The 243,793-nt window shown below is 42.2% G+C and overlaps 1 protein-coding gene and 1 non-coding gene across 2 annotated transcripts; both read left to right on the top strand.

Annotated features, from left to right (window-relative positions):
- Nucleotides 1–2,143: 2,143 nt before the first annotated feature.
- satb2 (SATB homeobox 2) lies at nt 2,144–176,123 on the top strand. Its single transcript, XM_052020441.1, has 12 exons — nt 2,144–2,441; nt 3,244–3,480; nt 8,056–8,232; nt 53,031–53,157; nt 53,512–53,635; nt 64,268–64,370; nt 67,464–67,472; nt 70,218–70,684; nt 75,185–75,397; nt 76,136–76,291; nt 125,361–125,558; nt 175,555–176,123. The coding sequence occupies exons 2-12, from the start codon at nt 3,303–3,305 to the stop codon at nt 176,014–176,016; spliced, it is 2,214 nt and encodes a 737-aa protein (XP_051876401.1). The 5' UTR covers nt 2,144–2,441; nt 3,244–3,302; the 3' UTR covers nt 176,017–176,123.
- trnaa-ugc (transfer RNA alanine (anticodon UGC)) lies at nt 160,407–160,478 on the top strand. Its single transcript has one exon. It is a non-coding gene; the product is annotated as a tRNA-Ala (tRNA).
- Nucleotides 176,124–243,793: the final 67,670 nt, after the last annotated feature.

Below are 243,793 nucleotides of genomic sequence, written 5' to 3'. Positions count from 1 at the left end.
CGGAATAGATGAAGGTGCTACATCTTGCATCGTTAAGTGTTGCAAATTAAATGCAATTGCATTACACGCAAAAAAAATCCCCACAAAAAGCAGTTGCATTAATGGAACTTTGTCGGGGATGAACCAGAAATTAATAGAAAATACGTTTTGCCGGGGTTCTTTCAGTATAACGAGCCGCCGTGGCGCAAAATAATGCAGTTGGCTTCTTGAGAACCCTGTCCTGCATCTGAATGCTTAGGAGGTAGAGAGTTTTTGTGGGTTTGGATACCGAGTTGAAATACTTATTTGGATTTTTCTTTGTCCTCTATATATTGGCAATCAGTCCAGTGTTGAAATAAGCTTATATCCGTCGCTAATTTTAGATAAAGTGATTAATTTAACCCTTTAACTCATGTTATTTTCACTATTCAAACTAGGAGATTAATCACGTGGGGAAATATTATTTATTTTACAATATTAATAATTGTAAGTAGCAAAAGTGCATTTGTAAACCTGGATTCTATCCTGTGTTATAATGCACTTTGCTTCCTGAAATGGAGGCACCAAGTTTTTAACAGTTAGGAGCCACCTTAAGTTGCGAGCTCTTTGACTGGGTCACCCGCACAGGCGAGTAACAAAATAATGCCAGCAAGTTTCTGTTGTCTGGTCATAACTGTGTGTGTGTGAGAGTCGTGTGGTTAGGTATGCTGAGTTCCAAACTATGGAATTCACGATGTAGGGACACCGGTAAATAAAGATTAAGAGAAACAAAGATTTTAAGGTGCAGGAGAGCAAAGATTCTTTCACTGGCGGCTCTTCTGCAGAGGGTTAAAGAGCAGCGGACTGGTGTCAAATTCGAGGAGGGAGTGAGAAAGCGAGAGCAAAATCAATTTACTTCCACTTTCCCAGCGGCGGGGATTCTCCGACGGTCTGTCCAAGGACACCCGGTGCACTCCGCGCAAACACTTATGTAGGGCTAGGTGACATTTCCAAACATTCGGGTTTAAAAGACAAAAGAGGAAGGGAGTGAAAGGAACTGTTGACTTTATTAAATATTCATTGCAGGCTCCTAGACAAATTTACGTTCGTTCTGATAAATTATTAAAAGCCGAAAGCATCTGTCTATCAAGAATGCAGTTTATTATTAACTAATTTTACATGGCAGTGCACTTGCTTTATTTATCCAACGCCTCTTTCGAAAAATAAAAGGAAGGACAGCTCTGCGCTTATGATTGTCTGTTAACACCTTGGGGAGGGTGTTAAACGCATCTCCCTTTAACAGGAACTTATCTATGTCCGAAGTAATAAAGGGGTACAGTACCTTGCGTTTGTAGGGAGAGTGTGCTTCTGTATTGTGTGCATCTCCGTGGGCCATTGTGGTTCATGTAACAATCAGTGTCTGTTTGGCTGCATATGTGTGCCCCAATTTGTGTATTTCTGCATTTGTGATTTTGCATTCTGCGTGTGCTTGTAAATGAGTGGTGTGTGTGTGTGTGTATTTGCTGTATTCAGCGCATCTATTCAGAAGGCTCAACCAGCCATCTAATGATCTGGTCATGTGGTGTTATTATCTGTAATAAATGCGAACCGTCTTACAGTAATCAAGCTGATTAAAAATTCTTGCGCGGCAAAGACGGGAAGTGTATGGTGTGTGTGCGCTGGGGAGGGGGTGTAGATTTTCTCTGGTGTTATTTCTTTAATCAAACTGAGCGCCGCTGTCCGAGAAAGCGGCAGCGAGAGCAAGACTCCGTCGCTACCCCCACCCCCCTCACCCTCCCCCTTCCCCCCCCCCCCCCCACCCCCTCCCCTTCTCCTTCACCTTGGGGGCTCGATCACCCTTCACCGTTGAATGCAAAATAAAAGTCTCTCCCGGACCAGGAACGGAAGCGAGCAGGGATCAGGAGAAAGGAGGACAACCCCAAGGAGGGCTGATGAGTCAACGCAACTAATAATTTCCCTCATTCTGTCGCTGTCAGTCCCAAGGCTTCGATCGTGGAGAGAAATGATCAAAGTGACACGGGTGGCTTTTTCCATTTTCCATTGGAACGCCAGCCCCCCTGGAAGTCTTTTCTTTGCATAGTGCATCTTTGAAGTGATTATTTTTTTAAATTCTCTTTTTGTTTTGGAGAGAGATAGTTCTTTAAAGATAATTTATATATGAATTTGTGACAAGGAGTGGCCGCTTGAAGGGAGCATCTCCGGCGTGCAGTGTGTGTGTGTGTGTGTGTGTGAGAGAGAGAGAGTTCCAGTTTCTTTCGCACCCCCATCCCTTCTCTCCATCCACCTCCCTCCTCCTGCGGGATCCGACAGAAGCCGGACATCAGAGCGGCGGGAGATATAGACGAGGGTCTGAGTCGGTGACTGCAGCCCGCCAGCTCAACCTTCAGATCTGGATCCCCTGCTCCTCGTACATGGACAGAGTCACATCTCAGCACATCCTGCCAACAGACACATCCTAGATAGTAAGTCACAGGGACCCAGTGGGGAGACATTATTGTCAAACTACCGCGGAGAAAAAGGGGAGGGGGGGAGAAGGTGGGGGGGGGGGGGCGGACGGCCTCGTCTCCAGCGAACTAGCCACCTTCATTTGAGGAGCAGTTAAAAGTTGGATTTCACCCACTGGAGATAGAGATAGAAACATTAAATATGATTACGGTGTCATAAGAAGTCACTTCAGCCTTGCCGAGCGTTATTACCACGTTTTGGTGCATTTAAACGGCGCTATTCCCCCAAGTATTGAAGCACAAAGTGCTCCTGTCTGGTTTAAAAATGTCAAACAGCTGGCGAGAGCGTTGTAATGTGACAAGTTCGTTTAAGCGAAAGCTTTTCTGTGATGACTTTTGATGCCCTAGTTTTCGTTTCCCGCAGTCCATTAAAAGGGTTCAACGTTTATTCGAGTTTACAAAGTCTTGACTTTCAATGCCACACTTATAGACGCCTGAAACAAATAGCTGCAGGTTTGCTAAGACATTAAGGTTAAGACCAGACTTGCGCCGGCTGAGTCAATGTATGTTAATGTAGCTCTGTTGATGTCGGTGTGCCTGCGTGTGAGAGAGCACCTTTAATTCAGCCTTCACCATCGCTTGCTATAAGTAGTAACCCGACTTTATTTGAAAGTTACGCCTAATAAAGGGCATCGCGCAAATCTCCGCCTGTGTGACCTGTGGAAATGCAGCCGCAAAATGCTCGCTCGCTTCCGAGGTCGAGCAAGTTCGTGCTCTGTGATCACAAGAGACCTGACCCACGCTCTCTTCTTTCTTTCAGGTCTATGCACTTTCCACGGTGAACGGCAATCGGGAGCTCCGACACACTGGTGGCGGAGGATGGAAATGAGGAGCACCAGCCCTTGTCCCTACCCCCGGGACAGCCCGGAGAGAAAGAGCACCAGCCCCGAGGCGCAAGGGCCACCACCCGGTAAGAAGGCCAGACTGGAGCCGAACGGTAGCCCGACGGACGGAGGCAAAGGGAGATCCAACGGCTCTCCGGTCAAGGCGCTGGGAGGTAGGATGCAACACTCGGCGAACTGACAGCAGAGGCACAATTCATGCTGGGTGTCAGGGTTCATCTCGATTAAACTGTGTGTGTGTGTGTGTGTGTTGGGTGTAGGATTACAGGAAGAAAACACGGCCGAGTTCCAGTTCCCTGTTGACCTGCCCAGTATGAACAGTACCTGTCAAGCCCCTGGAGAGCAGTCAGTGCAAAACGTGAAGGGTCTCCCCCACCCCTTCCCCCAATCTCTTCCTCTCTCTCTCTCTCTCTCTCTCTCTCTCTCACACACACACACACACACACACACACAAACCCCCGAGGGGGGAACGTTAAAGGGCCCCTTCCCAGTCAGTGGTCTCCACGCTGACCATCGGCGGGTTGGCGTTCCAGTTGTGTAGCGTCGCCCCTTTTAACCATTGAACGAAAGTGCCTCCAAGTCCGTTTAGAACCAACCCTCACGGGGTATCTTCGTGTGTCTGACATGTGCCGATGCAGAGTGGAAAACTTGTACGGAAAGTGAGAGGAACACTGTGATCGTACAAAGAATGGGACGCGACCCCCAATGATATAGTTCAAAGGCAGAAACCGAATCCCGGCCTGATTCCCGTGGTTGATTAACGCACCAGGTTTACCCATTGCCAATGTGGATTGCAGTATTTAGGAATGAATGTGATTTGAGGCCACTCTTAGTTCATCTTTGAACAAAATTAGTCTTTAAAGTATCACGCCGTCCTCATGTTCCAGCGCTCCTTGACTATCACATCCTCCTTCAGGAAGTCCAGGGCAAGAGTCAGGTCCGAGATGGTGGGAGAACTTCTCTTCCTCCACGCCGCCGCTATGCAAAAGTCAGAGTTGTGCTGCATTCCCACGTAGGTAGCAGCGGTGAGCCCGATTGAGGACTTTCGGTTATACTTAGGGGAGACGGGAAGGTAATTTCATATTCGTAATTCCTTACGACACAGATGCCGGCTCAGAGCACTTCCATCAACGCACTTATTTCCCCTGTAACCTATTCTTTCTCACACGCCCATTAACACCGTCCCCTTATTACACTAGGGGGCATTTACAGTAGTCAATTAACCGAAGCATCTGGGATTTCACTTTAGTTAAGAAGAGTGAAAATCAGTATAGTTGAGACTAGTGGTTTTGCATCGGTTATATGTGGGATGTGCGGCACAGAAGCAGGCCATTTGGTCCAAGCAGTTCCTACTTCACCAGAGCCCCTCCCGTCTTTCCCCATCTTAATTTATCAGTCGAAACCTCCATTCCCTTTCCCCTCCTTTGCTTGTCCATCCTCCCTTTAAATGTACTTATACTATTCGCTTCAACCATTCTGTCTGGTTGCCAGTTTCACATGCTCACCACACTTTAGGTAAGGAATTCTTACCAGGTTTCTTGGTGTCTATCTTATTATGAAAGTCTGTAGTAATGCTCTTCCCCACGGGGAAACATTCACTCTGCATCTGTTCTATCAAAACCTTTCATCATTTTCAAGACCTCTATTCATCTACCCCAAGCCTTCTTTGCTCAGAAGAGTCCCTTTTTACCCATGGTTAATTGATTTACTTTGGAAAATCAGGTCAAAGGTGCAAACATGGTAACTTCCTAAATAAAAGCCCACTAAATTTCACTGAAATGATTCCATCTCAGGTCAAACTCAAGATGTTGTAATTGTTCTCAGGTCTTATAACCCCTCCAAGAGATCTGTATGACTAGAACTAGGGGACATAGCCTCAAGATTCAGGGGAATAGATTTAGGGCAGAGATGAGGAGAAACTGCTTTTCCCAGAGACGAGTGAATCTGTGGAATTCTCTGCCCAGGGAAGCAGTAGAGGCTACCTAAGGCACCGTTAGATAGATTTTTGCATAGTAGGGGAATTAAGGGTTATGGGGAAAAGGCAGGTAGATGGATCTGAGTCCTCGGCCAGATCAGCCATGATCTTACTGAATGGCGGAGCAGGACCAATGGGCCAGATGGCCTCCTCCTGCTCCTATTTCTTAGGTTCTTACGAAGATGTGCCCGAAGTATTTTGTCTGCTGCTGTAATATTGTTCTTTTGTGAATTCTCTGCCCAGGGAAGCAGTAGAGGCTACCTAAGGCACCGTTAGATAGATTTTTGCATAGTAGGGGAATTAAGGGTTATGGGGAAAAGGCAGGTAGATGGATCTGAGTCCTCGGCCAGATCAGCCATGATCTTACTGAATGGCGGAGCAGGACCAATGGGCCAGATGGCCTCCTCCTGCTCCTATTTCTTAGGTTCTTACGAATATGTGCCCGAAGTATTTTGTCTGCTGCTGTAATATTGTTCTTTTGTGAATGTGGCCAAAATAATAACCAACTATTTGTCTGGGTTGTTAGAATACTAACTTATCATTCCTTATATTTCAATATGCTTGTCTTTCTCTGGTATTCTGCTTTCAGTTATTTAGATTTTTGCTCTCACAATTAATTTAACCATAATCTCTGTCAAATTCTGAACAAATGAGGCATTAATTTGATTCCATAACTATGATGTTTTGCCTCAATTTAAAGCTTAGACTCCATTTACTCTGATTAAAATCACAGCAATTGAAACTTGAAAACATTATGGAATAACCTTCAAATAATTTTGAAAGAATCAAGTAAATCGTAAGAAAAAACTAATGTAACAACTTTTTAATCAAACCACAAAGTGTGTAGGTTAATAAATATTACTAAACAAAAAGGCTGTTTAGTGTGATCATTGCACCATTAAAATTTTTGGACTGAGAACCTTGGAGTGAGTAAAATTACATTATATTGGAGATATAAAATATTTATTGTTACACTTGTTCAGAAGATATGCAAGTGGGTTGTTGAATTGGTGTGTTGTGGATAGAAAATAAATGAAGACAACATGCAAAGTTATAAAAATCCAAGATAAGTAAATTATATGGGTAAAACCTGGACTCAAGTTTCTGAAACAGAATTTGATACGTGTTGTGTCACATATGTAGGTCAAATTATTTCATAATATGGTGAAATGTGCAAAATATATTGAACTGTCAGGGTTGGGGATTACAAGTTTTACCATCAGCAAATCAGAAATATTGTGTTATCAACTTTCAGAATTATATACCGCCATTGTATTGGATGCCCTGGTTTAATATACATTTATATTTCTAACCATATTTTGTTAAACTTATACTGAGGCCTATCTACAGAAGACATTATCATCTTCCAGCTAGCAACGGTTCCTTCCCAGCTTGCCACTGAATACATCCACCCATTCTGCCATGGTTTTTTAAGACTTTAAATGTAAAATAAGGAATTAGTCAAGCTTTTGTGATGCATTGAAGTATGCCCCTTGTAGCACATAATTTCTCCAATCATGTCAATCTTAGTCAAAAGTGAAACTTATAGAATGAAATGTTAATTTCTCTTGGTAAACTTATTTGCCGAGGGTAACTTAAATGAAAAAGCCGAATAGAGCATATATTGGGCTGAATGCAAACTTTAAATCGCTGATGAGTTTTCAGTATCAAATATTTCTGCCTTCATGTTTTTTGCTTTGTTAAAGAAAATACACACTAGCTTGACTAAGATAAATGCAGACTGGCATGAATGGAATCAGTTATTGCCTTTTAGCCTTATTGTTTCCATTTGTTTTGTTTTGTATCTGATATCTTAGTTGAGAGCTGAGCCTGTATTTAGAGAACACTGTCACAAGCAGTTTCTCTCTAATAATCAAACTTGCAAAAAACTCTTATCAACTTTGGTATTATTTTCTTCTCAGTTTTTCCATTGGTAATATTTTCAACATTGCTTTCTGAATCGTGAATAACCTTGAAGAAATCTGTGCATGTCAATTTATTGAACTTGATGCAATGAGAGATCAGAATTATCGGAGGTAGAAATATTTTTCATAGCCCAGAGTAATACGGTTATAGCATATTAATCATTTTTTTATCATTATATCTAGTAATGCTGCAAGCCCATCATCAAACCATTACTATATCCCACATCCCAACCCATTGCTCAAAATAAAAGAATATATGTATGAGATGGGAATAAAGTTAAATAGAAGGAGAATATTCTGCAAAAAAATTGATTTTTTTGGGAAATGAGATCCCAATAGGGGTGCAATTTTTTGTTTGAAAACCTGGTTGCTTTCTTTTAGAGGAATGCTGTTGCTTCTGTTTAAAACTTTGGGAAGGATAATTGGCATTTTCCTTGCAGTAGAATCTCATGGCAATTGATCTGTTTGCTCAGAGGACTTTACAAATCCAGATTTACTCTGGGATCTCATGTAACAAATGTCGTCATTAAGTAAATCGTCACAGTTTCAAATGAAGAGAAGTATTTTGGGGTTATCCCAAAACTAAAATGTTGGTAAAGCAGTTGCCTCAGTGGCTTTTAGTGATGTATACAATAAGGACTGCCTCTGAGTTCTGAACTGTGGTCTGATTACCAAAGCCAATGGTGTAGTGCTGGAATTAATAAACAAGTCAACGAACAAAATCTTCATCCTGTCAAACAGCGTTAGTGGTGATTGGGTTCTGATCAGACCTGACTCTTTTCGAAACCAAAGCCTGTGTATTATTTAGATTCTGTTTCTCCCTTATTCAGGGTCTACCCTGCCAGTGTTTTGTGTGGTGGAGCAGTCAGACAATCCTGTGGAGAGTGAAGGGAAAGAGGAGCATGCTGAATTTGTGCTGATCCGTAAAGATGTGTTGTTCAACCAGCTCATCGAGACAGCCCTATTATCACTTGGATATTCCCACAGTTCTGCAGCACAGGCTCAAGGTAGGATCTGACTTTCTTTTCCTTGGCTGCTGTATTTTAGTGAGAAATTTCATTGTGAACCCTAGTATCAGAAATTGCAGAGAGCAAAAGCAACAATTGCTGTGTCTAAGTATTAATCAGTTGAGTTTCATTGCAAAATTGTCTTAGCAGTAAGCAGTTGTTCTCGACTGAAATGAAATGTAACTTCACATTGATAAAATATCACAGAATTCATATCAATAGGACATCGTGTTTTGTGGATGAGAGTTTTGTAATCATTACAATATACTGTATATTTTATAAAATCAGAAATCATCTAGTGGTAATTTAAAGTGGGAAAGTTTCTAACTTTATGTTTCTTGATTGGGAAATAAAGGTTTACTCTCACTAACAACAAGATATTAATATCTAAAGGAGATATTGTAATTTTGCAACATGGAGCAATTTGTTTTAATGCTTGTTCAGGAAGATATTCTGATAGCTCTTTAAATGTATAACAAATCATTTTGAAATAATTGGAGAGCACTTTAAGAAGGAAAGAACCCGCGTACGACTGGCAGATCAGACTGTTCTCAGAAATTGCATTTTCCACCAGTTTAGGATTCATTTCCACTAGAACTGCTGTGTTGGTGCAAAGGTCTATTGTTGTAGGCCAGAATGCATTATCAGAGCCTGACTCTATTACAGGAGCAAAACTGTGCTTTGGAGATAGGTAGAGTTTAAAAATCCATTGTGTATTCTGCAAAGTCAGCGACAAAAAAGTTTATGTCAGTGGTATAAATGTACCTTCAGAAATTATTTTGTATTGTGCATATATTTTGTTTATCAACTAACCATGAGTCAAACTCATTTAATTCATTGTTACCAGGCATTAATTACAATTGGTGTAGGTGTTTGGGATGTAGAGTTCATTTAAATGCATTAAGATGGAGATCACGTGTCAGTCTATGTACACGTTGGTTTGTTTGTACAGTGATGGGGTTAATCTTTATATCTTTCATGTGTTCTGATACAAATTCAGACATAACTATATTATTCATAACTGTATCAATCATAAACTGGCTTACCATGCTCAACAATATCAAAAGTCATTAATGGGGAACCTCAGATGATTGAAGGCTTCATTGTATCTTGTACTTAAAATGGGATTTCGTTGCTATAACTCTCATATGCTTCAGTGGGGTGAGTTTGATAGGCTTTTTATTCTGTAAAGTTTATTCAGCAAAGCACTAAACTAGTGTACTAGAGACACAAGAGAATGCAAATGTTGGAAACTGGAGCATAAAATGAGTTGCTGGAAGAACTCTGCAGGTCAGCAGCACCAGTCCTGATGCAGGGTCTCAACCCGAAACAGCGACTATCCCTTTGCCTCCGCAGAAACTAGTATACTTAGGGTCTCTGGTTCAATTTTAGTCTTGCCTGCCTCTACAATACGGCTTGTCTCAATGACCCAGTTCCACGGCCTTTTTCTGGCTTTATGGATGGAGTTCCCAACTGGTGCCAGTCCCTCTGCGTTGATGGGAGGGTATCCCAGGTACTTTCAGTTCCAGGCTGCAGAAACACATTTTCAGTGGGTGCTGACACCGATCACATATAAATTCAGATCCTGACTATTCAAAACATCAACTTGCGCTCTTAATATTGCCGACTATCCCTTGACTCCTCGTTGAAGGCAGAGGTATTAATACTGAGCAAAAAGGAGGAGATGTTAGGATGAGTGAAAGCTTGGTCACAGAGGTAAGCTTGCCTCTTGGAGGAGCCAAGGATCAGAGCAACAATGGAAACAAAAGGGAAACAGCTCTACATGTGAAGTGTGATTGAGATTCAAGAAGGATCAGTACCTTTCAGTCCCACTCTGTTATGTCCTGTAGTTTGACAGCAGGTCTGTTTGTGGGACATCAGAGCAAATAAGCAGGTAGGCCTGTGGGGGGATGCTGGGATGGTGGTGGTGGGGGAGGGGGAATGGTCAGGGGTTTGCCATGCATGAGCTGGGTCTGGGAAATGCATCGTCCTGAGGTCTCTTGGACTTGCTCAGGCTGCCCAGCTCCAGCTGTCCCCTTGCCTTTGCCAGTGATGGTGGGGGTGGGGGGGGGGGTGGCTAAGTGGGGGAGGTGGAAGGGAGAAATAGGGATGGTCCACACAGCCTGTTGTGTGGGACTGAAGTACTTTAGGGGAGGTCTGTCTGCCTGGACTGATCAATGCTTCCGCTGGGAGCTGGGAGCTGGTCACAGTGAGGAGCTCAGTGTCTCTGACTGGCTTCAATTCCACAGCCCTAATACCAGAGAGTGTGGTAGCTTTGTGGTTAAGTTACTGGACCTGCAGCCAAAGGTCTGCACCATGAATCCCACCATGCCTGTTGTAAACGTAACTTTAAGTAATTCAATGAATCCGGTGCTACAATAGAAACGAGACTGAGTAATCATGCATCTAATGGATTGCCATGAATAAAAAACACAGCTGGTTCACTAATATCCTGGAAATGTGCCTGGTCTATTTGACACCCTAGACCCACCAACCTGGTTCACTCCCAACTAACTCCCCAGTTCAGGGGCAATGGACAATATATGGCAGCATCATCCACATCCAGCGAACAAATAAAAAAAATCTGCAATTGTGGTTTTAGAAAATTTGTACGTTCTTCCCTCGTGTGTCTGCGTGGGTTTCCTCTGGGTGCTCCGGTTTTCTCCCACATTCCAAAGACGTACAGGTTAGGAGCCGTGGTCACATTATTGTTGGCGCCGGAAGAGTGGTGACACTTGCGGGCTGCACCCCCCGCCCCCCCCCCCCCCAGCACATTCTAGGCAGGCACGGTGGTGTAGCGGTTAGCATAACACTATTACAGTGCCAGCGACCTGGGTTCAATTCCGGCCGCTGTTTGCAAGGAGTTTGTACGTTCTCCCTGTGACTGTGTGGGTTTCCTCTGGGTGCTCCGGTTTCCTCCCACGTTCCAAAGGCGTACTGGTTAGGAAGTTGTGGGCATGCTGTGTTGGTGCCAGAAGCATGGCGACACTTGCGGGCTGCCCCCCAGAACACTCTACACAGAAGGTGCATTTCACTGTGTGTTTCGATGTACATGTGACTAATAAAGATATATAAAAAAAGAATACAGTACATAATTGAAGTGAATAAATATATAGGCATGTGCATAAGCTTCTGAAATTTGTTTAGATTACAGGATCAAGCACTCTTTCTGATACCTACCAGGTGAAATGTTAATGTTCAGCACCAGGTAGGATGATGTAGTGCTGAACCAGTTTGATTGCATTATCTCCTGAGGCCATTTTCCAGCTATATTTTTCAGGGCGAGGAACAATCCTTCCGGCGAGCAGTCAGGGGTGGGTGATGCACACTTTCACCAAGGTCAAATTTGCGGTTGGAATCGGTGTATCGTGCTTCACCGGATTCCCATTAATTGGTGAGAGTGGGTGAGCTCCTAAGAGCAGAATTTGGCCCCCACACTTTTATCAGTGTCTTCTTGTCAGGTGTGGTGCCATGTCTGAGTGAGAGGACAGGCAGCACCCAGCGCCAGAGACCTGTTGCCGCTGCTCTGTATTCAGTGACTGAGCTTCCACTGCTTGGTGCCATCAGCAATGAAGAAGACCTAAAGCATTGCACATCGCATCCTGCACCTTACATATCCTTGACACTCTCAGCTTGCCCCTATCCTGATACCCGCCAGGACCACACTGGACTGTTTACAAACCTAGGCCTAGAAATTTGATTCCACCATTTTTGGTGCTCCATTGGATGTAATGGATGTAACATTGGTGCCAACTGGGCTCCAAAAATAATATTAAATCAGCTGCAAACAATTGTACAACAGTGTTAGTGTGGCTTCCTATCAAAAAAATGCATTAAATCATAACCTGTGTGGATCCTGACAGGAGCACATCCAATTTATTCCAGCTGCTACCTCTTCACTGTGCGGCAGCAGGAAAAGGTGCCAGGTCTTAAAGGAACACTCCCCTTGGCTGTGCACATTATGGTTGCTGTGGAGGAGAGGGAGGCTGGAGGGCCATACAGAGAGCACCAAGGCTCACAGAAAATGGTTTTGTGGTGGTGGTGAGAATTAGAGACATGCCAGGAGGGAGAGCCCAAGTACAATACAGTTCCTCCCCAGGTTGTGAACAGCCGACGTATGGACAACTTTTATGTACGAACAAATGTTTGAGAGACTGGCAGGAGGGATGGTGACAGATTTGCTGGCTGCTGCGGGGCTGCAGGCATCTTCTGGTGGGTGGTAACAGGGCAGTTCTGCGGCCCTTCTCTACCCGCCGCCCTCCCCACCCCACCCCACACACCGAGCTGCAACAATCAGGGGCTGGGTGGAGCCAAGCAGAGCTGGGAGCGCTGAGAAGACTCACTTGCTCACTCACTGAGTCAGTGAGCCCGGCTGGTGGCTGCTTTCCCCACACCTGCTCGGTGTCCCATCACGGCCGTTTCTGGGATCCTCTCCCACTCACTGTTCTTGTTCATTTTTGACTTGTGAACAGTTCGGGTTGCAAACTATTCTCTGGAGCAGAACCCTGTCATAGTCTGGGGACTACCTGTAAAGCAATTGCAGAACAAAGTATCATTATCACTGTGTTTATAAAAAAGACCTCCAAAGCACCATAAATACTAAAGTACTGCTCTTAAACACAGATGTACATATAAATACACATGCACATACTTATCACCAGCTTTCACTCAGCATAGAGCGTTGACCCCACAAAACCCAACGTAGATGAAGTTTATAAATGTATAATGTAAGGTTTACTTATATCATACCTGTCTTTGAGGTAGCAACTGCTAGGAACAGGGGAGCTCTCACCTAGATTGGGTTTAGTGGAGTGGTTGGGGGGAGGAGGGGTGTTGTTGGAAGGTCCCCTCAGGCACAGCACTGAACAAAGATGGAGGAGAGGGTCCTTCTCCCCCGTACAGTAAACCACTGAGGCACCATTAAATGAGTTCCTCAGTAGATCAGTTCTCCAAAAGCACTCTGTACCAGTTCATGAATAACCTCACTTCCTCCATTCCATCATTGACAGATGTGCTTGCAGGTGCTGTGGCCTCTGGAATTTCCTCTGTAAAACTTTCCACCTCCTGCTCCCCTTTTACAGCCCCCCCCCCCACCCTTAAAACCCATGTCTCTGATCTACATTTTTGTCACTATTGCTTTTTTAATTATACCTCTACGACAGGCCTTGAAGGGCTTTTCTACATTAGAGTCACAATAAAAAGACTTTAGGCTTTATGAGTCCTTTCATTATCCAAAGTTTGCAGCTTATAGTTATACCTAACAAATACACCAATAAAATGAGGCTTTTAAAAATGAAGTTATTTATGAAGGAACTTGGGAGTTATGTTTAGCTTTGCGGTATTGGAAGTTTTTGTAAAACTATGCTTACAAATGCCAGGATGATGCTCTCTGGCAGAAATGCATACATGAGCTATATTTGAATGATCACATTATTGGGCTCGGACAATCATTAAGGACTGGATATAAAACCAGAAATGGTGTTGGAGAGATGACAAACTTTGTTTCCCTTCAAACATTGTTTTCTTATTTGGAAGGAATATCCATTCTGTCAATCTTGATTAAGCGTTGCTTCCTTGTAAGGCCCAAGGAAATAGTGGTAAAGACCTCAATTTCCCCAAAGGATTGAAAGGAATGTGAGGATTGGGCAGCATCAGCATGGATTTATGGAAAGGAAATCATGTTTGGCAACTCTTCTAGACTTTTTGAGATTGTAACTAGAAGAACAGATAAGGATGAACCAATAGTTGTGGCCTCAGCTATTCAAAATCAACGTCAATGACTGAGTTGAGAGGATCAAGTACAATATAAAGTTTGCTGATTATGTTAAGTTGGGTTGCAGTGTGTGCTATGAGAAGGATGCAGAGAGGCTTCAGGGGAGTATAGTGAGGTTAAGTGAAAAGGCAAATGGCAAATTGAATATAAGGTGGAAGAACATATTTTGTGGAAAAATAGAAGAAGGGAATACGTTTAAATAGTGAGAGACAGAAAGTGTCGGTGTTCAGAGGGACCTGGGTATTCTTGCAAATAAATTACTGGAAGTTAACATTGAGGCATGCAATTAGGAAGGAAAAAGGTATATTGTTTTTATTCCACTTGAATTTGAGTACAACTGTAGAGATGTCTTGCTTCAATTATATAGGAATTTAGTGAGACCACAGCTGAATATTATCCACAGATCTGTTCTACTTACCTAAAGAAGGATATACTTGTAATAGAGAGTGCAACAAAAATTCACCAGATTGATTCCTGGGATGGTGGGTTTGTCCTTTGAGGAGACATTAAGCAAACAGGGCCTACACTCTCTTGAGTTTAGAAGATCAAGAAGTGATCTCATTAAACTTACAAGCTTCTTCTGTGGGTTGGCGGGGTGGGTGGGGAGTTGATGTTTCTCTGAGGTGGTGTCTAGATCCAGGGCCACAGTCTCAAAGTAAAAGAGGTCAGCCAATCAGGTCAGAGATGAGAAGAATTTTCTCCATCTTGAGGGTAATGCATCTTTGTAATTCTCTACTCAAGAAGCTAGGTGAATAGATTTTTATATCTTATAGGGTTAGTGCAGGAAAGTGGTTTTATGTAAAAAAATTAACTATGATCTTATTGAATGGCACAGCAGGCACACGAGCTGACCAATGTCCATTTCTTATGTTCTAATGTCTCCATTCAGCCCAAAATCAATGTAATGAGAGATAAAAGACCTCAATTTCCCCAAAGGATTGAAAGGAATTTGAGGATTTTTGAGATTGTAACTAGAAGGGGTTGCTGGAGGCAGAGATTCTCACATTTAATAAGTACCAAGATGAGCACTTGAAGCGTCAAGGCATGGGAAACTGCAGGCCAAGGGCTGGAAAATGGGATTAGTATGGATAGGAACTTAATGGTTGGCAGAGGCATGATGGGCCAAAGAGGCCTGTTTCTGTGTTGTATGTCTCTATATTGTTACAGTGGGACACTTTGAAAGAGATAAGATAAGGTAAGATATCTTTATTAGTCACATGTATATCGAAACACACAGTGAAATGCATCTTTTTGCATAGAATGTGCTGGGGGCAGCCTGCAAATGTCGCCATGCTTCCAGCGCCAACGTAGCATGCCCACAACTTCCTAACCCGTATGTCTTTGGAATGTGGGAGGAAACTGTAGCACCCAGAGGAAACCCACGCAGACACGGGGAAAACGTACAAACTCCTTACAGACAGCGGCCGAAATTGAACCCAGGTCGCTGGCGCTGTAATAGTGTTACGCTAACAACTACACTACTGTGCCTGCCCGTATTTAAGGTAATCAAAGGCAACATGGTTTTGTGAAAGGGAAATCATGTTTGACCAATTTACTGAAGTTCGTTGAAGTGGTAAAATATGGTGTGGATAAATGGAAACTGGTCAATGAACTTAAATTCGATTTGCAGAAGGCATTTGATAAGGTGCAGAAAATAAAAACTCATGGTAACATATTGGTGTGGCTAGAAGATTGCGTGGCTAATAGGAAAAAGAGAGTAGGCATAAATAGATCTTTTTCTACTTATATTGAGTGGTATGCCATAAGGATCGATGCTGAGGCCTCAGTTTTTTTTACAATTTATGTAAATGCCTTGGATGAAGACAAAAGGGACATAAATATGTTAAAAGAGTGGCAAAGATTTGGCAAATGAGGGAAAATTGAAAACGGTCCATTTTGATGGGAAAATTAAAAAGAGTCATATCATCAAAATGGTGAGAGATTGTAGAGCTCCGAGATGTAGAGACATCAGGGTGTGCAAGTGCATGATTCACAGCAAGTAATGAGGAAAGCTAACAGAATATTATTACTTGTTGATAGGGGAATCTAATTCAAAAATAGGAATGCTGTGTAAAACTTACGCAGGGCATTGGTGAGCCCATACCTGGAATAATCTGCCTATCAGTATCTCTTACCTGCATCTACCTATCACCACCTTGTGCTCACCCCACCTCCCCTCTTTTGTCCACCTATCACTGCTCTGTTTTTTGCCCCCTATATATTGGGCTTCCCCTTTTCCTATCTTCAGTCCAGAAGAAGGGTCCTGACTCAAAACATTGACCGCCTGTTTTTCTCCACGGATGCTGTCTGGCCTGCTGAATTCCTCCAGCATCTTGTTGTTTTTTAACTTTGTACAGTATTGGCCTCCTTATTTTAAGAGTGTTAATGAACTGGAAGCAATTCAGAGAAGGTTTACTATGCTAATACTGGGAATTGATGCATTGTTTTATGAGGAAAGGTTGAATAGGTTAAACATAGAACATAGAACAGTACTGTGTGCAGTTTTGGGCCCCATATCTTAGGAAGGATGTGCTGATGTTGGAGAGGGTTCAGAGGAGATTTACGAGGATGATTCCAGGAAAGAAAGGGCCTACGTATGATGAGCGTTTGTCGGCTCTTGGACTGTACTCACTGGAGTACAGAAGAATGAGAGAGGACCTCATAGCGACATTTAAAATGTTGAAAGGAATGGACAGGGTAGATGTGGCTAGGTTGTTTCCCTTGGTGGGTGAATCCAGGACCAGAGGGCACAATCTTAGAATTAGAGGGTACAGTTTCAAAACAGAGATGAGAAATTTCTTTAGCCAGAGGGTGGTTAAATTGTGGAATTCCTTGCCATGTACAGCAGTGGAGGCCAGATCAGTGGGGGCGTTCAAGGAAGAGATAGATAGATATCTAAATAGTTGGGGTATCAAGGGATATGGGGATAAGGCTGGAAATTGGGATTAGAATAGTTTTCTCCCCCCCCCCATTTCTCATTTCTCATTTTTTCCCTTTTCCTTGGAGCAGACTCGATGGGCCGAATGGCCTGCTTCTGCTCCCTTGTCTTGTGATCTTGTGAGCACAGAACAGGCCCTTCAGCCCACTATGTTGTGCTGACATAGCTATTCCTTCCTACCTACAGAATGCCCATATCCCTCCATTTTCCTCTCATTCATGTGCCCATCCAAGCCCCTCTTAAAAGCCCCCAGTGGATTTGCCTCCACCACCCTATCAGGCATCCACCACTCTCTGAGTAAAAAACTTACCCCTCACGTCTCTTCTGAACCTACCCCCCTCACCTTAAATGCATGCCCTCTGGTATTGGATTGCTCTGGTATAGGTCAGGCTTGAATTTAGAATAATGACTTGATTGAAACATACAAGATCCTGAGGGGTCTTGACAGGGTGGATGTGGAGAGGATGTTCCCTCTTGTGGGAGAATTACAGTTCACCATTAACAAAAAAAGGTATTACCCATTTTTGACAGAGATGAAATGCATTTTTTTCTCTTAGAGGGTCGTTATTCATTGCAACTCTTTCAAGCTGAGTCAATGAATGTGTTTAAGGCAGAGATAACATTCATAAGCAAGGGGGTGAAAGGTGGGCAGATGGGAATGCAGAGGGTAGGGGTTTCAATCAGATCAGCCACGATAATATTAAATCGCGCACAGGCTCGAGGGGCTGAGTGGTCTACTCATGCTGCTAATTTGTACGTTTACGTGAAATCATTTTGAAAGTGGTGGTTAATTTTTGGAAAAAGGGCTCGCCTGTGAATCCTCAATGGATCAGGTTGAGCCTGACGTTTTTTTGGCATGCATTAATTTACCACTTCAGTCACAATGTTGTACAGAGTGGGTAAGCTGCAGTAGATTCCAGGTTTGGGTTCCAATTGTCCACATGGCTCAGTTCTCCAATTTTAGTTTTACTGCTGTGGAGTCAGTGTAATACTGTAATACTGTGCATTGTCACCTGTTAAAGAGGGGGGGAACTCAGAATGAGAGTCTTTGGCTTCTCATCATGTGGTTACGGTGAACTATTGACAGACGCTACCGAACCAACTCTCCAGCATTGAAGACTTACAATGGATGGAAGGAAAAATTTCCCACAAGCTTTCTATTTCTATGAGAGTGCTACCTAAAGCTTCAAGTTGCTACAAACCTTCCAACCTGCTCACTCCCCTCCACATTGGGTGATCAGTGTTCAGATATAGGAATGACTTTACAACATAGTTCCATTCTAGAAAATAATCTGGAATTCATTAGTAGATCTGCTGGTGCACAAAAGGCTGGGTCCTCGTCTGACTGAGGAAAGTAATCTGGTTTTAAAACAGAAAATGCCACCTGATCCACTGTGTGTTTCTAGCATTTTCCATTTGTATTTCGTATTTCCAGTATCTGCAGTTTCATTTTGATTTTCAAATCATTTGGTTGCCAACCCTAATGCATTCTTCTTCAATATCCTTTTTGCAAGGGAGAACCTGTGGAAAAGTGTCAGATTCTGTATGCAATTCTGATCACCATATTTATCAAAAGGATATATAAACTCTGGAGAGGGTGCGGAGACTTACGAGGAATGTGAAGATGTACAGTCAGGGATGGATGAGTGGACTGAGTCTGTCTTCTCTTGAGAAAAGGCTGAGGGAAAACCTAACAGATGTTATGAAGGGTACTAACCTGGGAAGAGTACACTGAGAGATCTTTTTAATGTTGTCATTGCAAAATCCAATATAGAACTCAGAAGCAACTTCTATCACCAAGAGTGGTGCGAATGTGGAACTTGATGTCACAGGGAGTGATTGAGGTGAATAGTTTGGATGCATTTGAGGGAAGGCTGGAAAAGGGAGAATGAATAGAGGGCAGATTGATACATTTTGATGGGGAAAGATGCAAGGAGGCTCTAGTGAAATATAGATGCTGGTATGGACTAGTTGGGCCAAATGACCTGTTTCTGTGTGGTATATCCCATGTTATGTTATGTTCTCTTTGCAAAAAGTTCGTTGAAAGGATTGAAACAGTTGGGAGCACCTCTGGGCCGTGTGCTCGTGGACTGTGCACTCAGAGTAGCCAAGGAAATGAATCATGGAATCACAGAAATTTATGAGAAATATAAAAATCATTTAGCCCACTGAGTACAACTCACCCTAGTAGATGAAGGAAAAGCTGTGGATGTTGTCTACATGGACTTTAGTAAGGCCTTTGACAAGGTCCCACATGGGAAGTTAGTTCAGAAGGTTCAGACACTAGGTATCCATGGAAAGGTTGTAAACTGGATTCGAAATTGGCTATGTGGGAGAAGACAGAGAGTGGTAGTGGACGATTGTTTCTCAGACTGGAGGCCTGTAACTAGTGGTGTGCCTCAGGGATCTGTGCTGGGGCCATTGTTGTTTATTGTCTATATCAATGATCTAGATGATAATGTGGTAAATTGGATCAGCAAGTTTGCTGATGACACTAAGATTGGAGGCGTAGTGGACGGCGAGGAAGGCTTTCAAAGCTTGCAGAGGGACCTGAACCAACTGGAAAAATGGGCCAGAAAATGGCAGATGGAATTTAATGCAGACAAGTGTGAGGTGTTGCATTTTGGAAGGACAAATCAAGGTAGGACACACACAGTAAATGGTAGGGCACTGAGGAGTGCGGAGGAACAAAGGGATCTGGGAGTTCAGATCCATAATTCCATGAAAGTGGTGTTGCAGGTAGACAGGGTTGTAAAGAAGGCTTTTGGCATCCTGGCATTCATATATCAAAGTATTGAGTATAGGAGTTGGGATGTTATGGTGAGGTTGTATAAGACATTGGTGAGGCCAAATTTGGAGTATTGTGTGCAGTTCTGGTCACCTAACTATAGGAAGGATATTTGTAAGATGGAAAGAGTGCAGAGGAGATTTACTGGAATGTTGCCGGGTCTTCAGGAGTTGAGTTACAGGGAAAGATTGAACAGGTTAGCACTTTATTCCTTGGAGTGCAGAAGAATGAGGGGAGATTTGATAGAGGTTTACAAAATTATGAGGGGTATAGACAGAGTAAATGCGAGTAGGCTCTTTCCACCTAGATTAGGAGAGATAAGTACGAGAGGACATGGCTTTAGGGTGAAAGGGGAAAGATTTAGGGGAACATTTGGGGGAACTTCTTCACTCAGAGAGTGGTGGGAGTGTGGAACGAGCTGCCATCTGACATGGTAAATGCAGGCTCACTCTTAAGTTTTAAGAATAAATTGGATAGACACATAGACAGGAGAGGTCTGAAGGGTTAGGGACTGGGTGCAGGTCAATGGGACTAGCGGAATAAAGTTTTGGCACAGACTAGAAGGGCCGAATGGCCTGTTTTCTGTGCTGTAGTGTTCTGTGATTCTATGGTTCTAGAGTGGTTGGTGTGTGGAACGCACTGCCGGCAGAGGTTGTGGGGGCAGATACATTAGGGACATTTAAGAGACTCTTAGATAGACACATGCAGGATAGAAAAATAGTGGGCTATGTGGGAGGGAAGGGTTAGATAGATTTTAGAGCAGGATAAAATGTCGGCAGAACATTGTGGGCCGAAGGGCCTGTACTGTGCTGTAGTGTTCTATGTTCTATGTAATCTGGAATCACCGTCCCACAAAGCCTCCTCTCTGTTTTGAAGAATCGTTGGCCATGGATTCTCATGAGTCACTGAGGATGTAACTGGTTTTCAAGGAGGCTTTGAGATCATCCTTGAATCGTTTCCTCTGACCTCCTGGTAAAATCTTGCTGAGACAGAGCTTGGAATAGTGTGCCTGTTTTGGGAGTCTGCTGTCAGGCATGCAGATGATATCCACATAATTAGAGCCTTAATGCTACAGATATTAGCCTGGAAGAGAATGCTGACATTAGTCTACTTATCCTTTCAGTGAGGATGGAGGATTTTGTGGGGACAGCATTGATGGGATCTCTCCAATGTTAAGAAGTTCTGGGTGTAGGAAGACCAAGTCTCAGAAGTATGCAAGGGGAAAGGAATAACTGCTGCCCAAAAGATGATGAGCTCAATGCTGAGTTTCAGGTTTTTACCTCTGAAGCCACTCTTCCTCTTGGACAAAGATGTGATGGTGCACTGGAAGTGGTGCTGAATTTCATCACCAATGTCTGCCTTCACTGAGAGGTGGCTTCGACATGGAAAGTGATCCAAATTTCCAGTCTTGTCATGCACCTTTATTGTCTGGGTTAGTTTGGCATAGCAGGGCTAGGTTGATAGAGGACCTTGCCTTACAAATGTTTCATATGCTTCAGTGTGCACATGGCATGTGTTGCCTGTGTACTGCAGCTTGGAGGTGTATTGAGATTGGAGTGCATTTGGATCTGGTATGGAGGTGATGAAGGTTGAATAGTTTCTATTTGCCCTGTACAGTTGCTTCACTCCAGCGGGCATTTTGATGGCGATGAGATTCTATATTACAGCAAAGAAGGTTGAGAAGAGAGCTGGAGTGATGACAAAGCCTTGCTTGATCCTTGACTATTCTGGCTTTGAGTCTGTGCTTGACTCTTGCGAGCCATCATTCAACTGATGTAAAATGGAGACAAGTTTCTGATCGCAAATTCAAGAAAGCTGCTCTCTCTTTGGAATGTGGGAGGACTCCCAGTGGGAACACTCCCTCTTGATAGATGGAGTCAAAGGGTTTTGTGAGGTCAAGAAAAGCTTTGGGTAATGGCTGACGGTGCTGCTTACATTTTTCTTGTTTAGAAGTAAAAGACTAAAAGCACACACTTGCATTTAAAAACAATTGAAAACATTTAAACCAACTTAATTAACACAGAGAATTGGTATTGGTTTATTATTGCCACTTGTACCGAGGTACAGTGAAAAACTTGTCTTGCATACTGATCCTACAGGTCAATTACACAGTGCAGTTACATTGAGTTAGTACAGAGTGCATTGAGGTAGTACAGGTAAAAAAACTTAAGTGCAGACCATTACTTACCTTTCTCTGGGCTGCCCATTTCTCCCAGTGATTTCAATGGGCTCATGTTAATCTCTCACCGGCTCAGCGGGTAGATTTCCTGGACTGAGAACTGGGAAATCCAAGGAAGTTCACGTTGCACAGTTGGACTCCATGATAAATCCCCACCGGATTCCCACAGGTGTGTGGCTGGCACTCTGCTGAGCGAAAGGCTGCGATGTCACCTCCAGTCAGGAATAGCCCAGTCACGGGCACATCTGTGGCAGATCCATGCAGATGTGCAATTTGGTTTTCTCCTTATGGCAGCATGGCATACATATAAGGAAAGGAACAAATATATATTTTTTGCTGCAACCAATTGGGAAGATAGGCAGGTCACCTTATTATTTCTTGAGCTGTTAGGCTTACAGTCAGTTGCCCAGATTGATGATCTTTTATTTTGAAAACAAAATATTGAGCTCCAGTTTAAAGCAGCTTTGGATTCACCGGCACAAGGCATGTTATGGGCTAGATACCGGACAAAGCAGTGTGGCAGCATTTTTCACTATCTCACTGTCACTGACAAAGAATCATTTATTGCCCATTCCTAATTACCTGAGTTGAGTGGCTTGCTGGGCCATTTCATTTCACATACAGACCTGACAAGATAAGGTCAGCAGCTTTCCTCCTGAAGGTGAATAAGATGGGTTTGGTGACCACAAACAACAATCTAGTAGTTTGTGGACATCACCATCATTAACAAGACTTTTTAAAATTCTAGATTATTAACTAAATTTAAATTCCACAGCTGCCTTGGTGGGACTTAAACTGAGGATCATTGCTGGGATTGTTAGTCTGGGCCATTAGGTTACTAGTCTGGTAACTTAATCAGTGCATCACCCCCCATACACGAGCTAGCACCTGAAGTACGATCAGGATGCAGAGTGTAACTAATTGGATACGAATGTTGTTCTTGCACACATCCACCCCTCTCACCCATGACCACATCTTCCCTGCCCCTACCACCGTCAATGAATCAAGGAACATGCAAACACTGCGGTACAGTAAAGAAAAGGATTTGGTCCACTTTAAGTCAGCGGTACAAAAAATAAGGGGTGAGAAATATTCCATGTTTCTTGCTTTTTGAAATCTGTTCTTGGCTACATTCCCACTTACACGCTGTATGCTTGGGAACAGGGCTGTCTGTTGGGGGACTTACAGAAAAAATTTGAAAGACATCCTGCTGGATAGAACACAGAACACTACAGCACAGTATGGGCCCTTCGGCCCACAATTTTGTGCTGACATTTTATCCTGCTGTAATATCTATCTAAGCCTTCCCTCCCAAATGTTAACTCTTCCCTCCCATTTCTCTATCATTCATGTGTCTATCTAAGAGTCTCTTAAATGTCCCTAATGTATCTGCCCCCACAACCTCTGCCAGCAGTGCGTTCCACGCACCCACCACTTTCTGTGTAAAAAACTTACCTCTGACACCCCCCTTATGCCTTCCTCTAATCACCTTAAATGTTGAGGAAATCCTTATTAATGAGTTTTGCATCCAGAAGTTCTTCTCTCAACGCCCCATACCCTCACATCCTTCAAATCCTAAGTACGGCAGGCACGGTAGTGTAGCGGTTAGTGTAATGCTATTACAGCGCCAGCTACCCGGGTTCAATTCCAGCCGCTGTCTGTAAGGAGTTTGTACGTTCTCCTCGTGTCTGCGTGGGTTTCCTCCAGGTGCTCCGGTTTTCTCCCACATTCCAAAGACGAACGGTTTAGGAAGATGTGGGCATGTTACGTTGGTGCCGGAAGTGTGGTGACACTGGCAGGCTGCCCCCAGAACACTACACAAAAGATGCATTTCACCGTGTGTTTTGATGTACACATGACTAATAAAGAAATCTTATTTTATCTTAAATACTGAGACTAATTCCACCCCCCTCCCCCTTTACTCTGCCCTCTTCATGGGCACTTCCATTTGACATAGCCAGAGACCCACGGGTAATTTACTGGATGGGAATTCCAACAGTTTGGGTTTGGTATTTACTTTACACCATGACCAATAAAACTCTTCACTGACTTCCATAGATTAAAAAACCTTGCAAGGTGTAACCTCATTGTTGCACTCAAACTCCATTCGTTTCCTGGCATGCAAGTTAGGTTAAAATTGTGGCCTTGGTTTTTATGAATGGAATAGTTGACAGGAACAATAGGAAGTCTTAACACTCCAAACTTTGAGAAAGATTTTAAAAGGGACTTGCTTTCCAGTTGTAATTGAAACAAGCTTCCATTGCTTTGTTGACAACTGGAGCTTTTTTTAACCTTTTGCACATGTTGTGGCAAAATTATTTTTCACTTTACAGTAGTATTACAGCACAGAAGGGGAATTATTTTGCTGGAGGTAATATGATAAATCCACGACTCTACTATGCAAACATTAAAAGCAGACTTAATTTAAAAGCTGGGATAGTTAATATTTTCGTAATTGTAGAGTAGATAAACACATAGTTTCTTTCAGGGCTCAATTCAGGGTGGCTTCTTAAGATCAATTTGAGGATAACAACATTTAAGTGTAAATATTGGTGCCCTTAATGTCTGCTTATGACCAATTCGCAAACTGGTGGTAGAACACTGTGTCCTATAATGAGAAATAAAGTGAACAGTATTTAGTCCAATAAATGTCTCTGAGAAGCCGCAGTCTTAAGTAGAAGTGGTAACTTTGCTGTTTATAGAACAAAGTGCTGCAAAAATAGAGGTCGACATTTCAGGGTCTGGCTACGAATGACAGACAGAACACATGGGAGGAGTACAATAACACACCATATGATTCTGTACAAAGAATATTAGATAATTAGAATCAGACAGACAGAAGCAGGCCATCCAGCCCATTGTGCTTGTGCCATCTCTGTGAAAGAAGTATCTAATTAGTCTTACTCCCTGTCTCTTTTCCCTTAGACTACAAGCATTTCCTTTTCAAATACTTATCCAATTCCCCTTTGCAAGTTGCTTCTGAATCTGGTCCCGCTACCTATCAGGAAGTCTACTTCGGACTTAAACAACTCAATACATTAAAAAAATGAACGCTGCATTAATGTAAAGGCTCCTTATAGAGGTTCCAGTGTAAACATTCTCAATAATCCTCCTGATGTGTTAAGTGTGGCTTTATTTAGTCTTCGGGATGCATTTACTACGACCTAAATCCTTACTATATTCTGCCCTGCTGTAACCTTCAAGAAATTGTACTTTGCCCCAGATCTGACCCTGGGTATAGGCTAAATGTGTTAATTACAATCAGGATGTCAGTAGGAGCTGTGCAATTGACACTATGCACAGGATGATAACCAGAACTCTTCCTGATTGTTATGTAGTAGTTCCTGTTGGCAAGTGTGTGTGAGTGTGCATGCGTGGGCATTGGGTAGGAAGAGGTTGGGCTGCTTTCTGCAATGGAATAGCAGGTGGCTCCTGTGGGAGACTCAGGGCATAAAAAACATGCAGTGAGAAAGTGGAAGGTTAGAGCTGGACTGGAATTAATCTCCAAGATGCCGGGATTTGCGCAAAGGGGGCAAACAGGCACAGGCTGCCACATGAATCATCCCCAGAAAGCTATGGCTGAGATGAGGCTGGGCTCACACGTGCACATCTGCCCCTGTCTTATCCAAGGCATGCACCCACGCCCTTCTAATTGGTGGCAAACTTAAATTCCTGTGCAGCAAATAATGTTCTATCAAAGTGATTTCACTGCCAACCACGGTTGTTTAAAAATCTCTACTTCTTCTGCCGATTTGTGGGTGTTCCTCGAGCAGCATTTAGTCAGTACATGCTTCTGAACACTTCATCATTTATGTTCTGTGGAACCGTTCTTCTGCAGCATCCTTCACAGTTTCAGATGCTCCCGAGTGTTCAACATCCAATGACTTACTTTTGAATTGTATTCATTGTTGTGATCTGGGAAACAAAGCAACCGATTTCTGCAAAGTAAGCTCCCATGAATGGTGATGTGATAATTTGCCTTTGTTCAATAATTTCTGCAAAACACCGTGGATAACAATTTTGTCCTTAAAAATTTGCCAAGAGATCATCTATCTCTTTCGTACAAGGGGTCTTGGATAATGACTCAGCCAAAAGAGAGTGCAGCACTCTCTAACAAATCAGACTTATGTGCTCGAATGAGATGATTAATTATGACCAATTTTTCAGAGGTGAGAGTTTTATCACATTTTCATTTTCTTAGAATTGCAGTCATGTAGATCTCCCTGTTAGATTCATTGAGCAAAGAAGTAAATTTCCCTTTAGGTAAGTAGCTAAAGAAACAAAGAGGAATCAGTGGGCACGTGACAAGGGGAATAAGACGAGGGACAATAGGACTAATGAGTTTGCTTTGCTGGGAGCCAGCATGGACTTGATGGGCTGAATGGCCTTCCCTGTCGGAATGTATGTAAGCAGCAAGTCCTTTAGCATCTGTTACATGTGGCCCCTGATAAGCAGTGAACTCTGCCAGATTGATGGTCAGTAATGGTAACGGCTTGCAATTATATGGCGTCTTTACTGTAACAAACCATCGGGATGTAAGATAAGATATCTTTATTAGTCACATGTACATCGAAACACACAGTGAAGTGCACCTTTTCTGCATAGAGTGTGCTGGGGGTAGCCCGCAAATGTCGCCATGCTTCCGGTGCCAACATAGCATGCCCACAACTTCTTAACCTGTACATCTTTGGAATGTGGGAGGAAACCGGAGCACCCGGAGGAAACCTACGCAGTCACACGGGGAGAATGTACAAACTTCTTAAAGACAGTGGCCGGAATTGAACCCGGGTTGCTGGCGCTGTAATAGTGTTAGACTAACCACTACACTACCGTGCCTGCCCTGACATGTATTCTAACTTTAAAAGCAATAACAAAGAAGGAGACGATTAAAGAGGTACCTTAAGGGAGGAAAGGAATTTGCAGAGGTCTTGGGGTTTTGCAAGGTAATCTGGACAGTGGCCATTGTATACAGGCTGTGTCTGGGTTACAAACACCCGAACACCCGACTTATGAACACCCGTACATATGAACAAGCTCCTGTATTAATAAATTCAAAAGTCCAATGTACGTACATAGATATGTTTATTCCTACGAACAGAACTAGTTTCCTCTCTCTCTCTCTCTCTCTCTCTCTCTCTCTCGACTTTTTGTAGTTATTCTATTTCATCAGTCTGATGTGCATTTGATGCCATTCTTTACAATACTGTGGAGATACCATTACCACATTGAGTGATTTTTGTGTATTTTCAAACTTATGGACAAAATCGACCGATAGTCATTTGTCAAAACAGAACCCATTCATTACCCAGAGACAGCTTATTGGTGACAACAGAGATGTCGGTGGTGGGTCAGGGAGGCTGTACAGGAGGATTGGTGCATTCCTGGCAGGTTACAGAGATGGGACCATGCTAGAGGCCTGTGTCCTAGAGCTGGTTTCTATGTTACTTTTAGGTTGGACTGGGCCGTAAACACCACAGTAATCTCTGAACACTGGGCTGCATCGTGGTGGACCTGAGCCCTCCATGCTGCACTTCCCTTCCTCAGCTCTGTGGGATGGCTAATTGACATGGAGAGCACAAACACCATGTGAGGTGCAGCAGATTATGACCTGATGGGCAGAGACACTGAAAAATGGCCTGATGGATTAAAATAATAAAACTCTAGGGCAGGCACGGTGGTGTAGCGGTTTACAGCACCAGCGACTCGGGTTCAATTCCAGCCGTTGTCTGTAAGGAGTTTGTACGTTCTCCCTGTGTCTGCATGGGTTTCCTCCGGCTGCTCCAGTTTCCTCCCACATTCCAAATATGCATGGGTTAGGAAGTTGTGGGCATGCTATGTTGGCACTGGAAGCGTGGTGACACTTGCAGGCTGCCCCCAGAACACTCTATGGAAAAGATGTATTTCACCGTGTGTTTCGATGTACATGTGACTGAAAAAGATATCTTCTTATCTTGAAACCATTAATAACAAACAATCTGCTGGAGGAACTCAGCGGATCAAGCAGCATTTATGAGGGGAGAAGAATTGAAACCCTGTATCAGTTCCTCCAGCAGATTGTTTGTTGCTCCAGATTCCAGCATCTGCAGTTTCTTGTGTGTCCAAAACCATGAATAAATTCCTTAAACTGGTAGAAATTAATCAAAAGCATAAACACAAGCTGAAATAAAGAAATAAGCGACCCACCTACCTGTGCTTACCTTCTGAATCGGGGTCGGTGACGCCGCTCAGGGAATGAATGGGGAGAGACTGAGCTTAGCGTGCCTGCGGCTCCACTCGGCGGGACCGCTCTTGGACCTCCGGCTGCTCTCCGCTGCACAGGCGGCGGTCAGAGACCAGCTGACCTGCCAGGAGGACGCTGTGGTTGCCTCTCTGCTGAACCGCCAGCCAGAGCCAAGCACATGTCAGCCCTGTACAATAACACACATGTGCATATAACATGTGTGAGCACGCACTTAGAAACACTGCAGGAGGGAAGAAAAATATTTGAGTACACATCAATTTAGAGAAAGTTCTGTCATCTAGTGTCAGTGAAGAATGAGAAGAGAGGAGAAATTTGTTTACGAAGAATAATTTGGATGGAGAATGGTTTGTCACAGCGAATATTTGCTCCTTAAGGTAACATTTGATCCATATCTAAAATAAATGGCTAAAGGGAGAGTTTGAGTGATGAATTTGGTTTGGATTGTTCTAGAATAGAGCTGATAATGACATGATGGACCAGGTGGCCATACTTTGCACTGTAGATGTAAACATTATAAAGGAGATCGTCGATCCCCTCAGAGTTTGATTACATGTGAAAAGATTGAGAAGGTCTCAGCAGAGTAGGGCAGTACTCTAGCAGTGCTCTAGCAGTGAGAGCTCTGTCCAAACTTCTTCAGGATCCCCAGGATTAGCCGGGAACTCCCCTGTGGCAATTTAGTCGAAGGGGTGAGGATTTGCCTGTATGCCAGGCTAGCACAGGACTGAAAGAACCGCGCCTTCCTGGAAGGGATCGGATGGGATTGAGAGCGCTGCTCAAGTGAGCTGTCAACTCCTGTGGGGAATAAACTGTATCTCAGAGCCTGCACTGTTCAGTTTGGCTGCAGGTCGGTTGGAGCAAGTGCATGTGGCACACCCATCTGTGCTCAAACCAGCCAAGTCCTAATGCCCACTGACTCTTCTGAGTTTGTGCCCACGGGTGATTGGTGGGTAAGGCAGTGCAGGCAGACAAGCGTTTATCAGAAGTTGGCCCATGTAACTGAGGGGGCAGATCTTGTCATGGGTCGTGAAGTCGCTGACAGGCTGGCCCAAATCACCTTTCATGTTGGCTGGTGAAAACAAGTGACCTGCTCACCAACTCTGCACCCCACTGGACTGTCCATTCTGCGCTAGTGAAGCCCAAGGAAATGTCAGGACACAAAGCAAGACATCATATTGGTCACTTATTCAAAATGCTTGAGGTCCACATTTTAAACCACATGATGTAACTAAGCCTCGGCCCACATGCATCAATGAGTCCAGCAGCCTCCCTTCATCCTATCCAAAGCTCAGAGCTTGTCGATTAGTTGTAACCAGTCTACCCTCCGGCCCGCCCAGCATCAATGGTCCATGTAACTGGGAGTCAGGATAGTGGTGGGGAGAACAGGGCTTGCACCCTGTTCCTGATTCTCCATCCTCCCACCATAAGCTCAGTAGACCAGCACTCTTGTCCGCTCATAAACCGTGCCCCTGGTTATGAGTTGCAGTAGTTTGAGGGAACCTATGAGAGTTTGCTTTTCGGGGCACTTGTCTTGATTAGCCTTGGGGAGTGCAGTTCAGTTGATTGCTGCTTCATCTTGAGCACTCTCTCTAACAGAAGCTGGAGCTATGATGAAGGAATTGGTTAAAGTCATGGTCAAAGCATGTGACTTTTGCTGAGACTCATTTGCTTTGGTTTTTACAAGTAATGGCAGAAATAAATTTGTATGTATTTTACAGGTTAGGGAGAATTGTAGAAAATAAAATGTTTCAGCAAAAATCAAGGCGGTTGATTTAATGGCAGTGGGTGATATGCACTTCAAGCTTTTGAAAGAAAGTAGACAGGAGATAGTTGATACTGTGACCACAATTTTTTTTGATCTTCAATAGTTATACAAATTATTTCAATATTTTGCTGAACATTCTTCCTTCAGCCAATTTATAATCTAAAACTAGTTTGATTATTTAAGTCATTGACTTTGCTGTTGGTATGGCAATAAACATAGACTACATAGGTTTTCAAGACTGACTTGAAAGACTTGTTCAGAAATTTCAATCTGCAGCACTGAAAGAAATGTATAACTATTGGTGGAATAAAGAATTAGATAAAAGGCCTCGACAGGAGAATGGAGGAATGAGGGAAATAGTGGTCACCAGAGGTTGTTGCAGGACCTTCTAATTCGTGTTGCATGTGGACAATTAGATTAGGTACAAAGAGAACAATCTCGAAATTGACACAAAAAAGTAAGACATTTGTCAGATAATGGAGGGAACTATAAAGGCTCTACTATAGACTGAGACAAGTGAGTAGTTCACGATCTTGAGGCCTGGTTGTGGTCTGACCTGCTCCTGGAGTAGCTGTAGAACCGAGATATTAAGATGGTTGGGAAGTGTTGGGAAAGGCAGGCACGGTAGTATAGTGGTTAGTGAATCAGGAGATATGGGGATAGTGCAGGAAAGTGGTGCTGAGGTAAAGCATCAGCCGTGAAATTATTGAATGGCAGAGCACGCACAAGGATTGTATGTCTATCCCTGTTTTTCTTTCTTATGTTACATTCACATTTTCTGACCCCACCATTTACCCTGTCTGCATTACATCTGCATCTACTTCCAAAGGACAAACGGTGCCAGTTCAACTGTAATTGAGCTCAATCCACCTTAGCACGGTAGTGTAGCGGTTAGCGTAACGCTTTACAACGCCAGCAACCCGGGTTCAATTCCAGCCACTGCCTGTAAGGAATTTGTACGTTCTCCCCCTGTCTGTGTGGGTTTCCTCCAGGTGCTCCGGCTTCCTCCCACATCCAAAGACATATGGGTTAGGAAGTCGTGGGCATGCTATGTTGGCTCTGGAAGCGTGGCGACATTTATGGGCTGTCCCCAGAACACCACACAAAAAGATGCATTTCACTGTGTGTTTCGATGTACATGTGACTAATAAAGATATCTTATCTTATATGTGTGGCCACTAAAGGTTAGTGTGTGACTGCTGGATTTGCACAGGGGTGGGGGCAAGGGGCGATGGTGGGTCAAATTGAGTACTATCCAGTTCAATATAACATAGGGAAATGGGAAGTGATGTATTCCGACAAAATAAGACAGAGAATATGAGTCTATAAATTAAAGCTTCGACAATATAAGGAAATCATGCAACGAAACACCTGTGTGGTTAGCTATATAATTCTCTGAAAGTGTGAATGCAGCTGGATGAAGCCATAGAAACACCAAGAGAAATTTGGATTTTAAAAACAGAGCGAAGAGCTAAATAGGAACATATGTAAAGGGCTGGTTACTGTACAGTTAGAACTCAGTGTGCATTTTGGGCTTTTCGTTATAGGAAGGCAACTAAGGCCAAAGAGAGTGTGGAACATTGATTCATAGGGTGATGCCGGGATTAGGAAACTACAGTCATGAGGAGAGTAGGAATATTTTCATTGGACGAACAGTAAGAGTTTTTATTAATTTTGAAGGACTTTGATAGAGAGGTTAGAGAAAGTTATGTCATCTGGTGTCAGTGATGAATGAGGAGAAATTTGTGTATGAAGAATAATTTGGATGGAGAACGGTTTGTCACAGCGAATATTTGCTTCTTTAAGGTAACATTTGATCCTTATCTAAAATAGATAGCTGAAGGGAGAGTTTGGGTGATGGATTTGATTCAGATGGTTCTAGAATAGAGCAGACAATGAGATGATGGACCAGGTGGCTGTACTTTGCACTGTAAATGTAAACATTATAAAGGAGATAGTCAATCCCTTTAGAGTTTGATTACATGTAAAAAAGATTGAGAAGGTCTCAGCAGACATCAGGGCAGTACTCTAGCAGTGAGAGCTTTGTCCAAACTTCTTCAGGATGCCCAGGATTAGCTGGGAATTCCCCTGTGGCAACTTAGTGGAAGGGGTGAGGATTGGCCTGTATGCCACCTACCACATCCCCTTGCTTCCAAACTCACAGAAGTAATTGGTCTTAGGAAAAGGAGCAAAATCCCATAGAAACTGGCTTCCGTAATCCCAAACTCCTTCTAGTTACTGCCTTGACCTGCATTGGGATTTTGGGTTCACTATTATTTTTTATAAAATGCTTTGAAATCACACAGTACATGCTTTTTGTTGATGTTTCCATCGTTGTGACCAGCAAGCCTTCCTAAAGGAGGACTCTGCAGACGGACTGAAAACAGACTCATGTCAGAGTATGGTTCATGTCAGAGTGAAGTTTTTTTTTCCAAACAAACACAAACCTTGCTAAGCATTCTTTCTTAAGAGTGATAACCCTTTCACACTGCATTGGCATGGACATATCCTCTGATGCTTTGTATGACATCACTGCCTGGCATGGGATCCTACACTGAATGGTACAGATGCAAACAGCCAGTTTCCCTTAAACTGATTCCTTCACTGCTGTCACATCCTTATCCCTCAAAGTGGGGAATATTTAATTTTCGTGCCAGGAAACCAGAATCTGTTTCTTTGCAAATGGGTATTAGCCAATTCTACAACCTCAATGTGGAGAAAACTGTGGGATTGGTGGGAAAGTGGATGTTGACATTTTGCAGTTTATAAAGAAACTTCAATAAAGCAGCATGATAGAAATCTGTCATTGGATACTTCGAATAAGTGAGCACTGTAGGGCCACTTTTTCTGTGCTTGGGTCAGTGCTGGCTTTTGTCTGATGCCACTGCGATGAAGCACCATGGAGAGTTCTGTGAGTCTGTGTTGTATGTAAGTCAGACTGCTGCTGTTGCTGGAATAATATATGATCAGGGATCTCCAGGGGTGCAGTGGTGCTGAAGGCTCAAAACTATCATGGGCCTCTCTTCCTTCATTAGGCTGCAACCTTGGCCAAGGCCCAAACACTTGAAGACCCTCCTTCACTTTTGGTCCTTCGGTGCCTCTTCAGCTGTTGCAGTGACAAGGGTACAGAGTTCATCTTAGTGGTGGTATCGCCCTTGTGGTCACAGGTGGAGATCCTATTAATACCCTGACCATATATAATGGCCTTTGATCCTGGCAAAAGCCCCGTCCAAACCTCCTGGTTTTCCACCATGCTCAAGGTGGAAATATCCTTTCCCACACTTGCCAATCAAGTGAAACTAAGAAACGGCAGCAGAACCTGTCATCAATAGCTCAGCAGGTCACACAGCAACAGACTATAGGTTGGATAGGTGTACAGTTTGGCTGCAGACCCTTCTTCACATTAAAGGGATACAATCAGAGGAAAGGAAGGAGCTAAGAAAAGAAATATAGAAGTTAGCCAGGACCCCCTAAGCACTGCCTTACACTGAGACAGAAATATTAATGCATCTCTTGTAACCTAATGAGCCGGATTGTGTTGCCAGCTGGCTGGCTGTTCCATGAAGAGCTGCCAGCTAGGTCCAGTGCATGGATCACCATCTTCCAGACCTCTGTGTTTGGATATTGCAGAGTGGAAGTCAGGAATGCACTGGAGGTCAGGTGTGGACACACCTTTCCTCTCGCTGCAGCCCTTCTGCAACATTATGAGGTGAGGGTCTGGGGTATCCTGACTGTTGCATCGTGGTTCGGTACGGCAATTCAAATGCGCAGGAATGTAAGAAGTTGCAGAGAGTAGTGGACTCAGCCCAATACATCATGGGCACGTCCCTCCCCACCATCAGTAGTATCTACAGGAGGTGCTGCCTCAAGAAGGCCACATTCATCATCAAAGATCCCCACCGTCCGGGCCATGCCATCTTCTCGCAGCTACCATCGGGCAGGAGGTACAGAAGCCTGAAGTCCCACACCACCAGGTTCAAGAACAGTTACTTCCTTCAACCATTTGGTTCTTGTAATCACCACTACAGTTTAGTGACACTATGACTACTCTGATCACTTTGCACTGAAATGGACTTCGTTTTGTTCTAATTGTGTTTTTTTCTTGTAAAAATTGTGTATAATTTATGTTTAATTAATGTTTCTCTTGTTAATGCTGCTCATATTATGCGAAGTGCCTGTGATGCTGCTGCGAGTAAGCTTTTCATTGTCTCTGTGCACACATGTACTTGTGCATATGACAATAAACTTGACTTTGACTTTGACACGCTTCATACCTGGCCCCTCAGCTATCCCCCAGCCATGTCTAGTGTAGTTAGTGCAGGCCCATTCATTTTGACGTAGTCGCTGATCTGGATGAAAAATGTAAATGAAGGTTTTTTTAAATATTGATTGACATTAATGTTTTTTAATTAACTTAAATAACGTCGTCAAGTTGAGTCAAGTCGTTGCGATTACTGTCAGATTCACAAGTATGGTGAGGTACAGGTATAATGAAAAACTTGCTTGTGAAATGCTTCACTGCATGAATGAGTTGGGCAGGCTGTGTAACTCTGTGACTCTACAGGATGGCTGCAGCAGCAAGGCTTCATTTTATTTTTGGATCCACAAGGCTGGGAAAGGTTATTGTGGCTGTGGGTGAACTTGACCCAGGCCAGGTCAAGCACTATCCCATCGGATACTTTCTGCTCATGGTGGTGACTGCAATAGATCACCATTTTTCCAGCCTTCTATTTCCAGCCTTTAGATTCTTGCACTGTTGTCATGAGGTTTCACTTTGAGGACAAATGGCGGGGTGGGGATGGGCCATTTTAGCGGCAAGAGAGTTTCGAGTGGCTTCTTGCCTGCCCTGCCGCTCGATGCCACAAAGGCTGTCTGAACCTTTGGGCCTTAACATGTTGTTGGCTCACTTTCTCCACAAAATGGGTGTAAATAGCTGTTGTTTTCCCTTGGGCCAATAACAGTGAAGGAACAAGGAGTTGTTGGAGAAAGAAAGTCCAACACTTTCCTTATGGCTCCCAGATGAGCAGAATTATGGGTTCCAGTCTTACAACAGAATGTAAAAGCTAACCTGGAAGAACTCCCTGACACCATCTTAAGTTCACTGGGTAGCAGTGTTGCCTCCAAATCAGAAGATGTTCAGTTCAAGTCTTACTCCAATGATTTGAGCAGAGTATCAAAACTAACATTCCAGTGCAGTACAGAGGGAAAATACAGTAAACTAAGGCCCATCTGTCATGTCGGGCTGAAAGAAATGATCCCAAGGCACCATTATAGGGAAAGACAAGGAAATTCTTACCATTGGCCTGGATGACATTTCCACCTGCACCTAAAACAAGTTATCTGATTATTTATCTGTGCTACCGTTAATCAGAGTAACACTCATAAGTTTACTCATAATAAGGTATTAAGGCACCACGCATGGTGCTCTCCAGGAACCTGCTTTCATTAAGAATATAAGAAAGTTGAAAAATGAAGGCAGCTATTACAGCGCCAGTGACCCAGGTTCAATTCCGGCCGCTATCTGTAAGGAGTTTGTACGTTCTCCCCGTGTCTGCGTGGGTTTCCTCCGGGTGCTCCGGTTTCCCCCCACATCCCAAAGATGTACAGGTTAGGAAGTTGTGGGCATGCTATGTTGGCGCTGGAAGCGTGGCAACACTTGCGGGTTGCCCCCAGAACACTCTACGCAAAAGATGCATTTCACTGTGTATTTCGATGTACATGTGACTAATAAAGATAAAAGATAAAGAAAGCTATTTAGCTCAGTCCATTAGTACATTAGAACATAAAACATAGAACGGTACAGCACAGAAACAGGCCCTTCGGCCCACAATGTTGTGCCAAACTAATTAAGCTAATGCCACCTAATCCCTTCTGCCTGCACATAATGCACATCCCTCCATTCTCTGCATATTCATGTGCCTCTCCAAGAGCCTCTTAAATGCCTCTATCATATCTGCCTCCACCAACACCCCTGGCATCTCATTGCTGTTTGTTAAGTAAAACTGAAAATGCTGGAAGCACTCAACAGGTCAGGCAGCATCTGTGGCAAAAGAAACAGAGCTAATGTTTCAGGTCGAAGGTCCTTTGTCAGAATCCGTGGGCAAGTTGGAGCTGGACAGATTTGCTAAGGAAAGAGACATGGCTGTGGAGGTGAGTTTTGGTTAAAACCTTTTCGAAGACAAGAAAGGAAACAGAAACCACTGAGGGCAAACAATGCTAAAGAGACATATGTAAAGCCCACTGGAGATCAAAGCAGAACTTCTTCAAGGTTGGCCTTCCCAGAAGGGAAGTCAACAGTAAATGAAAGTAAAAAAAACAGTGCAGGTGCTGGAAATGCAAAATAACAACAGAAAATGCTGGAAACACTCAGCAGGTCAGGCAGCATCTGTGGAAAGAGAAATAGAGTTAACATTTTCTTGTGTTATTTTGGATTTCCTGTGTCTGCTGCTTGTGAGATCTTACTGTGCACAAACTCATGCTTACGTTTCCTGCATTTTTACAAAGGCACATCATTATCTGCAGAGTGCTGTGGGATGTGCAGAGGCTGTGACAGAAATACGGATCCCTTTACTGATTCACTTTACGTCTTCTAATTTTACTCTGAAGACGGCATTCCTGAGGAAAAGTGCAGGCAGGCTCTTTAGAAGGTAGAGAAGCAGCAAAAAGATAGTTGCAAATTAGTATCAACTTTTCAAATATACCATTTATACTCTGGTGTATTTGTATTTTTTTAGTATCTAACTTTGAGTAAGAAACACAATATTGTTTAGAATGAGATTTTGCTCATAGGTTGGCTCACAATTTACATCCCTTGCAAAAGTGGTGAAACAGACAGTAGCTCACACCCAGTTCTGCACAATTAAATGCAGAATTCCTGATGTTGTTGACAGTGACGCCTTGTTCCTTCGTCATAGCAGTCATAGGTGTAAGCAACACAGAATTAATGTTTTGCTGTGAATTTACATTTCGTACACATTAAAGTCACTGTAAAAATCACTGAATTATCCTGACTTAATGAATGTGTTGTAAATGAGTTTATTTTCTCCCCTTGGTGTTGGGCTTCAGTAGCAACACTAATATTATTACTCATCCCATAAGATCATAAGACATAGGAGCAGAATTCGGCCATTCGGCCCTTCGAGTCTGCTCTGCCATTCGATTGTGGCTGATTTATTTTTCCCTCTCAACCCCATTCTCCTGCCTTCTCCCCGTAACCTTTTACGCCCTTACTAATCAAGAACCTATCAACCTCTGCTTTAAATATACCCAGTGACTTGGCCACCGCAGCCGTCTGTGGCAATGAATTCCACAGATTCACCACCCTCTAACTAGAGAAATTCCTCCTCATCTCCATTCTAATGGAGGCTGTGCACTCTGGTCCTAGACTCTCCCACTACTGGAAACATCCTCTCCATGTCCACCCTATCCAGGCCTTTCAATATTTGGTAGGTTTCAATGAGATCCCCCCTCATCCTTCTAAACTCCAGCGAGTACAGGCCCAGAGCCATCAAACACTCTTCATATGTTAACCCTTTCATTCTCAGGATCATTCTTGTAAACCTCCTCTGAACCCTCTCCAATGCCAGCACATCCTTCTGCCCAAAACTGCTCAACATACTCCAAATGTGGTCTGACCAATGCCTTATAAAGCCTCAGTATTACATACTTGCTTTTATATTCTAGTCCTCTCAAAATGAATGCTAACATTTCATTTGCCTTCCTTACTACTGACTCAACCTCCAAGTTAACCTTTCGGGAATCCAGCACTAGGACTCCCAAGTCCCTTTGCACCTCCGATTTCTGAATTCTCTCCCTGTTTAGAAAATAGTCTATGCCTTTATTCCTTCTACCAAAGTGCATGACCATACACTTCCCTACGGTGTATTCCATCTGCCACTTCTTTGCCCATTCTCCCAACCTGTCCAAGTCCTTCTGCAGACTCCCTGCTCCCTCAACATTACCTGCCCCTCCACCTATCTTTGTATTATCTGCAAACTTGGCCACAAAGCCCTCAATTCTGTCATCCAGATTATTAACATATAATGTGAAAAGTAGTGGACCCAACACCGATCCCTTCGGAACACAACTAGTCACTGGCAGCCAACCAGGAAAGGCCCCCTTTATTCCTACTCTTTGCCTTCTGCCAGCCAATCTTCTATCCATGCTAGTACCTTTCCTGTAATACCACGGGCTCCTATCTTGATTAACAGCCTCATCTGCGGCACCTCGTCAATGGCCTTCTGAAAATCCAAGTAAACAACATCCACTGGCTCTCCTTTGTCTATCCTGTCTGTTACTTCCTCAAAGAATTCCAACAGATTTGTCAGGCAAGATTTCCCCTCAAGGAAACCATGCTGACTACAGCCTATTTTATCATCTGCTTCCAAGTATCCCAAAACCTCATCCTTAATAATGGACTCTAACATCTTACCAATCACTGAAGTCAGGCTAACTGGTCTATAATTTCCTGGGTTTTGCCTCCCTCCCTTCTTAAAGAGTGGAGTGACATTTGTGATTTTCCAGTCCTCCGGAACCATTCCTGACACTAGTGATTCTTGAAAGATCACTGCTAATGCCTCCACAATCTCTTCAGCTACTTCTTTCAGAAGCCTGGCGTGTAGTCCATCCAATCCAGGTGACTTATCTGCCTTCAGACCTTTCAGTTTCCCAAGCACCTTCTCCTTATTAATAGCGACTACACTCACTTCTGCCCACTGACTCTCTCGAAGTTCTGGCATGTTGCTTGTGTCTTCCACAGTGAAGACTGATGCAAAATACTTATTCAGTTCATCTGCCATTTCTTTGTTCCCCATTAATACCCCTCCAGTGTCATTTTCCTGCAGTCTGATGTCCACTTTTGCCTCTTTTTTACTCTTTATATAGCTGGAAAACTTTTGGTATCCTCTTTTATATTATTGGCTAGCTTACCTTCATATTTCATCTTTTCCCCCCTTATTGCTTTTTAGTTGCCTTCTGTTGGTTTTTAAAAGCTTCCCAATCCTCTAGCTTCCCACTAATTTTTGCAATATTGTATGCCCTTTCTTTTGCATTTATGCTGTCTTTGACTTTCCTTGTCAGCCACAGTTGCCTCATCTTTTAGAATGCTTCTTCTTTGGGATGAACTGACCCTGCGTCTTCTGAATTACTCCCAGAAACTCCTGATCTTGCTGCTCTACTGTCATCCCTGCTGGGGTCCCCTTCCAATCAACTTTTGCCAGCTCCTCTCTCATGTCTCTGTAATACCAATACATCTGATTTCAGCTTCTCCCTCTCAAACTGCAGAGTGAATTATGATCACTGGCTCCTTAGGGTTCTTTTACCTTAAGCTCCCTAATCAAATGTGGTTCATTGCACAACACCAAATCCAGAATTGCCTTTTCCCTAGACCACAAGCTGCTCTAAGAATTGCCTCAACCACAAGCTGCTCTAAAAAGCCATCTTATAGGCATTCTACAAACTCCTTCTCTTGGAACCCAGCACCAACCTGGTTTTCCAGATCTACCTGCATATTGAAATCCCCCATGGTCACCGTAACATTACCCTTTTTACATGCCTTTTCTATCTCCTGTTGTAATTTGTACCCCACATCCTGGCTACTATTCGGAGGCCTGTGTATAATTCCCATCAGGGTCCTTTTACCTTTGCAGTTTCTTAACTCTACCCACAAGGATTCTACATCTTTTGATCCTATGTCACTTTGTTCTAAGGATTTTTTTCATTTTTTACCAACAGAGCCACCTCACCCCTCTTCCCACCTGCCTATCTTTTCGATAGGATGTGTATCCTTGGATGTTTAGCTCCCAGCTGTGATCTTTCAACCACAACTCTGTGGTGCCCACAACATCATATCTGCCAATTTCTAACCACACTATGAGCTTATCTACCTTATTTCGTATAGTGCATGCATTCAAATATAACACCTTCGGTCCTGTATTCACCACCCTTCTTAAATTTGTCTCCATGTTGCCTGAAGTTAAATTCTTATCCCTTTCTAAACTTTCTGTCTCATTCTTTATTCTGGAGACTTTAGTAACCTCTCCTGCACTCTCCTTCCCTTTTACTTTATCCATACGTTTCCAATTTGTTAAACCCACCCCCTTACTCTTTAGTTTAAAGCCCAATCCACAGCCCTAGTTATGCGATTCGCCAGGACCCTGGTCCCAGCGTGGTTCAGGTGGAGCCCGTCCCATTGGAACAGCTCCCTCCTTCCCCAATGCTGGTGCCAATGTCCCACGAATTCAAATCCACTTCTCCCACACCAATCTTTGAGCCATGTATTTAACTCTGATCTTATTTACTCTGTGCCAATATGCATATGGCTCAGGTAGAATCCAGAGATTATTACCTTTTTGATTCTGCTTTTTAATTTAGTCCCTAGTTGCTCAAATTCCCTCCACAGAACCCCTTTCCTTGTTCTACCTACATCGTTGGTACCCACATGGACCATGACAACTGGACCGTTCCCTCCCACTCCAAATTCTTCTGCAGGTCAGAAGAGATGTCCCGAACCTGGGCACCAGGCAGGCAACACAGCCTTCGGGACCCTCGATCCTTGCGACAGAGAATTGTGTCTATTCCCCTGACTATACTGTCCCCAATTACAACTACATTTTTACATCCCAACCATATCCCAAACCACCCTTGAGAGGGTAAATATGAATCATTGCAGTTTTAAACTTTAATTACTGCTGAACAATCACTCTGGCCCTGAAACTCTTATCTTTACATCCATGGGCCATATTCCTTTGGAATAATTATTTAAAATTTGACAACTTTTAAAATAATGAAAAATATCCTTTTAAGTTTGCTTGTGGTATTTCAGTTTCTCTCTTAATCCCATGAGGTACCAACTTGCCTTTTATTCTTTGTAAAATGTTTTAATAGTTATAAAATTCAGAATTCTGGTTTACTGATGGATTTCTGTTTGTCTGGCTACTCAGCTAGGCTGAAGTCACTGGATGCCCAAACCCCCCTGCAGAAATTGCTTGATTCTAAATCAGATTAGGAAAGCAAGCCAAAGGACTTTGTAAGCATGTTTGTTCATGGACAGCAGCAAGCCCAACCGTTGGTATTGACTGGACAGCAGCAAGTCCAACCATTGGCATTGATTGGACAACAGCAAGTGCAACCGTTGGCATTAATTGGACAGCAGCAAGTCCAACCATTGGCTTTGATTGGACAACGGCAAGACCAACCATTGGCATTGATTAGACAACGCCAAGACCAACTGTTGGCATTGATTGGACTGCAGTAAGTCCAACCGTTGGCATTGATTGGACAGCAGCAAGTCCAACCATTGGCATTGATTGGACAACAGCAAGTCCAACCATTGGCATTGATTGGACAGCAGCAAGTCCAACCGTTCGCATTGATTGGACAGCAGCAAGTCCAACCATTGGCATTGATTGGACAACAGCAAGTCCAACCATTGGCATTGATTGGACAGCAGCAAGTCCAACCGTTGGCATTGATTGGACAGCAGCAAGTCCAACCATTGGCATTGATTGGACAGCAGCAAGTCCAACCATTGGCATTGATTGGACTGCAGCAAGTCCAACCATTGGCATTGATTGGACAGCAGCAAGTCCAACCATTGGCATTGATTGGACAGCAGCAAGTCCAACCGTTGGCATTGATTGGACAACAGCAGGACCAGCCATTGGCATTGATTGGAAAATGTTTGCAATCACACCTGTTAATTATACCCCTTTCATTATTACAACCTGACACATTTTTTGCTGTTTACGTAGTTGTGTGTAAAAGCAGGATTCAAAATACTGTAGCAGTGAATGGAACACAGTCCTCATTCTCTGCACTGTCATTTCCCATTAAAAAAAAATTGTCGGGATTTTTCTCTGTACTGGTGTCCCTGGTCCATTCCCCTTCATTAGGGATTAACCGGTGTTCCCAATTATAACCCTGCTCAAGGCTTGTCGCACTTCTTCAAGCATTGTAAGGGCAAACGTGTGGTTGCATTAGCCCAGTCAGTGTTGGGAGACTGCGTTCTGTCCAGTTTAATAAACCGAAGGACTAATTAAAAGAATATGGGCAGGACATTTCGGGATGTGATGAAATTACCAGAAATGCATCCAGCTGGAAATGGCAACTCCAGAAGAACACCTTAAGTTTATATTGCTTATTCCACTGACCTAACAGTGACATACAATTCAAGAGCTTAGGGATTGCTCGATGCCATTTTATGGGCTTTAAAGCAGCACATGGGTCACAAATTGTACAAAGAACAAGAACTTCAGTTGCAGGGTTCACAGCCCAGGGTTGTCTGGCTTCCCTGCGTAATATCATCCTGAAACTGACACTGTATTGTGAGTTGTCTCAGCTGCCAGCATTTCACCACCAAGTGCAACATCCACAGCTCTTAAAGGGACATACCACACTGCAAGCAACAGTCTTCCAAATGTAAGTGAGTGCTGCTACTGAATGAATGGATGCTGCAATGACAATATAACCTTCCCACCTGTGCCCGCACTAGCTGCTCCTGTGGACTGTGGAAAAGTAGATAAAGTCTCCTCCGCTTGTGTATGGTACTCTGAGTGACATCCCTAACACAGCAGGGAGACGTGGCAGAAATCAGCAGTGGTAGCTTGGCATGATTCTGAGGCTAGGAAACTGGGAATAACTGTGACCCTGATCTCTGGGGCAAAGTGGTCAAGGTTGTATTTGAGGTCACAGGAGGTCAGACATCTCAGTAAGGACAAAGAATGTAGTTTAAGTGTTGGCTCTTTAAGTAGCATGGCTTCAGGAGAAATAGGGTCAGTGAAAGTTATGACTAAATAAGAACTGTGGTTTTTCAGCCCACTGAGGTCTTCAACCTCAGCGAGCTGAATATGACCTTGGGGACCTCAGGTTGAAGACCTCAGTGCAGATGAATTTGGCTTATTTCACTATTGTTGAGGACAGGGAGGAGTTCTGTAGTGGGGAAAAAATGCCAGATAAAACAAAAATCCCACTGTAAAATATAGAAACAAATTTGTCAATATGGGCTAAAGCACGCGCGTGCGCGCGCGCACACACACACGCATTTTTTTAATATATATATGTGTGCAAAATTGCTCTTCTCCAGGTTAATCTGATTCTAACAACACTTAAGCACCGATTTTTGGAGAAGCGTGAACGATTTCCAATGCCAAGATGTCCGGGCAACACATGGAAGGTTTTGGTATTAGAAGTTCAAAATGAGGGACCGGTACTAAGCCGCTAGACTTTGATGCCTTTCTATTCCCGCTGGTGAACTCTTTTTGGAGAGTCCTGCAGTACTTGTTATAAACTGTCTCAGGACAATGGTTATTGTAATGGACAGAATAGGGTAGGGATGAGTAATAAAGCTGAAATGTTAGTTGAAACAGGTCTGCATCCCTCTGCTTAATTCAGTAAAAGTTCAGAAGAATTAAGACCAATTCAGCTTAATATAGTCTTTCCAAATAAACAAGCTGAAGTGTTTGGATATACTGGCACTGAAGCTTTACTGCTTGACTAATTTTGCATGGACTTATTGTGGGTACTCAATTTTCTGACATGTTTATCTTCTGGGAGATGGAAGCAGATGACTTTGTGGAGGGATGGATACAATAATGTGGTGGTTATGCTGCTGGACCAATAATCCTAAAAGCATCAGTGCAAATTTAACTGTGATAAGATGAGCATTTGAAATTTTTGAAAGAAAATTGTCCCTGTGGTTGTGTGAGTCTATCTGAATGTCAAAAAAAAAGCCTACTGTTGCCTGGAATCTGCAATAAAAACAAAATGCAGGAAACTCTCAGCAGGTTGCACTTCCGGAAGGAGAAACAAAGTTAATGCTGTTTAATGCTAAGTTAACCTGCTGAGTGGTTAACCTGTTTTTATTTGTGTCTCTCTGAAACGTGTTCTCCTAAGGTGTGATGTAACATCTTATGGTGGATGGAAGTCCATGCACAACACTGTGAAAACTTCAAGGTAATAGTCAAAGTTTTAACAGAGGCATCATCTTGCTAGAGATACACAAAACAGAACATGTATAGTTTTAATCAACACAATCAGAAACTGTCATTGAGTAGTAATCAGATTGGGTGGAAGGTAGGGTAAAATGCTGTTAGAACCAGTCTGATTGCTCTGATGATGGGTGTGGAGTTGAAACCTAACAATTCCCTTTGCGAGGGAACTTGAGTCAGAATAAAATTTAGATGAGTTACTGATTTCTGCGAACTGCAGTGGGAGGTGTGTCTGATTTGTATTCATTCTCAAAGAACTTGTCTACAATTAAGCTGTTAAAGTTCAGCCTTTGGAAATATTTCCCCTTAGCTCAGTGGAATATGTGTGATGTCCTAGCTATAGTGCCTTATTTGAAATATTATTACCTTCAGGACTGGTTGCATCTGCTTTTTGAGATAAGGAGGATATTTTTTCGTGTGACTGCAATAGCAGACTTAATGTGAGCTTCCCTCTCACTGTGCTTGTGGAGTTGCCAGTGTTTGGAATCATAACAGGTAGCAGGGTTAGACCAGTGCTGACTTTTTACGGACTAAACAACACCCACTGAAACTGAGATTCCCATGCTTAAGATTGGACTGCAGTGCACTAATGTGATTTGTGTTGTAAACTGTTGGCCTGTTTGTGGGTGAGCTGCCGAGTCTTGGTTATGTTCCATCGCTCTGATAGTGGTTTCTAGTTTATTCACAATGCACTGAGTGAAGGAAGACTTTTGGTGACTGGGGAGAGAGCCACACCATCAGGGTCAGAGCAACAGCACCAACAGTAAAACCTGCTTTAACATGCCTTTAAGAGAATAAAATCTTCGAGAGGGCTTTGAACATTCACAGGACAATTGGAGAGGTAAGATAAATAATTAGTTAAAGTATAAACTTGATTGGCAACCAATCAAGTCCAGCTGAAGGTCTAACATTTATCTCCACGGTAGTGTTGTGGTTAGCGCGATGCTATTACAGCGCCAGCGATCAGGGTTCGATTCCTGTCGCTGTCTGTAAGGAATTTGTACGTTCTCCCGTGTCTGCGTGGGTTTCCTCTGGGTGCTCTGGTTTCCCCCCACATTGCAAAGACTTACGGGTAGGTTAATTTGGGTTTAAAATGGGCAGCGCGGACTCGTTGGGCCAGAAGGGCCTGTTACCACGCTGTAAATAAAATTTAAAAAAAATTTAATTTAATCCTTCTGATGGTTTGGGACATGTTATATATTTTAACCTTTGCTTTGTGTACTGATTCTTGCTTTCTGGTGCAATGAGATCAGGAAAACAATATGTACTTCAGATTGCAGAATTGATGCTAGCACGCAGATGCATATAAAAACCATTAACTCACAACTTTAAGGGGCATGAACCAGTTATTTTAAGCAGGTTAACACCTCTATGGAAGGTGTGGACAGAGGAATGCCATAGAAATTGTTTACCCTTCAGTCAGCGTTGCTACCTCCCTTAATTCCCACTCTCACACGCAGCATTGTTTTGAAAACAGAAACTGTCTGAAATGTGGAGCAGATTGATCAGCATTTAAAAGAGGAAAAGAAAGGTTAATCTATGGGTATGCAAATTTGTTTTGTTAGTTCTAACTCTCTTGCTTCCTTCCAGAAGCAGCTCAAAAACAAGAATTGTTCACTTGTGTTGTTTCATAGTCATATCTTGGTTCACAAGCCAGAGGATTTGGGACAGGGACCACAATGATAATGAGATTTTTTAAAATAAATACTGGAAAAACTCAGCTGGTCAGTCAGTGTGGAAAGAGAAATAGTTGCCATTTCAGGCCCAAGATTACCAGAACTATTGAGTGGTCCTGGACTTGAAATGTTAACTCTTTCTCTCTCTACAGATGCTGCCTGACCAGCTGAGTGTTTCCAGCATTTTCTGTTTTTTATTTCAAATTGCCAGCATCTGCAGTTTTCTTTTGATTTTCATGAGATTGTTTGCCTTGTACATAAATGTTCACTGTCATGGGTTGAGATTATAACAGAGGTAATTCAGTTGAGTTCATTTCAAAAAGGACAGGGTGGCTGTCAGAGGAGACCACCACCAGCCTCCAGAAAATGGTGCTAAGCCCATTGCAACGGCCCTCTGCCATTTCGGGGGGTTTCCTGTTTCCTACGTGACAGTGGAAGTTACTTAGGCATGTTTTTTAGGGATGGGGAAGTAGGGTGAATGGTGAGGGTTATGATGCTAGGAGTTCTCACTCTGCAAGCTCTCTAGGGACTCAGTGTACGAGTGGAGGTTAGTTTGCCTCGAGAGATTAGGTATTTTGTTCTTTGGTGGCCCCTTGGATTTGAGGACGATTTACTTCCACCCTGTTTGTGAGGCTTCTGAGATGGCTGATGAGACCAATGTGGGACCCAAACTCCACCACAGATGGGGTAGCTGATGCCTGATGTGGCAGGCAGATGGCTTATTTATGAAGTACATTCCCTTCTTTCATTTGCGCAGGGTATCTGAATTATCTTGAGACTTGAGACTGACTTGAGGTTGTCAGTGCAATCCTGAACGCTCCTTCTCCATTTTCAGTGGTTCCAGAAACAATTGATGATGCTGATTTTTAAGGAGGTTTTTGAGGACACCTTTGCATCCTCTGTCCACAGGGTAATCTCGTTGTGTGACCGGGATAAAGTATAAAGTGTCTGTTTCAGGAATCTAGTGTCAGGTTATGAATAGAACTGATTGATTGCAATCAGAGCCTGAATTCTGGAGATGTTGGCCTAGGAGAGGATGCTGATGTTGGTTCACTTATCCTGCCACAGGGTTGTCAATGTCAAAGCTCTTAAGGACCCCACAAAGATAGTTCTCTTTTGACAGCACCTCAAAGAAAACCAGTTGAATCCCAGCCAAGAAGCTGCAGAGTGTCCACAATGTATCGACTGCTCTGAAGTCCACCATAATTAGCTTTTATGAAGAGACACTACCAAGAATGTGAGAATAAACAGGAGCGTGAAGAGGTAATTAACTGCAAGTGAAAAACATTCTCGGGTAAGAAGAACTGGCTCTATAGGCATTTGAAGGCCATGCTAACCAAAGACTTCTGATCTAAACAACAGGTGCTGGATAGGGAAAGTGTAGGAGGTCCAAATAATTAATAGTCCAAATAATTAAACTGGAGGGCACTTGCCCTGCAGTTCCACCAACCACCCCATCCCAAACTTCCCACTGACCTCCCAAATTTGGTTAGCATCTAAGCCTGTCTGAAAACCTAGTCCCCTGAGGATAAAGGGACAAGATTCTTGCAAATGCAGACTGGGGTGTCTAGAACTAGGGTCACAATCTTAAAATGAGGGGTCAATCATTGTAGGACTGAGATGAGAAGACATTTCTTCACCCAGAGAGTAGTGAATCTCAGTTGACGAGTTTAAAAAAAAACTGATAGATTTTCAGATATGAAGGGTATCAGGAGATATGGGGGTAGTGCAGGAAAGTGGTGCTGAGGTAAAGCATCAGCCATGAAATTATTGAATGGCAGAGCACACACAAGGATTGTATGTCTATCCCTGTTTTTCTTTCTTATGTTACATTCACAAGTTCTGACCCCACCATTTACCCTGTTTGCTTTATATCTGTATCTACTTCTAAAGGGCAAACTGTGCCAGTTCAACTGTAATTGGGCTTAATCCACCTTAACACGGTAGTGTAGTGGTTAGCATCACGCTTTACAGTGCCAGCAACCTGGGTTCAATTCCAGCCACTGTCTGTAAGGAGTTTGTACGTTCTCCCCGTGTCTGCGTGGGTTTCCTCCGGGTGCTCCGGTTTCCTCCCACATTCCAAAGACGTATGGGTTAGAAAGTTGTGGGCATGCTATGTTGGTGCTGGAAGCGTGGCAACACTTGCGGGCTGCCCCCAGAACACTCTATGCAAAAGATGCATTTCACTGTGTGTTTTGATGTACATGTGACTAATAAAGATATTTTATCTTATCTTACTTGGTAATGTCACTTTCCTGTTCTGCCATTTGCTTGGGTAAAACATTGTTTCCGTGAGCTTGCATGTAGTGAATTAGTTCTACTGGATTGAAACATAAATGGTACTCTGGGACCTAGAGTTTCTACAGTCAGACAACTGTAGCTGGAAGCCAGGGTGTGGGGCTCCATCCCAAGGCCTCCTGGACAATCCCACACCAAGGTATTAGCTGGAACAATGGCACTATATACAGTAAGTCATTGTGGAATCACACATCCAGACTTTTCTCATGATATTCCCCAGTGTTAATGTCAGAGAACAGGGTATAGTCAATTGCATAGCTCCTTTCTTGCTGCTTGCTATGCCATGTACTGCCTGGACAAATTTCATAAATAGCAATGGAATGGTGGAGACTTTATATTAGAAGTTAATGTAAGTATGCACCTGTTTGATAGTTATCCCACGTAATGTGTATGTGGCCATGAGATGGGACATACTTGCCTAAATTGCCAGCATTTTGGGTTACATGGGCTGGCCTACCAAGGATCTCTCTTAGTACAGGGCAATACAAAGCCAGCCCACCAAAGACCTCCCTGAATGCAAAGGCAAACAGTGGAAGGATTATCATATTGCTGATGAGAGACCTTGCTGCATGCATTTCCTGCATTAAAACAGAGACTACACTTCCAAAATAGCTCATTCTCTGAAGAACAATAGCTGCCTTGAGGTAGTGAAAGCCTTCATTTACAAACAAGTTCTTACTCCTTTCTATTAAATCTATTAGATTTATCCACTGAGCTTTCGCATGCGAAGTCAATAATAAATGCTTCAATTACTTAAGAAAAACAGGAAGTACATCTGGGGGATGTTCCAAGTTGTCCATAAGGTAGTTTCATAAGGGAGCTCAACCAATCTTCACACAGATAAAACAAATACAGTTAGCAGAAACTGCTGTTGAAATGTCAGTATGAGTACTCCAGCATCCTTGCTGGAATCCCACAAGTATTGTCATACTTCTGGACTTCCACACAGAGACTGGCACTCACCCGACCAAGGTTGGGTCACACCATGGACCCTGCAAGTACTCTCTTGTCGATCGCCCTTTCATTCTCAGGCAGTCCATCAGGGTCAAAGGTGACCTGCTTCCACTGCATTCTGAGTTGGCTGATGAGCCCAGTATGGGACCCACATCCCCTGGCACAGGTGGGACAGAACGGAATTGGTGAGGCAGGTGGGAGGTGGGGATTAACTTTCACTGTTTTGTATGTGCTCGCAATAAAGATATTCAGGGCCAAAGAGACTGCAGATGCTACAATCTAGAACTAAAAACAGAATGCTGGAAGAGCTCAGCTGGTCAAGCAGAATCTGTAGAGGCAATAGGTCGACATTTCAGGTTGAGACACTGCATCAGGCCTGAGGGGGAAGAGGAAAGGTTGCCAGTATATAGCAGCTTGAGGAAGGGGTGAGACAAAGGCTGGTAGGTGATAGGTGGAACCAGATGAGGGGGGGTGGGGGATGATGGGCAGATGGATTTGGGTGGGGGAGAGGGGAAGGGTGAGGAAAATTTAACAAAAAGAGAAGAAACCTCGGTGGACAGGTGAGTGTGCATGGAAGGAGAACACCAGGGGTGTGGGTTACCTGAAATTGGAAAATTCAGTGTTCATACCATTGGGTTGTAAGCTACTCAAACAGAATATGACATATTCTTCTTCCAATCTGTGTTTGGCTTCTCCATGGGGTGGCACGGTATTGTAGCGGTTAGCGTGATGCTATTACAGCGCCAGCGATCAGGGTTCAATTCCTGTCGCTGTCTGTAAGGAGTTTGTACGTTCTCCCGTGTCTGCGTGGGTTTCCTCCGGGTGCTGCGGTTTCCTCCCACTTTCCAAAGACGTACGGGTAGGTTAATTTGGGTTTAAAATGGGTGGCGCAGACTCGTTGGGCCAGAAGGGCCTGTTACCACGCTGTAAATAAAATTTTAAATTTAGAAAATTTAATTTAAAATTTAATGGCAATGGAGTCGGAAGGAGAGTTAAAGTGACATGCAAGCGAAAGCTTGTGATGGCCGTTGAGGTCAGGGTGCAGGTGCTCCACAAAATGGTCGCCTACTCTATGCTTGGTTTTTCCAATGTAGAGGAGTCCACATCATGAGCACCAAATGCAGCTCCGTTTTGATTAGGCATGGATCTTGAGTTAGTTAAGGATATTACATTTCTTGAGAGGACTTCCAGACACCTAGAGTTTTTTCCACTGTCCATCTGGTAATCGCTGCAGTTTGGAATAGAGTGCCTGTATCAGGATTCTGGTATCGTGGTGGCAAGTGACATGGCCGAACCAGTGGTGCTGACACTGATCATGGTTCACTTATCCCGCTTTAGATTTGAACAATTTTGCCAAGTGAGCACTGCAGTTATCTCTCCAGTGCTTGGCGATACCTGTTTTTGGTGGTCCGGGTCTTAGAAGTGTATGGGAGTGTAGGGATCACTGCTTTCTAATAGATCACGAACCTTGTGCCAAGTTTGAGGTTTCTTTTCCTGAGGCAGCCCAAGGCTGTGCAGTCACACCAAAAGAGCTGTTGAATTTCATCGTCAAAGTCTATTTTTGCTGCCAGGTGGCTCCTGATATATGGGAAGTGGTCCATGTTTTTCTGGATCTTGTTGTGGACCTTTTGAGTGGGAGGGAAATGCTGTGCAGCATGTAGAGGATCTTTTGTTTTGTGGTAATAAGCATTGCAACCATCCTCTTGAATGCTTTGATAAACAAGTTGACAACATCTTGGACATCAGCCTTTGAATGTGCACATCTATGAGTGGCATCTGTGAACTGTGGAAGTTGGAGAGACCCGGTGCTGGAAATATTTCTATGGTTATGGATATAATAAATTCAGACACATTCCCATTGACTGCACAGATACAGATACACTCATGGTGAGGGTCTGCAAGTACTGACATACGTCCAGGGATCTGCAGATACTGACACTCCCCGAGTGGGTCCACAGATACCGACATACTCCTGTTGGCTCTGCAACATTGACCCACTCCCACTGGCCTCGAACGCTTGACACCCTGCTGTGAGCTAAGCGAATACTGACGCACTCAAGTGAGCCCCACAGATACTGGCAAGCTCCCAGGTGCCCTGCAGGTACAAACACCTTCTTCATGGTCCCGCAGATATCAACCTGTTGCTCCAGCCCCTCTGCCATTCTCCCAGCCTGATCTTCTGCATTAGTCCCGGACTCCCAGTTGCCTGGCGGACATTGACACACTCCAAAGGTGGGCTACAAATACAAGCATATAGTCAGTGGCCAAGCAAATACTAGCATGATGTCTTGGGCCCTGAAAATAGTGGCGTATTCCCATGGACCCACAAGCACTGGTAGTCCCTTCTGAGTGCTGCAACTGATTCAGAGAATGCATGTCCTAACCTATAAAATGTTATAACAATTATTCAGAGGAATATAGCGCAGTCATAGCAAAATGTGTGATGTGTCGGTTTGCAACAATAAATATCAGATGCTCAACAAACAACAGACATAAAAATTGGAAGAATGAAGATGGATCTGAGAGGTCATGTACTGCAGGTGGTGGTTGAAAGGTTAAACAGAAATCTGAATAAGCTCTTGGCCACCTGGATCCCTCATGTGGTGATTCCCAAGCCCCACTAAAACCTGTGGCGCTCCTTTGTGTATATCCATGTTTTATAAAGGATTATGACCTTTTGTATTCAGTTGCTACTTGTCCATAGTTGTAACCTGTGCCAGGGTCTCAGCCTCTCCTCTGCTGTCCAGTGTTGGCACCCTGCCTTAGGTATATCCCCTGTCATGTAATATACTGCCCTTGCTCTCTCCCTGGAATCTCAGTCCACCTTTCCATCCATCCTCCCCAGCTCGTGACCTCAGCTCAACGCCATCACCTACCCAATGACAATGGACCACCCCTCCATCAATACCCATCGGCTTTGTACCTTGACCTATCCACTAACATAATGGCCAATCTTTCTTTCAGATTCCTGTACCCACCTTGAATCCAACATGCCTACCAGTGCTGGCATGACACCTTCCTGGACTGGCTCCTTTATCAACCTACTGGCCCAAGTCCCCATCCAGTCTCCCAGCCAGATTGCGCCTCATTAGCTGCAGACCAATGACCCTTTGCCAATTCTAGCCATCCAACACCTCAACAGTCCCAGACCAATGACCTTTTGCCAGCCTGGCTCGTCCTGAACTATTGATCTCTGTTCCTATTCCTGAGCTTACCCATCTTGCCTCCACCCCAACCTGAACTGCTTTCCCTTGTGATCCCCTTCCCCGCTCTGTGCCCTAGCCTGGGAACTACCTGACATCCCCCATGTGCTCCACCATGGCAAGCTCATATGGGAAGGGCCTGCCTTAGCAATGGCCTATTCAGTCGTGCATTATGCCTTGAATCTTGGGAATTTGCCAGAGATGGGCCTCTGAACAAACTTTTTGCTGGACCACCGCTTGGTAACTGTTTAATGATAGGAACCAATCAATGTTGAGCCAAGCAATTCTTTTGGAATTAGTTTTATAGTTGGGCCATTGCATATAGAACATAGAACACTACAGCACAGTACAGGCCCTTCGGCCAACGATGTTGTGCTGACATTTTATCCTGCTCTAAGATCTATCTAACCCTTCCCTCCCACATAGCCCTCCATTGTTCTATCATTCATGTGTCTATCTAAGAGTCTCTTAAATGTCCCTAATGTATCTACCCCCACAACCTCTGCTGGCAGTGCGTTCCACGCACCCACCACTCTCTGTGTAAAAAACTTATCCCTGACATCCCCCTTATACCTTCCTCCAATCACCTTAAAATTACTTGGAAGTGATTCCTAAATGAAAACTGATTTTCTATTTTTACCTCACCATACTGTGACACCTCACCTATCATTACATACACTGCCACACAGTGAGGAATGTGCACCTCACCTGCAACAGAAGTTTCATTAAATTTGCAAACACATCCAATAGACTTTTAATTTAGTGCTCAGAATTAGTGTTAGGAGGAACATAATGACTGCAATAAATTTAAGAGTGTTTTCATCTGGTTGCTTAGGGGAAATATTCATTTTGTCAGGAAGACTGAAGTTGAATTGACAAAGAAGAGAATGTGGATTTCTGCAGAGGATTTCCCTTGTAAGAAGGTGTTTCCTTTCATTGCTTATTGTGCTGTCTCGTGCATTTTGATGATCTTGAATGGATTTTGTCGTTAATCAATGCAGGCATGATCAAGGTTGGAAAGTGGAGCCCTCTGCCTCTGAACTATCTCACTGAAGCACCAGATGCAACAGTGGCCGACATGTTACAGGACGTCCATCATGTGGTGACGCTGAAAATCCAGTTACAAAGGTGGGTGCTTCCAAACATCTGCCATAGGCAGAAGTCAGTGATACGATGTAAAATAGTTTTTCAAAGACTCAGAATATAGTGATTCAATGCATTTTTCCTTTTCAACTCCCAAATAGAAAGGAGAAAATGTTTTAAAATGAGCTTGGCAGGGCTGTGGTTGGGGATACTTTTCGGTGTAAAAAGTTTTAAAAAGCAAGGGACTGATGCTTCTGCCTGCCCTGTTGTGCCTTAGGCTAGTTTTGTAAATAGAACCAGGCTGGAAGAAATATTTACTCGGCATTCCTAGGCCAAAGGCTTGGTATGGGTGAGGACTTGTTTCTTTTTTAAAGACTCTTTGTCTTCTGCATTTCGCAGCTGTGCAAAGTTTGAGGACCTTCCAGCAGAGCAGTGGAACCATGCCACGGTTCGGAATGCGTTGAAGGAACTCCTGAAGGAAATGAACCAGAGCACCCTGGCCAAAGAATGCCCTCTCTCTCAGGTTGGAATTCCGCTTTCTATTGTCATTGTAAAACTAAAATATCGCAGCGGCTGAAAACGCAGAGTCAAAATCTGAAAAAGCAGGAAATGTTCAGCTGGTCAGGCCAGACTGGTGGTGAAGCCAGGTTAACGATTCCTGTCAAGCTTTTGACCATGCACCGTTTTTTCGGAAAATAGACAGCCGGGGGAAAGAGATAGAGAAAGAGCAAAGAGCTAAGATCTACAGCAGGGTAGAAGGCAAGAATGATGGAATGGTTAAACAGATGATTCTGCATGGCAGGAACAGCTGATAATGGAACAAGTCCAGCAACATGAGTCTTGGGGATGTAACATATTGATACCAGTGTTGCTCCAGTAGTGTTCAGTCCGCAGGGGTGACCCTGAGCTTCCCGTTGCCTGCCCCTTTAATTTCCCATCCCACTCCCACTCTGACCTATCAGTCTGAGGCCTCCTCTCCTGCTACAGTGAGGCCTAGTGCAAGTTTGAGGAACAGCTCCTCGTCTTTTGTCTGGGCAGGTCGCAACCTTCTGGACAATATTGAATTCTACAACTTCAGGCAACTTGATTTCTTGACCTGTATCCGTCATCCCTCTGTAATATGAGCTCACCGTGTTTTTATTTTTTTTCTCTCTGGGAATGGAGGACATGTCCAGTCCGACCTGCATTCCGCGTGTTTTACATTCTTTCGTCTCGGTTCTTTTGTCTATGCTCTCACTCTCTAACTGTTTCCCCATTCACTCATTGACCAGATAACCGTGTTTACAGTTTACCTCCATGGTGACCCTGGTTTTACCCCATCAGAGACACCCCCCTCTCCCACCCTCCCTGTAGCTTCACGAGCTTCTTTTATCTCCTCTTCAGTTCTGACAGAACGGTCTCCAACCTCAAGCACTGACTCTGTTTCTCTTCCCACGGATGTGGCCTGACCTGCTGAGTATTTTCAGCATTTTCTGTTTTTATTTCACTCCAGCAATGGTTAGTTGGGGTGTGTCGTTCTCTACCTGCATTAACTCCTCTGTGGCTATCATCTTTCATGCTTTAATCAGTAAATGCTCTGCTTCAGGCACAAGGCATTGCCATTTCTGGGCAGAATATGTATTTCCAGTGTGGATTCTGGATGGAGAAATAAATAAGAAATGATGTTTATTAGTGCACCTTAAGACTTTAATCCAGTAGCTCACGTCTTGTCAATCCTTCCTCTGTAATTTTGTAATTTAGCTGATTATGAAATAATCTCTTGCTGTTACTTCTACATTTTGTGACCCCATTGATGCTCAGTTTTCCACCGAAGCTAAGTGGCTCTGACCAAGTGTTTAACCAGCTGCTGGTGCTTTGTGGTACTACTTTAACCAAGATTGGGCCTGTGGGATAATTAATGTTGCCATGACAAAACGGCCATGTGCAAGTTCTGGAACAATTAATGCAGCTTGCACTGTAGATCTACAGAAAAGCTATTACTGTTGGTGCTCTCAGGATCCAGTAGCCAATGAAATCAGGTGATATTTTAATGATCAGTTCTTAACATCGAGCATTGACCAATGAGAGCTCACCTCAGGAATTTAGATTCACAGGCTAGGCAGCTGGCAGCATTGCTCAGTCCCATGGTCCAAGCCTGGAACTGGCATTCTTGTGCAAAGCTCTATCCCAAGAGAGCAAATTTACCATGTATTAAATTTATCCCATTCTTGTGAAAATGTCGAGCTCTTTTTCAAGGCATGACCCGAGTCAGCCACTCTTTCTGTAAGAACGAAGAGGATGAAGCCTAGGTTATCTGAATGACTGGGGATGACCCATTTCACAGGGACTCATTTATTTCCCCTGGTTTAAGGCTGGTGTTCAGTGAATGTCATTTACGATGGCATAGGTTGATTGTCATCAGCTTACTCTTGGAGATTATTCCACCATAAGGGAGTTCACACATAAACTTTGCAGGGGAATAGTCATTCGCCACCCCTATTCCTCCCTCTATCCTTCTTGCACCCACTACTCCAGACACAATGAAGCTGAAGGCAATGCCTACAGATGGAAGAAACTTCAAACAGTTTCCAAAAATCCATGGGATGTTAAGTTGTATTTGTGAGCACTACTCTGGAGAACCTTATTAGAAAATCTGATTGTGATGAAGCACCTGCTAGTGGTTGTCCTCTGTGCACATAGAGGGATGGCGCCCACCGGGACCAGATGTACACAGTGACACTTAAGTCAGCCTGGATGTGGCTGGCTGAACATTATTCTGCCGAGGCATGACCATGAGTGATGGAGCCCACCCATCCAGAAGCAGGCCTCACAACTCAATGGAAATTGCTTTGGTCAGACTTAAAGAGAGCCTGCCTTACCAGGTCCAAGGGATCTGGTACTTATACGATGAGATGGACTCTGACCTCACGAACTACCTTGTTGTGACCTTGCACCTTATTGCACTGCACTTCCTCTGTAGCTGTGACAATTTACTCTGTACGGTTATTGTTTTTACCTGAACTACATCAATGCACTCTGTACTAACTCAATGTAACTGCACTGTGTAATGGATTGACCTGTACGATCGGTATGCAAGACAAGTTTTTCACTGTACCTCGGTACAAGTGACAATAATAAACCAATACCAATACTTGGGCCCACTTCCAGGGAGCTTCCCTTTATCTGCGTTCCTGCAGTCTCTTCAGGCTCACCCCACCCACCCCCACGTTGACCACAATCCTGACTTTCCCCAGAGGCCGACCGTGACTTCAACCGCTCTCTCCCCAGGTCAGTCTGTCTTGTTATTCCCGTCCCCTGCTGTCTCGGCCTTTGCCTTCAGATCAACTTTGCCTCTGTTGGTCTCCTCTTCTTCCTCTTGGCATTAACTTTGTTCCCCCATCCAGATCTCTCCCCATCACAGCTTCAGTGCCAGCCCCACAATAGCAGATCTAGTGTGGTAATGCAGCAGAGTCCTATGCACAATGCATACATTGGCTTCCTGCACCCTGCCGCTTCATTGCTCCTTTTCTGGCATGGGACAACAAATAGGCAGTGGCTCAGGTCCTTTATATCCCAATCTGGGAGAGCAGGGCTTGAAGATTTACAGACCTCCAACGCAAGACAATAGTTTAAATTTTGGCAATGAAATACTTCAACCAAGCGTTTATGATTCTTCAATTCGTTACTCCCCAAAAGAAGTACCATTTCGCAAGGGAAATGTTCTTTAGGTAACCAATAAAGGAAAAGTTTGCATAAATGTATCACCTTCCAGGATGCCCAAAGCCTTTTATAGCCAATGAAGTAATTTTTGAAATATAAATATTATTTTAATACAGGAAATGTGGCAACCAATATGCACAGTGTAAGCACCTACAAAGGCCAATTGAATAAAGACCAGATAGTCTAATTCTTTGAATGATGCTTATTGAGGGATAAATGTTGGACAGGGTATCAGCAGTAACTCTCTGCTCTTCATATAATGTCATAGGATCACTTACGTCCAGCCAAGAGAGTGGCCAGGCCCTTGGTTTCATCTCCCATCTGAAGGATGGCATCTCCAACCCTGGTGCACTCTCTCCATCCTGCACTGGAATGCCGTCCTGTATATTTGAACTCAAGTCTCTGTAAGAAGTGGTTTGGGACTTGGAACCACATCCTTCTGGCACAGAGGCTAGGACACCATGGACTGAGCTGAGGCTGGCGTGGTAGTTTAAACCGGCAATACTTTCCATTGTAAAAAAAATCTGGCAGCAGCAACCTAGCTGTTTATCTGATTATGTTGGGACAAGGTAACGGAGAAGGTCAAATCAGAAGCAAAACATCGTATCTGTTGGACATCTGGAAGCAGAAAATGCTGCAAACACTCAGCAGGTCAGGCAGCCTCTGTGGAAAGAGAAAAGAAGTTAATGTTTAAGGATCATAGCCACTTAGAAGAGAAAATATTAATCTGGGTACATCTTTTGCCACATGCCAAGATGGCAGGCTGCTTGCATTGGGTCAGGGTCTTTGTACACCTGGAGCTCAGTGCTGGGGGTTCCTGCTGGATTTAACCCTTGTTTCAGGAAGCTGAACTATGAGCACTCCCTCATAAGCAGCAAAGAGCAAACTTTATGCTGGATGCATAAAACCACCCTGGGGTAAGTACGCAGATCTATAACATTCTGAAACTTTTCAAAGCCTCAGAGTAAGCTGGAAACAGTAACTGCAGGTCAGAAGTAGAGCTTAATTCTGCTTCATCAGCCACTCCGTTTTCAAGCTGTGATCTCCTCCAGGGCTCGACTGATGTTTTAGTTCATTCTCCCGATCCTCATTGTGATTGTATCGGGGTGAGGGAGTAACACCATTCTAACTGGAGAAAATGTTGAAAATGCATTTGAACCTTATAGATTCAACTTAATACATTTTGCAGCATAATCTGGCGGCAGTTCTTATTTAATTATGAAGTAGTTTAAAAAGAACAAATTCAGGAGGGGGGGATTTGAATCCATTTGTGAGCTAAGAAAGCAGGGGATGGGACAATCTATTGGGAAATGCATGAAGACTGGAGATCACCAGAGAAAACAAAGTAAAAGAATATCCAGAGATTAAATGATGCAAAAAAATTGCTTGTTGGTTTGAGGTGAAGGGAGGGCTGAGGAAGATAATAAGTTCAGCAGTTATAAAGCCCAGTAAAGGAGGGGGTTAAGAGTGGAGCACTGAATCACTATGAAACACATGGATGATGTAGGGAGAAGGGGTGGAAGAAAGACTTGCATTTCTATAGCATCATTCACGGGCTTAGTACATCCCAAAGTGCTTTATAGTCAATAAGATAAGATATTTATTTATTAGTCACATGTACATCGAAACACACAGTGAAATGCATCTTTTTGCATCACCGGGAATGTGCTGGGGAGGCAGACTGCAAGTGTCGCCACACTTCCAGCGCCAACATGGCATGCCTGCAGCTCCTAACCTGTAGGTCTTTGGAATGTGGGAGGAAACCGGAGCACCCGGAGGAAACCCACGCAGACACAGGGAGAATGTACAAACTCCTTACAGACAGTGGCCGGAATTGAACCCAGGTCGCTGGCGCTGTAATTGTGTTATGCTAATCGCTGCACTACCATGCCACTGTACTCTTGAAGTGTAATGACTATTGTAGTGTAGCAGATGCAGCAGTTAATTTGGGTGCAGCTATCTCCAACAAACAACAGTGTGATTAAGATCAGATAGTCCATTTTAGTGACTGAGATAAAATGATTGAAGAGGCCTGATGGATCCACTCCTGATGAAGGGTCTCGATCTGAAACATCGATTGTCCATTTCTCTCCACAGATGCTACCTGACTTGCTGAGTTCCTCCAGCAGTTTGTTTTTGCTCCATATTCCAGCACCTTGTGTCCGTGATGGATAATTCCTTTGCTCTTACTCAGAGTTGTACAGTGGCAACTTCTACACACATCTGTGAAAGAAGTCAGGGCCCTGGTGTAGCAATGCAATGACCAGAATGTTACCTGCAACTTGAGATGCCATTGTTGTGTTGCTGGTGGAGCTTGTTATGGGCAGTATTTGTGGGGAAGGCTTGTGGGTTGGGTCCAAGGGTCGGATTTGTTGTGGATGGAGCCACAACAAGGCCGACTGTTAACAGAAGATCCCATGAGCAGCACAACCAAATGGGCTGAACTGTGCCTTGTAAACATGGACATTGTATGAAATAATTAGTTCAAGAGGAAAAAGAAAATATCATAGAGGATCTGCCAGTTACCCATTCCTGAGATCTTACCAGTCTTTGAAAGCACTGCAGTTCCTTAAACTATGTGCTGTTTTATTCAGAGATAAACTCTAAAGGCTATACCCCAGGCCATTCAGAAGGAATACACGAAAGCTGTGTTTTCTTCAAAAAGCATGCTGTTCACTCCTTCCTTTCAAATAACAAATATTCCCCACTCGCCCAGTCAAGAACATAGAACGCTACAGTACAGTACAGGCCCTTCGGCCCACAATGTTGTGCTGACATTTTATTCTGCACTAAGATCTATCTAACCCTTCCCTCCCACATAGCTCCCCATTTCTCTATCAATCTATGTATGCTGGACAGAAGCTGGACACATTTTCTCCCTGTCCACCCTCACAAACCATTAACCTTCCCAACATTGGCTTTGAGCAGTCGTGGGCCAGAGGTTCCCAGGAGGCAGTGGGGATGCTGCATTTCGTCAAGGAAGCTTTGAGTATATCCTTGAATCTTTTTCTCTGATTGTTTGGTAATTGCTTCCCCTGACAGAGCTCAGAAAAGAGTGTCTGTTTTGGGAGTCTGGTATTGGGCATGCCCAATGTAGCCAAATGAGTTAATAGGGCCTCAGTGCTAAGGATGCTAATTTGAGAGAGGTTGCTGACCTTAATTTCCTTCTCCTTCTATTGTCTTTGGAGGATTTTGAGGAGAAAATTTTGAAGGTGTTTTCCAGTGCCTTAAGAGGTGCCTATTGTGGGTCTCAGAAGGATATAGGAGGTCAGGGATCACTGGGCAGGTCCTCCCCAGATTATGACAGGGTTCCATTCCCATGAACTTCTTGTGATCAGAACAGTTTGCAAGTCAGAAATGCGGCAGTGAACTGTGTCCCCACACGGCAGCAGCTGGCAAATCCATTGCACTGGTCTCCCAAGCACTTGTTCATATGTTCATAAGTCAGGCGTTAGTAAGCTGGGGAGGACCTGTATTGATTTTAGGGGAAATAACCATCCAGTATCAATATCATGTGGTTTGGGCAATCTTCTCAGATGTTGGATGTCCCGTACCATTAAGGAATGATGGCACCCTTAATTCCAATAATGCAGCACTTCTTGAGTTCTGCACTCGACCTAGACCTTCGTACTTAAGCCTCAGGAGTGAGACTCGAACCACAGCTTTCTAACGCAGAAGCAAGAGTGCTAGCAATTGAACCCCAGTTGGAACATTTGAAGGTGGTCTATTTAGAACTCAGGAAGACCAGGAGGGGAAGGGTTAGTCAATCAATACTTATAACAATACTATAATAATAAAACTAGAGTGAAGTAAGAAAGGTTATGACTGGAAAAGGGAGATGTTCAAAAAGAAGAAGGTGTTTCTTCACTGCAGGAAAAAATTATACCTCTCTCCCTCCAATCAGTTTGCACAGGATCTTTCATTCAAGATGTACAAGATGATTTACAGTTGCTACATACTGTCTTCGGCTCTTCCCTTTCCTTATTAGTGTGAACAAGTAACTTGGATTATCTTATTGTTCTGCACTCTCTGCGACAGTCTTTGCTGTCTCTTGATGTGGTGGAGTCAACCCATCTAACCACTTGAGGAAAGGAGGGTACAATTAGGCTACATTCCAGCTTCTATTTTTATGTCTAGTGTCTGGTAAATCAAACATGGTATTACCCATGACTGCAATCTGTGTGTCTACAGTTTTACAGCTGAACACGCAATAATATCTGAAGTCGTTGTAGAATCAATCACACAGGAAACTTTCCCTCTGAAATTACAACCTTATGCTAATCAGGCAAGTGGTCTGAAATGTCAGAGTCACAGAATGGCTGCAGCAGGGAAGGAAGCCATTCTCCCCAGTGCATCTGGACCAGCTCCATGCAAGAGCAATCCAGCTAGTCCCACTCTCCTTTCCTTTCCCAGAGCTGTGCAAATTCATTCCTTTAAAGTATTGCCAGCTCCCTTTTGAATGCTACAATTGAATCTGCTTCCACTACTTCCCAGACCCTAAGCACTCACTGTGTAAACCATTTTTCCTCGTGTCACTTTTGGTTCTTTTGCCAGTCCCCTTCATTCTGTGTCCCCTAGCTGTTTATTCCAATGGGAACAGTTTTTCTTTATCTACTCTGTTTATAACTTCACTATTTTAAATAGCCTTGTCCGACCCCCAGTAACCTTATTTGTTCCTCAGAGAACAACCCCGGCTTTTCCTGAATATCTTTGTAACTAAAATCCCTCATTCCCGGAATCATTTTGGTAAGTCTCTCTGTACCTCCCTAAAGTGCATCTTTACATCTTTGCATCTTTCCTAAAGTGCAGTGCCCAGACCTGGACACAATACTTCACTTGTGGTCGTGCCAGTGTTCTGTAAAGGTTTGTCAGGACTTCCCTGTTCTTGTACTCAGTGCCTGTATTAATGAAGCTCAGGATCCCGGATTCATTTTGAACTGCCATTTCGACCTACCCTGCCACCTTCAATGGACTATACACATACACCCCCAGATCCTTCTGCTTTTGGAATTATGCCCTCTAATTTATATTGCCTCTTCCTACCAAAATGTAACACTCAACATTTCTTACCATTAAATTTCATTTACCACCTATCTGTCCATTTCTCCAAGCTGCCTTCAAGTTGAATACAATCCTCACTCAGTTCACGATGGCTCCAAGTATTTTTCATCATAAATTTGGAAACTGCCTTGTACAATACCCATGTCCAAATCATTAACATATATTTAGAATAGTATGGACCCCTGGTGACTCACCTTTCACCTATTACTCAGTGTTTCCTGTTAATTTGTTAATTTTCTATCCCTCTTACTACTACCCCTTTTATTCCATACCCTTCAGTTAATTATGTGGCACTTAATCAAATGCCTTTTGGGACTCCATTTATACTACATCAACTGCTTTGCCCTTCTTGACCTTCTCTGTTATTCATCATAAAAACTCTGTTGTCAGTAAGACATGGTTTGCCTTCAACAAATGCATGCTGGCTTTCTGTAATCAATTCACACTTGCCCAAGTGACTGCTAATTCTGTCCCCGATTGTCGTTTCTCAAACTTTCCTCACCAGTGAGGATAAACTGACTGGTTTGTAGTAAGTGGGTTTAATTTTACTTACTTGGAGGAATTTGAGCCTTTGATTTTTTCTGTGTTTGTAGTGATTTGGAAGGCCTGAATGCATTAAATTTTAGTTATGATTCCTTCTTGTTAACTTTCTCTCCTTGTGTCCCTGGGCACTGACTGGCAGGTTTGATGTGCCTGCCCACACTGTGACTCTGGACAACCACTGGAAACAGGGAGTATGGGAGCCGACCACAGTTTTGATTTCACCTGATGCCTAGAAATCCTACTTTTCAAGATGTCAAGAACTGAGAACCCTCTTCCTAATCCAGAGTGGCATGAGATGGGATGGGCTAACCCAGCACAGACTTGAGATCAAACTTGGCCATCCCTGTGCAACTATTGGCTTAATTTTCAAAGCTGTCAGTATTCATTCTGGAAGTATGTTAGGTCATTGGCCATTTGAACAATGCAGTCTATAAGTCATCCATAAATAGAGGCAGAAAGCTACATATAGAAGGACATACACAGACAGACACAAACAAACTCTGACAGATGTGTGTCCACACATGGCACATGCAATCAGGCACTGGAACATGTGTATGTTATAAGTGTTTGTGACGTGCATATATACAGATCTGAAACATAGCGTATCATGGATATAACAGGCACGTGGCGCACATGCACAGAAACACAGGAAATGCAGGTGTAAAGAGAAGCATGCATGATGTAGGCATGCAGATATTCATTCATATTCCATATACACTGTTTCACATCAGTTAGTAAAGTGCTTGTAAGTTCATATTCAGCATGTTATTTTATCACGTTTATTGTGGACTTTGTTTGTAAAATGACCATTACATTTGTTTTTCTTACAACAAACATATTTTTTCAATTAGAAATCTGCCCAAGTGTGGTCATTTCAACTAACCACTTCACCAGATCCTGTGCATGTGTCCCATTGTTCAGATGATTTACTATGAGGATGAAGGTGATACAAAAACCGTTCAGGAGGTTTTATGTGAGAGTGTTACCACACCCAGATCATCTGGGGGCTGGTGTGACAAAACCATGCACGTTGTTCAAAATGAATCTCCACTTGTCCAAAATATGCTCATTCAATGTAAGAATGCAAGAGTTGCCTATAACCAGCAGTTACTACACCATTAAAACACAGGGCCACTTCTCCTATCCTCTTCTTACTTAATAGCAGATGGGACTGAAAGCTGCCCACTTTTAAGCTATCATGTCATGTGTGATTACATATGAAAAGGCAGAGTTTGATGTTTGCCTGAGGGCTGGGCTCCTAATTCATTTCTTTTGCTGATATTATGTAGGCTAAAATATGTGGGTTAAAATACTCAATGATTTCCAATTTTGTGACCACTGAGCCCATCCAGCATGAATTTTTGATTGACTGATAGGACAGGGGAAGAGAGTAGAAAGAGACCATTCCCATTAATAGGACAAATAACTCTCTTTGATCCTTCCAAGGGTTCAGTTATATTTTGCCCATTTCTCTCTGGGTAAACCTGCACATCATGTTTCAATATGTTCCTTAAAAAAATGTTAAGAATAGAATTGTTAAATTGTTAATAAAAGAAAATCCTGGCACTAAAATTGCATTAATCATAATTAAACAAAAGCTGACATCTGAGGTTCAAACAGAGGGATTATCTCTTGGTTTATGTGTTCATTCCCCTCTGAACCTTTACGCATTAACCAGTTAGGGCATTGATCAGTTTCTGTTGGTCGTTGAGGTTTTGACTTGTCATTGCATCTCTCCAGTGCGAGGGTGGAATTTGAATCTCTCTCTGCTCAGCCTTCATCTTTGCTTATTGGTTTTATTTGGATTCTTTTCTAATTTGTAATCCACTTTCTTTTTCATTCTCGGTACCAGAGCATGATTTCCTCCATCGTGAACAGCACTTACTATGCCAATGTGTCATCAGCCAAGTGCCAGGAGTTTGGAAGGTGGTACAAAAAATATAAAAAGATTAAAGGTAATTAGATTTTTCCAATCTCCACTTATTGTTTGTGCTCAGTAAAAATTGCATCTCACTTGGACACCTGCCCCTAGTTTGCTCTGTGATACTAGTGGGATGTCCTGGGGCTGTTTCATAAGTCATATTTTCCTTCATCGCATGCACTAGATTTGGTGACACACTTACACATTTGGTTACATTTCCACGACAAAGAAACTGTTTCTTTTCAACCCATATGCTCTCCTGGATGGGGTTTCCATTTTGGTTCAGTATTTAATCAATAAAAGGAACATATGTCCTGTCAAATTAAAGAAAGGCAGGATGAGTAACAGACCAAACCTCTGCTCTTATTTATCAGTGTTGCAGCTTTTCCAAAACTTAGCAAGCATTGTGATGAGGTGCTACTGCCATTCCTGTTTGATTTCACTGCATAGGCTGTTAATTAAGATTTTTTATTCCTCCTTCCGTTGTTTAAATGCATTTGTGCACATGAACACATATACGTGCCAGTATGAAATCAAGGCTTTTTCACACCCAGGCTATTGTCACAGCTAATCAAGGGCACAATGGAAACATTTTTTTTTGTCAATTGAATCTGTTCTATGGCATAACATAACCCTTGTGGATCTGATTAATTGTAGGAGGGATACAGTTTGGATTTCCATTTTAACCCAGATTGTCTTACTATTGAATTTCCTTTACTGGTATGACTATAGACAAAATGAAAGATACTTCACATGTCCCACAGCACTTTCACTCTTCATTCTGGGACCTGTCTGTTACAATTTACGTGAATAGGTTGCTCCTGCCTTCCAGTATGCTACTGAGACTTGGATTACCTAAAGCAGGCTTCTCAGGGTCACTGGAAAAATACCACCAATGCTGTCTCCATAAGATCCTCCAAATTCCCTGGAAGGATAAGTGAACCAATGTCAGTGTCCTCTCCCAGGCCAATATCCCCCCACTGGAGCCCTGGTTATTGTTAGTTGGCTACTTTGGGTAGACCTTGCAATGCAAATTCCCAGAACAAGCACCCTGTTCTGAGCTCTGTCATAGAAGCAGATTGCCAGATGGACAGTGAAAAAGATTCAAGGATGTCTCAAAGCTTCCTTGATGAAGTGCAACATCCCACTGATTCCCAGGAACCTCTAACCCTTGAGCATTCAAAGTGGAGAAGGAGCATTCAAGGTGGCATTAGGAACCTTGAGTTCATATGTCAGGAACACACAGACACCCTGCATAAGCAACAAAAGGAGCGCACGACCTCCTCTGCCCACCCGCACCTCCTGCCCCATCTCTGGAAGATCCTGTAGTTCCTACATTGTCCTCATCAACCACCCCAGAACTCATAAAAACATAATGGAACCTAGTCATCATTGATCTCGAGGGACTGTCTAAGAAGACGAAGAAGATCAGGCTGACAATCCTAATCTTTGTAGTGCTGCCACCAATTAAAGCAATAAAACCAGAGGTGATTTCCAGTCAGTAGTTTAATTAGGTGTTGAAGTTAGACAAGCAAACAACCACAGAACTCCATAGCAATAGTCCATTTGCATTTTTGAAGAGCTAATTTGCCATTTCACCCAATATAGCTGTCAATAGTTTGAATAATTCAAGTCTGCAGTGTGCAATACTTGTCCATCCTGTTCCCTTAAGAATTATATCTAATTCATTCTAGAATATACTTACTGATTTGGCTACATGGTGTTCTGTGACAGAAATTCCACAAGTTTACCACTCTTCCTCATCTCAGTCCTAAATGGCTTTCTCTGTACCCTTAAGCTGTGACCCCAGGTTCTGGACTTCCCCACCATCGGAAAACATCTTTCCTGCATCTAGATTGTCCAGCCCTGTCAGGATTTTGTAAGTTTCAATGAAGTCCCCTCTCATTCTTTTAAACTCTCGTGTTTATAAGCCCAATTGTCCCAATTTCCATGCATCAGTCCTGCCAACCCAGAAATAGAGACATTTCCAAATTATTCACAAGGCTTGCACTGCCCAAGCAATGAGTCTGTGATATACTCAGCCTTGTTTGATGCAAATTTGAGCTTTCTTATTGCTGTATTGAAAGGTACGATATTATCAGGATCATCAGGTAGCCAAAGAAGTAGATCATCTGCAGAAAATGCCAGCTTTGTCAGCCCCTACATCTTCCTCCAGCAGATTGCTTATTGCTCCTACATCTTCCGGTTTCTTTTTATGAAATCCTCTGAAGGCTGAACATTTTGTGACTGTCATACAGTAAGACTCCAATAATGTAGTATCCAGTTGTTTAGAAATCCTGATGGTCTGGCATCTGGCTCACACACTAGACTGGAATGTGAGCCAGATGCCAGGGTACAGATTGCTTACATATTTCCTACCTCTAAGTTTCCAGATTCGCTAGAAAATTTATTATACCGACTGTATAACATGTAGGAAGAGTGAAATGAACATGCAGTTGGGTTTTAATAGGAATACCATCCAATGGTCTGGAAAATCTACTCATCTGAAACTGTCAACGTCCAAGTTGTGAAGGGTTATTGGAGTTTTACTGTATCACGTACTAATATTTATCGCTGACTCTACAGCTTTGAGCATGCTCAATGCATGCAGAGCAGAACTGTGCAGATCTTTCTTGGTTCGGAAATAGCTGGTAACCATGTTCCAGCACGGCCCCTTGTGAAGTTTCCCACAGGGAGCCTGGCTCCCGGCACTTCACTGTGGCCCAGTGCAGCCATGGCTGTCTCGGTTCAGCCCTGGGCTGTCTCAGTGCAAACCAGGGCTGTCTCAGTGCAGGTAGCCCGCTGCATTCACACAAATGGCTTTGACAGCTGATGAGGGCCCACCCCCCCCAGCCTCATTAGTTGCCAAATCTAACACTATTACCGAACGTTTGGGAAAGTCTTCAATATTCCGTAACACTTAGAACTTGTTAAAAAATCAAAATCTTGTTTTAAAAAAATGCAAAATTGTTTTCAGATACAGTGAACTTACTTAAAAGCATTAAAAATAACCTAAATAAATAAATAATAATTAACTCTTCTTACCCTTGTCCTGGCCGTCAAAGTCTCCTATTCATTTGTATGGGACTACTGCAGTCGCACCAGATTTAACCCAACGCAGGTTTAGTAGGCAGGAGTCCAATAGGGCTTCAGCACAGGGGGAGCCAGCAGACCAGGCAGCAGGGCTGAAGATGCCTGTGACTTAAGCCTACTCTAGTGCTGGAAGCTGTGACTGCTAGAGGGTAATTCAGGTACATCACTTCCATGCCAGTGATAATGTCGGAGAAACTCCAAATTGTTTGAAATGAGGGTGGATTTGCTTAACAGACTACAAAACAGAAACCCACAATACCTATTTTGCCTGTCTCTGATTTTAGCACAGTTCACAAAGTTATCTCTTTCCAGACAAGTGCTGTGAAAGAAACTCACATAAAACTAATGTGCATCCTTCGACACTCAACAGCTCCAAGAACATTCTGAAATTTGGGGACCAGACCTGCAAATTTGACTCAATTTCTACTAAATTCTCAGTGCCCATCTATTGCTACTGCATCCTTCCAGGAGCGAAATGCATCCTTAACCTCTCCTAATTCCTCTCTTCTGATACAAGTTAATGTTGGGTGAATATCTGCTGTCTCCATTTGGAATTAAGAACAATTACTGCCGCTCTTTATCATAAAGTAAATGTGCATATTCTGTGGCTACAATGTGTATTTGATTACTGTTCAGCAAATGAGTCAATTAACAGGAATTAATGGAATAAATGAAAAGAAAAAGAGTCTAACTTTGAACCAAGTATCCCACAATGCTGAATTTTATGAATCTAACTTTTACTTGAGATTTTGCTGAGTTGATTCACAGATACTAAGACTTAAAAAATAATTGTAATAAAATGCAATAAAAGTATTCTAGGTAAAACTTAAATAATTTATATCATGTTTTACAGCTCTTATTAATTCCTAATGCTTTTTGAAATCTTTTTTTCCCAGAATGTCTTTATTAACTTTTTTTATTTGGTTTATATTAGTTCCCACACAGAGATAAACATTGTTTCTATTTTTTCATCTTTCTATTAATTATTAAAAGCTCTATCTTTATTTTTTCCTCAGGTTCTAGGTATTAATATTAAGTAATATTATGAAATATTTATGTTAAATAAACTAAAGTTGTATTCAAAACAAATCTAATCCATTGACCACGTCCCTCTCTGGATCTTTAGGAATATTTTGTTATTTAAACAGTGTCAGCTTTTGATAAATGGAGAAGGTTTTTGTATTCCTTCCCTTTCAAAGGTAAGTGGATTATGACACTTCAAAAAGCCTTCTGCACCTCCAGTAGCAGGAATGTCCTTTCATCTATTAACTATTTATTTATTTGTTGCTAGAATTTCACTTGCATATTTATCGTCTTTCTCTTTTACTCTCCCAGAATCAGCACAAGACTGGGTTCCCTCAGTGTTTCAATCAAACAGACTATTCAAAGGTATATTGTTCCCCACCCAACCTCACTCCCACCCCACCTCATCAGTATTCACTTGTACTCTGCAGAAATTTCTGCTTTTAAAATTGTTGTTCTACTTAAAAAAAGAAAATAGTGTAATAGATAAGAGCAAGCAAAATATTCCCTGCATATTTTTTGAGGATGGGAACAAAACTCAAGGGGAAAGAAAAAGGAAAAGACAAAAAGGTATCTTTTTTTTAACAATTTCAACATGCATGAAAGGCATATATTGTCCTTGGTCTATGCAAAACCATTGTCAGACTGTGTCCACTTCTTTGGTACTTCCACCAATGCGTTCAGTCTATACAGAGTCCACAGTATGTCCTAAACAAAAAATGAGAGGGAATAGGTGTATGCACAAAACAATTCTCAGCACAGTTGCTAGTGAATACTTGTTCAAGGTACAAAAACTTTAGAATGGTGTCTTGCTGAGAAGTGCAGCAAGTTAATAAATGAAGAGAGTAGGAAATAGAGAAGCTAAAGATGTAACTCAGAGGTTGAGATTCATCTATGTTGTCAGGCTTATGTAAGGAAGCTTGCTTTCCCTCTGGTTTAACTTATCAATGGATATAAGGTGGAAAATGACTCTGTTTGCTTTCCTGCAGCTTAATAAGCACATAGGCATTACAAAAGAAACATCATAAAATATTTGTAGTTATTCCCCATAACAACCCCATCCTAAATCAATTCTTTAATCACCATTGATTGGCTCATGTTGCTTGTGTGACAGTTTTGCTTTGTAACTTGGTAAGAGCTGAGGCAGCCTACCTAACTGGCAGCATTCCTTGCATTGTGCTGTCATTGAATCACCACAACAGCGTCACCTCTACACACAGCCAGTCAGTAGTTCATGTGCTCCTTGAACCTTACCAACTTTTCAAAAGCATACCAGGAGCCATTACAGCAAATTAACATTTATTAATGTCTGATCAAACATCCTGCCCATAGGTGAGAAACAGGGCAAGCAAACATTTCCATCCTCACGGCCTTCCGCATGCAATCTGTACAAAGAGAAAGCTTTGTTGCATGATCCTAACAGAGGAACTTGGGCCCCACAAATGAGCACAAACAAGTTCAATTATATTGAGGAGGCAGTGCCTCAGGTGACACGTCACTGTACACCAGCTGTATGTAAAAATGCAAACAGTATGTATTGGTTTCATTTCTGAAATGTTTCCATTTGTGCAACAATAAACTTGTTTTGGGCTCTTTCTTTAATGCAGCAGATTATTTGCTATTACCTTCCAGGTAAAGCCATGTAGGGCAATGGTGCCTTTTGAACTTTTGTGAAGTAGTTTAGGTTTGTGTTGATTTTTATGTTTGCAATTCTGCTGATGATTACTAAGAGTGCTCCATGTTCATCTTTTTTTTAAAAATGCAGTGGAAAGAGAAAATCTGTCGGAGTACTGCGTCCTAGGACAGCGACCATCCCACCTGACGAACATCAATCAACTGGCAAACTTGGCAAAAAGCAGTGAGCAGTCTCCGCATGGCCAGCTCCACCACAGTCCACCCATCAGAAGCCAAGCTCCGGGCTTGCAACCGATCATGAGCCCCAGTCTGTTGTCGCCGCAGCTCAGCCCTCAGCTGGTGAGGCAGCAGCTCGCCATGGCCCACTTGATAAACCAGCAGATCGCCGTCAGCAGGCTGCTGGCCCACCAGCACCCCCAGTCCATAAACCAACAGTTCCTCAATCACCCACCCATCCCCAGGGCCGTGAAGCCCACCGAGCCCGCCAGCTCCTCGGTGGAGGTCGCCCCAGAGATCTACCAACAAGTCCGGGACGAGCTGAAGAGAGCCAGCGTATCACAAGCTGTGTTTGCGCGAGTTGCCTTCAACCGTACACAGGTAAGTGTGTCCTTTTTGCTGTTGGTGGTGAAGCACTGTTGGAAGCAAGATCATAAAAATGCGAACGGTTATCATGTCTGTTGATGAATGAGGCAGTACAACTCAAATCAGTCTGCATGAAAGCTTTGCCCAGTGTTGTTAAGGGCAAGATTTCTAAAAAGAAAGAAACTAATTTTTTTTTAATCAGCATTGATCATCTCCAACATCATCCCAAAATATAAAGTAGCATGAGATACTGATTTCTATACACTGAGATTGTTCATTTTTCACAGGTGGTATTATATTTTGAAAGTTCTTGATGTTGGAGTACCTGGGGAGCAGATATGTTGAAGTTGGAGGGAGCATTTCCATCGCTGTTTTTGCTGCCATTAATATTACTGTCAAAGGAGAAAGAAGGGTCAAAACACACAAATAACAATCTCCCTCCCAGGGTGTTCTTTAAAATAAATCAGCAAGTGCATTATGAGCACCTCAACATGGAACAGGTGCAGCCAACAAAAGGCGACGGAATCATTCTCCATTGTTTATGTTTTGCTTCCCTTTTTTACCTGAGACAAGTCCGCATAAGCACAGAGATGTGATACTGTCAGTGAAATGAGGGAGATAGTCCTGGTTATATCAGCATGAAAAGCTGGCTCCAGGTGTCTTCTGTAAGTAGGGCTTGTGTAGAAGTAGAGCCCAGTGCCAATGGAAATTGGCTCCTCTGGAACAATTATAAATGTAGAGGAAGGATGGGTGAAAAATGCATATCACCTTCCTGAAATAAGATCTGATTCAAACATGGAGGTACAACAATTTTAAAGAATAGTCTCTTTACATCACTCCATCCCCAACTCCCACCCTCTCAGACAATATCATTCAAAACAGCCTGTAACTGTATTAAGGAGCATTTTGCTAATTATGGAGATAAGTTGTATTGGATAATAGCAGAATTCAAGCCATTCTGATGGTCCAAATCAACAACGTTGCTGGCTTTCTAGTACCTTACAATTTGAGACCTTTATGCCAGCTAAAGATGCCTCAGTCCATGTATTCACTCCCATTACCTAGCATTTCATTATAATTGTCACTTATTCTTGCTGAGATTATCTGATGATCTTTAAACATTATCATAGACTAGATGCCTAAGGCTGACTTGCAGCACTTGAACACATGATTAGGAAGTTAGCTCTCTTCATTAAGTCTCCCCTAACTGATAGGACTGGCTGTCATGAGTGGTCAGATTGCTGTCAAATTCTAGCCCATATTATCAGCTGAGGTTTAAAGTTAATCATTCAACGAAACCTTTGCGTTATAAACCTTCCTGTTGTCTATTCATGATCTAACTTCTAATTTCTAAGTCCATCTTCTTCCTACTCACTTGGCTCCAGTAAATGTTGGAACTGAGCTATCCCTAGGTTCCTTAATCAAGTGATTGTACATCAGCACATTTTAAAATAACTGCACTCAAAGAGATGGGGGATAACTTGAACATATGTTTGATGGCATATAAAAAAAATTAGCTAATTTCTTTTAAATATTTTTGTCTAACTGTTGAGTAGTATTATATGACCAGGGGCCAAGATTAAAGGAGTGAGGAGACTTAATAGATTAAGCTGTCCAAAATATCCACTTGTTAGATGTAGTATAGTTCACTTCACACCCAATAGTTCCTCCTGATTCCAACATCAATGTTTATCATGCAGACAAAAAATTAATCCAAGCTAATCAATAGATCTAAATGAATATACAAATTATTAAGTTGAGCTGGTAGTATTGAGGAAGGTCTGTGAAAAAAATTGCACATCTATTTCAGACAAATCAAATGTTGATGGCAGGTTTTCATCCAAGTTGCTTTCTTTAAGCAATATTTTAATATTATTTCTAATATTTTAATAAAATAATTAATTTTAATACAGCATTAGTAAGAACACTAACCTATTATGAAAGGGTAATGTCAGCTCCTTATTGTAAGCAGAATAAGGGTTGGAAGAAAAGCCTTATTGAAGGACAGATCCAATTCTTAACTAAAAGGATAACATGCAAACTTAATGTGATTAGATTTGTCTGGGACATAATTCTTCTTCTCAATTATAATAAGGTTAGGGTAACAATTAGGATGCTTGATTTGCCGAGGCTATTCAACTACACCGGCACACGTTTTCCTCACCAGTGAATCCCTGATAAATGTACAAATTAGTTTCTTTGAGTTTGTGCTTGTTTTCTGTTGTTGCTGCGGAATCCTGCCCTACCTTCCATCTTATAGCTCCAGGCAAATACTCCTGTGTTCATACTTCTGGAGTTAGATGCCATGGTTTTATGTCCACCAGCATAATTGTTCCCTTGCTCATAATGTTTTGGAGCTCCCATAGACCTTGCCCACCTGTCCCACGACCATCGAGTCTACTCTCTTGCTGGTGGCTTTAGATCTTCCTCTAGAGTAAAGGCAAAGGAAACTTGCCAGATATCCTTGGTTCTGGGTTGTTAAAGTTAGAATTGTACTTGGCAATTGGTTTGAGCAAGGGACTGGGATTAGGTTTAAGTCTCAGGTGCAAATAGAGTTGATTTAGGGAGAGTCACTTTACTTGTGTTTTAACTCCCACCTTTTCAACTCCCCCACTTGTTTGATTTGTGATTCTGGTTAATCTTCTCATCTAGTTTTACTTGCCATTGGCCTAGATCTTCTGCAGACCAATTTACCACCCCACTTGTCAATCATGAGCTCACTGAACCTGCTCTTTGCAGAGGGGTCCTGGAGCAAATGTCTAAAGAGGGGAAGGAAACCAAGCACTGGTGAGAGGCACTTGCAGGGATCCAGGAGGCTGATAGTTCAGGATCCTTCACAAAGTTCAAGGAAAAGATAGTCCCAGCTGCAGACAGCTGCTCAGAGCTGAGAGGACACATCCAGTACAATACAAATGTTCATCCATAGGCTCTGCAATGAGTAAAACAATTGCATCTCCACCAGGTCACCAATCACAGAGACTGTATTAACACTTGTCTACGACCACAACTGATCAAATTCTTAAGTACACAAAGGCTGTGTATGTGTATATACAATAAAATTCTCAGATTGACAGTTGTTTGGCAGGAAATCTTTTGGAATTTGCAGCCTATTTTGCAAGACAAACTTATGCACACTGGGTGATGCAGGCTGGAAACTAGTTATGGGTCATACAACTGTTTTTTTTTAAACTAGATTGCACCTCTTTGAATTACAATTAAATGGAATCATGATAAATCAAAAAAAATCATTTGAGCTATTTTGCATATTGAAATCCTAATGCTTTGCTTGTAAATAAAGGGCCAAATATTTTTCTATACAAGCATTACGTGTGCACAATGAGCTGAGTTTAGCCTTTTGCTCTACACAAAGCCAATGTGAGTTATTGCTCATTCAGTGTGTGGTCAAGAAAGACATTCATCCCTCAATGAGTTGCTTAAAGGTGCTTTTTTTTCTGATATGGACTTTAGCTCTTGCTTAACATTTTTTTTAATCAGTAAGGGGGTTCGGTGGAAAGGCATACTTTAGGAAAGTGGATAAGCTGTTGACTGGCAAACAAGCTAAAGAGGCCATAGTGCCCATCGCCAGCTCCTATATTCCTTTTATTTCATAACCTGCAGGCTACACCCAATTTAAATTTGACATTCAACCTGTATGCTGGTTGCATCATCTTGATCGATCCCAGGTTGATGACTAAAGGAGCACCAGGATGGACCTCCTCCTTTGCAGAGGTAGGAAGACCATAAGAAATAGGAGCAGGAGTAGGCAATTAGATCCCTCCAGCCTGTTCCACTATTCAATAAGGTTGTGGCTGATCACCCTTCCTCATCACCTGTTTTCTGTTGTGCAGTTCAATGAGCTCAAATGGAGAGTTTTATCCACCTCCTGCTCTCATGCTCCTTTAAACATCAAACCTGGGATCTTTCAAAATGACGCACACAGTATTGAGGTTGATTGTCAGGTTTAAGTGGGGTGCAGGATGCAGGTTATGAAACAGGGACATTGGAATACAGGAGCTGGCATGGGCAATATAACCTCCTCTGCTGGTCACTGAAATCATGGCTGACATGTGACCTGACGTCATCACGTCACTGCCTTTCCCTCACATTCCTTAACATCGTTGGTTAACAAAAAGTGTCAGTCCCAGATTTAAAATTAACAAATGACCTTGCATTGGTTATCATTTCTGAGAGTTTTAGATTGAACACTTCCAACATTTTGGATCGGACACCCACCATTAAACTGCTTTAATTGTAAAAGTTTTTAAGCTAATTTATGTGTTCGCAATGTTTCAGTGAACGGGCACAAATGGAGCAAATTCAATGTGTGCACTTTATCAGTGGGTTGCTAATGCTGTTTTTGCAAAGATTTGATGTCTTGACATTAGTTGCTCCTATTGTACTACAGAAAGGCAGGAGTATGCTGGAAATGTTGCAGTGTATCTGGGAGTTGTATGGGGACAGGGTCTTCAGTCTTGCTTTGTTTTCTTTACTGACACTGGGTGCCTTCCACACCAGGGCTTGCTATCAGAGATCCTCCGAAAGGAGGAAGATCCTAGAACAGCATCCCAGTCACTTCTTGTAAATCTAAGAGCCATGCAGAATTTCCTGAACCTTCCTGAGGCAGAGCGTGACCGAATCTACCAGGAGGAGAGAGAACGAAGCATGAACCCAAACATCTCCATGGTCTCGCCTTCAGCAGGCAGCCCAGGCTCTTCTCGAACCTCTCAGGTACTTAAAACAAAAGTCCTCCAACAAGCTTCTTCTTTTATTGATACAGCAACTAAAAGCAGACTTGCACACTTTTTAAATTGAACATGGCAGAATACATAAATGTAAATAGGCATCAAGGAAATTAAACCATCAAATCAGCTGCATTTCTTTCAGTGAGTCTTGAAATTTAAATTTTTTTCATTTACAGTGATTTCCTATGTGAAATTATCAGCATCCATGGCTGGCATAATAATGATAGAGAATATACCAGGTTGATATATGTAATGATTAATAAAGGATGAGCTCAACTTTTGGGAGAACATTAAATTGAGTAATAATTTATAATTTAGGGGTCTCTACCCATTTGTTTGTTTTTTTTTCTCAGAGAATTGGTTCTTCCTCTCTAAGGCATGCTGTTTTATATACCTGTATATGTGCTGCTTTTCAGGTTTTTATCTTCTCTTGCAATGAGATGTTTATTATTACTTCCTATGATTTGTGCAACCTACTTTGGTGATACAGCAAACAGCACAAAAACTACTTTACTATGTTTGCATGTCCTATAGGAATGCTCTGTTCCTGAACAGTAATTATTTCTAATCACAATTAACCTGATTAGAATAATGGACAGGAAGTGTCCTCCACAGCTAATGTAGTTTGGCATCAGCTGACTGAAATCCACTGATGATTTGTGCACAGATGGCTGCTGAAAGCAGTTTTGAATTTAATTTTTTTTGGCTGGTTCCCCCCTGGTAGGCCAAGACCTCTGCGTCAACACCAGATCTTCTTGTTAAGGTGGAGAGCACGAACCTGAACATCACGTCAGCCATTTACGAGGAGATCCAGCAGGAGATGAAACGGGCCAAGGTGTCTCAAGCATTGTTTGCAAAAGTGGCAGCAAATAAAAGTCAGGTGAGAGTCATGTTGTTGTCTAGTATCTCCTGTAATAATCCAGTAATGCCACTCCTTCTGTGGCAGCTGCAGATTCTCACAGTACTGCATTTTAGCTTTGAAATATTTTAGTTATGATTTTGTGAACCACCACCAGCATTGCACAAGGCTAATCAAAATCTCATCCCGAAGTGCAACTTCCCTCCCTTGCTACCAATACTGTTGTAAAGCTCCCACCCTCAGCAGCTGGTGGGTGTTTCCTGAGGTAACGCAGGGGCCACGGGTTGCCACCAAAATCTAGTTATTCACGCTTCAAATCCACAGTGGATGCACCGAGAACTTGGGTAGCAGAGAGTAAAGTGGTGGATTCAGCTCAGAGAAGAAAGAAGGTGTTAAAACAAACAAACTGATGGAGGAACTCAATGGGTCGAGCAGCATTTGTGGTGGGTGGGGGGAAGGAATTGTCAACGTTTTGGGTACAGACCCTGTATCAGGACCGAGAGTGGAGAGGGAAGATAGCTGGTACAAAGAGGGGAGGGGGAGGTGTGAGGGATGAGGCCAATAGGTTATAGATGGACCAAGGAGGGCTGAAGGATGATGGTCAGAAGAAGCTGGGGGGGGGGGGGGGTTGGAATAAATGGATCAGGATGTAAATCAAATAGGCTGTAAATGGGTCAGAGCGTGAGTGGATCAGATATGAATCAGATTTGGTGTAAATGGGGCAGAGTGCAAGTAGATTGGGATAGGAATCAGACAGACTGTAAATGGATCAGGTTGTGAATTGGATGTTGTGAATTCAACGGGCTGGACAGAATGTGTATGAATTGTATGGCATGTGAACTGTAAGGGTTGTGATTTAGGTGGAATATGAGTTGGAAGGGATGTGAGTTGGATGGGGTGTAAATTGTTAAGAATTGAGCTCAGATTGAATTGGGCAGGGTGTGAATTAGACAAAGTGTGTTTAAATTGGGTTGGGTGAAATTAGATGTAATGTTTGTGAATTAGACAGAGTGTGATCAAGATGGTCTGAATTTTACAGGTTATGGATTGGACAGCATGTGAATTGGACATGATGTATATTGAATGGGGTATAACTTGGACAGATGTGTGAATTACACAGTATATGAATTGAATAGAGTGTGTGTTTGTGAATTGGACAGGACGTGAGTTGAGCTTGGTGTGAATTGGATGGGGTGTCAAAAGTACGTTACGTAACTTGGATAGGGTGTAAATCAGTGAGTTGTTAATTCTGATTGCGCAATTCAAATCGTGCAGTTTGTAAATCGTGTATACACGATAGGGGACAAATCAACCAGCGTGTAAGTTAAGGAGTGGATATCAGACAAGGTGTACATTGGATTGAGGGTTAATCAGCATGGTTGTAAACTGGTTGGGCTATAAATCAGGCATGGTGTGAATCAAACAGAATGTAAATTAGATTATAAATTGGGCTTGGTGCTTTTCTTTTATTTATTCTTTTTTTTTGATCGGGGCATCGCTCACAAGGCCACATTTATTGCCCATCCTTAATTGCCCTTAAGAAGGTGGTGGTGAGCTGCCACACCTGCTGCAGCTGTCCTTTTGGGAGATGCAGGATTTAGATCCAGTGGTGATGGACTGGTGATATATTTCCAAGCCTGGATGGTGTGTAACCAGGAGGGGATCCCCATGCACCTGATGCCCTTGTCTTTTTCGGTGGTGGTGATTGCAGGTTTGAGAGATGCTGTCACTGCAGCCCAGGAGAGTAACTGCAGTGTATTTTGTAGATGGCACATGCCGCAGCCACCTTGTGCCAGTGGTAGAGGAAATAAGTACTTGGGTGGTGGATAGGGTGCTGATGAAATAAACTGCTTTGTCTTATGTGGTGTTGGATTCAGTTATTTTCAAATCCGCAGGTTATTTCCGGAGTCCAAGAATGAGTTGAAACCAACTTGGTGCTTCACAAAGTTTTATTGGAAAAATTTAAAACAAAGAAACAGTCACAGAGCACATGGCACTAGCTTTACTACTAGGAGATGAGACGAGACAAAGGAACTACAGATGAGCTAGGGCCGGGGGGGGGGGGGGGGGGGGTGAGGAGGAAGAGAGCAAGTGAGTGATTAACAGAAAATGACACCTTTTATACCTGAGGTAAGAGGTATTCCTTAGCTAACAATAGTCCAATCAGAAAACCTATTAGATACCTGTGACAAAACCAACCAATGAGAAAACACGTATTCCCCTGATGGACGAACCAATAAGCTGAGAGGCGGCCATTCCTTGTACAGCCACTTGAGGTGTATTAAACACTATATGTGTTAAAAAACTACTGAAAACAGTCAAATCCAACAATGGTGTTGAACTCCTTGGAAGTTGTTGGAGCCATGCAGATCCAAACAAGTGTATTCCATTAGGCCCTTGATTTATGCCTTGTGGATTGTCAAAAGGAATTGGAGTCTCAGGAGGTGTGTCACTTGGCTCATGATACCCAAGCCATAAATCATGCAGGTTGTCAACGTACTGGACTATCAGGATCTAAAATAGAGCAGGAGCAGAGGAACTGGGGGGATATGTGTTCATAAATCATTGAAAATAGCAGGGCGGGTTGTGAAAATGGTTAGTTAGAAACACACAGTAACTGGTGTCAGCAACAGAGGCATGGTGTATAAAAGCAGGGAAGTTGTGCGGAATCTTTCTAAAAAGCTTCAGCTGCTCTCAACTGGGATAGTGCCTTCAATTTTATTCACCATATTAGAGAAAGGATGTGAAGGCATGAGAGGGGATCCAGAAAAGATTTACAGAAGTAGTTCTTGGGGCGAGGGACCACAGTTACAAGGGTAGATTAGAGAGTCTGGGACTGTAGAGGAGAGAAGGTAAAGAGAGATTTGATGGAAGTATACAAGATGCTGAGGGAGCTGGACAGAGAGGATGGTGGGAGGCTGTTCCCAAAGGTATAAAATAAATGCGAAGACAATTCGGTGTGAAACGAGGAAGATATTTTTCATGCAGCGTGTGGTTGGAATCTGCAATGCACTGCTTGCAAGTGTGGTAGAGATAGATTCCACTGTGGCCTTCCAGAGGGAATTGGATGAATATATTACGGAGAAAAACTTGCAAGGCTACTGGAAAAGGGCTGGCAGGTGAATCTAGAGTTGCTCTGGTAGAGAGCTGGCACTGACATAATAGGCTGAGCGGCCTCTTCCTCTGCTGTAACTGTTCGAAGATTCTATTCTGTGATAGCTCAACTAGGCTGCATATCGTTCAGGCTGTAAATCAGATGGATGGTAAATTGTGCAGCTTGTAAATTGGATGGAGCCTAAACTGCACAGGGTGAAAACTGAAGTATAAATCCATATCTGCTGACTTGTGCCCTGTAGACTTTGGGGTATCAGGTGATGCATTACTTGCCCAGCCTCTGACCTGCTCTTGTAGCCATGGTATTTAAGTGGCTGGTCCAGTTGAATTTCTGTTCAATGGATTTGGATTCTTGACACTCAATGGCATTACCATCACCAAGTCCCCCCAGGATGGTGATGGTAATGCCACTGAGTGTCAGAAATAGGTGGTTAAACTCTTTCTTACTGGAAATCATCATAGTCTGACACTTCAGTGGTGCAAATGTTACTTATTAGCCCTTGGCTGAATGTTGTATAGATCTTTCTGTATGATGGCATGGGCTGTTCCTGGTTGCAAATGAAATTGGATATTGTACAATTGCCAGTGAACAACCCCACTTCTGACCTTATGATGGAAGAAAAATCTTTGATGAAGCAACTGATGATGGTTGGGCCGAGGACACTGTCCTGAGGAATTCTTGTCGTGATGTACTGGGGCTGAGTTGATTAACCTTCAACAAACACAACTGTCTTCCTTTGTCCAAGGTACAATTTTAACCACTGGATTGTTTTCCCTTTGATACTACACTCGGTCAAATGCTACCTTGATGTCAAGGCAGTCACTCTCACTCCACTTCTAGAATTCAGCTCTTTGGTTCATGTTTGGACCAAGGCAGCAGTGACTGGAGCTGAGCACTCCCAGGAATAACAGTGATCATGTAAGGCTTAATGCAAATGGTCTGTAAATTGTGCATACTGTAAACTGAATGGAGTATAAACTATACGAGGTATATATCAAATGCACTCTAAATCATGCACAATGTAAATCAAAAGGACTTTATCTTATCAGGGTGCAAATCATGTAGACTATAAATTGCGTGGAGTGTAATTTGGTTTGAGTATCATTTGTACAGTGTGTGAATCAAATGGAGAATAAATCAGACAGGGTGTAAATCAGATGGGAGTGCAAATCATAGAACATGCTAAACAAATGGACTATCGAACTATGCAGGGTTTAAATCAGGAGTACTGTAGATTGCACAGGGTGTAAATTGAGTGAGTGCAAGTCATGTAATGTGTAAAACAGGTGGCCTGCATATTATGCAGCGTGTAAGTTGGATGGTCTATAAATTATACAGACTCCAAGCCAAATAAATTGTAAATCATACAGGCTGAAAATTGAATGGGGTGTTATTGTGCAAGGAGAAAATTTGATGGAGTGTAAATCATACAGGGTGTAAATCAAATAGCTGTATATCTTGCAGAATGCAAATTAAATGGAGTGTACATCATGGACTGCAAATCAAATGGACTGTAAATTGTGCAGATTGTAAATCAGATGGAGTAAATGGTGTAGAGTGTGAATTGAATTGCGTATAAATCATTAACTGTGTAAATCAAATGGACTGGAACTCATAGTGTGTGTAAAAGAGTGACTAAATTGTACAGTGTGTAAGTGGGATCGATTGTGATTTGTACAGAGTTTAAATCAGAAGGGATGTAAATTGGAATGTAAATCTTACAGTAAATTGGAATGTAAATCCAATGGACTGTAAATTATACCGAGTGTAACTTGAATGAACTGCAAATTGTACAGTTAGTCATTTGAATAGTCTGTAAATTGTACACTGTGTAAGACAAATAGACTGAAAACCATTCAGGGTGTAAATTGAATGGAATACAAATTGAGCAGGATGTAAACCAAATGATCAGGGTGTCAATTCAAAAAAGTGCATATCGTACTGTGTGCAAATTGGAAGGACATAAATCATTTGGCGCGTCAAACAAATGGATGGTAAGTCATGCAGGAAAAAAGTCAAAGGGACTCTATACTTACAGTGTCTAAATTGAATTTGGCGTAAAATATACAGAACCTAAATCAAATGTTCTGTAGATCCTATGGCTAGAAAATAGGATGGAGTGTAAGGCAGAACACAATCTGGTGAGAGTGAAAATCACACAATATTTGAATCAAATGGGTGATAAATTATGGAAAGTGCAAATTTGATGGATTACAAAGCATAGAAGTGTTTACAGTGGATAGCTTAAATCATACATTGTGTAAATGAACTGTAATTCATACAAGGTATAAATCAATTGGATGGTGAATCATACATTGTGTAAATTTGATGGAGTATATATTGTATGGGTTATAATCCAGATAGAACATTAATCAAATAGTGTTTGATATAAAGGGACTGCAAATCAGTCAGAGTGTAAATCAGATAGAATGTATATTGTCCAGAGTCTCAATCAAATGGATGGAAAGTTGTGTAGGTCTTAAATCAGATGGAGTCTCAGCCATAGAGGGTGTAAATTGGATGGACTGAGTTTCATACAGGATGTGCATTGTCAATTGTACAAGGAGTAAATCAGATGGTCTGTAAGTCATACAGGGTATACTTTGGATGGAGTACAGATGATACAGGATTTAATCTTGATGGAGAGTATATATTGCTAGATGTAAATCAAAATTGAGAGATTAAGCAGGCTAATCCATGAGTTCAAAGAATGAGAGGTGATCTAACTGAAACTTCCAAAATTCTTAAGGAGCTTGGCAAGGTAGATGCAGAGGTGATGTTTCCGCTGGTTGTGGAACCAGGAGTCAGTAATGGGTTAGACGGAAATGAGAAGAAGTTTGTTTATCCGGAGTGCAATGAATCTTTTGAGTTGAATATCCAAGTAAGCTGTGGAGGCTCAGTGGCTGAATATATTTAAGACAGAGATCAAGAGATTGGATATTAAGGGACCCAGGGGATATGGGGTTAGTGCAGGAAAGTGACACTGTGGTTGACAGTCAGCCATGATCTTACTGAATGGCAGAGCAGGCACAGAGGACAAAGGGACTACTTCCGCTTCTATTTATTGTGTTCAAATGTATAGTACAGAGTATAAATTGGATGGCATCTAAATCATAGTGTATAAGTTAAATGGACCGTTAACCTCATGGGTGAAAATTCAAGGAACACTCTTACATGCTGGATATCAATGGATGGAATGTCATCATGCAGAATAAAAATGTAGAGGTTTTGGATCGGATGGAGTATAAACCATACTGGGTGTAAATCCCAGTTCTGATTAAGGGTCCTTGACCTGAAATGTTAACTCTGTTTCTCTTTCCATGGATGCTGCCTGATCTGCTGGGTGTTTCCTGTTTTTTACGTTTTTATTTTAGATTTCCTGCACCTGCAGATTTTTTTGATTTCCAGGGTGTAAATCAGACTGACTGTAAATCTTGCAGTGTGCAATAAAATTGTGCAAAGTGTAAATTGGATGGAGGGAATCATAGAATGTAAATCCGATGGTCTGCAGCTCATAATGTGTGGTCTGTAGCTCATATTGTGTGTATATCAGACAGACTGTTAATATTGCAGGATGTAAGTCCATTGGACTATGGATCCGACGGTGTACATTGGATGGTGTGTCAATCAAACAGTGCGTAAAGTGGAATGAGTGTAAATCTTTAAAGTTGTGAATCAAATGGACTATAAATTGCACAGCTTGTAAATCAGATTGGTTGAAAATTGTACAGGGAGCAATAGGATGTCGTACTAAAAATGAATGGAGTACATATCAAAAAGAATCCTACTGTATGTAAAGTGGACAGAGCATTAATTGTACATAGTATGAACAAAGTTGTAACTGGTATTGGCCAGAAATTGGATGGGGTGTAAATCATGGATGGTGCAATAAATCAAATGGACTGTCAATCATGTCATAATCACATAGGAAATCACATAGAATGCAAACTGTAAAGGGTATAAATTGGAAAGGGTATAAATCATACAGGATTCAAGTCAAACAGACTAGATTTGGTGCAGGATATCAGCTGGGTGTTGTGCAAATCATATAGGGTGAATATCAAATAGGTCGTAAATCACACAGGGTGTAAATCAGATGGACTGTAAAGATGGTTGTAAATTAGACAGAATATCAATCATATAGGGTATAGAATAGATGGATTGTAAAACATGAAGAAATAAGTAAAATGGACTGCAAATTGTACTGTGTATTAGTTGAATGAGCAGTAAATTGATACAGGGTATAAATGGATTTAGTGCAAAATATCAGAATATTAATCAAATGGATTATATATAAAAATTGGATGATCTGTAAACTATTAAATGTACAAATTGGAGACAGTGAAAAATCACACAGGTAAATCGGATGGATGGTAATTGTGCAGAGTTAAATCCAGTGGACTGGAAATTGTTTAGAGAATCAGATAGATGGGGTGAAAATCATACAGGGTGTGAATCAGATGGATAGATCATCATGCAGGTAGTAATTAGATGGGTGTAATTCAATTGTGAATTATGCAGGTTGTAAATCCAATGGGTAATAAATGGTAGAGGATATAAATTGAATAGAAAATATGTCATAGATCAATTAAATTGGTTAGTGTGTAAATTGTAAATAAATCGACTGTGAATTGTGCAAACTAAATCAGATGGAGCATATGTCACAAAAGGTGTAAATTGGATAGAGCATAAATTGTCGCAGGTGTAAATTGGTTGGATTGTAAAGCATAAATAATGCAAATCCAAAGGGCACTGTGTAAATTGGATGGACTGGATTTTCTACAGGATGGAAACTGCTTGGGTATAAATTGCACAGCACATGATTTAAATCAGCTATAAATTGTACAGACAGTAACTTGGGTGAAAAGTATATTTTACAGGGTATAACTTTGAATTGCATCCGATAGAAACCACATTTCATGTAAAATATAATTGTGTAAATTGAATGGATTCTAAAACATACAGGTTGAATGTAAAATTAACTCCAAATCTAGAGCTGTACAGGGTGTAAATGAAATATACTGGAATTTGTGCAGGATATTGTGCAAGATTGGATGGACTGAAATGCCTCTAGTGTGTAAACCAAATAAACTATAAACCATGCAGGGAGTAAACTAAACAACATATCATGCAGGTGGTAAATTGAATGGAATGTGGATGGTACAGGGCATACAATGAATGCATTGTGAGTTGTGCAGAATGAACTGTAAATCATAAATTAGAAAGAGTATACAAATCACATGGAGTTTAAATTGTGCAGTGAGTGAACTAGGTGAACTGTCAAATTGTGCATGGTGTAAAGCAAAAAGAACTTGAATCATACGGTGTACAAATTATTTTGTGAAGAATGTGCAATTTGTGAGGTCTTTAAATCATACAGGTTAACAGTAAAATGATTTCTAAACATAGCATGTAAACTGGATCGAGTATACATTGTGCAGGGTACAATTTGGATGGAATGTAAATTATATAGCATTGAAATCAGGATGGAAACTGGATGTTGTAAGGGTGTAAATCAAATAGACTGTAAAACTTGGAGGGTGTAAATTGTATGCACCATAAATCAAGCAGTCATGACTTCATTTGAACAGGCTGTAAGGACTTAAGAAACATCAGGTCGAAGCAGGAGTAGGCTCCCTATTCCTGTTCTACCATTCAATAAGATCATGCTGACCTTATGCCTCAGCGCTACTTTTCTTCACTAACACCATATTACAGTACTCTAACATCCAAAAATCTATCAACGTCCGTCTTGAACATACTCAATGACTGAGCCTCCATTGCCCTCTTGGGCAGAGAGTTCCAAAGACTCCCTGCCCTCTGGATGAAGAAATTCCTTCTTATCTCTGTGCTGATTGATGGTTCTAGACATCCCAGCCATGGGAAAAATCATCCCTGCATCGACCCTGCTGAGCCCCATAAAATATGTGTATATTTCAATGAGATCGCCTCATTTTTTTTCCTCAAATCAAGTGAGTATAATCTTTCCTCATACAAAATACCCAACAACCCAGGAATCAACCTGGTGAAACTTTATTGCACTCATTCCACTTCAAGTATATCCTTCCTTAGAGTAGATCTCTGTACAACATTCCAGGTGTTGCCTCGTCAGAGCCCCTGTATAATTACAGGAAGACATGTCTACGCTAGTACTCAAATCCTTTCACAGTAAAGGCCAACATAACATTTTCCTTCTTAATTGTTTGCTGTACCCACATGCTAACTTTTAGTGATTTGTATACAAGGGCATCTAGGTCCATCTGAATATCAACACCTTTCAATCTTATAACAGTTAAAAAATTTGCTTTTCTACTTTCCCTACCAAAAGAATGACACACATTTTTCATACTGTATTCCATCTGTTGCATTTCACCCATTTACGTAACCTGTTCATGTCCTCCTGTATCCTCTTTTCAGCCCATGCCGATAGCTAGCTTTGAACCATCAGCAAACCTGGATATATTACACTTGATCCTGTCATTCATGCCATTGATAGAGATTGTGATCTGCTAGGGCACTGATTCCTGTGGCATCTCCTAGTGAGAATCTCCCAACCTGAAAATGACTTTTTACACCTACTCTCTGTTGTCTATTAACCAATCCTCAGTCCAAACCAATATGTTACATCTGATCCCATGAGCTCCAATTTATTTTGATAAGCTTTTGTGTGGCACCCTGTAAAATTCCTTCTGAAAACCCACATTTTCTTTTTTGCTGGTTACAACCTCAAAAATCTCTAACAGATTTGTCAAATTTAATTTTTCTTTTGTAAATTAATTGCACCATACTTCATAGAGGATGTAAATTGGATGAAGTGTAAATCATACAGAGTGTAAATCAAATTGACAGCATATTATGCAAGGTGTAAACTGGATGGATTTAAATTGTACAGGGTGTAACTTGAATGGAATGCTAGCCCTACCAGGTGTAAATCAAATGCACTATGATTTGTACAGGGTGTAAATTGAATTTAATGCAAAACATACAGTGTCTGAGTCAAAAGAACTCAGAATCATACATGCTGTAAGTGAAATTAATTTTTCAACCTTGCAAGGTGTAAACTGGATGGGCTGTAAATTGAACAGGGTATAAATTGAATGGGATGTAAATTGTACAGTGTTGAAATCAGGTGGGCCATAATTCATGCTGGGTGTAATTTTGATGTATTGAAAGTCATACAGGGCATAAACTGGATGGGCTGTAAATTGTATATGGTAGTAATTGGAGTTGTGTAAATCGCACAAGGAGTAAATGGATTGTTAATTGGATGAACTGTCAAGCATGCAAGATGTAAAACATAGTACTACAGATTGTACAGGGTGTAAATTGCATTTCATGTAATAAGTACAGCATGTAAATCAATTGGACTTTATATTCTACAGAACGTAAATGAAATGATCGCTAAATCTTACAACCTGTAAACTGGATATACTGTGTGAAGTCAAATAGGTTATAGATTACATCCAGTGTAAACTGAATGGTGTGCAGGCCACAAATCAGTATAACCCATCTAGTTTGTAGAGAAGAGGACCTTAAGTTAAACAGCTTGTAAAATGGAAGTTGTGTAAATGATAGAGTACAAATCAAAAGGACAGTGTGTAAATTGCATTCCACATAAAACATACAGTGTGTACATCAAATGGACTTACAGTTGTATGGTATGTAAACTGACAGGAATATGAATTATGTAGTGTGTAAATCAGATGGTACTATTACTTTGTACAAGTGTAAATTGAATCAGATTGGGACATGCAGGGTTGAGTGTAACTTGCACAGTGTGTAAATAAAATAGACTGACAATTATAGGGATTGTAAAGTGAATTCCATGTAAGGGATATACAGTGTATAGATCAAGTAGACTCTATATTTTACAGGGTCTAAAGTAATCATCTACGGGTTTACCTTAAGTCATACAAGGGTATCTTAAATAGACTCCATTTGTATAAATGGTAAATGAAATGCACTCTAAGTCTTACAGTTGAAAAGTGGATGGAGGTTATAATTCAGGTGCACTGTAAATCCCACAGGATGTACATTAAATGGAGTGTCAGTTATTCAAGGTTTGGATCAAATGATCTGGAAATCTACTCAAGTATAAATTGGAAGGGGCATTTATCAAAATGTGCAAAACAAATAAGCTGTGAATCAAACAGGGTATCTAGTGTAATTCATACTGGGTATAAATTAAATGGACCGTAACTTTTGCAGGGTGTAAATTAGATTGTGCAAGGTGTGAATTGTATCCACTACAAATGATCTGTGTCCAAATTGGATGATGTATAAATCACACAAGGTTTAATCAGATTGTTAAATTCAGTGTATATCATACAATGTGCAAATCAGATCTTCCTTTAATTGTACAAGCTGTAATTGACTTTAATGTAAATTGTATGGGGCATAAATCGTACAGGGTGTAAATATATAGGGTGTAAATGAAATGAAAACTAAATTCTCCATTATGTAAATTGAATGGAGTGTAAATCAGGCAGGATGTAAATTATACATGGTGTAAACTGGGTGGATTGTAAATGTACACTGTGTAAACCAAAAAGATTCTAAATTGTACAGAATGTAACTGAACCAAAGCATGCGGGGTGTAATTGGATGAAGTGTAAATCAAACAGGGTGTAATTCAAATGGATGGTGGATCCTACAGTATGTAGATCAGATTGAGTGTAAATTGTGGAGGAGTTGTGGAGTGTAATTGGATTGAATGTAGATTCTACAAATTGTAGATACAATGAACTGGAAATTGTACAGCACAAATAGGATGGAGTGTAAAGCATAGCAAATAGACTGTAAATTGTATAATATATAACAAACAATCTGCTGGAGGAACTCAGTGAGTTAATCAGCAACTGTGAGGGGAAAAGGAATTGTTGATGTTTCAAGTCAAAACCCTGCATCAGGGTGTATAAATTGGATGGGGTGTACCGTATGAAAATAAAATAGAACCTAATTCATACAGTGAAGATTAAATGAACTCTGAACCACGCAGTGTGTAAATTGGATGGACTTTAAACTATTTGGAGTATATTTTGGAAAGGACATAAATTATATAGGGTGCAAATCAGATGGACTGTGAATCAATCTGTTTTAATTTACTTGGACTGTAAAATTTAACAGCTATATATCTGGTGGATTGGAAATCATTGAGGGTGTATATCACTGGAAATCATTCAAGTGGACTGGAAATCGTTGAGGGTGTATATTGGATGGCGTGTAAGTCTTATAGAGTGTAAATCAAATGGAGTGTAAATTGTACACTGCAAATTGGATTTTAGGTAAAAAGTATAGTGTGCAACTCAAATGGAATCTAAGTCATGCAGGATGTAGATGGAATGAACAATAAATTGTACAGGTTAAAACTGGAAACAACATGAATCACAGAGAGTCGATTGAGTGGAGTATGTAATAAGCAGGGTGCAAATCAAATGAACTGTAAATTATACAGGATATAAATGGGATGGACTGTAAGTCACAATGTTTGTAGATTAGGTGGACTTTAACTTGTATAGTATTAATTATTGATTTAGTGTTAATTAATACAAGATGTAAGCTTGAATGGACTGTAAATTTTATAGGCTATAAAATAAATGTCATGACATGTATACACAGTCACATGTCATACACGGTGTCAATTGAATGGAGTGCAATTCATGCTGTGTGTAAAATAGGTTGAGCATGAATTGTACAGATTATAGTTCAAGAAGACTGTCCATAGGATATAAATTGGATGAAATGTAAATAATAGTGCCTAAATTAGATAGGCTGTATGTAAATGAAATGAATTCAAAAAGACACACGTAAGGGGGATGGAGCACGAATCATATAAATATGTAAGTCATATACATTATATAGAGTGCAAGTCAAATGAACTGCAAGATGTTCAGGGTGTAAATTGGATGGAGTGTAAATCATACAGTACGTAAATCAAACAGGCGCTAATCGTATGGGATGTAAGTCAAATGGTCATTAAGTCATACAGGATCCATATCAAAAGGGCAGTAGATTGTGCAGTTGTAAATTAAGTGAACTGCAAATAATACAAGGTGAAAACTGGCCAATTGGACAGTCCATCAATTGGATGGACTGCAGATGACAAGATGTAAAATGGAGTATACGTTGTACAGAGAGTGAGTTGTATTCGGTGTTAATCATGCAGCGTGTAAGTCAAGTGGACTCTAAGTCATGCAGATTGCAAATAGAACAGAATGTAAAATGTTCATGGTTTAATTGGGAAGAGTGTAAATCATACAATGTCCATACATTGTAAACTGAATAAAATTGAATAAACTTTTGAGAGTGGATTTCAAATGGAATATAATCAAGCAGGATTTAAATTGAATTTACTTAAATTGTATATCATTCGAATGTGAATTGGATCCACAGCAAATCATGCAGGTTTTAACTTGTGTGATGTGTAAATCACACAGGGTCTAATTTGATGCTCTGTAAATAGCACAAGATGTAAATTGGACTGTAAATTGTACAGAGTGTGAATTGGATGCAGTGTAAATTGTACAGGGTTTAAATCCAGTGGATCTAAACCAAGCAAAGTGCAAATTGAATGGAATTAAAATTGTACAGGAAGCAAATCAAATAGTCTTGTGCGTGTGTAAATTGGATGGAGTGTAGATTGTACAGGATTTTAATTTGATAGAACATAGATCATACTGGATATAAATAAGATCCTGAGGGGTCTTGACATGGCCGGATGTGAAGAATCTAGAATTAGAATCACTGTTTAAAAATAGGGCACCATCCCTAAACTGCAATGCAATAGAAGGTCATTATTCTTGGGAATTCTTTTCCTCAAAGGACAATGGAAACAGCATCTTTGAATATTTTAAGGCAGAGATGGATAGTTTCTTGGAAAGCAACACAGAGTTGTTGACTGGATTGTGGAGTTAAATTTACAAACAGATTGGCCATGGTCTCATTGAATGGCGGAGTGGTCTCCACCTGCTCCTAGTTTGTATGTGATGTATCGTGAATGTCACAGGGTTTAAATCAAAAGGACCATAAATTGTGCTGGGGTCAACTAAATATGTTGAAAATCACAGTGAGTTTATACAGTGGATGAAGTATAGATTGAATGGTGCATAAATTGGATGGAATGTAAATCATAAGTGCGTAAAGTGAATGCAGTATAAATCATATAGAGTGCAAAAGAATATTCTGTAAATCATACTGGTATCAGTCAAATAGACTATGTAAATTAGATGGAGTGTAAATTGTATAGATTGTCTATCAGATAGATTGTAAACCATGCATGGTGTCAGTTCGATGGAGTGTAAATCGTTCAGAGTGCAAGTGTAAATTGAATGAACTGTATTTAATTGGATGATAAATTGTGCACCATGTGTATTGTCCAGAGTGCAATTAAATGGACTGAAAATAGGGTGGAAATTGGAATATACGGCAGTGTTAATCAAACAATCCAACTATAATGAACTATAATTCATACAAGGTTGTACAGGGTGTGTAACTTATACAGACTATCTGACTATCAAATGGACTGTAAAATGGGCAGGGTGTAAATTGGATGCATAGTTTATGGTCCTGGTAAAGTGAAAAGAGTATAAATTCTACAAATGGACCAAATCATGAAGGTATAATACATACGGAATGTGAATGATACAATGTACAAAGTGGAAAGGGTGTTAGTTATGCAGGGTGTAATTCAAATGGACTTCAAATCAGATTGTATACTTGACAGGCTATATATTATAATGATTGTAGTTCATGCAAGGTATAATTTAGATGGAGTGTAAATTGTATGGGGTGCAAATTGGTTGGAGTGTAAATCAAATCAACTGGAAATTGTACAGGGTAAAATTGAATGTAATATTATATGTGCAAATCAATTGGACTGTGAGTCATATCGGTAAAATTAGATGGATTGTTAATTATATAATGTGTAAATCTAATGGACTGTAAATTGTACAGAGTAAAATTGGATTTAGTGTTAATTATAAAGTGTGCAAATCAAATAGACTGTGAGTCATACAAAGTGAAATTGGGTGGATTGTTAATCATTCCAGATTTAAGTCAAATGGACTGTAACTCATACAGGGTCTGTATCAGATGAAATATAAATCTGAATGTGTAAATTTGATGGTGTAAATCATAAAGTGTGTAAATCAAATACACTATAAATAGCACAGATTGTAAATTGGATCGAGTGTCAATAGTTCAGGGCATAGTTCAAATTGGACAGTGCAGGATACGAATTAGATGGAGTGCAATATTACAGGGTGTAAATTGGATGGCGTGCATATTGTACAGAATGGAAAAGAAATAGGCTATAAATCATAAAGGGTGTGAATTCAATAGGCTGTTAATCATGCAGTGTGCAAATCAATTAGGCTGTAAATCATACAGGAGTAAATCAAAAGAACTGTAAATTATGAATTGAATGAACTATAGATCATGCAGGGTGTAAATTGGATAGAGTGAAATCATACAGGGTGTAAATCTAATTGACTGTAAATTGGATGATGTATAAATCATATTGGGTATAAATGGACTGCAGCCAATGCTGATTGTAAATTGGATAGAGCATAATTCGTACTGTATGCAAATTGGATGGAGTGCTGTTGTGTAAATCAAATGGGTTGTAAATTATATAGGATGTAAGTTGGATGGAGTGTAAAGCCAACAGACTGTGTTTTGGATAAACTGGATGTCATACAGTGTTTTTAAATTGGATGATGTGTAAATCCTACAGAGGGTAGAGGGAGTGGATTGTACGTCATGCAGAGTGTAAATTGAATGGGTGTAAATCATGGATGAGGTAAATCAAATGTAAATAAGAAAAAATTACGGGACGTAAATCTAATGGACTGTACATCATACAGGGTATAAATGAAATGGAGTGCAAATCATGAAGGGCATAAATCTGGTGGGCTGTAAATTGTACAGGATGTAAATGAAGGGAGAGTAAATCATACAGTGTGTAAATCACATTAACTGTAAATTATACAAATGCACAATTACATGGACTATAAACCATACAAAATATAAATCAAATTTACTCTAAAATGTACTGGATCTAAAATCAGATGTAGTGTAAATCATAGAGAGTTTAAATTAAATTGACTAAGTTATACCGGATATAAATTGGAGGGTGTGAAAATCAAACGGCATGTAAATCAGTTGCATTGTGATTTGCCCAGGCTGTAAACTGGATGGTATGTAAATTGTACTGCATGTTAACCTAAAGAATTGTAGATCATGCAGGATGTGATATAGATTGTGTGTAAATTGTACAGTGTATTTTGAACTTGCTGTAAATGGTATAATGTGTAAATTGGATGTACTGTGAATTATGCAATGTAGTTTGGATCAGGTGTAAATTGAATAGACTCCAAATTGTGCGGGACATAAATTAGATGAATGCAAATCAAATGAACTGCAAATCATACAGACAATAAGAAACGGACAGGAATAGATTGGTCAGCGCCTCAAGCTTGTTCTGCCATTCAATAAGATCGTGGCTGATCCAATCTTGGCCTTGGCACTTTCCTGCTTTCACCTCATACCCCTTGACTCACTTGTTGTTTAAATGTGTCAACCTCTGCCTTGAAAAACTGCAGATGTTCACCTCCACAACTCCCTGGGGTAGAAAATTCCAAAGATTCATGACCCCCTGAGAAAAGAAATTCCTCCTCATCGCCATGTGAAGTGGACAACCTCTTATTCCTGAAACTATGCCCCCTTGTTCTGGATACCCCCCACTTGGGAAAACATCCTCTCGGCATCCACCCTGTCAGTACCCCTCAGAATCTTATTTGTTTCAACAAGATCTCCTCTCTTCTATACTTCAACGGCCCAACATGCTCAACGATTCTTCACACATCAGCCCCTTCATCCCAAGAATCAACCTAGTTAACCTTCTCTGCACTGCCTGCAATGCAAACACATACCTCCTTAAACATGGAGATGAAAACTGTATATAGTACTCAAGGTGTGGCCTCATTAGTGTTTTGTAGATTCATAGAGTTATACAGCACAGAAACAGACCCTTCAGCTCAACTCTTCCATGCTGACCAAGATGCATAACTATGCTAATCCCATTGCCTGCACGTGGCCCAAGTTCCTCTATACCTTTCCTATCCATGTATCTGTCCAAATGTCTTTTAAATGTTGTATTTGTACCTGCCTTTACCACCTGTTCTGGTAGCTTGTTCCATTTACCCACCACCCTCCGTGTGAAAAATTTACCCCTCAGTTCCCCTTTAAATCTTTCCCCTCCCACCTTTAGCCTGTGCCCTCTAGTTTCAGACTTCCCTGCCCTGGGAAAAAGACTGTGACCAGCCACATTATCTATGCCCCTTGAAGTTTTACAAACCTCGATAAGGTCACCCTTCAGCTTTTCCTGCTCCAAGAAAAACAGTCCCAGCCTATCCAATCTCGCCTTATAACTCAAGCCCTCCAGTCCAGGCAACATTCCTGTGAACGTTTTCTATACCCACTCAAGCTTAATCACATTTTTCTTATAGTGTAGTGACCAGAATTGCACACAATACTCCAAATGCAGCCTAATCAACAATTTGCACAACTGTAACATTGGTGTACTCAAAGCCTCAGCCGATGAAGGCAAGCATTCCATACCCCTTCTTCACCACCCTGTCTTCCTGTGCCGTCACTTTCAGGGAACCATGAACTCGTACTCCAAGGTCTTGCTGATGAACAGTGCTCACCTGTACCCTTCCATTCACTCTGTCTGTCCTGGCCTGGTTTAACTTCCCAAGATGCTTCACTTCACATTTCTGAGTTAAATTCCATCAACCGTTCCCTTGCCCACTTTCCTGGTTGATCTAGGTCCTGCTGTAACCTTAGACAATGTTCTTCACAGTCCACTGTACCATCAATATTGGCGCCATCTGCAAGCTTATTAATTGTGCCACCTACATTCTTTTCCAAATCATTAATATACATGACAATAAGGGACCCAGTACTGATCCCTGTGGCACACCACTGGTTACAGGCCTCCAATCTGAAAAGCAACTATCCACTATGACCCTCTGTGTCATACCACCCAAGCCAATTTTGTGTCCAATTTGCTATCTCAGACTGGATCCTATGTATTCTAACCTTCCAGACCAGCCTACCATGCTGGACCTTGTCAAAGGCCTTGCTAAAGTCCACGTATACAACATCCACCAGATGCTAAAGCCTGAAAGCACGTACACCAGGCTCAAGGACAGCTTCTATCCCACTGTTATGACTATTGGATAGTTCCCTCGTACGATAAGATGGATTCTTGACCTCACCATCTACCTTGTTATGACCTTGCATCTTATTGTCTACCTGCATTGCACTTTCTCTGTAACTGTTACACTTTATTCAGCATTCTGTTATTAAATGTTTACTTCATTTATACAGCACGGTAACAGGCCCTTCCGGCCCAATGAGTCCACGCCGCTCAATTTAAACCCATGTTAACCTACCCATGCATCTTTAGAATGTGGGAGGAAGCCGGAGCCTCTGGAGGAACCCCACACAGACATGGGGAGAATGTACAAACTCCTTACAGACAGCAATGGGAATCGAACCCCAGTCGCTGGCGCTGCAATAGCGTCACGCCAACCGCTCCGCTACTGTGCCGCCGTATTGTTTTACCTTGTACTACCTCGATGCACTGTGTAATGAATTGATCTGTACGAACGGTACGCAAGACAAGTTTCTCACTGTACCTCGGTACAAGTGACAATGATAAACCAATTCCAATTCAATCCTCTTGGTCACCTCAAACTTGATCAAATTTGCGACGCACGATCTCTTATGAAGAAAGTCATGCTGACTTTCCCTCATCAGTCCCCAGAGTTGTATCAAAACTTCCCTACTTTTATGCTCCACACTCCTTGCAGTATTGGTATTGGTCACGTGTACCGAGATACAGTGGAAAACGTTTGTTTGCATGCCATCTGGGCAGATTATGCCATACATAGAAAGGTAGTAAAAGTAAAACAGGATGCGGAATATAGTGTAGCAGCTCCAGAGAAGAAGCCGACATTCCATCTGCCTTCCTAATCACTTGCCAAACCTGCATGGTAACTTTCTTCGTTTCATGCACCAGGACCTCCAGGTTCCTTTGTGCTGCAACATTCTGTAGCCTCATTGTGTTTAAATATAATTTGCTTTTTCATTCTTTCTTCCGAAGTAATTAACCTCACAATATCCCACATTATACTCCATTTGCCAAGTTTCTGCCCGATCACTTAACCTATCTTTATCTCCAGCCCATTGTGTTCTCCTCATAATTTATTAACCCTCAGCAAATCTTTGCATCCTCAGCAAATTTGGCTGTGACACACTCAGTTCCTTCATCCAAGTCATCAATATAGATGACAGTTACTCGAGGACCTGATTCCTATGCTGATTCCTGTTTCATCCCATTATTTACTGATTGCCAATCTGAAAATGACCCATTTATTCCAACTCTCTGTTTTCTGTTAGTTAGCTACTCCACTGTCCCTGGCCATATATTACCTCTGGCTCTGTGCTCTCTTATCTAGTACAGTAACCTACAATGTGACAGTTTGTCAAATGCCTTCAGGAAATCCAAATACACCGCATCTATTGGGTCCCCCTTGCCAACTTGTTTGTTGCATCCACAAAAAAATCTAGCAAATGTCACACCCAATTTCCCTTTCATAAATTCATGGTGACTGAGCTTGATTGTCTTTTGATTTTTCTGAATATTCTGGTATTACTTCCAGTTAATTCCAGTTAATTAAATTTATTTATCTGTATTTAAATTTTGGACCCTCAAACTGAATTTGAAATTATATCATGCAATGATCATTTCCCCCCTAGAGAATCCTTTACTATGAGATAATTAATTAATTAATCAATCGTGTTTCAATATATAATATCAGATCGAAAATGACCTGCTTTCTGCTTAGTTCCTCAATGTATCATCTAGAAAACCATCCCAAATGTACTCCAGGAACTTGTCCTCAAGACTGTAGGATGTATATTGGATAGATAACAAACCATGCCAGATATAAATCAGATGGGGTGTAAGTTGTATGGGGCATAAATCAAATGGAGTGTTAAACAGTGGAACTTGGATGGAGTCTCACTTATACAGGGTGTAAACTGGATAAAGCTGAAATCGTTCAGAGTGTAAATGAGTGGAGGGAATAGTGAAGGGTGCAATTTGCATTAAGTAAAAATTGTAAATCTAATTGGACAAGATGTAAATTGACAGTGTGGAAATTAAGAGGTTTAAATCAGGCTGGTTGTAAATCAAACAGTGCGTACCTTACACGTGTTAACTTGATCTGTAAACTGCTGAGTTGTATATAATGGAGAGGTAAATATGAAGGGGTGTGAATCAAATGGGTCATAGTTTGGAAGGTGTGTAAATTGGAGGCGATGTACTTGGCAAAGTGTAAATAAGCTGAGGTTTGAATTGAGCAGGATGTAAGTCAGAGGGTAAATTGGACGAGGCTCGATCAGTGATCTGAAAACTGAACATGGTTTCAATGGGATGTGGTGTGAATTGGTTGTGGTGCAAAGTGGATAAAAAGTAAATTAAGATGGGTGTAAATTAGGTGGGTGTGAATTAAAATGGGAATAAATTAGAACAACAGTAAATTGACTGAGGTGGAAATAGGATTGGAGTTAGTTTGGTAAAGTGAAAATGGATATGTGTAATTTGAATGGGTTTGTACCTCTAACAGTGTGCAAATTCTATAGAATTTAAACTGGAAAGAGTGGAAGTCAAACATATTTAAAATTGGATGGATTATAGCTGATAGGGTTTAAAACAGATTGGATGTGAATTGGTTTGAAAAAGATTGGAAGCAGTGTAAACTGGGTAGAAATTAATCTGGCAAGATTGTAACTGGATGAAGTGTAAATTTGACGTGTAAATTGGATGTGGAAATTGGCAAGTGGACATTGTGTGGAAATTAATTTGGCAATGAAAACAGATTGTCTGATGTGTAATTTGGATGAGCTGTAAATCAGACAGGTTATAACTCTGATAGGGTGTAAAAGAGACAGGGTGTGAATTGTGCTGCTTGTAAATTGGATGGAATATAACTCAGAGGTGGCACAGGTTAGACAGTCCGTAAATTGACTTAGCCTGGTTGCAGAACTCTGAGGTTTTCTCATCTGATGCTTTGTGAATTGGTGAGATGTAGATTGGACAAAGTGTAAATTGACAAGAGGTGTAAAATGATGAGATGTAAATTGGACGAGTTGTTATTCAAACAGAGCAGAAATTAGAATGTTTGTACCCAGGTCCAATATTACTCGGATGGGGTGCAAGTTTAGTAAAGTGAAGGTGATATAAATTGGCAAAGTGTAAGTTATAGAGGAGATGAGCAAAGTGCAAATTGGACAGAGTTTAGAATCATCCGAGGTTTCTTTCAGAGAACTATAACACAGACAGATTAAAATCAAGTGGGCTGTTTGTCAACCATGGTGTAAATTGGGCAGGGTGAAAATTAATTTAGGTGTGAATTGAATGGAAACAATCTGTGAATAGGAAATTTATGCCACAGAGAAAGGCCATTCAGCCTTTCTGTGTCAGTCGAGAAGGAGCAACCCCTCCCCCCACCACACACACACACACACACACACACACACACACACACACACACACACACACGCACACAAATCTCATTTTGCAGCACTGCAGATTATGGCTTTTCAAGTACAGTTTAAATGTGGTGAAGATTTCTGCACCTACCAGACTCTTGCCACCCAGTCCTCAATCTCTGCTCCCTGGTTTTTGACCCCAGTGTCAGTGGAAATAGGTCCTTTCTATTTGTTGGGTCTAGCCTTCTCACAATTTTATGTGCCTCAGATAAGTCCTCCGGCAGACTGCTCTGTTCCAAAGAAAACTACCCTAGCTTATCCAGTCTCCGCTGCTAGCTATGTATTTATATAAAAATTCCTGCACCAGAAACAATCTTGTAAATCTCCACACACTCTCCAGTGCAAAATGATGACCTGAACAATGAGCAGTTCCCAAGCAGTGGTCCAACTAGTGTTGGATTCAGTTCTAGCAATAAAGCATTCTGTATGTCTTCTCAGGCATTTTGTTGAGCGACACCTCTACCTTTAAGGATCTGTGGATGTACATGTCAAGGTCCCTTTGTTTCTCCCTGCCACTTAAAAAACTACCATTTATTGTACATTTCATTGTTTTGTTGCCTCTCCACAAATGCAATACTTACACTTCCTGGGATTAAATTCAATTTGCTACTTTTCTGCCTAACTGACCAGACCATTTCTATATTCTTGCAGTCTAAAGCTTCTACCTCACTAACAACAGCATGGCTATTTTTTGTATCATCTGTAAATGTCTTTATCATGCCCTTTACATTTAGTTCTAAATTATTAAGATGTCACATGCACATCGAAACACACAGTGAAATGCAGCTCTTGTGTAGAGTGTTCTGGGGGCAGCCCGCATGCTTCCAGCGCCAACATAGCATGCCCACAACTTCCTAACCTGTACGTCTTTGGAATGTGGGAGGAAACCGGAGCACCCAGAGGAAACCCACGCGGACACGGGGAGAACGTACAAGCTCCTTACAGAGAGTGGCTGGAATTGAACCAGTGTCTCTGACGCTGTAATAGCGTTACGCTAACCGCTACACTACCGTGCTGAGTATACAGTATATCACTAAAAGCAAGGGGCCAAGTACTAAGCCTTTTGGAACTCCCTAGTATCAGCCTTGCAGTCTCAAAAATACCTGCAGCATTTGCCTCTGGATCCAATTTGCCACATTTTCTTGGAACCCATAGGCTTTTGCTTTCTTGACTGGTCTGCCATCAGACCTTATCAAAAGCCTTGCTGAAATGTTGATCGGCCTTGTCAAATGTACTGCCCTTAATGACCTTTGTTACCCCCTGAAAAAATTCAATCAATTATGCTGAACAGGATCTTGCCTTAGCAAATCCATGCTAACTGTCCTTGCTTTATCTATGGCTTTCTACATGAAGGTTTGTACTACTGTCCCTTGGAGTGGACTCCAGTAAGTTGCCCACCACCATGGATAAACTTAATGTCCTGAAATTCTTTGGTTTAACTTTTCCTTCCTTTTAAACAATGAAACAATGTTGGCAGTCCTTCAAACTTTGGCACCACTCCTATGGGACTATGTTGGCAGTCCTTCAAACTTTGACACCACTCCAGGGAGAATTGAACACCTGTCGTCAAAATATCCACAACTTCTTCCCTTGCTTCTTTGAACAGTGTGAGATATATTTCAATGGGGCCTGGCTATTATCCATTTTCAAAGATGTTGTATGTTTCTCCCATCTGATAATTCACACTTGGCCTTATTAGGTGGAAGTATAAATTGTATGGTGTGTCCTTGGGATATGGTGTAAATAAATAGATAGGTTCTATGGCAGTTAGGATGCAGAGTAGATGCAACGTTGTGTATATTGGTAAGGAGTAAACTGATCACGTAAATTGGAGAGAGTGTAAATTACAAATAGACATATTTGCCAAGGTACAAAAAATGGACAATGTGTTACTCAGAATGGCAATAAATTGGATAGTTCGAAGAGTGTAAATTGGATAGGGAATGGATTGGATGGACTGTGAATCGGTCTTGGTGTAAATCAAATGTGTGAATTGGGCAGGTTGTAAATCCTTAGGGTTTAAATTAAACTGGATATAATCCAGCGATAAGAAAATTAGACAATACGTAAAATGGATAGGGAGTAAATTGGATGGGTGTAAATCAGAAAGGTTCAATTTGCATGATGTGTAAATTGAACATTAACTCAAATGCAATGCGAGAAGAAAATTAGATGGGCCATAAATCAAACAAGGCTTAATTTGGATCAGAAGTAAACCAGAGAGGTCTAAATCGGCCATATTGCCAAAAAGATGGGGTGTAAATCGAGACGGTTTTAATTCAGGCAGACTGTGAATTAAATGAGTTGTAGATTGGTTGGAATGTAAGATGTATAAATGGAGTGCAAGTTGTGAGTGTAAGAGATGGAGTGTAAGTTGTATAAATTATGAATCAATAAATTGGACTGGATATAAATCAAAAGGTATATAAATCTGAAAAGGTGTAAAACAGATAGTTGTGTACAGGATGGGAAATTGAATGGAGCGCTAATCAATCAGGATGTAAATCGGTAAGGTGTAAATTAGACAGGGTGCATAAAAGATAGCATGTAAAACAGATCGGGTGTAAAATGGGCAAAGTATAAAAGGGAGCAACACGCAAAGTGCTGGAAGAACTCAGCAGGTCAGGCAGCATCTATGGAGGGAAATGAACAGTTAATGCTTTTGGTCAATACCCTTCAGTCAGTCCAGATGAAGGTTCTTGATCCAAAACATCGACTGTCCATTTCCCTCCACAGATGCTGCCTGACCCGCTGAGTTCCTCTAGCATTTTGGTGTTGCTCCAGATTCCAGCATCTGCAGTCGCTTGTGTCTCCAAACTATAAAAAGGGTTGGGTTTAACTTAAATTGAATGGAGAGCAAAACAAGCCGGGTCTAAATCAGATGGAGTGTGGGGTGTAAATATGACGGGGTGTAATTTGGATAGGGTATAAAATGGCTGGGCCTAAATTAGATAGAGTGTAATTCATAAGAGGTATAAAATGGGCTGGGGTGTATATATGATGGGTGCAAAATGGACCAGGTGTAAGTTGAACAGGATGTTGCTCGGACAAACTGTAAACCAGGATGTGTGGAACTCAGACGGGCCCAAATCTGCCATTTTTTCAAAAGAAATTATAAATGAAACATTTCATAATCTAAATGAACTGGATACAATTTAAATGGACACATTGTTAATTGTGCTGGTTTTAAAGCCTATGGGTTATTACTTGGGCAGGATATATATTGGGCAAAGTTGTACATCAAGCTGTGTGTATGTCAGAAGTAGTGTGAAAGCCAGGTTGGATCTGGATTGGATCAATATATAATTGGATAAGTTGTAAATTGAATGGGGGTGCTGTAACTCAGTCAGGGTATAAATTGGGCAGGGTGCAAAGCAGACCAAACGTTGATGGGATAGTGTGTGGATTTGACAGGGTATAAATCAGTCAGTGTAAATTAGATGGAATGTAAATTGCCCAATGTATAAAGTGGATGAGACACAAATGAGACAATGCGTAAATTTGACATGGTATACATTGGACAAATTGCAAGCTGCATGAGCTGTGAGTTGGACAAGCACATATCAGATGAGGTATTACTGAGGCAAGACTTCTGACACCATTCCCACTCTCCCCCGTCCCTCATCTGCCTATCACCCCCTCATCTGGATCCTCTTATCGCCCACCAGCTCTTGCTCCATCCCTTCCCTACACCTTTTTATACTAGCGACCTCCCCTCTATCTTTAAGTCCAGATGAAGCGTCTCGACCTGAAATGTCAACTGTCCATTTCCCTCCATAAATGTTGCCTGGCCTGCTGAGCTCCTCCATTGCTTTGTGTGTTGCTATTAATGAGGCAAGGTGTAAATGGGACAGGGGGAGATGTATATTGGATGGTATGCAAATCGATGATGGAATGAGAATTGAGCTGTCTATAGATAAGATCAGTTGTAACTCAGAGGTTCATTGTATTGGACGTGGCCTAACCAGGGCTCTCCCTAAATCTACTGTATGTAAATCCAATGGGTTATAATTTCAATGGGGTGTAATTCACTTCTGGTATAAACTGGAAGGACAAGGTGCAAATCGGAGGCATTGTAACTGAGACAGTTGCAAGTTAGATGGAAATTAATTTGGCAAGATCAAAATGATTAGTGTGCTATTCAGGTGGGTTGTATCTTGGATAAAGTGTAAATCATATTGGATTTAAAATTGGAGAGTGTGCAAATCAAGTAGATTGTCACTGTGCAGATACATATTTTGTATTTTTAGAATTGGATGGGTTGAACCTCATGGTGTTTAAAATGGATTGGCTGGGTATTGTGTAGGGTGTAAATTGAAATGTGTATATTGGATGCAAATTCATTTGGTAGGGTACAAATGGCTGGCATGTAAACCAGCAATATGTAAGTGATGAAGTTTATATGTGAAGGATGGTTTAGAATGGATGGAGATTAATTTGGTGGGGTATGGGCTGTGTAATTTGGATGGGGTGTCAATTGGACAAGTTAGAACTCTGATAGGATTTAAAATGGGTTTGATATGAATTGCACTGGCTGCAAATTAACTGGGGTCTAGAGAGGTATACCTTAGTTAGGATGTAACTTGGAGAGGGTGTAAAGAAAACGGGGTGTGTATTGGACAAATTCTAATAGCTTGGCTGGCAGTGAGAGGGGTCCTCCCGGTCAGATCCTTCCTGCATGGTCAGAACATCACTCCCAGCGCGTGCTGCCCCCGAGAGGACTGCGCTGGGGACGAGACGGTTGCCCACCTCTTTGTGGGCTGTGGATTTGCGAGGAGGGTGTGGCGAAAGATGCAAGGATCCTTGTCATGTTTCATCTGCAGCAGCTGTGTAACAGAGGATTTTCTGATCTATGGGCTGTTCCCGGGGACGCACACAGAGACGGACATCAACTGCTGCTGGAAGGTCATCAACTCGGTGAAGGTCGCCCTTTGGTCTGCCCGAAACTTATTGGTCTCCCAGCACTGCGAGATGTCCATAGGGGAATGCTGCCGACTGGCACATTCCAGGCTGCAGGAGTACATGCTGAGGGACGCACTGAAGCTGGGTGCAGCCAACTCAAGGGCTCGGTGGGGAAGGACGGCAGTCTAGGGTTCTTCTGCCACAGGAGAGGGAGGGGCGGGGTCAGGTGAGGAAGCCCCTTAAATATTGTAAATATGGGATTGGGGTATCACCCCAGAGAGCCACACGAGTGGCATCGGTGCTGTGGTTTTTATAAAAAGTAACACTAAGAATTGATCTGTACATGAATGTAAAGGTTTGCACTGTTTTATTATTGTATATAGTTTCTTTTATTATGAATAAAGTTATTTTGATAAAAAAAAGTTCAAGTTGCACATCAGACAAGGTGTAAATTGGATGGAGTGTATTTTGAATAGGAAATAAATTGGTAATGTGCAAACTGAACAAGATTTAAACTAGCTGGGGTGCAAAGAGTGAGGTGTAAATCAGATGGGAAGTAAAGTGGATGGAATTGACTACATCCCCTTTTATGATGCAAAGAATGTGCACAGTGTCTGATCCAGTCAGAAGACGGCGCGGTTATATTTAAACTTTACCGTCCAGTTATAAAAAAGTTCCGATTCCTCAGGTAGAGGTGGAGGTTAGTAGGTGGAGTGAGTTAGCTGAGTGCCAGGATCATATGGCGTGTTGCCACTTCAAGGACAGGTGATTTGTTTTATCCTATTCAACACTCTCAGTTGTTACCACGCTAAAGGTGAGGTGATGGGTGACCTGCAGCTGCAATCTTATTATACTGGGAAAAGCTTGGCTGCTAGGGACCTTGATAATAGTATTTCCAAGGGATGATCTTGAGGTTCCACAGAGATACAGACATGTGTATGCTATTCTCTGAAATAAAATGGAGAATTGCTCAGTAGGTCAGGCAGCACCTGTGGAAAGAGAAACAGGATTAATGCCTTGCATCAGAGTTCAGTGACCTGACTCCATTTCTGTCTGCATGGATGCTGCCTTACCTGCTGAACAATTCCAGTATTCTTGTCTTCATTCCAGATTTCCAGTATCTGCAGTATTTTTTTGTTCTTGGATCTGTGCTAATATCCAATCTCCTTTTTACCTTGAAGAGACAAGACTTAGTATTAAAATTCATCCTCAAGTGTCCATGTCGCGCTGTTGTTACAGAAGTTACTCTTGTGACAAAGTGAACACACCTTCAAAAATTACCTGAAAGATATTCAAAGGCCACAATCCAGGTACAGTTTGAAAAATTACAGAGTGTGTCAGCAAAAAATGACCTAGGGGATTAAATGTGAGACCAGGATTCTTGCAATATCGACCCCTGGAGGGGAGCCTTCTCCACCTGTCACTCGGCCACAGAGACTGTCCAATGTACCACGTGTTCCGCGTAGATTATTTCCGAGGCTGGTCAGTGTTCCCGGACTTGCGAATAAATTGCTGACAGACGGGTTGCCAATTGCTCACAGACGCAGGGTGGGGAGGGGTGCTTTCTCACCCCCTCCTCAACTGTTGGATAGCCGGGTGTGGAGCTTGCGTCTTCCAAGCATCATCAAACAGATTTCCACATAACAGGTAGACGATCGCGGCATTGCTGAAGTATTACAAGTGCCCGTGAGGTGACGGGGGAGGAGGGAGGCGGATGTATTCAAGCCCATGTCCCACCAAATCGTCCCCAGAGGTGTCAATGTCGCTTGAGTTGAATTGTTCCAACCAATGGAGGTGTTGGCGCGTTAAGAACCATTCAGTGAAATAGTATGGCCAAGCAGCCAACCACGCCGTGTACCCGGCGCCAGGTCCCACGTTTATTAACGCCGGTCATACCTGGGTGCTGAAGCCAGGGGTGTTGACAGGGTCGGAGGAGCATCTGGTGGAGACACCGTAGGTTCCTTCACCCCGCCAGCTGTGACTCCGAAGTTAATATCGGCCCGCCTGCGCCGACCTGGTGCACTGCCTCACTTCATCGACCTCACTTACTCCCATCTCCTTCCACCCTAGGTTCCCAATCCTCCTGTGTCACCCTGCCCATTGTGCCCGACCGTTCCCATGCTTCACACAAGATGAACCTCATGATGGGTTCGTACCAGCTCTTCTCTGGCGCTTCTTTTCACCTTCAACTCACAATGTTCTTGTGCTGGTTATTTGACATGTTTCCGATTTCACGTTTCTGACCATTTCCACATCGCCCAGTTGATAACTCAGAAGGTCGCACTGTTTTTTGGGTCAAGAAACAGAAAGTATTGGAATCTCTCAGCAGGTCAGGCAGCATCCGTGGAAAGAGAAACAGAGTGAACGTTTCAAGTCGAAGACCCTTCGCCAGAACTGGGGTGGGCTCTCGGACGTGAACCATAAAGCAGATACTTTTTCCACGGATGTTGCCCGACCTGCAGAGTGTTTCCAGAGTTTGGAGACACGAGAGACTGCAGATGCTGGAATCTGGAGCAACGCACAAAAAAGTTGTAAGTACTCGGCGGGTCAGGCAGCGTCTGTGGAGGGAAGTGGACAATCGACATTTCGGGTCGAGACCCTGATCCAGATGAAGGGTCTCGGCCCAAAACATCGACTGTCCACTTCCATCCACAGATGCTGCCTGACCTGCTGAGTTCCTCCAGCTTTTTGTGTGTGTTTCCAGAGTTTACTGTTTCCATTATGGATTTCCAGTATCTATTTTTTTTCCTTTTGTTTAGTCGAACTTCGCCTTGATTTGTTTTTTTTTCCCTTCGAGTGGTTGCCACAAACCTATATATAGACCTGGTGTGGAGTTTATAGATATGGTCTGGTGTGGGGTTCCCGCCGTGCTGGGACCTGGGGAAACGAGCAATAGGCACGCTATTCGTTCACGGTGTGGCGAGTTGTGCAGAAGTTCTTTAGCGCCGACTTCAGACTTCCCTCCTTGCACTCCGCTGGTAAGCGAGGGCGCTGGCTAGCCTCCAGCCCTGCTGACATCCTGGCTGGCTGTTGTAAGTCAGTGGCGATGTTTGCCAGTGGAATGCGAACTTCAGGCGCCCACATCACCAACCCCCTTCTGCTAGAGACCGGCGGCGGTGTCACACACCCATTCAGTGAAATCATCGGTAACCGCCGGGCGCTTTACCTGTGTGGGGACCGATGTAGGGCTGTGAGCAAATGAACCCCTGCGTGCGTCCGTGCAGGGATTCATTGCAAGGGCGGGCTGAGTTAAGCCGATGCCAAATTAAGGCATGGGCCAACTTCAATCGTCAACTCGCGGGGATACTTTGCGGATTTCTGTCACGGTAGCGTGGGCTGACACACGGGTTGGCTGGAGAAGGTTTCAAAGATTCCTTCCGCAATACACAAAAAGTGCTGGAGGAAGTCAGCAGGTCAGGCAGCATCTATGGAGGGAAATAAACAGTCGGCGTTTCGGGCCGAGACCCTTCGTCGGGACTGGATTGCTCCAGATTCCAGCATCTGCAGAATTTTTTGTGTCAAAGATTCCTTCCCCATGGTACTTTGGTAGTGCACGGAGGGTCGGCTGGTATGTTGGAAAGGGTATCTGTATTCGGCCAGGACTCTCCTGTGACGTGACTGTGTGCCGGGGCAGGCGGGATGAGAGAGCAGGAGGAGTATTCCCGCAGGAAGCCTTTGGGGAGGAAGGCGCCGCTGGGACACGGCTGCTGTGAATCACCTGAGATCACGGCTCGTCCCACAGCCCGCTCACCCGCCGGCTTTTCTTCGGCGCAGGGATTGGACCCTCGCCCTTTCAAGAAATGGTTGGATCCTGCCGTGCAATGGTGCCACAGCTGTTTTCGCAGCGTGGCCTGGAGGAGATCGCCGCCAGATGTTCTCCGCAGTGAGGGAGCAGGGGAGAAAGGCAGGGTGCGAATAGATTTGGGGGGGGGGGGGGATGGGGGGGGATCCAGGACTGAGTATTGGCGCCTTGTGGAAGGGTTTCAGTCAAGACGCCTGCAGCACAGGAGGGCTGACGGTGCATGGAGTTATACTGTGGGGATGCACGGTGCATTTGAATTACTGAGGGGATGCACGGTGCATTTGAATCACTGAGGAGATGCACCGTGCATCCGAAGTGTAGAAAGATAACTGGTCTGGAACCTCTGCACAGCAGGGGAGCAGGTAATGGCGAGGCTGCAGACTTTATCAGCTGGGATAACAAGGTAGTGCGTTTGGGAGTAGTGTCCAGGTGGCGGTGTGTTATTGCAATCTCCAGCAGCTTCACTGGGACCGACAACACCATGGAGTTCCCCGGCTTTGTTGCAAGATGCGCGGTGTGGGGTAGTGAGGGGATCCGTGTGAATAGTCCACGGCGCAGAAGGGACCCTTCGCAAGGTTCACAACGCTTTCCACTTCTGTGAGGATGCTGGAAGCATTAGCCATTGACACCAGTTTGCCCGCCTACCCCTGACAGAGAACCACAGTGAAATGAAGGGGCAGGTGGGGGTTAGGAGCCACCAGACATGTGGCCCATAAGACGACCCGCTTGAGCGGCAGACGGGCGGTGGTGTGCTCCACCGTCCATCTGCGCAGGACGTCGACCTCGTCTTTAGGCAGCGCATTATAGGGCCTTGGCAAACCGTGGAATCAACACTCTGTGATGAGCAGGCGGTGTCTGAAGCAGGCAGTAGAATCTTTCAGCCTATCGATTCCAGTTGTGTGAATGAAACAAGGGTGCCTAAACGTGTAACTTTGCCAGTCACACCTTGAGAGATTTCACTTTTGGTATTGATCTTCGCAACACATTGGCTGAATGTCCTCTCCGCTGCGAGTCACCACTGGATCTACAGCGGGTCTTCATTCACCAGAATACTTCGATAGTCACACTCATAAGCCTGAGGGATATTGCAGGGAATTATGAAGGGCCTAGGATAATTCTTTTGAGAGTTGCCTCTGTTACCTGGTATTGAGACAGACCACTGATTGGAATCGCTGACTCCTCAATCCTGGGCATACACTTTTGGGGTAGTTTCGGTGAGGTGTCAGTCAGACAGGGTGACATATGAGTAGGACATAATGTGAATTAGATAGCATATATTTAGCATATGATTTAAATCAGTGTGGTGTAAATTGGAAAAAGTATAAGTGGAATGAGGTACAAATGGGGCAGAGTGTAAATCAAGTGAGGTGTGAAACAGATGGAGTTGCAATTAAACAGGGTGTAAATTTGTCATATGATAAATGGAATAAGATATAACTCAGACACAGTGAAACTCGCGTGCTGTGTAAATGGAACAGGGCATGTAAACTGGACTAGATCGTATATCCGACATAGTGTAAATTACTTGGTCTTTAAGGAATGTCGTGAGGGCCAGATTGTGTGTAACTCCCATGTGTTGGAAATCTGGTATGATTTGGTTGGGCTGGGTGTGAGTTGCACACTGTTAATTGGGTGCGGTTTGAGACTTATGAATTGGATGTGGTGTATTGGATATGGTACATACATTGTGTGTGTGTGCGCATGTGTATGTAAAACAGGGTGTATCTTATACAGGAGTGACATAGTGTTGCATCCCTCTGGGAAGGTTAATTTAAAGTCATCCTTCATTTCCAAAACCTAATTTGATAAAGGTATCAAGGCAAGTGTGTAAAATTTGGAAGCCAAAGTATAAATGCAATGGAAACAGCACAGAGGAGGTTTGCAAGATGATACATGAATGGGTGGGGTGTATCAGGCAGACAAGCTGGGGTTATATCCACCAGAGTTCAGAACAGTGAAAGGGACCTTGATTGAAACATATCCTGAGGGATCTTGACAGGGTGGATGTGAAGAGGATGTTTCCAATTTTGGGAGGATCTAGAACTAGAGGTCATTGTCTAAAAATAAGTTGTCACTCATTTAAGGCAGAGATGAGGCAAAACTTCCTCTCTGAGGCTTGTGATTCTTTAGTATGCTCCCCTCAAAGGTCAGTGGAAGCAGAATCTTTGAATGTTTCTTAAGCAGAGCTAAAGAGCATCTCCTCCAACCTGGTCTATTGCTTTCAGTGCTCTCGACGTGGCCTCCTCTCCATCGGCAGGACAAAGTGTAGGCTCGGTGACTGTTCTGCAGAGCACCTGCGCTCTGTCCACAGCGGCCATCCTAACCTTCTGACCACACGTCATTTCAACTCCCCTTCCAGTTCCCTCACTGACCTGTCTGTCTCGGCCTTCTCCACTATGCCAGTGAGGCCAAATGCAAACTAGAAGAACAACACTTCATCTTCTGCTTGGGTAGCCTCCAACCCAGTGGTGGGAACAATGAATTTTCCAATTTAAGGTAACCCACTCTCCCTGTCTTCCTTTCCCACTCCTACTGGTCCACCCTTTGGTTACCCTTTCCTTCCCTCTCCTCCTCATTATCTAGACACATCTCCCTACCCCCCCTGCCTTATCTAGTCCCACCTACCACGTATCATCTTCTTGTCTCTACCTCCCCCCTCCTCTCCCCCACCTGACTCTAGCTGCCTATTTTTTTACTTCTTGTCTGTTTCCACCTATCACCTACCACCCTCTATTTCAACACTCACCCTCCCCCTCCCCTTCCTGCACCTGGCTCCATCTGTCTATCATCCTCCCCACATCTGGTTCCACCTATCACCTACCAGACTCTATCTCACCCCTCCCTCTCACTTCTATATACAGGCTGTCTCCCCTGATGCAGGGTCTTGACCTGCAATGCCAACCATTTCTTAAGTTAGAAGGTTCACTGCAATAAGTTAAGTTAGAAGGTTAACTTCCATAAGTTAGAAGGTTCACTGCAATTCAGTAGTTTATTTCTCATTAAATCACCAGTCTCATTGGTTTAGGAAGTTAAATGGATGAGCTGGTTCACACCCTGTTCAGCTCTGGCAACTACATGCGACATGGCATCAATAATGTCCATCCAGGCCGACATAAATGAAGGATTATGTGAATGACATACAAAGTTCTCAATGAGGAAATGCTGAACTTTATCATTTCAGCAAATTATATTGCCAAGTAGTGGAGGAGAAATAGATTAACTCAGTACTGTGCTACTGGTTCTCTGAAACATGTATATTTGCCTTACTAACTTTTCATAAATTGTTAAGAGGGTTTTTATATTTTAATGAAAAGTTATTGGATTCAGGCTTGATGCCTTTATGCAAAGGTTGAACTAGTTAGGGAGAATTGTAAGTGAATAAAGACTTGGAAAGCTCCCCACTTACTCAACACAACACTACACTGCAAAATTGAACATTACCAAATCGATGCACATGAGAGAAAATACACTGAGAATGAAATCCATTCCTGGGCCTTTTAGTTTAGTTGGGACGAACTTAGATTACCATCCAAAGCATGTCGTTTTGCCAGCCAGAAGACAAACTTTTCACTATCATTGACTGATATTGTGGACAGATACAAAAAATATGCACTCCACATGTAGCCTTAATTATAGCGGGTAATTGAGGGGCATTTGCTTATCAAATGTTATATCAATAAGAAACATTTCACCATCTGATTGATCTTACTATTTCAGTCTGCCTTATTTGCACAGACCCAGAGAGGCATGTGTAGTCCTCAGATTAAAGTCAATTCGTAATTAGTTAAGCAACCACACAAGTAGTAGTTTATTAAGATTTGGATCTGTATTATTACCTTGCATCCGGTGCCTTTATCAATCATGTTCAGATATTGAGTGACACCAATCAGATAATGTTTACCTCAAAACAAACCAGCTTTTGTTCTGCGTAAACTGCAAAATTGGTCTTCATCATCTTGCAACTCACTTCTGGCAAGACCGCATTCTGAAATTTAGAAGAAAGCAGATGTTTGAAGAAAATAGCATGGAAGAAAAAAAAACAGTAATTAAAGTGGCTGTAGGTTTGCTGTGGTAATTACCTAAAATGAACAGTGGCACTTGTGTTAAGTTAGAATATATTTCTTTTGTTTTCTAATATTCCATGCTGCCCTGTAAGTTGTGTGGGCATATTGTGTTAAAATGGCTGGCAGGGAGTGGGGTGGTGTGGGAGCAGGTGCTTTGCATTGTGTTCCTGCAGCCGGCCATTGTAACTCAACAACTCCCCTCTAAACAGGCACAGGGTGCCTTTACATTCCAAGGACATTGTATGATGATGCCATTGGTTCAGCAGTGCAATTTTATCTCAGGACTTCAGGAGGCACTCATGGACCCAAGCCCGATGATGGCATGTGCTTGCCGAGTGGCCTAAGAATCTACCTTATCTATTTTTGCTAGATTTTAATGAAATTCATTCAGGATTGTGAAGGCTTCCTGGGACCAGCCTTGCTTTTGCCTCTTCCAAGTGACACAGTCTTCCAAACTCTGCCTTTTATTTCGGGGGGGGGGGGCAATTCCCTCGGATCCCTGGTGTTCCCAGGCTCTGGCATTGGGTGGAAGGTGGCTCTGCCAACTCCTAATGAGGCTGGGGTGTTAAAATGGCCTGGGGATTCCTTCCCAGCCCAAGCTCCATTTACCCTGATGATGACCGTGTGTCAGCAGGATATTTGATCACTTATAGATAATGGCTATCCATTCAACATCCTACCCATGTCTTAGCCCAGAACTCGTGACCTTCTTTGTTTTTCTCCTATCTCCTCTCTAAGCTTCTACGAGCTTATTTTGTGATCCTACTTCCCCTAAACTTCAGGTCATTTAACTCCTCCTTCCTGTCCTTTTTGGTGGATACTTTGTAAAAGGCCCCCTTTCCTTTGATACCATGCCCACTCTCTCAAACCTTGACAAAACCCCTACAGAAAATGCCCAGCCAGAACCCTTTGTCCTTGCAAACATCACCAACCATTAAATCCTTTCCTAAATCATGTTGATGCTCCCCAATATTTGAGTCTACCTCTCTTAATAAGGTTTTTAATCCTTGCACCAATAAGTGGCCCTAATCAAGCTCATAAACGACATACTAGTGACTGCAGGCATGGTGTGAACCTTCTTTGTTCTTTTTTTACCTATCTACAGCATGGTTAGACAAACTAGGGTTGTTTTCTCTGGAGTGGTGGAGACTGAGAAGACCCCTGTTAGAAGTTTATAGAAGTATGAGAGGCATAAATAGACAGCCGGTATATTTTTCCCAGGGTCGAAATGTCTAATATTAGAGGGCATCTTTTTAATCTGAGAGGGGCAAGTTCAAAGGAGATACACGGGGCAACTTTTTACACAGAGAGTGGTGGGTGCCTGGAATGCGCTGCCAGGGGTGGTGGTGGAGGCAGATATGATAGAGGCATTTAAGAGGCTCTTAGATAGGCACATGAATGTGCAGAGAATGGAGGGATATGGACTATGTGCTGGCAGAAGGGATTAGTTTAATTAGGTGTCCATTAGCTTAATTAGTTTGCCGCAACATCATGGGCCAAGAGGCCTGTTTCTGTTCTATGTTCTGTTCTATGTTCTGGCATGGTTGACCACATCCAGTGCCATTCATCGGTTGTCCAGCTGATTGTGACCGCCCTAGCCTAGTTTCACTCCTACCCTCCTAGTCATGGCCAACAGTGGATTCTACTCTCACTCGTATGGCAATACCATGCAAGGACCCCAAGACAATAGCCCCCTGCTATTTTACCACATTCTGCCCCTCAGCAAGATCATCCAAGTACCAGGTTTCCACATATCACCCAGCTTTCTGGACTGCTCCATTCTTTCAGTGCTGTCACTCTGCTTGTTCAACATCCACTGCTGGATGCGCTACAAATCAAATATTGGGAAGGATACAGCCATTGTCTGTAATATTCATTCTTTTGTTCCCTCCCACCTGACCATTTCAATGCTCTCCCAACTCATGTTAACCACCATAAAGTTGAACCCATCCAAATTTTGCTTTCCATATCCCATCCCACCTCTATCCAGTCCACCAACATCACCAGTGTATTTGTTGAGCTGTAATCGTTGTCCAGACTAGTAATTTATACATGTCGTCCCTGCATCCAAACCCCTATTTGGCTTCATCTTCCTTATTTCCATAACTTCAAACCCTACAGTTTTCCAAGAGCTGTGCCAGCTGCACATTCCCCACTTTGTTTTTACTCCAGCCTGGGGAACCGTACACAGGGTCAAAGACAGATATAGCATGAAAACAGGCACATTTGGGCCACTGAGTCTGCGCTGATGATCAAGTGCCCAGATATGCTAATACTACATTGATTTAATTTTTTTCCCCCACATTCCCATCAACTCTCTTCAGATCCTACCACTCATCTACACACGAGGAGCAACTTACAGAGCCCAACTAACCTACCAACCCACAAGTCTTTGGGATGTGGGAGGAAACCAGAGTACCCAGAGGAAACACATGTGGTCACAGTGAGAATGTGCAGACACCACACATACAGCACCCAAGGTTAGGGTTGAACAAGTAGCACTGGAGCTGAGAAGTAGCAATTCTACTAGCTGTGCCACTGACAAGATACTTGATAATCTACATACCTGATATAGCCTTTGTTATTTGGGCTCTCAGCACTAAAATTACCCTCCCAAACCTCTCTCCCTCCCCCTTTCTCCCTTTTTTGAGCTCCTCCTTAATAGCTACCATTTTGTTTGAACTTGTAGTCAGTTTTCCTAATTCCTCCTTTGGCCCAAGGTCAAACTCCCTCTCATCAAACTCCTCAGGGTATTTTTTCACAAAGCCGTAACCCCTTGAGTCAGAATCTTGGATGTTCAAATCTCATCTCTGTAATTTGACAGCATACTATAGTGCAGTACTGAGGGAGTGCCATACTGCTGGAAGTGCTGACTTACTGACGAGATGCTCAATAATCTGCCATCCCATCGGGCTTCCTAGTAGGATTCTGCAGCAATATTCCAAAAGGAGGGAATTCTCCTGGGTGCCCTTCAACTACTAAAACATTGTTTTGGTTGTTATCTCGTGGCTTTCATTGCAAACCTGCTGCGAGAAAAATGCCCAAGCTACAGGATTGCTATGTTGCCTGCAAGGTGCTTTGGGATATCCTGAGACCATAAAAGGTGCTATATGAACATTGGCCTCTTTTTAAAAAATGTAATATATAATTGCAAACCCTTGTTGTTGTTGGATGCAGATTCACTGCTACATCTCGTGAAATTCCCACATTAAAAGAATTGCAATTATACAAATGTGTAACTTATGCACAGACCTCTTAGTTGTAATAGTGCTTATGTATTTTGCTTGGTATTGTTGTGTGAGCATGAGCGATCATTTCACATGACTAAAAGAAGTATTTCACACCAGTAAAAACAGGCAAACATTCAATCACAGGTGTGAAATGCCATTATTCTGTTCCACATGAGCCACCTAGTAACACCATCCACAGCACTGGGTGCTTATTCAGAACACCCCGTAGAATAAACAGAGTAATTCATCCAAATCCATTAAATATGCCACTCTTTGTTTCACACTGAAGATCTGCATATTGCACTTGGGCCCAGAGCCCTCAGGAGTTCGAGCTCCGTCCCATTTACGGAGGAGCTGCTGCCTTGTACCGTAGTGGGCGAGTTCTCGGCTACACAGCCTGCCTCTGGTTCCAAGAGCATCAACTTATTCAGGAATGCTCTGCCTGCAAAGCATTTTTAATTATTTTTGAAAATGAAAAAAATAAAGCAGATCAGTAAATTAATACAGGTGATTAGAACACCAGCTGGATACACAGAGCTCAATATGTCAGAGTCTGTGCTTTGTCACAAATTTCACCAGCTCTGTTGGGAAGGGCATGTTGTTGAAATGTAGATCCTTTAATCTGATCAGTCATGCAAATACTTCAGGGGAAAACAGGATTAATAATCCTCTAATTACTGTGAATCTACTTCACCTTGAATATTAGACTTCCCAAAAAGATGCCATTAGGCTTCCCATTAGGGAATTCCTCGATTATCATGATGTCATTGAATCTGAATCCTGGCTGGTGCCTCTTTTGCCAGATAATAATTTTGTTTACACACGCCTGCACACATGGTCACACTCGCACATAATCTGCCTCCTAATAGCTCCAAGGTCAGGACCTACCATGTTGGGGACAAATTGAATACTTTCTTACTTAAAATCAGTTGACAGAAGATGCATAATGCACATTGAGACCTGCAATGTATTCTTTTAAAAAGAAGCAACCACTGTAAATTAGAATTGATTTATTCTGGGTTTAAATTCAATGTGTAGCCTTTGCACAGTGTCATCTCGGGGCTGTTGCAAAACCTCACCCACCAGCCGCAACTGCGTCTGATCTCCTGATCTTTCAGGTGGGACTTGGTGCACATCTGGCATCCCCAATTCTTGAAAGGAACTTCTAAAGTTAGCTTAATAATAATTTGTTCTTTAAACCGTCTACTCTAGTTGTATTAATGGTTGCAGAATGTGAAGTAAAAATTCAAAGTATGAGTGATCCCTTTGCAAGGGTGCTGATGAGTTGGGGGTGGGGGTGTGATGGGAGGGAAGGCAGAACAAAGTACTGTGGCAGTTTCCTGGTTTCAGATTGTTTGCAGGCATTGTTTCTTCGCCTGTTTCTTTGCTAGAAGAGAGCAGTTCAGGTTTGTGTGAATCTGGCCTGTACATGTAAAAACAAGGCAGTGTTGTGTTACAGATTAGTTTATAAATCCCCAGTGGCTTCACAGTTCAGTTCCTACAGCTGCTGCAGATGGAACAAGGTTTTGTCTCTTCGACGTGCTGCAGCCGGCAGTTGAAGGAGAAAATGGAATGATCAGGTTATTAACATGTAGGCTGTGAGGATGAGGCTGCACAATGAGAACAGCTGGTGTTGCTATCTTGGCTGCTGCAGCGGAGATAATCAAATCTCTGTATTTCTGCTGTAGGGAGAGACAAGAACAAGTCAAACAATAAAGGGCCTGCTGATGCTGGGATTAGTACTGATATTTCATAAGTTCTGTATTACAGCCATAGTGAACAGCGTTTTACATCCAAGTTCATTCCATCCAACCAAATGACATTATTCAATGTTAAATGGGATACCATCACTTTCAGCTTCTTCCGTTCACCCTCTTCCATCAACACATTGGAATTACCATCTGAAAATCCAGCACACCATTCTTTATATTCCAGCTTTTTTACAAAACTTCGAAGTAACTTTGTTGAAAGTGCTATTAAATGCAACAAACTGTTGAAAGTCCCAATAGTCACTCTGTGTTGCAGCATTTGCCTGTATTGAATGCAATCTCTACATCTTGATAATGCAGGGACCACTGATCCTTAAAAAGAACACAGGAATCCTAAGTAAAACTGATAGTGGTGAGGAGAGGGTGGAAGGTGGAAGGTGGCCTTTTGTGCAGAGGGAATTAAATCCAGAAAGAATGAGCCACCAAAAACCCCTCCCATTTATGAAACATGATTGATGATCACTATGGTGAAGCGTAGGCTGTGGTAAGCCCAGCTTTCAAGCAGCTGGAGGAGGTACGTCAGTAGATGATGAAATAAAAGGCCAAGAAGCAGAAGTGATACTTCAATTCCTAATTAGAACCAAGTCCTACCACAGGAGTAAAAAAATGGATAACCTCTGCCACAGTCTCAGGACATTGCAAAGGTTGAGATAACATATCTCATAGTATTGGTTCCAAGAAATGCAGGAAAGTTACTTATCCCTCAATAAATATCTCTAAGAATATATTTGATGATCTATGATCAGTGTGGAAGCTTGTACACAATTTGCAACCACAGTCCCACACTTCAGAAGTACTTCATTAGCTGCGCACTTGAGCTTCTGGATATCCTGAGGTTGTGAAAGCTCCAATAAAAATACAAGTCCTTTATTTTCCTTCAAAGTACTTCACAGCCACTTTTGAAGTGCAGTTTTTGTTGCGATATAGGAAAATATGACAGCCAATGTCTTAGAAAAACCCCACAAACATCAATGAGGTAATAACTGGATGATCTTATTTAAGTGATGGTGTTAGAGATGAAAGGCTTGAAAATTATTAAGTAAAATTTTTAAATTATATGTGATCTCCTTTGGTGCTGCTCATGAGAGGATGAAGGGTAAGTTGTTTTATTAGACCGTAATATTTGACCACTTAACACTCAGTGGGCCAAATTTTGTTAGAACAGGGATATTGTGGCGTGCCCCATCAGCTAGGATTGTACATACATGCATGCATTTGTCCACATGGATAGTTGCTGGAAGTTTGTGCTCTTAATGGATCTGTGAGGGCAAAGGAGCACCTGGGATCTTGGCAAGTGATGAGAGAAATGTGCATTTCTTTAAAAATGAGGGTGAAGGACTGAGAAATATACAGTGGTAGGATTGAGACTGACAGTCAATAAGAGCAAGGAAATTCAATGTCACATCAATCATGTCAAATTAGGTGTGGAAAGGGAAATAACAAGGGGAAGAAACTGTGCATTAATCGAGAGAGAAGAGACAGAAAGGATAAGTAACAAAAAAGCAATTTATTGAAAAATTTGATATTTCTGAAACTATTTTTAAAATAACTCATAATTTGAAGGAATGAAACTCCGCACTAGTAACTTTTCACATCCTGATGGAGAGGTTGATCACCAGTCATTTACAATTATCATATTTTTTAAAGGTACCTACCCTGTTACTCGACTCAAATTACTGTGAAAAGTTTAGTGGATAATTAACCTTAAAGTAATGGCAAATTCTCAAAGTTATAGGAAGGGTCACTGTGAGATGCCGTCTTTGAAAAGGTAAAGAAGTTGTGATACTAATCATTGAACAATTCACTGGGTACCTCTTCCTCACCAAATTAATGATGGCCAACTTGTGGATAAATAACTATGTGTGTCATTCAGACTTTTTGTCAACAAAATCTGTGCCAGTATAGTGTTCTTCTGTAATATTCCACATGTATGCAAGTTGATGTATCCCTTTAAGGACCCAGAGTGTGTTGCTCTGCATTCCTCAGCCGATTAGAGGCTGGGTTCTATTAGGCTATTCTGCAAGTCATTAAGAGGTCAGAGTATTTCTTTCTCTTTGTGAATTACTTTCAGGCATGTCTTTTAAGTACTGTGCTAGGTACTATATAAATGCAAGTGTCTATAAGCACACTTTATAGCAGCAGTAGAATTTTGTACTCTGTCTCCAATATTCAGTTCCATTGCTGGGATTTCAATAGAGTTTTGCCAGTACTATATATTGCATCTAGCATTACCAGGAATGAATTTCTTGGCAAAGCTTTTGCTCCTATTATTCAGTGGAAAATGGTTGCCTCTCCTCTGCTTGTTCTGACTTGCTTTTTAAAGTTTGTTGTAGAAATTCGCACATGGCAGTGTGATATTTGAAGCGTGATGGACATGCACCCAAACACTCAATTACTAAATAATCTCCTGTGATGTTATGCAAAGGGGGTTCAATATCAAATGTCTTTAGGTGGAACAGGTTTAGAGGTCAGTGGATAACTAGACTAGTATTCCCATGGCAATGTTATACATTATGCTCTTAACGTTATAAATACCTCTGAATACATGCATTATGGGAAGTGTCATATGAAGTTATCCTAATAGTGAGAGAATGAAGTTACATTGTGACAGCTTTATATGAACAGTTTGCTTTATCAATGTATGTGGAAATTTATAATGGAGGAATTTGACAGCAGGTGCATGCAGGTGTAAAATGATGTACACAATGGCAATCTAAATATTGTACATTACTTCAATATATATCAAAGTATGCCACTTTTTCATAATTTACAAAGAATTGAAATGTACAGTTGACAGTTCTTTAAATTCCAGTATAAGAATATTGAGCTTAGAAGTTATCCTTGCTTAAACCTCACTAAGTACACAATATTGTGGTGGCTACGTTATATTTTGCTTCCCAAATTCAGATCTATTGACCATTTTGGAAGTCGATTAGCTTTAGCAATCATGGACAAATGTCTAATCAGTTTTATTTCAAGGGTCATTGTAAGATTTTAATCATAGGAAATATAATATTGAGTAGTTTCATTTATATAAATATTTAATCTTAAATTTTTTGTAACTGGCAATATTAAATCACTGGGTGTAAACTATGCAATCCACTCATGCGCAAAGAACCCGTCTGTTAGAGAAATCCACTCGGGGAGGGTGGGGTACCCCACTAGTAACCAATTATACAAAAGTTTCATTGGCAATGCACAATTGAGATTTCTTTAAAAGAAATTTATTCATTATGTCTAATTTGGATCATTTATTTAGTAGGCCTCGCAGCACTCTTTTTGTATCTTCTCATTTCATGTTTATTCTTCCTAGTGTACACTAAGTTAATTTATCCTTCTCTGCTCCAGTCCACCTGTTGATCTGCAAAATGCATTGAATAGGAGACAAAAATTATTGCTTGGATGAGATATTATTTACCATAGGAAGTAATCCTCTTGCCTCTTTTCAATCTTTGGACTGTGTGCATGTTGATTGGGGAATGTTGTCCATGCCCTACTTTAGGCTAGCATAGGCTGCTTTCTTATTAGATGAGTTGAGGAAAATGAGTGGGCTATGAATTTCCTGCAATGATAATCTTAGGCTGTAATGATTAGTGAAGACAAACACGATGCTTGATCTTGCTGTGGCTCACAGTGGGTATTCCAATCCTTCCCCATACCTTATCTGCACTTCCCTCTTTACAAGGAGACATGGCTAATATTGTGCAGAACTTCAAAACCTTGAAATAGTAATATAATGTTATATTGAAAGTACATTAAATTTGCAATTATAGAAAACAAGTTTTCTTGCCTGCCCTTTAACATTACTATCAGGTTTTCAAAGACCAGGTTACATATCACCCAAGCACTGCTTCTTGATTTGTTCTGTTTCCTTCAGACTTGGTGGTGGTCTGTACTATGCACTGGGAGTGATTGCATATTAGTGTAGGAATTCTTATCATGTTTAACATTATTTGTCTGGTTTATTTAATTACATTGGTAATCATTCCCATACTGATATCTCAACACTAATTCCGAAGCGATAATGTTAAAGCCATATACAAAACAAATAAATTGTAAATAAAAAGGAAGAAACATTGGCATTAAAAGGGGTATGTTTTAAAATATTGAGAAGGTTGTGTGAATTATTTGAAAAATCAAAATGCTTCTGAATATTTCAAATCAAGTATAGGTAAACATCTCTCTAATAGCCATTGCCTCTGTGGAACTGATATATCCACAATGTTTCATGGGACAAAGGCAACTCTCCTTAGTTTGTTCCCAATGCCTAAGGCATTAAGCAGGAGGATTTCTTTTCCATAAAGTAGAACATTGTGCAAAATTGCAGTGAATGTTTGAAACCTGCAGAATTATCATCCTGTTTTTAAAAATATTTTATTTCAGTCTTTTCATCTTAAATTGCAATTTTTTAATGCTATGTATTAGCATTTCAGAATTAACTCTATGCATGTAAATTGGGCACATTTGCGAATGGAAATTTTTATCTTGGTAGTAATTGAGATGGATCTTTCACTTGGGGATATAAACATCATATGAATATTTTTTATTTTGATTTCCTAATTGAATTACAGAGATTGATTCTTTGAAGTAGCAATATGTTTACAGCGTCTCTAAAGCAATACTTTTCCTTACACTGAACACTCTTGGTGCATGTTTGGGAGAATCCACTAGCCTTGGTTCTTGGAAGATTAAAACATATTTTGGCATTCTAATAATACCTGATGATAATTTAAAACTATTAAAATTCATAACTGCATATTTGGAAAAGAACTGGCAAATCCACACAAATATAACAGCAACATTATTATATTGTCATTCAAATTTGCTTTGTACAATGTATGTTACATATAGCCTCCATCAAACCACTTGTTTTTCAAAAATATATTTTATTCATAATGTATACAAGTAAATACAATTGGGATGTGTCATTATCTACATTCATTGTACCAAGCAATTCAATATATTCCCTTGAAATATGTCAGTGCCTCTAATATTTCATGGTTAAACATTGGCTCAGTGAAATATTTGAGTGGTTGTTACACAGGGTCTAGCCTTTCACTGTCCAGTGGTGAAAGGACCCTAGGCTGTGGTCTTTCTCCACAGAATCTTTGCATTGGCTCCACCGAACTTCAGTCCATCCCTCAGCATGTATTCCTGCACTACAGAATGTGCCAGTCCGCACCATTTGCTCGTGGACATCTCATTGCACTGGAAGACCAACAAGTTCCAGGCAGATCAATGTTCACCTTCCACTAGTTGAATATCTTCCAGAGGCAGTCGACGTTTGTCTCAGCATTCTTCCCTGGGAACACCCGCCTAGCACAATGTGCGGTATTACGCATCTACCTCAACCTATGAAATAAGACTTACAACTTGAAATTGTTCTTAATTGTCTGTTACTCACTGTTACCCTCTCTAGGGTGACTCCTTCCTGACAACAAGAGTCTTGGGAAAACCACTGCTTCTCTTTCTGTGCTAAATAGATAAGATAAGATTTCTTTATTAGTCACATGTACATCAAAACACGCAGTGAAATGCATCTTTTGTGTAGAGTGTTCTGGGGGCAGCCTGCAAGTGTTGCCACGCTTCTGGCGCCAACATAGCATGCCCACAACTTCCTGACCTGTACGTCTTTGGAATGTGGGAGGAAACCAGAGCAAATAACATTCTCTGATACCTGGTCTGACAGTTAGGACAAAGTTCTAATTGAGGAGAGTCTGGTACACAGGGGTTGATTACCAGCTCTGAAATCCCAGGCATTACAATTGTCTGAACTAACTTCAGGAAGGCCAAGAGCATAACTAAAGTCCAAGCTTGAACTTAACGTCCTTCCTTCTCTGCAGATTCATGTTATCATCATACTCAATAACCAGCAGGATAAATGCTGATATTCATTGGCTGACAGTGAACCATAGAATGATAACAATTTACACCATAACACGACCCTTGACCCTGCCAACTCAAAATGGACCATCCCACTTCCTGGTTCTTAGTCTATAGCGCTAATATTGCTAAAATTAATTGAGATGTTGCTAAAATTAATCAACACAGCTTTTCATCAGAAAGGCTTTCTTAAAGATTCATCAGTTGGAAATGGAGGGAATAATTTTGTGCTGTTGGGTTGTAGGTTCATGAGTCAAGCTCCAATTTAATAGTATTCTACCAGATGGATTGGTAAATTCTGTCCTCTGATGTCAGCAAGCTGTGCCTTCTGTATCTCATCTGTAATGATATCTCTTATGAACTGGAACTGTAGCCATGAATGTGGCTTTTCTGTTACCATCCAAACGTATTTATTATTCCCAATTCCCCACCACCCCTCAACTACTGTCCTCTCCTGCAATTGCTTGGATCTGACTTCATAGGTCTTGCGATTCCTCTGCATCTCCCTGAGTATCACAGGGCAGTGAACTGTGTGCAGATTTAAAAGCAAGCTGCTGGAGGAACTCAGTGGGTCAGGCAGCATCTGTAGAGGTAAATGGACAGTCAATGTTTTTGGTCGAGACCCTTCGTCTGGATGAAAGGTACAGATGACCTCGACCTCACCTACTTTGGTCTGGGAAAAAAATTCCCAGCCTAACCAGCCTCTCTCCTTATAACTCAAGTCCTCCAGTCCTGGTAACAACCTTGTGAACCTTTTCTACACCCTTTCCAGCATAATGACATCCTTCCCAGTTCTGTTCACCCATCCTTCCTGGGTGAACAGAACTGGCAAAGCCTTCCAAGTGTGGTCTCACCAACAACTTGTACAGTTGCAATGTGACATCCCAACCTCTGTACTTAATGCCCTGACCAATGAAGGCAAGTGTACCAAGTGCCTTCTTTGCTACCCTGTCTACCTATGTTGCCACTTTCAGGGAACTATGTACCTGTATTCTTAATGCAGCTGTGGACCTAATGGGTAGAGGAGCAAATCAATGACCTTTCATAGGAAGGTACTGACAAAAGGCCATTGGCCTGAATCATTAACTCTGTTTCTGTCTCCACAGAGGCCGCCTGATCTGCTGAGTACTTCTAGCATTTGCTATTTTTTTATTTCAAATGTGCAGCAACTGTTTTATTTTTCTTTTGTAGGTTACAAAGGGACCTAGATATATTAAATCAGTGAGAGGGTTTATGGCAGATGGAGTCCAGTGTGGGAAAGGGTGAGATAATTGATTTTGTTCACAAGAAATACAAAACAAAAAAATTTCTTAATAACAAGAGATTAGGAATTCTGGAGAGGACAAGAACCTGTGTATCCATTACATAAATTACTAGAAGCAGGTGTAACTAGGCTAATGGATTGTTGTGGTTTATCTCAAGGGATGGAGTGGAAAGAATATTTCAGTTGTACAGAGGCTAAAGTATTGTGTTCTAACAGGCACAGGCAGATCCAGGGCCTTGGCATGGATATACTGTATTAGTCTTACAGTGCATGCAAGACGGATTCACCAGAAAATCACCAGGGCTAAAAGAGTTACATATTGAGGACAGGCGCTACAAATTAGGTTTGTAATTCCTTAAATATAGTGGCTTCACAGGTAATCTGATTGGTTCTATTTGAAATCAGAAAAAAATCCAATGGATAGATTTTCCTCTCATAAGAAATACAGGACAAGGAGGCACAATCTTAAAATTAGAGGGAGACCACTGAAGATTAAAACATGGAAACAGGATAGTGGAAAACTGGAACCTCTCACCACTGAAAGTTGTGAATTACAATCCCCAGTTCTAAAAGAGTGAAAAAGATTATGAATCAGACGCATTTAAATGGAATTGACTTAGTTTCAGCCACAATTTAATTGAATTGCGGGACAGTCTTCAGGGCAGAATAGCCTGCTCTTTCTCCGACAATCTGTGTAATGTAAATATAATGTATTGTAAAACTTTGGGATGATGATGTCTTTGCAATGTGCACTTTGGTGGGGTTTGAAAACCTGACCCCAAGTTCTGATCTGCTATACTGGTGCCGCAAAACAACAAAGTTCACAACAAATATCGATGATAATAAACCTGACTCTGATTCTGATAAGTTCTCCTCAAGATGGACAGGACCATTGCAAATATTGTTAAGATTCTGTACAATATATTTAACATAATTGGGGGGTTTCTTAGCAAAACAGTGTCATTAGTTGCTAGTGAGTAAGCAAATATTTTTTAAAGTCATTCAATGATAATCTTAGTCTAAAAATAGGCACATGAAGCAGGGAGGAGATTTATAACAGGGCCAGCATCACATTAGAATCAACGGTTAACCTTTATAAGCCTGAATACTTGCTGGGAAAGATTAGACATCCAGTGGTAAGATAACTAACAATACAGGCCCTCCGAGGTTAAGAATGCCCAACTTATGGATATCCTGTACATACAAACAAGCATTTAGAAAACCGTGGGATGGATGGGAATAGATTTGCCGGCTGCTGCGGGGTTGTAGGCATCTCCTGCTGAGTGGGAACAGGACATTTCCATGTTTCTTCTCTCCAACCACCCACCTTCACCGCCCCCCCCCGAACCATAACAACTGGGGGCTGGGTGGAGCCGAGCAGAGACGGGAGCACTGAGCAGACTCACTCACTCACCCACTTAGTCAGTGAGGCCGGCTGGCGGCCACTCTTCCTGTGCCTGCTCGCTCTCCCGTCACAGCTGTTTCTGGGATCCTCTCCCACACACTGTTTTGTTCATTTCTGACTTACGAAGAGTTTGGTAATGAACAGTTCTCAGGAATGGAACTGTTTCGTAACCTGGGAACTGCCTTTATCCCAATTTGCCTTTCTTGTAGCAGAAGTAATGCATGCGTAATATCTATCTGACCGTACAGGTCAATGCAAGACTGAATGGAACTGATTTACAAAATCAATGGTATTGAGAAACATAAAGCTGTAAATATGGAACGTTTAAACGTATAACAGGCTTTGATCTTTGGACCAATAATCTTTTTGATGTGGGGTGCATAGTCAAACTATATGATGAAATAGTTAAAGAAGCACACCTAATCTGTGAGCCAGAAACTACTTGTACCCAACTCTTGGCAATGGGAAGTAATTGCATCTTTTTGGAACTGCCCATAAAGTATAGTTATTATGAAAATTACAACAGTCTCAGTGGTCACCACCATGTTGGACTCCCTCCAAAAGGCCATCTTCACTTTGTATCCAATTAAATTCATGTTGTAAGATGAGGCAGCCCAGTTACAAAACACACTTCTCTTTCATCTTTCTTGCTAAATCTAAATTACATCAAATTGTCAAAAAGAAATCGTCATTTAAGATTCATCTGGGAGTACGGTCAATCTGTGTTAAAATATTGATAAAGGAAGTATTATTTGCACTGCAAACAGAATTAACTGATTCATTGATTTATTTTCGTTCTGACCAGCAATTTCTCAACTTGACTGCATGTGGGCTCTGATGTATTTTCTACCCAGAAAGTTGTTATTAAAGTACTTTTATCCATTTTTGTGTACCTGACCAGAAAATTGCACAGAGCAATTTTTTAACTCGTTTGCTTGACAGATTAAAATACTTTGTAACTTTTGTCTAAACATGGAACATTACAATTTCCCAGCGAGGGGTTCATCTCATTTCTCCACCTTCCTGTCTTAGGGATGGTTATGTGAGCTGCTCCGCTGGAAAGAAAACCCGACTCCAGAGAACAGAACCTTGTGGGAAAACCTGTGCACTATCCTACGCTTCCTGAGCCTTCCTCAAGCCGAGAGGGATATTGTCTATGAGGAGGAATCACGGCACCATCACAATGAACGTTTACAGCATGTTGTCCAACTGTCCCCAGAACCTATCCAGGTGGGATAACCCATTTGTGCTGATTTAGCTCTTAAGGTAGTTCTCTTTGTCAAGCATTAGGTCAAAGGCTATATATGAATGGAAGATTTTGCCATTGTGATCTTTAATGAATGAATGCTTCTCTTTACTGGTGATATATCCGATGGGTTATGTACTATGTCGTCAACAAGGAAGGCAGTAGAAAGGGAAAATACTCGAAATAGTAAGTCAGGCAGTATATGTGAAGAGAGAAACTCAACTGGCATTTCAAATCAATGATCTTTCAGCAGATCGAGGAAAAATGTGAGGCAAAACCTGTGAAGTTTGAAGATGCAGGGCAAGGGAGTAAGAGGAAAGCGAACAAAGGGAAAGGCTTGACCCTTGGGAGGAGGTATTAAATGACAAAATGGGGCACGCTAATCCTCAAAAGATGGCTCCGGGAGATCATTAACCAGAAATAGTTGATCATTTTTAAGTCCGGATGACTGTAATGTGCCCAATCAAAAGATAGAAGGTCAAGGAGAGTGGATTCAGAAAGGGAATTAAAGTGACAGGTGACTAGAAACATGAGGTCATGCTTACAGATACAGTAGAAGTGCTCCCAAATCAGCTCCCTCAATCCAGAAACCACTGGCTTTGCACATTATTGGGGGAATATGCTGACAAATGATCACAAGGTGTAATTCAGGAATCTCATTACAGGAGGTGGATTGTGCAATGGATTGTCCTATCGCTTCTGGGGCTTAAATTCAGCCCATACTTTTGGCTGCGTGATGCTACACAAAATGGTTTGGGCAGACTCAGTCCAGGACCTGTTGAACAAAGGCTGAAAATAGCTGTGTTGCATCTGATGGGTGATGGAAATGGAAAGGATTTCATTCAGTGACAGGAGTAATTAGGTCGATAATACAGCGAGGGATAGCCTCCCATGGTTGGACTGGAGAGGAGAATCACCAGGAATGTTGCCTGGATTGGAGGACTAGTTATGGGGAGAAATTGGAAAGGCTGGGTTTCCTTTCCCTGGAGCTAAGGAGGCTGAAGGGTGACTTGATAGAGGTTTATAAAATTATGAGAGGATAGAAACATAGAAAACCTACAGCACAATTCAAGCCCTTTGGCCCACAAAGCTGTGCCGAACATTTCCCTACCTTAGAAATTACTAGGCTTACCCATAGCCCTCTATTTTTCTCAGCTCCATATACCTATCCAAAAGTCTCTTAAAAGACCCTATCGTATCTACCTCCACCACCATTGCCAGCAGCCCATTCCACGGATAGATAGGGTAGATAGTCAGAATCTTTTTCCCATGGTAGGGTTAATAAAAATAGGTTTAAGGTGATAGGTAAAAGGGATTTGAGGGGAACGTGGTTTACACAGAGATTGGTTGATGTCTGGAGAAACAAAGGACTGCAGATGCTGGAATCGAGATGAAAAACACTATGATGCTGGAGGAACTCAGCAGGCCAGGCAGCATCCATGGAGTAAAGCAGGTGGTCAACGTTTCAGGTCAGAATCCGTCCTCAGGACTGAAGATAGGAAAAGGGGAAGCCCAATATATAGGAGGGAAAAGCAGAGCAGTGACAGGTGGACAAAAGAGAGGAGGCTGAGTGGACACAAGGTAGTAATAGGTAGATGCAGGTAAGAGATAGTGATAGGCAGGTGCGGGGGAGGAGGGGAGAGCAGATCCCTTGGGGGATGGGTCAAAGGTAAGGAGAGAAAGGAAAAAAAAGGGGGGTAGAGAAAAGAGAGAGAGGTTAGGAAAGGGAAGAAGGGAAGAAGCATGGTGGGGGGGTGGGTGGGTGTGTGGATTACTTAAAATGGGAGAATTCAATGTTCATCCCGTTAGGCTGCAAGGTTCCAAGATTGGAAATGAGGTGCTGTTCCTCCAGTTTGCGCTTGGAAGTCTCCTGGCAGTGGAGGAGGCTGAGGACTGACATATCTGTGATAGTGTGGGAGGAGGAGTTGAAGTGACTGGCAACGGGGAGGTGCAGGTCGCGGTTACGGACAGAGCGCAGGTGTTCTGCGAAACAGTCACCTACTCTGCATTTGGTCTCACCAATGCAGAAGAGGCCACACTTGGAGCACCGAATGCAGTAGATGTTATTAAGGGAGGTGCAGGTAAATCTCTGTCTCACCTGAAAGGACTGTTTGGGTCCCTGGATGGAGGTGATGGAGGTGGTGTAGGGGCAGGTGTTGCACCTGGCTGGAACTCGTTCCCAGAGGAGGTGGTGGATTTAGATATAATCACTACATTTAAGAGACACTTAGACAGGCGCTTAAGTAGGAAGTGCAAAAGGATACAGACTTAAATGTGGGCAAATGGGATTAGTGCAGATGGGCAAAAAGGTCCCAACGAACATGGTGGGCCGAAGGGCCTGTTTCTGTGCTATGACTCCATCTCTGACTCCAAAACATGGAATAGAAATTTGCCTTGGATGATGTGCTAAATGGGCATTTATGGCATCAGCTGCATGTTACGTGGTCTGCCTGGTGTTCGGTTTCATTTCTGATAATTGAATTAAAGAATGGGCAGGATATGTAAGAGCCAATCGAAACAAGATCACCCATTTTACATTACCGGCAAGTTACTCACTACCCCTGTTTGTCAAAACAGGTTGACTTCCATGGTGGAATCAACAATCTCTTTCTTCAACCTGACTTAAATAATAATGAAGCAAGCTCCCACCAACCCTGCGAATCACCACCATTCATTGAGAAGTGTACAAAAGTTCAACTCGGAGACACAAAACCACAAGTTGAAGTTATTTTTTTTGTGGTACTCCTTAGAAAGCTGAGTCAGATGCTGAAAGAACATTGTGGTAGCTTTTTAAAGGTTGCACTCCATCCCCACCCAAAATATCCAAGTGCCATCTACTAAGTTATTATGGATTTTATTCCAGGCAAGATTTCCTGATTGTGAACCAGAAAAAAGGGATAATAGAAATGGTGAACCAGAAACAAAGCTCATTAAATGCAATTTCATTATTTTCCTATTAATACCTAACAGGATCTGCACTTTTATAATGAGATTACTTAAGCAATAATAAGCGGTCGCAGCTGCAATCCAGGAATAACAAGCTGATGGGCAAGGGGAGTGTGGTGTAAAGTCAAACATTGATGCAGTAATGTACATTCTGGAGAATTGTCCAGTGGAAGCCTGGATTGTTTATTGGAACACAGCTCTGGTAAAACCCTGCATTAAATAAATAAAAATTTTGGTGCAAATTGCGGGAGGCCTAGATCTTTTGCTATATGAAGGTCAGAGCATTGAATGTGAATTTGGCAGAGTAAACTAATTGCACAAAGATGGGTGACGGGTCAGAAGTTTGGACAGAATATATAAAAAATCAGCATGAATGACTAATTTATTAATAAAAAGGAAAGAATTGGAGTGCAAGCTAAAGCTAGCCAAAAATGTAAGAACAGATAGTCAGAGTTTCTATAAATATATTATTAAGAAAATAGTTAACATGGAAGGTGAGTCAGAGAAGTTAATCATGGAGAACAAAGATGACAGATAAAGTGAAAAGCTATTTTGTGTTAATCTTCAGTATACAAGTAACATCTCAGTAACAGCTCCAAATCTGGAATTGGAAGGAGGGATGTAATCAGAAAATTATAATTATTAGGGTAGTGATATTGAGCAATTTGTTGGAGCAGTGGGCTGACAAGCCTTGGGACCTGAAAGGCTTTAGCCTAGGGTCTCAAAAGAAGTGGTTAGTGAGACAGTTGATATGTTCGTTTTAATTTTTGAAAGTTCCCTTGATTCTGGAAAGGCTCCATTAAATTGGAAAGTAGCAAATATAATTCCTTTATTCAGAGAAGAAATGAGACAGAAAGCAGGAAACTACAGGTCAGTTAGCATGAAATATGTCGTTGGTAAAAAGTTAGAGGCTATTATTAAAGATGTTGTAGTAGGGCACTTAGAAAAAATTCAAGGCAATCAGGCAAAGTCAGCATGGTTTTGTGAAATGGAAATTATGTTTGTCAACTTTATTGGAGTTGTTTGAAGAAGTGATATGCACTGTGGATAAAGGGGAACAGGGTCCTGATGTAGGGTTTCAACCCCAAACATAAATAATTCCTTTCCTCCCACAAATGCCACAGGGAGACTATATCTGGATACAGCATTGGTCTCTTTATTTTAGGAAGAATGTTAATACATTGGAAGCAGTTCAAATAAAGTTTACTAGACTGATACCCAAGATAGATGGATTGTCTCACGGGGAAAGGTTAGACAGGCTAAGTGTGTACCTTCTGGAACTTAGAAGAGTGAGAAGGGACTTGATTGAAATGTATGAGATCCTGAATGGTCTTGACAAGGTGGATGTGGAGAAGATGTTTCCTCTTAAGGGAGAATCTAGTCATTGTTTAAAAATAGGTTGTCGTCCATTTAAGACAGAGACGAGGTGAAACTTTTCCTCTCAGATAGTTATAAGTGTTTGTAATTCAAGCACCAACCATCACCCGCCCCCCCCCCCCTTACCAAGCACCAAACATCACTCCCCTTCTTATCCATCAGCAACCCTGAAGAAGGGTCCTGACCCGAAACGTTGACTGCCTGCTTTTCTCCATGGATGCTGCCTGGCCTGCTGAGTTCCTCCAGCATCATTGTACTTTTCAACAACCCTTCACCTCCCCCTTCCAACCTGAGCACCAGTCATCACCATCCCGACCAATAATGAACCATCATATTCTTGTCCCACTCAAACAGCAACCATCACCCAAGCACCAACAATGAATGTGCCAACCCATTCGAGCACGATTCCCATCCCATCTCACCAGAGCAACATTTACAGTCTCAATATGCCCAAGCACCAACTGTCACCATGCCAACACACCCGGTCATCAGTTGTCACCATTGTGACCACCTGAACACCAGCCATTGCCCCGTTTCAACCTGATACTTGGTTAGGAAAGGAGCAGGGGGAATTAGGGCTAATGAAGCAAATGGGAGTAACGTAGATAGGCATCATAGCTGGCATGAATGAGGTGGGCTGAAGGGCCTGTTTCTGTGCTGTACAGCTCCATGAGCACCAACTGTCAATGTCCCATCCCATTTAAGAATCAACTATCAATGTCCTATCCCACACATGCACCAACCATCAATGTCCCATTGCACCCAAGCAATACTGCCACACACCCCTTCTCACATGAGCACCAGCCTTTGTAGTCCCCTGTCATTCGAACATCCAATTTCACTGCCCTGACTCATTCATGCAAGTAATCCTACCCTGTCTCACGTGAGCACCAACTGTCATCCTCCCTGATCATCTATCCCTGTTCCAAATCACCGAACACCAACCATTAAATTCCTTCTCGTATGAACACCAACCATCACCATCCTGATTTAACCATTTGCCAGCCATCACCATGCTGACCCACCTATATCAATAATCACCATTCCAACCATTAGAGCTCCTTCTCACCTGAGAGGCCATGGCAATGCCCCGCAGCAGTGGCATGGATTTTGTAGATTAGGAGGAACAACTAGGTGGTTGTGGCAATGGCAATTTATCATTGCCAAGTAACCCTGCAGAGACATCTTGCTGGAGTTACTAAGAGCCCTTAGTAACTCCAGCAAGAGAACTGCTTCTAATTCACCCAATCTAGCTTCTCCACAGTCCAACCTGTCTATACTCCTTCCAAAACATTTTAAACTGGGCTGTCAACTCATACGGTATTTTTATTCTGTTGCACAATGGTAGAATTACCCTCACAGTACCTTTGATTAATTCTTGTGCTGTAAAAGTTGAAAGCTCCTGGAGTGCATTGCAGATGAGTGATTGTCCTTGCTGACCTGTACATACTGCATGGCATCCTGTGCTATTCAGCCCTCCTTTCGGCTCTGAGTTGTCCCCTGGAGTGGAATAGCATCTCCTGCTAGTTGTGTGCCCCTTACAGCATTGCACCCTAGGAACACCCTTCCCTATGGCACAAGAGAAGATAAGATAAGAAGATAAGTTATCCTTATTAGTCACATGTACATCGAAACACACAGTGAAATGCATCTTTTTGCGTAGGGTGTTTTGGGGGGCAGCCCGCAAGTGTCGCCACACTTCCGGCACCAACATAGCATGCTCACAACTTCCTAACCCGTACGTCTTTGGAATGTGGGAGGAAACTGGAGCACCCGGAGGAAACCCACGCAGACATGGGAGAATGTACAGACTCCTTACAGACAGAGGCCAGAGTTGAACCCCCCGGGTCACTGGCGCCGTAAAGTGTTACGCTAACCACTACACTACCGTGCCTGCATCCATGAATGGCAAATGCATCCGAACTCTCATTTGCAAACTACTTTGTACTCCATTCACTGCTGTGGTGATAGTTCCTTTTCGTTAAGCTCACACGTTGCAACTCTGATCAGGAATGCAGTGCTTTTTTTTCAAAATAGTTGTAATTCTGAAATGTATAAGTTAACAACAACTTTGATTGACCTTTTCTTCCCACCTTATTCTAACCCCTTTTGGAAGGCCAGTAATGCACAGAATTATGCTGGGTCCTTTAGTGTTCCCAATTTTCACTCGTTTCTAAATGTAGGTTTCATGGCAAAATAGCAAGCAGTGTGTGCAAGAAGTGAGATGTGGGCATAAGGCTGCAGCAGTGCCCAGTGTATGAGGGTGCAGTAGAGCATATGGAATGAGTCCTTAATTGAATAAATTATAATAAATTAAGTAATCAGAGTCCAGATTGTCAGTAGGTGAGTAATAGGATAATGGCGAACTGAGCAATGTTACGTGGCCTTTGACAATGCATTCTCTGACCTTGATTTTGTGTGTCAAGTCATTGAATCTCTTCCGGCCCCTGTCTGTAAGGAGTTTGTACGTTCTCCCCGTGTCTGCGTGGGTTTCATCGGGGTGCTCCGGTTTCCTCCCACATTCCAAAAGATGTATGAGTTAGGAAGTTGTGGGCATGCTATGTTGGCGCCGGAAGCGTGGCGACACTTGTGGGCTGCCCCTAGAACACCCTACGCAAAAGATGTATTTCACTGTGTGTTTCGATGTTCATGTGACTAATAAATTATCTTATATCTGTATCTAGCACCTATTGTAGGTCTCGGGTCTTGACCTCTGGCATCAGCCACCCATCTCTCCTCCCACAACTTTTTGACTGTGTGCCTTGTTGAGGTTGCAGGTAGTGGGGAGATGCCTGACCCTCTGCAAAAACAGGAGATCTCTCCTCCTCTCTGCGTCCACAGCCAGGGCAGTAGTACAGCTTCAGAAAATGATAACACCCGCTCTGTCCCACACTTGTGTCCCATTCATGGATGTCTCTGTCCTTCATCATTTCGGCCAGCTGGAACCGGATTCCCACCACTTGCCGCATCTTCCTTTCCCCACCCCTTTCCGCCTTCCTGATCCACTCATCCCTCCCCACACACCCCCCACCCATGACCCCTGCCACTTTCCCCAGAAACCATAGGAGATACGACGCTTGTCCTTACACCTCCTCCCTCATCACCATCCGGGGACCTAAACAGCCCTTCCAGGTGAGGCAAAGATTCACGTGCACCTCCTGCAACCTCGTCTACTGCATTCGGTGCTCCCGACATGGCCTCCTCTACATCAGCGAGACAGAGCGCAGACTAGGTGACCGGTTTACAGAGAACCTACATTTGATCTGCAATCCTGAGCTCCTGGTTGCATTGCCATTTCAACTCCCCTTCCTATTCCTACACCAACCTGTCCATCCTCGGCCTTCTCCACTGCCAGTGTGAGGCTGAGGCCCAATGCAAGCTAGAAGAACAAGCCCTCATACTCTGACTGGGTAGTCTACAACCCAATGGTTTGAACACTGAGTTTTCCAATTTCGGGGAACCCTTACATTCTCTTTCTCTCTCTCTCTCTCTCTCTCCTTTTCTTTCTCTCTCTCTCTCTCTCTCTCCCCCCTTCCGATTCATCTACAGTCTTCCCATTTTGTTCCCTTTCTTATACCCCCTCCTCCAGCCGCTCCTTTTCGTCCCCCTCCCGCTCCTGGTTCATCCACCTTCTACCCACATATTTCACCCACCTAATCCCCTCCCCCATCTGGTTCCACCTGCCCTTCACCTCTCCCCCAATGGTTCCCATTATCACCTTCCTTACTTATCAGATTACAGCACTTGTAGCCCTTTTGTGTCCCTGTTTATCTCCTTCCAGCAGCTGTCTCCACCCCCTTCCCCCATCAGGCTCCATCTGGTCATTATACTTCACCCCCTCCTCCCTCCCTCCCCACCCCACCCCACCCCATCCCACCCCATCCCACCCAGTCCATCAATCACCTATCCCTCTCCTCTTTATACCAGCTATCTCCCCTCTCCACTCTCAGTCCTGATGCAGGGTCTTGAATCAAAATGCCAACAGTTCCATTTACCCTCACAGGTGCTGCTCGATCCTCTGAGTTCCTCCAGTAGTTTGTTTTTAGCTGCAGTGTCAGAATGCCTTTCAGCCACAGCTCACCCTCCCTTTAAGAGGAGTTTGCTGTCTTAAGTAATGCAAATTAGCTTCAACTACTGCCAGCCACTCCCAATATTGGCCTTTGTTGTGGTGATAATCCAATGAACAATGTGGTTTGGGCAGTCTGCAGAAATTTGGGATTCTGCTACATCAAGTCAAACAGGCGTGGGTTCATCACACATTGTTATTGCCTTGCCAGTTCTCGGGAACTTCATAAAGTTTTGAGGCATAGAAAGGGTAGACTGTCAGAATCTTCTTCCCACTGTAGAAATGTCAAGTACTGGAGGACATGCATTTAAGTGTAAGAAGTGTTTAAAGCACATGTGCGACAAGTTTTAAACAAAGAAACTGGTAGGTGCATGGAATGTACTGCCTGGGGTGGTGGTAGAGGCAGATACATTGGACAGGTTCAAGAGTTTGTTGGATAGGCATGTGGAGGAATGTGAGATAGAGGGATATGCGGGAGGAAGGAGTTAGATAGTGTGAGGGTGGTTTGATGGACGGCACAACATGGTAGGTCGAAGGGCCTATTTTGTGCTGTATGGTTCTATGGATGGACATGTGAATATTGGTATTGGTTTATTATTGTCACTTATACCGAGATACAGTGAAAAACTTGTCTTGCATATTGATTGTACAGATCAATTCATTATACAGTGCAGTTACATTGAGTTAGTACAGGTAAAAACAATAACAGTACAGAGTAAAGTGTCACAGCTACAGAGAAAGTGCAGTGCAATAAGGTGCAAGGTCACAACAAGGTAGATCATGAGGTCAGAGTACATCTCGTCGTATAAGGGAGCCGTTCAATAGTCTTATCACAATGGGGTAGAAGCTGTCCTTAAGTCTAGTGGTACATGTCCTCAGGCTCCTGTATCTTCCACCTGATGGAAGAGGAGAGAAGAGAGAATGATCTGGGTGGGGAATGTGGAGGGAATGGAGGGATATGGATCATGTACAGGCAGAAGAGATTTAGTTTAATTCAGCATGGTGTTTGGCACAGACATCATGGGCTAAAGTGCCTGTTCCTGTGCTGTACATGTCCTATGTTCTAACTAAACAGACACTGAGATCGAGGTTCTGCCACTTGGACTCAGGGAGCTGGTTACAAGTTGGTTACTAGTGCAATTGTGTAACTTGCAGTCAAAAGCAGACCTGAAGAGGTGCAGGGAGCAGACTACAGGAGCACATCAGTGAAATTTAAAAGGGGACAATTGGAGGAGAAAATCAGAACATGTGAACCAAAAGTTGTGAAGATGTTGGTAAGGATTCAGAAGATATTCAGCCAAAGTTAAAGGCAGGAGGGGATGAGAAAGACATAAGCACATAGACCAGCAATGTGCAGCTCATTACTCACCCCTTCATTTACATGGAGTTGATTGCTGGTCCACTATCCAGTTCCCATGTTGAAGAGGAGATAAGATATAAGATATCTTTATTAGTCACATGTACATCAAAACACACAGTGAAATGCATCTTTTGCGTAGAGTGTTCTGGGGGGAACCCGCAAGTGTCGCCACGCTTCTGGCGCCAACATAGCATGCTCACAACTTCCTAACCCATACGTCTTTGGAATGTGGGAGGAAACCGGAGCACCCGGAGGAAACCCACGCAGACATGGGGAGAACGTACAAATTTCTCACAGACAGCGGCCGGAATTGAACCCGGGTCACTGGCGCTGTAATAGCGTTATGCTAACAGCTACAAGCTTACTAGCTTTGACTGTTGGGAGTGGGATTGTAGAACCCATAAATTACCTGTGCCTATGACATGAACCTGTGGCATAGTTGACTCTCAAGATAGTGGATGCACATTTCACTTTGGTGACTGGCATTGCTAATGTCGAAAACTGGAAAATGCCATGCAGGGCTTGTGTTTCCTATTCAATGTTAAATGGAGGCAGATACTATGACACCACTGGTGCCTGACCTTTGGAAATGATGCAGCAGAAAGTGGGCAGAATGGAACTGAATTCCCCCTCATTAAACTAGGAACTGGGGTTTACAGAAGGAGCAAATATCCATGTTAAAGTATCAGCAAATTATTTCACAATATAAACTCTCTGCCTGCAGGAGCACCTCACAGAACATAAATATTCTTAACAGCTGAAAGCCACATTATTATTTATAGACCACAGGCAGTACTCTGACCAAACCATGAGCAACTTCCTCTGTCCTGCAAGTGCAAATGTGTCCACTTAGCGAAAGTATACTTTTCACCCAGTTATGATTGTAGCAAGTGAAGTAAATATGGTAAAGAAAGTTGTTGTGTGTAATCCCCAATGGTCATCTTTGCAAGCAATTCTTTTTCATAGTTATATTGTAATTATTTTCCAGATAGCGAGCTGCCATTTTTTCAGATGGCTACTCTTGCCTATTCTTTCTTCTTTCATGGCATGGAGTGGCTGGGATGGGGAAGAACAATAATTGTTTTACATATAAAAATTTAAATAAATGAAGTGATTTGATTGTTATTTTGCTATAGTCACTCCAAAGTCATACATTTGTAATCAAATGCCAAGGGGTTGTTTTTGTAAAGTGCTACTTGGGTGCTGAGGAATTTGGTTCCTTGCTACAGCTTGGCTACATGTTATTTGGATAATCTTTAAACTAGTGCTTTGAAATTTTGGTCCTCGAGAACATAGATAAATGATACTTCAAAGAGTAAAAAAGATTCTGCAAAATAGGCCCAATAATCATAGTATATGCAGCTTTTTTATGCTTTTGTTGAAATGCACGAGTCCTTTAATTTACAGTGAGACATTATGTGATTTGAAAGCCACATTTAAAAAACACATGTTAAAACCCATTGAGATCAAACTACAGCAACAAACTGGTTGAAGTCATGAGTGTATCAGTCAACAATGTTAAAGCTCGCAAGTGTCTTTGCAGGGCAACAAGGTTTTAGGATCACAGTTGGCCCAAATGGTAGCTCTGCAGTATGTATGGCCTGTTGGCAGCACTTGTAGTTGACAGAGCTCATAAAAGGAAGCAAAGCATCAAAGTATCAAGATTTTGCTCAGATAGAGGGGTCACCTCTGTGTCAGAAGTAACCTTCTCAATGTGAGGCACAGCCTTAAAACTACTTTATTAACAACTGCAGTTTATTATTATAGTTGGTGCCTTTTATTTTTTTTACTGGTGGCAACTTGTAACTACTTGACTGCAAAAAGTCAGGCTCTCGCCGAGTATTAGACTCAGCACAGCACAGAAACAGGCCCTTTGCACTCCACCACCAATCACATCCCAATCAACAACCACCCATACTCAGGAGGTCAGGCCGCATCTGTGGGAAGAGAAACATTGTCAACGTTTCAGACCAGAGACCCTTCGTCAGAACGGAAAAGGAGACAAAAGAAGCTTGGAAAACTGCAGGGAGGGTGGGGGAGGGGATGTCACTGACAGGGTAAAACTGGAGTGATAAGTTGTAAACAAGGTTATCTGGTCAATGAGTGAATGGGAGCAGTTAGATGGTGAGAACATAATACTAAAGAACCTAGACAAGAGAGTGTGGGAGTTGTGAAATGCAAAGCAGGAGGATAAACTGAGCAGGTCAGGCTGGGCGTGTCCACCAGTCCCTGAGAGAAAAAATTGGGAGGGAGAAAAAGAAGTAAACCAAGTTGAGCTGGTATTACAGATGGATGACTGATAGAGACAGAGAAATCAAGTTACCAGAAGTTGTAGAATTCATTACTGTAGAATCTGGAGGTGAGTTGATGAGAATGTGGAGAGAATAGTTACAGGGAAAATTAGCATGAAATGGGATTGTTCTGTGAGTCAGCATAGACCTGATGGGCTGAAATGGCCTCTTACTTTGTCATAAGGAATATGGTACAAACTGCAGCCATGGTGTGCCAGTGGTAGAGAGAGTAAGAGTTAAGGAGAGGGTACCAATCAAGTGGTCTGCTTTGTTCTGTAAGGTGTCAAGTTTCTTGAGTGCTGTTTGAGAAGCAGTCCTCTAGGTATGTGGAGAATATTCTGTCACACTGCTCATGTTACAAAGATCCCTCCAACTCATTAATATTTCCCCTTCTTTTTCTTCCCCCCAACTCCTTTGTCTTCCCCTATTCCCATGGCTCCCTTCCCCTGCCTTGATGATCTGCCCATCTCCTGTCCTCCCCTCCCCCATCCTTTATTCCGTGGTCCACTGCGCTCTCCGACTGGATTCCTTCTTCTTCAGCCCCTTGCCTCTTCTACCGATCACCTCTCAGTTTATCACATCTTGTCCCCCTCCCCCACCAACTACCTTCCCCCTCTCACCTGGACACGCCTATCACCAGAACTCACCTATCCCCTGCCTGTGTGTGCTCCTTCCCATCCCCCCACCTTCTTATTCTGGCTTCTGCCCTCTTCCTTTCCAGTCCTGATGAAGGGTCTCAGCCCAAAATGTCGACTGTTTATTTCCCTCCTTGGATGCTGCCTGACCTGCTGAGTTCCTCCAACACTTTTTGTGTATTGCTCCAGCTTCCAGCATCTGCAGAATTTCTTGTGTCTTCAGCTTCCTCCACCATTCTTATTTGAATGTATATTATGCTACAAAGATAACACAACGTTTAATGGTATAGCTGATTTAAGCAGGCAGAGATTCATTCATCTGGACCAGGAATGTTAGGTTATCCTCAGACCAAATCAATAAAACTAGGATTTCTAGTTACTAAATAAACTTGGCTTATTTAGTTCTTGTATGTGCTGTGATTTAATCCAATCCTATTTGACAGCATTTTAATTAAAGTGGCCTTTGCTGTTCAATTAAATTTAAACTTTTGGAGCCATTTTACAATCTGTTCAGCAACTGTTCTAATGGAGCTGAAGCGTTCTTTCCTGACCAGTTTATCTGCTTTTCACTTTGTAAATTGTTTATTAGATCAAACAGAGATATTGCTTTGTGGAGTTTATGAGGAAATGCCAAATTCTTGAAATTGCTCCCCATTACACTGTTTCTTTAACCCTCTGACTGCCAGGCTTCCAGAACAATTTCTTTATAGCTCAGGAGCTGAGATACCATGTAACGCTGCTCTGTTAAATTCATGAATGAAAGCTGAGGTGAAATGGGAGAAGTTGAGCGTGCCTGTCTGACTGCATCAGAACTAGCTGTTGATAAGGCATGTGCACACATGTGTACACACACAAAACAAATCCAAAGTAATGTGTGAAGATAAGTCATTCAAAAGTATACGGAGAATCTGAAAATTTTCCATATTCTGGCTTTAACAAATAAAATCATACATAAATCATAAAGGAGAGAGAAAAGGTGGGATCAACCTGAAGAATGCTATGTGATAGCACAAGGATGTAATTATAATGAAAACTCACAAAATGGTCTGCTTTGGGTTAATATATGTAAAAATATTTTTATCTTATGCCTCCTTTTTCTGTATGAGCACTATCTGACTGTGATTAGCTGATCAGATATCAGGCTGAACTGCTTTGCCTGTGTTAATATTTGCATTTTGTTCTGTTTAATCGTAGTGATCTTGGCCAAATAAATTTGCATTTTCAAGTTAGATGACTGAACATCTTCTGGCACTTTGATATGCTCAGCCATTTGGAACACCATGAACCCAATGCTGTCATTATGCCAAAGAAGTCAATATCCTTTATATAACACACCCTTGTTAGTAATTACTAGTTTCTCTCTATAGATTTCAGTTTTGAAATTAGATTTTTTAAAAGAAAAGATTTGACCATTGCAACCTGCTGTATGCACCCAGTCACCATACCAAGATTTGTTTTACAGCTTACTGGTGGAGGGATTAGTGCATTGGGAGGGGGTTTAGGGTAGAAGGGTCATTGCATTAAAAAGCAGCAAGTAAATAGTTTAGCTAAAGCATTTCTAATTGATTATGAATATCTGAACATATTTTGGTTGCATCTGGGCATTTGAAAATTTAAGACTGTACAGATTGTTTCCTCTTTTGTTTCTTTTGAACCCTTGATGTCACTCTATATTCAGCAAGAATGGCTGTCTGCAACAGAAGCATTTCCAGGCTTTTTGTACATGGTTTCCACAGCCCTATTTGCTTGTCTAAGTCCTGTCATTATGCAGACTGGTGGTTTAGACTAAAGTTCAGAAAACTTGCTGAGGTCTGCTTTATTGGGAGGAATCTTCCTTTTGGCTAATGACACCAGTCTAAGATGGCACAGTTCCATCAGCACTTAAACAGCGTCTTTGTAGGAGTTAATTCCAAACATTTAATTGCTATGAACCAAAGAATGCTAGGGTGATATTAAGCTAATTAAATGCAAACTTAACATGGCTGGGGACTGTCAGGACCCATTCAGCAGACCATGTTAGATTTACAGTGGAAACATGTTGACACCATCATGGAAGCATGATATGATGCCGCTAATCAAATGGTTGCATCTAAATTCTTTGGGATTCTTATCATCAATCCAGTTTTTCAAACTGAACATTATTACTGTTTTACAGTGTGGTTTCAGTTCATGAATGTGCAGTTTTCCCTAGGAACTGGGGCAAAGGCAACAGTAAACATGTGTTCATATGGTGCCTTTATTATAGCAAATGATCCCAGGGTGCTCCACAGAAGCATGCTCAGTCAAAATTTGACACTAAGCCATGTAAGGAGATATTTTGTGCAGATGACCACAAGATTGATCAAAGAGATACAGTAAGTCTTCTAGAGCTTCCTTAAAGGAGGAAGGAGAGGTAGAGAGGCCAAAAGGTGTAGGGAAGGTATTTAAGGGCCCAGGGCCTTGACAGTTGAAAGGTTAAACAAGAAGTCAGAATTGGAAGAATGCAGATTTCTTGAGGGTTTATAAGTGTAGAGGAGTTTTCAGGGATAGAGATTGGAGAAATCATGGAATGATTTGAAAGCAATGGTGAGGATTTTAAAGATTACATGATGCTTAACTGGCAGCCAGTGATGGTTATAGGGCTTAGGCCACAGGAGGCAGGGTCTTGGATGCCTCAGATTTATGGAGGATAAAATGAGCGAGGCTGACCAATATGCAATGGAATAGTAAAATCTACACAAACAAATGGTGTGGGGTACGGCTGAAGGTTTCAGCAGCAGATCACTGAAGTAAAGGCAGAATTGCTTGAAGTTATGGAGGTGAAAATAGGCAGTCTTATTGATGATGTGAATATGTGGGTCTAAGCCTCTCATTGGGTCTACACATTAGCACTGAGGTAGAAAACAGTCTGGCTCAATTGCAAACAGTTACAAAGGACAGGGATGGATTCTATGTGTTCAGAAAGGGGTTTGTGGAGGTGGGGGGGGGGGGGGGAGGAGGAGGGGGGGCTGAAAACAATGGCTTCTGTCTTCCCAATATTTATTTGGAGGAAATTTCTCCACAACCGGTGCTGAGATTTGGACAAGGCAGTATGACCATTGAGAGGTAGTTGAGGGATAAGAAAGTTGGTGATAGAATCACACAATGATAGAAAACTTGTGACACAGAAGGAAGCAATTTGGCCCATCATGTCAGTGCTGGGTGAGCAAGTACTGCTCAGTCTAATCTATAACCTCCACTAGGTGTGTAGTGTTGCAGGTCACAGATCTCAGGTGCTTATCCACATACTTTTTAAATGTGATGAAGGTTTCTGCCTTCCCATCCTTTCAGGCAGTGAGTTCCAAACCGTTGCCAGTTATTGAGGGAAGTATGTACTTCTGTACTCCCTTCTAATCTTCTACCAGTTAACTTAAATCTATGTATCTGAGCTACGATCCTCTCTGCTAGGGTAAATGGGCCCTTACTGGTTGTGATGTCTGGATCCCTCATAATTTTATAGATATCAGTTAATTGTCCCTTCAGCCTCCTTTATTCCAAAGAAAACAACGCTGGCTTATCCAATCTTTCTTCATAGCTACAATTTCCTACTCTTCGCAACATCTTTGTAAATCTCTCCTGCACCCTCTCCAGCACAGTCACATCCTTCCTGCAATGTAGTGACCAGAACCGTATACAGCACTCAGGCTGTTTCTAATTAGTGTTGTACAGGTCAAGCAAAACACCCCCATTCTGATATTTAATACTTTGCTACTAAAGGGAAAGATCCTGTAGACCTTGTTAACCTCCTCATTGATCTGTCCTGCTCCCTGTAAGAATGTACAGACGTGCAGTCTAAAATCCCTTTGTTCTTCCTCACCACTCAAAATCCTACCACTTATTGTGCATTTATTTCCCATGATGTATCACCCCCAATGCAATACTTGACTCTTCTCTGGATTAAGTTCCATTTGCTACTTTTCTGTCCAACAGACAGATCATCTGTTCTAAAGGTTTCGCTCTCTACCAGATAGCCATTTTTTTGCATCATCTGCAAACTTCTTTACATTGCCTCCTACATTTAGGTCAAGATCATTAATCAATATTACCAAAAGAAAGAAACCGAATAGTCATAGCCCTGTGGAATTGCACTGGTAACACCCTTCCATTCATAAAAATACTCACCAACCACAACCGATTGCCTAATGTCACTGTGCAAATTTTGGATCCAATTTGCCATTCTCTCTTGACTCCCATGGGCTCTTACTTTTTTGAACAGTCTGCTCTGTGGGATCTTGCCTTGCTAAAATCCACATTGACCATGTCAAATGCATTGCCCTCAAAGACCTGAGTTATTGGTTGAAAAATTCAATCATGTCAATCAGATAAAAATCTTGCCTGAACAAATCCTTGCTGACTGTCAAACCATGGTTAATCCATGGCTATCTGTACGACGATTTACAATGTGTCTTACAATGAATTCCAATCATTTGCCCAATGACAAAGTTAACTTGGCCCGTAATTACTTGTTTCTTCCTTCGTCCTTTGTAAAACTATGGTACGTTAGCATGCCTCCAATCCTTTGCACTACTCCCGTGGCCAGGGAGCAATGAAAAATGGTAGACAGAGCCTCCACAATTTTCCTCCTGTATTTTGACAGCCTGAGGTATATTCAACTGAACCAGGTGATTGATCCACTTTCAAAGATGATAAATCCTTTAATGCCTCCTCTTTCACTATATTTACCTCGTCTCATGCTTCACACTCAGCCTTCTTAACTGCAAACACTGCATCATCCTCTCTTTTTTGTGAAAACAACAGCAAAGTATTCATTAGGGTCCTTGCCCACATCCTCCAGAGAAGTTGGAATTGGTGTCGTTAGCATGCGTTTGGAGCTGGTGTCTTGTTTTCAGCTAATGTTGCCGGGGAACAATATACAGATAGAATAGGGCCAGGTATAGATCCATGGAGATACACCACAAGGAACTTTGTGGGCATTAATGGAAGGCATATGTCATGGAAGTGAACAGCAATAGAGAGGAGACAATAGGAGGCAACAGAACTAATGTCAAAGTAGCTATGAGGAACATAGTTAGGCTAGATTTGTGTGGAGGACAGGGACTGGCAAATTGCCGTCAAAATTTGGAGGCTGATACAGAGGGCAAGTGAAGCCCAGAAGCAGGTTGAGAAGTGGAGTACTGGAGGCTGCACAATTGGGATTATTCATGTGAGACCGAAGATCCAGGGAGTGGGCAGGATTGTTTGTGGAGCAGTAAATTGTGACAACGTTGGAGGTCATCACTGGATCTGGAATTGGAGGGGAAAGTATGAAACCCTAGCCAGGAACCAGATTGTGTCACACCTTGGTTTAGGTTTGCACACAGCTGGGTATAATGTGAGTGTTGAGGGTGTGAATTTTAAATAGTTTTTATAAGGATATATCAACCACTGCTGTTAAAGTTTAACCTCTGATTTATAACTGAGGCATTTCAATAGCTTATTTACAAACTAGGACTTCTGCCAAGCATTCTAAGCCACACTTTGCCATGTTTTGAGGATGTCTAGCTAGCAATATTCCATATTTTAAGAAATAGTGGACAAAGAAATGTATTCTGAGTGCCTTACGGATTAAGCCATTGAGCGTGCTCCATCACCACACAAGCCATTCTGCCTACTTTTAACTTCCAAGCTTTTCCTACTTTCGTATCTTCAATTCTTTCTCCATCCTGTTGTGTTCTGGTTGATAATAATGCTACATTGTCTTTATAACAACGTAATTCCACACATTGATGACGGTGGTTTGTCAGGACTGGGATGGATTTTAACTTTTGGCAATGAAACACCATGCATTATTCTTTTTCCATTGAAATCATTGCTGGGTGAAATTAAGTAGTCAATTCAATGCAGCAAGGCCTGTGGTACCCCATAACCAAGTTAAAATTTCCCCTCATTGTTTTACAGGGGTATAGTTTGCTAATTGTTGATAAGTTCCTCATGAGGGATTCTTCTTTGTTTTGATTTTTCGTCAGCATTATTCAATTAAAATACATAGGTTAATGCAAGCAGGTGGTGCAGTTAGAAGAGCTGCTGCCTCACGACACCAGAGACCCAGCTTCAATCCTGACCTCAGGTGTTGTCAGTGTGGAGTTTGCACGTTCTCCCCGTGACTGCCTGGGTTTCCCCCAGGTGCTCCGGTTTCCTCCTCCTTCCCAAGGGCTGTGCATGGTGGTAGGTTAATTGGCAACTGTAAGTTCCCCCAAATGTGTGGTAGAATCTGGGGGGAATTGTTGAGATTGTGAGGAGAATAAGAAATGGGGTTAATGTAGGATTAGTGCAAATGGGTGGTTGAGGATTGGCACAAACTTGGCTGGTCAAAGGGTACGAAAGGTACCCTACGATCTGTACGAATGGTATGCAAGACAAGTTTTTCACTGTATCTTGATACAAGTGACAATAAACCAGTACCAATACCATTTCTTGAGCACGTGGTTTTTCACCCTGTGGCTACAATAAAAGCTGTGCTGACACGTGGAATATGTAAAAGCAGATATAGATTGGCTCAAACATAGTCTGCTCAGCATAGGAGCCTCACAATATTCATCAGAACAAATCTCAAGATTCTAGTCTCAGGGTCTACAGTATGTTCCCCAACTTTGCTATCATGAGAATTCTGTCTTTACTACCAACTAAATGGCAAACAGTTATGGACAAGAGGAGAAGATTGAAGAGGAGCAACATTCCATCTCAAAGCAACTTTATATATCAAAGCATACCAGATACCATGTAAAGACAACCAATGAACCCTTGAGTGTCTCTGTGATTTTGCCTGTCCTAAGCAATGCTCTCCCAAGTGACTGTCATAGCTGCTGGAAGGTTGCTGTTTTGCACTGCAGTGGGCTAGCAGAAGGAGCTTTGAGCCTAAAAGGCAGGCTCTGAATGAGCATTGGATGATTTTTGCTTGTTACATACCAGCAACAATAGAAACACACCGAGTCATGTATAAGTGTTAGAAACTATTTTAATAATAACTACTTATGATAATAAGAAAAGTAAAAATGTTAGATATTAAACATTAACCCCAAAATTAAACTCGAAGTGTGTGTGTGGCAAATTCCCAAACTCCAAGTCCAGGAATAGTTCTCAAAGTTCAGTTCAGCAAGCCAGAAGGTGAAACGTGAGCAAAGGCTTTTGCAAAACCACCGTTGACTGAAGAGAAAATGTAGAGAGAATATAGAGAGCAATTATGAAATCCAAATGTTCCACGATGGAACCCATACGACACCTCAATCACTGATGATCTCCATTTACTTTGTTCTAAAGTATCTGCCACCCTGAAGGCATTCAATACGTAGCCGTCCACACAAGTACCTGTTTCCCACTACAGGTTAACAACAAAGTGGAGTCCACTTGTATGCTCCAAAAATCCATACATGGATTGTAGTGACAGACACAGCTATTGTTCTTCATCCATTGTTACGGCGACCAGCAGTCAGTCTCTCTCTCTCTCTCTCTCTCTCTCTCTCTCTTCTCTGACTCTCTTCGACTCACTGAGCAAAAAAAAACAGCCAGCATGTTGTTATCTTGTTGTTGTGATGACACCACACACACACACACACACACACACACACACACACACACACACACACACACACACACACACACACACACACACACACACACACACCTTAAAGGGACCTTCACCAAATAGCAACCTGGCTCGTAACACTGCTTCTGTTGCAATGGAAGCTGAGACTTCGGTCCTCCAATGATGGTCATAGCCAGCTCCACAAGTTGCCCACCACTTTCTTACTGGAAAGGATGACCTCCAAGTTGTGCCCAAAGTCCTGGTATGCAGTTTTATTATTTGAGGACAATGCAATGAAAGGAAGAAGAGACCAGACATAAATACAAAATAAAAGGGAGTAGTCAAAAGCAAACTGGAATGAAAAGATTTTAAAAGCTTAAAAAGATGCTCTTACTTCTAGCAAGTATAATTGATACACTATTTAAACATACATATTTTGCAATATCTTTCTATTTAGTAATTTTAGCTAACAAAATGTTTAAATCATCTTTCAGAAATCATCTTTCACAGTTCCATTAAATCTGAAAGTACTTTAATAAAATATACTTCATTGAAGCATAATTACCATTGACAATCTTGTCACCAAAATTAAAGCCTGTAGATGTAAAGAAATAACGACACCATAGATGAAAAATCAACAAAGGGAGAGTAGGCAGAGGGCAGTGGCAGTTGATTGTTTTGAGACTGGAGGGAGTTATACAGTAGTATTCCCCAGTTGCAAGTGTTTGGACACCATTCTTTTCAATACACATTAATGACTGGGGCAGGTAAATGAAACATAATTTCAAAGTTTGTAGATGAGAAAGCACATGCAGTTCTTTGTTAATTTTTGGGATCTGTGCATTACTAGCAAAGCAGGTTTTATTACCCATCCTTAATTGCTCTTCAGAAGGCAGTGGTGATCTACCTTCTGATCTATCTACTGTGGAGTTTTTGTTGAAGTTACTCCGTCAGCGTTCTTGAGGAGGATTTAGACCTGGCATCAGTGAAGACAAAGCAATACATTTTCAAGTCAGGATGGTATGCAGCTTGGAAGGGAACCTGCAGGTGGTGGTGTTCCAATGCCCCTGCTGCCCTTGTCCTTATTAGTGATCGAGGATTTGGAAGGTGCTGTCAGAGTAGCTTGGGCAAGAACTTTGGCGCATTAGTAGATGGTACACACACTGCAGCCATGTATCCTGCAGGTGGGGGGAGTAGATGTTTAGGATGTAGATGAGATGCTAATCAAACAGGCTACTTATCCTGGATGGTTTTGTGCTTCTTGACCGTGTTGGTGTTGCAGTGATCTGGACAAATGTAGAGTATTCTAACGCACTTCTGATTTGTGCCTTGCAGATGATGGAAAGGACTTAGAGTGTCAACAAGTGTCCCTCACCACGGTATTTAGTAGTCAGTCCCATTCGAGTTTTACTAGGGAGTCTTGTTACCACCCACACACTGTCAAATGAAACTGTGATGTCAGTGGCAGTCACTCTCATCTCACTTCTTGAGTTCAGCTTTTTGGTTCTTGCTTGGGCCAAGGCTGTGGTGAAGTCCCGATGAAACTTAAACTGGGAAAACAGTGAAAAGGATAGGAACATATTCAGGGAAAATGTATACAGTTTCTCGAAAGGATTAATTCACAACAAATAGAAATGTAGACGCCAAAGCAAGGAAATTATGCCCAGGCTTTATCAAGTGCTCAACCTTTACCATATTTTCAGTATCCCCTCTGATCTTCCCTCCTTTGGTCCCACACAATTGGTTCTCACCAACTTCATACCATTGTGAACTCTTCTCTGAATGTCGAACTTGGCATAATGGTGAACTCTCCTGCTGCAATGAAAACACAAAATCCTGGAAATACAGGAGAGCAGGTCAGGCAGCCCCTGTGGAGGCAGTGAGGCACAGTTAATGTTTCAGGTTAATGACACCAGATCCCTTTGCCAAGGGGTCTTTCTACGAAAGACTCTTCCTGCTGTTTCTGCCTCCATCTCCATTCCTCTGGTCACGATACATTTCCCTATCTAGTGGACAGCCAGAATTCTCATTCCAATACAAAGGTCCCTCTGAGGTCTTTTCCACATTTCATTTAGAATTGCCAGCATGGGCTCAATCATTCCAATTTCACTACCCCATACACACTAACCCACCTCCCTGTGAACTTGCATCACTGTGGCCTCTCAGGCCCAATCCTGATCTTGCCATTAAACAGTTAACAAGGGCACTGCTAATGTCATTCTGGCAAAATGACCTTACTTGGTGGAAGCTGAAAGCTGACTTTATGACTACCCTATCTGCTTCCCTGTCAGCCATGATCTTAACACCACATCAAGTCATCACTTTCATGGATGATCCATGAAGACTTTCCTCCACAGTTTTCAAACAATGCTTGCGATATGTTTCTCTTTTTCTCAGTTGGGGACTTTATTCTAGTATGTCTGATGGGCCCTCAACCATCTTCTCCCATTTTCCACAGTTCTGCCCTCACACCTTCCTCACAGCACCACTGCAGGGTTCTGCTCATCCTCAGCTTCCACCTCAGCAGCTTCCAAATTCAGTGAGACCTTTCTTCTCTGTTTCTGCCTTCTTAAAGTTTCTGCCATCGATGTATCTTCCCTTCCCTCCCCCATCAGCAGTGCAAAAGGACTGTTGCCACGGCAATACACAGATCCACGTTTCAATCAGAATGGACTCTAGGTACCTTCCCTTGCCACCTTCCCACCCATTTATCGCCTTTCTTCCTATTATCCAGAATCCAGGAAACTCCTTCCAGATCAAGCAATGAGTTATGTGCACATTTTTCAGTTTTGTACTCTGCATTTTCTACTCATGATCTGATCACCTCTACACTGGGGACACCAGATAAGGTCGGGTGACCTCTTTCTAGAACACCTCAGTGTGAACATGACCACAGAGTTATTGATCACTTTAATTCTCCCATTCTGATCTCTCTGTCTCTGCTCTCCTTTCCTGTTCCATTCATGCTAAAGGTAAGCTAGAGGTACAATTTATCACGCTTTGCCTAGGGACATACTGCAGCCTTCTGGACTCAGCAGTGAGTTCAACAATTTCCTCTGATGATTCTGTCATCTCCATTTTCACCTCTTCCTGACCCAATGTTTGTTCCTTTACCTTGCCCCATTACTAGTCCCTTTTGCCTTGCATTACCGTCCTTTTTGTTGTTTAATCTCTCCTGCCTTCCATCTGAACATAGATTTTTTAATTCTGACCTTCCCTCCCACATTCTCTTCATTTAAACTTGATTATCTTTATCTGCTTCTGATGAAAGGATGTTGAATCTGTAAGGTTCTGTAGCTCTCTGAATTTATTGTTGACCTTGAGAAACACCGTAGGCTTCTGGATTCCATACTACACTCAACAATACAGTCCACTGCTCCCATATTTCAGAATGTGGTTACTGCACATGCTCTTGCTCTCATTTGTAGCTTCTCTAGATCTGTCTTGTTTTTCTTGTCCCATTGTAGCCTTTTATTGCCTTGCACCATCGTCCCTTTTGCCTTTTAATCATTTCCTGCCGATCTTTTATTTATTTATTCAGTCACGGGATGTTTTTATCACTGGCAATGCCTGCATTTATTATCTATTCCTAATTACCTCTGAAGAGCCAGCATAGTCAAATACACTGCAGACCTTTCCTTCTGATATTTCCTCCCATTCCCCTTTTCCCTGTCTCTGTATGTCCTTAAAAGCTGTTACATCCTTAACTTTTGCCAGTTCTGCTGGAAGATCCATCAAATGTCAACTCTGTTCTCTGTCTTGAGAGGAAAATTTCCAAAATTTTCTGATTTGTTGGCATTTGCAGTATTTTGCTTTTGTTTATTAAACACAAACTAAGGCCTATTTGTTGCACAGTGTTCACTTGTGGAGTGGACAGTGTTATCAAAGGATATTAAAGCCTCTGATGCAGAGGAGATTGATTAAAATGGTGCTGGTAAAGAGGGAGTTCAGAAAGAGGAGCCAAGGTTGATCTTAGAACAGTGGAGAAGTTCAAAATCATGAACGGCTTTGTTAATGTAAATGTGGAGATTGTCAAACGAATCAGAAATTACTTGAGAAAAATGTTTAATGCAATGAGGTATTGTCATTGCATTGTATATAAATTCTTTTTGGACTTTGGAGCATGACATAACTCAACCCAGGACTATCAGGCAAGTGTATCTGCTTATAAGAGCAATCGTTGTCAAAAGCATTGTAAATACAGTGTTAGAGTAACTAACCACCTGACAGGTTTTCTTAAGGTAGTAAGTAGTAAACCACCAACCTTAAGTTAGCAATTGCACTTAGCGATTAGTAAGACATGCACCACAGTGTGGTTAAAGCTGATTCACTATGAATTTTCAGAAGAGAATTAGATAAATGCTTGAAGGAAACAATATTTGCAGGTTCAAAGAGGGAGAGCAAGTGAGTAGGACTGACTGGCTAGCTCTACTGAAGATGTGATAGATACATTGACTTCATTTTATTCTGGATCATTTAATAATTGGACCAAAGGAAGACATGGTCAATTAGCAAACAGTAAGGTACCATAAATGATAATGAGATAAATGATTGCATGATTTGTTTTTGTGATGTTGGTTGAGGGATGAAGCTGAGTTTTCATGTCCCGTTTGTGATATATACTGTGTGTGTGTATATATATATATATATATAGGATGACAATGGGTGGGTTAGAAAGTTTGTAGACAACACAAAGATTGGTGGTGTTGTGGACAGTGGAGAGGGCTGTCAAAGGATACAGCAGGTTATAGATCAGTTACAGATATGGGCGGAGAAAAGACAGATGAAGTTTAATCCGAGCAAGTGTGAAATGTTGTACTTTGGGAGGTCAAATGTAAGGGGAAAGTGTACAGTTAATGGCAGGATCCTTAACAGCAATGATGTTCAGAGGGATTTTGGGGTCTATGTCCATAGCTCCCTGAAAGTGGCCACGCAAGTAGATAGGGTGGTTAAGAAGGCATATAGCATGCTTGTTTTCGTCACTCAGGTCATTGAGTATAAGAGTCAGGAAGTCAAGTTACAGCTTTACAAAGGCTGCACTTGGAGTATTGTGTGCAATTCTGGTCATTCCGTTACAGGAAGGATGTGGAGACTTTGGAAAGGGTACAAAAGAGGTTTACCAGAATGCTGCCTTGATTAGAGGGTATGAGGTATAAGGAGAGGTTGGACAAACTTGGGTTGTTTTCTCTGAGCGACGGAGGCTGAGGGGAGACCTGATGAAAGTTTATAAAATTTTGAGAGCCATTGATAGGATAGACGGTCAGAATCTTTTTCCTAAGGTAGAAATGTCAATTACTAGGGGACATGCATTAAAGGTGAGAGGGGGAAAATTCAAAGGGGATGGGTGGGGCAAGTTTTTACACAAAGAGTGGCAGGTCTCTGGACAGTCTGCTGGGGTAGTGGTGGAAGCAGTTGGGAGAGTGGTGTTTAAGAGGCTCTCAGATAGACACATGAATAGGTAGGGAATGGAGGGATAGGGATAGGGATCATGTGCAGGCAGAAGAGATTGTTTAATTTAAGATCGTGTTCGGTGCAGACATTGTGGGCCAAAGAGCCATCCCTGTGCTCTGTTGTTCTATGTTCTATGTCTTCCAAGTAGTGCAACCATATCTTTTGCCATCTGAAAAGGCAAATATCTGCTCAATTTAACATTTTATTTGATAGATTACACCTCTGACAAAATAACATTCTCCCGCTATTGAACTGATGTGTTACCCTTGATTATAATGTTATGTTTTTTAATGGTGCTTGAATCCACAGCCTTTAGAGCCAGGAGTGCTACTAGTTGAATCAAGAGTGACATATTCGCACCTGCAGAATATGCTTAACAATTGCAAATTTTTAACTAGTGCGTTATGTAGCATGTATGATAGCTGAAATAAGATAAAATATCTTTGTACATTGAAACACACAGTGAAATGCATCTTTGCGTAGAGTGTTCTGGGAGCAGCCCGCAAGTGTTGCCACGCTTCTGGCACCAACATAGCATGCCCACAACTTCCTAACCTGTACGTCTTTGGAATGTGGGATGAAACCGGAGCACCCGGAGGAAACCCACAGTCACAGGGAGAACGCACAAACTCCTTACAGACAGTGGCTGGAATTGAACCCGGGTCGCTGGCGCTGTAATAGCGTTACACTAACCACTACACCTCCGTGCCTGTAATTGATGACTTTTTTTTGTAGCTTTTGAGTTACAATCAATATGCATTAACTCAGATTAGTTATAAATATTGAACCAAATTCATGTTTTGGAAATAGTTGATACCATAAATTATTATTTGCAGGTCTTGTGGTAATAAGGTTATTTGAAACTAAAATTTTGGAAATGTAAAATAATTTGCAGAACATAGAACATAAAGCAGTACAGCACAGGAACAAGCCCTTCAACCCACCATTACTGTCCTGACCTTGATGCCAATCTAACTAATCCCATCGACCTGCACATGATCCGTATCCCTCTATTCCCTGTCTCTTCCCTGTTTCTTCATGTGTCTATCTAAACACCTCTTGAGTGTTGCTTCCACCAGTCCCTTGGCAGCATGTTCCAGGCGTCCACCACTCTATGTGTAAAAAAAAACTTGCCTCGCACATCTCCTTTAAACTTTACTCTCTCACTTTAAATCTATGCTTTTTGGTATTTGACATTTCCACCCTGGGGGAAAAGACTCTGACTCTCTACTCTATCTGTGCCTCTCATAATTTTATATACTGCTATCAAGTCGCCCCTCTGCCTCCGATGCTGCTGAGAAAACAATCCAAGTTCCATTTAACCTCTCCTTTTAGCTGATATTCTCCCATCCAGGCAACATCCTGGTGAACCTCTTCTGCACCAAGGGAAGTGTCAACTTGATTTTAAATTTCTCATCCTTGTTCCCTTAAACCTCACAGTCTCACCTCTGCAGCCAAACATCCAAACCTCTAAGATCTTTGGTCTCCTCCACGTCTGCCCTTAGGGTTATCCCCACTTATAACTACATCCCCATTAGCTGCTAAGCCCCAAGGTTTTGGAGCATCCCTCTGCTGAACTCTCCACCTCCCTTTCCACCTTGAAAACCCAATCCTGAAGTCCAATTTTGTTTGAGAAGCAACTCTGGTCATTCTACTACATTAAAGTGGTTCTCAAACAAATTTGGGTCTTGGGAACTCCGAAGTTCCTTCAGCATGACTGAAGAGATAGTGCAGTGGGGTGTGCTTACCTGTACAAGCAGAAAGGGTTGTACCTTAACCAGAGTGGGACCAACATCTTTGCTAGGAGGTTTGCTACTGCTGTTGTGGGAGGTTTAAACTAAGTTGGCAGGGCAAGGGGGCTCAGAGTAGTTATTCAGATGGAGAGGTACAAGCACTTAAAGGAGAAAAGGTCAGCAATTACACTTGGCAGAACAAGCGAGTAAGTGAATATCAAGGGAATTCAAAGCTAAATTGCATCTATTTTAATGAGTAAAGAAGATGAACTCTAAGATTTAATTAACATGGGGTGTCTATGATATTGTTGCCATCACTGAGAAGTGGTTGAAGAATGGGCGGGACAGAGCAAAATAAAAGAGCTGGTCATTGACTTCAGGAAGGGGGGCAGTGTACATGCACCTGTTTACATTAACGGTGCTGAGGTCAAGAGGGTTGAGAGCTTCAAGTTCCTGGGAGTGAACATCACCAATAGCCTGTCCTGGTCCAACCACATAGATACCATGACCAAGAAAGCTCACCAGCGCCTCTACTTCCTCAGGAGGCTAAAGAAACTCGGCATGTCCCCATCAACCCTCACCAATTTTTACAGATGCACCATAGAAAGCAGCCTTTCCAGATGCGTCACAGTTTGGTATGGCAACTGCTCTGCCTGTGACTACAGGAAACTGCAGGGAGTTATGGACACATCTCAGCACATCACAGAAACCAGCCTCCCCTCCATGGACTATGTCTACACTTCTTGCTGCCTTGGTAATGCAGCCAGCATAATCAAAGACCCCACCCACCCCGGGCATTCCCTCTTCTCCCTGCTCCCATTGGGCAGAAGATACAAAAGCCTGAAAGCACATACCACCAGGCTCAAGGACAGCTTCTATCCCACTGTTAAAAGACTAAACAGTCTCCTTGATGGACTCTTGAACTCACAACCTACCTCCTTATGGCCTTGAATATTATTGTCTGCCTGCACTGCACTTTCTCTGTAACTGTAACACTTTATTCTGCAGTCTACTATTGTTTTCTCTTGTACTACCTCAATGCACTGATGTGATGAAATGATCTATATGGATGGTATGCAAAACAAAGTTTTTCATTGTACCTCGGTGAAATAGTAAACCAATTTACCAATTTACCAACTCAGTATCCCAGAGTATAGAATTTTCAGGGGAGAGAGAGGGGGGAGTGAAAGGTGATGAGGTATTGCACTGTTAGTCAAAGATTGCAGTATTTCAGTTGTGAGGGAAGATATCCTGGGAGGCTCCTTAAACAAGGCCATACGGTCAGAGACTAGAAACAAAAAGGTGTCATCATTTTGTTGAGCGTGTATTACAGACCTCCCAACAGTCAACAAGAGATAGAGGAACAGATATGTAGGCAAATATCAGAGAGATGTAATAAAAATAAAATTATCATATTGGAGGACTTCAATTTCTCAAATATTTACTGAGATTGCCTTAGCATTAAAGGCTCAGAGGGGCACAGAATTTTTGAGGTGGGCACAGGGGAGCTTTTTGACAGTGTGTAGATAGACCAACGAGGGCAGGTGCATTACTGGACCTTATCTTGGGGAATGTAGCTGGTCAGCTGAAGGGAGTGTCAGTAAAGGAACATTAGGGATGGAAGAGGGAAAAGGATAAGGATGGACCAGTAATTAAGGTCTTAAATTGGGGTAAGGCCAATTTCATGAACCTAAGGGAAGGCCTGGCAAAGGTAGATTGGCAGCATCTACTTGCAGGTAAGTCTACATCTGTATCGCCTGATACAGGGTCTCAACCTAAAACATCAGCCATTTGCCTCCGCAGGTGCTTCCTGACCTGCTGAGTTCCTCCATCAGTTTGTTTTTTGCTTCATTAGTTGGGGCACCGAGTGCAGGAGCAGGGAGGTTATGCTCCAACTTTATTAAACCTTAGTCAAACCTCAGCTGGAGTACTGTGTGCAGTTCTGGTCACCAAGGTATAGGAAGGATATGATAGCTCTGGAGAGGGTGCAGAGGAGATTCACCAGGATGTTGCCTAGGATGGAGCAGTTCAGTTTTGACGAGAGACTGGAGAGGCTATGTCCGTTGTCCCTGCCTGGAGTGGAGGAGGTTAAAAAGGGACATGATTGAGGTATATGAGGGGTTTAGATAGGAGAGATGGCATGAAATTTTTCCCCATATCAGAGGTAGGTAAAACTAGAGGACATAAGTTTCGGGTAAGGGGTAAAAATTCAGAAGGGATATGAGAGGGACCTTCTTCAGCCAGAGAGTGGTAGGTACCCGGAGTACACTGCCGGAGAGAGTGGTTGAAGCTGGGTCACTGAAAGCATTTAAGAAGTGTCTAGATGAGCGCTTGAATCACTTAGGCATAGAAGGCTACGAACCAAGTGATGGGCGATGGGTGATGGGCGAAGGGTGATGGGCGAAGGGTATTAGAAGAATGATCCTGGGGATGAAAGGGTTAATGTATGAGGAGCGTTTGATGGCTCTGGGCCTGTACTCGCTGGAGGTTAGAAGGATGAGGGGGGATTTCATCGAAACCTACCGAATATTGAAAGGCCTGGATAGAGTGGACGTGGAGAGGAAGTTTACAATAGTCAGAGAGTCTCAGACCAGAGGGCACAGCCTCAGAATAGAAGGATGTTCCTTTAGAACAGAAATGAGGAAGAATTTCTTTGGCCAGAGGGTGGTGAATCTGTGGAGATTATTGCCACAGGCGGCTGTGGAGGCCGTGTCATTGGGTATATTTAAAACGGAGGTTGATTGGTTCTTGATTAGTAAGGGCATCAAAGGTTATGAGGAGAAGGCAGGAGAATGGGGTTGAGAGGGAAAAATAAATCAGCCATGATCGAATGGCAGAGCAGACTCGATGGGCTGAATGTCCTCCTTCTGCTCCTATACCTTATGGTCTTATGGGTGCCACTGGTCAGCATGGACGAATTGGGCCAAATCACCTGTATGATCCGCTGATTCCCTATGATTCTGTGATTCAAGGGAATTAATTTTATGGATGGTGTTACTATATTGTGCTTAATGTAGAAAACATGAGCCTGTCATAGACAACAGTTGGAAGCATTTCCTTTCATCAAAGTAGTGCAGCTGAGGATGTGGCATATAATAGTGATGCACAATATGCCTTAGTAACTGATGCTGCACATTCCATATAAGCTGCCCCTGAAAGGGTTGCTGGCAGCACGGCCATCTTACAGCTCCAGTGACCCAGGTCCGATTCTGATCTCCAGAGTTTCCGTGTGGAGTTTCACCTTTTTCCTGTGACCACATGGGTTTTCTCCAGGTGCTCTGGTTTCCTCCACATCGCAAAGACAAGCTCGTTAGTTAATTGGCAGCTGTAAACTCCCCTGGTGTAGGTGGATGGTAGGTGTATCAGGGAGGGGGTGGGGGGCTTAATGGGCTAATGTGAGAATCAGTTACAGGGAACACATGAGAGGATTGATGGGTGGCTCTGGCAGCTGCAATAGATTTGATGGGCTGAATGGCCTCCTTTTCTGCCATAGGGAAACACATAAAATATAAACAAAAATGAAAAATGAACGCACAGAGCCGGTTAACTTATTGCTAACTCCAAAAAGTAAGAAGCCCTTCATCAAAACTGCCTGTGCAACAGACACAAATATAAAGTCTTGAAATTTAAAATCAGATTTATATCCCTCTCCTGCCCCCATGTTGTAAATGACAAGTTTCACTGCTTTTTGTTACAAGTTGTGACTCAGCCAGTGGGCCTTCGCATTATCTGTCCTATGTTTATGGGAAGGCCACAGTCTGTTTATAATTTTAATGACAGGATTCACCACAGTGAGGCCAAAGTACTAAATGAAAGGTCAGATGATGAACTGTTGTTTGGTTTCATTGACATGACTTGTGTCGACTTGGATACCTACTTGACAAAAAATGGTCAAATTGTCAAATTAATTTTGTTAAACCCTGCAGAAGCCAGCACTTGCTTTGTGGTGAAAACATTTCAAGAATACTGCCGAAGTGTTGAACAGGAATAGGCCAGTCAACCCCCTGAGCTTCTCCTGACCAAGTTCAATCATGGATGATCTAAGCCTGAGATACAATGAACTCCCTTCACTCCACTTCTCTCTCAATACCGTCATCTAACAAAACATCAATTGCTTTCAGTCATGGAAATTTCAGCTGATCCACGGCCTTCCAACAACTAGTTTGCTTCAAACTGGGAGTGTAAAATGAGCCACATCATCTTAGAATATATTTTAGGCCCATGTGAACCCAACCCTATTCTTACAGAAATTCTGTTTTTTTATTATTATTTTGTTCTTGGTGTATGGTGTTGTTGCAAGCTCATACTTATTCACTGTCCCTACTTTCTGTAATGAGATGGCAATGGACCTCTCTCTTGGAACACTGCAATGTTTCTGGTGATGGCGCTCCCTTACTGTTTGATAGCGGTTCACAGGATGTTGTCACAGTAACAGTGAAGGAATGATGTATGTTCATGTCAGCACAGTGTGTGACTTGGAGCTAGTAGTGTTCCCATCATATTAATACTCTTGCCATATTGTTACTCTTGCCACATTGATACTCTTGCCATTCTTACAAGAGATTTCTCCTTATTAAAATATTACTTTTCGCCTTTTAAAGTAACCTTTGAAAGCTTCTGTTGTCACTAACTCAAGGGCTATCAGAAATGGAACATCAAATGCCGTGAGACATTAAGCTCAGTGATTCGTGAGTAATTTTGATAACATTTAATTTGGAAGTATTTCCATAAGTGTAACAATAATGTTTATTAACTGAGTATAACAATCTCTGTACCTTGGTGGCGGATATTCCCTCCAGTTCTGCATTAAAATACATTTAAACAGGTACATGGATAGGAAAGGTTCAGAGGGATATGATCCAAGTGTGGGGAAACAGAGCTAGCTCAAGAAAACAATTAGGTTGGCATGGACAAGTTTGGCCAAAGGGCCTTTTTTTATGCTGTATAACTCTATGACTCTATTACAGATCACTCCTATAAATGGATCTTGTGCCCCTATACTCCATAGTGCATCTACTACTGCCCAATGTCGCATTAAAAAATGTCATGCTCTGAGACTTCAACAGTGAACCATTGCTCCACATACCAATATACATCATGTTTGTAACTTGCTATGGAAAGTTTTATGAATAATAATTTAATGAAATAGGGAAAACTTTGAACCAATCAGTGGTTTATTTTCCCTAATGATCATTAGCTCAGTTTTTATGGTGAATTTGATGAACAATGGAAAAATGATAAAGACATAACTTCTTATCTAAAAGAACGTTGACTTGAAGCGTTAGCTCTGTTTCTCTTTTCACTGATGCTGCCTGAGCTGCTGAGTATTTCCAACATTAATTTTAATTTCAGATTCCAGCATTTACTTTTTTTTTGCTTTTGGATTGTTGAACTCTGTAAGTTCACTTCTCTGGCTAAGTTATCCAGGTGGAGTTCTTCTGTTACTGCTTGCTAAGGAGCAATTCACACCACTGTTTAAAAAAGTTCATGTGTATGTGTGAGTCAGAGAGAAGGGAGAAAAGATGTTGTTGTGTGGTTCTTTTTCTCACTAAGACAACAAATCCCAAAATTAAAACAACTTTCTTCTGATTTGGGAACATTAGATTCCTAAATCTCTGGCCCGGTCAAGCCATTTGTTGCAAAGTGCTCATTTGGCCTCCCAGATGTTACGAAGAAGTCCTCATTCAGCAATATTTTTGTTCCATCTACCAATATCAGCAGTTGAACAATGTTGCTCTGAGAACATTTGCCAAGGGGTAAGGACGAGTGCCCAGAGGTGACTCACCCCCATTTTAGCCCTAGCCCTTCACTTGCCACTTCCTGCCCCTGTAAGTGGCGTTGCTGGGAACGTTGTGCACAATCCTTACTCATAATTGCCTCGTGCTGCTGCATTGTTCCAGGAGTCTGCTGTATCCACCCATTTTATCTAAATAGGAGACTTGCAACTTTAAAGGCTGGTTCTGATTCAATCAGTTAGCTTTTACAAATGTTGTGCAATAGATTCCATTGAGCTAAAGTACACAGAAGAGAATGCAACTTAGTAAAACTGGCACTTGAATCCTGGTGCAGTGTCTCTGAGGCCCTTGGCTCACTTGCTCCATTCAGCTAACAAATTCCAAGTTTATGTTGAGTCATAAAGTGAAACCAACCCAGGCAAGAATGGGCAGGCAGCAATCTGGCCATTGGTTTGGCACACACAGTTGATGATCGAGGACTGTGATCAACTGCCAGAAATCTGGGGATGAGTAACATCTTTGGCTGCTAGATCACCCAACCTGCTTACTGGAGCAGGAAGTGTGGTGGGGTGGGTGTTGTGGGGAGATTCCTTCAGCAGGGAGTATGATGGGAGGTACCTTTTACAGAAGAAAAGGGTGACAGAGAGGCAAATAAAACATTGTCACTCACTGTCGAGTACAACAACAGCTTGTCGCCTGATGAAAACCCTGGATTATTAAATCTGTTTATTAAATTTATTGTGTACTTCAAAAGCAGACACCTTGTCAGTTAGCCCATGTCATTTTTTTTAGCATGAATTGAAAGTCTGGTTTGATGAGGTGATGGAAGACGACAGCCTTGCTGATGTACCAGGTGGAGGTTTTACTTTGAAGGTACACAGAAATAAGAGGACGGCTTCTGCTGGCTGACACTTTTAAGTTTTGTCTGTTCCCAGTCAGGCCACCTGGTGGGTCACCTCATGAAGCCATTGTCACCTCAAAGGTAAATCTTGACCTTGTCTGTCTCCTCCTGCAGCAAGCCCACATACGATCGGCTGAGCACGGAGTGCCATTGGGATCAGCGGTCATAAGAGAGTCCGTGACCCGTTCACCCACGCTCCCAGCTGAAGGAGGATGCTTGAAGGTGAGCTGTTTTGTGTTGGGAAAGAGAGGCTTGACAGTAATGCAAAGTGGAAAATCGGTTTATTATTATTATCATGTGTACTGAGCTACAGTGTAAAACGTTTGTTTGCATGCCATCCAGGCAGATCATACCATACATAAGTACATGGAGGTGGTAAAAAGAAAACAGAATGCAGAATCTAGTGTTGCAGCTACAGAGAAAGTGCAGTGCAGATAGACAAATAAAGTGCAAGGGCTGTAATAAGCTAAATTGGGAGATCAAGAATTCATTTTTAGCGAACAGTTAAGGGCACGGGTCCAGACTCAGAGATCATCGAGCTCTTGGCGGACTGGAACGATTTCAAGCTGCTGCAGTTGACGGACTTCTACCGGGACAGGCTGCAACAGGCGATGGAAGGAGGGGTGCACGGAGTCAGCTCGGCGTTAACGTACGAGAATCAGTTCAGTGGTCGGGAACATTGGGTGAGTGAGAGGGAGAGAGACCGAGTTTGGGTTATTCACACATCACGGGACTGATGGGATGTCGCAAATCAGAGCCATTGGATGTTAAAGTAGGAAAACAAACAACTGGGGATCGGGGATGTAGCTCAGTGGGAGAGCGCATGCTTTGCATGTATGAGGTCCCGGGTTCAATCCCCGGCATCTCCACGGTGGTGGCCATGAATTTGGAACAGTGCGCGGAAATTCTTGGAGAAACGCGATGCTGCCCCGAACGCCAGAGGTAAATCATTTATCAAGAGCTTGTTGGATAGGCATATGGAGGAACGTGAAATAGAGGGATATGTGGGAGGAAGGGGTTAGGTAGTGTGAGGGTGGTCTGATGGACGGCACAACATGGTGGGCCGAAGGGCCCGTTTTGTGCTGTATGGTTCTATGGTTCTATGGTATGAGAGGTCCATTCAAGAGTCTGATTATAGTGGGAGAGAAGCTGTCCTTGAGTCTGGTGGTATGTGCTTTCAAGCTTTTTATCTTCTGCCCAATGGGAGAGGGGAGAAGAGAGAATGACGGGGTGGGAGGGGTTTTTGATTATGTTAGCTGCTTTCCCGAGGCAGCAGGAAAGGTAGATGGAGTCAATGGAGGGGAGACTGGTTTGCGAGGTGTGCTGGGCTGCACTCACAACTCTCTGTAAGTGAACAAAAATGAATCACCAGATATGATTTCAATTCACTTCAATGGCTACATCAGCCGAAACAGGGAATAAATGGATTGTTCAAAAGCAGATATAGATGAAGACAATCTTATTTAAAGTAACCTGGTAGTGCGGGTACAGCTGCGAGTGCCCTGCTGTCTCGGTCCCATATGGAGGCAGACAACCATGTCATATGCAGTGGCTCTGCTCCCTGAAGCTCCACTGCTAACCACAGCTGTAAATCAGCAAGATGCTCCGCTGAAACAAGGCTGCATCCAGCAATGGTGAGATCTAGAATTTCATGCATATGAGGGCACCAATTGTGTTCTTTGGTGGCTCAGGCATGACAGTTAAATTTATACCACTCACGCAGTAAATTTTTTTGTTAATCAATGGCTGGTTCTTTGAATAATTTATGCAGGTGTCAGTCCTGGGTCTGCTCTCCTAACCTCCACCTGAGCCATCATGTCTACCAAAGTCACTTCACTGAACACACTGAGCAGAAATAACTCTTAAAATTAGCAAGCTGAGGCTGTGAACAAATAAAAGACTTTGGTTAGGCCACAGCTGGAGTTCTGTATGATGTTCTGATTGCCACACTGTAGGGAGGGTATGATTACACTGGAGATGGTGCAGAGGAGAGTCACGCGATGTTGCCTGGGATGGAGCCTTTTGGTTTTGAGGAGAGGCTGGATAGGCTGGGGTTTGGTTCCCCTGGAATGGAGTAGGCTGAAAGGGGATGTGATAGATGTATAAGATAAGATATCTTTATTAGTCAAATGTACATCAAAACACACAGTGAAAAGCATCTTTTATGCAGAGTGTTCTGGGGGCAGCCCGCAAGTGTCACCATGCTTCCAGCGCCAACATAGCATGCCCACAACTTCCTAACCCGTACGTCTTTGGAATTTGGGAGGAAACTGGAGCACCCGGAGGAAACCCACGCAGACTCGGGGAGAACGTACAATCTCCTTACAGACAGCGGCCGGAATTGCACCCGGGTCGCTGGCGCTTTAATAGCGTTACGCTAACTGCTACACTACTGTGCCTGCCCATATACAATTATGAGAGGCATAGATGGGGTAGGTAGTGAGAAACTTTGCCCATAATGGAGACATCTAAAACCAGAGGGGATAGATTTAATATGACATTAGAAGGGATCTGAGGGGGAAAACAAGAATTCAACCAGAGTGTGGCTGCCATCTCGAGCATACTGCCTGAGGAAGTAGTGGAGGTAGATACTCTCACAACATTTAAAATGTATCTGACTGGTAGACCATGGGCCGAAGGGCCTGTTTCTGTGCTGTGTGACTCATGATCCTATAACTCGCATTCCCATCATTGTTTTCACAACCCTTGATCATCCTGAAGCATTTTGCAATCAGTTCACTACTGTCTGAAGGGTAGTCACCGTTGGAAAAACTGACAGCCAATGTGCGCACAGCAAGCTCCCACAAGCAGCAGCCTGATAATGAACCATCACCTACTTTTGTGATGTTGTTGGGCGGTGGGTGGATGAATGTTTCCCAAGACAGTGGGGAAAACTCTCCCACTCTTCTTTGCACTAGTGCAGTGAAATCTTTTACATCCACCTCAGAGCAGTTTAACATCTTACTCAAAGGCACCCTGTTCCTCTGCCTGACAAAAGGTCTTAGATCTCAAACAAAACAAAACTCTGTAGAAAGTTACTAAAATATTCATGTCTACATCTGAAAATCTAACTTTATCTATTAACCTGAATATACTGGTAATCACAAATGGATTTTGAAATACGTCGAAGATGTGAGCAATGTTGGAACATATCTTACATTTTCAATCAGCCAGAGTACAATAAAATGAGAGTAATAAAATTAACATTTCCTTTAAATTTCATTATTTAAACCACCCTCATATTAAACAAAATATTTATTGGTAAACAGCTCAGTACAGGCCTGTGTGTAATGAACCAAATAATCTCCAGTGTCATTCTGTCGTGACATTGCTTCTGACAAGTTCAAATGCAACTGACTCTTACAACTTACTGTGCAGTTCTGGTTTACTGTGTGCAGTTCTGGTCTCCTGGCTTGAGGAAGGATATACTGGCTTTGGAGGCAGTGCAGCAGAGATTCCCCAGGTTAATTCTGGAGATTGATGGGGGTTAGCCTATGAGGAGAGTTTGAGTCACCTGGGTCTATACTCGCTGGAATTCAGAAGAATGAAGGGGGATCTTATAGAAACATATAAAATTATGAAAGGGATAGATAAGACAGAGGCAGGAAGGTTGTTCCACTGGTAGGTGAGACTAGAACTAGAGGATATAGCCTCAAGATTCAGGGGAATAGATTTAGGACGGAGATGAGGAGAAACTGCTTTTCCCAGAGCGTAGTGAATCTGTGGAATTCTCTGCCCCGGGGAAGCAGTAGAGGCTACCTCATTAAATATATTAAGACACAGTTAGATAGATTTTTGCATAGTAGGGGAATTAAGGGTTATGGGGAAAAAGCAGGTAAGTGGATCTGAGTCATGGCCAGATCAGCCATGATCTTATTGAATGTCAGAGCAGGCTCGACGGGCCAGATGGCCTCCTCCTGCTCCTATTTCTTTGTTCTTATGACTCACGCTGCTGACGTTTGAATATTTCAGTTAGTGGAATAACTCTGCATCCTGTGTCTTGTCATTAAATATCCTCCATATATTCGTTCTATTTTGACACGTGTTTCTTTCCAATAACTGATTTAACTCCAATTGACTAACACTGAATTAGCAGTTTTGTGACTTCCTGGTAGGGGAGGAATTTCCACATCACCTTAGTGAAGCTGAAATGCTGAAGAATTTACAGCATTCCCATAAACCCCATGAGAACAGCAGCTCATCATCAACCTCGTGAATTCCAAACAACTCTGCATTTATACATTACCAATTAAACCTACTGCTGAAAGTTAGCACTGATATTTAACAATATCAATACTCTTTAATTATTATATTTGTGAAAAGGAGCAAGTTATATTATGGAGTTACATTTCCTTTAGTTAGAAATTTGTTAGATATTTTTAAAAATATTAATATTTTGGAATTTTTTCTTTCCTTTCTGTGTCTTTTGTTTTTCTCTCTGTTCTAATATTCTAAATCTCTGTTTCCCTTTCTGCACCTGATTTGACTTTATTTTCAGCCTGTTTTCTTCTCTGTTCTTCCTTTCTTTCTGCATCCTTGAATCTCAATGCCTTGTTATGAACCCAAAGTCCCAGATCCCCTCAATCCACTATTTGTGCATACTTCCAATGCAGACAGTTTTTTGAGCTGAGGACTGAAGGAAAACATGGAATTAACAGGTTGAATACAGAAAAATTAGAGGGAGGCAAAACAGGAACAAGAAGGGCAAACAGAATGTACTACAACAGACCAATAGCTAAGACAAAAGGGAATCCTTCTGTAAGTATCCAAATGGTGAATGGTTACAAAGAAGAGAGGACTGCTAAGGGACTGTAAAGGTGATCTACCCATGGGGGCAGAGGGCAAAGCTGAAATACTTATTTTATATTTGTATTTACCAAGGAAGGGGATGCTGCCAAGTTCAATAAAAAGGGAGGTACAAGAGGAAGATGGGGCAGACAAACTATTAGAAAGTCTGTCCATACTAAAAGTGGTCATCACCTGGTCTGGATGGGATACATTTTACATTGCTGGGAGAACTGGGGCTGGAAATTATGATGTGGTTAGACTAAGACCTCCCAGTCTTCCCAAGATACAGGAATTGTACCCGGAGACCAGACAATGACATGTGTTAGATCCTTGTTCAAAGTGGGATGCAAGGACAAACCCAGCAATTACTTATCAGTCAGTTTAACTCCAGTAATGGGGAAGCATTTTTAAACAATCTTCAGGAAAAGTATAAATGGTCATCTCAAAGGAGTCTAAATTAATAAAAGTGATCCATTTATTCAAGGCAAATTGTGTCTGATTTTTCTGATTGAGTTTTCTGACAAGGTAACAGAGAGGAATAACTAAGATTACATGGTAGCTGCCATGTGGGTGGATTTTCAGAAAACACTTTATAAAGTCTCGTAAAGAGCTGATCAGAAAATATGAAACCTATGAAGAAAAGAGAAGTTTTTGGCAGCATGGATAAGAAGTTGGGTTAGGAACATAAAGCGGAGTCCTAGTAAATACAAAAGGGAATCCTTCTGTAGGTATATAAATGGGGAGCAGGCACAGAGGGGAGAGAAGGGACTGATTATGGACCAATCAGATGATCCACCCATGGAGGCAGAGGACAAAGCTGAAATAATTTTCAGACTAGAGAGCCGTAGATCATGGCGTTCCCTAGGAGTCAGTGCTAGGACCCTACTTATGATTATATAACGATGGGTCAGTGGAGTAATGTTTCCCAATTTGCAGAAGGCACAAAGCTTAGAAGTGTGTGGTAAATAAAAAGGAAGATAGTGGTAATCTTCAAAAAGGATGATGAGATAGCAGATGAAATCCATGAGGAGAAACGGTCCATTTGATAGGAAGAAGGAAGAGAGACAACATACACTAAATGAGACAATTCTAAAGGGGTGCAGGAGCGCCGAGATCTGGTCAGACACTCGCATAATCATTGAAGATGGGAGAGCAGGTTGAGAAAGCAGTTAATAAAGCATATGGGATCCAGGTTGCATATGTATAGGCACAGATTACAAAAGCAAGGAGATTATATTGAACCTTTATAAAAGAGTTGTTTAGTCACAGCCAGTCTGCTTCTTGTCAAGGCACTTTAGGAATGCAACAAAGTTCTCCTAGAAAAATTCCAGGGTTAACACGGGTTACTGTCCTTGGAGCAGAGAAAGTTGAGAGAAAATTTGTTAAGAGTGTACAAAATCTTGGCAAGTTGAGATGGGATAAATGGAGACGAGAAAGGGCAAAGGCTGGCAGATACAGATTTAAAGTGTCCAGGGTTGAGGGAAAAGGGTTGTTAAGCAGCACATAATTCTGATCTGGAACACGCTGCTTGGAAATGTCTTTCAAAAGGGAATTCGGTAAATATTTGAAGGTAAAACATTTACAGGACAATGGGGAGAATAGGGAATGGGATTGATTGGATTGTTTGAGAAAAAAGCTGACATGGACTCTGCGAGCTGAATCACCTCCTTCAATGCTATAATGCAATGATTCTCGCGCAGCATACCATGAGATGCTCCATTCTAACACTTTCTGGGCCAATAACAGATCTAAAGAGTATATTAAAATTTGCCTAGATATATGCAAAATGAAAACATAAAATGCATGATGAAAAAGACTCAGATTCACTAGAAATAAACACTCAAACCCCAAGTGATCTACATGGTTCTCTCGGATTACAAGGGCTATGGCACAAATCCAAATCAATCCCATGTCAAAATGTATTCCATTTACACCAGATTCATTAAAAAGGATTAAACATAATTGTGACTTTTAGATTTTAATTGAGCCACAAATGAGGGTTGAGTGGGTTAAACCATGCAACCGTTAGAAGTGAAATTGCACCAATCATGAACCACCACCACCAACCAGACCACACATGTGGCAGGAACACGTGAGGTTGAGTTATATGGGAGTCATATTGAAAATGTTTTGTGACAGTCCTCCAATTCTCCCCCCATCCAAGTTTAAAGCAAGAAGTCACCTGAATTTAATTTGAAATTCAGCGCTCAGCACTTTGAAATCTCCTTTAAGAGTGAACAACCCCACCTGCAAAATAAAATTGGAAGCCACCCGCTGATTGTTCCTTATTTCATATATAAAATTCCATGGTAACCCACTTTTCATGAAAAGTAATCCAGATCACTAACACAATTCCAGTACATATTACAACTTTCCTAAATGTAATCATTCAATATCTTACTTCCTTCCCTGCAGGCATTTCACACATGGCTCCCAGCTGCTTTTAATTGTGGTTTTTCAGCACATTATCCCCTTTATCTCATTTCTTTTTCCCCTCTTATCTTTTTTCAATCAGTGTACTCCTCGTACATTATTAGTTAAGGGTCACATTTCATTTTTACCAAATGGGTTTAGCGACTCATGTCTGCTGAAGGAGAAAATGCACTGCTTCAACCCTTCATTTGTCTCTTGTATGATATAAATAATTTCTTAATTATTACCCACACCCATGACTTTTGGGACTAATAAAATGAGAAGAGAATGTTGCCCAGGGTATAGCAGCTCAGCTTGAAACAAAAATGTACACAGTGTCTGCATTTGGGGCTGTAGTCTTTGCCTTCAATTATACAACACCTTCTCTCCATAATTTGAATAAATCCAATCTTGTGATGATTCCTCCAGGGTTTTAAATACAGTTATTGAATTATTTTGGCAACACCCAATATTTTGGTTGATTACTTGAAGATGCAACTGGCGTCCCTTTGTCTCCTTTAAGTGGTATGCTTCAGCGCTGTCACCACTGGATTTGAGAGAACTGATGATTTATTGGAAAGCATCCAGCAAATTTGGTTGGAGTCACATCTAAATTTCTTATTGTAACCCCACTGCCCTTCAGGACAAGTCCTGAAGCCAAATCAAAGGATGGGAAGCTCCACTGGGCATTGCAATCTCCTTCCTTTCTCCTCTCTACTGGAGAACCCTGACCTCCAGAGTGTGAAGATGATGCCAATTATACACCAATGAGTGAGAGGAAAAAGAGAAAGCTGCTGTCTCCACATAGCCATAGTGAACCCCTCTATAACTTATTTTTATTCCCTGAGTATTAAGAGTTTCAACATAACAGTGAGAAATCCTGACAAAGCTCTGTCTGAGCTTATCCTCTTGTCACTAATAAGCCAGAGGAAATTCCACAACTACTGATGTTTGAAGACCAAAAGGAAAATACAGGAACAGGGAAAGACAGAGAAAACATGAGAAAAAAGAGGAAGATTCATTCCCATGGCTAAGGGTTTCCAGTGGAACACAAGAAAGGATGTAACTTGCAATTTTGGGCCAGGTTTTTGGGTGAGTGGAACACATAATAGCAATTCTTACACCAGACATGAGTTCAGTATTCACAGCGCAGCTCACAGCACTCATGAAACTGCACATCTGAAATAATGTTGCAGGAAATAAAATGTTAATAACTCCCAAGTACTTCTCCTTAAGCGATTGAAGCCTTTCTTGTGTTCCACTGGATGGCTGTGCATTGTGGCAAGGCAGGGCAACATGCAACCAGTACTCAGCTGTGGCAGTCAAGAGCGAAAGAGAGTGGGAATTAACAACTACCTTTTCAAAATCCAAAAGATAATGTACATACCTTCATCATGAATTTTCACAGACAATACAGTATGTGTGAGACAAATCACACATCTGACTTCCTGATTAACGACACCCTGAAAGTCTGTTCTTTTTCTGTGATAAGGTTCACTGGAAGATGCTAGCCCTTGCTTGTATAGATTTTCTTTGCAGGATCGAACATTGTTTGAGATATGTTTGTGAGAAAATATGATTTTTTGCAAGACACGGGACACGGTTCTCTTTGAGGACCTCACCCATTATTGTATCTGGCTCTCCTGCTCTCCTAATGTTGACATTTCCTTTCATGTGATTATCCTAAGAGTATGGTGTGTTCCTTTGCTTGGTTCACTTGGAGATGCTGGCTGTGGTTGTCAAAGGGATCAAAAGATCACCTCATTTCTTTAAAAGTTGTCTATTTTGTTGTTCACAAGTCACCCATGGCTCTTTCAGAACTTCAACATTAATCATGCCCAACAGTAATAAGTTGGCTGCAAAATGATTTTTTAGGCCCTGATTTAAGGAAAGCGATGCTATAAATGCAAGTCAACACTCATCTTGAGTGCAGTTCCCCTGAAATTGCCTACTGTTGCCAATAGTTCTCCAAGAGAGTTGTGCAACAGTTTTAAAATTCTCACCCTTGTTTCCCAATCCCTTAGTGCCTTCGCTCCTCAACATCTCTATAATCTCCTCGGACTCTACACAGCTCTGATTATCCAGAGCTTTTCCAGTTTTGGCCTCTTGAATATCCTGGATTTAATTGCTCCACCATTAGCAGGTGTGCCTTCAGCTGCTTGGGTCGTAAGCTCTGGAATTCCCTCTTAAACCCCTTCGCTTCTTGATCACTCTTTCCTCTATTAAAATCTTAATATCTACATTTAACCAAGCTTTTGCTTGTTTGCACCAATATTGGTCAAACACAGACAAGGAAACCTCCTAATTACTGCATACCATTCTCCCTCGACTGACAAATCAGTGCTCCCCCATGTTGAACAAAACTTGGAAGAAGCACTGAAAGTAGCATAGAATGTGCTGTGGCTGGGGAACTTCAGTGTCCATCACCAAGAGTGGCTTGGTTGCACTACAACAGATCAAGCTGCTGACTCTTGTTGGACGTAGCTCTCAGACTGGGTCTGCAGCAGCTTAGTGAGTGAACTGACATGAGGGATCAACCAACTTGACCTCATCCTCACCAAGCTATCAGTGGCAAATGCATCTTGTCCGTGATAGAATTGTGATAAGATACCACCGCCTAATCCTTGTGGAGACAAAACCCTGCCTTCGCACTGAGAATACAATCCACTGTTTTGTGTTAAACTACAAATGTGCTGAATGGGATGGACTCAGAATAGATCCGGCAGCTCAGAAAGGTACACCCATGAGGTGCTGTAGATCATCAGGAATGTCCACCATCACCATCTGTTACCTTATGGCCTGGCATGTCCCTCACTCTACCATGACGATCAGCCCTGGTTGAGTGAAGAGTGCAGAAGGTCATGCCAAGGGCAGGGCGAGGCACGTGTCAAATGATGAGGTGCTGGCCTAGTGAAGCTGCAGTACAGGCTCAATTCCATGCTAAAAACCAAACACAGCATGAATAGACAGAGCTAAATGATTCCACAACTAACAGATCACTCAAAGCTCTCCAGACCTGCCACATCTAATCTGGAGTGGTGGTGGGCAACCAAACAGCTTACAGGTGAAGGAAGTTCCAAGAACATTCTCGTCCTTAACAATGGCATGGCCCAGTATGTGTGTGCTAAAGAAAAGGCTGAAGCATTTGCAACCATGTTCAACCAGAAATGTTGAATTGATAACCAATCTTGGCTTCCTCCTGAGACCCCACCATCACAGGAGCCAGTCTGCAGCCAATTTGATCCACTACCTGTGGTATCAATAAATGGCTGTGAGCACCAGTTTCCACAAAGGCTACACGACCAGGTAATATCCCACCTGTAGTACTGAAGACCTCTGCTTCAGAACTAACTATGCCTCTAGCCAAGATATCTCAGTTATAATACTGACATTTACCTGCAATGTGAAAACTTACCCAGTTATGTCCTATTCACAAAACCCAGGGCAAATCGATTCGGCTAATTGCCATCTAATCAGTCCACTCTCAATCATCAGCAGTGATGAAAGGTGTCATTGAGAGTGCTATTAAAGTGGCACTCATTCATTAGTAATCTACTCAGTGATACTTATTTTTGGATTTCACCAGGAACAAAAATGGACCAAAGAGCTAAACTCTAGAGATGAGGTGAGAATGACTGCCCTTGACACCAAGTGGCTTCAAAGTGCCATTATTTGAAGTCAAAAGGAAAGCACTGCGGTCATTAGAGTCATAACTTGGGCAGAGGAAAATAGTTATGTTTGTTGGAGGTCGATCATCTCAGTCCCGGGAGATCACAGCAGGATTTCCTCAGGGCAGTGTTCTAGACCCAACCATCTTCAGCTGCTTCATCAGTGATTTTCTTTCCATCATAAGATCAGAAGTGGGGATGTTTGCTGATGACTGCACAATGTTCAATTCCATTTGGAAATCCTCAGCCACAAAACAGCCCATACATGCATTCAGCAAGACCCAGGCAACATTCCTGGTATGGCCTGATAAATGGCAAGTAATATTAATGCCACACAAGTGCCAGGCAATGGCTACTGCAACCAGAGAGGATCTAACCATCTACATCCAATGCCGTTTTGATCACACAGTCCCTACCATCAATGCCTTGTTTGGGGGAGGTGGGTTGTCACCATTTATCAGAAACTTAACTGGACCAGCCACATAAATCCTGTGGCTTTCAGAACAGGTCAGAGACAAGGTAGAGCAGCAACTGACTCACCACCTGACACCCTAAGGCCTTTCCATCATTTACCACAGGCAAATCAAAAGTGTAATGAATTGCTCACCACTTGCCTGGATGACTGCAGCACCAACAACCCCCACAAAAATTGCCATAATCTATGGGAAAGCAGCCTGCTTGCCCACCACCCATCCACTACCCTAAGCATAAATTCCCACCACCACTGGCACACTGTACCATCTCAAATTGCACTTTGGTTACTCACCCAGGCTATTCTGGAAACAATGGGGGCCTGGGAACACCAGCTCCTGCAGCCTCTCTCTGAGTCACACACCATCCTGATTTGGAAGTACAGGACATCCGTAGTTCGTATTGGGTCTATATCCTGGATGCACGTGCGCGCGTGCGGCACACACACACACACACACACACACACACACACACACACACACACACACACACACACACACACACACAATGAGAGTACCTTCACCACCAGGTCAGCAGTGGTTCAAGAAGATACCTCACTGCCATCTTCTCAGGGGCAATTGAGGATGGGCAATAAATTAGCCTTGTCAACAATGCCCAGATCCTGAAAGTGAATGAAAATAAAATTCCTAACGTGGCCCGTTGTCAGTTTTTGTTTGATAACGTTCCAGTGAAGCTGTGTTCTGCTACATTGAAGTTGTTGCTGTTGTATCATTCATGGTCACCCTCAGCTTCCTCACACCATCGCTGCCACGTCCCACAGATTGCTGCTCACTGCCACAATAGGGACGTCACTCAAATTTCATGCCACAGGAGAGAATTCATCGTCTATGTTTCCTTCAGCCTACAGGAGCAAGCAGAGTGGGCCCAGACATTCTGCGAGCTTTCCCAAAGGGTGAGCATCTGGTGACTGCACTCATGAACTTACCTGGCAACCTCCTGCCAGGACAACCGGGTTATGGCTCTGGGGGATGGGGGGAGGAGGGGGGTCTATGTCACTTATGCACAAAGAACATGCCTTCAGTGGGCATTTTGTAACCAGCCTGCTCAGGTCCCTCAGATGTAAGATAAGATAAGATATCTTTATTAGTCACATGTACATCAAAACACACAGTGAAATGCATCTTTTATGTGGAGTGTTCTGCGGACAGCCCGCAAGTGTCGCCACGCTTCCGGCGCCAACATAGCATGCCCACAACTTCCTAACTCGTATGTCTTTGGAATGTGGGAGGAAACTGGTGCACTCGGAGGAAACAGTCACAGGGAGAACGTACAAACTCCTTACAGACAGTGGGCGGAATTGAACCCGGGTTGCAGGCGCTGTAAAGCGTTACGCTAACCGCTACACTGCTCCCTTCCCCTTCTGTCACTGCAGGATCCATTCATTCAGTAACAGCACTCGCCAGTAACTGGAAAAGTGTTGCTTGTGTTACCTCTTCAAGAGCTGGCTTCAGGGACTGCACCTGCTGAGTTAACTGGTGACAGCTGTAAAATCTTGCCATGCATCAGTAGGGAATATCAACAATTGGCAATGTCTATTTAAGTATGATGTCACTGCAGGGAAACTTACTGTGCAATTGAATTACTCTTTCTTAATGAGACTTTCGCTAACAGCATGAAATAATTTCTTTCAGTCCAGAGCTGAGTTCCAGATTTGGGACGTTCTTGTAATAACTGACCTCTCAGTGGAGTCTGGTTATTTCTCTGAAGGTTATTTATAGTGGCTGTTGTCAGGCCAAAGCTGGGATGGACTGTTGGACAAGCATTGAGTGGAACGAATGTCATGTCTTGTTACCTCTTTCAGCTCCAACATCCTTCACACTCTCTGAGCTCCCCCAACTCTGCATTCTCAGTTTAAACCACTCCACCATTGATGACAAGCTTTCAACCTTCAGAACTAAACTCTGAGATAATCCTCCAGCCTCTCCACCTCCCCTTCTCTCCCTTCCTTTGAGATGCTCATTAAAACCTACATCATTGACTGAGCTTCACTCACCAGTCTTAATGTCTTCTGCTGTGCTTCAGTGGCAAATTTTATGCAATAACACTCCTGTGAACTCTTTGGGATGTTTTGCTAAGATGGTGTGTAAATGCATTGTTGTTGTAGTGGTGCAGAAGTTATTGTACAGGCTGTCTGCGGTTATAAACACCCAACTAATATGGACACCCCTACATATGAGCGAGTTCCGTAATATTATTAAATTTAAAAGTCCCAACGTACGTGCATACATACATTCGTTCCTACGGACAGCAGAACTAGTTTCCTCTCTCTCTCCACTTGTGGAGATGTTCTTTCTTATCAATCATATGCTTTTGATGTCATTCATTACAGTACTGTGGAGGTGTGGTTACCATAGCGAGTACTTTTTGTGTATTTTCCATCTTATGGACGAAATTGACTTACGGATGTCTGTAAAATCGGAACCCGTTCATTACCCGGGGACGGCTTGCACATCTCTGGAAGTTGTTTCGGTTTACTGCCCTGTAATCTGGCATCAGTTAGTTTAAAGCCTTTTGCAACAACAGTTTGCCTCCACTCTCCTCAAACATTATCTGTGCAATACAATTTAAAGTCAGTGATTGGATAATTTGCTAAGTTCTAGGTGCATCTCCACACAGTGGGACACAAACCAGGATAGTGAGTTTCCCACCTTCCTACCCCTCCTAGGCTTCATGAAGGGCAATATTTGGCAAATCCCAACCCCCCTGCCCTTTCTCTTGGCCTTTGGGTGTGTTGAGGCAATCTCACATAAAATATGAACAGCACTCATGCAGCTGTACAATTTGCAAAGGCATGATTAAATCAGTTGTTTTACAAAAGCAATGCTTGTTGAGGAAGATTCAACACAATTTGCCAGTAATTCTGATAGTGTTTTTTTTGTCCCATGTCCTAATTTGTTACATTGTGGAGTTTGTCATTCGATCAGTTTAAAATTGATGCCTGTGCTGAGATAGCTGGTCTCAACTGGGAGAGTGTCTGAAGTACTGAAGTTATCCTCAGTGCTGTGAACATAAAATTGACCCATGTTCATGTTCCATTCTGTCTGTCATCTTCGCCATCCTTACAACCCTCTTTGGAACTTGACATTTCAAAGAGTCATAGAGCCATATGGAACAGAAACAGGCTCCACCGAGCCCACACCAACCATCAAGCACCATTAATCATACGCAATCCCATTTCACTCTCTCCACACTCTCACCAGCTCCCCCGGACTCCATTACCTACCCGACTCAGGCCTCTTGTTTTGTATCCAATTGGCACTGGCAGTTTTACTCTGAAGTCCTTGCTTAAGCCATTCCATCTTTTTATATTTCCTTATGCTCCATAAAGCCTCATGATTAGACCAAACTTATGGTTGCCTGTCCTAATATTTTCTCGGAAGTGTCTTGAGTTTTTTTAAAACAGTGACGATTTTTTTTGCTTGTGCACATCGCTATAGATTGGTAATCTAGCTGGAAGAGAGCATCCTTGCATATTGGGTGAAGAAAAGGTTGGGCTTAACTTTGATCACTAAGTTGTCCACCGTGTCTCACTGTCAGGACCGTATCTGGGAGTATTCAGTGTGATGACGTTGAGCCCTATCAGGCCACGGGCCAGAGGCTGTGATTGGTGGAAATACAATCCCACTGTTGGGTGTCCATACACTGATTGACACCTACTTCCTGCAGCCCGAGGACAAGTTCTCGTACGCAGCTCTGCAGCTTGGCCTCCCAGGAACTAAGTTCGCTCCAAAGGCCCAGGGCTGTGGTGCATTTTGTAAGCTGCTGGAGATGTCAGGTCAGATCCGGTGAACAAAGTCAATGACATAGCTAAGGAGGAACTTGTGCAACTCTTGAGTGAATATGTACTGAAGGCAAGGAAAGCAGATGCCATCTTTTTATTTATATATTATTGCTTCAGGTAAGCAAAGCTAATGCCGGTCTTTAGGTATCAGTCATGTCAGTGGAGCTATCTCAGTCAGAGATTCTCAGAATGAGACTGTAGAATCAAAACACAAGTTGGAAAGAGAATGTTCCTGTTGTACTTCAGCATGAGAACAGGTGAGAAATTACAGATCTGGGAAGAGAAAAGGCACAACACGAAAAAATGTCACAAATTTACAAACGAATGAAACAATCCTAAACTTATGATGGGAACATTCCATTCTGTGGGCCACAGCATATGGAGCTGTTCTTAAGTAGTGTGGAGATGGGGGAGGGGATTAGGTTAGGGAGCTCCACTGGGATAATTGCAGCTTCTGAAAGGAAATTAAATTTAGCTAAGACCCAAGGATAAGTTTCACTGCCATGCCATCAGTCTGTGCAAACGTGATTAAATATCAAATCCAAAGGTGGACTGGTCTGTAATATTTGACAGATCTTTTGCAGCTGATCTTGTACATGTAATATTATTACTGTATTGAAGTATTGATTTATTACATGACCAATTGTGTAAATGATTCTTAGAGGATTGCATTACAATTAAAATGAAGAAAGTCCAACCAAAGGGAAGAAAAAAAAGTCTATGCACTGATGACATGCCTACTGGAAGAGAATAAACAGCAAGAATTGGGTCAGAAAGTAATTTTGTGTTTCTTTAATAATTTAGGCACTGCACAGACAGCAATCCCAGTCTGCGAAGGAGACTTCACCCCCACGAGAGGAGAAAGGCACTCAGCCACAAGCTGCTGCCGAGGATAACTGTGCCAAAAAACCCAGGTCACGTACTAAGATCTCCGTGGAGGCACTGGGCATCCTTCAGAGCTTTATCCATGACGTGGGCTTGTACCCTGACCAGGAGGCCATCCAGACCCTTTCTGCCCAGCTGGATTTGCCCAAGCACACCATTATCAAATTTTTTCAGAACCAGCGATATCATGTTAAGCATCATGGTAAATTAAAAGAGCACTTGGGAACCACAATAGATGTTGCGGAATATAAGGATGAAGAGCTGCTTACGGAGCCGGAGGAGAACGACAGCGAGGAAGGCTCTGAGATGTACACCATGGAGGCGGGAGAGGAAAACCTCAGCAAAACCAAAGCCAAACCTCCAGAGCTCGACCAGAAATAATGTGAAACACCAGCGAATGCATACCTACATAAAAGCTTGTTGACAGTTCAATGTGCAGCTTTGTGTTATGCATTAAGTGCATTTGGTGTATAGCAGTATTCAATATGCAGGTGTAATCTAATGTTGCCTTGGTATGGAATTCCAGAAACAACTTTTTTTTCCCACAGACTTTTGTGAGTCTTACAGACTGGGAAAGATTAAACTCACTCCAGAGTTTGTTCACTAACTCAATCCTGCACTAAGAGTTAAATAAAGGAACACTGGGGTCAAATTGAAAACGGACATGTTCTCAGAACTTACCCTGGACAAATCTCTTCATACAAAAGTTCTGTGACTTTACACTGAAATGTAAAATGAAGGTTCACCCAGTTTTGTCCTCAAAACCACTTTATGATGAATTGTTTTGGTTCTTGATAAGCTGCCTGCAACAGGGGTGTGGTGACTTTCTGCTTTTAAAATTCCTATTTATTTTCTCAATTCGTTCTGATTTTTTTGAACTTGGCTGCCTGCCAGGTGACCATAAAAATATTTTGGGGTTTGTACTCTTCACAAGAAGAGAAAAACACCACTGCCAAAAGAGAAAAACAAAATCAGAAGTGGCAAACACAAAATATATCTTTGAGAACGTAGTTAATTTTACAGATTTGTTGTTTGGTGCTGTGTGATTTAGGCAGCTGTATCACTTGCACCAAGTATTAATATTTTGTCAAAAGAGGGAAATATGGATTTCAGTAGTGCCCAGGGACACTGAAGGCAGAATCACAATGTGGATTTCTGCAAATGGGACTGAACTAACTGCATTAGTTAATCAGGAAAAAAACCATAATAAGGCATTGATTAGATAGTAATATTCAATTGCAAAATAATTAGGTCGGAGGCTTGCTGGCATTGGGGAGATATTTTAATGCATATAGACTAATATTTAAAAGTCCCATATTGCTGTCTATAAGTTGGCACATGGTCATGAATGAGTTATTTGCAAAGTTGAAAATTCAGTAGGCTATTAAGAATTTTAGTTCATTTCATAGTCAACACCTTCATCATGGTTGTCCTCTATAAAGGTAGTGCTGTTGGATTGGTGTAGAATTGATTAATTGATTCTAAAATTCAAAAGCTTAACTCATTTAATCTAGAATCTCTCCCACCTCTCTCTCTCTCTCTCTCTCACATCCTCATTCTTTTCTCCTCCCCCCCAACTCCCCCCACTGTAGTCAAGGCCAGAAAATGCTTCTTCAAATGTCTTTTCCTGTCAGCAGTACCGTTGGTTGCAGACACAGCTCAATTCACCACACTAATCGCTCGTCCAATGTCAGTCTGCAACACTACATTTAGAGATACCCCTCATCCTCAGTTTTAGTCTCACTGCAAGCCTCACGCCACAATGCACAACTTGCACAAACCATCAGCCATTCACTGTTATGGGGACACCATCCAAACACATTACACAATGCAGGACAAGGTACCTACCAAGTGGAGGAAACAACTTTTAGAATAGCTGTTACTCAGACTATGGCCAGTGGCAGGGCCGAAAAAATAGATGCTGCTATCTTCCTTCGGGTGTCCCACTTCCATCTCATCCCACAGTCTCTTCTGATTTACAAGCTGCAATAATGTAACCATGCCCCTCTCACTTCACCACAGCCGAGAATTCCAACTTGGCCAGACATTGGTACAAGACGAGGAAGAGAGTGATTACGAAGGGAGAACATCACTTATTTTAACACTCACAGCCACCAGTGCAGTGGAGTTAATCTGGAGGTTACCTTAGAGGTAGGATCTGCATGTGTCTCTGTTGCAGGGAGTGCGTCCTGCAACCAGGGCAGAGCAAAGGGAAGTCCAGCTGCCAGCCCTGCTCGTGACCTGGAAGGTGCAACCTGCAGCCAGGCTGCTGAAACCCTGAAGTGGTCAAGGTCAGGTTCCAAGACAGCTCTTCACCATCCATGCTGCAACCACGGGGGGAGCAGTGCATGGCAGCACACTGTCAGGCAAAAGCATGAGAAGGCAGGGGAATGATGTGCACAGGAGGTGTATATGGTGTGCCTGTATTTATAAATCTATTTAGTAGGTCTAGTACTTTAGCTTTTATTTTTGCATTGTATCCAAGTGGCCGGTTACAGAGGGAAGGATGTTGGACGGTTGATGAATTGGAAATTGTGGTTGCATTACCTGGAAACGCAGTTCAGCTGGTTTGTCTGTGTGCACTCTGTAGACCATCTGCATTGGTTCCTACCAACCTATTCCCCCTCCTTGTCCTGATCACTGCATGGCTGGTGGCAGAGCCTGCAGCTGCACCACAGCAAAACTGCACAGTCCGCAGCAGACTGAGACACTCTGCAGTGCTGCACCGAACGTTGCAGGGCTCTGCAGCTGGTGCAAGTGTTGCCACAGCATAGGAAGGAGTCTGCTTTTCACCACATTCCTGTGGCCATATGGTTCACTTGTGTACACACTGCCCACATGCGTGTGCATTGGGCTCCGTAGCCTTCAGCAGAAAGCTCTCAGTTTGGTTTGTCATGGTGCAGCTGGTTCATGAAGGCGTCACCACTGTAGGCGGGATATCAAGCACGAGCCTGCACCACCTATTGCAACATTTTCCGTCCTGGTTGTGGTGCACTTCAGAGCTGATGGCTGGTTCAACAACGTAAATGAGTCCCTGGGCCATGTTCTCCTCCTGCCGGTCCCTGACAAGAGAAAGTCCCGAGACCTTCCTCCCACCACCCCTGCCGACCTTGACCACCTCTCCCTCTACGAATTGAGGGTGGCAGTGGTCTCCCTACACAGCGGTTGATGTCAAGCTGTGAGATGTCGCAAATATCTGCAGCTCCAGCCTGAAAGGAATGCAACATCAATGTGTTCGTGGTCACGTTGACCTGGACAGCCTTTGGGAAAGTACCTCCTGCCTTGCTCAATGCTTGGAGTTATGGCCTGAGCAAGTGGCAGCTTCAATGAGAACGTTTTTATTGAAGTGCAGATTTCTCTGCATGCTCCTCACAGAGGTTCAGGTAGGAGATTTGCTCCCAGAATACAATGGGGAGATATGGCCTCCCGTTGAGAGCTGTTCAACACCTATTTTGACTCCCTTCTTCAGCGGCCAGCTGAATCTGCTCCGTTTGCCCTGTGCGCATTCTCCCCGTCATGAAGCATGAGAAGGAGGAATGACCTATCCCTGGGGGCCACTAATTTGTGCTATAGCCTGAAGCCAGCCAGAGTCTTAAGTACCTGCCACGCTGCTCCCTGTGGACTTTAATAACTTTCAAGAACTGTAAAAGGGCCAAATGCTTTTAAAATCATAGTAGGAATCAGTCAGCAACACATTTGCAAGTGTTTGATGATCCTTTTAAATGGAGCTAATGAGCAACCTTCCTGTTGCTGAACATGAGTTCAGTTGTTTGAAGCCAGGTGTGGGCGTGAGCTGGAGTGTGAGCTTTGGATGGAAGCAGTGGTGTCCAATGGGTGCACAACGATTGGTTTGATCATATGGCTGCAGCAGGGAGCGTCTGCAGCCCTCTCATATCATGTCCATCATGACTTGAGTCCCAAACTTGTGTGTGAGCATTGGGTGCCATATATAAATGTACACCACATAGTTCCCCAAAAACAAGCATAATGGAACCACAGTCTGCAGTCCTTTTGTTTAAATTGCCATTACTTCATGACAGTTTATTGAAAAAAAATCTTTTAAAATTTGTGCACAGAGCAACGTATATGCATTCATCTTCCTTTACTTGCATTCCCCCAACCCTGTGAACTGCCTACTGCCAGCATGACTGAGATGTAGCCAATGCCATGCTCTCGAATGCCGGTAACAACCGTTACCATGCAATACCTCTAAAGGAAACAAAAGCAGTCTCTCCAGACATAATGAAAAGCAAAACCAAAAATGGCAGATGCTGGAAATCTGAAATAAAACAGAAAATCCTGGAGATACTCAGCATGCCAGGCAGCCTCTTTGGAGGGAGAAACAGACTTAACAGTTCAGATTGATGACCTTTCATCGGAACTCAGGCCATTGACCCAAAATGTTAACTCTGCTTCTGTTTTTACGGATGCTCCCTGACCTACTGAGTGTTTCCAACATCTCTGGTTTTATCTTCAGGTCTATTTAATTTCCTCAACAGAATTTCAGATATGATGTGACTTTTATTAAGCAAACTATTAGAAATAGTAAATTTCAAATGGGAAGACATAACGATCACCAACTTTGACATGGAGTGGAACCCCAGCTAATTTATCTCAGGATTGCCAACAGGAGACTTGATCTTAAGCAGAAGTGAATTTTATTCAGGGATGAACAGATGTTAATGGAGATAGGCTAGCACATTAGAAGAAGCTGCTCTTACACAGATCTTTATCTTTAACAGACATGATCACAAAAGAACTGCCACTGTAGTAAAAAGACCAATAATTAGCATTTCTCTTTTTTTGTGTAGTTTATTGTGACATGAGAGTTCCCAAACCCAATTACATCTGCTGAGTTTGTACAAACTGTTCCATTAATAAGGACACTTTGTTTTGTAATATTTTAACCAAAATATGTACTGGAAATTGTCAATGCTAAGTCTTGCCTATTCAGTTTTATTGTACTGCAAGAACTGCAGTGATTTTAAGTGAATCTATGGGCATTTTAGCCTATAGTCTTGCCAGATTTGAAAAGTACAATGCATATATGTCTATTTATTCATCACCTGTCATATATTATCTATTTGAAAATAACCTTTCTTTCATAGTGCCTCTTCAGAAAGCACAAATTTCTGCCTTTGGTGAAATGAAGAATAATTGTGTTTTTGCATTATTGACAATGTGAATATAAAATTAACATATTGTAAATGTTCTTTTTCATGTGAATCAACTTCTTATCTGCATTATCACAAAGTGATAATTATTTTTAAGTTATGTGCATTGTTAAGCCATTAGATCCTTTGTTGTTGAAATAAAAGGCATCCAATAAATACATCTAAATTTGTCAAGTAATGCTCAATATGTGTCTCTTTCTACCATATTCCCTTTGTAAACAATTAAACAGCATTTAAGAAAATAATCTCCCCGTTATATGTATGCTAGTTTTCCCCTTCAAGTTCCTTAGTAAATATTTTCTGCTTATAATTAAAAAACCACAAATTACTCCATGTCAGGAAACTTTTGGAGCCCATATGTCCACGGTTGACGGACGTAATAAAAGGCATTATTGTATCACTAGTTTGTACATCCAAGCAACATCACATAAATATCATGGTTCTTGATGATGGTTCTTGTGTGGCACTGTGTCTGGCTGAATGCCGCACACACACATAAGAAACAGACACTTCAGGGAGGAGTGAGCTAGACGTCGTACAAAGACCTTACTCACCATTCAAACTTTTCTACAGCCTCTTAAAACACCTAAAATAAGGCATTTTTTTGTACCAATTAGAGAGAAGATGTTTCTTCCTCCTTTCAGAAAAGAACACTGTCAAGACAACACAAATAATGACCATGATAGCTATCAATTTCTAACATATGTGGCACGGTATTAGCTGCAGATTGCAATGCATTCCCTTGGGAATGCTTTTAAAGTTTAACATTATATATTAATATGGCACTAGCAAGGCTCCTACAACCACTATACATGCATTCTTCCAGTCTGGTCCTGATGCATCAGTATTTGTAGAGTATCTGGTTTCTATTATAAGTTACAAAAAGAATTAGCTCTTTCTGAACCGAACCTTGTGGTAACAAGAAGCTTTTATTAGATTTACTGTAATTGGACTTTTCCACAAACTATAATCTGTGACATTTAAAGTAACATCTAACGTGCTGAGAAAATACATTTTTTTTTGAAAAAAAAAAGTTCTAGTGTAATTTTTGAAAAGTAAGTTGGGAATAATGCAGAGATGAATTGTGTTACTGCAGTATAGGATTGTGAATCAAAATGGTGTACAATACAATCATCTGTATTATTTCCAGCATTGACAGCAACAAGAAAACTTTGATGTTGCCGCACCCAAAAGAGCTTGGTTACTAAACATAGACACCAGAGAAGAGAGCAAAGCCCCAGTTGAAGAGGTATGTTTTAATTAAATTTTTCATGCCGAGGAGAGATGTAAAAAGGTAGAGGGGATTGGTCAGCAAATTCTGGAGTAGAGAGTCACAGTGCTCTTTGTTAATAAGTGGACTGGAAGGATTGGGAAATGTCTGAAAGTCCAGACTTGGAAGGATGGAGTGCGTGTTTAGGGCATGAGGTTCATAAAGGCTGCAGAGAGTGGCACTGGGCAAAACCATGGAGGAATCTGTAATCACCTCTGGGGATTCCAAAGTTAAGTATGCTAAGGGAGACAAATCCAATGGCTGTCGACAAAGATGAGAGTACACTCTGAGCAGAACATGAGACAACTTTGGGGAGTATTGGCAGAGATAGCCAGTGAGGCTAGCACTGGACACAAGAGAAGAACAAAATGATACACTTGGGGATTATTACAAATTATAAAGTTACAAAAATAATGGGAAATTCCCCTTGAATCAGAACATCAGAAAAATTATTTAAAATGGAAAACTAAGGTTTCAATAAAAAAATCTGCTGGAAAACACTTTGGGATATTTTGCCACATTAAAACCATGATGTAAATGAAAGTTGTGCAGCAGATATTTCAGCTGCTTGAAATTAGCATAACAAAAATTGCATAAGATTTAATGCTTCAGCTCTGCAACAATCTGAATAATTGTCCCTGTAGCATATACTCTGTCCTTCCCCGCCACCCTCCCCCCCCCCCGTCCCCCACCTCCTCCCTTCAGTTCTAAACAGAAGCTCTCTAGACAGAGAGAACTTCCAAATACCAATAAGTTTAAAGATAAGGTTTGGGTGGTTAATACAGGGTTCAAGGCCTGTTTTTTTGGAACATCCATCAATAGTGCTGTGTATCCAAAGCTGATATTTTTATACTTTGGAGAAGATACCTACCTGGACCACTTTGCAGTTCCTCTGGCCTACACTTAACAATCTTAATATTTATATCTTACATTTATTTGTTGCATTAATTAAGATCCATAGGATGACTCCTCTGGCAGTGCAGCATTCCCTCAGTACCAACAGAGTCCCTCAGACAATCCCTTGGGAACATCAGTCTAGAGTGGCAGGGTGGAGCAGCAGTTGGTATGGCTGCCTTATGGCTCTACCATAATGGGGTGGGTTCTAACCTCTGGTGCTGTTGGGATGGAGTCATAGAGTCATAAGGAGATACAGCACGGAAACAGGTCCTTCGGCCCACCGAGTCAAACTGATCATCATCCATTTACATTAATCCTATGTTAATCCCATTTTTTTATTCTCCCCACATTCTGATTAACTCTCCTCCCCCTACTCACTGTGCACTATAGGCAACTTACAGCGTCCAATTAACTTACAACCTGCACACTTTTGGGATGTGGAAGGAAAACAGAGCACCCAGAGCAAACCCACAGGGAGAATGTGCAAACTCCACACAGACAGAACCTGAAGTTAGGATTGAACGCCAGCCTCTGTTGCTGCAAGGCTGCAGCTCTACCCGCTGCGCTGCCCATGGAGTTTGCACGTTCTCCCTGTGACTATGTGGGTTTCCCCTGGGTGTTCCAGTTTCCTCCCGCATCCTAAACGTACTGGTTGGTAGGTTAATTGGGAGGAGAATCGACAGTTGATAGATATGTGAGAGAGAGTAGGTTACAGGGAAATAGTTTGGAGAATGGGAATACTTTGAGAGCTGGCATAGATTCGAAGGACCAAATGACTCCTTCTATGTCTTAAGGAAATATGAGAATTAATGGGTCATCTGTTTGCGAGTACAGCTGGAAAGATCATTGGAGTATCTCTTCCCTCCATCCTGGACCTACAACACACGACGCACATGCAAGGACTGCAGAATCATAGATGACCCTTCTCATCCCTCCCACGATCTATTTGTCCCACTGCTGTCTGGCAAGCGGTACCGGAGCATCCATGCCAGAACTACTAGACTGTACAACAGTTTTTCCCCCAGGCTGTCGGGCTCCTGAATACCCTGGAGACAGTTTCAGACAAATGCCACGTCAAAAGCCTTGGTTTGCACAATGGCGTATAAGAACTTTGGCTGCTGCTGAACATGTTTATACAATTAGTGCAACACACTGAGTTCTGTATTTTTATCGTCCAACTCGGTTTTGCACTAACTCTGCACTAAATTTGTATTCTGTATATACTGTTTTTTGCACTATTTGTACCTGCACAAATTTTTTGTCTGCGTTTATTTTATGTCTTCTGTTTTATGTATGTCCTCTGTTGCGTGAGTCTGCGGGAAATGACATTTCGTTCCTCCATGTGTTTTTATAGCATATGAGTGAATGACAATAAAGTAACTTGAACTTGAAGTGTTTAAGGTGACTAAAGATATTAATAACATAGATGGAGAGAACTTGTTTGAATTGGGTGACAAAACAATTTGTTTTGATCTTAAAATTAGAGCAGGTCCTTCAGAAGCATTTCTTCACACGAAGAAGGGCTAAAGGAACTTTGGAATTTCGTGCCTCAAAAAGCTTTCGACAATTGGTCAAAAGGAAGATTTGAAACTGAGATTGAGAGCTTTATCTTTAGCCAGTGCATCAAAAGTTACCAAACAAATGAAGACCAGCCATGATATCATTGATCAGCGGAACAGTGTTGAGTGTCTGAAGAGCCTACTCCTGTCCTTCTGCTCCTAACTCCAGTTATTCAAGACTACAGACCAGAGATGTTCCGTTGACTTGCATTGGGGAAGAAGAGTTGGACCTTGCACTGTGAACGGTGACATCTGAAAATGTGAGAGTTGAACCATATGCCTTTGTTAAGAAGCTAAACATTAAACAATAGAAAGCATTGTGATACTAATGCAATTCATAGAGAAGGAATGTTTTTATTATTCCATGTTAAGCCTAATCTAATTAAAACAAGTACCTTAAGGAATTGAAATGGATGGAAATGAAAAGTCATTGATTGTCGACATAGCAACACAGAGAGACTCTGTTCCAATGGTCTGATGGATGGATGGCCATCAGAAGGATTAACTGATGCAAAAATTTAAAGAACTAGATTGGTAGAATATATGGAGTGTATATCTGAAGAATATTTGCCATTGAACATCTTGGTGGCATGCTTGCCTGAGTCAGATCTCTAAGAATTCAAACTTGTGTTTCAATTATCATGGGATAGTTCAGTTAGGTGTTGGTCATTTCACAGTGGAATGGATGTAATACTTAGTTACGTCATGTGTTAAGAAAATGCCATAATTTGTATTATAGCAATAAATTCATGCAGCAGTTTTGACAATCTTCTTCAAGTTAGTATAATTCCTATTTAAATAGAGCTCATGCATTTGGGGGGTTGTACAGATTTGCACACCATGTTACAGAAAGAAATGGAAAAGGTGGATTTGGGGATATTGTGATGAATGAGGGGTCCCAGTCATGAAGAGAGACCTAAGCAGTTAAAGGTTTCCTTTTTCAAAGCAGCTATATAGATTAAGGAGGGAGCTGTCTGAGGCCCTTAAGATTATGAAGGTTTAGAGTAAATGATGGGCTGCTTGTTTTAGTCAATGTGATGACAGCAAGAGTTCAAATTTAATGTTTAACTGCAAAAGGAATTAAAAGCAAGCTTATAGAAAAGAAAGTCTTTACAAAGCAGTGGTTTTGATTTGGAATTCTCTGCTACAAATCGTTGTCGAACCAGGGATTATAAAGTCTTTTAAAGAGAGTTAGACGGTTGCTTGCAAAACGGAAACACTGAAAAGAGTTGGAAGCAAGGAGGATCAGGCTAACTGGCTTCTGGAGAGAGACATTGTTGGTGGTTTTCTAAATCAAATGGCATATATGTGGGAGAGCCTAGGGCCAGAGTGCACAACCTCAGAATAAAAGGACGTCCCTTTGGAACAGAGGTGAGGAGGAATTTCTTTAGCCAGAGGGTGGTGAATCTGTGGAATTCATTGCCATAGACGGCTGTGGAGGCCAAGTCGTTGGGTATATTTCAAGTGGAGGTTGACAGGTTCTTGATTAGTGGGGGCGTCAAGGGTTATGGGAGGTTGCATGTCCTGCATTTGTGTGGAAAAGTGCGTGATTTTTGATTTTCACATTTCTGCTGCAGCTCTGTTTTTTAATGTTCTAACGCGGATCACGTGGTGTGTTGGAAGAAGAGAAGCGAGTACAGCAGCAGTTGTCGGATTACATCGCTTTGGTGAGAGCTTGGAGTTGCCCCAGATTCTGGGAGAATGCTCATGATAAGTGAGGAGATTCAGCGGGCAGTGCGGTGTTGCAGAGGACAACTGGTCAACTCCAATCAGCAGCCAACAGGTTGGACGTTCCATCCCGCACAGAACTGTCTGAGAATAACCGAGAAGTGCAGCAGGACACGAGGACTAAGCTATGAGACTGTAATCTGAGCCACATTATCTGAACCTTGAAGCTCTGACCTGATCCAGGCTTGTAAATGTTAGTTCGCTGTTCACCGATCCAAAGCAGTGCTGGCACATGCTTTCTGTTTAACGTTACAATAACTCCATTCCTTTTTCAATGGACACTCGGATGTCTCAGCACACCTTAGGACAGATGAAGTGCTTCTTGGACTGTCACTGTTGTCATCATGTTGGAAATATTGAACAACGTCAAAGTAACATGAGAACAGGAGCAAGAGTGAGTGAAATGCCATGGCTGCTCTCTGACCTCATCCCACCAACCAGTAAGATCATAGCTCATCTCCAATTCTCTATTTTCGGGTAACCTGCTCTCCTCTCTGTCCATTTTATCTCTTCTCCTGATCTATCCAGTCCCTCCTACACCCACCCAGCCCCCCATTGCCCTGTTTCGTTCCCCTTCTTTCCCCTCCTCCACCCACTCCATCTGCCCATCACTCAGATACTCCTTCCACTGGGTCCCCTCCCCCCCCCCCCTCACTGTTCTCATCTGCCCACCTCACTTCCCTTATTTGGTTCCATGCTTCACCTTCCTCTCCTATCAGCTTCCACCATTTGCAGCCCGTTGTTGCCTCCACCTATCGCCTGCCAGCCTCTGTCGCTATTTCCACTCTTCCCTCCTCCGTCTGCCTATCACCCCTCTTCACCTGGATCCACTTATTTCTTTCTAGCTCATGCTCCACCCCTTCCCTTCACCCCTTTATGCTGGCTATCTCCCCTCTATCTTCCAATCCAGATGAAGGGTCTCAACCCAAAACGTCAACTGTCCATTTCCCTTCACAGATGCTGCCTGACCCACTGAGTTCCTCCAGCAATTTGCTTGTAGTCGATCTAAATGCTGGCTTCAACTCCCTTTTCCGTCCCTGATCCTCATAGGATTTGATTGCCTCGTTGTCCAGTCAATGTAATGTCTGGGGAATGTTTTATATATTTTTTTGCTAGAGAAAGTAGTTTTGGTCGTGACCTTGATCTCATTTCAGAATTGAAGGAGAATTCCCAGACAATGCCTCTCACATTGTGATATTGAAGTGCTTGTCCAGATTCTGTGCTTACATTATAAGAGTGGGGATGACCATGGACCTCAGGAAAATTCTTAGCAGACACTCTGGTAAGAACTATAGGAGAAAGGAATGGCAGCCAAAGGACTCACCTGCATCAAGCTGCAGAAAGGCAAGTTAATCTTCCAGAAAAGGCTTGCAAATTTGAGTTTGATAATGCGTAAATCCAGCTTCAGTTAAGAGCAGTTCTAGTGTAGGTGGTAGGATTTGTGGGACAACTTTGTTTTCCCTCAATGTTCTGTCCTGAGCAAACATGCACCATTTTGGGGATGAGCTCATCTTTCCCAGCTGCTGGTTCTACCACAATGTAATGTGTATTCTGGAACAGGTGACATTCTGGTGCTTGGGATTTTTGCCAGGCCCCAAAGACAAATTACATCACTTTTGTGAGAAAAGGAAACCCTGAATTTTGGCTTCAAACATTTTGCCTGTTTCCTAAGTCCTTTATAAATCTGTTTGGTATAATCTGATGAAATGTCTTTGTTCAGTGGCACCAGCCTCCAGACACTTAAAACCCTGTTCTTTTCCCTTGAAATCTATCTTTCTGCCATTGGTGATCATGCTTTCAGTCTTCTCTGGAATGACCTCCCTAACTCTTGTTACCTCCTGATGTTCCCTCATCAATCCCCTCAAACTAATAACATTTGTCTTAATAGCTCTTCTTTGGATTGGAAATGATGTTCCTTTACATTCCTGTGAAGTGGTTTGACACATTTTCTACTTTAAAGGCATTATGTAAATCCATCAGTCCTGAATAAAGGCGGTCTCTATTAATAGGCAGCATTTGCACTTTATTAATAGGCAGCATTTGCAATTTTTCTCTTCAAGCTCACATGTGGAGCTCTTCATTCTTCTCAGTTTACCAATCCACATTTATGAAGAACACTGCGGGCAGGATTTATTTCTTTTCATCTACGGTTGTGACTGTGCCTTCTCTAATGAACGTAATGACTGACTGGGTCTTTTATGGAGACAGTTATGTCTACTGTCCATAAATGTGTCAATCAACATGTTACACTCCGCCTCTGAATGTATTCCACCCACAGCAGCATGGAGCAGACTAACACTGCCGTGTAGACACAAGAGACTGCAGATGCTGGAATCTGGAGCAACAAGCAATCTGCTGGAGGAACTCAGGGGGTCGAGCAGCATCTGTGGGAGGCATTTGATGTGCTTACCTCCATGGGTTTAGGCATTGCGTTTAAGAGTTGGGATGTTATTGCAGCTGGAGAAAACATTGGCTGGACCACAGTATTTGTGTACAGTTCTGGTTGACCCACTACAGGAATGATGCGGTAGCAATAGAGAGAGTGTACAAAAGAGATTCACTGGGATGTTGTCTGAAATGGAGGGCTGTGGCTAGAAGGAGAGATTGGATAGGCTGCTGCCTGTAAGGAGTTTGTACGTTCTCCCCGTGTCTGCGTGGGTTTCCTCCGGGTGCTCCGGTTTCCTCCCACATTCCAAAGACGTACAGGTTAGGAGCTGTGGGCATGCTATGTTGGAGCTGGAAGCATGGCGACACTTGCGGGCTGCCCCCAGAACATTCTTAGCAACGCAAAAAGACGTATTTCACTGTGTGTTTCGATGTACATGTGACAAATAAATATCTTGTATCTTGTAGGAAAGGAATTGTCGATGTCTTGGGTCGAAACCCTGCATTGACAATTCCTTTCCTCCCACAGATGCTGCTCGACCCACTGATTGTGAGACTGCTGTGTGGTGCATAAGAAACTGTGGTACCATGAGTAGGAACATAGAAATGCTGTGGAATCTGGAGTTACACATGGTTCAGATCGGGCAAGGATGATGATGAAAATAAAATAAAAACTCCTGAAAACACACAGTGGTCAAGCAGCATCTGTGGAAAGAGAGGAAGAGTTAACATTTCAGTCTGAAGGCTCTTCAAGAGAACTTTCTTTTTCAATCTTTTTATTAGTTTTCAAATCAATGCAGATTAATATATAACATCAATGTTTGTACATGTAATACAAAGAGATCAGGAGAACAATCATGGCATAGATAATCATAAAGAACAATAAAATATTAAAAAAAAAAAAAAAAAAAAAAAAAAAAAAAAAAAAAAAAAAAAAAAAATCTGTAGATCCCACGATGTCTTAGTAAATGAATATAATATAAAAGAAAGGAAAGAAAAAGGTTTATTTTATATATATAAAAGAAAAGAAAAAAATCCCCAAATCAATAAGAAAAATTATATACAATATATCAAACCAAACTAAACAGAAAAATTTCAAAAAAAAACCAAAAAATAAGAAAAAAAATGACTGGACTGAAATTTCTCAGTAGAAACAGAGCAATATTATGTCGTCAACTCCGTTCCTCTAAATTGGAAAGTTATTGAAAGGGGATCTATATCATGTGAAAATATTGAATAAATGGACTCCAAATATCTTCAAATTTAAGCGAAGGATCAACAGTACCACTCCTAATTTTTTCCAAGTTTAAACATGATAAAGTTTGAGAGAGAAGAGAACTGGGCAAAGGATGGCAGAAGATTGTTACAGCAATACAATCCCCATACTGATACCCGCATTTTAAAATTTCAGATTTATTTAACTAAACTGAAATTCCCCACCTGCCGTCGTGGGACTTGAACTCATATCTCCAGCTCATTTATCATTCATTTGGATTGCTAGTCCTGTAACTTAACCACTGTGCTACCACACCTCAAGGTAAGCACAGTGATGCTGCATTAATTCTTCTCGTACTAATTTTAGATCACAGAAATACAAGTTAAAACATTAAAAGTAGTCATAAAAATGTATTTTACCACTTACAATTAGACAAATTTATTGAATGTTAGTGTTCATAGAATCAAATATGAAGCACAATCTGGTAAAAGTTTTCTCTCAAAGGCATGATATTTGGTGCAAAGAACTACAGGTTGGTGAGCCTAACATCAGTGATGGGAAAATTACTGAAGGGAATTCTGAGTGATAGGATCTACCTAGATTTGGAAAGGCAAGGACTGATTAGGGGTAGTCAGCATGGCTTTGTGTGTGGGAAATCATGTCTCACAAATTTGATTGTGGTTTTGAAGAAGTGACCAAGAGGATCGATGAGGGCAGGGTGGTAGACGTTGTCTACATGGAATTTAACAAGGCCTTTGACAGGGTCCCGCATGGTAGGCTTGTCAGGAAGGTTAGATCTCATGGGATCCAGGGTGAGCTAGCCAACTGAATACAAAATTGCTTTGGTGGAAGGAGACAGAGGGTGGTAGTAAAAGGTTGCTTTTCAGATTGGAGGCCTGTGACCAGTTGTGTGCCATGGGGATTGGTTCATCATCTATATTAATGATTTGGATGAGAATGTAGTTGGCATGGTTAGTAAGTTTGTGGACGACACCAAGATTGGTGGTAGAGTAAACAGTGAAGGTTACCTAAGATTACAAGAGGATCTAGATCAACTGGGAAAGTGGGCCAAGGAATGGCAGATAGAATTTAACTCATACAAGTTCGAAGTGTTGCATTTTGGGAAGTTAAACCAGGGCAGGATATACACAGTGAATGGCAGGGCCCTGGGGAGTGTTGTAGAACAGAGAGAAACTAGGGGTACAAGTACATAGTTCCCTGAAAGTGGTGTTACAAGTGACAAGATGATGAAGAATGTGCCTGGCATATTTGCCTTCATCAGTCAGGGTATTGAGTACAAGAGCTGGGATGCCATGTTGCAACTGTACAAGATGTTGGAGCATTTTGCACAGTTCTGGCCACCTAGCTTTAGGAAGGATGTCATTAAGCTGGAAAGACTGCAGAAAAGATTCACAAGGATGTTATCAGGACTGGATGGCTTGAGTTATACGGAAAGACTGGATAGGCTGTGGCATTTTTCCCCTGGAGCAAAGGAGGCTGAGGGATGGAATTATAGACTATAAAATTATGAGGGGCATAGATAAGGTGGATGGTCACAGTCCTTTTCCCAGGGTAAGAGTGTCTAAAACTAGAGGGCATAAATTGAAGGTGAGAGGGGAAAGAATTAAAGGGGACCTGAGGGGCAACTTTTTCACACAGAGGGTGGTGGGTATGTGGAACGAGCTGCCAGAGGAAGTGGTAGGGGTAGGAACAGTTAGAACGTTTAAAAGACGTTTGGATATGTACATGGATAAAAACGGTTTGGCGGGATATGACAAGTGGTCTTCAGTAGTGACAATGCATTTCACAGCTTGTGGCTCCAGGATCTCGTCACTGCTGCAGTTGTTTGAAACACTCTGTCCTCCAACATGAGTTCTTCAGTTCAATCGATGCCCATAATTGTCCCATCACCACAACAGATCACTGTACCAATCGGACTCCACTGGCATATCAACAGTCTACCTCTGTCTAACATGGAGAGTTCCTCCCTTAACAGTAGTTTACTCTGGATCAACAAGAATTGCTTGAGATATTTTCAGTACACTCCTTGCCTCTCACTGAATGGTTCACATCAGCAACAATGTGCATCCTGATCATGATGCCTTTGATTGACAAGGAGGCTAATAATTTATTGTTGGCAACTCCCCCTGCAAAGTGTTTGATAAATTCTACTTAACATACCCAATTCCCTGGGGCGAAAATAGCTTAATTTTTCGTACTGGTACAGTTGCATCACTAACATTACTGATTTAACTTATTTGTACTCTTTCTCTTGAACACATTGAACATTTTCTTACATCATACTCTTCTGTACCGGCTTATATTTGTCTCTGCCAACTCTACCTCTTCTCTCTTTAATTCCAGTGAACGGATGGTACTCCATTCGGGCTTCCTACACCTTTACAGCTCACCAACATATCCAGCACCTGCCATCACGACTGCTTTATCATGGGAATCCTGCTCTCTTTTTCCTCACACTTGGTTACTATCTTCTACATCCGGAACAGCAGTCTGCCAAACTCATCACCTGTTGGTTCCCCTCCATGTTCCTTTGAGGCAGCAACTGAGGATAGATCATCCTTTGTCGAAGGGCAATGCCCCACTTACAGCTATGGCTGATTCAACAACATATCAAAAGTCACACTGCATGGTACACTTAATTCTTAAGGTATCTACACACTCAGTGTATACCACAATATCGATCATTAACATACCCATGGAAAGCATGCTCTTAAACTCTCTCTGCCCTTTGCACCCCTCCCCAAGCAAAATCCGCCACATCCCATATCCCCACCCTCCTTTCCACAATATTCCCAGCCAGGAATTCAATCTCACATCCTTGGCACTTGCATTGCTCTTTGGGATTTTCTGAATCTGTACAGCTGTTGTAAACTCCTCTATTGCAATAAACAGTAAAGGCAATCAACATCATATGGTTTTACCTGTCACTTCAGTTAGGCTGTGTCCTGTCCCACTACAGTTTCAGTCTAACTCCTTGCCTTCAGGAGTCACAAGCTGTCATTGAGGTGTTGCCTGTTTGGGAGGTGTGAGTGAACTATTGTTCTTTTTCTAAATTGGCATTGCATGAGGTCGGGATGCTGATTTCAACAGTCCTGACTTACTGGCTCTCAAGATCTGCAGCTTGATGTCCTCTCAGACCCAGCATTAACTCACTTGTCAACTTACTCCTAACAGCTCCTGGGTGGAGACCATTCTCTCTTGCCATAGATAATGTTTCTCCATAACTTCACTCTGTAGATCAGAACCCCAAACACCTGGTGATTACAATTGGAACCGTGCACCTCTGACATTCCACTCCTGCAGTGAAATTCCTTGGGAAACAGCTGTACGGTGGTGGAGTGGACTGTTTCAAAGCCTCAAGCGGCTGCTTTGTAAATGAAACAGGTGCTGGATAGGATTATTGCAGCTGAGGTTTCAGACGGTTGGCTGATTTGTGAGAAATTTACTGCGCATGCCATGTTGCATTAAAAAGAAATACTAAACTCTTAGTGTTGCATAAGGCTTAAATAACATTAGCAGCGCTCAGATAATCCTCAGTTACTGCAATGAATGCCTGGGCTGCAGTGTTTAAAATGAAATTATGTAATTACATAAGCATCCAGCAGAGGGAAGTGAGTCTTGGAGGCAACAGTCAGTTGGGCTTGCTCTTGGTCAAATGTAGAACACCCAAGGTTAGGACTGAAGGATAAGGTAGTGGAGACTTTAGTTTTCTTATAGCAGTGATTCTTGGTGAAAGTTATTTCAACTTAGTAACGTACGCAGTACTTTGAAGCTGAATTTCAGAAAAGATGCATTTTTCATTGGGGAAGCCATTCATTTCTTGGAGTGATGCCATAACCAGGTGCAAGAATGAAAACAAGAGAGCACTTCATCTCAGGTTCAGAAATTTTGAGAGATGCCCAGCATATTTTTAAACAAATGAAAGCTATCTTCATTTCTGCCCTTTTGCAGCATCAGAAAAAAAGTAATTTGTCAAATCTCTTAGAAAACTGAGAATCAGTTGGCCAGGAACTTTTACTCAACAATGCATCTTGGGAAATAATAGGGAGGAGGGCCATTGGATGCAAGCAAAGCAATGATTAACAAGTCCCTCAGTAAAACTGCTTCTTTGAGACTTTCTAAAGGAATTTTATGACATGAAACCTTGGTCTTGTGCAGGAGTGTAGGCGTGGGGTCCAGGAGAGATTCTGGTTGTTTGTTCTAATGGCACCAGAGCAGAATGATGGGCAAGCCAGGCAGCAAAATGTTGAAGAGAAGCTCTCCAAAACAAATTTCCCCCCTTGCTGCACCACCCATAAATTGTCAGTCAGCTCTTAAGGTGAGGCAAAGAAACATTGACCAAAAACTGTTAAGAATTCCTTTTAGTACATGGATATTTAAATTATTACACAATTAATTTATGATTATGGTTTTTTTATGGTTTTACTGTTACTTTTTGAGCCTTTTGCCCAAGAAAAAAAGGGATGACATGTATTTACTTCCCCCCTTTCACAACCTCAGGTTGTCCCTAAGCATGTCACAGCCAAAGAAGTACTTTATGAAGTTTAATCTCTGGTAGCTGCCAGACTTTAATTGCTGCGATTGTAATTTCAAAAATGGGTCATTCCAATGGAGAGTCCTGTATTTAATTGTTGTTTGAAGGCTGGTGGAGGTAACGTAAAATGGGGGCGTAGCAGGTAAGGTTACATCAAAGGCAAACTGCACACAGTCACGCTTACAACATGTCTACAGGCAGCCATACTTCATGAACTCGATTGTGGTGAAGTTCAGGTGCTACGTTCTTCTTGTATTGTTGGAACAAAACCCCTTTTGCAGGCTGCATTTTATGCAAAAAAGCTCCGATGGAATGGTTGCATTTAGGATCGAATTAAACCTCCATTGTCAGGTTGACAAGATCAAGGTAGCCCTGGTTCTATAAAACCAGTTTATTATTTGCCATACCATTGAAATGAGGTGTAAAATCCATTGTGAAATGTGATCAGGACTTCTTATCGCACACAACACAGAATGCATTGGTGAATCATGCACTTTGGAGCACATGATGCATCCACATCTGAATGAAACTGAGCATAGAGCAGGGCCCACAACAGGGCTAAGATTCTCAATTTGTACTTTTGTTGCTGCTGTAACATTAGACCTTGGAAACAGTGTGGGCCTCTGATAAGCAACTAGACTTTAAAGAAAGGAAGCAAACCTGCTCCTTAGAGAGACGGGCTTTACTTGCATAATTCTTGGCAGTTCACTAGAGAAGATAATAATTGATTTCTGATAGAAGTATATAAAAGTATATAAAATTATGAGAGGCACAGATAAGAACATAAGAAATAGGAGCGGGAGTAGGCCAATTGGCTCGTTGAGCCTGCTCCGCCATTCAATAAGATCATGGTTGATCTGGCCGTGAGTCTTTTTCCTTGGGCGAAATGTTAAATACTGGGGGGCATAGGTTTAAGGTGAGAGGGGGAAAGTTTAAAGAAGATTTGCAAGGCAAGTTTATTTTACACAGCGTGGTAAGTGCCTGAAATGCACTACTAGGGGAGGTGATACAATTAGACATAAAAGCAGCATTTAAGAGACATTTGGACCTACACTTGAACAGCAGGGAATAAAGGGACAAAGACCATGTGCAGGCAGATAGGAATAGCTTAATTTGGTTTAGTTTAACATGGTGGGTGGAATGGCCTGTTCCTGTGCTGTACTTTTCTATGTTTCTACGTCTTCTTTTCTGTGATTCAGCTGTAGACACAGATAGACCAGATATCACAGCATTTTGCACATGAGGCCTTCTGCTTTTGGAGTGGGCCTGTGGGGAGGCTGCTTTGATCTTCTCCCTGGGGGTCCCCCTCTGTGCCCAACATGTCCACAACCCATGTTTCAGATAATTTGCCAGGGAGCCAACATGCAAAGTGAACATTTGCCCAAGACTGTGTGGATGCCAGGAGATCCAAGTTTTCATAACTTGCACCATGTGCTTCCCTCATTCGCTGCCGCTCCTCTGAAAGAATTCCACTCCAAAAGCCGCTCATTTGGAAGCAGCTGCACTGTAACATAAACATTGTCAATTGCATGCTGAAAATGTATGTTAGGTGCCCGAATTGATCTGCCTGTGGTTTGTAGTCTAGACTGGCTCATATCTCAATCGTACTTGTGTGTTATCTGGTACACTCCATCAATCTCCATGTAGAGTGCATGAACTGTTAAACTTAACATGTAGTTCTTTCTGGCTGTTTTCCAATAGGAACCACTTGCGATTGACAAAAATAAATCCTGAGATGGGCCTGCTGCACCTCCATCGCTGGTAGTGTTTCACGGATAGTTGAGCCCTCCCTTCTTCCTATCAATGTCAGCCTGGATTCTCAAAAAAGCTCTGATCCTCAACGGGATCCTCAAAGCTCTGAGCTCAAGTCCTCAGTGGGAGCTTGAATCACAAATCTCTGATTCTCAGGTGAAAGACCTATCATTACAGAGGGGTGGCTCAGACTTGTACCAAACTAAAGGTGAGAACTCCATACAGTGGCCCCTGAAACTCAGAAAAATTCACACCCAGAAGTGGATGAATTATATTTCCCGGTGCATCAGAAATACAGCTGTCGACTCATCAGATGCATCATCAGACTCAGCCTGAAACTCTGAACAATTGCATTTAGTCAGTTTTAGAACATGTTTCTAAACGTGAGGCTTTATTTTGATGACTGGAGACTGAATTTTTAGGGGCAAATGGTACAGGCGATAGCCAGACCTGAACTTTTGCCCAGATTATGCCAAATTCAGAAGCAATGTACTGTGCTGCTGCTGCAAGAAACTAATTTTCATGGCATTTATACCCTGGGTATGTATACCCATGACAAGAAACTTGAACTTGAAAGTCCAGCACACAGTGAGAGATTCAAAGAGCTGAACCTGTCCATTTGCTCCACCGCCGGACCCTGCCTGGAGCCAAGCAGCAGGGTCGGCCTCGCTGGGAATCCCCAGCAACCCAGTGGCAAATTGGTCCTCGGATTTTGTGCTGTGACAGAAGTACTGCAGCACCTAAGGCCCCATTTATTTCATGGCCAATCGTAGGACACAGATATAGCAAGCAGAATAGAAGGCAACATACTTTATTTCATATTATTGTGGGTCTGTTTAATGTTTCAAAGTGTGGTTTTAATTAACTTCATTTTGTTTCTTTTTAAAAATGTAATAATTTATTATTTTAAGATATCTTTATTAGTCATATGTACATCGAAGCACACAGTGAAATGCATCTTCTTTGCGTGTCGCCACGCTTCCGGCGCCAACATAGCATGCCCACAACTTCCTAACCCGTACGTCTTTGGAATGTGGGAGGAAAGCGGAGCACCCGGAGGAGACCCACGCAGACACGGGGAGAATGTACAAACTCCTTGCAGACAGCGGCTGGAATTGAACCCGGGTCGCTGGTGCTGCGGTAGTGTTAAGCTAACCACTACACCACCGTGCCTGCCCTCAGATATCTTTGTTCATCCCATGTACATCGAAGCACACAGTGAAATGCATCTTTTGTGTAGAGTGTTCTGGGGGCAGCCCACAAGCGTCGCCACACTTCTGGCGCCAACATAGCATGCCCACAGCTTCCTAACCTGTATGTCTTTGGAATGTGGGAGGAAACTGGAGCACCCAGAGGAAACCCATGCAGTCACGGGGAAAATGTACAAACTCCTTACAGGCAGCAGCTGGAATTGAACCCAGATCTCTGGCGCTGTAATAGCGTAACACTAACCACTACACTACCGTGCCTCTACTACTGTGCCTTCAACATTGATAGTTTTTAAATGTCTCTGGTTGTCATTCAAAAATGATTAAAAGTCGCAGAGACTTTTACAGCCATCAAAGGATGTCAAGGATGTTTCGGGGGCTGGTTCTCCTGACTTTGCTCCTCTCCCCCTCACAGTCAGTCTCTGTCCGGTCATTGCTGCTGGACTCCATAATGGGGGAAGACCAACAAAATTGGCCGTCCATGCCTGGCGCAGTGGAGCAGGCAGGGGGAGTTCACAGGCACCAATTCCAGAGAAAGGACCAGACCAGTACAATCTGGATATACCTTGAGGATATGTCTGGTGGTTTATGGGTTTGTATTAGATTTTGGATGAGTGGTTGGATTTATTTTACTTCAGCTTTCTTATTGTCTTACAACATAGAACGAGGCCAGTCAGCCCACTGAGTCTACGCCGGCCCTCAAAGCAATCCCATCAGTCCCATTCCCCTTTTTTTTCTCTGCAACCCACACTCTCACATGCCCATCAAATCCACCCTGATTCTCTTACCACCCACACATAGCAGGGGCAACGTACAGTGACCAATTAACCTAGCAAGCAGCACAGCTTTGGGATGTGGAGGAAACCAGAGCATCCGGAGGAAACCCACACAGTCACAGGGAGAACGTGCAAACTCTCCCATAGACAGCACCAGAGATCAGGTTCAAACCCAGGTCTCTGGAGCTCTGAGGCAGCAGCTCTACTAACGATGCTGTTGTAGATGTAAATTTTTAAACTCTTGATGAATTTGAAAATGAGCTTTATAGTTATTCTTGGCAACATCTCAGAATATGGCTTGACTAATTTAAAGTGTTTTTGTGCAATTGGGTGGGAAATGTGAATGGCTTTTGAGCATTTATCAGAAGGATTTTGGTAGTACTTTAATTAGGTTGACAGCTGAACATTTATTTTGGGGTTTGGAAGTTTATTTTGGTAGTTTTGGAGGTATATTTTTCATATCTTTGAAGGCCTATTGTGTTAATGGTATTATGATGAGTTTCCATGTATCCAAATTAATGTAATGATGTAAATCTCGATAGATGTCTTTTGGTAACATAGGATAGTTCTTTTGATCAGTTTTAGAGTGTATTTACGTGAGTTTGCTCATCTTGAGATATTTCAGAAGTTATTTTGATTAGTTTAATGATGTATGTAACATCTTGAGTATAGCTTTTTGTCAGTGGTGGTGGATTTTGGTAACTCATAATTTATATTTTGACAAGCTTGATGGTTTTGTGTCTTGAGATTTCCAGCATCTGCAGACCTTTAGTTCTGTAGGATTTTTATTTGTTAGTTTGATGATCAATTCTAGGGTTTAACTAAGTCTGAAAACACATTTTGATAAGATTGATGGTTTATTTTCTGAGTTGAGGTTATAATGTGATGGCTTGTAAATTTTGCTGAATATGGGATTAATTTACAAATACATTTTTATGAACTAATTTCTGAATATCATTCTGCATTGCAACATTTCAAACGAATGAGATGACAATTGGCTGCATTCATGTGCCAGAGAGAAGTGGTTCTCGCCCTTTTTATTATTTGTTCATGGAGTGTAGTCAAAGCCAAAGTTTATTGTCCAAACCAAGTGACTCAAAAGGCCATTTAAAAGGGCATATTGGTGGAACTGGAGTTACTTAAAGTCCAAAACTGTAGGGAAGGGCAGATTTCCTTACCCGAACGACATTAATGAAGCAGATGAATTCTTCTGACAATCCAGGAATAATACCAACTTTTTATTCTGGATTTTTACAAGTATTCTTCTTTTATCCAAGTACCTACTGGTTGGAGATTGTGATGGTATACATTAGATAATGCAGTCTGTTGAAAATGTCATCTTGGAGCTTTCAGAAGATCTCTTGCTCATTCTAGGGATGAGAACTCAAGGGAAAACTCATCCCTTTGGATATGGATGACTTTTGAAATCTCTTTGTGAAGGTGTGAGTTAGATGCTTATGGTGATCCACATTCTGGGAGGTAACAAGTTGCACTGAGTCCTTGTTGGATAATGGCACTGGGAATGAGATCACATTGCATTTTCATCCCTACTATGTCTCCAGCCATCTGAGCTTGTCATTATCTTCATGTGAATGCATTGCTCATTCACTTTTATCAGGACCTCAGTCACTTTGGGGTCAATGATGATGGTGTATCACACACATTAAAAGAACCGTGCATATCAGAGGGTGTGGGTGAATGCACTGGTGAGCTATCCCTGACTCCAAACATCCCAAAACTGACTGATAGATTTGATAGTATTATTATGTTTAAAAATATATTCTGTTGAACTTTGAAGTATCTGAAGGTGTATTTCTAACCAGTTTTAGTTTTGGGGGTTTGAAACAGCAATTTGATTAGATTCTTGTGACATTTCGACAAATATGACAATGCATTTCTAACGAATTGTGGGTGTTCTGACTGAATGTTGCTGAGTGATTCTGCTGCGCAGTCACCAACTGAACCATTCCGATATCAAACACTTCGTGCATGTCAGGGGCGGTCATCTTGGTGGCTGAAACCACCCTGGAGCTGAATAGCAAGGCATTGTTGTGTCACCAGGATCTCGACCAATGGAACAGAGGCACATGGGTGGGGCTGGAACAAGTCCCAGCTCATGAACCTCACCTTGAAGGTAAAGCCACACCCCCAGCTTTGTTGTTAAGGCTTTTCAATGCTTCCGAAGGACTCTAATATTCAGAAACACTTAAAAACTTCTAAAAAAAAATTAAATAAATAGTAAAAAAAAATTTAAAATCACATGAAAACACATGAACATATTTAAATGATCAAAAGCATCACCTCAGGTGCAAATAATTTACCTTATTCTCGCCTTTTTTATTTCCCTAAACTGTCTTGGAATCCAAGTGCAGATTCCCCCGTGTAAGTTCTGGGGAATCTTCCCAAGCTTCTGCTCCAACCTTGGGCTCTCTTCAGAAATGAGCAGCAGATTACAGCTGCGAAGTTGCCAGTGAAGCTCAGCCAGCAAGTTGGGGACTTCTGAATTCATGTAGGGATCCCAACCTCACCAGTGCTTAATGAGGGTAAATGTCAATAGCTGTCAGCAAAACTCAGTTGGCTCTGAACGTGATTTAATGCAACTGAGGTTGGATTTCTAGTTAGCTGCTAATGGATTTGAAATCTTGCTTTCAGGAGTTTGAAATCTCATGATGGGGCTTGAGTGTATTTTTGGTGTGTGATGGTGTACTTTGTTTGGCCTAAGAATAAGGTTTTGATCAGTTTGGAAATGTACTTGATTAATTATCAGGTATACACTTATGAGATTGGGAGTCTTTTAAGACTCACAATTCTGTATTGTCTCAATATGTCAATTTTTACAAATTCCAGAGCACACTTAGAGTGAGTCTGAGAGTGTGTTTTGAAGTGTTGGACACAGTGCTTTGAGATAGTGAGCACACATTGTACATATGTTGTGGCTCGTTAAGTATGCCCTGAGTGTTTTTGATCTGGTTGAAGGACCTCTTAATGAGTTTGTTATTGTACTCTGCTCAGCTTTAAGAGTGTGTTGAATTTGGACAAACATTTTGAATTTGTACCACATAAAGGTAGCCTGCACTTTTAAAAACTAGTCTGCACCCTTTGAAGGAAAAGTGCATTGCATCAGGGTGTGCAATTCATACTTGAACTCACTCTGGCATACAGAGAGATATAATAGCGATACAACTTGGGAGGAAGTAGTCTCCAAAGCTTTGTAACTTTGTATTAGACACAGTGGCAGAGGAAGTGGAGAGGAGAAGTGTGCTGCCCATGGTGAACCGAGGAGGTACTCCAGATAAACTCCCAGAAGGCAGTGGGGCCTGGTAGCTGAGGGGTCAGTGGCTGGAGTCAAGCTTCGAGGATACACTGTCTTCTCCCTGCACCATCTCCCATTGAATTCTATCAATTAGGACTTACAATCAACGTTCTTGTCTTCACCTCACTGTCACACCTATAGTCCACACCTTGCCCACACAGTCAATTATTCAAATAAGGCAAGGCACATTATCCAAACACCAGAGGCTGGCCATAGCGGGAAGAGGCAACACCCCAAAAACTGGCTCAGGAACACACTATTTAGGACTGACAAAGAGTCAAAAGGTGTGGGTGAGAGCTGGTGAAGTTGGAGTGCAGGTTGCAGATTAAAGGGTCAGGTCCTCTGAGGATTGGGGAAGCAGCGGATGGAGATACCTAAGCCTCAGAGATGATGGGGGATGGATGAAGTTATTGAAATTGAGATGAGGGCTGATCAAGGGCTCAGGGGTAAGGGGAGACAGAGGGATGAAAATTAAGAAGCTTTCTCATTGGGGGGGAGAGGGCCATGGTTCAGTCCAATGTTGTACTGGGAAGACAATGTCCAACAATTGGCCATTCCAAGTGCACAAGGAGCATTGCCTAAGGAATGGGCTCATCCCATGCATCACGGAAATGGCTGATGGAATTTGCAAAATGGGCAGAAGTGACTCGATGCTAGTCATTATTTAATTCCATCCCAGAAAAAAAGTGATTTTTAATCTCCTAATGTTGGAAAAAATAACAAAGGGCTAGTTTGAACTGGTTTTTCAGTTAATTAATGGTAAGTAAGTAAGCACTGACCTATTATACTCCAACAGCTGCAAGGAACTAATAAATCCAGGTGTTTGTCTAACTCATCTGTTTATTAAATGTTTCCTTTTTGAAAATAAAGACATGAAAAGACTAGATAACATTTTGAAAACTATTTTTGTTATAACTTACAAATGTGCTTTCATAAAGTCATTTCAGACTCCCCAAGTAATCATTCATTTACTGTAAATCATACATTGCCATCTTCCTTTTTTAAACATTGGCTTATTATAATTAAACTAGCATGTTTATATCTAAACATTGTCCTTCTACAACAGGCGAGGTTCGATCAGTTTGTTTGCAATGACTTCTCATCTTCTTCGGAATGGCAATGGTTCTGGTTCTGAGTTTGCTTAGTTGTCTGTCTTGTTCTTTCTGAGTCTCCCACTCTGTATATAGCACTATTCTCCACTCAAGGAGTTGATGGAGACTTAACTAATAAACACATGCAGCACTTATGTGTGAACCTAGATCCATTTTACAGAACGATCTGGAGAATTTGTTGACTTCTCAATTACCTTTAATTGATACCATCCATACTTACATTCCATTTTCTGGGACAGAAGAGCAAGCTTCTTTATGCACAATTATTGCAGTATCCAGTGCATCCTGTTTAAGCTTATAGTGGGGAGAACAAGGCTGGCTGGTCAGAAGAGCATTAGAATAGTCAAGTCTACAGGTAACAAAGACAAGTTTCAGCAGCAAATAAGCTGAGGCAGGAGTAGAACAGGGAAGGTGGAAATGGGCAGTCTTAGAGCTGAGAATGATATGTGCTCTGAAGTTCACCTTGGGTCAAATGCAACACCATAGAGCAGTTTTGTATAATTTACAGGATGGTGGGATGGAGATGGTAACATGGACAAAGGCTTTGTCCTTTCTGATATTCAGTTGGAGTAAGTTTCTGCTCATACAGTACTTAGTGTTGGTCAAACTGCCTGACAGCTGTTTTGCAGAACACATGCGCCCTGTCTGCATTGGGCATCTTGAGCTTCCGGTTGTATGTCATTTCAACTCTGCTTCCCATTCCCACACCGACCCGTCTGCCCTTGGCCTTCTCCACTGCCACAGTCGGGCCAAACTCATACCAGAAGAACAGCACCTCAAATTCACTTGGGAAGCTTACAACCCAATGGTGTGAACATTGAATTCTCCAATTTCAGGTAACCCACTCCTGCTGTATCCCCTTCCCACTCCCGCTGGTCCACCCAGGATCTCAATCCTCCTCTTCACCTTTTCCATCCCCACCCTCCCTCTTACCAAGACTCATTACCCTCCCTACCTGGTTCCATCTGCCCATCATCCCTCTCTCATCTGGTTCCACTGATCACTTACTAGCCTCTGTCTCACCCCTTCCTCTTACATCTAAGTACTGGCTGTCTCCCCTCCACTTTCTCAGATCTGATGCCGGGTCCCGACCCGAAACTTTTGCCTCCACAGGTGCTGCTTCACTCGCTGAGGTCCTTAAGAACTTCCTCCAAAATGTCAGGGCAGGAATCTTTAAAGATTTCATTGCATTTGCATCATTTTTTTTCCAACTGTGATTTCAGAGTATCCACGTGGATGCTGAATACATCCTTCCAATTCATTAATTTTGCTGATTGTATTTTTTGCAGTAACTTTATCCACACTGGCACAACTTGCTGGCTTGTTGTTGATCTTCATTCTGACTTTAAAATCTTGTTGCTTTGCATCATTGCCACTTGTAGCGTAAATACTGCACTAACTAAATTCCTCATGGTCTGTATTAGTTTCGGCATAATGCAGACTTCCCCTTTGCATTTCCTTGCTTGACAATTTTGTTCTCTGTGGAGAATTTGTATTGGAAGCATTGCTCTTATTCATTGCTCTGTCTTTGGATTTGCACCCTGCTACTAGCTTGTGTATGCTTTGACTCCTTCAAGAAATACGTACATGGAGAATGGAGAGTTCACACCTCTTACACCTACGTGGTGCTGACCCTGTTTTTGGAATGCAGCTTTTGCCATTGCTCTTTGACCATTGGCTGCCACGATGTCTTTGCTTGGCAATGGCCAAAATTCTTTGGGATTTTTCAGTGTCATGTCCATCGAGGTTTGCAATGTTGTGAGCCAGGTTCAAATGCGATGGCTCTTCAGGGTTTACAACTTAAGACTACATCCATTCATCACTTTGTCCACACATGCATCTATCCTGCAGCTCACGGTTTAAAAATGCCCCAGAGTTATAATGTCTTGATCGGTCTTTCATTCATTGTTTTTAGGGCTTTCTTCTTCCCAGGCTAAGTCTGGAGATGGCAGCTGTCTCAAATGGCAGTGGGTTAAACTTACAACTTCTGTTCTACCTCTATGAAAGGAACGTCTTTGGCTTTTTATGGTGCTACTGGATTAGTAAGTGTGTGATATGTTTCAGAGCCAATCCCTATCATTAAAGTCATTCTCTTTCACTCTCCTTGAGCAGTAGACAATGCTTGCATTTTCTCCAAGTGACCTTTTAATCCAAGAATATTGTTAGCAATAAAAATCAAGCACCCTTTCCATGGAGACTATGAATGACTTACATACTCCAATCCACACCCCTAGGCTGCCATTTTGTTCCATCACCCATTTAAATACTGACACTGCTGTACTCAAGTTTCCTGTATGTTTAATTCCCTTTATTATAAGTGTTTTCCTCTGCACTGCAGACTAACCCTGCCAGTCTTTTTGTTTGTAGAGATTGACTCTGCCTTCACGTTTATTATCTCTTTCTTTGGTCCAACTCGTCACTGCCCACACAGATGGAGCAATTTGCTATACGTTCTATCATTGCACTGTGACCATGGAGTCCTTGGGTTCCCGTGATGAGTGATGCTCTAACAGTGCTGTGAGAAATCTTTTTTTAACCACTTGTTTTTTTATCTTGAATGTTGATTTATGTCAATAGTTGGGACCATCCTCACCACCAAACTTAGTGTATTTGAAGGTGGTCTATAAGCCAGTCTTATAGCACTGGCAACTGCTAAACTGGAATTAATATCTAACAAACACTAGGAACTTCAAAATAAAGGTGGTTTTGCAGACTAATAACAACAAACACAAATACTTATGTCACTCATTTGGTGACATTTTTAACTTTACATACCCTCATGACTTATGTGCTTTTACACACAAATGAACCATAGCATTTACATATTTATTTTCCATCCAGAGTCTTCTTTGCTTCAGCTTTACAAAATTCCCAGCTTCAACAATGCACGTGGAGCTGATTGTGTACTAACTAATTGCATGTGATGCATTGACATCGGCTCTAAAGAACATATTGATCATTTTTATCAGCTTTTGCTTATTCAAATCCACAGTGAGACTTTTGGCTATGGTAGGATTTTGTAGCAAGCGGTTCCAACTTTGTAGATCTTCTCTGGAACCCATTGAAACTTTTCCTCCCTCAACCGATCCAGATTTCTTAAGGACTGTTTTAGCAGCACAGTATCGAAGCATGAACTTGCCCATACCTCTTGTTGCTCACAGAGAATGGCAATTTTATTTCTCATTCAAACTCATTGACACCTAAAGTGCGCAGTTCGATACCTCATTGTTAATTGCAGAGATATGCCTGATTTTCTGATGGTAATAAATTTCCTTTTACGGACTTACAAAATAATAACCCTTCCTTTTTGGGTTTGCCGAAAGATTGTTGACAAACACGTGAATAGCTATTTGTGCATATGTGATGAATAGGCTCAGTCTCTACAGGGTGGTACTGATTGAAATGTGCCATCTAATTCCTGACTGCAGGGATAGTCAGCTGCCCACATTATGAAGTAAAGGTCACTAATCACAAACTGCATCACTCTTCAGTGGTGTGTACGTGTGTTTACTCTGTCTACAAATCACATATTAACTTGTTTCCTTATAGTGGTTCAGGCCCCCACTCCATATTTGCAGTATCTTTGTTTTTTGTTTGTTAGAACTATTCATATTTATCTGAAAAGAGGACAGGAGTTTGGTTCCAGATCTGGCTCATTCCATGGTAATTCCAACTGAACTTCCACTCATCAGGTTTCAGATCCTTCCCTGAAGTTATGGGACTCCAGATCACACTTGCAATCTCAGCCTCTTGCTTTTCTCAGCATCAACTTGGTAATGGCTCAGAGCTAGCTTGATCCATATTTCCACTTAATCCTTTGCCCCACCACAATTTGACCAAAAACACGCATCTTCCTTTCAGGTGTCAATGATTGCAGTCTTCTACAGCTCTTCAGTACCCAATCCCATTTTCCTCTGAACCCATTCCCTTTCAAACAATCAGCTCTCAGCGAACATCTCTGTTTCGTCCTGTTGGTCCTCACCTCCTCGTATCTCAGGTTTGAGGGGGTGCTGAGCTCTTGTTCTGTTGTCTTTGCCTCTGCACCCATTTCTTTGGACCAGAGTTTTCCATCCCACAGAGGGGACTGTTTATCTGTCTTCAGGGTTTTTATTCTGCATGGATTCCTCCTTCTGACTTCTTAACCTCCTCAAGGTCTTTTGAGTGGGAACCACTGGTACAAATTTGGATCTCAATTTCTTTATCTTCCTCACTTACTTTAACCTGCCACTCCCTGAGCTCGATCTGGAGGGCCTCCTGCCCCACTGATGCAACATATGTCTCCTCTCCTCTTCCACCAAGACTTTTAGAGCAGCAGCTGAAAACTTTGATGCTTGCTATATTCTAACGGTCTGTCTTTGATGCTCATTGCAAACCTTGACTGATGTCAACATCTATTCCAATCACAATACACACCTCCCCTTTAAGGGATATACATTGTCTTCAAATGAGTTTAGGCATTAAATATTTTGCGTGTCCACTGTGTGCAGCCTATGATAAAGCAGACGGCACAATGTTTATTCTACTCACTGGCCACCATTTAGTTGTGAAAAATAATCATTGTCCCCTTCTCAGAGCCTAGCCAATTTAACCCATCTGACATCTGGCCATAGTCGTGTTGTTCTTCCTGAGGTCTGGCATGTACGCAGGGTTGCATCGTTTCCCATATTACAATAGTGACCACACTTCAAAGGTATTTTGTTGGAAGTTAAGTGCTTGGGATGTCCTGAGCTTGTGTAAGGTACTGTAAAAAGCAAGTCCTTTTCGTTCGTTGCCACCCCGATGCTCTGCCACAAACATCTTTGTCCAATGGTATGCAAACAAAATAACCAACTAGGGTTATTCCAGAACTGTAATTAGAAGTGACTTCCCCATTTTTCCTCATTGAGAAGTTGGGTTGAGCTACTTTAAACCAAAATTAAGACCTTTTAGAAATTTGGGTCATCAGGTCACAAAATGCCAGAAATGCGTGGATACAACTATGAATTGACAGTGTTTAGCCTGCATTGTGAATTAGATTAAGGAAATACCCTTTGATTTTGCACATAAAATTCCCATCACAGAACATGGCTTCAATTATGGGCTCAGAAAATGGGGTTTTTTGATCTTGTCTTTTGGTTCATAAAAATTCGTAGCATCAATGATTTGTTAGGATTTCCTCCAGCCTTTTTGTATGTCCAGATTGATATTTAAAATGAAATATTGTATTATGGTTTGAAAGAAGTAAAATTATGTTTTTGAAATCTTTTTCTAGGGATGGGCGGATGAAATTTTGGCATCTTCAAAGATGACCATGGAGCTTTTAAGTTTAATCCTTGGGCTGAAGTGTTCATCCCCAAAGTAAACAGACATTATATTTTTTTTTGCCACCAAATAGTTCATCAGATTCTAACATCTTTTACCCTGCACTTAAATAATTGTATTGTCTACACAGAGGTTGATGTCATTAATGCTTGTCGGAATCTGAGTTATTTGAAAACAGTCTTTTTCTCAAAAGCAAACCACATCACTATGATTGTTCTTGTATCTAAATGTCTGTGAAGCCAAGCCCTGCATTTAACTCATCCCTGACACTGGTGGTCTCTCAAGGAACTGGTGTTTAGAAAGCCACATCCTTCTGAAATTCTTTGCCTGCTGAGCAGACCCCTCCAGGATAAGAACTTTTTTTTCACAGTGAACTTATTTTATAATAAGTGCCAATCGCTGCTGTTGTAACTTTGTATTAATGAATGAATTAAAGGGTTCCACCCACTCCTGTTAATGGCCCCGGTTTTCAAACAATCACCATATGTCGAAACCAAAGCTCTTGGCAAATTTCTTCTTTGTGTTCCATTAAAGGCAGAAGATGTTGAAATAAAACATTATTAATGGAAACAATTTCAGTGATTAAGAACAGATTACCAGTACTATCATCTCGAGCAGATGGTTCTTTCTGCCAGGGCTCCCTGTCAGGTGTCCCACACACTATAATGCTAAGAGACAATCATCTACCAACCTCTTCTTGTTGTAATACTCTATGACATCTACTAAGTGATAACGGACACTTTACGTCTATAGAATTTATATGGACAAGAATATGCCAATGGACCAACAGTGTGAATGGTACATGCATGACTGGTAGGGACAATTCTGGTCAACTGTCAGAGTCAGGGTTCCCTGAGTCTCCCAATGTTCCTTTAAGGTTGGGCATTTTTTTTACATAGGAAGGAGCATTCCTATGAAAAGACAGGGCAAAACAGATGAGTAAAGAAGATGAACTAAATAATGCTAGAAAATAAAATTAAATGACTCCAAAAGCTCACTGGCAGAGTTTTCTTACTTGCATGTTTTCCCCAGTATGTACTAATGAATCTTTTCTGTTTCCATGTGTTAAGGGAATGGCTGTATTATTTCAGTATTCTCTGCCATGAATACTAAAGAATGTTTTTTGTCCAACTTTTGTGCCAGTGGGAGTGTTTCATATCGCAGTAATACAGCATTATTACAATTTTGACAACAGAGAGCAGTATATCCATCACATGAGTATCCGTAATATCATTACAATTTGTGTTTATATATTGCCTTTAATGTAGCAAAATGCATCATGACACTTCAAGGGAAGATGCTATATTGTCAACCATTGTACTGAGCCACCACAGATAATATTAAGGCAGATGGCACAAAGCTGAGCTGTGATGGTAGATTTTAACTAACATCCTGGGAGTAAAGAGAGATAGAGAGGTGGACTAGTTTAGGAAGCAAAGTCCAGCCAACTTTGGGTGGAGTTGCCACAGAAGTCAGGAAGCTCAGGAGGCCAGAACATTGTATCATCTCATCCAGCAGCACAACAACAACTTTTTAATGTTCAAGCAGATAATTACATCAGGAGTGGAACAGTATATGGCTATGATAGTTCCATTAAGTTTGTGGCTCAGGCAGTGAACTGATGGTGTTTCATTGTCTTTTTCACCAAAACTGCATACTGGAAAAATTATCTTCCATTTCTGCACCATTTGTCTGTCATGGGCCATACATTTTTTATCTGGAGGTGTCCATAGCTTATGTGGAAGATCAAATCTAGACTTTATGGCTTGGGCATTTCAGTCGATGTTTGTGATTTCTTGGGAGTTTTGTTCAGCTGTCTGAACTTTCTCAGGGTTGAAACTGATTTTCTGGTTCGTAGGAGGGATTCCACTGAAGTTCTGAGATTTGTGGTGGGGGGGGGGGGGAAGCGGTGGGGACTGCTTAAACTGTAATGGAATCAGGAACATTGGCCATCAGACACTTCATCACAGTCAGGTTCTCAAGTGCAGTTGGCAACACTTCCACCATGGAAAGGATGGCAGCCAAGCCCTTTGCCAAGTTACACTTTGGCATTAATGGTCTTTCCAGCACACTTCCCAAAGTTTCATTATATGCTCGCATTTTCTGTAAAAGCTATGCATGAAATGTGTAAATTCTCTGCCTCTCTTTCCTCCTTTATGACACTTATTAAAGCCTACATCCAAGCTTAATCATATTGGAGCCCTATCTCCTTACGTGATTTTGCTTGATTACACTCCTGTGAAATGCCTTGTGATGTTTTGTTCTGCAATGCAAATGCAATCTTTGGTTGGCCCAATGTATTGTCTCCATTTCCAGTTGACAAGGACGAGGACCCCAAGCCTCTGAGTCCAGTTTTCAATAGTAGGATTCATTTAAAGTGTGAGAAATCTTTGGAGTCATTGAAGGATACACCTGGGAACTTTGAACCCTGTTTGGAGGATTCCACAACCCACATCTGTGGTGCATTAGGGTTAGGGTTAGATCTTAGACAACCTCCTTCACTGTCCACTACACCAATCTTAGTGTCATCTGCAAACTCACTAATGATGCCACCAAATCATTAACTCTCATCCAAATCATTAATGTATACAATAAACAATAGGAGATCCAGCACCAATCCCTGTGGCACATCACTGGTCACAGGCCTCTAATCTGAAAAACAGCCCTGCACTATACCTTCTGCCTCCTACCACCAAGACAATTTTGTATCCAATTGGCTAGCTCACCCTGGATTCCATGTGATCTAACCTTCCAGACCAGCCTACCTTGTTGTGCATCTGCACTGATACTAGTTTCTGCAGCTTGCAGGAAAGATCTTATGTGAAAGGAGCTTCCCATTAATAAGCTACCTATAGATTCCTTGAAGGTTAATCAATCAAAGCCTCAAGTTAGAGAAAATTGCATGCATTGGCATTCACATGGTGTCATCTCTTTATGTACTTCATAAATATGAAATGCAAAACAATCAGAATATTTTGAATGGGACAAACAAATTCCAATTTAATTGTGATCCTTGTAATTTTTTTCATTATTGTTTGAGTCGAAGGATCACATAGCACACAAGGAGACTGTTTGGACCAATGTAGGTCCCCTGAAACTAAAATTAGAAATAAAGGAAACAAAGGCTGAGTTTTCAGCCCACAAGTGGCTGCATGGGAAAGTTGTCACAGGATGGATGTGCATAGGATGAAGGTGTGAACCAGAAAGAAGGGACAGGAGCTGAGAAATAAGGTACAGGGGGATGAGACTTGCTTCGTAGAGACACTATCCACATCACAGGACTGCGAACAGACTCAACTCCTTGACATTGCAGTGGAGCAGTACTTCTGCAGGTCATGGCAGACATCGGCAGCCTCCTAGAGGAAGGTCTGCTGCCTCCCACACCTGGAGGCCACACATTCTCAGTCCCCACTCAACAAAACTCCCCCTGTATCATTCCAGGCCGTTGCCAACAGACCACGCAGATCACTTTATCGGTCACACAGAAATGCAATAGGTGGATCACTCACTGATGACTTAGTTGTCAGGGTGGACAATTATGTAGATTTACAAAAGTACAACAGATATTGGAAATCGGAAATAAAGAAACAAATTGCTGGAAGTGTTCAGCTGACAGACAGCACCTGTAGTAGGAGAGAAAGAGAGTTCATATTTCGGGTCAATTACCTGCCTGTCTCCACAGATGGTGCCTGAGCTGCTGACTAATGGAGATTTGCCTTATAATGTCAATAGTCAAAATGAGAAGACAACGGGATCAGACCCTCTGGCTGGGATACAGCATGCCATTCACCACAGGCACTTGGCAACTTAAGCAGCACCACCCCCGCAGGTACTTCTGTTGCTAGGATGGGTCGGGGTGATTCTTTGCTGCTCACCAGCAGGGCCATCCAGAACGATGGTGGTGTCCTGCACCCTGTCCACCTTGTGGAGAAGGATACAAGGGCTCTTCATTCACTTTTGGATGAGGAGAGTGCGGGTGGGCAGGAGGGAGAATGGGAGGCAGATACGAGTCCCGTAACCAAACCAGCCACTTACTTTGCTGCCCGGATAGCCAGCAATAATCTTAAGAGCCCCAATGCTTGAAATGCTTCCGCTAAAGTGAAAGTTAATAAATAAAATCCTGCAGCGCACTCCCATCACTAACCTGTACCCTACACATTGCACTCCTCTCCCCACTATTGCACTCACCTTTCCCCCTCTTTTCCCACCTCTTGTGGCACTGAACAGTTTTCAAAGGACCTATCTGCTCACTACACAAACATCCAATGCACCCTAGCATGTATTGCATTCAACAACAAGCAAGTGGAAGGATGTGTTGGCCCTCTGGGAACAATAATATTGAAGATTTAGAGGGGGCTTTAATGAATATATGTTGAGTGACATTATAGAATACAGGAAATGTAACAGTGTGTTAAATGACCATCATTGGTGAAGAATATTTACTAAGACTCTTGCTTTCATACACTTTCTGACTGGTGTATTCTGTCTTGCTTCAGCAGAGGTAGAGGCGAATTGCTTAAATTGATGGCTCAGAATCTCTAACCTGAAGCCTTCTGGATTTTGGAGCTTGGTATTCCACCCACATCTGTCCAAGGGTAGGCTCAGTGAGCATGTGGGCTATTGACTGAGGCCCTCCAACAGCTGAGAGATAGGAGTGCTCCAAATGGTGTTCCTATTTGTTACATCTTCTTTCACCCTGGGCAAACTTTACATCAGTCCTATCAGTGGATTGGTGGGTAGTTGAAGTACAGGTCAGTAGCTCACAGTAAGAATATGGATTCTGTATCTTTCATTCTATTTAAAGTGTGAGGATTTTTCCCAAATCCAGGTGCTACCAATCCATCAAGCTTTGCTTTGTATTCCCCATCCTCTCCTACCACAGTCTGAGTGTTTGCATTGGTGCCATGTTGTTTGCCACTCCCCATCCCACAGAAGGAAAGAAATCCCCTGAGGAATCATCCTCATGAATGTCCTGTTGTACATGCTCTGCAAGTGAAGACACTGGAAGGAAGATATGTGATATATTAATGAGAAAGTCATATTGTTGGAGATCTTCAAACTCTGCCTAGTGAAGTCAGCTTATGGGTTAAGTAAGAGATATTTATAATTCTATCACCAAATGGATGGAAGTTTCGTGCCTTTCCACCTCTCATCTTCACTCCAAGGGTTCTCCTCTGTGAGCTGTGAAGTTTGTGGAGGGCAATTCCCAGTCCCACCCTTCTCCCCTGCATTTTACACTCTCGCCTGCGGCAAGGAATACTAACGTAGACCAAGCTGTAGTGCTCTTGGTGAGCGTAATTATGGGACAGGTGCAGCACATGGTGTAACTACTTAGCTAAGTGACAATGAGGAGAAGATGAATTGCATAGCGAGTGAAGAATGCACCTGCTGCATGCTGAGTGAGTGCGAGTCCTGAGGTGATGGAGAATGTTTAACATGGCGGTGTGACTGTAACCACAAGATGCAGAGAAATTATTAATAGGATTCTCTTTCTCTGAGCGCTCTAAGTTATTGGACTTTGGCCTAGTCACAACACCCCTTTGGATAGTCCCCTCAACTACCTCCAAGCATGCCTTCTTGGTGTGAACGATGGGTTCTTCTTCCCTATTTCTGGAGTAGAGTATATTCCTCCCCTTCCCCAATGTGTACAGAATTGTATAAATATTTGCAGAGAAATGCCGGCATTTACATATATAACTGATAACATTTCCCCACCTGGTTCTTTGCAATTTTGGGATTTAGATGTGAACATGTAAGTTCTGAGACAAAAACAGAGAATGCTAGAAAATTTCAGCAAGTCAGGCAGCATCTGTGGAAAGAGAAACAGTCAGCATTTCGGGTTTATCTGAATCATTCACTGTTTCTCTTTCCACAGATGCTGCTAGACTTGCTGAGTTATTTCAGTATTTTCTGTTTTTGTTTTGGATTTCTAGCTCCTGCTGTCTTTTTGAGTTTCACCTAAGTTCTGAGGTTGCACTCAGGATCTTGCCACTGTTCCTCTGTCAGCACTCTGTCCCTGTCCTCTCCTCAATGTCTGGCCAGACGTGGAAAGTTGCAACCATTCTCCTCGACCTCTACATGACTTTCCCTTGCGCTCTGTTCACCAGGCACAGCACCCATTGCACTGTTGGTTTCCAGGCAGCGGATTAGCTGTGAGGACTGAGGTAAATTTTAGTTAATTTAGATTGTTTTAAAAGGACACTTTGAACTTATTTAAATTGTTTAAAGGTGTTTTATATATAGTTTTTCAATGTTCCTGAATGTATTTGAAGGTCAGCAACTCTGTGTATTTAACAATTTTGGCAGCTGGCTAAACTAGGCAGGCAAAAGCTTTCTTCAGATATCTTGTGGAGGGGGGCATACTTTGCTCACCTCCCATTTCCCCCATGTGATTGTCTTATGTCACAGAAACCCCTGCTGAAGTAAGAGCCTCACCACAAGAGATTGAGTTGACTTTGTACCACATGTTCCTGCTTGTGGAGCAGCACTAAGTGACAGGGTAGCTCCCACTGACCACAGACTCTGGTCTTTAATTCTGGGTGTGCCACTCATCCTGAACAGACTTGTTCCTCATCTGTCTCGGCTGATCTTCCTGCTCACCGCACAGTTTAAGGATATAAAAAGTAGAAGTTAAGATTAATAGGCGCTATTGAATTTTCTTCACAGATTCAGACTTGCTCAATTAGTTTCTGGTTTCCCTACATAATTCATAGCCCATCTCCAGTCCTGCACCAAGGCTGATTCTGCTCTAATTCTCGGACCATCCATACCATAGGTTACAAAGCGAAATCCTTCACGTATCAGCTGTTTGCTTTAGACATCATGCTGCTGTGCTTGCACTGTTTCAGCTCTGTTTTTCTTGATCTGTTTACTGCTGTGTTTAAAGTCCCTATGTATCCTCAAAGGTTGAGCAAAGCCTTATCTGCACTGTCATTCTATGCCAGGGAAAAACTGAGACAGATTCGTAGTAACTGAAATTTGTATTCTGATAGGACATGAAGAAGTTTAAATCTGCAGTCTGCTGCTCCAAATCTACCTCCATTTCACTGGTCAATCCAATAAAAGAAGACAGCCAAAGAACTTGCTTCTGGACTAAACAAGTCACTGATATAAGCACACAAATGTCATGGATTAACGTCCCCATTGATTTCCCTCTATCTAAACAAGGTCTATGTCTCCTGTAAATATGTTTCCCCGATTGTTCATATGAGTTTAGTCTTAGGTGTGTGTGGGTGAACACATCACCATATTTTGGCACTAGTGGTTATCTTCAGGCTACTTATTTATTGTGGGGAGAGCACCCTCAGTCACCTTGCATGCAGTGAATGCCTGCAGCAATCTAGCATGTTATGTGGAATAGTATGGATATAGGTTTGGAAATCTTTCCAACTGTAATGACAAGTAAGTTGTTCACTCAAAGCATTAGCCGATACCTTTTTGTGTTGCCTATGATCTCTTTAATGCTTTCTCAGCAAGAGTAAGCACAACTCATGTATATCATGTCGCTTTTAAAACTGGAAATGCATTTCATTCCTTGACAGCTTGATTAAATGGTCTGAATTTCCATTCTAGTAGTTCTTTTGATTGCCACAGGTCAGAATGAGCAGCAGGGAGAGAGCTATACGTGGCACGTTTACTGTTGAGTTCACCTGTTACAGAGCACACTACAAATTAGTGCCAAATCTGAGGTCAATTTCACTCAGTTCTGGGCTTATGTTCAACATTAGCTTGATTGAGACAGGGCAGGCACGTTTCATGTATGGCCCATTGCAGTTCGCAGAAGGGAACCTTTTATCTCTATTGTCTGGGCTGAACTCCAAAGCAGATCCTGGAGCTGTAGGACAATGTTCTGACAGATTGTGCCACTCAGACCACCTGTATGCTTTATACAGTCTGTACATATACAGATATAATAATACCCGGTTCAGATGCTGAATGACTAATGTGACTTACTGGCACGGACAATGAGTTCAAGTTCTCACGTATCATTAACTGTGCACAAACTTTGACATGCCATAGCACATTCTGTTACTTAAGTATCTGCTAAACAAACAGAACCAAATTAAGTACAAGACCTGTCTTTTTGTAAAGTGGAGCCTCTAATAAATCTCAGAAGAGTGTTGTGTTTCTACTTGTTGAGAAATCAAGGAAAGCTGGTATTTATATGAATTACAGAGATAAGCAGATGCTTACAGATGTTGTACAGGTGTGGAAGATCTGTGACCAGGTGTTTAATTCTCTTTATACATACATATTTATAAATATATCTGCACATTTCACTGCAATAATGTATATATTCTGGAGCAGAGGAATCGTTATTTGGCTACATCTGATACTGTATCCAAGACAAAGTGTTTGACTAAGCTTAATTACTGGAGAATCTCTTTACCAACAGGCTCTGTGTATAGTCAAGACAGATTAAATATGTCAGTCCTGATCACATCATGCTTTCTGTAGATGATGAAAGGATTTAATCGGGTAGACGGTACGAAACATTTCCTTTGGTGGAGTATTCCAAACTGGACTGGGGTGTGGGAGCTGGAGAAAGGAACAAAATTACGTCCTAAATGCTATTGAGCATTGTTCAATTGAAAACTTCAAAACAGATGTAGATGTATTTTTTCAAAATGCTGGGAACACTCAACAGGTCAGGCAGGATCTGTGGAGAGGGAAACAGAGTTAGTGTTTCAGGTCACTGACCATTAGGAAGTTCAATGACCTGCAGCGTTAACTCTTCTCTCTCCACAGATGGACGAAACACCGTGTTGGACTAATGTCACACTGCGTTCTGCAGCAAGAGTGCTGATTCATTTTAATTACGAACAAAAACACCTGCCTTGCTGTAGCACCCGCATGCCTTAAATGAATAAACATAATACTGAAATACTGTCCAGTACAGCAGCAAATTCCAAGTGGACCCCGAGTGATTTCACTGACTTCTCTTATTATATACGTTTTGACACAGCACTCACAGCACACAGTCAGCCCATTCTGCCTCAGTGGTCTGTGAGGGTTAGAGAGTCATAGAGGGATACAGCATGGAAACAGGCCCTTCGTCCCACTGAGTCCATGCCAACCATCAACTGCCCATTTACACTAATCTTACATTAATCCCATTTCTTTATTCTTCCTACTTTCCCAATTAAATTACTAGTTTAATTAGTTTGGCACAACATTGTGGGCCGAAGGGCCTGTTCCTGTCTGTACTGTTCTATATTCTATGTTCTAACTCACTCAGATTCTACACTGTACACCCTCGGCAATGTACAGTGGCCAATTAACCTACCAACCTGTACGTCTTTGAGATACTGGAGGAAACCAGAGGACCGGGAGGTAACACGCACAGTCACAGGGAGAACCTGCGAACGGCATACAGGGCAACACCAGAGGTCAGGATTGAACCTGGGTCTCTGATGCTGTGAGGTAGCGGCTCTACTGGCTGTGCCACATGCCCCCCTTAAAGGTGATTATGTTTCATTCCAGCATCCTCCACCTTACTTAACCTGAACCCAAAAGCCAGACTTTCTTACCCATTCTCCCTTATACACTCATCTAGTTTTTTCTTGAATAGATTTGTACTATTTGCCTCGACTGCTCCTTCTGGTGGCTAAAGAAATTCCAGTTGGATTTATCAGTGACTGTCTTGTTAGGTTGGACAAGTGGAAACTCCTTTACACCTCCCATATCAAACCCTCACATAAATGTAGAAGCCTTAGTTAGCTCACACATCAGCCTTCCCAGTTCCAGAGAAAATTAACTTCAGAGGCAGAATAAAACACACGGATGAGACTAATGCCACCACAATCAGGTCAGGGATGAATTTCCAACCAAATCTCTAATAATAATGTTTTAGAGCTGCGAGAATCTTTGGACTTCGCTATGCCAGACGGACGTTTAGCTGATTACTACATCAGTAGACTTTTTGGGTACGAATGGAATCAAGGGACATGGGGATCAGATAGGAAAATGAATGACTCACAGGGTAAGCCTTGATCTCAAGGGGCTGTATGGTCCACTCCTGCTGCTGTTTCTTACATCCTTACAGGACATTCAACCTTGTACTGCAATGATCTATCAGCAAGCACTTATGCCCAAATATCTGGGGAGGGACTTGTATCAGTGGCCTCGGAGCAAAAGATAAATATCCTACTGTTGACATGGGAAGGGGCAGGAAGCACTGTAGTGGGTTTTCAGTTTAGCAGCAGGGTTTTAGCTGCAGTGATATGGAAATACTGAAGGTGAAAATAAGTGGATGTGGTTCTGCCAACAGTATCAGTCTCAATCTATATCATAAAGCACACAGAAGCCTTCCATAATGGTCAATGCTCCACATAAAGTTTTTGGTATAATCACAATCTTTCAAAACAACAGATAAACTGTAGGAATACAGTCAGGCTTTTAAAAATAAGCCACAAAGTGAAATTTCCTCTATGAGCAGGAGATTTATAAGTTTTGGACTCAGCACTGCCCTGTTTTTTTTGGTATCTAATCCAGTCTTGATCGATGCTTTCTATGTAAGCTTTGAATGATAATTGCTTATTATATTCCTGCTACATGTTGTGTGGTGTGAATTTTCTTTTAAGGAACATCTGGGGTACATGCATTTGCCAGTTGGAGTTGAGGACTGAACAACAACTCTGGAAGCAATGCTAAATACAGAATTGGTGATTGATGCGGGAGGGGGGTGGTGGCGGGGTTGACAGAGTAACTTTGTAAGGAAGTTTGAGAGGTGAAGCAGCTAAATAGAGGGGGAGGCAGAGAATCGGGCCAGGAGGAAAAGTGGCAAGATGTGACAGCAAGTTAAAGGACTCAGGAAGAAATGTGGCAAGCTTGAAAGTGGTGGGTTGGCTTATGTGGGAGGTGTTAGGGTACTATCATCATGGTGTAAAGATCTTTTGATACGGCAATGTGCAACTTCCATGAGGACAACGAAAATAACCTTGAGAGAAATAACCCAACACAGGTAACTAGGTATCTTTCAGATTACATGTGGTACAGTATATTTGATATATTTAAAGCTATAATGTAATTACTACAGTTTTTGGTTGCTTCTAATTAATGAGGTTTTAGACAAATGACTGAAGGCAAATCTTTACGGTGGTGTGAACATATTTATTGGTGTACAGTTTGCAGTCAAATTAGAGAAAGGGGGTTAAAGATCCAAGGTCAAAGATCACAGGCATTCTTTTGTATTTACTTCACAGATGACAGAAATTCCCAAATATTTTACATGTGTACTTCTTTAACTGTAAACTCTGCACGTAACATGCCTAAATGGTCATTTCTTTTCTTAAAAACAAATACAAAATGTCTGCACCATCATTAACTGGGAACTCATTCTATCATTTGAAGGTGGTGTAATTAGCGAACCATATAATCACATGATGGTTATAGTCAGTGACAAAAAAGTCCCTGTGTTGTTTATCCTGTTTCTTTGTGCATTTGGAGTGCTGCAAAACAACAGTCTGTCTTATCAGCTGCTATATATGAAATGATGTTCCCTCCTTAGGCTAGAATATTAAAGTAGGCACGAGTGCAGTCATATTACAGATTGAGTTATTCACTCATCATTATGGGACCCCACACCAGTTTTAACTAGTGGCAATGTGGTCACGTCACCAGTTTTAGAATAAAGTGGCAACAATTGAACTTTACTTGTACTTGTTAGATAGAGGTGTTTACTAAGAGTCAGCTATAGTTCAGTTGGTAGTGCTCTTACCACTGACTTGGACAGTCATGGGTTCCAGTACGCCCCGAAGTCTGAGCACAAACATCTGGGCAGCTGTGACAATTTGCTGCAGTGTTGAAGGTCTTTTAGATGAGGCATAAAATGAAGGTCTTGTCTTTCCTTGTCTGAGGCTCACCATCTATCAGGTGAACTTGAAAGATTCCTCAGCACTATTACTTGACAACAGCAAAATTATTTATTTCCAGCCCAACACTATGTCTCTCCTCCAGCTCAGCTCACTCTGGCCAGAGCTGACACCTTACCACAAACTTGCTCTCAAATAAAACGGAGAACATCATAACCACTCAGCAGGTCAGGCTGCATTAGTGGAGAAAGAAACAGTGTTAACGTTACAGGTCACTGAGCTTTCAGATGAAAGGTTATTGACCTGAAATATTAACAGTTTCTCTTTCTACAGATGCTCCCTGACCTGTGGAGTGTTTCCAGCTTTTCTCGTTATATTTGCAGGTTTCCAACATCTGTAGTTCTTTTGTCCATGCTGACCCTGTGGTGGTATTCCTCCATCTTGATCTGGAGGCCATAAATTCAAGTCCCACTCCAAATATTTGGATGTATAATCTCACCAGCACTTCAGTACATTGCTGAGAGAGAGTTGCATTGTTGAACGAGCAGCAGGATCCCTATGAATAGAAGCTGGTGTGGGCCAACCAGCCCCATTGAGGCAGCTCCACCAGTCAATATCATGGCTGATCCTGTACTTTGCCCACTCTTCAGCTGATCCCCATATTCCTATCTACCCAAAAGCTATCTATCTGAGCTTTGAATATCCTCAACGAATGAACACCTATAGCCCTCTGGATAGAGAATAGAGAATACTCTGTAAGGAATGTTTCCCCTTCTCAACCAATTTATTGTCCATCCCTAATTGGTATTGGTATTGGTTTATTATTGTCACTTGTACTGAGGTACAGTGAAAATCTTGTCTTGCATACCGATCGTACAGGTCAATTCATTACACAGTGCAGTTACATTGAGTTAGTACAGAGTGCATTGAGGTAGTACAGGTCAAAACAATAACAGTACAGAGTAAAGTGTCAAAGCTACAGAGAAAGTGCAGTGCAATAAGGTGCAAGGTCACAACAGGGTAGATCGTGAGGTCAGAGTCCATCTCATCATATAAGGGAACTGTTCAATAGTCTTATCACAGTGGGGTAAAAGCTTTCCTTAAGCCTGGTGGTACGTGCCCTCAGGTTCCTGTATCTTCTACCTGATGGAAGAGGAGAGAAGAGAGAATGACCCGGGTGGGTGGGGTCTTTGATTATGCTGTCTGCTTTACCAAGGCAGCGAGAGGTATAGACAGAGTCCAAGGAGGGGAGGCTGGTTGCCTTTGAGAATGCATTGGTGAGCCATCTTCTTGGACCATTGCAGTCTTTGTGGTGAAGTTACTCCCACAATGCTGTTGGTTATGGACTTTAAAGATTTGGACTCTGCAACAACAAAGCACTGTTGATATATTTCCAAGTCAGGTTGATGTGCGACATGGAGGGAAACTGCCAGTAATGGTGCTCACATGCACCTGCTGCCCTTGACCCTGTTGGTAATAGATACAACGGGTTTGGGTGGTGCTGTTGGAGTAGTGTGGGCAAGTAACTGCCATTTATTTTGTAGATGTAATACACAGCAGCTACGGTGCACCAGTGGTGGTGGGAATGAACATTTAGGATGGTTGACGGGGTGTTAATCAAGCAGGTTGCTTTGCCCTGGATGGTGTTGAACTTCTTGAAGGTTGTTGCTACTGCACACATCCAAGCAAGTGGACAGTATTTCCATAGTACTTCTGATTATTGCCTTGTAGATGGTGGACAGACCTTGGGGTTTCAGGAGGTGAATCACTCACCATAGTATATCCAGTCCCGATGAAGGGTTTCGACCCAAAACTTTGACAATTCCTTTCCCCCCACAGATGTTGTTTGACCCACTGAGTTCTTACAGCAGATTGTTTGTTGCTACAGTACATCCAGCCTCTCACCTGCTCTTGGAGCCATGGTAATTATGTAGCTGGTCCACTTGAGTTTGGTGACACCCCCCCACCCCCCCAGGATGTTGATGGTGGGGCACACAGTGATGGTAATGCCATTCAATATTAAAGGCAGAAAGATTCTTTCTACTTGCAGATGTATTGAGAATGTTACTTTCTACATGTTAGCTCAGTCTTGCTGCTTCACTTGCTGAGGAGTTTTGAATGGAATTGAACACAATAATCAGCAAACATCTTCATTTTCTGACCTTATGATGGAAGGAAGGTCATTGATAAAGCAGCTGAAGATGGTTGAGCCAAGGACCATGTCCTGGAGAACTGGTGATGTGTTGGTACTGAGATGATCAACCTCTGACAAGTAGTGACTCCAGCCCTTGGAGTGCTTTTGCTATGATGCCCATTGACTTAATTTTCACCTGGGTGCCTTGATGCCCCTCTCGATCAAATGCTGGCTTGATGTCAAGGATAGCCACGCCTGTCTCACCTCTGGAACACTGCCCTATGGCCCATGTTTGGACCAAGGACGTGATGAGATCTGGAGCTGAGTGGCCTTAGTGAACCCCATATATGAGCAGTTTATTGATGAGCAAGTGCCACTTGATGGCACTGTCTATGATGGCTTCCATCACTCTGCTGTTGATCGAGGGTAGTCTCATTGGATGTAAGTATCCTGATTTTCGTGAACAGGACATCAGTGGGCAATTTTCCATATTATCAGGTGGATGCCAATGTTGTAATTGTACTGGAGTAGCTTGGCTAGAGGGACAGCTAGATCTGGAGTGCAGGTCCTCAGTGCTATAATTTGGATGTTGTCAGACTCCATTGCCTTTGCTGTATCCCCTGCTCTCAGCTGTTCCTTGATAACCCATGGTATGAACTGAATTGGCTGGAGACTGGCTTCATTGATGGTATGACCTCCAGAGGAAGCCAAGCTGCACCATCTGTCCAGCGTTTCTGCTGAACATGATTGTGTACATTTCAGCCTTTTCACTTGTGCTGACTTCCTGGGCCCCACCTCTTACCCTGGTGCTATAACCCAGGTTCTTGGCTCTACACCTAGAAGAAGCAGCCTCTTGGAACCCCGTTCAGAATCTTACGTGCTTTGAAGAAACTGTTTTTCATTACTCTAAACTCTGGTAAATTCACAGTGGTTGAAACCAATGGACCAGAACTTGCTGGGAAATGCAGGCTGATCTAAATTGAGCTGTGGGCACTTCTCACTCATTAATGTCAGGAGGTTCAGAGCACCTGCACAAATGTGGAAACCTTGAACTTGCTGGATGCCCTTATCCATGGTTATGCTGACTGTGCTCTGGCACAAGCCTCCTCCTAGCAGAGCACAATCCTGGTACAACTCCCCAGCACTCATGGTGGCCAGTCCACCCACTGGAGCAGTGCCAAATTATTCCTGCTCCAGAAACATTCCAATGGAGAAGAATGGCTGGGAGAGATGAGGGTAAATATGAAGTTATTTGTTATTTTTAATTAGTTGAGTAATTTAAACATCTTAACAGGTTAAAAGTGTTTGCAAGTGTTTTAATTACTATAAATTTTCAATCACTTCAGTGATTCTTCAGAGTTTTTGAATATTTCTAAGGTCAGGGACATTCAGGAACATTCAGGGTCCTTAACAGGTTTGCCAGGTTACACACGGTCAGCCTTGGAGACCAGGCCATGTAATTTGCAGGCCCAACAACAGATTCCAGAAACATTCCGAGTTCTGTATAGGGAAGAGATTTCCAGGCGGGGAAAAGATTCAAGGATGTACTCAAAGCCTCATTGAAGAAATGCAATATACCCACTGATTCCTGGAAATCTTGTGTCTGTGACCACTCAAAATGGAGAAGGAGCATTCGGAATGGTACTGAGAACCTCAAGGCCATGCATCAGGAGCACACAAAAGCCTGGCATTAATGACAGAAGGAGCACACCACTTACAAGCTACCTGCCAGTCTATCCCATTGGTCACCACTTACCTATGCTGTGAAGGGCCTGCAGTTCTCATCAACCACCTCAGAACCCACAAAACCAGAGTGGAAGTAAGTCATCCTCAATCTCAAGGGCCCGTCTAAGTAGATGTTAGCTAAGCCTGGGGTAATGGCTTAGCTGAATGTCACAGAGTTTTCAGCTGTGTCATCATCATGGCATGTTCGAACCCACATGAATGATAGAAATAGGGGGCTATAGAGGGAAGGGTTAGATAGATCTTAGAGCAGGATAAAATGTCAGCACAACATTGTGGGCCGAAGGGCCTGTACTGTGCTGTTGTGTTCTATGTTCACCCATGTGACATTGTAATGTATATCAGGCTTACCATTTAGGATTGAGATAACTTTGGATGCAAATCAACACCAGAAGATCCAGAACTAAGTCAGTGATTACAAGATCGTGAGTGAGGTCAGGTGGTTCTGATCCAAACTCTGCTCACGGTAAAACCACCTTATCCCAGCAATGAATCCATTAAATACACTGCATTACTCCCCATGCAAGTATATCCATCCTTGGGCATGGAATCTAAAACTGCACACAATATCCAAGTTATGGCTTCACTAAAGCCCTGAACAAATGAAGTAAATATTTTCTATTCTTGTATATCAACCCCTTTTCAATAAAGGCTGATCTGCCTGTCACCTTCCCAACTTCTTGGTTTACCCAAATATTAAAATATGTGAGGGATCTGTGCACTCAGATCCCTCAGTAGACCAACCTTAATTGCTTCCTCACTATTTAAACATATTCAGTGTTTTTTTAACTCTTCCTGATCTCATGTGATCACTTTATATTTAGACAGGTACCTTCGCGAACACTCACTTAACGTTGTATCTATCCCTTTGCCTATCCTGGCATCTCACTTCCCACCCTGCTCTCTATCTGTTACACTCTATCCTTTCAGCAGAGTCACTAATATGGTTGGTAAATATCTAAATCCGTACTTTGGAAGAAAGATTAATCTAATATTAAACATTAAATTTGCCCTTTCAGATGGACTTAAGGTCATATAACTATTTAAAATGCAAGGCAATTTTCCCAGAGTCCTGGCCAATGTCTCTCTCTCTCAATCAATACCTGGCTATCTGGTCACTTATTACCAGTCTTGCTGGTGTGTGAGAACTATTTGTGCAGTTGCTTGCATTAGAACAGTGTATACATTTGGAAATATTTACTTATCGTTAAGTGCTCTGGCAAATTCTTTGCTGATGCAAGATTGAATAAAAATATGCAAATTCTTTCTACAAAGTGCCAAGTGTTGCAGCCCACATCCTGTCCATCACTAGATCACGCTGCTTAATCCTTCATACTCATCCACAAATCTAAGGCTTTGCCCTACCTCTTCCAACTTTGTACTCTGTCTCATGCTCTTCCCTCATGTAACATTCTCTTCCCTTGCATCATCCTCTCCCTCCATGCCAGAACTTTCAGGTATCACCACTGAACTATTTAGAGCTCTATCTCTGAAATGCTCCATCTCACCATCTTGAAAAACTTTGCCATAACCTAGCTCACTAACAACCCTTTGAATTAGTTCTTCTAACCTTGCTTCTGCCTCACAATATCTATCTTCATTCATCTATGAAATATTTTGAGACACTTTTCTACCTGGAAAGTGCCGTATAAGCTTTATAATTTATTGCTGTTGGTAATGGGACCAATAAGAATGTGTTGAGAAATGAGAGTCAAAGTTTTGTTTCTCTTGCTGAAAAAGTCATGATGATGAAAAAGAAACTGACTGTAATGATGAATAAAAATTGTAAAGAAAATAAGCCATTGGCACCCCAGGCACAATGAAGAAGAGCACAATCCAGCACACTATGCCAAGGGTAGGTATGAAAGACCCCAGAGAGCCAATCTCAGTTCCTGTCCGTCTTGAATCTGCTACCAGCAGAATATCCCGATCCTCATGAAAGGATATGTAGCTATAGTAACAGACTCAACAAAATATTTGCTCCTGAAAAACAATCTCAAAAATCTGTTACAAAGCCTCAAGTGGTTAGAATGTAGGATTCTCCATCACAAGGAACAATGGGGAACAATTGGGATGTATTTAAGGGCTCACGAGATAAACATCAGAAGGAGAAAGAAATAGAATGTAATGCTGACACAGTGAGATGATGAGAAGTGGATCCATCATTGACCATTTGGGCTGAATGGCATGTTTCTGTGCTGTACCTTCTAATTAGTTCAATATAAAATGTAAATTGACAAGTTCTTTGGTTCAAACAAAAATATCAGCAAAGGGTCAGGCACTCCAAAGACTGAAGAAAACCTTGTGACAAATGGCAAAGACAAATAGCAAACTTAACATAGAAACATTTCAAATGTTGAAAGGACTGGACAGAGTAGATGTGGCTAAGTTGTTTCCCTTGGTGGGTGAGTCCAGGACAAGAGGGCACAGTCTTGGAATTAGAGGGTACCCATTTAGAACAGAGATGAGGAGAAATTTCTTTAGCCAGAGGGTTGTGGATTTATGGAATTCGTTGCCACATACAGCTGTGGAGACCCACAGTTTAAGAAGGAGATTGATCGGTAGCTAATTAGTCAGGGTATCAAGGGATATGGGGGAAAGGCCGGGAATTGGGGCTAGATGGGAGAACAGTTTAGCTCATGGTGAAATGGCAGAGCAGACTTGATGAGCCGAATGGCTTACTTCTGCTCCTTTGTCTTGTGATCTTGTGAACCCTATTTTTCTCTCTACATATGCTGCTGGAGCTGCTGAAATTTTCTACCATTCTCTGTTTTACTTCAGATGTTCTGCATCTGCAGTATTTTATGTTTGAGTTATGAGAATGTTAATACCCAGTGGGTTATCCCTTGGTAAATCATGACTGCTCACTGTTGATTCTGGTTTTATTATGGTTTTTAAAGCAATTCCTCTGTGAAATGGACCCAAATAAAATAACAAACAATCTAATTGATATATGCATAAACATATATACTGATGAGCACCAGAAACAGATAAAAGTAAAATATTAATCCAAAGCAGTTGTTAAATTCCAACAAAAGTTCTTTTACTATAATTAAGCAAGCAGATTAAAAACAAACCTAAAGAATCTCTTTGGAATATGATTTGCATCTGACACATTTACATTATTAATATGTACCTTTGCAAAGAAGGTAAAGTTTGCCAAACACATTTTTTCCACAAAGACTCTGCCTCTTTAAGAATAATACTTGACTAGTTTTACTGCAGAAACTGGTTGTTGCAAATCTTGCTCCGCAATGTGGATTCCATAATGAACAGGGAACTTTATGCTGATTATAGCAAGAATTCTAAGTCTTCGTCCATTCTGCGGTCAGAGAAAGTTTTTAAACATTTTTGCTCGTGGATGAAAACATATCAGACAGACATTAAATTGAGTTGTGATTTGCAGAACAAATGCAGAGAGAATGTACAAATTTTACAGAATTTGTGAAGGAACTGTGCAACAGATCTCTCACTTATAATTCACAAATGCCAGCAATGTTCATGAGCAATTTTTCTCTCATGATCATAAAAGAACTTTGTGCAGTGTGAGAGTGGAGGATTCCCTCTGTATACTGATGCAATTGCTGTTGGACTGACATAAGTGCAATTTAAACACTGATTAACTCTTCATGTGAGCAGATTGCACAGACCCTAATTAATTGAGTAAGGTCATTCATGGCATTATCACACCAGCTACAGGAATTGTTTTCTATCCATCCTGACCTATTACATTTGGGAGGCCTCCTCTGTAGTAAAGCAAAGATAATCATGAAATGGAGACTCTTTCAAGGTGTTTGTCACCGCTAATTGGACACACTGAGTGACGATTTGTCAAGAGCAATAACAACTGTATTTACTCACATCAGAAATATCCAGTTAACTTCTCTCATGTGGGTCACTGGTCATCCAATCAGGAAAGGGGGGGGGGGGTGGAAAAGGAGGAATGGAGAGTGACCGGAGAATAATAATAAAGCAATAATAATCTCCCAGGACGTCTCCCTGTCCCAGATTTCCAGTAAATATCTCTTTAGATATTTAGAAAGCAGACATGTATTAGCAAATATAATCTGGTGGATGACCTGATGGGATGAGTGGCTTTCTGTATTGTTAGACGTATGACTATTATTACAGGGGAACTTGGGGCTTTAATTGTAACCAGCCCGAAAAGGACATAAAACTAAAGAACAACTTGCTCCTGCAGGACCTCCTACAACTCTGGGGATCCTTTGACCTTACTGTGTTGTCAAATAGAAACATAATTATGGGACTCAGAGGGCATTTCTCTTGTTCATTCACAAGAGTCGTTGGCAAGTCTGGAAGTTGATGCCCGCTCCAGTTGCCCCTTGAGTTTAGTGGCTTGCTGGGCCATTTCAAAGGGCAGAGTCAACCATATTACTGATGGGTCTTGAGTCACCCGTTGGCCAGGTAACGATGGGAGATTTGTTTCTCTACAGCGCATTCATAAAGCACTTGGGTTTTTAATGACAGTCATGGTGATCCATTAGTGATAGTAACTTTTAAATTCCAGAATTTATTTTTATTTAGTGAAATGAATTTAAAAGTTCCAGCTGCCGTGGTATGGGGATGATCCTTGTATCATCAGTCCAGGCCTCTGAACAGAAAAGGGATTAAAAAATGAAGATGCTGGAAATCTGAAATAAAATACTGGAAATACTCAACAGGGCAAGCAGCATCTGGCGGGGGGTGGGGGAGGGGGGGTCAGGGTGGGGGTGGGGGAAGAAGAAAAACACAATTTGGGATGATTATTTATGATGAAGGATCGTCCACCTGAAACATGAACACTTTCTCTCTCCACAGGTGCTAGCTGGCGTGCTGAGTATCCCCAACATTTTCTGCTTTTACTGCCTCTGAATCATAGGCCCAGCAACGTAACCACTATACTACCATAGCCCTATCATAAACACAGTAAAAGGCATAAAATAAGTGCTGACCTTGGTGTTTCTCTACTGAATAGGTTCTACATGCCGGAAAGGGTTGATAGATGGCAGTTTGGACTGAGTAATGAGTTCTTCAGGCAATCTATAAGATTGTCTTGCAATGTACAAACATAGAAGTATACAAATTAGGAGCAGGAGTAGACTGCTCAACCTCTCAAACTTGCCTAACCATTCAAGAAGAAAATGGCTGATCTGAGTGTAATGTTATTTTCACATTCCTGTCCACCAAAGGTAACATAAGAATACAAGAAGCAAGAGCAGGAGGAGGCCATCCATTGAACCTGCTCTAGCTATTTATCAAGATCACAAAATTATTCCACTTAAGTGCCATTTCCCTGCATTATCCCTGTGTTCCCTGATTCCCTCAATATCCAGAAATCTATCAACTATAAATGAATGAGCTCAATGACTGAGGCTTCACAGACCTCTAGGGTAGAGAACGCCAGTGGTTCACCATCCTCTTATGAGTATAAGTTTTTTTCTTTACCTTACTGTTAAACAGCCCAACTGTTATTCTGAGACTGGTTGTAGACTCCTCACCCAGGGGAAACCTTGTCCCTTCCATACAGCTTGTTGAGCCCTGTGAGAATTTCATAAGTCACAATTAGATCTCATCTCATTCTTGTAAATTCTGAAGAATGAGCCCAGTCTACTCAATCTCTCCTCATATGAGAAACATACCATTCCTGGAACCTATCTAGTGAATCTTCACTCCATTCCCACTTTGGAAAGTATATGCTTTCTCAGTTAAGGAACCAAAATCTATACACCACACTCTGGGTGCTGTCTCACTGATGCTTTATACAACTACAAAAAGACTTCCCTTTACTCCTGAATTCAAATTTCACTTAATAAAGGCTATCATACCATTTGCTTTCCCAAACATTTGTTGCACCTGCATGTTGGCTTTCAGTGACCTGTGTGCAGGCACATCTAGGTCCCTTTGAACATCAACGTTCTCCAGTCTCTCACCATTTTCTGTTTTGTACACCAAAGTTGATGGTCTTACGTTTGTCCACATTACATTTCACTGCAATGTTCTCACCCACCCACTCACCTTATCCACTTCTCTTTGATGTTTCTTTACAGCCATCTTCCAGTTCTTAAATGTCACCTAGTTTGGAAACATGACATTTGAGCCAAACCATTGATAAAGATCACGGAAAGCTGGTGTCCAAACACCAAGCTCTGCTGCACCTTGCTCATCCCAGCCTGCCAACCTGAGAAGGATCTGTTTATTCCCACTATTTCGTTACTGTCTGATAACCAACCTTTGTCAACATATTACACCCAATTCTGTGTGCTCCAACCTTTTTGACCAACCTCCTAAGTGAGACCTTATTGAAAGCCTTCTGAAAATCCAAATACATCACATGTACTGGTTCTCCATTTTCCATTCTATTAGTCACATCTTCAACGAGAGAGTTCCAAAGATTTATAACCATCTGACATCTGTTATATACAAGTGATCCCCCCCCCCATCTGTTTTTAAACCTATAATTCTAGATTCTCCCACAAGAGGAAACATCCACTCCACATTCACCCTGACAAGACCCATCAGAATCTCAATCAATTCCCCTTTCACTCTTCAAAACTCCAGCAGATACAAGCCTCAGCTGCCCAACTTTTCCTCATAAAGCTACCAGTCTATTGTGGGGAGATTCCAACATAGAGTCATAGAATCATGCAGCTTGGAAACTGGCTCTGTGGCCTACCATGTCCATGATGGAACCCATCCACACCATTCCTACACTGATCCCATTTTTCCCTCTTGCATTCCCATCAATTCCCCCAACACGATTCTCCTGCCACCCAAAGGGGCAATTTACAGTGGTTAACAAACCCCCTAACTGGCACATCTTTGGGATGTGGGGAGGAAATTGAGCCATCTGGAAAGTTTCCGTTTCCATTTCACCTTGCATAAATTGTCCTGGCCTCCCAGCAAACAACCTCTGGTTAATGAGGGAGAGGTCAAATTATTCAAGAACTGTGGTCAGCTCCAGGGATAAAAGTGTCTTGCTGCAGCTTGAGTAATAGGCATCGATATGAAAGATCAAAGTTCAGTGGTGGAAACCATTCTGGCACACTTCTGGACAAGATCTACATATTTATGTGTCCACTTGGACAAAATGGCCGTGGATTGCCTTGGACACTGTCAGAGGAAAGTCACTCCTTGCGATTTTTCTGTTGATCAGCAGGGTAAATGATCTTGATTGTATCCAGCTCCAGGAGAAGAGAGGTTAAAGGGAACAACTTTAATACAAAATACTTACCCACAGGATTTTTTTAAAAAAGAGATAAGTATATATTTTTCCTTCTGGATCAGAAGCTGCTCCAATGATATATTACAGGGTGGTCCCTATTCATCACCAAATGGTTATGTTTGCAAATATCAAAGTCAGTCTTCAGACCAGCCCAGAACAAACTCTCGTGGGAATGAAAAAAATCACCATGCAAGGTACCCAGTAACATATGTTACTGTGCAATTCTTGTTGGGAAGTAAAAATAGTGTGCAACCATGGGAGAGAAAATACTTCAACCAATAAACCTCCCAAAGGGGGAGAACCCTATAATTTATTTTTAAGTATTACACACAAGGATTTCCTTTGCTCACTTCCCTGGCTTTTCCCTCTGAACTAATGCCTAATATTTGAATAACAATCACTTAAAATAAGCCAGCATGAAGTGGCAACATTACAATGTTGGCATTTGACTTTGCATTACTGTATTGGTAAATGCACTAATTTAAATTCACTGGTGCTTAATCAACTCATGCAGCCTCAGGCGATCATATTTCTGGTAAATAATTCCAATTGTTAAATAATGTTTGTTACACTGTAACCTTTGGGGCACCTTACCCACCCTACCCCTGCCACCCAGGCTTTGTGCTAACTGACAGAACACAACAGGAAAGGGCAGTGTAATTTTTTTAGCTTGTTGATTTTAAAAAGACATTGATGTTATCTGAAATATGGGAGGAACACTGTGGGTGAAAGGTTAGTGAGGGATTTCCACAATTTTTTGGGATATTTGGAAAAGAGATATCTGAGATGTTTGATAACACAGTTTAAACCCTTTTTTTTATTTAATACAATGGATGGTCAACAAATTGCTGAAGACTGGGAAATAAATGCAAATCATCATTAGGATCAGAGCAGGGCAGCTCAAGGAACTCAACACTAAGTGCTCCAATGATCATTTACAGGGAAGGTGAGCATTCAGTTCATTACGCCTGATCCGGCTTACAACCAGTTTCACTCTACAGCTGATCCCACAAAGCCCTGAAAATTTTTCATTCCCAAGTAGTAAAAGAAGATAAGATTTCTTTATTAGTCACATGTACATCGAAACACACAGTGAAATGCATCTTTTGCGTAGAGTGTTCTGGGGGCACCCCACAAATGTTGCCACGCTTCCGGTGCCAACATAGCATGCTCACAACTTCCTAACCTGAACATCTTTGGAATGTGGAAGGAAACCGGAGCACCTGGAGGAAACCCATGCAGACAGGGGGTAACATAGAATATTACAGCACAGTACAGGCCCTTCGGCCCACGATGTTGTGCCAACATTTTATCCTGCTCTAATATCTATTTAACCCTTCCCTCCCACATAGCCCTCCATTTTTCTATCATTTATGTGCCTATCTAAGAGTCTCTTAAATGTCCCGAATGTAACTGCCTCCACCACCTCTGCCGGCAGTGCGTTCCATGCACCTACCACTCTGTGTAAAAACTTACCTCTGACATCCCCTTTATACCTTCTTCCAATCACCTTAAAATTATGCCCCCTTGTTTTAGCCATTTTTACCCTGGGAAAAAGTCTCTGACTGTCCACTCGGTCTATGCCTCTTTTCATCTTGTACATATCAAGTCACCTCTCATCCTCCTTCACTCCAAAGAGAAAAGCCCCAGATTGCTCAACCTATCCTCATAGGACATGCTCTCCAATCCAGGCAGCATCCTGGTAGATCTCCTCTGCACTCTCTAAAGCTTCCACATCCTTCCTATAATGAGGCGACCAGAACTGAACAATACCCCAAGTGTGGTCTAATCAGAGATTTATAGAGCTGCAACATTACCTCGCTGCTCTTGAACCCAATATCCTGACTAATGAAGGCCAACACACCATACACCTTCTTAACAACCCTATCGACCTGCGTGGCAACCTTGAGGGATATATGAACGTGGACCCCAAGATCCCTCTGTTCCTCCACACTGCTAAGAGTCCTGCCATTAACCTTGTATTCTGCCTTCAAATTTGATCTTCCAAAGTGTATCACGTCTCACTTTTCCGGGTTAAAATCCATCTGCCACTTCTCAGCCCAGCTCTGCATCCTATCAATGTCCTGTTGTAATCTACAACAACCTTCTACACTATCCACAACACCACCAACCTTCGTGTCATCTGCAAACTTACTAACCCACCCTTCCACATCCTCATCCAAGTCATTTGTAAAAATCAAAGAGCAGGAGTCTCAGAACAGATCCCTGCGGAACACCACTGGTCACCAACTTCCAGGCAGAATATGCTCTATCTACCACCACCCTCCGTCTTCTATGGGCAAGCCAATTCTGAATCCACACAGCCCAGTTTCCCTGGATCCCATGCCTTCTGACTTTCTGAATGAGCCTTCCATGAGGAACCTTATCAAACGCCTTACTAAAATCTATGTACATCCACTGCTCTACCTTCATTAATGTGCTTTTTCACATCCTCAAAGAATTCAATCAGGCTCATGAGGCACAACCCATCCCTCACAAAGCCATGCTGACTGTCCCTAATTAGCCTATGCTCCAAATGCCCATAAATCCTGTCTCTAAGAATCTTCTCCAGTAACTTGCCCACCACTGAAGTAAGACTCACTGGTTTGTAATTCTGAGGGTTATCCCTACTCCCTTTCTTGAACAAAGGAACAACATTTGCTACCCTCCAATTATCTGGCACTACTCCTGTGGCCAGTGAGGACGCAAAGATCATCGCCAAAGACACAGCAATCTCCTCCCTCGCTTCCCATAATAATGTTGGATATATCCAAGGTGTCTTATCTGTCCTAATGTTTTTCAAAAGTTCCAGCACATCCTCCTTCTTCATGTCGACATGCTTTAATGTATCAGTCTGTTGTATGCCATCCTCACAAACGTCAAGGTCTCTCTCCCTGGTGACTACTGAAGCAAAGTATTCATTAAGGATCTCCCCTACCTCTTCCGACTCCAGGCACTTGTTTCCTCTTTTATCCTTGATCGGTCCTACCCTCACTGTAGTCATCCTCCTATTCTTCACATACGTGTAGAACGCCTTGGGGTTTTCCTTAATCCTACTCGCCAAGGACTTCTCATGCCCCCTTCCAGCTCTCCGGTCTATTCTTAAGCTCTTTCCTGGCTACCTTGTAACTCTCCAGAGCCCTGGCTGATCTATGCTTTCTAAACCCTACGTAAGCTTCTTTCTTCCTCTTGACAAGATATTCTACGTCTCTTGTCAACCACGGTTCCTTCACTCTACCACCCTTGCCCTGCCTCAATGCGACAAACCTATCCAGAACCCCATGTAAGTACTCCCTAACCAACCTCCACATTTGCGTTGTGCACTTCCCCAAGAACATGTGTTCCAAATTTACGATCCCAAGTTCCTGCCTAATAACAACATAATTCCCCCTCCCCCAATTAAATACTTTTTCATATCATCTGCTCCTATCCCTCTCCAAGGCTACGGTAAAGGTCGAGGAGTTATGGTCACTGTCGCCAAAATGCTCTCCTACTGAGAGATCTGAAACCTGATCAGGCTCATTGCCTAGTACCAGATCCAGTATGGCCTCTTCTCTAGTTGGTCTGTCCGCATACTGTGTCAGGAATCCTTCCTGGACACTCCTAACAAACTCTGGCCCATCTATCCCCTTTACACTAAAGAGGTGCCAATCAATATTAGGGAAGTTGAAATCACCCATGACAAGCACCCTGTTAATCTTGCACCTTTCCAAAATCTGTGTCCCGATCTGCTCCTCAGTGTCTCTGCTGCTATTGGGGGGTCTGTAGAATACTCCCAATAGCATGATCGCTCCCTTCCTGTTTCTGACTTCCACCCACACTGACTCAGTGGATGGTCCCTCCAGGACATCCTCCCTTTCTACAGCTGTGACACTGTCCCTGATCAGCAAAGCCACTCCCCCACCTCTTTTACCTCCATCCCTGTCCCTTTTGAAACATCTAAACCCCGGGATATCAAGCAGCCATTTCTGCCCTTGTGACAACCAAATCTCTGTAATGGCCACCACGTCATAGCTCCATGTACCTACCCATGCTCTAAGTTCATCACCCTTGTTCCTGATACTTCTCGCATTAACGTATCCAATCCAACTGACTGCATTTTTGCCCTTTCATCTTTCCTCACAGTCTTTCTACACACTGCATCTACTTGTACACTAAATACACCAACCTCTAACCTATCACTCTGGTTCCCATCCTCCTGCCAAACTAGTTTAAACCCTCCCCAACAGCTCTAGCAAACCTGCCCACAAGAATATTGGTCCCCTTCCAGCTCAGGTGTAACCTATCCCTTTGTACAGGTCATATCTTCCCCAGAAGAGATCCCAATGATCAACAAGTCTGAAACCCTGCCCCAACTCCTCAGCCACACATTCATCTGCCAAATCAGCCTATTCTTACCCTCACTGGCACATGACACAGGTAACAATCCAGAGATTACTACCATTGAGGTCCTGCTTTTCAGCTTCCTACCCTATATTCCTTCTTTGTGACCTCATCTCTTTTCCTACTTATGTTGTTGGTACCAATATGTACCACGACCTCTGGCTGTTCACCCTCCCCCTTCAGAATGCTGTGGACCTGATCCGAGACATCCCTGACCCTGGCAGCCAGGAGGCAACATACCATCCAGGACTTTCTTTCACCGGAGGTCTCCCAGAACTCCCACATCTCACAAGATGAACACACCACTGGCTCTGGAACCATTCTGACTACTCTAGCCTGGCACAAAAGGAAAAATCAAAGAAAGAAATAAACTTACCAGAGACGTACTTTTGCCTCTGCCTCCTCTCATCAAAGCCTCTTGGGCTAATGCCTCGGTCCCCCACAGTAACACTAGTCCACTCCAACAATGGCTGCTCCAAAATGGCCACGCCGCTTGACCCTACCTTGTTTTTACTGGATGCTGTTAATTAGCCAATCAACTATTAACAATTTGCAAATGTGCCTCTTTCAGACTCCTGCAAGGTGAAACTCACGTATCTGACCAGTTTCAAAAGCTGCCATTGACTCTTGGACCACCATTTCAATCCAGGTTAATCAAAAGAAACTTGTCCTCTTTCTAGTCCTTTTGCCAATCAGTTTAATTCTGAGTCCTCTGGTTTCCCCTCCCCAATCCCCATACCCTCACTCCGTTCACTGGTGAAAACAGATTTTCTCTCAAAACTCTACACGATTTTGAACACCTCTAAATTACTCGCAAACCTTCCCTCTCTTCAAAGAAAACAACCCAGCTTCTCTTGTATCCCCACAGAACCATTGGCCCTCATTTCTGCCACAGTTCTAGTTAATCCACTTTACATCTGTTCTAGGCCACAATTCTCTTTCTAAATTGGAGATAACAGCCACAGTTCAGACTAACCCGACAATTAAAACTTACTTGCTTTTGTGCGGCATAATCCAATTATCAAGTCTATGAAGACATATGCTTTTGAATATTTTCAACAACATGCCCCGCTGCCTTCAAAGCATCATCTCTATGAATCTCCCGGTCACATAGTTCCCGTGCTTCCCGTTAAATTGTGACATTTCATTTGTGTTGTTTCTCCCCATTCTTCTAAAGTGCATAATGATGGGAATGACTGGGCCATCCACATGTCAAAAAAGACCATGATGATTTGGAGCCATGCACAGGGTATTGCTTGATGGTGAGGTGTTGATCCAGTAACTTCGAGAGGCCCTGATAAACATGTCACTGGGATTCCCATCATTTCAATGAAGGGAGCACAATGACTCCAAACATCCAAGTCCTGAAGGACAATCTGAGGAATGTGTGCCTTTCCAGAAGGTGCCTTGCTTTAGTGTGTAACAAACCCATAATGTAAATATGCTTGTTGGCTGTTGGCCACCAGGCCATCACAGTGCATCCTCTGGTGCAATGGTGTTAGTCAGTGTCAGAAAGTAAAACTGACAGCACCTCCCTGTGGTCTTCTGTTGCTTCCCTGATCCAGCTTCCCTGGGACATACAAACAGGATGGCAGCAGACTTGGCTGCTTCACAGGAGCAGCAATGAACTCTCACAGCTCAGTACGTAACTGAAATAATTCATCAGAATCAGCAAAAAACTCTGCAAGAACTGTTGAATGACTCCTGAGATAATGGACAGAAAATCCAGTAACAAATGTAGTGCAGGCTGTCAGTTACTAGTTTCGTATTCAAATAGAGTAAATCTAGAAGTTTCAATGTATTCAGGACCTTCACATCCATTCCAAGTACTTTTATCTATTTAAGGTGAGTTTTATTTCTTGGGTTTGAAAACAGGTTTGTAAAGAGGGTGTGGCGGACTCAGGGGAGGAGGAAGATTTCGCAAGGTACATACTCAGAGAGTGGACAGTGCAAGGCAGGTCACAGGCTGAACCACTCCTGGGCTTTCCTGGCTTTCTTGCCTGCCTTACTCAGTTTGAGCTTGATTCTCTTATCACAAGTTCTTACCTCTCAGTCGGATTGCTTCTCAGCACTCATACCGTGAGAGGCAAGACTTCTTGCAACAATTTAAAAGAATGTTCAATTTGTGGCCAAGAGCCCTCCTTTCATCCTGTAAAGGGAGTCTGTGCAATTCATGCAAGGTTGCAGGAACCAAATGACTTGTATTTGGAATGGCAGTGGAGATGCTGCTGAAGGAAGATCAATGCTCCAACTCTCGGCATGCAGTGGCAACGGTAATGATGTTATTCTCAGCAGTAACTCTATGAAAATTAGGTTTCATTTGTATAACACATTGAACATATAAAAATCACCACGTTCACAGAAGCACAAGGGAAAAATTTAAGTGTTAACCAGAAGGAAAAACTAGGAGGTACCTTTTCTTTTTTTTTACTTTGAAGAAAGATCCCAAAGGAAGAGGGAAACGTGCAGAGTCCATGGGCTTGCAGAAGGAATTTCAATGCAAATGCTAAGGGTCTGAAGGTTCATTCAACAGTGCAAGAAGGCTGCACAGGAGGCTGGAACTGCACTTCACAGGCTGGGCTGTAGGATGGAAGAAGGATACAGAGGGAAAGAGTGTTTAAGCCAGAGAAGTGGAATGTTAAATATGTGGCTTTGTGGAGCAGGTGCCCAGTATATGTTGACAAGGATTGGGCTGGTTAGAGCTGGTATGGATATAAAGTGGTCATCAGTTTTGGATGAGCTGAAGTTTTCATTGGGTGGAAGATGGGAATCCAGCCCAGACAGATTTAGAGTGATTGAGTTTGTGGGTAAAAGGCACCCACATGGGTGGGATGGGGCTGGGTTGGATACTGTAATGCAATTAGAAGGCTTTTGACAGAAATTATGTGGAGTTCGTAACTCAACATAGGTTGAAGAGAATACAACAATGCATGCACTGGTATAGCACAGCTATCATACAGGTTCAGCTGAATATATTGGAAAGGAATAGATGATGAAGATAACGATTTATGGGGGCATCCAAAGGTCAAAACTTCTTTCCTTCAGTGTTTAACTGCAGAAAATTTCACCTCAATATTTGACAACTGTACTGTGGCACATCAATACAACAGGAGGTGACATTATACACAGAGAAGATAGAAGTCCTTAATGAGGCCACAAAATACACATTGATTTACCGATAGGTTTGCATATGTACAATGCAAACCGTTGAAACAATACAGCCAGAGAGAGCAACTACTTGGATAGCTCTTTCAAAGAACTAATATAGGCATAGGTAGATGAATGGCTTTTTGCAATGTTGTAAGATTCAATGATTCTAACCTTATGGCTCTTTTATTGCTTGCTGAAGTGCTCATATTACACAAGGGTAGATATTCAAAATACTTTTTTATTAATTCAGATCATGGGCTAAGTAAATAGCAATATGTCTTATCTTCCATCCTATCACAGACCTTCCCACTTTTCCCTTTTCCTCTTCACCCTCTCACCTCCCCACAACCACCAATCACTAGCAGCCAACCCTCATCTCATCCCACCTTCCAGTCCCTCACCCTTTGCTCTTGTCCACAATGCTAGGTTTTTCTGCCTTGGTGACCACCTTCCCCTGCCAAACTCCTCAAGAACTAGCCCCTTCCCTGGATATGCTTGCTTTCCTTTATCCACTCTATATAATGCACAAGGAAAGGCCTTGACCAAAGCAGCAGGGTCCTATGCCTCGGGGCTCGGACACAACTGAATTTACAAGCAGCCCACCCATGGCCAAGACAATCATTGACATGACCAACAGCCACAGATTAACACACTACTACTGGCACCAAATTAATATCTTGGTTAATCCATTTTACTGGTGTTGGTTGGGGGATTAATATTGGTAAGTACACCAAGAGAACTCCTTGTTCCTCATTGAATACACCATGCAATCTTTCAAATCTACTTAAATAGGGTACGCAGGGCCTGGTTTAAAGCCTTGAGAGTGAGTTGAGAAACAGGGGCCTGAGAGAGTCAGAGTGTATGTGTGAGGAAGAGCAAGTGATGTTGCCACCAGAAGGGTAGAAACCTGCTGAAGCTCAGGGAGGGACCTTGGAGAACCTGTTACTAAAGACTTTTGTCTTTGAGAACAGTAAACTATGTGAATCAAGAGAACCACAAGATGTAGATAGGAAGCTGGATAAATTCAGGATCCATATATCATTTTTCCTTCCATCATAGAAGGAGACCAATTAGCCTATCGAGTCTATGCTGGCTTTCTGAGCACACCCATCAATCCCATTCCCCCCACTTATCTCCCTGCAAACTACTCTCTCTCACATACCAATCAACTTTCCCCTGAGTCTTCTGTCACCCACATTAGGAGCAATTCACAGTCACCGATCAACTTACCAGCACATCCTTGAGATGTGGGGAGAAGCTAGAGCACTGAGGAGAAACCTTCATTGTCACAGGGAGAACATGCAAACTCCTCACAGACAGCACTGCAATGCAGTCTGAGGTAATCTTATCAGTTGAAAGTGAAGAAAGAGGCTGACAATAATGATTTTGTAGAAATTCCATGGATGTACACTTCCTTTAAAAAAATACATTGAGTAGGAGGATCTTCCGATCACTAAGGCCTGGTTAAGACAGTTTCCTAGATTTAAGGATACATTGACTTGACCTATTTTTTGTTTGTTTTGTTCAAGCCTGACTTGACTTAATGTGGCAATTCTGTGAGAATAGTAAGTCTAGCATCACCTCTCTGTTTCTAGTTAGTTTGAAATTAAAATTCATGAATCCTGTGCTATTATTGCAATCTGGCTGGATGTATTCTGAAGCAAACAAGAATACTGAATGCTTTAAGTTATATGCTGGGCACTAATATCTTGGAAGTAAACTCTTATAGTAATGTACTTGGCTCAGGTAAAATAAGCATTAAAAATAATTATAGCCAAATCGAGCCTGCCAAAAACACAAATACACTGTTACATTTATTTAAATGAGTACTTGAACTTTTATAAAATGCCACCATAATTATAATTTTGAATAACTTAAAGATCATGTGTTGTTGTTGTTGTTTGTGTCCAACTGAACACTCCACTGTGACTGCTCCCTATCAGTTTGTGCACACGGAGGTGATCCCATCACCATTTTACAAAAGGATAATGTTGAAACTTTCTCAAAACATATCCTTTTAAGGTTACACTCTCAAACTGGCCCTGGCTAAGAGAAGAGAAATGACTTAAAATCTCTTTAATCAGTTTCTTTATTTGTTTTTGAAAGTTTACTTAGTAATTAGTCTTGTTTAGTTCTGAAATGTAGCTATGTAATAGAACATAGTTATTTGATGAAATTGAATGCCTGTGACAAAATTTACAGATGGCCAGAAAGAAATAAGAATCCCTCTTCATTCTCCAAAGCCCATCTATTTGTGGTTCCTGCATAAGAAGGCGACAGGCATTCAAAAGCTTACTTGTGACACAGAGAAAGTCAACTCACTCTTTAACCGTGGTAACAGAGATGGCCTCAATCTTTTCAAGATCTGTCCGAATGATTTACTCTTTCTATTTTACCTGGTTTGGTAATGGTTTATAAAATAGTGATATATGTTTTAGGTTGTTCAATCAACATTTTAGTTATTACTGTATTTTTTTCTGGGAAGATTTTATAAATCAGAGTGCACCTTTTCTTGTTTTCAACTGATTTATGCTTATTAATAAAGTCCCTTGAATTAATTTTCTGTTTGTGTCAGAACTGGCCAATTCTAATATAGAGTACACAAGAGATTCTGCAGATGCTGGAATCTGGAGCAACACACAAAATGCTGGAGGAACTCAGCAGGTCAGGCACCATCAGTGAAGCGAAATAAACAGTTGATGTTTCGGGTTGAGACCCTTCATCAGGACAGGGTGAATACAGGGTAATATAGGGTAATCTGCCAGTGGTGATAACTTGGTTTATCTCTATCTACATGTACCACCTGATCTGCTAGGCATTTTCATTATTCTTTTATGTTTCAATTTTCCAGCAACTGTTGCTCTGCATCTCATACAGTAATTCCAACAAGTTCTTTTGTTCCTTTTTTCTCTCTTATTGCCCTCTATCAGCTATTAACCAGGCAGCATTGAAAATATTGAGTCACATGGACAGCCTTGGTCTCCACTCAATCACTGACATTCCCTCTGTTCTTTCCACCGCTCCACCTTGAAAGATGTGTTTTCTTACTTTACTAGTTCTGATGAAGGACGATTGATCTTAAATGTTAACTCTGTTTCTCTCTCTACAAATCCTCTCTGAACTTGTGAGTATTTCTGGTATTTTCTATTTTTGCTTCACATACTTTTTGCTCCCATTCGCTTACATTTTTCCAAAATAACTTTTGTCAAACACATTGAGTAAAATCCTATAATGGTCCTTAATAAAGACATTCTAAGGATTTTTCTTCAGTGTAAGACCACAACTTGACCTACCTCTGTAGGTTCCTTCTTGGTGTTGCTGCAAATGCTCCCATTTCATTATAAACTACACACCTATAAATGTAGCTATGACTTCTGTATGAATGATAAACCATTAAATTAAGATTTATAAAACAACGGGAAGTCTAGAGAGGTACTTATTTTCCTTAGCAGAGAGGTCAATAATAAGGGGGCATAGACTGAAGATAAATGGTGGGATTAGAGGGGAGTTGAGGATAAGGTTTTCCATCTCAAAAGTGGTGAGGGTAGAGAACTCGCTGCCTGAAAGGGTAGTGGAGGCTAAACCTCATCAAAAGGTTCCTGGATGATACGGTTTAACTGACAAGGAAATGGACTGAGAGCAGTGAAATGGGATTAACCAGAACAGCTCTTTTGTTGGCCTGGCATAGTCAAATAGCCTTCCACTCTGCAATAACTTTCAATGATCCTATGGTAGGTGGCCATTTTGTGACTTATGAATGTGGATGGGTCTAAATGTATAAAAGAAAATTCCAAACTGATGTGAGAGATAAACAATGCAATAATTTGTTCTTATTCTTATAGCTAGAAATTAGATAGATTATTTTTCCCATTTTCTGATAGTCCTTAATTATTAACAGTTTATAAGGAATGCTAATGATAATGGCCATCTTCAAACTCTGTGTTCCCAGGCTTCTGACCTCAACTTCTATGGTCAAATGAACTAAAGCAAAATTAACTAGAATGGTGAATGACCTTTGGATTTATCTGCGACTGAGATGAAACTGTTCTTTAACATTCATGCATTTCTGTGTCAGGCCACTCACATGGGTCATTTCTAGTTGGTGCCAAAGCAAACTAAATTTTAATGTAACACCTAATTGTTATTTATTAATCTTTCCTTAGCGGGGTGTTAACTTGGGAATAAACCCAAATAAATGAGTGTCAGGCTGAATGTATGAGGCACGTCTGAAAAATAGAATACATTTCACAGTAAAAGCGAATCTTGATTTGAGTCATTAACTCCCTCTCAGCTCATTAAATAAAACAAATACACATTAATATGAAAGGTTCTGGTTCATACTAGCTTAGGTATCTCATTCTGTGTAAACTTTCAATACTGATTGGAGGAATCTGTGACCAAATTTGACAGTGGGCACATAAAAATGAACATTAATCACCATAAATATTGTTGTTAAAACTTGATTCTTTCAAATTATATACATCTCATTCATTTGCAGGGCCATTGCTACATTTGGCAGCTCTGACTTTACCTTAGTTTGCTGTCATTAACTTTCACTTGTGAATCACTTCCGTGTTCAAAGAAGACAGCTGCAAGGGACTTCAGTTAAGCAAAGGATGTTAAGTGAATACTTGTGTTCAGTAAATAGCAATTCTGATCCATTTGCTATTTACATTTCCTCTCTTCACTCGTGAACTGAATAACTTTGTAGTTAAGCTTTTTTAGGTATTCACTCACAGCTCACTTCATAATTTCCAGCCCAGTTTATATAGGTGTTCTGTGCTCTGTACAGCACTTATTATTTCTGAACTCTCAGAAATTAAAACTAAAAAGCATGGTCACATCTGGAAAACCTCTCTCAGCTAAAGAGTGTAAAATGAACAGAACAATGGAAAATTTGGCCTAATTTTTAACTGTAAATTATTGATAAGTAGACAACCTTAACCAGTAAATAATATTTAAAGAACATGGCTCCTTCACCAAACAAGAAGTGTAAAAAGTTAATTTTTCACTTATGGCCAATAAAAGGTCTCATCTGGATGGGTTGAACTTCACTCAGATTAGTTTTTCTTGTACAGATAAAGCACATTATAACTACAGTTTCAAATAGCTTATGTGGGATTTTTAATTCATGGTTACAGTGAGAAGTCACATCCTCCTCCTTTGGATCTGCTCAACAGCATCTCTTTTCATAGGTATTTTTGTACTTTGTGCATTGCCCTGGTTACATAAGAACAGAATCACAGAACAGTTACAGCAGAGAAGGCCATTCAGCCCATTGGATCTGCACTAGCTAATCAGCTAGTCCCATTCTGACATCCGCTCCCCAAGCCTTACGAATTCCTTCCTTTCACATACTTATCCAGCTCCCTCACGTACACTACCATTGAATCTGCCTCCATGACTACCTGTGGCAGTGCTTTCCAAACTCTAACCAGTCCCATATAAAATAGTTACCCCTCACCTT

The sequence above is a fragment of the Pristis pectinata genome, chromosome 1 (genome assembly GCF_009764475.1).
Source record: "Pristis pectinata isolate sPriPec2 chromosome 1, sPriPec2.1.pri, whole genome shotgun sequence".
Classification (NCBI taxonomy): Eukaryota; Metazoa; Chordata; class Chondrichthyes; order Rhinopristiformes; family Pristidae; genus Pristis; species Pristis pectinata.
This window is presented reverse-complemented; position numbering and strand designations above follow the sequence as displayed.

Bases quoted from the DNA above. Each gene is read 5' to 3' on its own strand.
- satb2 (XM_052020441.1), top strand. From the start codon at position 3,303: ATGGAAATGAGGAGCACCAGCCCTTGTCCCTACCCCCGGGACAGCCCG. The intron at 3,481-8,055 runs GTAGGATGCAAC...TCCCTTATTCAG, and splicing joins TCCGGTCAAGGCGCTGGGAG to GGTCTACCCTGCCAGTGTTT. The intron at 125,559-175,554 runs GTGGGATAACCC...TTAATAATTTAG, and splicing joins TGTCCCCAGAACCTATCCAG to GCACTGCACAGACAGCAATC.